Source organism: Nycticebus coucang, chromosome 3 (genome assembly GCF_027406575.1).
Source record: "Nycticebus coucang isolate mNycCou1 chromosome 3, mNycCou1.pri, whole genome shotgun sequence".
Taxonomy (NCBI): Eukaryota; Metazoa; Chordata; class Mammalia; order Primates; family Lorisidae; genus Nycticebus; species Nycticebus coucang.
Genome location: NC_069782.1, coordinates 82,756,432 through 83,041,063, shown reverse-complemented (window position 1 = coordinate 83,041,063; position 284,632 = coordinate 82,756,432). Strand labels below are relative to the sequence as shown.

The following is a 284,632-nucleotide window of genomic DNA, read 5'->3' as shown; positions in this document are numbered from 1 at the left end:
CACCGCTAGGCAGTGCTCTGAAAACACCTTGCTATGGGATTCCCTGTTCAATATCAATTGAACACATACATGTATTTATGGAACCCAACTCTAAGTCAAGAACGCAGCTTAAACAAGATAGACAAGTCCCTCATGTGGGGCTTATAGTCTAGTGACAAGTACATGTGTTAAAAAAAAATCATTACACATTGTGAAAAGTACTCCAGAGGTCATAAACAAGGGATGAGATAGGATGTAACTGGGAGAGGTGGTCAGAAAAGACCTCTTTGAAGAGGGAATATGTGAGCTGGGACTTAAAGGATGAGAATGAGGCAGTCGGGTGAAGGGCAAAGGGGAAAGCACTTCAGGCCAAGGGAAAAGCAGTGAGGAAAAAGGGTCTGCCGGCAGTGCCCATAGCTCAGTGGGTAGGGCACCAACCCTATACACCCAGGCTGGCGGGTTCGAACTCTGCCTCGGCCAGCTAAAAACAATGACAACTGCAATGACAATAAATGGCCGGGCGTTGTGTCAGGTGCCTGTAGTCCCAGCTACTTGGGAGTCTGAGGCAAGAGAATCGCTTAAGCCCCAGAGTTGGAGGTTGCTGTGAGCTATGACGTCATAGCACTCTACCCAGGGCAACAGCTTGAGACTCTGTCTCAAAAAAAAAAAAAAGGGGGGGGGTTGGTGCCTGTGGCTCAAAGGAGTAGGGCACTGGCCCCATATGCCGGAAGTGGCGGGTTCAAACCCAGCCCTAGCCAAAAACTGCAAAAAAAAAAAAGAAAGAAAGAAAGAAAAAAAGAGAAAGAAAGGGTCTGCTGTTCAAGGAACATTAAGGGCCTATTGCTGGGGGCAGAGAGTGAAGATGTGAGGACCTTCTCCTGGGCAGCAGGGCTATGGAGCCAAGAGGAATGGAGATTGCGTTTTATTTTAAAAACAAATGAAAGTCTTTGAAAGGTTTCCATCAGGAAAACAACCAGATTTTGTTTCCATTTTGATGGCTCTGGCTACAGTTGGTGGGGGGGGGGGGGGGACACTACACTGTAGGGCCCAATAGTGAAGGTAGGAAGATAAAATCGAGGCTGTTACAATAGACCCAAAGATGCAGCTGCCTTGAACTAGGTGTCTGCGATGGTAATAGTGAGATGTAGACAAGTTTGGTATGTGGTTTTGGAAACAGATATGCATGACTCACTAGTGGTTTGAATATGTTTACCAGTCTAGATGGTTTTAGGTAACAGAAAACCCAATACTAAAAACCCAATACTATATCTTTAAAAAATAAGGGCAACTTACACATTCACACAAATATAAAGTGTGGTAGAGGGCGGTGCCTGTGGTTCAAAGGAGTAGGGCGCCAGCCCCAAATACTGGAGGTGGCGAATTCAAACCCAGTCCTGACCAAAAAAAAAAAAAAAAAAGTGTGGTAGAGGGTAGACTTCAGGTGAAGCTTAACCAGGGGTCTTGCCTTATTTTTCTGTGATTTTCACTCCCACCATCTATATATCCATTTATCCTTATACCAACTTTGTTAATGTCTACAGAGTGGCTTTAAGAGCACTATACATGTATAATTGAGAGTTTGCTTTTTTCACACTTAGGAGAAGCAAGTATTATTTCCAACAACTGTAAAGCAAATATTTTAAGCTTGAACTTAATTGAGCTATCTCTGAACAAATCCCCGTGCCAGGGAAATGAATATGATAGTTGACTTAATACCCCCATTAATTCCCAGTTTCCAATTAGCTTAGTTTAGTGTTACTGGAAATAATCACCGTGGATAATGGTATGAAATCATCTTAATCTTAATGTAGTTTGATCAATGAAGGTAGGGGTGTGATCAATCCTACCCCAATAGTATATGTGCTAAATATCGGGGGAGGGCAGCAAGGAGAATGAAGAGAAAATGTCAGTTTCCGTACGTAAACTAGATGAGGTTTGAGGGTGTGGGAGAACACAGGATGGCAGGTAGGTTTCTGGAGGTGCCATATGGCCGAAATGAGGAAGACAAACTGCACTTGGAGGAGAGTAACTAACTATGGATGCCTCTTATTAATAGATACGTAGGTATGTGAGTCCAGTGAGCATTTGGAAATAGAAACAGGAGCTGAAGGGAGCTGTCCTGGGTGGAGTCGCCCACATCATATGGCATCCTCTAGGTGTGGCACAGAATGACAAACTTCTAGCTACTGGCACAGCTGGGAATCAGAATGAGAATAACTAACCTTCTGATAAAGTACATAGGGCTAGTGATTTTCTATCCCAAATAAAGCCATAAACATCAGTATTCTGCTACTAAAAGAATAAATGAGTATCTTCCTGAACATGTGAATTGAAGGAAAGTACAATTAAAAATCTCTTTCACATTTTTTTTTATTTCAGTGATCTTTGAATAAACAAAAGATGGAAAGCAGGAAAGGCCTTTTTAACCCCATTTTTCGAATGAAAAGACTGAAACACGCACAGGTTAAGAACCATGCCAGATCACACCAAAGCTTGAATTTAAAACCCATTCTTTAGTCCCTAAGCTCTGCAGATCCAAACATCGATGGTTAGGTAAATCTATTCTTGGAGACAAGATATCTACAGCCAAAGATAACCCTATGATTCAAGTCAGCACTTGCTAAGATTTTTTTCAGATGCTATGGAAGGAGACTTAACAGGGAAGGAAGCAGGTGAGCAGGAAAGGGCCCTGGGCTCCCAGTCAGAACAGACACCTACCTTAGAGTTCCAGCTCCCTTCCTGTCTGAGCTTAGGTGAGTCCCTGAACTTTTCTGGGCTGCATTTTTCTAGCAATGGGTTTGATTAGATTGGTTGTTTTCAAACTTAAAAATGAAAAGCCTGAAGCATTGTCTTTGAGAAAAGTCATACCAAGAAGTACAAATACGAGAAGTCCCAGCACAACTTTTTCTAACACATGTGTAAGGTAGAGAACAGAGAGAGGCCTCCTTCCCCAGGACCACCATCCTGGAAGATTGATTGCCTCTCTGCTTTACTTTCCTGAGTTTTTGGTTTGTTTCCCTTTCTAGGCAAGTCCTGGAATTGCCTGCCTTCCCCCAGTTCTGATGCTCCAGCTACTCTAGGAAAGTAACTTTATAGTCTCTCTCTTCACACCTGGCCGGTGTCACAGGCAGCAGGTGTTCTCTGTCCATAGCTCTATTAGAGCTCGAGCTCCTTAGCCAGAGCGCCTTGTTTGTTCAGCCTGCTGGGTTTAAAAGTAAGCCTTTGTGGAAGTTCTGGTATTAGAAAGATACAGACACCATTGTTCATCAATTGCTGTTGGCAGGTGCATTTGTCAAACCCTGGTTCAAGTTAAACACGAAGTGATTAAAGGATTCCCTGAAGTTAAGAGCTGCAAGAAGAAAAGCACTCATAATTATGAAGCAGCAGTGCCTAACAGTTATAGTCTTTATGTGTAACACGTCTAATTCTCTAAATAGTTCTAGGATCACAATATTAAGATGTAAGTTTTATTATCTGCATTGTATGTAAGAGAAAAACCAAGTCTCTAAAAGATTATGAAAACTGCCTTAGGATATCCTATGAATAAGTGACATAGGTGGAATAAAACTCACCAAAACTATCTGGATACAAATGCAAGAACAATTTTTTTCAAGATTCTCTAGGATTAAAAGGAAAAGCTGTAGCTTCCCTAGATAATACATAAACTCTTTCTCAACTGTTTTTGGGGGTCTCAATCACTTATTCCTTCAACAATAACCTTCTATTTACCAAGCACCTGGCTTTGTTTTAAAAGAGGAGGAAAGGGAGGTGAATAAGACATAGTCCTTCACTGCAGGAGCTCGTGGCCAAGCAGGGAAGTAAGATAGGTTATAGCCTATTGTTACAAGTAATTCAAACTACTATGGAGCATCAGCAGAAATGCCAAGTAAGGACCTCTGAAAGTCTTCTATTCCATAAAATCAATGAGAATATTATTAAAACTTTTCAAAGTCAATGTTGTCATAACCCTGGAAATTAACCAAAAGCTTGCAACAATCTTGGAAATGCTTGGAAATGCTCATTCAAGGAAATTACTGAATCTCATTTAAAACAAAAAAAATTATGAGCTATGCAAAGCAACAAAAAAGTTCCATATATGTAAAAAAAAAGTAGTCAAAAGAAACTGCTTACAGCAACCTCAGACTTACTAGAAAAGGCTTTAAATCAGCTATTTAAGTAGACTCAAAGAACTAAAGGAAACTATGTAAAGAACCAAAGGAAACTTTAGACTATTGTTTCAACGGGTATAGAATATCAGTAAAGAGAAATTATAAAAAAGAATAGAAATTCTGGAGTTATAAAGTAAAATAACAAATACAAATTTTACTAAAGAGGCTCAATAGCAAATATGAACAGGCAGAAAAAAGAAATCAGTGAACTTGAAAACAGGTCATTGGAGAATTTTCAGTGTGAAGACCAGAAAGAAAAAAAAGAATGTAAAAAAAAAAAAAAAGAAAAAGAGGGCAGTGCCTGTGGCTCAAAGGAATAGGGCACTGGCCCCACATGTTGGAGGTGATGGGTTCAAACCAGGCCCTGGCCAAAAACTGCAAAAAAAAAAAAAGAAAAAGAAAAAGACCCTCAGAGATCTGTGGAATACCATCAAGCATACCAACGTATACATAGTGAGAGTCCCAGAAAGACAGAAGAGAGAAAATGAGAAAAGCAGAAAAAATATTTGAAGAAATACAGTTGCCCCTTGGTATCCATGGAGCATTGATTCTAGGACCTTCCAGGGATACCAAAATCTATGGATGCTCAAGTCCCTGATATACAATGATATATTTGCATACAGTCAACACACATTCCCCTATATACTTTAACTTATCTCTTGATGCCATAAATTATCTCTAAATTACTCATAAAACTTAATACAATTAAATGCTATATAAATGGTTGTTGTGCTATATTGTTTATGAAACAATTACAAGCAAAAAAAAGTTTGAACATAGCAGAGACACAATTTTTTTTTCAAATATTTTTGATCTATGGTTGCTTAAATCCACAGATGTGGAACACCCAGATATGAAGGGCCAACTGTATTGACCAACAACTGTATGTCTTTGACATAAAGTACTAATCTTCACATCCAAAAAGCTCAATAAACTCCAAGGAGTAAAGACTGAAAGGGATCCACACCTAGACAAATCATATCACACTGTCAAAATCCAGAGAAAAAGAATCTTGAAAGAAGAAAGAGATAAGCAACTCATCACAGAAAAGGTGTCCTCATATTAAGAGTGCTTTTTCAACAAAAACTATGGAGACCAGAGGACAGTGAAATGACATAGTCAAAGTAATGAAAGAAAAAAATGCTGTCAACAAAGATATCTATATCCAGCAAAATTATTCTTCAAATATAAAGAAGAAATTAAGACATGCCAAAATTAGAAAGAAAAAAAAAACAACCAAACAAAAACCCAGAATTTATTACCAGCAGACCTTTCCGCCACAAAATATTAAAGGCATTTCCAGGCAGAAATGATGGACATGACAGAATAACTAGAATCCACTGAAAAAATAAGGAGCACAGATATCTTACTTGGTTGGGGCTGCCAACAAAATACCACAAACTAGGCCCTTTAGCAGATGAAATTTATTTTCTCATGATTCTGAAGGCTGCAATTTGGAGATCAGAGTGTCAACATGGTCAGGTTTGTCTTCTGGTGGGTGCTGTCTTCTCGGTTTACAGATGACTACTGTCTTCTTGCTATGTCTTCACATGGCAGAAAGAAAGAATGGCATTTCTCTCTCTTCCCTCTTCTTATAAGACCAACCAAGCTATCCATTAGGACTTCACATCTAGGAGTAGGATGCCAGTCCCATATGCCGGAGGTGGTGGGTTCAAACCCAGCCCCGGCCAAAAACCACAAAAGAAAAAAAAAAAAAAAGGGGGGCAGTGCCTGTGGCTCAAGGACTTCACATCTATTACTTCATTTAACCTAATTACCTCCTAAAAGCCCTATCTCTTAAAAAAAGTCACCTTGAGGGTTAGTGCTTCAACATATGAATTTGAATGGGGGAAGGTGTCACAGTCAATCCACAGCAACCAGTAAGTGTAACTACATAAATAAACATAAAAAAACAACATAAATGTATATTATGTTGGTAACTGTTTATTCTATGTGATGTAAAAGACAACTAGATAAAGCAATAATAATAAATCTGTGTCGATGGATATCCAAGATAGGCTATTTTTACAGCAATAATAGCACAAAGGAGGAGGTAGAGAATAGAACTATATAGAAGCAAAAATTTTATAAACTACATAATTAAGTTGATATTCCTCTGAAGCATGTGCAATAAATTAGATTTATTGTAATTGTAATCCCTAAGTGACCATTAAGAAAATAACTTAAAAATATATGGCAAAACATATGACAAGGGAATTAGAATGGTACAATAGAAAATACATACTTGGCTCAGTGCCCATAGTACTGTGATTACGACGCTGGCCACATGCACCAAGGGTGGCGGGTTTGAGCCTGCCCCGGGCCAGTTAAACAACAATAACAAGTGCAACAAAACAATGGCCAGGCATTGTGGTGGGAGCCTCTGGTCCCAGGTGCTTGGGAGGCTGAGGCAAGAGAATCACTTAAGCCCAAGAGTCTGAGGTTGCTGTGGGCAGTGACGTCACAGCACTCTACTGAGGGTGACATAGTGAGACTCTGTCTCAAAAAAAAGAAAGAAAGAAAATATATACTTAACACAAAAGAAGGCATCAAGGAAGGAATAAAGGAACAAAAAAGATATGGCACATGTGGAAAACAATGTGCCATAACAAAATGGAAGTTGTAAATTCTACCTTATTAGTAGGACTGTAAATTGTACATCCTCCATTAAATTTAAATGAATCAAGCATTCCAATCAAAAGGCAGAAATTATAGAATGGATAAAATAATTACAACTATTTAATGTTAAACAGGTTTGAAGGTAAAATGATGGAAAAAGACATACCAGGAAAAAACAGTAGCCGAAAGAGAGCTGGAACGGCTATACTAATGTCAGAGAAATAGACCTGTGACAAAAAATCTTTGGTAGACACAAAGGGAAACATTTATAATAAAAATGTCCACACATCAAGAACAATTATAAATATACAGGATGTCCATAAAGGTCATGTGCAATTTAAAATAGTTGACTATTTTAGTCCACAAATTTTATGGACACCCTGTGTGTAGGTGTATACATACACCTAACAACAAAGTCCTCAAATAGATAGAGCAAAAACTAGCATAACTGAAGAGAGAAATAAATGATCCAACAATAATCACTAGAGACTGCAAGGCTTCTCTTCTGGCAACAGAACAACTAGAAAGAAGATCAGGGAAACTGATGATTTGAACAACAGCATAAACTAACTAAACCTAATGGGCATGTATAAAAATACTGCATCTATGAACAGTCAAATATATATTCATTTCTGGTGAAGATGGGTCGTTCTCTAGGATACACTTTAAATTAGCCCATAAAGCAAATATCAATAAACTTAAAAAGAGTTGAAATTACATGGTATGTTCTCTGAATACAATGAATGACATTAGAAATTGATAGCATGAGGCTAGGCGTTGAGTCATGCCTGTAATCCTAGCACTCTGGAAAGCCCAGGTGGTTGGATTGCTTGAGCTAATGAATTTGAGACAAGCTTGAGCAACAGTGATACCAGTCTCTACTAAAAATAGAAAAAACTAGCTGGGCCTGGTGGCTGGTGCCTGTAGTCCCAGCTACTCCAGAGGCTGAGGCAAGAGAATCCGCTAAGCCCCAGAGTATGAGGTTGCTGTGGGCTATGACACCACAGCACTGTACCCAAGGCAGGAGACAGAGTGAGACTCTGTCTCAAAAAAAAAAAAAAACAAACAAACAAAAAGAAAAAAAGAAAGAAATTGATGGCATGAAGAAATTAAGGAAACTCACAAATATGTGGAAAATAAATAACCAATGGGTCAAGGAGGAAATTACAATAGTAAATTAACAAATACTTGGAAGAGCTGCGTGTGGCATTGTGCACTTTTTTTTTTTTTTTTTTTTTGTAGAGACAGAGTCTCACTTTACTGCCCTTGGTAGAGTGTCATGGCGTCACACGGCTCACAGCAACCTCCAGCTCTTGGGCTTACGTGAGCAGCTGGGACTACAGGTGCCCGCCACAACGCCCGGCTATTTTTTTGTTGCAGTTTGGCTGGGGCTGAGTTTGAACCTGCCACCCTCGGTATATGGGGCCGGCGCCCTACTCACTGAGCCACAGGCACCGCCCATTGTGCCCTTTTAATCCAAACTACTTAAGAGGATTGCTTGAGTCCAGGAGTCTGAGTCCAGCCTGGATGCCATAGCAAGACTTTGCTTAAAAAAAAAAAATAAGTTGAAATGAATGAAAACGAAAACAAACAAACAAAAAGTCCAAACTTGATGGAATGTGGTGAAAGCAGTGTTCAAAGACAATTAATCTTTACAAACACCTATATTAAAAAAAGACATCTCAAATTAATTTCCTAAGCTTCTATCTTAAGAAACTAGAAAAAGAGGAGCAAAATAACCTCAAAGTAAGAAGAAAGGAGGAAATAATAAAGATTACAGAGAAAATAAACCCAATTGAGAACTGAAAATAATAGAAAGAATCAATGAAACCAAAAGCTGTTCCTTTAAAAATATCATCAAATTGGAATACCTTTGCCTAGATTGGCCACAAAAAAAAAAAAAGAAGAAGAAGATTCAAATACCAAAGTCAAGAATAAAAAACAGGAACATTATTACTGACCTTACAAAAAAAAAGGGCAATAGGGAATACTGTGCATAATTAGATGCCAAAAAATTAAATAATTTAGATAAACTAGACAAATTCCAAGAAAGACACAAACCACTAAAAATTATTTTAAAAGAAATGGAAAATCTGGGCTGGGCACAGTGGCTCATGCCTGTAATCCTAGCACTCTGGGAAGCCAAGGCAGGTAGACTACCTGAGCTCAAATGTTGGAGACCAGCCTGAGCAAAAAAGCAAGACCCCCATCTCTAATGAAAACAGAAAAACTGAGGGAAGAAGATCACGTGAGCCTGAGTTGGAGGTTGCTCTGAGGTATGATGCCACAGCACTCTATCCAGGGTGACAGCTTGAGTCTCTGTCTAAAAAAAAAAAGAAAAAGAAAAGAAAAATCTGGGCTTGCCGCAATGGTTTACACCTGTAATCCTAGCACTATGGGAGGGCAAGGTGGGTGGATTGCTTGACCTTAGGAGTTTGAGTGAGACCTGCCTGACCAAGAGCGAGACACCATCTCTACTAGAAAAAAACTAGCTGGGCATAGTGGTGCACACCTGTAGTCCCAGCTGCTGGAGAGGGTGAAGAAAGGATTGCTCAAGCCCAAGAGTTTGAGGTTGCTGTGACCTGATGCCACCGTACTGTACCCAGGTTGACAGAGTAAGACTCTGTCTCAAAAAAAGAAAAAGAAAGAAAGAAAAGAAGAAATGGAAAATCTGAATATACCTATAAGAAGTAAAGAGATTGAATTGATAATCAAAACCTACACACAAAAAGCCCAGGCCCAGACAGCTTCACTGGCTAATTCTATCAAACATTTAAAGAAGAATTAACACCAGGCCTTTCAAAAAATTAAAATAGGGAGCACTTTTGAACTTATTCTGGGAGTCCAGAATTACCTTCAAACAATAAACAAAAGCAAAGATATCACAAGAAAAGAAAACTATAGACCAGTATCTTTATATCACAGATGCAAAAATTTTTGACAGAATACTAGCAAACTATTTTTTTTTTTTTTTTGAGACAGAATCTCACTTTGTCACTGTGGATAGAGTGCCATGGCATCATAGCTCACAACAACCTCAAACTCTTGGGCTAAAACAATCCTCTTGCCTCAGCCTCCCAAGTAGCTGGGACTACAGGGTCCCACCACAACATCCAGCTAGTTTTGTTCTATTTTTAGTAGAGATGGGATCTCACTCTTGCTCAGGCTGGTCTCAAACTCCTGAACTTAAGCAATCCACCCATCTTGGCTTCGCAGAGTGCTAGGATTACAGGCATGAGCCACTGGCCTAAAATACTAGCAAACTGACTCTATCCATATATGTAATAAATTGGACACCATGACTAAATTGTATTTATCACAGGAATGCAAGTTTGGCTCAATATATGAAAATCAATGTAATACCATCTTTATAGAATATAGGACAAAAACCTACATTATCACCTTAATACACATTAAAAACACAGTTAGCAAAAGCCACATCCTATCATGACAAAAGTACTTGATAAAGTAGAAATAAATAGAAACTTCCTCCGACTGATAAAGAAATCCACAGCTAACATCACATTTAGTGGTGAAAGGCTAAAAGTTTTCTAATGAAGATAAGGAACAATGTAAGAATGCCCACTCTTGCCACTTTTCTTAACATTCTACAGGAAGGAAATTAGACAGGAAAAAGATTAGACAGGAAACAGTAAAACTTTCTATTTGCTGATGACATAATTTTATCTATAAAAAATCTGAAGGAGTCCACAAAATGACTACTAGAGGCATTAAGGAAACAAAGTTTGTAGGATAAAAGATCAAGATATGAATATACACTAACAATTATACACTAACAACAGGTAGTCTGGACACCATGGAATACTATGCAGCCATAAAAAGATGGAAACTTCACATCTTTTATGTTTACCTGGATGGAGCTGGAACATATTCTTCTTCTTCTTTTTTGAGACAGAGCCTTAAGCTGTCACCCTAGGTAGAGTACCGTGGCATCACAGCTCACAGCAACCTCCAACTCACTCCTGGGCTCAAGTGATTCTCCTGCCTTCATCTCCCAAGAAGCTGGGACTTCAGGCACCTGCCACAACGCCCGGCCATCCTTTGGTTGCAGCCATCATTGTTGTTTGGTGGGCCCAGGCTAGATTCAAACCCGCTAGCTCAAGTGCATGTAGCTGGCACTCCAGCTGCTTGAGCCACAGGCGCCGAGCTTGGAACATATTCTTCTTAATAAAGTATCTCAAGAATGGGGGGAAAAGTATCCAATGTACTCAATACTACTATGAAATCAATATATAACCACCTACACACTCATACGAATGGCAAAACATAACTATAATCCAGAAAGTAGAGGGGAAGAGGAGAGAGAGGAGGGGAGAAGGGGTATGGGAGGAGAGAGGGTATTTGGGGGGACCTCACCTAATGTGCATGATGCAATGGTACATTACAAAACTATTAAGAAATGAGTATAATTGTGATGGATGTGTTACTTAGTTCAAGGTAAGCATTTCACCTTGTATGTTGAAGCAGTACCCTGAGCCCCATAAATGCATCAGTGTGCAAAGTTATGATTTAATAAAAAAATTAAAAAAGGAAAACAATTGCATTTATAATAGCATCCATTTTTTAAAACTATAAATAAATAAATTTATTAACATAACTACAGGATTTACACTGAAAACTGTAAAATATTGTTAAAAGAAATTAAAGACCTAAGTACAGGGAAATACATCTCATGATCATTGATTGAAAAACTTAATATTAATAACTGGGCATTGTGGCAGGTGCCTGCAGTCCCAGCTACTTGGGAGGCTGAGGCAAAAGAATCGCCTAAGCCCAAGAGCTGGAGGTTGCTGTGAGTTGTGATGCCACAGCAGTCCACCGAGGGCAACAAAGTGAGACCCTGTCTGAAAAAAAAATAAATAAATAAAATAAAAACTTAATATTGTTAAAGTGGCTCTACTTTCCAAATTGTCGTATAGATTCAATGTAATCCCTATCAAAATTCAGCTGGATTTTTTGCAGAAATTGATAATTTGTTTCTATAATTTATAAGGAAGTGCAAAGCATACAGAACAACCAAATGATCTTAAGAAATAAAGTTGAGAGACTCACACTTCTCAATGTCAAAATTTACTACAAGTCTACAGTAATTAAAATAGTGTGCTACCGGCATAAAGGTATGCATGTAAGTCAATAAACAGAATTGAGAATATAGAAATGAGCTCCTACATTTATGACCAAATGATTTCTACAAGGATGCCAAGATGATTCAACAGAAAAATCTCTTCAACAAATGGTGTTGGGACAGCAGGATATCCAAGGGCAACAGAATAAAGTTGGACTTTTACTCTATATACAAAAATTAACTTGAAATTGAGTGTAGACCTAAATGTAAGGACTAAATCTATAAAACCCTAGAAGAAATCATTGGCATACATCCTGCGACCTTGGAATATGCAATGGTCTCTTAGAACAACAAAAGCACAAGCAACAACAAAAATGGTTAAACTGTACTTTTTCAAAACTAAGAACATTGCTGCTTCAAAGAACACTCAAGAAAGGCAAACCACAGACTGAGAAAAACATTTGCAAATTATATAGCTCATAAATCATGAGTATCCAGAATATATTTTAAAACTCTAATAATTAAAAATCAAACTCTTTTTAATTATGATTTAATTTTGATTTAATTTTAAAAGAATAAATCAAATTTTAGAAAATGTCAAAGAAGCTTGGCACCTGTGGCTCAAGCGGCTAAAGCGCCAACCAGGGACACCAGAGCTGGTGGGTTCAAATCCAGCCTGGGCCTGCCAAACAACAATGACGGCTGCAACCAAAAATTAGCCGGGCATTGTGGCAGGCACCTGTAGTCCCAGCTACTTGGGAGGCAGAGGCAGGAGAATCACTTGAGCCCAGGAGTTGGAGGTTGCTGTGAGCTGTGATGCCATGGCACTCTACCTAGGATGACAGCTTGAGGCTCTGTCCCAAAAAAAAAAATTGTCAAAGAATTTGTAGACATTTCTCCAAAGAAGTTACACAAGTGGCCGATAAACCCATGAAAATTAGAGAAATGCAAATCAAAGCTGTAATAAGACACCATTTCACATACACTAGGATGACTAAAATAAAAAAGACCAATAACAACAAGCACTGGCAAGGATGTGAAGATATTGGAAACCTCATACATTGCTAGTGGGAATGTCAAATGGTACTTTGGAAAACAACTTGGAAGTTTCCTAAAAAATTAAAGATGTAGTTATCACATGCCCAGCAATTATACTCCTGGCTATATTCTCATGAGAACTGAATACATATTTCTACACAAAATCTTGCACATTTATGTTCACAGCAACATTACTGTAATAGAAAAGAATGTTCATTTTTATCTTTTAGAGACAGAGGTCTCACTCTTTCTCAGGCTGATTTTGAACTCCTGAGGTCAGGTGATCCACCCGCTTCAGCCTCCCAAGTGCTGGGATTACAGGCATGAGCCACCATGCCTGGCTCTGAAAAGAATGTTCTAACAACCTGAATATCAATCAACTAATGAATGGAAAAAAAAATGTAGTTTAGTCATACAATGAAATATTATTTGGGCATAAAAGGGGACGAAATGCTGATACATGTTACTGTATGGATGAATCTTGAAACATTATGCTGAGTGAAAGAAGCCAGACAAAAAGATCACATGTGAGATTTCATCTATATGAAGCATTTAGAGCAGGAAAGAGAAACAGAATGTAGATTAGGAGGTGGAGGAAGAGGGCACTGGTGGGTGACTGCTGGTGGGTATCAGGTTTCTTTTAGGGATATTGAAAATGTTTTGGACACACTTTGTGAATATACTAAAAGCCACTGACTTGTACATTTTAAAGGGGTGAATTCTGTGCATATGAACAGATGTCAATACAGTTAATTAATTGAAAGGGCAGTGGGAACTTAGGAAGGTGAAATTTAAAAGTGACAAGGGGGATCATGAAAGGTTTCTCTGAGGTGACACAAAAGTTCTCCTGTTCCTACTTCTCCAGGCTCTGAAACACAGTGGGCTTGCAATCATCTCCCAAAGTAATACATCACCAGATCAGAAAGGTCTCCTCACGTGCTGATACTCTTTTCTAGTGCCTTCTTCTCCCCTATACAGGCTTATATAATATTCACAAAATGCTCCAAGACCCATCTGTCCATCCATTCTCCTCTAGATGGTCCTTCTACACCTAAACACATTTTCCATAGCCATTTAAAAATCAATTTTTAATGGAAATCTTGCATGAAAATTCCCACATCTTCCCAATGTTCCAGATTGGAGGTGGGTGGAAGAGAGGCTGCTGATGGGGAGGTAGAGAAGGGGGTGTTAGGGGCTGAATGTCAGGTGTAAGGGGCATCATCCTGTGACTTGTAGCATGGTTTTTCCAAGCACTACACTTCAGCATGATTGTGCTCTAAAAGCAATGCTAATAAGGAAGCCATGGCCCAATGCCAAGATCCATTAGGTTGTATAATAGATTGAGCAATTAGGTTGTTTGTGTCCTCTGTCAGACAGAGGACAGAAACAACAGACAGGCAGTGCTGGAAGCATTGAGGGGCACCACGGAAGAGGGACAGGAAAGAGATTTGCAAATGGGCAGTGCTGGAAGCAGAAGAGTCCTAACTTAAGGTCCTGGAGTAGAGAGTGTTTGTTCATCCTGAGAATAGGAAGTGTCTCGCCTCTGGCTTTCTGGTCATGGTACTGGTGACGTTGGAGAAAATCATACCCTTTTAGTTGGGATGTTTTCGAGATAAGAGTGAAGGCACTGACTGAAGGCATTGGGGCTTACGTAATACATAAAGGGAGGGAGTGGCATGACTGAGACTAGACGGGAGGCAGGGGCCAGACCACATAAACCCTTATGGGATTTACGGTTTGATGAATTTGGGGCTTGATTATGAGCACAATTAGAAAGTGTTAAAGGGGTTTAAGGAGAGGCTGATCTAACCCAATTAATGTTCTGGCATTCTGGAACAGAGACAGTCTTTTGTAGGCAGAGTGGATGCAGGGATACCAGTAAAGGTCTAGTTATGAACATCTAGCTGAAGATGGTGGTCACTTGGGCTGCAGTGGTGGCAGTAGGAAGGGAGCAAGGAGCACTGGGAGGTGGTGGGTTTATGGGGGAAGGTGTGAATCCAGTACTGCTGTGGCTGATGTGTCTTTGTGACAGTCAAGTGGAAATTTAGAGAAAGTGATTGAATTAGAGTTTGGAGCTCAGAGAAGTCTGGATAGGTATATGGATGTGCAAGGCTTTGAAATGTAGTTCGCAACTTAAACTTTGGCAGGGAGAGACTTCCAGGGAGAAGTTATAGACAGAGGAGAGAAGAGAGTCCACACTGAGCCTTGAGAAGCTCCAATGTACTTAGTGCCTGATGTGGAGGAAGAATTAGCAAAGGAGACAGAGACCAAAAAACCTGGAGTGGGGTGTTCAGAAGTACAGGGATGAGAGTAATTTGACAAGGAAATAATGGTCCAGTAAGGCGACTGGATGGCCACTGTTAACCTGACCAAGTGCTATTTCAGTGAAGGCAAGGAAATAGAGGCCATGCTGTAAAGAAAGGTGATTGTTTTAGGAATTTTAGCTGTGAGACAGAAGAGAGAAATAAAGTAATGCAAGGGAGAAGGGGTTTCTGTGTGCTTTTGTTTAACAAAGCAAACTTGAACAAGTTTAATTGTTAATGGGAAAGATCACTGAGAAGGAACAATTGAAATATGAGAAAGATAAATGATAAATAGTGGCATAGGGTCCTGAGAAGAGGAGTGGATAGGACCCCACTCCATGCAGGAGGAGAGAAAAAGTGGGTGGAGGGGGCAGGTTTGAATTAGTTTGTGGGATTTGGTACAGAAATTTTAGGAAGTTCCCATTTGATGACTTTGATCTTCTTTGAGAAGAAAAAATTCTGCCATTAGTAACATGGTCAGAAGGTTAAGAATGAAGTTTTCATATAATAGTTGAATTTTACAGAAGAGGATACAGATGGAACATAAGCGCATGAATAAGCATTCCCTATCCTTAGGCATTAGGGAAATGCAAATTAAAACTACCACCTTGAGAGAATGACTTCCAGGAAAATGAAATAGATGTACTTTTACCTATTCCTCCTGCTTTGTAAGCACAACTAAAATCCTAGACATTTTATATTTAAAACAAACATAGGGGCCAGCCACAGTGGCTCACACCTGTAATCTTAACATTCTGGGAGGCTGAGGTGGAGGATGCTTAAGCCCAGGAGTTTGAGGTTCCTGTGAACTAAGATGCCACGGTGCTCTATCCTGGGGCAACAGAAGTGAGATTCTGTCAAGGGAGGAAGGGAGGAAAGGACCAAAGGAGGTATGGAAAGTAAATAAACATAGTAATCTTCAACATATATGAACCAAACACCAGGGCTATAAAATATGTGAAGCAAAAACGGAGAAAACTAAAATAAATAAATCCACAACTGTAGTTGGAAACTTCAACACCCTCTTCACGATAACTGTAAGAACTGGACCAACAACAAAAAAAAAATTAATCATTCAGAATGGAAAAGAACTCAACACCTGTAACCAGTGGTATCTAATCAACATACTTAGAACATCCCATCCACCAATAGCACAATTCGTATTCTTTTCAAGTGCCCACAGAGCATCTATACCTTGAGCCATAAAACAAGCCTTAAAAAACATAAAATAACTAAACTGGTATATAGTATGTTCTCCAATCACAATGGTATCAAATTAAAAATCAATAACAGAAAGATAAGGAGAAAATTTCCACTTAGAAACCAAAAAAATGCTTGTAAATGATTCATGCATAGAAGAGAAATTATAAAAATACATTTAGCTGAATTAAAATAAAAATGGATGAAAATTTATGAGACACAGCTAAAACAGTACTGAGAGAGAAATTAATAGCACTAATGTATTCACAAGAAAAGAGGAGGGAGCGTGTGACAGTATGGACGTGTGTGTGAGCATATGCAATCCCATCATTTAAAAAAAAAGAAAAAGAAAGAGGAAAGATCACAACTCAATTATCTAAGCTCTCACACCTGAAGAATCTACCAAAAAAAAAAAAAAAAAAAAAACCAAACAAGCAGAAATTAAAGGAAAAAATAAAGATAAAAGCTGAAAATAATGAAATTGAAAACAACAAATACAGAAAATCAACAGTGAGTTTTTTTTTTAAAGGTAAAAAAATTGACAAAACTCTTATAAGAATGGCACAGAATAATAGAAGACACAAATTGCCAATATCAGCCATGAAACTGAGATATCTCTACAGATTCTGCAAACAGCAAAAGAATAATATAATAATAACTACAAACAACTCTACACATATAATTTTCACAGGTTAGATGAAATTGATTCCTCAAAAAGCACAAATATGATTATTCATCCAATATGAAATAAATAATTTAAACAGTCCTACAATTGTTCAAGGAAATCAAATTTATAATTTCAGAACTCCTAAAAATCTCTGGACCTCAGATGGTTTCACTGGAGAACTCTATCAAATGCTTAAAGAATTAGCACCTGTTCTGCACTATCTTACCTAGAAAATAGAAGAGCAGGAAACACTTCTCCATTCATTTTATGAAGTTATTATTACCATGATACCAAATCAGACATGACAAGAAAATAAAACTACAGATCAATATCTTCCATGAATAAAGATACAAAATCCCTTCACAGAATATATAAAAAGAATTATATAACATTATCAAATAAAATTTATTTCCAGGGACACAAGGCTGATTCCATATGGAAAAATCAATTACTATAATGTACCATACTAACATATTAAAGAATAAAAATCACTTGATCTTAGCAATAGATGTAGAAATAGCATTTGGCAAAATTTAGCACCTATTTATAATGAAAACTATCAGATATATAGAAACAGAGGGGAACATCCTTGACTTGATAAAGAACATCTACAAAAACTTAAAGCTAATATTATGTTTAATGGAGAAAAACTGAATGCTTTCCCCCAAGATCAGGAACAAATCAGAATGTCCTCTCTTACCTATCTTATTCAATGTAGCACTGGAAGTTCTAGCCAGTGCAACTAAGGCAATAAACAGAAATAAAAGGTGTGTACATTGGAAAGGAATAAATAAAACTGCCTCCATTTGCATATTAAATGATTATCTACATAGAAAATCCCAAAGATCTTGCATACAAAAAAGCTTCTAGAACTAATTCATCATCAGTGTAGGATATAGAATAAACATATAAAAAGCAATTATTTTTCTAAATACTAGCAACTAACATGTAGAAGCTGAAATTAAAAATACTATACTATTTACAATTGATCAAAGACAATTAAATACCTAGGTACAAATCTAAAATAATATACACAGAACTTGTAAGCTGAAAATTATGCAATGCCAATAAAAGGAATCAAAGATAAATAAATAAAATAATAGACAGACACATAATGTTCATGAATTGGAACACTCACACAGGAAAGATGTCAATTCTCCCCAAGCTAATATAGAGGTATAAAGCAATTACTATTAAAAGCCTAGCAAAATTTTTGTAGCTACATATTATTCTAAAATTTATACAGAAAGGCAAAGGTTCTAGAGTACCTTAAATTTTTTGAAAAAGACAAATAAAGAAGGAAGACCCTGTCTACCCTATTTCAATTGTTATAGAGATATAGCAATCAACACAGTGGAGTATTTGCAGTATTGGCAGAACAGCCACTTAGATCAATGGAACAGCGCAGAGAACCCAGAAATAAACCCATAACATAATGCCCTGCTGATTTTTTAAAGAAAGATACAGAAGCAATTCAATAGAGGAAGGATAACCTTTTCAGCAAATAGGCACAACTGGGCAAACTTAGGCATAAATAAATAAATAAAACAAAGAAACATGAACCTTGACTTAAGTCTCATACTTTATACAAAAGTTGACTCAAATAGATCATGGATATAAATATAAGATGTAAAAATATAAACATTTTGGAAAAAAATTTAGAAGAAAAATCTCTGGGATATATAGGGTTAGGCAAAGGGTTCTTAGATTTGTGTCAAAAGGATGAGTCATAACAGGAAGACATGCTCTTTATCAAATTAAAAACTTATGTTCTGCAAAAGATCCTGTTATGAGAATAAAAAGACAAAATCCCAAATGGGAGAAAATATTTCTCTACTACATATCTGACAAACTGCTAGCATCTGGAATATAGGAAGAATCTCATAACTCAACAGTTAAAAAAATAATGCAACTAGAAACTGGGCAAATATGTGAAGAGACACTTTATCAAAGAGGTTATGCAGATGGTAGATAAGCACATGAAAAGATGTTCAACCTCATTGGCCAATAAGAAAACAAATTAATGGGCAGTGCCTATGGCTCAGTAAGTAGGGTGCCAGCCCCATATAACCAAGGGTGGCAGGTTTGAACTCGGCCCCAGCCAAACTGCAACAAAAAAATAGCTGGGTGTTTTAGCAGGCACCTGTAGTCTTAGCTACTCGTGAGGCCAGGCAAGAGTATTGCCTAAGCCCAAGAGCTAGAGGTTGCTGTGAGCTGTGATATTTGGCACTCTACTGATAGCAACAAAGTAAGACTCTGTCTCAAAAAAAAAAAAAAAAGAAAGAAAGAAAACAAATTAAAACCACAATGAGATAGCCTCATGTGGCTAAATGACCAAAGCTAAAAATAAACACAATACCAAATGCTGGTGAGGATATAGAGAAACTTTATCACTGATACATTACTGGTGGGAATGTAAAGTTGTACAGCCACTCTGAAAGACAATGTGGTCCTTTATTTAAAAATTAAACATGCATGGCTCAGTGCCTGTGGCTCAAGAGTCTAAGGCGCCAGACACATGCACCTGAGCTGCTGGGTTTGAATCCAGCCCAGCCCGCCAAACAATCAAAAAATGGCCGGGTGTAGTGGCAAGTGCCTGTACTCCCAGCTACTTAGGAGGCAGAGGCAGGAGACTCACTTGAGCCCAGGAGTTGGAGGTTGCTGTGAGATGTGATGCCACGGCACTCTACCCAGGGTGACAGCTTGAGCTGTCTCCAAAAAAAAAAAAAAAAAATTAAACATGCAGATCCCACAATCCCATTACTAGATATCTACCCAGAAGAAAAAAAAAATCATTTCATCATGACATTTGCACTAGACTGTTTATCACAGCTCAATTTACAATAGCCAAGATGTGGAAAGAACTTAAATGCCCACCAACCCAGGAATGGATTAATAAACTATGGTATATGTGTACCATGGTGTACCAGCCATTAAAAGAGATGGTGACTTTACATCTTTTGTATTAACCTGGATAGAGTTGAAACAAATTCTTCTTAGTAAAGTATCACAGGAATAAAAAAGCAAGTGTCCTATGTACTCAATACTAATATGAAGGCAATAGATGAAAAAAAAATATGAAGGCAGTAGATGATCCAACACACACCCACATAAGAGAAAAACTCAATTCAATTCAAGTTGGGGTAAGGGGAGGAGATTGGTGTGCTCTCACTTAATGAGCACAATGTAAGGGTATATGGCACACCTTTTGGGTGTGGGACACAACTACAAGAGGGACTATACCTAAAAATATGCAAAAACTGTGATCTAGTTGTTTATACCCTCACATTAAACTGAAATTTTTAAAAAATGCCCATGCAACTTCCATACCACCCAGCAATTATACTCCCAGACATTCAACCCACGGAAATGAAGACTTCCATTCATGCAAAAAACCTATACACAAATTTTGACAATAGCTTTTCTGGTAATAATACCTACATACAGTAACTAAGAAAATGCCATGAAGGCTACGATGAACAGTTTGATGAGAATATTTCAGATTGTATATGAAACCAGCACATTGTACCCCTTGATTGGACTAATGTACACAGCTATGATTTAACAATAAAAATAAATTAATTAATAAAAAAAAGGAAAGAAATCCTTCAAAGGGTGATGATTAAACAAATAGTGGTACATACATACATGGAATACTATTTGGTAATCAAAAAGAATGAACTGGGTGGAGCAAGATGGTGGCCGAGTAACAGCTTCCCTGCAACTGGGCACGGTGAGTCTGGGGAGATAAGAATCCAGGCATCTCTGGCTGGTGGGATCTGCCTATAATCATCCCTTTGAGGATACAGGGAGTCAGCAAGGGACTGCTGGACCCCAAGAGGAGGACAAAAACAGTGGAAAACTGGCAGGTGGATGCATGTATTCGATCGACCTAATCCTGCCAGCAACAGTAAGTACAAGCAGCAGTGAGACTGCAAACCAGAAAGGCCATACCTGTGAACTGTTTCGGTGTTTTTGGACTTGGCACTCAGTTGAACTGCCTGGGGGAGAGCTTGAGCAGGAGTGTGGAGAACTTTGGGCATTGTCTAGGGCCCCAGACTGAACTGCTGAGCCAGACAAAGCTAATAGAGTTCAGCTGTGGGCCGCAGGGAGCCATTGTGAAAGAACTGCCCCAGCAGGCTCTGCCCTAAGGGTCACAGAGCAAGGATCAGATGGGAGCTAGTAACCTAGTGACTGAGCAGCCTAAAGGCGGGGACTGAGCTGCCTTACAACCTTAACCCTCAGGAGCAGAGTGAGACCGGTTTTGGCACACTGGAGCCTTGGGCTGTTGCCCTGGGTAGAGTGCCATGGCATCACAGCTTATAGCAACCTCAAACTCCTGGGCTTGGCACTGCCCAGACATCCATAAGAGCTGTGCCGCAATCCCCAACCCGTGACCCGCACCCACTGGGACTCTGCATGCCCTGACCAGGAAGTGTAGGACCCGCGCAACCCTGAATCCTCCCTCCTGTACCCTCCCTACCTCCACACCAGCCCGCTCGTATGCCAGGGACTCTGGTAGCCGCGTGCCCTCCAAAGCCCTCCCGCCTCTGCACAGAGCCCTTTTCCTGGCCAGAAACTGCTGAAGCTTGGTCTCTCTGTGCCAAAGTCACTGGGCGCCAGCCACTCCCAGAACCATGCACACCACCTCCCACCCCATTGCTGGATCTGGGTGTGTCACACTCCAGAGCTTCTTCCACAACCAGAACTCCCTGGCTGCGGCAGCACCAGAGGAACTACACAGGGTCACTCCCTACAAAGATCCAGCAACAATAGAGTGATCCCGCTGGGGTCTAATCTTGGAGAGACACCCTCCCAACTCTGAGCACGGCCAGAGGCAACAGTGAAAAACAATCATGAGCTGAAATCAATAGAAAAACTCTGGCAATCTGAATAATCAGAGTAGATCAACTCCCCCAAGGATCAATGGGGCAGACACAGCACAAGATCCCATGCACAAACAAATTGCTGAGATGTCAGAAATCGAATTCAGAATCTGGATAGCAAATAAGATCAAATTAGAATTCCAAGCAGTAACCCAAAACATATCTCAAGAATTCAATGAATTCAAAGGCCAAATGACCAAAGATTTTGACAGACTGAGACAAGAAGTTGCATCCCTCAAAGATTTGAGAAACACCGTAGAATCCCTCAGTAACAGAATGGAGCAAGCAGAAGAAAGGATTTCTGACATTGAAGACAAAGCTTTCGAACACTCCTAAACTCTCAGAGAGGAATACAAATGGAGGGCAAAAACAGATCACTCTCTCAGAGAGCTCTGGGATAATTCAACGAAAATCAATATTCATCTTATAGGGATCCCCGAAAGCGATGAAGTGGATTCACAAAGCACAGAGTCTCTTCTGCATAAGATTATGAAGGAGAACTTTCCAGAGATGCCAAGAGATTCTGAAATTCAGATAGCAGAAAGTTTCAGAACTCTAGCATGTCTCGACCCAAATACAACATCCTCCAGACACATAATCAATTTCACTAAAGTTAATATGAAGAAGAAAATCCTGAAAGCAGCCAGACGAAAGAAAACCATCACCTACAAAGGCAAGAATATTAGAATAACTGCAGATCTCTCTGCTGAAACTTTTCAAGCTAGAAGAGGATGGTCATCGACTTTTAGTCTCCTAAAACAAAATAACTTTCAATCCAGGATCCTGTACCAAGTTTCATTTATGACAGAGAAATGAAATATTTCAATGACATTCACATGTTGAAGAAATTTGTTATAACGAAACCAGCTCTCCAGGATATTCTCAGACCTATCCTTCATAAAGACCAGCGTAATCCTCCACCACAGAACTAAACCCACCCAGAAAATTTTGATGAAACTCCAACTTCCACAGTCGCAAAAGGATTAAAAATGTCCACCGGACTCTCGAAAGGCTTATCAATATTCTCAATTAATGTGAATGGTTTAAATTGTCCTCTAAAGAGGCACAGGTTGGCTGACTAGATACAAAAACTCAAGCCAGATATCTACTGCATACAAGAATTGCATCTTACATTAAAAGACAAAAATAGACTCAAGGTGAAGGGATGGTCATCTATACTCCAGGCAAACGGAGAGCAGAAAAAAGCAGGCGTTGAAATCCTATTTGCAGATGGAATAGGCTTTAAACCCACCAAAATAATGAAGGATAAGGATGGATACTTCATATTCATTAAAAGTAATACTCAATATGATGAGATTTCAATTATTAATATTTATGCACCCAGCTAGAACGCACCTCAATTTATAAGAGAAACTCTAACAGACATGAGCAACTTGATTTCCTCCAGTTCCATAGTAGTTGGACATTTTAACACCGCTTTAGCAGTGCTGGATAGATCCTCCAAAAAACAAGCTAAGCAAAGAAATTTTAGATTTAAACTTAACCATTCAACATCTGGACTTAACAGACATCTACAGAACATTTCATCCCCAAAAAACTGAATACACATTCTTCTCATCAGCACACAGAACATACTCCAAAATCGACTACATCCTAAGCCACAAATCGAACCTCAGCAAATTTTAAAAAATAGAAATTATTCCTTGCATCTTCTCAGACCATCAAGGAATAAAAGAAGGAAATCACCAAATTTTTGGAATAAAACAACAATCAAGACACAAATTACCACAACCTCTGGGATACTGCAAAGGCAGTTCTAAGAGGGAAATTTATAGCACTGCAAGCCTTCCTCAAGAAAACGAAAAGAGAGGAAGTTAATAACTTAATGGGACATCTCAAGCAACGGGAGAAGGAAGACACTCCAACCCCAAACCCAGCAGAAGAAAAGAAATAACCAAAATCAGAACAGAATTAAATGAAATTATACAATAGATCAATAAATCCAAAAGTTGGTTTTGTGAAAGGATCAATAAAATAGATAAACTTTTGGCCAACCTAACCAGAAAAAAAAGAGTAAAATCTCTAATTTCATCAATCAGAAATGGTAACGATGAAATAACAACAGACCCCTCAGAAATTCAAAAAATCTTTAACCAATACTACAAGAAACTCTACTCTCAGAAATATGAAAATCTGAAAGAAATCGACCAATACCTGGAAGTACACCACCTACCAAGACTTAGCCAGAACAAAGTGGAAATGTTGAACAGGCCTATATCAAGTTCTGAAATAGCATCAACTAAACAAAATCTCCATAAAAAGAAAAGCCCAGGACCAGATGGCTTTATATCAGAATTCTACCAAACCTTTAAAGAAGAACTAGTACCTATATTATTAAACCTCTTCCAAAATATAGAAAAAGAAGGAATATTACCCAACACATTCTATGAAGCAAACATCACCTTGATCCCCAAACCAGAGGAAGACCCAACAAGAAAAGAAAATTATGGACCAATATCACTAATGAATATTGATGCTAAAATACTCAATAAGATCCTAACAGAATCCAACAACACATCCAAAAAATTATACACCACGACCAAGTGGGATTTATCCCAGGGTCTTAAGTCTGGTTCAATATACGTAAATCTATAAATGTAATTCAGCACATAAACAAACTAAAAAATAAGGAGCATATGATTCTTTCAATTGATGCAGAAAAAGCTTTTGATAATATCCAGCATCCCTTCATGATCAGAACACTTAAGAAAATTGGTAGAGAAGGGACATTTCTTAAACTAATAGAGGCCATCTACAGCAAACCCACAGCCAATATGGTATTGAATGGAGTTAAATTGAAATAATTTCCACTTAGATCAGGAACCAGGCAAGGTTGCCCATTGTCTCCATTGTTGTTTAACATTGCAATGGAAGTTTTAGCCATTGCAATTAGGGAAGAAAAGGTGATCAAGGGTATCCATATCTGGTCAGAAGAGATCAAACTTTCACTCTTTGCAGATGATATGATCGTATATCTGGAAAACACTAGGGATTCTACTACAAAACTTTTAGAAGTGATAAAGGAATACAGCAATGTCACAGGCTACAAAATCAATACCCATAAATCTGTAGTCTTTATATATATCAACAATAACCAAGCCGAAAAAACAGTCAAGGACTCTATTCCTTTCACAGTAGTGCCAAAGAAGATGAAATATTTGGGAGCATACCTAACAAATTACATGAAAGATCTCTACAAAGAGAATTATGAAACTTTAAGAAAAGAAATAGCTAAAGATGTTAACAGATGGAAAAACATACCATGCTCATGGCTGTGAAGAATCAACATTGTTAAAATGTCTATACTACCCAAAGCAATATATAATTTGAATGCAATTCCTATTAAAGTTCCATTGTCATATTTTAAAGATCTTGAAAAAATATACTTCATTTTATATGGAATCAGAAAAAACCTCGAATAGCCAAAACATTACTCAGCAATAAAAACACAGCAGGAGGTATCACACTACCAGACCTGAGACTGTACTATAAATCAAAAGTGATCAAAACAGCATGGTATTGGTACAAAAACAGAGAAGTAGATGTCTGCAACAGAACAGAGAACCAAGAGATGAATCCAGCTACTTATCATTATTTGATCTTTGACAAGCCAATTAAAAACATCCGGTGGGGAAAAGATTCCTTGTTTAACAAATGGTGCTGGGTGAACTGGCTGATGATCTGTAAAAGACTGAAACTGGACCCACACCTTTCACCATTAACTAAGATAGACTCTCACTGGATAAAAGATTTAAACTTAAAACATGAAACTATAAAAATACTTGAAGAAATTGCAGGGAAAACTCTTGAAGGAATTGGCCTGAGTGAATATTTTATGAGGAGGACTCCCCAGGCAATTGAAACAGTATCAAAAATACACTACTGGGACCTGATCAAACTTAAAAGCTTCTGCACAGCCAAGAACATAGTAAGTAAAGCAAGCAGACAGCCCCCAGAATGGGAGAAAATATTTGCAGGTTATACCTCTGATAAAGGTTTAATAACCAGAATCCACATAGAACTCAAACGTATTAGCAAGAAAAGAACACGTGATCCCATCTCAGGGTGGGCAAGGGACTTGAAGAGAAACTTCTCTAAAGAAGACAGACACACAATCTACAAACACATGAAAAAAAGCTCATCATCCTTAATCATCAGAGAAATGCAAATCAAAACTACTTTGAGATATCACCTAACCCCAGTAAGAGTAGCCCACATAACAAAATCCCAAAACCAGAGATGTTGGCATGGATGTGGAGAAAAGGGCACTCTTCTACACTGCTGGTGGAAATGCACACTAATACGTTCCTTCTGGAAGGATGTTTGGAGAATACTTAGAGACCTAAAAAATAGACCTGCCATTTGATTTTATAATTCCTTTATTAGGTTTATACCCGGAAGACCAAAAATCACAATATAACAAAGACATCTGTACCAGAATGTTTATTGCAGCCCAATTCATAATTGCAAAGTCATGGAAGATGCCCAAGTGCCCATCAACCCACAAATGGACTAGCAAATTGTGGTACATGTATAGCATGGAATACTATGCAGCCTTAAAGAAAGATGGAGACTTTACCTCTTTCATGTTTACATGGATGGAGCTGGAACATATTCTTCCTAGCAAAGTATGTCAGGAATGGAAGAAAAAGTATTCAATGTACTCAGCCCTACTATGAAGCTAAATTATAGCTTTCACATGAAGGCTATAACCCAATTATAGCACAAGACTATGAGGAAAGGCCAAGGAAGGGAAAGGGAAGGGGGAGGTTAGGGTGGAGGGAGGGCAATGGGTGGGGCCACACCTGTGGTGCATCTTAGACTGGGTACAGGCGAAACTTTCTAAAAGCAGAATACAAATGTCTACATACAATAACTAAAAAAATGCCATGAAGGCTATGTTGAACAGTTTGATGAGAATATTTCAGATTGCATATGAAACAAGTACATTGTACCCTTGATTGCACTAATGTACACAGCTATGATTTAACAATAAAAAAAGAATGAACTATTGATAGACAGAATAACCTGAATGAATCTCCAGAGAATTAATGCTGAGTGAAAAAACTCCATCACAAAAGATTACATTTTGAATGATTCTATTTATATAATGGTTTTGAAATGACAACATTTTAGAAATTAAAGACATATTAGCGGTTTTCTGGGGTAAGAGATGGAGAGGGAGTTGGAGGAAGATGAACATAATTATGAAAGGACACAAAAGATATCTTTGTGCTATTGGAAGTATTTAGTATTCTGCCTGTGATGGAAAGTACAGTATACAGGTGATCAAATTGTATAGAACTTTTTTTTTTTTAGACAGAGTCTCACTTTGTTGCCCTTGGTAGAGTGCTGTGGCATCATAGCTCACAGCAACCTCAAACTCTTGGCCTCAAGAGATCCTCTTGCCTCAGCCTCCTGAGTAGCTGGGACTATAGGTGCCTGCTACAACAGCCAGCTGTTTTTTAGAGACAGGGTCTCTCTCTTGTTTAGGCTGGTCTTGAACTCCTGAGCTCAAGCAATCTACCTGTCTCAGCCTCCCAGAGTGCTAGAATTACAGACGTGAGCACTGGCTTTATAGAATTTAATACACACAACACAAATATGAACAAGTAAAATGCAAATATGAATAGGATTGGTGAATTATATCAATGTCAATATACTTGTTGTGATATTGTGCTAATTCTGCAAAATACCACCACTGGAGGAAACCAGTAAAATATATAAAGGATCTCTGTATTATTTTTTATAACTGCATGTGAATCTGTAATCTTATATTAATTTGTAAAATTATAGATTCATTATATATGTTGACTGGAGAATGTACTAGGAGGAAGCTGAGGCAGCAGTGATGGCCGCTCAAGGTCAGGGAGTACAGTCCTGTTGTTTATCTTCCTCTAGAAGCTCTTGCCACAGCTAAGGCCTTGAGAGGAAGCTATCTGGGTTCATCCGATGTTGGGGCTTTGTCGATGACCATGAGAAAAAGATAGAAAGATAAGAAGGCTTAAGGCCTTCAAAGTGATAGTTTAGAGAATCTATTCTGAATTAGAAGGATAATGAAAGGAAAAGGGTGATGCTTTGGAGGAAAACAAAGGAAACAATAGACTACAAATCCTACTGAAGTAAAAGCACACAGTGGGGTATGTGAGAATGCGGTCTGATTGGAGGGGGTGGCCAGAGAAAAGGACATTTCCTTTTTGTTTTTTTCCTGAAACAGAGTCTTACTTTGTTACCCTCAGTAGAGTGCTATGGAGTCTTAGCTTACAGCAACTTCTGACTCTTGGGCTCAAGTGATCCTCTTGTCACAACCTCCCAAGTAGCTGGGAGTACAGGTGCCCACCACAACTCCCAGCTACTTTTAGAGATGAGGTCTCGCTTTTGCTCAGGCTGGTCTCAAACTCCTGAGCTCAGGCAATCCACCTGTCTCAACCTCCCAAAGTGCTAGGATTACAGGACTGACCACTGCTGCTGACCCAGAAGGACATTTTCTTTAAACTGTGAAGAAAGACCAGCTTCAGGTCAAGAATGACTGAGATTCATGGATAAGTTGGAGTGGACCAGAAGTTCATTATCATTAAGGATGTCAACAAAACAAGAGTCCCACTTACAGGATGCTGAAGTCATCAGATTTATGGACAGCTGACAAAGTGCAGAGCAGGACTGTGCACTAGGAACCTAATGCTTCTGTGAAGTGGCATGGCATCCTTGTACATGTCAACTTAGCTAGGTGGAAGCCTGTTTCCCAGAATCCTTCCTTGTTTATTTCCAGTTGTGCTTGGCCACAAGAGACAATGTGCAAAGCTTTTGGAGATCAGAGGTGAAACAGCAGCCATACTTTTCTTATACTTGACAGGTCTGTGCAGGGGCTTCAAATAGTCCATGCACCTTGTTACTTACCTGCTGGATCACCTTGTTGGCATGGGACAACAGCCAGGCCTGCCACTGCTGTATCCTGGCCTGAACCCTGCTTCAGCTTCTCCAGCTCAAAGGCAAGGAGTGACTTTGGTTCCATGAAAAAAGGCACCAGATTTTCTTACAAGACATCATATATTCAAAATGGGAGGCAGGGTGGCGCCTGTGACTCAAGGGGTAGGGCGCCAGCCCCATGTACTGAGGGTGGCGGGTTCAAACCCAGCTCTGGCCAAACTGCAACAAAAAAATAGCCGGACGTTGTGGAGGGCGCCTGTAGTTCCAGCTACTCAGGAGGCTGAGGCAAGAGAATCACCTAAGCCCAGGAGTTAGAGGTTGCTGTGAGCTGTGTGATACCATGGCACTCCACCTAGGGTGATAAAGTGAGACTCTGTCTCTACAAAAAGAAAAAAGAGAGAGAGAGAGAATTGCTTAAGCCCAAGAGTTTGAGGTTGCTGTGAGCTGTGATGTCACAGCACTCTACTATGGGCGACATAGTGAGACCCTGTCTCTAAAAAAAAAAAAAAGAAAGAAAAAAGAAGGAGACAATGCGAAACTGACATGGATGCCAGTCCTTCTGGGTCCGTTCCAACTCATGCTTCTAGGCTCTGGCTTGTCCTGATTACTCACTTCACATCCATCTTCTCTTCCCTTCCCTTCCCTTTCTTCCCATCCTGCCGTAAGGACTTCATGCTTCAGTATCAGATATGACGATGACGGCCCTATAGAGATTATGTAACCAGCTTATAATAACGTTAAGTGCCTTACCAACCTAACCATGGCAAATCCTACTAATAACTCTCTACTATATATAATATGCTAGTGGTGTACAGTTCTCATTGAACCCTGGATATTACAGGTTGGAATTTTGACAAGAGCATATTTAACAGTCTCTTGGAGTAAGAAAAGGAATCTCACTTCAGGTCAATAGAGATTGTCATGTGGGACCCTTTCAGAGAAACCAGTTATGACTCTCTGTGCAGTACTGCCATCCAGCCTCTTCTGTCCTTGTAGTAATAAGAAGCTTTCATTGTGTGCCTCACTGAAGTCCAGATACCACTGTCCAAGTAGTTCTTTGATCTGCCCATCTAGTGAGCCATGGCACACCTTGGGCTTGATGTGATTTCTACACAGAACACACAACATAGGTGGATGGCATGATTGATAATAAGGACAGTTACATTGAAAGCATTCAGTACAGACCCAGCTATCTCAGTTAAGAGGAAAATATGTTTTCTATTTGAGATTTAATCCTTCAATTAGGGGGGGATAAAGAAGAGAGTTTGTCGTGTCTGCTTTCTCCAAACCACTTTACAAGTGAAGATGTATTAACTATTTATCCTTTTGAACTCTTTATATTAAGATTTTCTGTGAAAAGCAAAGTGGTGTTTCAAGACAACAGCATCTTCTTTCCTTGGAACTCATTTGTGTCCTTTATGTTATAAAGAAATCAAATGTTGGCTCGGCACCTGTGGCTCAAGCGGCTGAGGCGCCAGCCACATACACCTGAGCTGGTGGGTTTGAATCCAGCCCGGGCCCACCAAACAACAGTGATGGCTGCAAGCAAAAAAAAAAAAATAGCCGGGCATTGTGGCAGGCGCCTGTAGTCCCAGCCACTTGGGAGGCGGAGACAGGAGACTTGCTTGAGCCCAGGAGTTAGAGGTTGCAGTGAGCTGTGATACCATGGCACTCTACCCAGGGCAACAGCTTGAGGCTCTGTCTCAAAAAAAAATAATAATAATAATAAAAAGAAATCAAATGTTTATAAAAACTTCTTTCCCCTCTTTCCTTCCTGTACACTGCTCTGAAAATGTTTCATATACTTCCAAAGACGGCTGCCTTAGGAGCAGTCCTACAACATCTTCCTTAAACCTGAATATGAACCCAGGAAGTAGCAGCTTCAGAATTACACACCTGTGATCAGCCAAATGAGATAGAGAAATTAATTACTACTCTTGTCTCCTCAGAACCAAAGAAACTAACTCTATTTACCAGAAAAAAACAACAGCCTTGTTTTTTTTCCCCTTACTCAAGAGATAAATTCCTGGTGCTAGCCCCATCCCTTGAAAAAGCTGTCTATTCAGAGAAACACAAAGTTGGCCTATGCAAACCAAGTATAAAAGACACAGGAGTAATTTATTCTGCTCAATAAGCTTGGAGAAAACATGTAAAGGCTAATTGTTGGTGAACACAAGAAGAATTTTATGTCTGGCAAGCATATAATGTTGGAGCACACAAGATCATTTGTTTGCTTACCCAACAGTTATCCTTCTTTGTTGCTAAGAAAAACCTGTTTGCTGTAGATATCAGGCAGGTGGCCATGGGATTTAGGAGAAAATGATTTACTACCAGCCAGGTTCTTGTAGAACTGTGGTAGCCAGCCTTTAAGATTTCTCAATGATCCCTACCTCCTGCTATTCACATCCTTGTGTGGTGAGAGGACCCGGCCACCTGTCACTATCAGCCAGATGCAGAGACGTGGATCAGGTCCACAAAGCTTTATTGTCAGAAGGCCAGCAATCTGGAGAACAGCCTCTCCATTCTGTTCTGCCTCAGTTATAATTCTAATAGTTTTTACAATGGGAAGACAAGGAAACAGACCTAGAAAATTTTAACTTTATCTGACAGAAAACAACATCAAAGTAGTCTTCACGCTAACAATGCAAAATGATTAAACAACATGAAAGTAACCTTCACTCTACAAGTAACCTTTACCCTAACAAAATATGAGCATCATCCAAGAAAACAACATAATATCAAAGTCACTATTATTCTAACAATATCACAATGCTTATTGTCTATGTGTGACTACCCCTTCAAAAACATCCTTTTAATCATGGTGAAATCTCAAGTAGATAATCACAGGGATGTGGGGGATACAGCCTACTCCTTCAACTCAGCCTCTCAGATTTAATCTTGTAGGCTGCTTTTCTGGCTTCGCTTTGGAAATGGCAGGATTTAACTTACGAAGCAAGTTCATAAAACATACTGTAGCTTTTACCTTGATCTCCCAGATTACTCACCTGAGGCCTCCTCACAACAGCCAGAAGTAGGTGAAAGAGACAACTTTGCTCAGATGACTGGAGGCCCAGCCGGTATCTTGTCCATGGTTTCATGAGGCTGGGAGTCTTGGAGCCAGACAAATCCCGTTAAGTTTCTCCCAAATTCCTGGCCTTCAAAACTATCAGGGATAATATAAAGTTTGTGTGCAATTTAAAATAGTTTAACATAGCAAATTGCCCACAAACTTTATGTCCATCCTGTTTGTTTATTGTTGCTTTAAGGCACTAAAGTTCACAATTACTTGGTTTTTTCTTTTTAAAAAAAATTTGTTTTGTTTTGTTGATTTTTTTTTTCTTTTTGTAGAGACAGAGTTTCACTTTATTGCCCTCGGTAGAGTGCCGTGGCATCACACAGCTCACAGCAACCTCCAACTCCTGGGCTTAGGCGATTGTCCTGCCTCAGCCTCCCAAGTAGCTGGGACTACAGGCGCCCGCCACAACGCCCGGCTATTTTTTTGTTGCAGTTTGGCCGGGGCTGGGTTTGAACCCGCCACCCTCGGTATATGGGGCCGGCGCCCTGCTCACTGAGCCACAGGCACCGCCCTGTTTTGTTGATTTTTTTTCTTGACTGGCCAAGTGTAGTAAGAAGGAGGAAAAGAGAAGAGCAAGGAGTTTGGTCTGTACCTGACTGTGAACCATCAATTGAGATAACTCTCTACCTTTGTACCAGCCCAGGGCAATTTATTACATAGCAATGGATAACTAATACACCCAGAAATTCCTATTTTTCTTCCACAGTGTGTATGTAGTCAGAAAACCACAGACAAAAACCCACAGGCATAAATGATGATCCTTGACGTTTCCCATGTCTTATTCTAACCCACTGGGTCAGTGAAGTACTGGTCTCTAGAAAAGTCATGTCTCTAGAAAAAAATGTAGAAAGCCCTGATTTGCAGCATTTACTAGTTATGAGGTGCAAATTTTCATACCACAGCTAATCTCATGCTACCCATTTGGTGTTCCTGAAAGTGGCCTGGAGAAGAGATGTACACAGGTGGATCTTCCAAGCTCAGGTGAGTCAGCCTCCATGCACAATTTGACTGAGCTCAGAAGAAATGGGGTGAATCAAATCAAGTAGTCATACTGACTTCTGTTTATGTGGCCAGGGGCATCTTAAGATGTAGAGTAAATTTTTTTTAGAGTAATGTTTTGACAATAGCTTTAGGACCAAAAGACCTGGGGTCTAATTTTGCCTCTGCTGTTTTCTGGCTGAATGGCCACAATGTGTACTATTTATTGAAAGTGTCAGGTTCTTCATCTGGAAAATGAGGATGGCAGTATCAGCCCATCAGAGTTTTGAGAGGATTAAATGAAAATAACAATAGCAAAAGCAAAGTTGTTGAGTGCTTACTGTATGTCAGGCCCGAGTTGCTTGTAAGATGTTATATAATTTAATAACACAGGTAAAGTAGCAGGGCCTCAACATATGCTAGTTATCAGCATTGTTATTCTTATTTCAATTCCAGTTATTAGAAGGAAGGCTGAATCAGAAAGTATTGGAAATAGTCTCTATCCTAATTTCCAACCTGATTCAGTGTCTTCCTGAGTTGGGCAAATGCCTTCAGTGTGGAGTTGTGAAGCTTTACTATGGGGACCTACAAGTGTCCAGACCCCAGCTGCCTGGAAGACCATAAGCCACTCTGGGACTGAAGGAAGTGGAGAGAAGGGAGACTTGGCAGGGAATCTTCCACAGGGTCCTTTAGCACCATGGTCAGAAGCTGTACCCTAGAATTGAAATAAAAGAACAGAAGGAGTAGGGTGGCGCCTGTGGCTCAAAGGAGTAGGGCACCGGCCCCAGATGCTGGAGGTGGCAGGTTCAAACTCAGCCCCAGCCAAAAACTGCAAAAAAAAAAAGCAGCAGAGGTTTTAAAGAATTACAAAAAAAAAAGAACCGAGGGAGCAGGTGCTGTCCCAGTCCTGAGTGCTGAATGATCCCACTGGTTCCCCCCAAAAGGCATCTAACTTCTGCTCATTAGCAGCACATGGACTCAGGTCCCTCCTATGGACCATGGGTAACACTGCCTCGCAGTGAAAGAGATCCCTAGGAGCAAGAGGTCTCTTAAAACGAAATAAAATGCAACCAACATCAGTCATGGCCTCCTAGCTTGATGGGAGCTGTCTTTATATCTGTATACCTTTTCAACAAAGGGGAAGAAAAGAAGGGGTATTGATAGAAGGTATACTCTATGTCCATCATTTGGCTGATTGTTTTATAAACATGATTCCATTTAGTCCTCACAACCCTATGCAGGGTTTTTCCTACTGGTAAAGAAACTGAAGCATAGATAATTTAAGTCACTCACTGAAAGTCACCCAGCTAATTAGCAATGGGGAAAGAACTTTGAATGCTATTTCCAAGTCAACAACACTACATACCCTCTACCTAAGAACTAGTACAAAATTAGTAGGTAGGTAATACAAATTTATATATATATATATATAAACATATATATATATATATATATTTTTAGAGACAGAGTCTCACCTTTTCACCTTCAGTAGAGTGCCATGGCATGACAGCTCACAGCAACCTCCAGCTCTTGGGCTTAGGAGATTCTCTTGCCTCAGCCTTCCAAGTAGCTGGGACTACAGGCACTTGCCACAATGCCCAGCTATTTTTTTTTGTTGTTGTTGTTGCAGTTTGGCCGATGCCAGGTTTGAACCTGCCACTTCAGTATATGGGGCCAGCGCCCTACTCACTGAGCCACAGGTGCCGCCCACAAATTTTTATATTTTATTACTGTAGGTGCTCTTCTTGAATCCAGGTGATACTGATGCCTCCACACTTTCTCTGTACCCTTCAGAGGATGTCTTCCTGCTGCTGGAAAGAGACTGCCCATAACTACATTTCTACTTAGTGGGGGAAAGTGAGACAGTCCCAGAGGATGAGGACTTGGGGTGGCAATGCCCTGTGGCAACTACTATGCCAAAGAACGACAAAGCTTGACAGGAACCAAGAAATGCCCTGGTGCATGATTAAGTCCCAAATGAACAGAATGGGCCTCCCTCACGAAGACCAGGAGCCCACCCTGAGGACATGCCTGAGATACAATCAGGTCAGCAATATCTATACATTGGAATAAACTTCTGGAATGGTGGTTAAGTAGCAACTCATTCACATTAAGTCTTCATTCACATTAAGTTTCCACCAACTGTGTAATTTGAAGGCATTTATTAATACTTAACATCCTAAGCTTCAGTTTTCCCATCTTGAAAATAGGAATTATAAGGTTGATTGTATGCAATTATGCTTGTATACTTGACCTGAAGAAAATATTCAACAAACCTTAACTAGTTTTATTATTATCATTATCATTGCTGTGCAGTGATGCAGATCACTAAAGGAAGAGGGACAGATTTTCAACAATACAAGGGAGACACTCCTTAGTATATCTCCATATTTACTGAGTGGGAGCTGGAAAAACAGGATGGACTTGGTCTCACTGCCCCAGGCCCTCCTTGTTGGAGTCTCAGTGACATTCCTCTGCAGAAGCCTCTTCAGCTATGTTCTGAAACATACCTAACCGGGACAGGAGTACATCATGGCCTCAGCCCACAAGCTGAGTGTCCACCAGGCCTCCCCTTCTCTGCCCCATTGTCCTTGCCCATCTGACCTGGTTTCTGACTAGTTTCCTCTGCAGGACACTTATCTGGGGCTAGGTCTCCACCTGGATCCTATGGCCTGTTTCCCAGACTGGGGGGCAACCTGCTCCCATGCTCTAAGATGACAGCTGAGCTCAGTTCTTTGTGAGTGTGCTGTCAGGAAAATGACAGTGTAATCTGTTTAACATGCCAGTTGTCCCTGTGACTTCCTTGCCCAGATGAGCACTTGTCACACCCCTGTGGAGCACCAGCTGCTTCTTTGAGAGGTGCTCCAGTCCTGTGATGACCTAATCTGGCTTCCCAATCTACCGCATAATTTGATATTACTGAGACCCCTGTGGATTTTGCAGATGAACTTGCTAAGGACATCCTATACACAAAAGAAGTTCTTTATCATGAAACCATCCTGCTCTTTAGCTCCTGGGCCCCACCTCACTCCAGATTGCTGCAAGTTCTCTGGTTTCCCCATTCAGATAAAATGGATTCGGAAGATTTCCCCACCTATTAGATCTGCCACCCTCCATTCTGTACCATATCTCTGAGTGGAACACAACAGTAAGAGGCAGTCTCTTTCCTTCTCCTGCTTGCTTCACCTCAGGCGAGCCCACAGACTATTCTTGATTTTGGTATTTCTGATTGCTATAGAAATGCAGGAAAAAGAAACCACATGACAAATCAAATTGACTCTGAAATACTATAAAGTCTTTTTAGTTATAGCCTTAGATATTGGCTGTAAGATGGATAAGGCTGTATTGTTAAAAATAAATTATTTACCAGATATTTGCTAAAAATGGCAAGAGAGATTTTATTCAAGACTATTGCAATAGGGAAGTGTTATGATCCAAATGTTGTGTACCCCCCAAATTCGTATGTTGAAACTTAAATTCTAAGATTATGGTATTAAGAGGTGGGGCCTTTGGAGGATAGGCCATGAGGCTGGAACCTCATGGATGGGATTTGTGACCGTATAAAAGAGGTCTTGGTAGAGACACCTCATCCCTTCCACCATGGGAGGATATGGTAAGAAGGTATCATTCTATGAACTACAAAATCAGCCCTCATCAAAACTAAATCTGCTGGTGTCTTAATCATGGATTTCCTAACTTGTAGGAACTGTGAGAAATAAAATTCTGTTGGTTATAAGCCACCAGTTGATGGCAATTTCTTATAGCAGCCTGAGTAGAGTGCCACAGCATCATAGCTCATGGCAACCTCCAACTTTTGGGCTCAAGTGATCCTCTTGCCTCAGCCTCCCAAGTAGCTTGGGACTACAGGAGCCCACTACAACACCCAGCTAGTTTTCCTATTTTTAGTCGAGATGGGGTCTTACTCTTGCTCAGGCTGCTCTTGAACTCCAGCGCTCAACTATTCCACCCACCTTAGCCTCTCAGAGTGCTAGGATTACAGGTGTCAACCGCTGCGACCAGCCTAGACTAGGTTTCTATTTTACACTCTTGAGGGCAGAATGAATGGCTTCTTCTTTAGGAAACCTCAATTTTTGCTTGTAAGGCTTCAACTGATTGGATGAGGCTCATCTGTCTCATGGAGAGTCATCTGCTTTATTTAAAAGTCCTTCAATTGCAAATGTTAATTGCATCTACAAAATACCTTCCTAACAGCATCTAGACTAGTGTTTGACCAAACAAATGACCACCATAGCCTAGCCAAATTGATCTGTAAAATTAACCATCACAGGATTGAAAGAGAGTGTGTGGAAGCCCAACTGGGCATATTTAGTCCACTTTCACTTCTGAAGAGTGCTCACCAGCTCTCCTGCCTGGTCCCATTGTTGGAGGACTCAATGCAGAGAATCCCCTCCACCCCTACCCCCACCCCCACACACACACCTCTTCTTATAACCAAGAGACAAAAATGAGGCAGAAAATATTTGATCCTATACTTTAAGTGGAGAACTCCTATCCAGAAATCCCCTGAACTGGGAACAGCTGCCACTTTCAGTTTCTGACTGCAGACTAAAGTCCAAAAATGGCCAAGCTCCCCGATTAGCTCTGTACTTTCCCTTTTATCTCCAGCCAAGGGTTCCTTGTCCATGGATACCTTTCCGGTTGGTCAGTTTGAATTGAACTGGAGAAGGCGGGCGTGGGCTTTTACAGAAGCAGAAGTTAGTGTTAGTTTCAAGGTTCCAGGAAGTTAAGTTTCTACAAATTCCTAAGAGCTGAGTCACCACAGGGAGGACTTTGCAGGAGTGTCCTTGGGCTCCTGTGAGAAGACTTTTGTTCTTTCAGAACTTACTTTTCCAGGGTGTCCTCTCTCACATTATACAGGAGAGAAAGAAACAGTCCTCTGAACCTGAAAGGAGGGTGGAAGTCCCAGAGAAACTGGGTTTGGCCAAAACATTAAGAACACCTGATGTCAGCATTATGATGTTAATGTGGAAGCCAGAACAAGGAAGGACTGGGCCATAGACCTCAAACTCAACAGGAGGGGGGGATTGGGGGGTTGGTGGAAAGTCCTACTTCTCACTGTTTTGCTATGTCCTGCCTCTCAAGAATTAGTTTTACACTTGACAAAGTGGGGAAAAAACACTGATAGAAACTGCCTACTATCCCTTTCCCCAATATGAAATTTTTTTTAACTTATTTTTTGTTGTTTTTCTTTTTTTTGGAAACAAAATCTCAAGCCTGGATAGAACGCCCTGGCATCGTAGCTCACAGCAACTTCAAACTCTTGGACTCAGGTGTGATTCTCTTGCCTCAGCCTCCCAAGTAGCTGGGACTACAGGCGCCGCCACAAGACCTGGCTATTTTTAGAGATGAGGTCTTGCTCTGGCTTGGGCTGGTTTCCAACCTGTGAGCTCAAGCAATCCACCTGCCTTGGCCTTCCAGAGTGCTAGAATTACAGGTGTGAGTCACCATGCCCAGCCCCAGATATAAAATTTTAAGAACACATCTTATGCTCAGATGAATTCTAATAACAGTAGCCCATGGCATGACAGCTGAGCTGCATCTCTCCCACATGCTCAAAACCAAGTTTAAAGTGCAGGCTGCTGCTGATGCTGTTCTGTCTCTTTCACAGGGATGTCTTCCTTGGCCAGAGGTTGGGCATTGTCCACCAAGAAGAAGAGTGAATATAACTTCCCTGCCTTCTGTGACGCATTTTCTTGGTGCGGTTCTAAAGGAAGATGGTTGTTAGAAAGGAAGCTCTTTCTGTTTTTGTGCTTACAGCATCCTGTTTTCTCAGCACATTCAAGGCCAGACTGAGAGACAGAGCTGAGAGAAGCCTGTTTGGCCTCCTCTCTAAGAACCAAGTTCTGATCAGATCAAGCTCAACCTGCAGGAATTCCTTCCCCCTCATTCATTCACCAGTGTATTTTAAAAATGTACTTTAAGTGCCTAGTAGGCAGGTGCTGGGGATACAGCTGTGACTACAAGGTCTCTGCCATCCCAAAGTGCTCATCTTTGCAAAGGAGACCTCTGCTCCCAGAACACCAGCAGTGAGAGGCATCCACAAGGGCCTGATTCCACTTCAAAGTCAAGACAGACCCTCTTATGCCTATGCTATTTGTTGAACAGCGTCTCGTGGTAGCTACAGTTTCAAAAAAAATTTAGAAAAAGCAGAAAATTATAAAAAAGGAAAATTATCATTTCTACATTCATACCTAGAGGTAACACTACCAAGATATTGGTGTATTTCCTTTGAGCCTCCTTTTTTTCCTAATATGTATGAAATTGGAAACACATCACACATCCTTGGCCATTATCTCCATTTCCTTCAGAAGGACTTGAGAGAACAAAGCTCTTGGCTGAAAATGAAATGAAGCTCTTTTGAGAAGGGTCATTTTCCAGCCCCTCTCAGAGTAACCAAGGGAGCCTTCTTCCCAAGTATAATGTGACTCCTTTATTTTTCAGGCTGGCCCCAAGGAGAAGCAGGAAATAAGCCAAACAGAACACAGATAGAGCATCATAGTACAGCGCGGCAACTCCCAGGAAAAAGGGAGGTGTGCTACTAATATGAGGCTGTTAAGCAGAGAGTACGTTCCTCATCATGGGTTTGGGCACAGTCCCTGACAATTAATATTAGTGTTTGTCCTTGGGAGATGTGGGTGTCTGTGCTTGGCTCAGCAGATGCATAATTTAAGGAAGCAGAAGAGCCTGAGGCTCACATTAGTAGGGATGTTGCCAAGAAAAGCTGAGCCAATGATGGCATCCACCCAGACCATTGGTGTCTGAGCACCGGGGCCTTTGTTGTTGGAAGGCTGCCCACTGTCCTGCTGAAGCCCTAGGGCTGGTGGGGATGAAAGACTCGACTTCAGGAAAGGCACTGGAGCCACGTGAGGGTGGGCGTTAGATCCTGTTCCTCAGGGAGGGGCTCTATTGCTCAAAAGATGGCTGGAAGGTTAAAGACAGAGCATGACACAGGAAAGTGAGACCTGGGATGTGCACGCAGGTGTCCCCTCCAGGAGGGGTTGTGTCCTTGTTGCAGTCCCTTTGGATTCTGGGGAGCAGTGCTAATTGCTCTGAGGCAGATCTCCTTTCTCAGCTGCTGTCATCAAAGTCCTTGGGTGATGTCAGGGCAGCAGGCCCAGATCAGAGGAGGTAGACAGATGCTACGGGAAGCGGGTTTTGTCTCCTGGGGAAAAAGTGGATAACTGTATACCAAAACACTTTGTTTGGGGGGGCTATTGTTTAATGAAAGAAAAGGAAGAGTGTTAGGATTCTAGGAAAGAAAAACACAAAGCTGTATAAGACAGAAAATGCAGTCAAAACACTCCCTCAGCTCTCCAAAGAAGGTTGTCAATGTAAACACAAAAAGGCAGCCTAACCAAAAATGGTAATAAAGCTATACTGGAAGAATGAGGGAAAGGGAGGGTGACATAAGGGAGCAAAATAACGATCTATAGGAGGTAAAGAGGCAATGTTTACAATTGATAAATTACGAGTGGTCACTTAGAGAAAGACAGGGTGTGGTCAGAGGTGGTATGAGGTGTTGCTTTATTATCATCACCATCACGTGTCCTTTGTACTCTTAGCCATGCTTATGTACAAATATTATTAAACTTTTTTTTTTTTTTGCAATTTTTGGCCAGGGCTGGGTTTGAACCTGCCACCTCCGGCATATGGGGCTGGCGCCCTACTCCTTTGAGCCACAGGTGCTGCCAATTAAACATTTTTTTTTATTATTATTCTTTTTTTATTGTTGGGAATTCATTGAGGGTACAATAAGCCAGGTTACACTGATTGCATTTGTTAGGCAAAGTCCCTCTTGCAATCATGTCTTGCCCCCATAAAGTGTGACACACACCAAGGCCCCACCCCCTTCCCTCCATCCCTCTTTCTGCTTCCCCCCCATAACCTTAATTGTCATTAATTGCCCTCATATCAAAATCGAGTACATAGGATTCATGCTTCTCCATTCTTGTGATGCTTTACTAAGAATAATGTCTTCCACGTCCATCCAGGTTAATACGAAGGATGTAAAGTCTCCATTTTTTTAATAGCTGAATAGTATTCCATGGTATACATATACCACAGCTTGTTAATCCATTCCTGGGTTGGTGGGCATTTAGGCTGTTTCCACATTTTAGCGATTGTGAATTGAGCTGCGATAAACAGTCTAGTACAAGTGTCCTTATGATAAAAGGATTTCTTTCCTTCTGGGTAGATGCCCAGTAATGGGATTGCAGGATCAAATGGGAGGTCTAGCTTGAGTGCTTTGAGGTTTCTCCATACTTCCTTCCAGAAAGGTTGTACTAGTTTGCAGTCCCACCAGCTGTGTAAAAGTGTTCCCTTCTCTCCACATCCATGCCAGCATCTGCAGTTTTGAGATTTTGTGATGTGGGCCATTCTCACTGGGGTTAGATGATATCTCAGGGTGGTTTTGATTTGCATTTCTCTAATATATAGGGATGATGAACATTTTTAAATCAGGCAGGTGTGGTGGCTCATACCTGTAATTCTAGCACTTTGAGGGCCAAGGTAGAAGGATCTCCTGAGGCCAGAAGTTTGAGACTGGCCTGGGCAACACAGGTAGACCCTATCTCTACAAAAAAAATTTTAAATCAGCCAGGTGGGTGGGTAAGATGGGCTGTAGTCCCAGATACTTTGGAGGCTGAAGCCCGAGGATCCCTTAAGCTTAGGAGTTCGAGGTTATAAGGAAATATAATGGCACTCCAGCCCAGGCAACAGTGACTAGGGCGCCAGCTCCATATACCGACGGTGGTGGGTTTGAACCCAACCCTGGCCAAACTGCAACAAAAAAATAGCCAGGTGTTGAGGTGGGCATCTGTAGTTCCAGCTACTTGGGAGAGTGAGGCAAGAGAATTGCCTAAGCCCAAAGCTGGAGGTTTATGTGAGCTGTGATGCCATGGCACTCTAACAAGGGTGACAAAGTGAGACTCTGTCTCTTAAAAAAAAAAAGATTCTGTCTCTAAAAAAATTATATCTTTAAATTTATATCTATAAAAAAATTAAAAAACTACCACTGACCATTTGCAGAATAAAAACATGTCTTCCTGGATGATTTGCTTCAGGGAGACTATGCTATTATTGTATAGTCCTGGGGATTTCCCACCATCCCTGTGCTTCCTTGGAGAACAAGCAACAGGCAGGACCCAGGTGACCTGGCAGGTCACAGCCAAGAAAGAGCTCCTGATGCTGAGGACCTTCTGAGAGGACCTCTCCTGAACCACTTCAGGACCTTCTCTTTATCCCTGTGAATGAGGGGAAGCCATCCCTGACTGGGGAAGCAAGGTGGACTCCCATGTTCTACACAGCTCTGTACATGGTATTTTTTATTTAACATTAATCTATGGGCATTCTTTACACAACAGGGGTCCTCAAACTTTTTAAACATGGGGCCAGTTCACTGTCCCTCAGACTGTTGGAGGGCCGGACTATAGTTTAAAAAAAAACTACGAACAAATTCCTATGCACACTGCACATATCTTATTTTGAAGTAAAAAAACAAAACGAGAACAAATACAATCACACTGCCTCATGTGGCCCGCAGGTCGTAGTTTGAGGACCGCTGATAGCTATCTAGTCTCATTGTGTGGCTACACCATGTGAACAGTAAATCCAAAAATACAACATTGTACTTGTCAAGCATACAGGTGTTTCAATCCCATCCTTTGGGCTAGAATCCTGACCTTACCAGTCTCTAGCTTTGTAACTTTGCAGACACACAGCTTCAGTTTCTACTGCTGTAAAATGAGGTAAAAAGAACATCCTATTCATAAGGGCAATTGTGAGATGTAAATCAACAAATACATGCAATGTACTTAAAGTGACACCTGCCACTTAGTAAGCTCTCAATAAATTCTAGCTATTACTAATTTTTTTAAATTCAGCCATCCTCATTTTATTTTTTAGAGACATTTTGTTGCCCTCAGTAAAGTGCTGTGCTGTCACAGCTCACAGCAACCTCCAGCTCTTGGGCTTAGGCGATTCTCTCAGGTAGCTGGGACTACAGGCACCCGCCACAACACCCGGCTATTTTTTGTTGCAGTTTGGCCGGGGCCAGGTTTGAACCTGCCACCCTTGGTATATGGGGCTGGCGCCCTACTCACTGAGCCACAGGTGCCACCCTCCATCCTTATTTTAAATATAACGTTTCTTTTTCCTAAAGCTCACTTTAATAAACATTCTTGCGCAGGTTGGGCATGATGGCTCATGCGTAAATCATCGCACTCTGGGAGGCTGAGACAGGTGGATTGCTTGAGCTCAGGAGTTGGAGGCCAGTCTGAGCAGGAATGAGACCCTGGCACTACTAAGAAAAAAAAAAAAAAACAGAAAAAGATGCTAGACCTGGTGGCTCACACCTGTAGTCCCAGCACTGTGGGAGGCCGAGGCGGGTGGACTGCCTGAGCTCAGAGGTTTGAGACCAGTATGAGCAGCAGTGAGCCAGAGTAAGACCCCATCTCTACTAACATCAGAAACAGCCGGACGTTGTGGTGGGCATCTGTAATTCCAGCTACTGGGGAGGCAACGGGAAAGGGAATCGCCAGAGGAAGAACATTAAAAAAAAGAAGAAAATGAACAACAACAAAAAAGTACTTCAAACGAAGAAGAATGAACAAACAAGCTGAAATTAAAAATAAAAAAACAGAAAAAGAAAAATGAACTGGTCATAGTGGCACACACCTGTAACCCCAGCTATTCAGGAGGTTGAGGTAAGAGGATTGCTCAAGCCCAAGAGTTTGAGGTTGCTGTGAGATATGACACTACAGTTCTCTACCCAGGGAGATAGAGTAAGACTCTTTCTCAAAAAAAAAAAAAAAAAAAAAAACCAACCACATCCTTGTACAATTTTTATAAACAACAGCACACAAATAATTCATATTCAATAAAGAAAAATAGACAATGCATATGAGCAAAAAAAGAAAACAAAAGCTACTTATAATATTATCCCCCCAAAGATAACCACGATATATTTGGTATATGTATTTCAAATCTTTTTATTGTACGTATGTGTATGTGCGCAGAGACCTACATAAACACACACACATAGATGCCTATACACACAATATATTTATATATCATATACACACAACCCTTTACAAAAACAAATTTTGTGATATTGTTTCATAGTTTTCTTCTTACTATTTAAGAATAAGCATGAACACTTGTTAGGAAAAAAAGCAATAATAGTTTTTAGTGGCTGCCCAGTATTCCTTTTCATGTTTGTATCAATCTTTGTTCGTTCCCATTATCAATTACAAACAGCATTTTTATTATTTCAAATTTTATGTGTGTGGTGAGTAAAAACTTTGTACAGTCTACTCAGATCCAAGAGAGTACAGCTTTTAAATTTCTTTAGGATGATCACAAGATAGTCTCCATTGCACATAGTAATGAGAATAACTATCTGCCATTCAAAAGTTTAGCTATCAGCCAGGCATGGTGGCTTACACCTATAATCCTAGCACTTTGGGAGGCCAAAGTGGGTGGATTGCTTGAGCTCAAGAGTTCAAGACCAGCCTGAGCAAGAGTGAGGCCCTATCACTAAAAAATAGCTGGGTGCTGTGGCAGTTGCCTATAATCCCAGCTACTCAGGAGGCTTGAGGCAAAGGGATCGCTTAAGCCCAAGACTTTGAGGTTGCTGTGTTCTATAATGCCACTGAGGGCAACAAAGTGAGACTTTGTCTCAAAAACAAAACAAAAACAAAAACAAATAAGGCTCAGCGACCAAACCACAGTGGTTATGGTGCCAGACACATACACCAAGGGTAGTAGGTTTGAACCCAGCCCAGGACAGCAATGACAATGACAACTGCAAGAAAAAATAGCCAGGCGTTGTGGTGGGTGCCCGTAGTTACTTGGTAGGCTGAGGCAAGAGAATCACTTAAGCCCAAGAGTTTGAGGTTGCTGTGAGCTGTGACGCCACAGCACTCTACCAAGGGTGACATAGTGAGACTCTGTCTCAAAAACAAACCAACAACAACAAACAAATAAAAATGTAGCTATCTCTTCTGGCTCTCTGTCAATATCAGTGTCTAGGCCCACAGGGAGCACAGGTGCTCTGGGGTGTGGGGTCTCAGGTCCTCAGCAGGCCTCCCAGCTGCATGCTGTCACCTCTGTTTTTGGGGTGGAACAGGCACCTGAGATTCTGTGCTGACTCCTCCAAGTCCTTTGAATCTAGATCCTTTCTCCACCAGCCTCCTGGCCAGCTTGTCTACACAAGTGCTTTTTAGATTTTAGTATACATACGAATCACCTGGACAGCTTGTCAGACAGATTCCTGGACACCACACCCCAAGATTCTGATTAGTAGCTCTAGGGTGGGGCTGAGAGTTTCCACGTCTAACAAGCTCCCAAGTGAGGCAAGTCCAGAGGCCACACTGGGAACATGCTTGTCTATGTCTCGACCACTCTGCTTTGGAATCACTTTGGAATCACCAAGGTAGTACCATGGCTGTTTCATGGTTCTCAGCTGAGCTGCTGACCCCACACATTGCTGAGAGCTTAAGAGATCATCTAGGTTCTTCAAATTCTGCAAAAGAACGTGGAATAGGAGAAGGAAGCACTTCCTCTAGCCCTCCCTGTGAGAACATCCCATGCGGGGAACCCACTGGGTTGATGTGGAGGTTCCCTGTGAGAGGTGTCCACAGCACCAAGTGGGAAGGGAAACACAAGCCCCCCTTTACTTTAGGCTTTCGCTCTGAAGAGGTAATTTTTCTCTACTATTTTTTCTATCTTAATACTAAAACTGGCTGGTTGCAGTGGCTCATGCCTGTAATCCTAGCATTCTGGGGGGTGGAGGCAGGTGGATTGCTTGAACTAAGGAGTTCGAAACCAGCCTGAGCAAAGTGAGACCCTGTCTCTACAAATAGAAAAAACTAGCTGTATGTAGTGGCAGGCACCTGTAGTCCCAGCTACTTGTAGTCCCTGAGACAAGAGGATCACTTGAGCCCAAGAGTTGGAGGTTGCTATGAGCCATGACACCACATTACTTCAACCCCAGAGCAATTGAGTGAGACTCTGTCTAAAAAAAAAAAAAATTATCCCTGGTACATGTAGTAATTGTGTTCTTTTTTTCTTCATTAAATTTGCCAGACATTTGTCTGTTTGATTATGCTTCTTTATTTGGTTTTATTTATTAATTCTACTCTTTTCCTATTTTCAGATTCAATAATTTTGTTACCTTTGTTATGTCGAGGAGAGGGGAAAATATTTTTTCCTTATACCCTTCTAAGTTTTCTCTGGAATCCTGCAACAAAAGTCAGATTAACAAGCACAAGTTTACATATACATATATATGTAAAAATAATGTATATATATTAAATGTACATATACACACATTTAATACAGATATGGGAGAAACTCAAGGTTGAGTAACTCAAAGAGGTGGCTTTCACCTAAAGCAAAGGAAGAAGAGTGTGAGGGAGGCAAACTATGGGAAGTTGACGAGAAAAAGTGTGGTTACACAGATTTAAGTCTTCTCCATGGATAAGAAGTTCTTGTGATTTACAGCTATCCTGTTCTTCCTGGCACAGAAAAGGGGACACCCTTATAAATGTGGATTTCCTTATAAATGCCAATTTCTCTTATCGAAGGGTAAATAATTGTCTGCTTCAGAGCTTTTCTATGGCTCCTACATCTCAAAATAATTCTCATCCCAAAGAAGCATATTTGGGGTGGTATATTTTGGTTTCCTACAGATACGTTCTTCATTTTAGATTTTATTTCTTATTTTTTTCTAACATCTTGAATGGAATTTTTCATTTGTTTTCATCATTTTGACCTTTAAAAATACATTTCACACTCACATGTAAGTGAGCTGTTGTACACCCATGAGATCATGCCATAGGTGTTGTTTTTATTGTGGATGTTTTCTCTGTACCATCCCTCGAGATCAGTACTGCCTTTTGCATCTTTCTTTTTATGGTATAATGAAATATCTGAGTCTAGAAGTTTATCTTTTTTTTGAGACAGAGCCTCAAGCTGTCACCCTGGGTAGAGTGCTGTGCCATGACAGCTCACAGCAACCTCCAACTCTTGGGCTTAAGCGATTCTCTTGCCTCAGCCTCCCAAGTAGCTGGGACTATAGGCACCCCCCACAACGCACGGATATTTTTTGGTTGTAGTTGTCATTGTTGTTTGGCAGGCCTGGGCTGGATTCAAACCCGCCAGCTCTGGAGTATGTGGCTAGTGCCTTAGCAGCTTGAACTACAGGCGCCGAGCCTAGAAGTTTATTTTTTTATATAGTTTGACTGTACCCCATCCCCCTAAACCTGCCCTCTGCTCTCTGTACTGCGGCTTAGCAAGAAGTGCCCCTTGCACTCCACCCCACACTCAATAACTGCACCATCCCCACCCCTCTCCCTGGCCTTCTTGCCAGTGATGGAGAGAAATGAAGCCATTCTAGCCACAGAACTTTTATTTCTCCCACAGAACAACTGAGCTAAAAAGGGAAATGACTCTTTCTGGAAGGGATTCTGTGGACCTTCAACAATGATGTGCTGATGCCTGGGAAGGAGCCCAGATTCACAAAACCTTCCCAGCCATATCAGACAAATGACATTTATACCAGCAAGGCAAGGCTAAGCAATATCAAATCAGCAATCCTTCCTGCTTTATATGTGTGTTTTTCCTTTAAGATAAACAAGGGGTCACTTCGTACAAGGAATAGTCAACATCCTTCTTAGGGCCCAGGGTTGCATGATATCTCATTTTGCTTCTCCCTGAGTCATGTGCATGACCCTCAAGCCTGGGATATCTTAGAAGATTATTAAATTATCACTTCCCATAAAGTTAACATTCCCCCTACCCCAATTCAATCAGAGACAGACAGAAAGGTCCAAACATCAGACTCAGTTAAGAAAGAATTCAAGAGAGATTTGGTAGAGTTTGGTCAAGGAGAGAATCTTTGTCAAGAACCACAGCTTAGGCCAGGTGTGGTGCCTGTAATCCTAGCACTCTGGGAGGCCAAGACAAGAGGATTGCTCGAGGTTAAGAGTTTGAGACCAGCCAGACCAACAGAACGAGGGCCTGTCTCTATAAAAAAATAGAAAAATTAGACAGGTGTAGTGGCATGCACCCGCAGACTCAGCTACTTCAGAATTTGAGAAGGACACCGCTTGAACGTGAGCTATGATGATGCCACTGCACTCCAGCCTAAGTAACAGAGTAAGACTCTCTCCAAAAAAAAAAAATAAACAAGCAAGAACCACAGCCTAGAGATGGTGAAGGGAGGGGAGAGAAATTGAAGGTGTTGAGCCGCATATCAACCTTGGACCACAATGGGAAATAAATGCTGATCTAGTTATAGCCTCCATCATGTTCAATTCTGCCTTTTTTTTCTTTTGCATCTCTACTTTAACATAATTAATAAACTACCATGCACTCAGACATTAATTTTTTTTATTTTAATTTTTCTTTTTTGAGACAGAGCCTCAAGCTGTCACCCTGGGTAGAGTGCCGTGGCATCACAGCTCACATCAACCTCCAACTCCTGGACTCAAGCTATTCTCCTACCTCTGCCTCCCAAGTAGCTGGGACTACAGGCACCCACCACAACGCCCGGCTATTTGTTGGATGCAGCCGTCATAGTTGTTTGGCGGGCCCAGGCTGGATTTAAACCCACCAGCTCAGGTGTATATGGCAGGAGCCCTAGCCGCTTGAGCCACAGGTGCTGAGCCTCAGAAATAGATTTTAATATTTATTTTTTAAACCCTTGATACTAACAAAGGCAATGGTTAATTTATAGATATTGATTTTAAAGGTGTCGGCTATTCTCACCCCTGCCTTTCCAACATATAGTAAATCCTTTGCATGAACTTCAGCCCTAGTCAGTACATGAACCAGAATGGGCGATGTAGAGTGTGTACATGGAATAAGGGGAAAAGGGGTACAGAGGAGTCTGGAATTGTTCTTTTGGGAGTTTAGATTCCAATGTGCCAGATGACATATCTAGGTGATACCCTGGGTACCTACCTGCTCATAAAATCTCAGCACACACCCCTGCTGACCCACAGTGTCAGAACAGACTTCCCACCTCTCTCCACATGAGCAGGCCTCAGAGGCACTCATCCTCTTCTGATTTCTGTTGGGAGAACTGGCTCATAGTCAGTAGCCTGGGATAGAGATCCACTCCACAGTTGGTCCCAAGTACCAAGGAAAGTGGAGGCAAAATAAACAGAAGAGCTGGTCGGGAAGAAGCGCAGAAGGTGACCCATGGGTTGCTATGCAGCTCACTGGCCTCACCAGTGGGCGGTGATATACAGGCATCTCTACCTGTAGTGGCATTTCTACCTGGCTTAAAGGTCCTGAGCAATTTTCATAATCTCTGAGAGAAGCCTCATGGGGTTGCTGGTGCCTGGCCCCTTGCTCAGCTTTAAGCCAGATGGGTCACTTGGAAGTGCTTAGCTTCTGCCAACTAACTTAGATTGTCCATATGCCTTGGAGAAGCTGCCTCTAGCCCCATGTACCATGTCAAACTGAGGTGGGTGCCAGCTTGGTACCTTTTGTTTGCTACACCTTCTGCATGGTAATTGGGAATCTCTGCCTCCTACACTGGGTGTCCTCTCTACAACAGCCTTAGTTCCCATAGACTTGGAATCCTCCATTATCCCTTTCCTACCGGGCCTGTTAGTGAGCCAGCTGCCCAGTATGGGACTGAGTGGGATGGCAGACACATTTCAGAGGGCTTTGTTTTGTTTGCAAGAGCTGAGTGAGATACATTAAGGCTGAGACATCCAAGGAGAGCTGGAGAGCCCAGAATAAGCCAAGAAAACTTGTATCTCTTGTCACTTCTGTTGCAGTCTTCTGCCTGGAAGGGTAGACAGGGGACATTGCTCCAACAACCAGAGGAAGCAGGAGACATCATGCTTGCAGACCATGATAGCCATAAGATTTTGTTTGTTCTTTAAAAATATTACCCAATGCCATAGGCTTTTGGCATCCCCACTCACCCCAAAATAACTGGTCAACTCTCTCCACTCTCTCTCAGCATAGGAGCTCAACTTCCCCAAATGTTGCCATAAGGATGCGAAAGCTACAGCCTCTACCCATGTACTTAGACACCATCCTAGAGAGAAAAGCAGAAAATGTGGGCAGTCATTGAGACACTAGGCTTTTTTATACAACAATGATCGAAAGACTTCTTAAAAAGTACTGTTTGTTTTCATACAGTTTTAATTTTTATCATTAATTTTTAAAACTTATTATTCCTTTTAATTCTTTCTTAATTTAACTTAAAAACTATTTTTATTGCTTAGTTCATTATTTTCTTTTCATGATAGCTCTTGGATCTTAAAAAGGTATTGGTTAAAAGATCACCTATATCCAAGTTTTAAATAGATTGCTAGTTCAGTAATTTTTTTTTTTCCCTTTAAAAACAGTAGGTAGAGACCCAGGGGGCAAAAATCCAGATTAGTTATAATCAAATAAAGGAATTTGTATTTCTCTGCCATTATGGACTGAATTTTGTCCTTTTAAAATTTGTGTTGAAAGGCAGGGTGTAGTGTCTCATGCCTGTAATCCTAGCATTCTGGAAGACTGAGGTGGGTGGATTGCTTGACTTTACAAGTTTGAGACCAGCCTGAACAAGAGTAAGGAACCTCCTCCCCAACCCCATGCCCCTACTAAAAAAGAAAAATTGAGGCAAGAGTTCCATGTTGCTATGAGTTATAACACTATGGCACTCTTACCTATGGTGACAAAGTGAGACTCTGCCTCAAAAAAGTAAAAAAATTATATCGAAGTCCTAACCTTCAGTACCTCAGAATGTGACTGTATTTGGAGGTAGGGTTCGAAAGAGGTAATAAAATTAAAATGAAGTTATTAGAGTGGGCCCTAATCAAGATAACTGGCATTTTTATAAGAGGAGATTCGAACAAGACAGGCACAGAGGGAAGATAATATGAAGACATAGGTTGCAGGCAGGAGGGAGGCGTCAGGATGGAACCAACTCTGCTGACACCCTGACCTCAGACTTCCAGCCTCTAGAACCATGAAAAAATGATTTCTGGTGTTTAAGCCATCCTGTCTTTGTTATGGCAGCCATGGCAAACTGATACATCTCTATCTTGAGTAAGAGTGTGAATAAATTTACAGATCCATTATACCTTGAATGTTTTTATAATATCTAGTTATTTAACCGTTCCTATGTGCCAGCACTGCTCTGAGGCCTTACATCTATTTATTAACTCATTTAACTCTCAGAGCAACCTCATTTGATCCCTGTTTACAGATAGGAAAACTGAAAGAGAGAAATAAAGTAACTTGCTCAGAGGCTTAAAAGGGTAAGTGGCAGAGCCAGGATTTAGAGCTAGGCAGTCAGGCCAGGCTCTCCCCAGAATGCGGAAACATGGTTTTTCACTTATACTTCTTGGCAATTTTATATGTCAGCGCACATATACCTACTGCATTTGTTTTAAGAGCCACGTGGAATTCCATGTTTTATTCTAGCATGTAAAAACTATACTTGCATTGGTGTCTTGCCATTTTAGGAAGTAGCCTTCTGTCCATTTTCAGGAATAATGACTCATCCAGAAATAATAAAAGCATTTCCTCTCTCCCCAGTGGGAGTGGAGAGTTGCCATTGTATTTCTAGTACTGGTGGGCCCCCTTAGAGAGAAGACACTTTCACTTTGCTAACAGTTATTGAGAAGCTTTACTTGAAAAGACTTTAAGGCATGTTTTAAGAGAAAAGAAACAAAATGAATATTTTTCAGAGTGGTATTGGACAAATGTGGAGCTGGCACCCTAGGAAATGGCTGGGGGTAGGGGTAGGATGGAGGCTTCTATGTCCCAGGGCCTGGAGCCTGACCCATCCTTGAGTGGTCCCATCTGTGGTGAGTAGTCTGAAATAGGTCTGAACAGGGAGAAGGGGCTGTAGGCAGCTCTGGTGGAGTGCCTGGGAGGGATATCAGATCAGACAATTCCTATAGGGCTATCCTATGCCCAGAAACAACTCCAGGCAGGCCCAGCATCAAGGAAATGAGACTGCAGCCCAGGGTTGTCCCCGTCTGCCCAGCTTCCTTGGGGAACCCAGTAAGCCCCTGTCTCACTATGAATCCTTCTTACAGCACATCTGCCAGAGAGGGGCTTCCTCAGTACCCCAAGAATTTGAAAAAAAAAAAAAAAAAAAGCTTTCAATAATCTAATCAAATAAATTTTTTTCTCATGTTCTCAATCTAATTTTCTTTTGTTCCAATTTGCATATTTCTTCAACTTTATTTTCTCTTCCCTCTGTGAGTTTTCATTGCGACTGGATCTTTTTCATTTCCAAGCATTCTTTTGCATTTTCAGAGAGCTTCCTTCTCATAACTTCTATTCTTATTTCATGAATGCGATACTGTTTCTTATTTCTCTGTACATGTTATTCATAGTTTTTTGGTAGGGAAATGTAAGGGGTTAGTTTTCTTCTTCCTGCACTGTTCTGGTTTTCCTTTCAGGTTTATTTGTTCGAGTCTCTAGCTTCCATCTTAGAAGTTGTCCTCTAGTGTCTTGTAATTTTGGTTTACTGTTTGTTGTTAAGTAGGGAGGGGAAATTAGCAGATCCTATAAAATAATATTGAATTCTGTACCTACATAAAAGAGAATTTACCTTCTTTTCAGGTAAACAGGAACATTCATAAAAATTGAGCAAATATTAGGCTACCAAAGACATCCACAGAATATAAATATATAAAGAGCATTCTTTGATCATAATGCAATAAAACTAGAAATTAATGGCAGCACCTGTGGCTCAGAGAATAGAGTGCTGGCCCCATATACCAGGGGTGGTGGGTTCAAAACTGGCCCCAGCCAAACTGCAACAACAACTAAAAATAGCCGGGCATTGTGGCAGGCACCTGTAGTCCCAGCTACTTGGGAGGCTAAGGTAAGAGAATTACCTAAGCCCAAGAGCTGGAGGTTACTGTGAGCTGTGATGCCATAGCAGTCTACCAAGGGTGACAAAGTGAGACTCTGTCTCTAAAAAAAAAAAACAACTAGAAATTAACTACAATTTTTTTTTTAATCTAAAAATTCTTTTTCCTGGTAATTTTGAAACACTCTACTAAGCAACTCTTTGGGATGAAAGGAAAACAATAAAATTGCATAATTCTTGAAAATAATAAAAAGAGGACATATATTCTGTAATGCCACTGTAGTAGTTATCATAGAAAAGATTTATAGGAGGAGGAGACAAGATGATGGACTGAAGCCAGCTTTCCACAGAGGCTCCTGTCCAGAAGGAGAGCTAAAGGACAGAAATTTAGCAAGTAACCTGGCGGATTAGTGCTGCACCAAGAGAGAAGTTTGAAGAACTCACATCAACCCTGCTGAGGCAAGCTGTGACTCCAAGGATACAAACAAAAGGTACAAAATCCATCACCAAGTGGACAGGGGTCCCCTCCCCCATGAGAATGGCTCAGAGTACCCCATAAACAGATGAGCAGAGTTCAAAAGTCCTCCCATTATACTCCACAGGGGAGACCCTCTAAAAGCTGGACCTACTTCCTCTACTAGGGTGCCATGGCACTCTTATGCCAGGTATAAAACTGTGTAAAACTATATATATTCTCTACCTGCAATTCTGAGCTCCCAGCACCCCCTTTCACTCTCACTCTGAGGCTGGAGTCTGGAGGCCTGTCCCCCAGGAGTCCAGATTCTTGGGTGATTTCTCGAGGGGTGTGGATAAGGCCTGGACTGCAGCTGGTCAGCGCTGATTCTGTGGCACAGGAGTGAGGAGAGGATGGTCTGCTGAGAGGGAACCAAGCTGGAGCGGCAGTGCCCCGAGGTGCCGAGCAGCAGCCATTTTTGGCAACAATAGGGCTCACCTGTGGATATTCTGGAGTCACACCCCCTGTCTCTCTGGGCAACCAGAGGAAGCTGGGCATTTTCTCAGGTGGCAAAGATCTGGGACAGAAATGCAGGCCCCATGAGTAAAGGGTTTGCCTGAGGAGGTACCAGCCTGGGTGGAGCGCAGGTACTAGAAAACACACTCGCAGTGCTGCAAACTCCCAGGGCAGGGCTGACCCAGAGGACGGCTTTACTGAGCCTAAGACGCACCCGGCCCCCAGGGGATCATCAGCCTAGACAAAGGAGGGCAGGAGGCTAGAACTGACAGCTAACCGTGCTGCCATTACAAACCTGCAGCACCAAAGACAGGGCCTGAGGCGCAGGTTCTGTGAACTCAAAACAGCTACTCTTCTGCAGGGGAATTTAGCCGGGACAGAAACAAATTCTGCAAAGTTCTCTTCGGTCAGCAACATCAATCAGGGGTGGGGCTGGAAGTGGAATCTCCCCAGCCTCCATCAAGCTCCTGAGGTTGTCAGGCCTCACTTCCCCCTGCTAGGTAGAGGCAGAGAGCAGCAGCCTGGCTGAGGGGTCAAAGATTTCTTTGTGATTCAGGCAGGTGCAAACCCCTGGAGTATCTGCTCATTGGAGGCAACTGGGTCACAGCCCTGTGGGGTTATCTATGACTGGGTGTGACAGAAGTGTAAGGTGGGGAAGGAGGCATCAACCTTCCCAGATTAATCTATTTGCTGCGTGGGTCCTCCTGACCACACAGAGCACCGGAGCAAGTCATATTTGAGTGGGCAGCAGACACCTGCGATCTAGTTGCCAGAGACCTTTTAAACTCTTCCACCTGAGACAGGTGCTGACTGAGACAATTCATTTGGACCTTTTTAACAGCCAATCACCTGAGGATATCCAATTGGTGCCCTGGGTGTGTGGTTGTAGGGAGGTGGGATTTTCCTTTTCCAATTGTTGCCTGTGGGGGGCTGGGTGACTTAATTGCTGGTATTTCCCCACAGCTGAGACTTCAACCCAGGGTAACTGTTTCACTAGGGTCAGACAAAGACCAGCTGAAAACAAGACAGAGCCACTAAGCCATCTCAAGCAACTGGAGAAGGAAGAACATTCCATCCCCAAACCCAGTAGAAGAAAAGAAATAACCAAAATTAGAGTAGAATTAAATGAAATTGAAAACAAAAGAATTATACAACAGATCAATAAATCAAAAAGTTTGTTTTTTGAAAAGGTCAATAAAATAGATGAACCTTTGGCTAACCTAACGAGGAAAAAAAGAGTAAAATCTCTAATCTCATCAATCAGAAACGACAAAGACAAAACAACAACAGACTCCTCAGAAATTCAAAAAATCCTTAATGAATATTACAAGAAACTTTATTCTCAGAAATATGAAAATCTGAAGGAAATTGACCAATACTTGGAAGCATATCACCTTCCAAGACTTATCCAGAATCAAGTGGAAATGTTGAACAGGCCTATATCAAGTTCTGAAATAGGATCAACCATACAAAATCTCCCTAAAAAGAAAAGCCCAGGACGAGATGGCTTCATTTCAGAATTCTACCAAACCTTTAAAGAGGAACTAGTACCTATATTACTCAACATGTTCCAAAATATAGAAAAAGAAGGAATACTACCCAACACGTTCTATGAAGCAAACATCACCCTGATCCCCAAACCAGGAAAAGACCCAACAAGAAAAGAAAATTATAGACCAATATCACTAATGAATATAGATGCAAAAATATTAAATAAGATCCTAACAAACAGAATCCAGCAACACAGCAAATAAATTATATATTATGACCAAGTCGGTTTTATCCCAGGGTCTCAAGGCTGGTTCAATATACGTAAATGTATAAATATAATTCAGCACATAAACAAATTAAAAAAACAAAGACCATATGATTCTCTCAATTGATGCAGAAAAAGCTTTTGATAATATCCAGCATCCCTTCCTGATTAGAACACTGAAGAAAATTGGTATAGAAGGGACATTTCTTAAACTGATAGAGGCCATCTACAGCAAACCCACAGCTAATATCCTATTGAATGGAGTTAAATTGAAATCATTTCCACTCAGATCAGGAACCAGACAGGACTGCCCATTGTCTCCATTGCTCTTTAACATTGTAATGGAAGTTTTAGCCATCCCAATTAGGGATGAAAACGACAGGACTGCCCATTGTCTCCATTGCTCTTTAACATTGTAATGGAAGTTTTAGCCATCCCAATTAGGGATGAAAAGGTGATCAAGGGTATCCATTTAGGGTCAGAAGAGATCAAACTTTTGCTCTTCACAGATGATATGATTGTATATCTGGAAAACACCAGGGATTCTACTGCAAAACTCTTAGAAGTGATCAAGGAATACAGCAGCATCTCAGGTTATAAAATCAACATTCATAAACCAGTAGCCTTTATATATACCAACAATAGTCAAGCTGAAAAAACAGTTAATTACTCTATTCCATTCACAGTAGAGCCAAAGAAGATGAAATATTTGGGAGTTTATCTAACAAAGGATGTGAAAGATCTCTATAAAGAGAACTATGAAACTCTAAGAAAAGAAATAGCTAAAAATGTTAAATGGAAAAACATACCATGCTCATGGCTGGGAAGAATCAACATTGTTAAAATGTCCATATTACCCAAAGCAATATACAATTTTAATTCAATCCCTGTTAAAGCTCCACTGTCATACTTTAAAGATCTTGAAAAAGTAATACTTCGCTTTATATGGAATCAGAAAAAACCTCGAATTAGCCAAGACATTTCCCAGAACTAAAAACAAAGCAGGAGGAATCACGCTACCGGACCTCAGACTATACTATAAATCGATAGTGATCAAACAGCATGGTATTGGCACAAAAACAGAGAAGTCGTTGTCTGGAACAGAATACAGAACCAAGAGATGAATCCAGCTACTTACCGTTATTTGATCTTTGACAAGCCAATTAAAAACATTCAATGGGGGAAAAGATTCCCTATTTAACAAATGGTGCTGGGTGAACTGGCTGGCAACCTGTAGAAGACTGAAACTGGACCCACACTTTCACCATTAATTATAATAGACTCTCACTGGATTAAACATTTAAACTTAAGACATGAAACTATAAAAATTCTAGAAGAGAGTGCAGGGAAAATCCTTGAAGAAATCGGTCTGGGCGAGTATTTTATGAGGAGGACCCTCCGGGCAATTGAAGGAACTTCAAAAATACACTACAGTTCTGATCAAACTAAAAGGCTTCTGCACAACCAAGAATACAGTAAGTAAAGCAAGCAGACAGCCCTCAGAATGGGAGAAGATATTCGCAGGTTATGTCTCCGACAAAGGTTTAATAGCCAGAATCCACGGAGAACTCAAACATATAAGCAAGAAAAGAATAAGTGATCCCATCGCAGGCTGGGCAAGGGATTTTATGAGAAACTTCTCTGAAGAAGACAGGCACACGGCCTACAGACATACAAAAAAATGCTCATCATCCTTACTCATCAGAGAAATACAAATCAAAACTACTTTGAGATATCATCTAACTCTAGTAAGATTAGTCCATATCACAAAATCCCAAGACCAGAGATGTTGGTGTGGATGTGGAGAAAAGGGAAACTTCTACACTGCTGGTGGGAATGCAAATTAATACATTCCTTTTGGAAAGATGTTTGGAGAACACTTAGAGATCTAAAAATAGATCTGCCATTCAATCCTATAATTCCTCTACTAGGTATATACCCAGAAGACCAAAAATCACATTATAACAAAGATATTTGCACCAGAATCTTTATTGCAGCCCAATTCATAATTGCTAAGTCATGGAAAAAGCCCAAGTGCCCATCGATCCACGAATGGATTAATAAATTGTGGTATATGTACACCATGGAATATTATGCAGCCTTAAAGAAAGATGGAGACTTTACCTCTTTCATGTTTACATGGATGGAGCTGGAACATATTCTTCTTAGTAAAGTATCTCAAGAATGGAAGAAAAAGTATCCAATGTACTCGTCCCTACTATGAAAGTAATTTATGGCTTTCATATGAAAGCTATAACCCAGTTATAACCTAAGAATATGGGGAAGGGGGAGAAGGAGGGGAAGGAGGGGGGAGGGTGATTGCTGGGATTACACCTATGGTGCATCTTAGAAGTATACATGTGAAACTTAGTAAATGTAGAATATAAATGTCTTAACACATAAGAAAATGCCAGGAAGGCTACGTTAACCAGTGTGATGAAAATATGTCAAATGTTGCAAGCAACACTCTGTGGCAGATAATCAAAATGGCTGACACAATTTGAGCTTGCTATAGCAAGATAGTCTAACCTACTCTGGTGTTCTCTCTTTGTGGGATAATCCATTATATAGACTTTAACAGTGGAAAAAAAAAAAGAAAATGTGTCAAATGGTCTATAAAACCAGTGTAAGTTGCCCCATGATTGGATTAATGTACACAGCTATGACTTAAAAATAAAAAAAAGAAAAGATTTATAGTTTTTAATCTCTGGTGCAAAAATAATTAAAGCATAAATAGAAATCAATTCACTATCTAAAATAGAAAACAAAATAACAAAGTAAACAAAAAAAGAACAAAGGAATTAATAAAGATAAAAGTATAAATCATGATGTGGAAAAGAGTAAAGGGTAGGAATAATAAATCTAAAAGGTGGATGTGTGTAAAACACAACAAAATAACAAACTATTATACATTTTAATCTTTAAGAAGAGAGAAAATGGCTTGGCATCTGTGGCTCAAGGGGCTAAGGCGCCAGCCACATACATTTGTGCTGGCAGGTTTGAATCCAGCCTGGGCCTGCTGAACAATAATGATGGCTGCAACCAAAAAATAGCTGGGCGTTGTGGTAGGCACCTGTAATCCCAGCTACTTGGGAGGTGGAGGCAGGAGACTCGGTTGAGCCCAGGAGTTGGAAGTTGGTGTGAGCTGTGATGCTATAGCACTCTACCCAGGGTGACAACTTGAGGCTCTGTCTTCAAAAAAAAAGAAGTGAGAAAATGCAAATAGAAATGATAGCATAAACACAGAGAAAAAAATTAAGAAAGTACTTTGTATAACTTCATGCAAATAAACATGAAAATTTAGAAGAAATAGGTATTTTTTAGTCAGAAACAACTTAACAAAATTGACCCCAGAAGAGACAGAAAGTCCAAATACAGTAATTAATGCCGAAGAAATTGAAGGACTCAATAGTTCTGCAAAAACATACGTTAAACCTGCTGGCTTCTTCCTCTCTTTCTTTGGGATGCCTCCCATTCCCTCCCTCCTTTTCTCTCACTCCCTGTTTTATGCTCCCTTCTGTCTCTCTTTCTAATCTAATATAAAATAAACTTATATGTGTATATTCTAAAAGAAAACAAAGGCTAAAGAAATTGGTGTCACAAAAGAATTGTACATAATCTTTAAAACTCTGCCAATTGTTACTACCACTATTTCAGAGCATTTCATTTTATAAAGCTCCTATACTATAAATCCCCAACCTGACAAAGATTTCTTGGTTTTTATTCCAGTGAATGCCAAATTGAATTGGAATTAAAAAATCAATTTGGAATACATGTCAAAGATTTTATTCTCATAAAAGAAAATTATGGCAATTACTGCTTAAGAATTTCAGTACAAAAAAATCTGAAAATAGAACCTAACAGCATATATATATATATATATTTTTTTTTTTTTTTTTTTTTTTTTCTTGAGACAGAATCCACTTTGTGCCCTGGCATCATAGCTCACAGCAACCTCAAACTCTTGGGCTCAAATGATCCTCTTGCTTCAGCCTCCCAAGTAGTTGAGATTATAGGCCCCCACTATAATGCCAAGCTATTTTTAGAGATGGGGTCTTCCTCTTGCTCAGGCTTCCACCTGCCTTGGCCTCCCAGAGTGCTAGGATTATAGGTGTAAGCCACCTTGCCAGCCCTAACAGCGCTGTGATCAATTGGGTTTATTCTAAGAATGCAAAATGGTTCAATATCAGGGAATCATTAATTAACAAGAGATCATTTCCAGAGATAGAGAAAAGTCATTTGACAAAATCCAATACCCATTTGTGTTTTTATTTTACTTATTTTTTTGAGACACAGTCTCACTGTACCACCCTGGGTAGAGTGCCATAGTGTCATACCTCACAGCAACCTCAATCTCCAGGGCTCAAGGGATCCTTCTTATCTCAGCGTCCCTTCCCAGTAGCTGAGACTACAGGCACCCGCCACAACACCAGGCTAGTTTTTCTATTTTTTGTGGAGATGATCTCGCTGTTGCTCAGGCTGGACTCAAACTCCTGAATTCAAGCAATAGGATTGTAGGTGTGAGCCACAGCACTTGGCCCCATCTGTTTTTGTTTTGTTTTGAGATAGAGCTTCAAGCTGTTGCCCTGGGTAGAGTGCTGTGGCATCACAGCTTACAGTAACCTACAACTCCTGGGCTTAAGCAATTCTCCTGCCTCCACCTCCCAAGTGGCTGGAACTACAGGCGCCCACCACAACGCCTGGCTATTTTTTGGTTGCAGGGTTTTTTGTTGTTTGGCGGGTCCAGGTTGGCTTCGAACCTGCCAGCTCAGGTGTATGTGGCTGGCGCCTTAGCTGCTTGAGCCATAGGCGCCGAGCCCCCATCTGTGTTTTTAAAAACAAAACACTCAGTGAAGTAGGAATTGATACATATGTTCTCAACATGATAAAATGTATACATCCTAGCCCAAAGTTAGCATCTTTCTAGCTTTTTTGCTGAAATAATAAGCAAATAATAATAAAATAAAGATCTCACTATGTCTTCTATTATGTAACATGAAGTTTGATGCATTAGCCAGTGAATGCTATTTACAGAGTCATAATTATATGTCTGGAAAATCTTGAAGAATTGGTGAGAAAACTCAAGATTAGTAAAGCAAACACTAATTAACATAAGTATATAAAAACTAAAGACAGCCTGGGCAAAATAGACATCATTTCCTCAAAAACATAAAGAATATTAGCCTAGGGTGGTAGCATATGCCTATCATCCCCCGTTGAGGCCAGGATGAGGTTATTGTGAGCTATGATCTGGCCCTGTACGCTAGCTTGGGCGACAGAATGAGATCCTGTCTCTAAAACACAACAAAGAAACAAAGAGAAACTGAAAGACAGTCATACATATAAACCAAAAATAGAAGACACAAGGAAAAACAAGCCTCCATTTATTAAAGCACAAGAGTTCCCATAACACTGTTCTCTGGCAAGAACTTATGATTTCTTCTAGAAAATCAGTCCTACTGACTCCTATCCTTGTTCATGACTTAATCCCATGCATCACATAATAGGTGCATAGTAAATATTTGTGGAAAGAAGGAAGGAGACTTCATCAAACTTGTATTGTATTTTGGATGGTTTTCTGAACCATCTCTACTGGGGCTGTAAGCAACAATTTCATTGTGCTGCTTGTCATGGAACCCCAGAACTTCCCTCAAAGAAGGTCTCTTTCCTATATCAAGAGGGACCCAACAAAAAGGAATTCAGTTTGCAGGTGGAATTAAGACTGCCTATCAGATGATGTTAAAATAGAAATGTTATTCTGGATCATTCAGTTGGATCCCATATAATGATAAATGTTTTTTTTGTTGTTGTTATTTATTTATTTATTTTTTTTATTGTTGGGGATTCATTGAGGGTAATAATAAATGTTTTTAAAAGTAGACAGAGGCAGAAGAGGACAGAGGGATAAGTGAGAAGGACTCAAATTAATGTTGTTGGCTTTGAAGATGGAAAAGGAGATGCACGCCAATGTAGATGAACAGGAAACAGACGCAGCCCTAGGGCCTTCAGAAGGAATTAGCCCTGGCAGCATCCTGATTTTAGCCCAGATTCATTTTCGACTTTTGTCCACTAAAATTATAAAATCATAAATTTGTACTGAGAAAAAAAAGCAGGGGTCCTCTGAGGAAAATTAACTCAAAATAAATAAAATATCTTCAGGATGTCTATAAAATTAGGAAAATACTCTAAAATGCTTTTGTGATGGTTGTATGTTCGTGTATTAGAATTATGGGAAAAACTGAGTGTGGTGGCTCATGCCTGTAATCCCAGCACTCTGGGAGGCCAAGGTGGGTGGATTGCCTGAACTCAGGAGTTCCAGAACAGCCTGAGCAAGAGCAAGACCCTATCTCTAAAAATAGCCAGGTGGTTGTGGTGGGCACCCGTAGTCACAGCAACTCAGGAGGCTGAGGCAAGAGGATCCCTTGAGCTTAAGAGTTTGAGGTTGCTGTGAACTATGATGCCAGAGCACTCTAGTGGGGGGCAAGAAAGTGAGATTCTGTTTCAAAAAAAAAAAAATTATGGGAAAATTTTTTTCTATTATGGTTTATGCTGTACTATCTTTGTCAGTTACCATAGATCGGGTGGTTGAAACACTGCACATTTGTTTCTCACAGTTCTGAATGTTGAGAAGTTCAAGATGAAGGTGCCAGTAGATCCAGTGTGTGGTGAAGGCCCAGTTGCTGGTTTGTATACGATCTCTGCTTGTTGGATTCTCATCTGGAGGAGAGCAGAGACACAGATCCCCTGTCTCCACTTTTTTTTTTTCAGTTTTTTTGGCTGGGGCTGGGTTTGAACCTGCCACCTCTGGCATATGGGGCCTGCGGCCTACTCCTTTGAGTCACAGGCGCCTCCCTCCACTTCTTTTGATAAGAACAGTAGTCTCATCCTGAGGGCCCCACCCTCATGACTTCATCTAACTTTACTTTTCAAAGGCCTCATGGCGAAATACCATCACTTTGAGACTTAGGATTTCAACATATCAATTTTGAGGGGACATATTCAGTTTATAACATATAAATAATCTAACAAAAAAATTTATAGTAGAAATGTGTAAAAATGCTCCTGACTCTTCTGAAGTTTCAACCCTTGACAGATCCATACAGATGTCTGTCAATCAGGCCTTTCTCACCACCATACACACACATTCTGTGTTATCATACTATTTGTACTTTAACAGCAACCCTGGGCTACAACTCCAAAAGAACACTCAACTCCCTGTTTCTGAGCTGGCGTTCTTGGGTCCACCCAGACAAACACAAGGAAGGTTGGTCCAACCATGTACATATCTATCATGGCATTTTACACTATCTACCTCTGACTTATCTTCTTCTGCTCTATATCCCCAGTTTAAAGACTAGGCATGCCATGGCTTGCTCAGCTTTTATCGCCTTGGTCTAGCCTGTGTTGAAGGTTGTAATAGTTGTAAAAATTGTCCACATGACAGCATGTGACAGACTTTTTTGTTTCTTGTTGAGTCTTCAAAAGCTCCTGGGAGATGATTATCTCTACAGAGTATTTCCCATAAGGTTGGATGGTTGTTGAAGTCTTCTAGCACAATGTCTCAAAGTGTGCTCCCTATATCATTGTTATCCCCTTGGAACTTAGAAATGCAAATTCCTGGGGCCTACCCCTGGCCTATTGAATCAGAATTCTATAGCAATCTGATAGAATCTGATAGGGCTAGCAATCTGAGTTGTAGCAAGCCCTGTAGCAGATTCTGAAGCATGTAAAATTTGTGAACCAGCTTGGTCTGCCTTTTCACCCTTAACCTCTTTAACATTAGCCATAAGTGGGCTTCAGACCCTCAGGGATCAGACTTCTAGGACTACATACATATTTTTCCTATGTATATTTGATATTAAAACTTTTTCTATATATATTTTGAAGTGGTGTTCTGTGTTTTATTAGATTTTGTATTTGTCTGTTTGGCATCCATTAATCAAAGGACCAGACTAATGGCCAACGTGGTTTACACCTCCCCTGCAATCCAGCTTTTGTGAGAATATGTGAAAGTCATATTATTACACATCCTCTAACCAATCCCAAATCCATACTTCCAGCTACCCACTTTGTCTGACACTCTCCCACCAAACTAGTATTTCCCCTGCCCTAAGTCACCCAGGGCCACATACCCCATACAACTAGAGACCACACTGATAGCCTAGCCTGCTGACATAATTCAAACTAGCTGATTCCAAGGTGTTTTCCCTTCCCTGTCCTGCCTTTCCCATGGAAACCTCAATAAAATCTCTGACCTGGACTTTCCTCTCACTCCTGCTTCTGCCTCCTGACTTAACCTGGTGCTTTTCCATGTGGACCTGCCTGGCATGGGGTATTCTGAGCTCTTGGGAAATGTACGTGATAAAAATCATTTTTCAATGCAATGACCTCCTTTGTGTCATCACAGTCATCTCAGTAAATTAAAATCCTGTGGGTACATTTTGAGATAAGTGGCTAATAGAATCAATGTGACATGATAATCAAGGAAATGAGAAAATTAGGATAAAGACAAAATTGGAATAGGGAAAATTGGATAGATGAAACTGGGAAATGTTCATACGCAGCATTCACTCAGTAAGGCCCCTACCTTTAATTATTATTATTATTATTATTATTTTTTGAGACAGAGCCTCAAGGACCCTGGCTGGAGTGCTATGGTATCACAGCTCACAGCAACCTCAAACTCCTGGGCTTAAGCGATTCTCCTGCCTTCACCTTCCAAGTAGCTGGGATTGCAGTTGTCCGCCACAACGCCTGGCTATTTTTTGGTTGCAGCTGTCATTGTTGTTTGGCCGGCCAGGCTGGATTCAAACCCGCCAGCTCAGGTGTATATGGCTGGTGCCTTAGCTGCTTGAGCCACAGGGGCCGAACCAAGGCTCCTACCTTTGTAGAGAACGAAGGGAAGGGAATGATGACTTAGTACTTACAACTGCCAAAATAAAGAACACACACAATCCACTCAATCAGGGAATCACAAGATAACGATCCAGCAGTTTTGAGAAGCATAGCTCTTCCTGATGAGAATGTAGCATCTTCTCTAACTCCCAAGGACAAGAGGGGAGGAGCCATTTCTTGAACCATCTCTCAATTTAGCTGATTGCATAAACCTGAAAGCAGATTTGAGTAACTGCCCCTTGTGAGAATGTTCTTTATGCGTGTGTTCAAGAGTTCCATGGGTGTTTGTTTTTCTAATGATCTCCCTTAATCCAAAGAGAAATTGTACAGCATTTAGATCTAGTCTTTCTCAACATTTTAAGCACACACATCATCACCCCCCAAATTAAATCTTTATTTTTAGGAGTTGATGTTAAAAATGACACCTTATTTTCTAAATATGAAAGTATATTATTAAATGAGATGTGGTTATACAATTCAGGCACTCACCCCTTCCCTTTTCCCCTTTGAATATCTGGAGACATAGAAGAAGTGGATATTTCTCAAGAAGTTCTCTTTAAATGCTATTTATTACAGTCGAGTCCTTGGGGTCAGAAAGGATTTCAGAGAACAGCTAGTCTATCATAAGGGTAGCCCCGGTTCTTCAACAGCTGAACCAGACCCAGGCGGCTTCCAGGGTGAGGGCAGGTCTGACTATCCAGGTAGGAAGAAGGGGAGACAGCCTGTGGGTGATGGGACCCGCCCAAGGGAAAGAAGGATGGTTTCTGGCAAAGGGTACCCAGCTGAACGGTGCAACGGAGTGGATCCGCTTCTCAGTACTCGAGGGTGCCCTGTCCCCTCAGCTTCAGTAAGATCCTGTGTTTTGATGTGGTAGACAGGTGCATGCTTCAGTCAAGCCCTAGCATGAGAGGGCAGGAAACAGGCAAGGACTTGGAACACAAAATGCTGAGGGTGACAGACTCCTGTCAGTCATAACACTCAGACCACTCCTAACTTTTCGGAGACTGGAGGAGGAGCTGACAGGTTTGACAGTCAAGGAGCAAATGATAGTTCACTGGGACAGCTAGAGGTGAGGTCAGCCGCAGGACTGGCGTCAGCGCTTGGGTCATGCTAAGACCTGAGTCAGGAGGCAGAGGCAAGGACAGCAGAGGGGCGGGTCCCGAAGCTAGGACAAACCTGGGAAAGCCTGGCAAGAAAGCGGAGGCGGGGCCAGAGGTGGGCTGAGGCTCGAGTCAGGCGGCGGGGGCGGGTCGGAAGGCGTGGCTTAGCCTTCTGAGGCTCGCGCCTGCGCACGGGCGTCCCGGGAGGTAGGGCTGCGCGCGCACGGTGCTCTTGGCCCCGGAGGGCGGAGTCCAGGCGGGCGCCGGCGGAGGGAGGGGGCGCGGCGGCTTTGGAGTCCCGGCGCTCCCTCAGGCCGCGGACGCGATGCTGTCTGCAGCGGGTCGGGCTGTGGGGCAGCCGGGGATGTGACGGGCGGCGCCCTCGCCTCACCTTCAGTCCTCCGGCCCGCAGGTCTGTGGGTGACCCGCTGCCGGGCCGCGGCCGAGGAGGAACCGCGACCTCCTCCCGGTGAGAGCTGGGGTCAGGGCCGAGCTGGGGCCGGGGTCTGGGCGGGCGCCCGAGGCAGCCCAGAACTGGGGGCGCAAGCTGGGGCGGGTTGGAGACCCGGGTTCCCGAGAGAGGCGGTGGAGCCCTCCGGCCCCCCCTTCGCCAGGGTGACCCTCTGAAGCCCCCAGCGAGCGGCCGAGGCGGGGTGGCCAGGGAGCGGGGAGGCCGGAGGGCACCCGCCCTGCTGTGACAGCGCGCCAGGGGCCTCGAACCGCTGGGCGGCCGCCTTTCTCTAAGAAGTCAGGGCCAGTGATTCAGACTCTGGATGCTTGTGAGCGTTGATAGGGGAAAGTACTGGGGTGCACTGAATGAGTGGGATTTTTTTCCCTAAAATTACTGGGCCAAAACAAAGACACACCCTAAAACATACTGGGATAAAACTTTAGTGTATCACACCCTTGCCTTAGGTTCAGATCTCTTTTCTTTAGACAGTTGCTATTTTTATGCATTTTTATAAATACACCTACTTTCTTCAAAGTAGAAAGAGGAATGATTCCTTTGAGGTGGTCCTTGGTGGCTAAGCTTGAGTTTGAATTTCAGTAATTGCAAATTCATCTTTGTAGGCTACCCAGCCAATTAGGCTTGTCCTAGACTAGGCCTTAGCGGTGTTGAAATTACTGATGCTTGGACTCTTTGTGGTCCTAGATTGGAATATTGGTGTTTCACTCCTGTAGATGAGAGAAATGGGAATTTTAAGCTTTGAGGATAACTATCTGAAGGGAGATCTTTTTCGTGTCTTTTTTTCTTGAGCATTAAAATATTATTGGAATGTATTAATTTGGCCAGTTTTTTTAAGCATCATCTTTTACACTGGTTTAAAGAGACTTTAGTGATGGTAGCTCTTTAACCAAAAGGAATTTAAGATACTCTCCTGCAAAAGATAGGTACAAAACATGTCTTGTTATCTGTAATCAATATATAAGGATGTAAACATTCCTGTTTTGTCTGAAGTCAGTCTTCTTGGACCTTATTAATTTTCTTTGCTTTTCTTAATTTATTAAAGCTCTTTAATCTTTTCTGATTTGGTTGTTTTCTTTAGTGTTTTCAACAACTTTAACTTCAAGTAATCTTTATGTTAAAAATTCACACTTTCTTGATCCTTTAGCCATAATTCACACAGTCTTAGTTGAATGTTGTATATATCCCATAGATAAGAAAGTGCTAGAAGACAGCCTGAAAGCAGGAACTCTCCATTTCAATTTTTTTTTCTACCTTTCCACATCTAGACTGTATTTTTTGTTGCCATGAATTCAATCTATTATATGGTGGAGGAAGGGACTTTGATTCCATGTTTAGAAGTCCTCTGCTGACTTTCTATGGTTCGTAGTGCTAAAATTCAGAGTCCTTCAGGATATCTTGCTACTTGTCTATATTCTAGTTTTGTCTTCTACGGTTATGCCTGCCCTCTCCATAAAGGCTAAGTGTAGTTCTCTGAAGATGACATCTTCCATTGTGGTTTTACACTGTTCCCTGTTGAGAATTCTTTACCTAGTAAACGACTGGCCCTTCAAGACCTTATTAAAATATCACTTCTGAGCCTTGTCCAGATGTCTCATCCCTCTTGTCTGGACTGATCTCTGCAGTCTGCACTTAACATTTGTCAGTTGGAAGTTAATGATTTGTTCATAAGTCTGTCTCCACTAGGCTTTTGGACTTCTTAAAGAAAGGGACCTTTGCAACTCTAGCACATACTATTGTGTGGCACATGTGCTCAAAAATTATTTACTGAATGTCTTTTTGAAATGGTCCTAGTCTTGAGAATAGCTTTAAGGTAGACAAAATATGTTAGACTTCTTCATTCAGTTCAATCAGAAAACTTAAAAAAGATGAATGCACAAGATAATTTTAAATATCCAAGAATGGAGTAAAAATTGTTGATGTTGCTGGTTCGGAAAGACACCCCAGATATGATGGAAAAAAAACAATCCATTTGATGATGGGAATGAAAGGGACATTGTCAGTGAAGATTGCTGCTTCATGCAGTAATTTGAAGTGCAGTAATTTGCCCAAAGTGACATAGGTAAAAAGAGACAGAGCTGGGATTACAGACCAGGTCTTTTGACCATCTGTGTATTTCACTCTTGCTTGTAGTTTCCTAATCCTAAATCTTAATTGTTTTATAGTTGGGGTTGTAAGAGACTTGGGTATGTATTGAAAAGGGCGAGATCTGTTACATTAATGGAACATTGAGCTTGAAAGAATAAAGTGATGATTAAGTTCAATTTAAAAATTTTACCATTGAACTATTCAAGCTTGAAAATGTAAGTAACTTACTTGAGGCTGTTTAGGCTTACCTGTGTGTCACATCTCCTGACCTCATGCTTATCTACTTCTCACTACTTCATGGTGCTGTGGGGGAAAATGAAGAAGTTGCCAATTTCTCAGAGGAATAGCAAATCTGCTTGCATTTTCTCCCTCCTTGAATCCTTAGCTTTTGCTGCTAGGGACTTAAAGCCCATGAGTGGCTGAGAAACATGATCATTCATTTGGGGATATAGGAGAAACCTAACCTTCACCATTTCACTTAGCCAGATAGTTTTAACTTCAGTGCTTGGGGCTTTCTCTCCAGATGCCTCATAATGAGTGCTTCTAATCACCATATGGAGCTCTTGTATACAGTTATGTTTTGATGGTAAAATGAGATTTTAATATAATCAGGTTATAGCTGGCTAATGTATGGCTAAAATTACATGTTTGGTTTGTCTGTATTTGAAAAGAGCCTATCTGCTACTCCTGTGCAATAGATTTTTTTTTGGAAACTTGTAAATGCCTATGAAAAGTCCATTTGAAATGTGTACTTAGTGTGGTGGGCCTCATCAGTTTCAATAGGCTTTTTATTTTACAAACAACTTGGTGGTCAAAGAAATAAGAAAAAAACTAACTTAATTTTACTTATTTATTCTTGTTACAGCTATGTGAGTTTATACTACAATCAAAGTATAAATGTAATGTTACATATTTACTTGCATATTTGTGTTTTATTTTTGTTATAATTTTTATACCTTTAGATTATTATACATTGTTACAGTGAGTTGAGTTACTTATTTCTTAATTATGGGATATCTAGGTTACTTGCCATTTTGAACATAATGCAGTGAGTATATAGTTGTTCATTTTGCTTGTTTCCTTTTAGGCTAAAGGGCCAGGAAGGGAATTTCAAGGTCAGAGGGTATGATGGCTTTGTTAAATATGAGAAATATTACCAGATTTACTTCTGAAAGGTATTGATTTACATTGTCTTTAGCAGAGTTTGGTTGACCAGTTTTATCATACTTCTATGGGATTTTGTTTTTTAAAAGTTTGTCTTCTAAAAATATTGATAAGATTACTTGCTTATCTAATATCATAGATCACAGTAGACAAGAAATTTAGTATTTTTAAGTTTTATTTTCCTGTTTGTATGAATTGTGCATCATATGCCCATAAGTTTACTGGAAATTCCCTTCTTACTAATATTTGTTAGCACTAATACCATAAATATATTACTCTTTTGAAAAATATTTCTCATCTATTTTATTTTCTTTATTGGAGGCTTTATAGTTTTTATATCATTAAAATCATTGACTTTAAAAAATAATTTTAGAATTTTGTCTTTTGATTGTGGGATCTGAGAATGAATGTCACTCTACTATCTGATGCATACTTTTATTTTCTTAAACTTCTGAAGTTCATTTTGGTATGAGTACATCTTTAGCCAGTTACACATGTGATTAAAACTGAATTTCATTTATGGGGATTTTATGTTGTAGAAAACTACATTTCTATAAATGAGTTTCCATTTTTTTTCCTGAACTTGAATAGGAAAACAAACAAAATGATCTAGAGTTTGTTTTATTATTTTTTTAAATCAATGGATACTTGTTTTAAATTAATTATGGCAAATTCAAGAAAAACCAAAATTTTTATGAAAGTAATATATTGGTTAATTTAAGTTTTTGTTCAAAATTAGTCAGAAGGCTTTTTCTAACTTACCTCTTACTGTTAATCACTTCTAAAATATATGAATGTAAACCTTGGTTATCTGCTTCCTTTGGGGTGTGAGATAGTCTAGATAGATGTGACAGCTCAGGATAATAGTTAAGTTGAGTGTTAGATTCTGTGCTGGTGCTTGGCATGGAAATTCTTACTTATATCTTCATTAGAACCTGAGCAAATAGGTTCTTTTAGTAAAATTGAGAGATAGGAAGTGACCTGCCAAAGGTGATAATAGGTAGTAAGCATTGGAACTGGAACTCAGTCTGCCTGCTTTTAAAAAATGCTATTTCAAAAGTATTACTTCCTGTACTGAGGATTTGGACTTCCATCTCTTAAACATTAGGAAGATATTAGATGTTTCAAAATAAGGGAGTGATACAGTATGTTATCTCTTTTAGGGAAATGGCTGATGTGACAGCGTGGAAATGTATTGAACTGTGTTTATGATAGGAAGTGGTTGAAATAGGTCATGTGAGAAATGAAGCCTAAACCGTGAAATGAAAGTAGAGACCAGAAAGTATTTTGGAAAGATAGAGGACTTAGTAACTGATTTACAAAAGAGAGGGAAGGTGGAATGTTGACTTGGAGACACTAAATTGGGTACTGGTAGATGAATGTGTGCTCACAGCACTTTGTTATATCTCCTTCATAACTGTGACACGTCTGCCTCCCCCACTGGATTGTGTGCTTGTCAAGGACAGGGACTGAGTAGAAGTCATGACTGAATACAGAAGGAGGGCAAGAGACTGAACTGAGAAATACTAAATCTACAAAATCAAAGAGTGGGCAGAGGGAGATAAACAGGTATCAGTATGTGACAGCTGTCAGAGAGGATAGGGAAAGAGCCATCAGCAAGGCAGCAGAGGGAGGAAGCGTTAGCACTGAAGTGAGCATGTAGAATGCCACCTCAGGCTACCAGCAGTTCTGGGTGGTGTGCCTGAACATGATAAGCTGATGGCTAGTGGTCCTATAGAGCAAAGTAGTCTTTCCCATGTTACTGATTTCTTTTTTCTTCCCTTTCCTTCCTCAGAGTATCCTGTGGTTTCCTTCCTCTTGGCATCTGACTGCTTGCTACAGGCGCTGATTCTGGGGTGTGACTCAGTCTATTGAGATTAACCAATCAGAACTCTCCTTTCTTTTTAAGTGAATTAATTGATCTATCAGAGTATATTAGGTATAATCTCTGAGTTTTTAGCTGTTCTCTGTTGAGATAATTGCTTTTGAATGTCCCAGAGTTACTTCTGTGCTTTTAAAGACTTCTGTTCAGTTAGATTGAGGTTTGGAGCTATAGGGAAGCCAGAGGATTCTTGAAGGTTGGTTCCAGGAGAGCTAAGGTTTTTCACCCGTTTACTTTGATCAGTAGCTTAGTTTGAATGCAGTTATAGCATCTGTGAGGACTGTTGGTCTTAAAACAGCATAGGTCATTCCAAGCAATTAAGAATCTTTGTTCTCTTTGATTCTACAGTTACATAAGCTAGGTTCTCAACCCTGTGGATCGCCACCCATTTGGACTGTATTAAAGGTTTGCGGCATTAGGAATGTTGAGAACCACTGGTGTAGGGGCTTGTTTTCAGTTTCCTTACTTCGTTCCTAATTTACTTTTCATGTCTATTTTTCAAAGAGTTGCTTAGAAAATGAATTTGCTGTTGTTTTTTTCCCCATTATTTTTTGCTTCAGGCCTCCTTTAGCCTCTATTCTTTGTCATTTTCTCAATTTTCATCTTCCTACTTTTTGTCCTTGGTAAGTACAGTGGGAAGAGGAAAAGAGAAGAATCATCAGTAATTATTTCTCTCTTCCTTTCTTTCTTTCTTTTTTTTTTTTTTTGCTACTGGCCAGTTCAACACGGTTATTATTTTTAATTTTTTTTTCTTTCCTTCCCTCTGTTTTGGTAATTGTTACTACCTTCCTCCCCTCTATTGCTCCCAACTGTTCAATTTGGCAGGGCTTCCTGCCCCATATCTTCAGTTCTCTGTGTGGGAATGGGAGATGCAAGGCATGACTTTTTAGCTGAGGATTGCTGGACATTTCAGGGTTTTGGTCCTTCTGTCATCTCTGTTTTGGTGTCTGGTATTGAAAAGTTCAGGTGATACTCATATCTTGGCAGGTGTTTTCTGTTCCCCATCATACAAAATTAAATGCAAAATTAAATACTAGTCCTGTTTTTTTTTTTTTCAATTGTGTGCCTACCTTGTAATTCTCCCCCCACACTAAAATATCAAAATCTTTAATGACTGAGCCCCTAGTCCATACACGAGGGACAATGAAACAAGGCGGACACCAGAAGGTACTTTGAACTGTTGTTGTCATAATATTAATGGTGTTTGGTTGCAGCCTGAGTGCTTTAGGGAAATTTGAGAGCTTTCTCTGACCATTGTTTCTTGGCAGCCAGTTAGTATTAGGGTTGGGAGTTAAAATTTTTTCTGAAGACCATAGCTTGGAAAAGCAAGGATTCTTCATAGCAGCTACTTAAGTGTATACAACATCCACAAATGATATTTTAGCCAGAGTTGGTAGGCTAGTTTATAGGAAACATCTAGGTGGTATTTCTTTTTAAGAGGTGGGGAGGCAAGGATGGAAATCTTTCTTTTTTCTTTTCTTCCTTTTATTTTTAAAGATTTTGTCAAGTATATTTTTCTTGTTTCAGGAATGGTATGGACTTGTCAACCCTTATTTATTATTGGTACCAGTTAGAGTTGTAGAGTTGGCCATTGTTGTGGCCTCTCTTGTAGTCATGCTTTTACAGGACTTGAGAAATTGTATACTGTAAATTCTAGTTGTGAGGCCAGATCTTCAATCTGGATTTTCCTTATTCTTTTATCCATCCATTCAAGAAATATCCTCTGAGCACTTGCTAGAAATAGTTCAGTGAACAAAACAAATTTTCTGCTTTTGTGAAGCTTAGGTACTAATGACAAGATACAGAAACAAGTATAAGTAATATGTCAGCTAGTATAGGACTGTGGAGAAAAATAAAGCAGAATAAGATGGAAATATCCTTCAGGAGGATGCTCCTATTTTGTATAAAGTGGTTAGAAACGTCCATAGTAGTAACTAGCATTTGAGCAAAGATCTTGAAGAAGTAAATTTGATCTGTGCATATGTTAGGAGAGAGAGAGGGAGAAATTGGATAAAGATAGAACCAGACTGCAAGGATCCTGTGATTGAAGCTTTCTTGGTCTGTTCTAGGAGTGGTGAGTAGGTCATTGGAGGTTTTGAGGGGAATGACTGGTAGAAGATGAAGTCAGAGAGGGTTGTGTTGGGTTGAGGGATGTCAGATAATATATGGCTTTATATCCCAGTGGGAGTTTGGTTTTTACTCTACAGGAGAGAAATCATTTGAGAGTTTTGACTTAATATGTATTCATTTTTAAAATTAAAACAAACTTTAATAGATTTAGTGGGTACAAGTTGGATTCTGTTACATGTATATATTGTATTGTGGATTCTGAGATTTGGGTGTGCCCATCACCGGAGTAGCATAGATTGTATTCTGTAGGTAATTTTTCATTCCTCACTCTGTTCCACCCTTGTTTTAAATAGACCTGTCAGCTGCTTTGTAAAGATGGGAAGGGCATAAAGAGATCATTTAACAGGGTGCAGTAGTAATCCTGGTGGGAGATTATAATGAATTTGGGCAGGGATTGGAAGAAGTACTCACATCCTATATATTTTAATATATTCTGAAGGGAGAGCCAATAGTTGATGATATAGTGAATGTGGGCTATGGGTTTTGGCCTGAACAACTTGAAGAACGGAGTTGACATTTACTGATATGGCTAAGCCTGCAGAAGGGGTAAGTTTTTGGGGAAAATAGCAAGTTCAGTTTTGGGCATGTTATCCAAGAGAGATACTGTAAAGACAGCTGAATATGCATGAGCCTGCAGTCAAGGGCAGAGGTCTGGGTTAGAGGTACAATGAGAGTAAGTGGCTGAAGAAGTCCAAAGTCTTAGCCTTGGAATCCTGTAATGCTGACAAAGAGAGAAACTAGAAAAGGAAACTAAAAAGCACCCCCATAAAGGAGGAGAATTAAAATTGGTATCCATGAAGCCAAAAAAAATGTTTTAAGAAGGAGGGAGTGAGTGATCAAGTGCTATTAGTTAGAGGACTAAGAGGTGACTGTTAGATTTAGCAATATAAAAATCATTGGTGACCTTAAGTTGTATTTGGTTTTGGGGTAGAGGGAAAATTTGATTGGAATATGTTTAAGAGAGATTTGGAGGAAAGGAATTGAAAACTACAGAGATAGTTCTTTTAAGGAGTTTGCTATAAAGTGAAGCTGGAAACAGGGTGTAGCCAGAGGGGATGTGGAGTCAAAGAATTTTTCTTTTTCTCTTCTCCCCTCCCCTCCCTCAATTTGTCTGATGTGATAGTTTATTAGAAAGTACCTCTTTGGAAATGACAACAATGACAACTGTAGCAAAAAAAATAGCCGGGCATTGTGACGGGCAGCTGCAGTCCCAGCTCCTTGGGAGGCTGAAGCATGAGTTTGAGGTTGCTGTGAATTGTGATGCTACAGCACTCTACCAAGGGTGACATAGTGAGACTCTGTCTCAAAAAAAATTTTTTTTTTTTTATTAAATCATAACTGTATACATTGATATGATCATGGGGCATCATATACTCGCTTTTAAATTAAAAAAAATTAAGTTGAAGTGCAGATAAGTTCAGGGAAATTTTGATGGCTATTTTTTTTCAATCACTCCTTTGTTTATTTCTTTTAACTTTCCTGGTGGTACTTTTACTGTAATTGTTTATGATTATTGAGTTGATATTTGAGATGAATTCAGAAAGTATTCTGAAAGCACATAATACAGTTACAGAACTTTATGTGCTGCTTTCTGTGGTTCATTTATGTTTCAGTAAGTAGTAGTCAATATTTAGTGCTGGAACATTATTGCAATTGCTTCTTAATCCTCTTCATTGGTCTTTCTCCAGATTTTCGTCTCTTAGCCACTGATCTCTGCTCCTGACATTTGGATTTCCGAAACACAGATCTGCTCAGATTCTGTTACTGCTAAACAAGTCTTCTGTGGCTCCCTATTGTCTATAGAAGTTAGTTTGTCTCTTTACCTACCTTCTGCCCTGAAGGGCTCCCTAGGGGATTCTAATGCACACATCTGCTGTTTCTTACCATGGGACTACAGGATAAAGGTCATGCTCCTTATTGGTGTACAGAAAGTCCTCTGTGAGCTGTCTCAGTCCTCATCTTCTGTCATGGTTACATGAAGATGAGAAGCTCTTCAACTTCCCTGTACTTTTTTATATGTACTGTTCTTTTTTTCTAGAATGCCATCCATCCTCTTGGCCATTTAGTTAAATTAGTTTATCTTTTTAGGAGCCCAGTATAGAGGTCTCTTCTTACAAGAAAGCTGGTAGACTTATTTTCCTTATGCCTCTTCCTCCTCAGTATATTCTTTGTTACCTGTTTTCCTGTTAAAAATTATGCAGTTGTTGGCGGCGCCTATGGCTCAGTGAGTAGGGCGCCGGCCCCATATGCCGAGGGTGGCCGGTTTGGACTCAGCCCCAGCCAAACTGCAACAGAAAAATAGCCGGGCATTGTGGCGGGCGCCTGTAGTCCCAACTACTCGGGCTGAGGCAAGAGAATCGCGTAAGCCCAAGAGTTAGAGGTTGCTGTGAGCCGTGTGACGCCACGGCACTCTACCCGAGGGCAGTACAGTGAGACTCTGTCTCTACAAAAAAAAAAAAATTTGTGCAGTTGTTTTATTGTAGCATTTCCTATTTTATTTTACTGTTTATTTTCATGATGGATTTCCTGTGTCCCTAATTTATAGATACCCAATAAGTTTTTGTTGAATGAATGACTGAGTAAAGTAAATGATTATTCGATATTGATGCAGTTTTGACTGACCCATTTGGTTGGGCATTTTTATCATTTAGTTCGTATAGAATATGCAAATGAGCAATTCACATAGCATTCTTTTTTTTAATAAAATCATAACTGTATACATTGATATGATCATGGGGCATCATACACTCGCTTCATAGACCATTTGACACATTTTCATCGCAATGGTTAACATAGCTTTCCTGGCATTATCTCAGTTACTGTGCCAAAACATTTACATTCTACATTTACCAAGTTTCGCAAATACCCCCGTAAGATGCACCACAGGTAGGATCCCACCGATCCCCCTCCCTCTACCTAACACCCCCCTCCCTCCCATCCCTTTCCCACTTCCTCCTATTGTTGGGTTGTAACTGGGTTATAGTTTTCATGTGAGAGCCCCAAATTAGTTTCATAGTAGGGCTGAGTACATTGGATACTTTTTCTTCCATTCTTGAGATACTTTACTAAGAAGAAGATGTTCCAGCTCCATCCATGTAAACATGAAAGAGGTAAAGTCTCCATCTTTCTTTAAGGCTGCATAATATTCCATGGTGTACATATACCACAATTTATTAATCCATTCGTGGATCGATGGGCACTTGGGCTTTTTCCATGACTTAGCAATTATGAATTGGGCTGCAATAAACATTCTGGTACAAATATCTTTGTTATGTTGTGATTTTTGGTCTTCTGGGTATATGCCCAGCAGAGGAATTACAGGATTGAATGGCAGATCTATTTTTAGATCTCTGAGTATTCTCCATATATCTTTCCAAAAGGAATGTATTAATTTGCAGTCCCACCAGCAGTGCAGAAGTGTTCCCTTTTCTACACATCCACACCAACATCTCTGGTCTTGAGATTTTGTGATATAGGCTAGTCTCACTGGAGTTAGATGATATCTCAAAGTAGTTTTGATTTGCATTTCTCTGATGATTAAAGATGATGAGCATTTTTTCATATGTCTGAAGGCCATGCGCCTGTCTTCTTCAGAGAAGTTTCTCTTCAAATCCCTTGCCCAGCCTGCGATGGGATCCCTTGTTTTTTTCTTGCTGATGCGTTTGAGTTCTCTGTGGATTCTGGTTATTAAACCTTTGTCAGAGATATACCCTGCAAATATCTTCTCCCATTCTGAGGGATGTTTGTTTGCTTTACTTACTGTGTTCTTGGCTGTGCAGAAGCTTTTTAGTTTGATCAAGTCCCAGTAGTGTATTTTTGAAGCTGCTTCAATTGCCCGGGGGGTTCTCCTCATAAAATACTCGCCCATCTCGATCTCTTCAAGGGTTTTCCCTGCACTCTCCTCTAGTATTTTTATAGTTTCATGTCTTAAGTTTAAATCTTTAATCCAATGAGAGTCTATCTTAGTTAATGGTGAAAGGTGTGGGTCCACTTTCAGTCTTCTGCAGGTTGCCAGCCAGTTCACCCAGCACCATTTGTTAAATAGGGAATCTTTTCCCCACTGAATGTTTTTAATTGGCTTGTCAAAGATCAAATAGCGGTAAGTAGCTGGATTCATCTCTTGGTTCTCTATTCTGTTCCAGATATCTACTTCTCTGTTTTTGTGCCAGTACCATGCTGTTTTGATCACTATCGATTTGTAGTAAAGTCTGAGGTCTGGTAGTGTGATTCCTCCTGTTTTGTTTTTATTTCTGAGTAATGTCTTGGCTATTCGAGGTTTTTTCTGATTCCATATAAAACGAAGTATTGTTTTTTCAAGATCTTTAAAATATGACAGTGGAGCTTTAATAGGGAGTGCATTGAAATTATATATTGCTTTGGGTAGTATGGACATTTTGATAATGTTGATTCTTCCCAGCCATGAGCATGGTATGTTTTTCCATTTGTTAACATTTTCAGCTATTTCTTTTCTTAGAGTTTCATAGTTCTCTTTATAGAGATCTTTCATGTCTTTTGTTAGGTAAATTACCAAATATTTCATCTTCTTTGGCACTACTGTGAATGGGATAGAGTCCTTAACTCCTTTTTCAACTTGAATGTTGTTGGTGTATATAAAGGTTACCGATTTATGGATGTTGATTTTGTAACCTGAGATGCTGCTGTATTCCTTGATCACTTCTAGGAGTTTTGTGGTAGAGTCTCTAGTGTTTTCCAGATACACAATCATATCATCTGCGAAGAGCGAGAGTTTGATCTCTTCTGACCCTATATGGATACCCTTGATCGCCTTTTCTTCCCTAATTGCGGTGGCTAAAACTTCCATTACAATGTTGAAAAGCAATGGAGACAATGGGCAGCCTTATCTGGTTCCTGATCTGAATGGAAATGATTCCAATTTAACTCCATTCAATATGATATTGGCTGTGGGTTTGCTGTAGATGGCCTCTATCAGTTTAAGAAAAGTCCCTTCTAGACCAATTTTCTTGAGTGTTCTGATCATGAAGGGATGCTGGATATTATCAAAAGCTTTTTCAGCATTGATTGAGAGAATCATATGGTCTTTGTTTTTTAATTTGTTTATGTGCTGAATTACATTTATAGATTTACGTATATTGAACCAGCCTTGAGACCCTGGGATAAAACCAACTTGGTCATGATGTATAATTTGTTTGATGTGTTGCTGGATTCTGTTTGTTAGGATCTTGTTGAATATTTTTGCATCTATATTCATTAGTGATATCGGTGTATAATTTTCTTTTCTTGTTGGGTCTTTTCCTGGTTTGGGGATCAGGGTGATGTTTGCTTCATAGAACGTGTTGGGTAGTCTTCCTTCCTTTTCTACCTTTTGGAACAGGTTGAGTAATATAGGTACTAATTACTCTTTAAAGGTTTGGTAGAATTCTGACGTAAAACCGTCCTGTCCCGGGCTTTTCTTTTTAGGGAGGTTTTGTATAGTTGATGCTATTTCTGAACTTGATATGGGTCTGTTCAACATTTCCACTTGATTCTGGCTAAGTCTTGGAAGGTGGCGTGCTTCCAAGTATTGGTCAATTTCGTTCAGATTTTCATATTTCTGAGAATAAAGTTTCTTGTAATATTCATTAAGGATTTTTTTGATTTCTGAGGAGTCTATTGTTATTTCGTCTTTGTTGTTTCTGATTGATGATATTAGAGATTTTACTCTTTTTTTTCTGATTAGGTTGGCCAGAGGTTTATCTATTTTGTTGCCCTTTTCAAAAAACCAGCTTTTTGATTTATTGATCTGTTGTATTATTCTTTTGTTTTCAATTTCATTTAATTCTACTCTAATTTTGGTTATTTCTTTTCTTCTACTGGGTTTGGGGTTGGAATGTTCTTCCTTTTCCAGTTGCTTGAGATGTCCCATTAAGTTGTTAACTTCCTCTCTTTCCGTTCTCTTGAGGAAGGCTTGCAGTGCTATAAATTTCCCTCTTAGAACTGCCTTTGCGGTGTCCCAGAGGTTCTGATAGTTTGTGTCTTCATTGTTGTTTTGTTCCAAAAAATTGGCAGTTTCTTTCTAATCTCATCTCTGACCCAGCTATCATTCAGCATAAGGTTATTTAACTTCCATGTTTTTGTATGAGTATGCAGATTCCTGTTGTTACTCAGGTCAAGTTTTATTCCATGATGGTCCGAGAAGATGCAAGGAATAATTTCTATTCCTTTAAATTTACTGAGGTTAGACTTGTGACCTAAAATGTGGTCAATTTTGGAGTAAGTTCCATGGGCTGATGAGAAGTATGTGTATTCAGTTTTGTTGGGATGAAATGTTCTGTAGATGTCTGCTAAATTCAAATGTTGGATGGTTATTTTTAAATCTAAGATTTCTTTGCTCAGCTTCTTGCTGAAGGATCGATCCAACACTGCCAAAGGAGTGTTGAAATCTCCGACGATTATGGAGCTGGAGGAAATCAAGTTGCTCATGTCTGTTAGAGTTTCTCTTATAAATAAATTGAGGTGCATTCTGGTTGGGTGCATAGATATTAATAATTGAGATCTCATTATATTGAGTATTACCCTTAACAAATATGAAGTGAGCATTCTTGTCCTTCCTTACTTTTGATGGTTTAAAGCCTACTGTATCTGCAAATAAAATTGCAACACCTGCTTTTTTCTGATTACCATTTGCCTGAAATATGGATGACCATCCTTTCACCCTGAGTCTGTATTTGTCTTTTAAGTTAAGATGTGACTCTTGTATGCAACAAATATCTGGCTTAAGTTTTTCTATCCAGTCAGCTAACCTGTGCCTCTTTAGAGGACAGTTTAAGCCATTCACATTAATGGAGAGTATTGATAAGTCTGGTAGAATTTTGGGTATCGAGTTTTTCAAAGGTCCAGTGGACATTTTTAATCCTTTCGCCAGTGTGGAAGTTGGAGTTTGATCCGAAGTTTCTGAGTGAGTTTACTTTTGTGGTATAGGATTGGGTTGGTCATTGTGGAGGATAGGTCTGAGAATATCCTGAAGAGCTGGTTTACTTATGGCAAATTTTTTCAACATATGAATGTCATTGAAGTATTTAATTTCTCCATCATAAATGAAACTCAGTTTAGCTGGATACAAGATCCTGGGTTGAAAGTTATTTTGCTTTAGGAGATTAAAAGTCGATGACCACCCTCTTCTGGCTTGAAAAGTTTCATCAGAGAGATCTGCAGTTATTCTAATATTCTTTCCTTTGTACGTAATAGTTTTCTTTCGCCGGGCTGCTTTGAGAATCTTCTCTTTCATTTTAACTTTAGTGAAGCTAATTATGGTATGTCTGGGGGATGACTTATTGGGGTTGAATCGTTCTGGGGTTCTGAAGCTGTCTGCTATCTGAATTTCAGATTCTCTAGGCATGTCTGGAAAATTTTCTTTCATGATTTCATGCAGAAGGGCCTCTGTGCCCTTTGAGGGCACTTCATCATTTTGCGAAATCCCAATTATTCGTATATTGCTTTTCTTCGAATTATTTGAGAGTTCTCTGAGTGAGTGATCTGTTTTTGCTCTCCATTTCTCTTCCTCTTTGAGAGATTGGGAGTGTTCGAAGACTTTCTTCAATGTCAGAAATCCTTTCTTCTGCTTGCTCCATTCTGTTGCTGAGGGATTCTACTGTATTTTTCATATCTTTGAGGGCTTCAAATTCTTGCTTCAGTGTGTCTAAGTCTTTGGTGGTTTTGTCTTTAAATTCGTTAAATTCTTGAGACAACTTTTGAATTTCTCCTCGAATTCCTAATTCCATTTTATTAATCTTGTCTGCAATCCAAATTCTGAATTCGATTTCTGACATCTCAGCCAGTTGTTTATGAATGGGATCTTCAATCACATGTGCCGTATCTTTTCTTGGGGGGGGGGGTTTGATCTATTCTGGTTATTCATGTTACCAGAGTTTTTCTGCTGATTCCGCCCCATGGTTATTTTACTCCCTTTGATTTTTCCCCTGGGGCTTTACCGAGGGCCCATACAGTGTTGTGGCCTGAGAAACTTGGGCCCTGTCTTGTGTGGTGGGGCTAAGTGGTTCTGTCTTGTTTTCAGCTGGTTTCTGTTCGATCCTGTTGTAACATTTACTCTGGCTTGAAGTCTCAGCTGTGTGGAAAAACCAGCAAGTCACCCCGCCCGCCCACCTCTGGCACCAGTTGGAAAAGGAAAATCAAACCTTCCTACAACCGCATACCCAGGGCACTGCCTGAAAAGTCCTCAGTCTATTAGTTCAGTTCAAAAGGTCCAAATCGATTGTCTCAATCGGCACTTCTCTCGGGTGGGATAGTTCAAGAGGTCTCTGGGAACTGGATCACAGGGGTCTGGTGACTCCTCTGATATAGCTTACTCCAGTGCTGCATGGAGTCAGGAGGAGCCACCTAGCAAATAGTTCAGTCTGGGAAGGTTGATGTCTCCTTCCCTACTTTGCCCCTCCGTCGGACCCAGTCACTGGTATCTCTGCAGATGGCTAACCCAGTTGCCTGTAGTGAACAAATACTCCAGGGGTTTGCACCTGCCGGAATTGCAAGGAAGTCTGCCAGGCCCCTGCAGTCTGCCGCTATCTAGCAGGAGGAGATGGAGCCTGACATGTTTGAGTGCTTGATGCAGGTGGTGGGAGGGAGGTGTTCACTCAGGCTCAGCCCCGTCCCTGATTGATGTTGCTAACAGAACAGAACAGAACAGACAACTTTACAGGGTTCTGTCTCTGTTTCTGCTAAAATCGCCTACAGAAGACGGGCTGTTCTGAGTTCAAGCGTCTTTGCTGGAGGTTTGTGTCCAATTACCTCTCTGTGTCGGCCCTGCCCTGGAAGCTTCACAGGTTTGTGAGCAGTGTCAGGCAAATCCTTTGTTCACTGGTGGCCTCCTCTGGTTGCCCAGGGAGACAGGGGGTGTGGCTTCAGAATATCCAGAAGTGAGCCGTTTTGCTTTTGTTTGCATCCTTGAGATCACAGCTTGCCTCAGCAGTGTTGATGTGCGTTCTTCAACCTTCTCTCTTGGTGCGGCTCAAATCCACCAGGATACTTACTAAATTCCTGTCCCTTAACTCTCCTTCTGGATGGGAGCCTCTGTTGAAAGCTGGCTTCAGTCTGCCATCTTGTCTCTCCCCCTCACATAGCATTCTTAAAGATGGAATCATAACCCATGGTATGTGAGGAAATCAGAATGTTATTAAATAATTTGTCCTCATTAGCAAATAATGGGATTTGATGACTTTGTATATCCCAAATCTCTATTTTTGTGTGAATATTTTTCTTCCTTTTTTTTTTTTTTTTTTGTCTCCTTCTGTTTGGATTTTGTCTTTTTTTTTTTTTTTTACTGTAGAATTATCTTTTTATTTTGGGTAAAAACCCACAGTCATTTTGGGGAGCTGTAATTAAGATTTAACAGCATTATAATTCTAATGAATGACTTAAATATCCTTGTGAGATAAATATAATAATATTTTATGGGTATTTTGGAACCCCAGTATTAAGACTACACATACACACTAGCCCACATCTATCACCAATGACTCATACTGTTTCTTTCTAATGAATGGACCATTACATTTCCAAAGTTCTGAAATGGCCAATAGACCATAGAAAGGTAATTCTTTAGGCTCCTGCTTGAAACCAACAGCTTCAGCATACTGCTGGCCTTGATTCAGGGCTAATGGATTTTGTCTTTAGTTATTGTTATTCTCTACCCTAAAATTCAGCATGTCTTAAAACTCATTGCCTACACTTGATTCCCCCTCTTGATCTCCATTAGTGTTTTCTGTATCACTATTCTTAGTTACTTAGGTTTCCTCTCAGTGTCTTTAAGCCTTATTACTGCCTCTGATCAGTTACTGAGTGCTGTTCATAAACCAAGTTTTTTCCTCCTTCCTGTGGTTCTGACCTCTTAATACTAGTAGTGAGAAGCTGAATAAGAGAAGGTCCTAGTCCACAAATGATAAAGCTACAATATAATAAGTATGACAGTACAGTAAAGGCAGTTCCTCAGAGTTAGGAACATCCAGTGTACACACAATTTGCACTTAGGAAAGGAGGCTATTACAGGTAATAGGTAAATGTACCTGTTCTAACTTGCATACAAATTCAACTTAAGAAGAAACCTGCAGGTTTGGGGCTTATAGCATAGTGGTTATAGCGCCAGCCACATGTACCGAAGCTGGCGGGTTCGAGCCTGTCCCAGGCCAACTAAACAACAGTGACACCTGCAATAAGAAAATAGCCGAGCCTTGTGGTAGGTGCCTGTAGTTCCAGCTACTTGGGACTATACATATACCACATTTTACAGTCCACTCTTGTATGGTTGGGTACTTGGGTTGTTCCTACATCTTTGTGGAAAGGCTGAGGCAAGAAAATCGCTGAAGCCCAAGAGTTCAAGGGTGCTGTGAGCTGTGACACCACAGCACTCTACTGAGGGTGACACAGTGAGACTGTGTCTCAAAAAAAAGAAAAAAGAAACCTGCAGAACCCATCTTGTTTGTAACCTGGCACTGCCTACAATGGTGGAATATTTAAGGACATTATGAAAAAACTAAAATGGTTTCTCTCACACACCACTCAACCAGCACTTCTGACACCAGATGTGTGGAGGTTGCTTGCCCACACATCAAGCAGTTCTGACACCAGATCCTCCAGTAGACACCAAGTGAGTGTCTTACAATTTATTATTTACTTATTAATAACAAAGCACCAACATTTTTTCTAATTTCAGAATATTGTGCAGGGGGTACACGTTTTTTGGTTATATGAATTGCTTTTGTACAGTTTGAGTCCAAGTTATAAGTGTGCCCATCACCTGGAGACAGTGTGCATTGTACCCATTAGGTGTGAATTTTCCTCTCCCCTCTCTCTCCTGCTTGCTTTCCTTTGAGTTTTTTTTTTTTTAATTTCAGAATTATCACAGTGGTACACAAGTTGTGGTTACATGATTTTCTTTTGTAAATTTTAAATCAGAGTTATAAATGTGCCTTTTATCCAGAATTTGTGCCTTGTACCAGGTGTGTGAGTGTACCCGATCTCCTCCACCTACCTGATTTCTTGACTTTTACTTCCACATGTGTGCTTAACTGTTGATCAGCTAGTTCCAATTTTGTATTGAATACATATGGTGTTTGTTTTTCCATTCTTGCGATTCTTTACTTAAAAGAATGGTCTCCAGTTCCATCCTGGTTGTTACAAAAGATACTAGGTCACCATTTTTTTATGGCTGAGTAGTACTTCATGTTATACATATACCACATTTTATCAATTCACTCATGTATGGATGGGTACTTGGGTTGTTTCCATATCTTTGCAATTGTGAATTGTACTGATAAGAACATTCAAGTGCAAGTGTCTTTTTGATAAAAAAAAAAATAAAAAGGTGAATTTCTTGGGTGAATACCTAGTAGTAGGATTGCTAGATCAAATAGTAGGTCTACATTGAGTTCTTTGAGTGTCTCCACGTAAGTTTCCATAGAGGTTGTAGTGGTTTACAGCCCCACTAATAGTGTATAAGTATTCCTTTCTTTCTGCATCCACACCATCCCTTATTTTGGCACTTTTTGATAAGAGCCATTCTCACTGGAGTTAGGTGATATCTCATTGTGGTTTTGATTTGCATTTTCCTGATGATTAGACATGTCGAACATTTTTTTCATGTATTTATTGGCCATTCACCTTATCTTCATTTGAAAAGTTTTTGTTTTATGTCTTTTGCCCACTTTTTCATGGAGTTGTTTGATTTTTTTCTTGCAATTTAAATCTGATACTGTCTAATTATAGACAGTATCAGATTCCACAGGGTAAGGGATCGGGCCCACAAGACAATCTTCCACATCATTTGCAAGCTCCAGGTTGTGACCTGTGCTTATGACTGATCACCTCTAAATTGTGGTTCCCATGACCCCCTCTTTTGGTTTAATTAATTTGCTAGAGAAGCTCACAGAACTCTGATACACTTCACTTATGTTTACTTGTTTAGTTTATAGCATATTACAAAGGGTATAGATGAACTGCCAGATAGAAGTGATGATTATTAGGGAAGGGTATGTGGAAGAGGGTGTGGAGCTTCTTTGCCCTCTAGGATCAGGCAACCTTCCAGGCACCTTCTTGCCTTCAGCAATCCAGAAGCTTTCTGAACTTTGTCCTTTTGACCTGTTATGATAGCTTTATTATGTAAGCATGATTGATTACATCACTGGCCTTTGTTGATCTAGTCAACCTTCAGCCCCTCTCCCTTCCCTGGAGGTGGGGCTGAAACATTCCAATTGTTCTAAGGGCTTCTTTTTTTCCCTAGTTACCAGCTCTCATGCTGAGGCTATCTAGGGGTCTCCAGCTATGGAGTCATGTCATTAGTATACAAAAGGCACTCTCATTACTCTGGAAATTCCAAATGTTTTAGGAGCTGTGTGTGGGGTGCAGAGACCAAATATATATCACTATAGTACAGGCACTTTTAGAATAGAGAGTATCTCTTTTATATATTCCTTAGTTTTTATTTTGGTTATATTTTCAGGTCCTCATTACTATGTTTAGGTAATTTTTATTTTTTATTTATTTATTTGTTTATTTTTGAGACAGAGTCTTACTATGTCACCCTCGGTAGAGTGCCATGTCATCACAGCTCACAGCAACCTCAAACTCTTGGGCTAAAGCAATTCTCTTGTCTCAGCCTCGCGAGTGGCTGGGACTACAGGCACCCACTACTGGCTATTTTTTGTTATTACAGTTGTCATTGTGGTTTAGCTGGCCCAGGCTGGATTCGAACCCCCCACCCTAGGTGTACATGGCTGGCGCTGTAATCGCTGTACTAAGTGTGCCGAGCCTATAGTTAGGTAATTTTAAGACCTTTTAATAGCTTGTTGTGCTTTAACTCTTGCCATCCCACTTTATCATGTGAGCTTTCATCAGAAAGTGTTCAGAAAGTTGTCTTAAAAAGGAAAAAAAAAAGCTATATGTCTTTCTTTTTCCTGTTCACAAAATAAAATTTAAAATTAAACCTGGAATTCAAACCCCTTAACTTTGAAAGACTTTCCTTTCTTGTCTTCTGCTACATGAACCTGTCACCCAGCAAAACTCTTCTACATTCTGTTCAAAAACACATTCTTTTTTGCCTTGATTGTTCCTGTTGAGGGGAGCCTAACAGCCACACACAAACCCTTTTCCCCTCCTTCTCTTCTCCTTCTGAGACAAAGACACAAAGGATAGGGCTGGGGGTGGGGTGGGAGGTGGTCCCCTTCCCTCCACCCCTTCCCCCCACCCCGTAGGAAATTCTGCCAAAAGACCCTAACCTGACAGGCAACCTGTGGAATGTACCTCCACCACCACATAAAAGTGGTCGGGGTGTAGACACCATCTTTGCTCTGCCTATGCGAGTCACCCTCCCTGTTTGATAAATCTGGCCTGAACATCTCTGCAGGCCTTGTCTCTGGGCACCACTGTTTACACTTTTCAATTTCAGTCTTGCTTCCTTTCCTATAATGTTTTACTTTTGCTTCATCTACTTACTGAAATTGTCTTTATCCTTTGATATAGTTCCTAGTTGTTAAATCCAGTGTGAACCTTTTATTTAGATGATCATGCCTGTGTTCTTGACACACTCTCTTTGTTTGCCTTCCAAGGCATCACACTCTCCTGTTTCTATTTCATACCTGTTCTTTTTCAGCTGTTTTTACTGTCTCCTATCCATGTATTCACGTCATTTTCCTATCTTGGTTAATGATGCTGTGAGTCATTCAGTTACTCAGATTAATAAACCTGGGAGTCATCTTGAGTTCTGTTCTCTCATCTCTCATTTTCCATTGGTTGTCAGTCAAGTCTTGCTGCTGATTCTATTCTCTCTTCATTCCCTTTACTGTTTCCTTGGGCTAGGTCTAATATATTGAGTAAAGTACTGTTTTAGAGTAAGTCTTCTGCCTTGTCCTGGATATTCTATATTAGTGGTCCCCTCCCTTTTGGCACCAGGGACTAGTTTCATGGAAGATGGTTTTTCTTTCTTCTTTTTTTTTTTTTTTTTTCTTCAGTTTTTGGCCGGGGCTGGGTTTGAACCTGCCACCTCCGGCATATGGGGCCGGCGCCCTACTCCTTTGAGCCACAGGCGCCTCCCAGAAGACAGTTTTTCTGTAGATCCATAGGGGTGGAAGATGGTTTTGGGGTGATTCAAGCACATTACATCTCCACTTTAGATCATCAGGCCATCAGATTCTCATAAGGAGTGCACATCCTAGATGCCTTGCTTGAGCAGTTGACAGTAGGGTTTATGCTAATGCCATGCTTATCTGATGGGAGGCATAGCTCAGTGGGTGATGTGAAGAATGAGGAGCAGCTGTTAATATAGATGAAGCTGCTTTGGCTTTCCCATTGCTCACCTCCTGCTGTGTAGCCTAGTTCCTAAGACTGTTCTGAAGCCTAGGGGTTGGTGATCCCAGTTGTATGTATTAATAACATGTATTCAGGAAGTGCCCGTTAGTTATAGCCAGTAGGAACGACATAGATAGAATACTTTGGGATCGACCACCCTAGAGTAGCACTTGAACCATGGACTAATCTTTCTGTGTCCATTAAAGGTTAGTTTCCTAAAACAGCTTTATTAGATGAAAATTGTTATGAAATAGTTTCTGCTTTTTTATAAGAAATTTACTTAAGGATTACAAAGAAGGCTTGTTAGTATTATAGGGAAAAAGGAAGATGTGTGGAACTGGGTTGTAGCTAAGATACTTGCCAGAAGTGATCTTACAGGACATTGTCTTAATGAGGTAGGGAAGAGATTAAAAGTTTGCAAATAACACTCAGTACTTTATTGTTCACTTGCCAGTTAAAGAGCAATTAACTCTTGGAAGATTTTGAGATGGGAATAGACAGAAATTCAGGCTCTTTAGTGTGGGAAATTGTAAGCTAATGTATTTGAGTAGTACTGTTATGAGATGGTATTTAACTGTCAGTTAATACCCAGGAGAGACTCCTGATATCATTGTTGCATGTTCCTGGAAGATAATGGTATAATGTGCTGATGCTTGAGCTGTGGTAACATAATCACTGTTACTTTTATAACGTAAGCATTAGCCATTTAGCATTAAAGAATTATTTTCTAAACCTGAGTACGATCATAGAGGAACTCTTTAGTTTCTTGAAGTTTTCTTGGTTTGCTTAATACCCTGTTTCCCTGAAAATAAGATAGTGTCTTATTTTAAGGTGTGCTTCCCAAAGGTGCGCTAGGTCTTATTTTCAGGGGACGTCTTATCTTTCCTGTAAGTAGGTCTTATTTTCAGAGGATGTCTTATTTTCAGGGAAACAGGGTAAAAGTCTCATGTGGTCAAAATGATTTAGCACATACTTCACAGTGATTGAAAAGGTATTAGGGGTAGGTTTATTAGCTTTTGTTCTTTCTTTATTGTTCATCTTTATTTACTTCCTGATGAATTTAAGGGTTTATGAGTCTGGTACTAGATTCTCACCTGGACATTACCTTGGAAAATCTCTGAGTATTCTGTATCATAGCATGAAGTTGAGAGTGGGATTTTAGCTTGTATTATTTTATTTATTTATTTATTTTTTTAGTTGAAGGTTCCCTCTATTCCTAGTTTATTGAAAGTTTTTTTTTTTTTTTCTTTTTTGCAGTTTTTGGCCAGGGCTGGGTTTGAACCCGCCACCTCTGGCATATGGGACCAGCGCCCTACACCTTTGAGCCACAGGCACCGCCTAACTTGTATTATTTTGCTTAAAAGCTTCTTGCTAACGCAGGTGGGCAAGAAAGAAAAAATGCTTCAGAGAATTTCCAAGGTGGCTGAGTGGCCTTTTTAGCCAAGAGAGTAGTGTATGCCCTAGTAAGGAGTCCTGATAGAGCATGATATGGTCATGCATCCTTTCCTGGATTGGTGTGGTTGGAAGGCATTGAGTAGTGGCGAGAGGGAGCAACTGCAAAGGAATACCGAAGCCAGATTTTGAAGGCATTTGAGGTTATAATTCTACTCACTCTGTGTGTCTATGGCCGGATTATGTGATTTTTCTAAATTTCAATTTGTTTAAATCTGCAAAGTGAGATGCATTTTAGGACTATTGTGAGATTCAAATTCGGTAATGTAGGTACCTGGCTCAGAACTGCTCAATAAATATCAGCAGCTATTAGTACTTTTAAAAGAGATTTGTACTTTGGAGAACCACCAAAGGATTTTAAATTTAAGAGTGACATACGTGAATAGATTTCCATTTTTTTTTTTTTTTTTTTTTTTTTGAGATAGAGTTTTACTTGGTCACCCTTGGTAGAATGCCGTGACATCTTAGCTCACAGCAACCTCAAACTCTTGGGTTTAAGCAATTCTCTTGCCTCAGCCTCCCAACTAGCTGGGACTACCAGCCCCTGCCACAACACCTGGCTATTTTTAGAGATGGGGGTCTCAATCTTGGCTCAGGCTAGTCTTGAACTCATGAGCTCAGGCAATCCAACTACCTTGGCCTCCTAAGTGCTGGGATTATGGGTGTAAGCCACCGCACCTAGCCTAGATTTACAATTTTGAATATTAATTCCGAGAAGTATAGAGAATGGATTGAAGATGAGGAAATTGAAAGGAGGTAATATAGAAGAATTATTATGCTAGCATATTGGCTAGAGATGATAAAATTCTAAATTAAGAAATTAGGATAGGGCAGGATGGTTTAAGAATTATTGAAAATTGGGGCGGCGCCTGTGGCTCGGTCGGTAGGGTGCCAGCCCCATATACTGAGGGTGGCGGGTTCAAACCCGGCCCCGGCCAAACTGCAACCAAAGAATAGCCGGGCGTTGTGGCGGGCGCCTGTAGTCCCAGCTGCTCGGGAGGCTGAGGCAAGAGAATCGCTTGAGCCCAGGAGTTGGAGGTTGTTGTGAGCTGCGTGAGGCCACGGCACTCTACAGAGGGCCATAAAGTGAGACTCTGTCTCTACAAAAAAAAAAAAAAAAGAATTACTGAAAATTATAACATGCACTGTATTCAGTGAGTTAGGGAGATCTAAGGGGAACTATGAGAATTGACAGTAAGGATATATACAGAGTGTTTAGTTGAGTAAAAAACCTATGTTCTTCTATTCTTACTAAGAAAGGGCCAAAAAGGGTGTTTAGTGGCTCTTCTCATCATTGCCAAGGATTTATGGCCAAAGTGGGCTGCCTGCCGTTCCCCATGTGGGGCCAGAACATTTGGACAACTCTAGGAAATGAGTGCAAAGTAGTGACTTTGGGTAGCACACAGGGATTCCAAGTGTCAGGAAGCTTTGAGTGCAGAAGAGACACAGCACTGAACTATAAGTAGGCCTCAGCAATATCAGATATGAAATAGAGCAAGAGGTAGTTTCCAGGGGTTGAGAAGGACAACCAGAACTGACTGTGTTATATTATGTTTTGATTTGAATGTCTGGGTCCTGCCCTTTCTGATTGCTGAAAGAGAATGGGGCCCTATTGGATGGGGGCTCACTCATCCAAGTTTTGTTAATTTTCCAGCTCTGAGACTGGGCATGGTGGCTCATGCCTGTAATCCTAGCATTCTGGGAGGCCCAGATGGGTGGATTACTTGAGCTCATAGGTTCAAGACCAGCCTGAGCAAGAGCGAGACCCCATCTCTAAAAAATAGCAAGGTATTGTGATGGCTGCCTATAGTCCCAGCTACTCGGGAGGCTGAGGCAAGAGGATTACTTGAGCCAAAGAGTTTGAGGTTGCAGTGAGTTGTGACACCACAGCACTCTACTGAGGGTGACATAGTGAGACTCTGAAAAAAAACAAAATTCTGGCTCTGACGCATGTTTTAAAAAGCATTTGGTATTTTGACATTTGGTAGTAGTATATTTTGAAGTGTTACTATATAATTATTTTGGGTAAAGATGCATTTCTATTTTATAGTTTTGTTTGTGGAGTATTTTTTACACATCCTCATTGAATACTGTTCTGTTTGGCAATTTTCGATTACAGCATTTGAGAAACTACCTTTGGTGGCACCTGTAGCTCAAGTGGCTAAGGTGCCAGCCATATATACCAGAGCTGGTGGGTTCAAATCCAGCCCGGGCCTGCCAAACAGTGACAACTACAACCAAAAAATAGCCAGGTGTTATGGCGGGTGGCTGTAGTCCCAGCTACTTGGGAGGCTGAGGCAAGAGAATTTCTTAAGCCCAGCAGTTTGAGATTGCTGTGAGCTGTGATGACCCGGCACTGTACCCAGGGCTATAGCTTGAGGCTCTGTCTCAAAAAAGAAAAAAAAAAAGAGAGAGAGAGAGAGAGAGAGAGAGAAACTACCTTTTACAGTAAAATGATTGGTGTTTAATTTATTTACTAAGTTGAATGCTCTTACCTTACTTATAGAATTTTATTCAAAAGATCCTTTAATAATAGAGAACAGAGTTCTATCTAGAATATCATGTGTGTTTTCTTTGCACTAAAGTGTTCCATACACTGTATCGACCAGTTACTACCTATGGTATATGTTAAATATAATGTGTTTTGATTTTGAGGCATAGTTGAGACTCAAACCTCAGCCTAAGATATGTAGTATCATTTTAATTTTTATTAATTATATGTCATAAAATTGTAAGTATTGATGTTATTGAAGTAAACAAGATGTTGGGATTGTATGTAAGATATAGCATTTTCTGTTATCAGCAATCTCTAGATGTTATGTCTCCTTTGCTATTGAATTAGAGTAAGACTCTACATATTGCTATGACCAAAATAGGGTCTACTACCCTGTTTCCCCGAAAATAAGACATCCTCCGAAAATAAGACCTACTTACAGGAAAGATAAGATGTCCCCTGAAAATAAGACCTAGCGCATCTTTGGGAGCACACCTTAAAATAAGACATCCTCCGAAAATAAGACCTACTTACAGGAAAGATAAGACGTCCCCTGAAAATAAGACCTAGCGCATCTTTGGGAGCACACCTTAAAATAAGACATCCTCCGAAAATAAGACCTACTTACAGGAAAGATAAGACGTCCCCTGAAAATAAGACCTAGTGCATCTTTGGGAGCACACCTTAAAATAAGACATTGTTCCCCGTTTCGGGGAAACGGTATCTTTCTTTCTCCCTGCTTTTCCCCTCCCCCACAGAACCCAATGAAAGTTATCTGTAATTTGTCAGCTCTGTATGTGTGAAAAATTATACAAGCAGTCACCGGATTTTTTTTTTTTTTAAGAGACAGTCTCACTTAGTCATCCTCAGTAGAGTTCTGTGGCATCATAGCTCACAGTAACCTCAAACTCTTGGGCTTAAGTGGTTCTCTTGCTTCAGCCTCCCAAGTAGCTGGGACTACAGCCTCCTGCCACAATGCTTGGCTATTTTTTTTGTTGTTGTTGTTGCAGTTGTCGTTGTTTAGCTGCCCCTGGCCAGGTTCGAACCTGCAAGCCTTGGTGTATGTGGCCAGCACTGTAACCACTGTGCTATGGGTTCTGAGCCTATTAAGTGCCTTTTTAATGTATTATGATAGTCCTTAGGAATTAGAAAACTCCTACCAAACCTGAATATTTTATGTTCCTTGTCCTCAAGGAGTATCCAGTCTAGTGGAGAAAGTAGAACACAGTAAAAAATAAAATAGTGTGATAATGGCTATACTCAGGGATACTTAGCCATACCATGGGAGCATGTATGAGAGGGGTATATAATCTCAGCTGGTGTCATAGGAAAACGCTAATTTAATAGTGAGATTTGTTGCTATATATGTATTGCATGAGAAGAGGAAATGCAAAACTGAAAGGAAGCTATCATGTAGCAGGCTGGTACACATTAAGACAGAATATATTGTAATAATGTAATAATGTAAGCAGACTTACGGACATGCTACTTCATGGGAGGTTGCAGATTGTAAGAAGTCTCTTCTAGTCTTCACTTCTTACCATCTGTCTCTCTCTCTCTCTTTTTTTTTTTTTCCTTTTTTTTTGAGACAGAGTCTCATTCTGTCACCCAGGCTAGAGTGCCCTGGTGTCAACCTAGCTCACAGCAATCTCGAACTCCTGGGTTCAGGTGATCTTCCTGCCTCAGCTTCCCTCGTAGCTGGAACTACTACAGCCTCCTGCTGCAGTGCCTGGCTAATTTTTCTATTTTTAGTAGAGACAGGGGCTTGCTTTTGATCAGGCAGATCTCAAATTCCTGACCTTAAGGAATTCTTGCTGCTGGGCCACCCAGAGTGCTAGAATTACATGGATGAGCCACCATGCCCGGCTCGTGTTCTCTCTTTAGAGAATATGTTGTGTATGTTTTTTGTCTCCCTGAAGGGTACACCACTTTGGGCAACGGAAAAGACAAGATGGAGTGAGTTGGATGGAGATAAATATAAAATGTATTGAAACGAATTAGAATAATTTAGCAGGAATAAGAGAAATCTGAGACTGTCTTTTTTTTTTTTTTTAAGACTGAGTCTCAAGCTGTTTCCCTGGGTAAAGTGCTATGGCATCATAGCTCACAGTAACCTCAAACTCTTGGGCTTAAGTAATTCTCTTGCCTCAGCCTCCCAAGTAGTTGGGACTACAGATGCCCGCTACATTACCCAGCTATATTTTTGTTGTTGCAGTTGTCGTTGTTTAGCTGGCCTGGGCCGGGCTTGAACCTGCTAGCCTGGGTGTATGTGGCTGGTGCCCTAACTGCTGAGCTACGGGTGCTGAGCCGCTAATAATTTCATATTCAGAGAAATGTTGTAAGACCAAGACTAGTACAAAGAATATCTGAATCCTTTATCCAGATCACTGATTAATAATCTGTCATTTGCTTGTTATTTGTTCTCCTGCATATATATACATATATATGAATACGTGAGGTCAGACAATTAAGTTTGTGAATAAATCCTAGAAAAAGTGCTACATACTGATCATCACTATGGTTACCTTTGAAGTCCTCCCCTTGCCTGTCTGGTGACTGTAGTGCTATATAATAATGAGGTATATAGTACTTTTTCTAGGGTAAGTTCACATACTTGATTGTCTAACCTCATGTATGGCCATTTGCCTCTTAAGTACTTCAACATGTATTTGCTAAGTATAGGGATTTTTTTTTTTTAACTGTATAGGTATGGACTTCACTAAATTTAACATTGATATAATGGTTTAATTTACTGTTATGTATTTATATTTTAGTTACTTTTTCAGTTGGCCCAATCATCTTTATAGGATTTCTCCCTTCATAGATTGCTTTTTAAAGAGCAAAGAATGAATCATGAGTGATTTTTGGTAGAAACTTTCTATTAAGAATCTAAAGATCATGGAGACTAAGTTGGATTCCTTTTTTGTTCCACATTTATCCCTCCCCTAATCTTTCTCATCTCAGAAAATGACAGTACCATTTGATTAATTGTTCAAACTGTAAACCTGAGCGTCAGCCATGATTTCTCTCTTTCCCTTGCATTTAACCCATCATCAAGTCTTGTTTCTATCCATTTCAAACTGCCTAGGGCATTGTTGTTTCTCTGGATTGCTACCTAGTTTTCCTGCCCAATTTCCCTGCTTCCACATTTTCTTCCTTTCTGCTCCTACTCTACACATAACAGCCAGAATGATCTTTTAGGAATGTAAAACAGACCATGTCACTCTGCTGCTTATACATTTAGTGGCTATCCATTGTGCCAGAATGCTCTCTGTATATCTTAGCATCTAATCCTTTAGCTCATAGCTGGAATATTCTCCCTCTGAGAGGCATTCTTGATGCCTAGTCTGTTTCTCCATAGCATTTGTTTTCCTTCAGGACACTTACGATTTCTAATCATTTGCTTGTTTTTTATTCTTTTTCTATATGTCCTACATTAGACTATACATGCAGAAAGCATAGGGCTCATATATGTTTTTGTTTTTATATACCTAGCACCTAGCATATTGCAAAGATTATAGCAGGTGATTAATAATAAATACTTGAATTCATGAGCAAAAGGAAACCTTAGAGGTTATCTAGTCCATTGTAAGAGTCTGCACTATCTCTGGCAGGTGATTAGCCTATTTTGTAATGCTTTCAGAGATAGATCGCTTGGTGTTTTATGTGGTTTACTTTGTTGAATAATTTTGAGAGTTTTAAAGACTCTTATTTTGGGCTGCAAACTGCCTTTCTGTTACCAATTAAACTTACTTCTGCCTTGTCAGAACTAACCTAATCTGATCCTCCATAGCCCACCTTACACTATTTGATAGTAACTGTCCTGTATTCTTTTGGTTTCGTTAGGCTAAACATTTGTAAAACTTCAGCTTTTTATAACGTGACATGTTTCTTCTCCTTCTGTATTTATTTTGCCAGGCTAACTTTAAAATTGGTATGTTGAAGGATAAAGTTATATTCATTGGTCTAATAAACTGTAGTTAAATGAATTACCACATATTCAGTGTAATACATTGTAGCTTTTAAAATAATAAATATAACTAGAATTGTGCAATCGTTATAAAATAATCATTTTAAAGGTAGAACATTAAATTATTTCTACATAGTTACTACTGCTGTGTATTGATGAAATTTAGAAGGGTACGTAATGAGAATAGTTGTGTTAGGGTATTGGGATAATTGGAAGAAATTTTAAATCAAGAACATTTTTGGTAAGAAAAAGTATGTTTAGAACCTTAATGTCATTTCAACTAAAATTGAGAGTTCAGTAGTCTGCATTAAGACTATATTTCTTTTAAGGTAGTCTAAGATTGCCTGCTTTGTTTTTACCACACTGCTAGTCACATGTGGTTACTATATTGACAGGGCAGATATATGTATTGGGCAAGGGGAGATATAGAACATTTCCTTTTGTACAATGTTCTGTGGGGAGTATTGGAATAAGAGATCACTCATGAGTGCAGGTTGAATAGTGACTTGTTTGTGTACAATACTTTTGCGGCATAAGAGGCTAAATCTTCTAAGTGGAGGAGCCAGGGAGAGGTGTGTGAACAGGGCCACAAGATGTGCAGTCCATTGCACTGGCCATCAGGTGGCAGTGTCTTCCTCAGGTCCGCTGGTTATTGAAGCAGCACTAGGGGACAAGGAAGAATGAGAGGCAGCCACTGTGCAAGGTTTCTGTATATGCAGAAACCTTTACAGGGTCTTTTATATTTCAAGGTGTGCTTATACAGATGAAAATTCTTAGATGCTTATATAGAATCATTTTTTACCTGTATGTTTTTTTTTATGTCATAATGTTCGAGAAGACTTTTTAACAAGAGCCACATTTCAGAAAGACCATTTTGTAGAGCACTAATTAGCCTTTATCAGTAGGTTGTCAACTTCTTCTAGTTTCTTGTAAGTTAATCTTAGCCTCTGTAGAGAGTGGTGTCTGCAGTGCCACATAGAGCAGCAGACATAGAGCAGCAGAGCTGGCTTGGGCTGATTCATTCCAGCCAAGTCCTACCTGCTGTACTTGTCAAAGCATTCCCTAATGCTTAATGGAGTACTCTATCTAGTGCTGGTTTTTAACCTGGAATGTCAGGAGCCCTTTGCTCAATTACTATCGGAAAGAGTCCTACATTTCATAATGTAGTGCTTTTTTGTGACTCTCAGTAGTAATACATTTTACATGGTGCATACACATATCCAGATGTATAACTGAAAACTGTCATTAAGCACTTGACCTCACTGTATATGATGCCTTGTGATATTTTCTGTTCTGTTATATTTTTATTGTAGCAAGGACACTTACCCATTATTAAGTGGAAAAAGATTGCTCTAGGATGTACAAAATTAATTTTAAGAAAACAACAGAACATTTGTAAAGCTGCTGAAGATGTAACCATCTTATGTTTTCTTTATATGCAATACTTATTAAAACAGAAACAGTTATATAAAATAATTACATTTTATAGTACTTAGTCTTTTAGGACTGCTATAACAAAATACCTTATAAGTAGCACAGTGATTATGGCACCAGCCACATACACGGAGGCTGGCGGGTTCAAGTTCTGCCTGAGCCAGCTAAACAACAATGACAACTGCAACAGAAAATAGCTGGGTGTTGTGGTGGGCACCTGTAGTTCCAGATACTTGGGAGGCTAAGACAAGAGAATTGCTTAAGCCCAAGAGTTTGGGGTTGCTGTGAGCTGTGATGCCATGGCACTCTACTGGGGGCGACATAGTGAGACCCTGTCTCAAAAAAACAAAACAAAAAAAAAAACCTTATAATTTATTTCTCACAGTTTCAGAGGCTGGAAACTTCATAGTCAAGGCTCTGGCAGGTTTGGTGTCTGGTGAGAGCTCTCTTCCTTATAAATTGTGCCTTATAACCACATCCTCACATGGGGGAAGAGGAAATAAGCTCTGTTGGGCCTCTTTTATAAGGACACTAATTCCAGAGCCCTTACGACCTAAATCACCTCCAAAAGTCGCAACCTCTTAATACTGTTGTTTTGGGGATTGGGTTTCAACTTATGAATTGGGTTGGGGAGGAGGAGTGCATGAACATTCAGACCATAATAGTGTTTTTTGAGTTTTAAAAAACATTGCAGGCAAATTTCTTACTCTGTCTCTGAAGTCCACTGAGTATGGTATGACCTGTCTTGTCTGTTTGGTCTGTAAAATAAGATTATTATCACACACAATGGAATCACTGACTTTACATGGGGAAACAGTCTGTATAATACTGTTCACCATTTTACAGTCTAATCTTTCTTCAGCTGGCTTGTTTATAGAATTTGTATTTTAATGACCATGCTGACTGGCTTTCAGTTCAGTGTCTCTCCCTTTATTTAGGATTTCTTAACCTGGTTTTCAAAATTTCTCTGGTTGTACTTCCATTGTTTCTTATGTCATCTTCCTGTTTAGAACATTACTTTTCATTTTCCTTTGTTGATGTCTTAGCCACTTCTAATTTCTTTTTTTTCTTTTCTTTTTTTTTTTTTGAGACAGAGTTTCAGTGTGTCGCCCTCGGTAGAGTTCTGTGATGTCACAGCTCTCAGCAACCTCATACTTTTGGTCTTAAGTGATTCTCTTGGCTCGGCCTCCCCAGTAGCTGGGGACTACAGGTGCCCACCACAATGCCTGGCTATTTTTTCGGTATAGTTGTCATTGTCGTTTAGCAGGCTCTGGCCGTGTTCAAACCCACCAGCCCTGGTGTATGTGGCCGGTGCCCTAACCACTGTGCTAGAGGTGCTGAGCCCACCTCTAATTTCTTGAGGTGGTGAGAAATATTTTCTTAGGCTTACCATACAAGAGACTTAATTTTTTTTGTTTGTGGTATTTATCTGATTTTCTTTCTGTGTTCCCTTTTCTTGGCTTTAGCTGTGTTTGCATGAAGAGAGTTATTTTAAGCTATAGAGCTTGTCTGTGTTAGGATTCATTGTTTAAAAAATAGCCAGGCGATGCGGCAGGCGCCTGTAGTCCCAGCTGCTCAGGAGGCTGAGGCAAGAGAATCGCGTAAGCCCAAGAGTTAGAGGTTGCTGTGAGCCGTGTGATGCCACGGCACTCTACCCGAGGGCGGTACAGTGAGACTCTTTCTCTACAAAAAAAAAAAAAAAAAAAAAAAAAAATGAAAACTTTTTCTCAGTATGATATTTTTGAAAGAATTTCAATTTGTATATATTTTTTCCTGGATTAATGTAAGGGTACATAAGATTTAAATTACATTGTTTGCATTTATAAGGTAAGGTTCCAGTTGTAGGTGATTCCTTCACCCAGAAAGCAATTTGTATATTGTTTATTTTCTGTTCTTTGGGTGGCTGTGGTAACACCCTTCCCCCACAACTACTCCTCTGTTTTTTCGTGTGTGCTCAATGGCTAAATTTCTTTGGCTTATTAAAATTAAATTGAGCATTTTTTTTTTTTTAGCTTCCTATTTCTTTTTAGTATCCCATATATTCTTCTAAAAGCTTCCCAGAAGTGTTGATTTCTTTCTTTCTTTTTTTTATTTCAGGTCATTGTGAGGGTACAAACAACCAGGCACAATTTTTGAATTTGTTAGGTAGAGTAGTTGTGTCCCACATCCAAAAGGTGTGCTATGCACCTCTACTTTGTGCCTTTTAAGTGGGAGCACAAGAAGCCCTCTCTTCTCTCCCCCTCATTCCCCCAAGTGTTGATTTCGTTAGAAAATTGATTATTCTTTTTTTTTTTAATTGAACTGACTCTAAAGTTGCTATGAATAATTCTCTTCTGGTTTATATAACCTTTATACTTATAGAAGAAGCAGGTTTTCTGATTTATTCTTCATGAATAAGTTCTTTAATATTTTATACTGCTAAATTTAATTGTTCCCTCCTCAACTTGGTACACAACTAAACACAATCATTACATATGCTTGTCCTGCAGTTTTCCACCTCCCGTATCTCAGCTGTCTCTTCTAGCACTGAAGTACTGGGAAGAGAATGTGGCAATCCTTTCTATTCTGTTGTTTACACTTATCAATAAAATATGCTTCACATAAAAGCAATAAATTGATGTCATGAGCTGCAGTTTGAAAGACACAGGTATATTGAGTGTTAGCTTAAGAAAATGAGTTGGAGAGAGCCGTTAGAGTAATGGCCACATTTGAGTTGTGGCGTATTTTGATATTCAGTGTGATGATTAATGTGTGTGTAATCCTTGGAACATTGCCTAGCATATAGAATGCCACTGACTTAGATTCAATGGTCCTGGTCTCTTAGTCTCTGTATGAACTTGGACAAGTTACTTAAACTCTGTAAAGCTCAGTTTCTTCATTGGCAAAATGTAAATATTCCTGTCTTACAGTTGTTAGGTTAAGATATGGTCAGTTACTTAGCACAGTGCCACACACATCTGGACTTGATAAAAATTAGTTATCTTTAGGGGCTCTCAAAATCATGTTGTCCTTTTTTGTCTTCAGCAGGGACAATTAGGCCTTTCCATCCTCTAATCTGGTCATGGAGACACCGTGCTACCTGCCTTCCACAGGTGTTCCTATCTCTTGGGATAGTAGCCTGAGCCAGCCCCAAGACATCATTCATTGTATGCTCTAGTGCAGTGGTTCTCAACCTTCCTAATGCCTCGACCCTTTAACACGGTTCCTCATGTTGTGGTGACCCCCAATCATAAAATTATTTTTGTTGCTACGTCATAACTGTAATTTTGCTACTGTTATGAATCGTAATGTAAATCTGATATGTAGGAAATCCCCCAAATCTGTTGCGACCCACAGATTGAGAATCCTTGCCTAGTGCTTGTTATGTACCAAGCTCTGTGGTAGATACTGAAAATTTAAAAAAACGAGTATCTTAAAAAAAGCTACTGAGTATATTTGATGGACATTTTCATTACATTCATTATGTTTTTGAAATTATTTGTATTACTCAAGTTCTCTGTACTCCTACTGGTTGAGTTTGCTTGTAACGTTTAGCAACACTGCTTACCTCCTTCAGCTCCATTCAGCTGCAGACATGATTCCCACACCCTGCGGGTTCAGCTCATCCTGGCTAAGGTGGGTGTTGGGGACCTGCAATTAGTATGGCTACTGTGGGCACAGTGTTCAGATCTCTGGGGCCAGCATTCCAAGCCATATGCTGTCAAGCTGCCACCTTCTTTTTGACTCAGCTGTAAATCAGACCCTCTGCCAATTTTCCTGTCTAGAATTTTAGGTCTCAAAAATGAGACTGGAAGGCCACCATTTTATTTATTTTTAACATTCCTTTGAGCTCTTTTCCCATAGAAAAGAAGGTTGCCTGTATATTGCTTCAAGTTATTGCCTTTTTGTCTTTGAAAGAATAAGTTGTGTTTTTTTGACTATTTTTTTAATCTCTTTTACATTCTTGAAACTGCTATAGTCAGATTTCTGTGCCTCAACTTATTTTCTGAAACTGCTTCAGAAAATGTGACCAACTTTGCAGATTGTCAAGTTTAATAATTTTTTTTAGCTTTTAATTTTTCTTTACTTATCTGTGGAATTTGACACTATTTATTGCCTCAAGTTCTCTTCTAAACTACTCTTTTGGTTTTCTTCTTTCCTCTTAGTTTATACATCCTCTGCCCCTGCCCCCAATACTTAAATGTTGGTGATCCCAGGGCAATGATGGCCTTGCCTTTCTCTCCTTGTTCTGTATCTTCTCCAGGTAACTGCACCTGTTCCTGGTGGAATCTTTGGCTATCATCCCTGTACTGACATTTCCAAATCATCATTTCCCTTTCAGACCTTGCCCTTATATTTCAGTCTCCTTTGTGTGACCAGTAAACACCTTCATTTGCACTCTTTGTAGGCACCTCAACACTAGCTTGATGCGCTAAGTTCATCCCTAGATGTAATGTTTACTCTGAATGAAAGAGACCACTTTATGTCCAATCAGACAAGTCTGGAATCTTGAGTTCTTTCCTCTCATCTCCTATATCTAATCATTCAGTCAATTATTCATCTATCTATTAACCTATTTATTATAATATAAACTACATATTGTACTTTAGTTTTGTGTCCTGCCGTTGTGACAGAATTCTTTTGATTTAATATTGCTAGTATCTTCTGTATTTGTACCCGTTACTACCATCCTTGTCATCTTTCTCATGTTAATAACTTCTTAACCTTTCTTCTTTTCTTTTTCTAGCCATCCTCCATAGGAAATCAAAGTGATTTTCAAAATTCAGGTCAGATCATTTTTGTTATCCAATCTAAAACCCTTTGGTTTCCTGATTGCCGATAGTAAAAGTCCAGATTTCTCAGTATGGCACGTAAGGCCCTCTGAAGGCTCTGCTTTCTCCAGTGTTCCTTCTTTTCCTGATAAATTTCTCTGAACCATGTTCTCTGCTTTTGTTCACCTAACAACACTTATGAATGTTCCACATTGGTTCCATGCTTTTGTTTATGGTCTTAGGCTATATTGCCTTTTCCATTCAGTGTCTTTATTATTATTTACAATTAGTATTTATCTTTTTGGACTTAGCTCAAGCATTGCGGCTTCTCTGAAGCTGTTTATAATATCTTCCTCTATGGATTAAGCACTTTCTTTTTTGTGCTTGCCCCATATACTCTACTATAACAATTATAGTACTTCGTTGCCCGTTTCTTGTCTACATGTCTTTTTCCTTATATTGGAATGTTTTATTTTAGCCGCTAGCAGAGAGCCTGATTCATAATACATTTTCAATAAATGTTTAATGACTGAATGAATATGTTTCAAGTCATTGCACAAGACATCCTTTACCAGATCATAAGCTGTTTTTTAGCAGGTATTACATCTTTCTTTGTTTACTTTTCAGTATATTGTATCATAGTTGCTTAAAGAAAAATTGGTTTATTAATCCCATATGGAGATATGTAGCAGATTAAGTGGGGCTTCCTTACAAAGGAAGAAGTTTAATTTTGTTAGTCTGAGAACAGTAAGATTGCTCTTATGTTGCTGTTATATTCAGTGTTCATCAGATCTTGCATGACAGTCAACTCAGAGAGGCAAACATTGTACCTGACTTTAGCAGTCACTTTGCTAATTGGCAAATCATTGAGAGTCTCAGAGTCAGTACTCTGGGGATTGATTAAATAATGTTAACTAGTTTGAGGATTTTCACTTTTTGAAAATGTTGAAGTATGGGCGTGACAGTAGCTATTGAGAGTTGTGTGAGTAATTATCTAAATCCTTTTGTAATTAAATCATACAAGGAGTCAGAATTTAAAGAGCCCATTTGTACTGAGACTATGTCATGCTCTATTTCTTTTGTAATTTAGTATTATCTTTAACAATATTTTATAAAGCCAAAAGTTTTAAATTTCTTCTTGGGGAAATAAAAAAGAATTAGGTGCTGTGGATGTGGGTAAAGATTGAGATTCCAAATTAGAATAAGTTATTAAGAAAGAAGCCATCAGGGAAGATTAGTTTTTTTCATTATGGTTAGTCAGCCAGTGGGGTTTGTGGAGAGTTGGGAAAAATTAGTGTCATGAATTAGTACCTGTTTTACTTAGGTAAACAGGAGCTTATACGTAGGAGCTTATAAGCCAGTTCTGTAGATCCTCATAAATAGTTGAAATATACTGCCAATTCTGTATTAAGCTGTTATTCTTTGTATATATGTATACAAAGGTAAAAGCTAATAAAATTCAATAATGGGGCTTTGTGTTGAGCATGGTTTATACTTTGTAAAATCTGAAAGAATCTGGAATAAAGTTATACTCTTTTAAAACTTTACTTTGGCCAAAGATGTCATTTTTGCTTACTTAATTGCTACAGCCAAACCTTCGAATTACTTATGCCACAGATAACAGCCACGAAAAACAGAGGAAAAGGGAATATAGGGAAAATAAGTAAAATAAGGTAAAACAACAAAAATCATTTACAGTTGTTATTATTTTTAGAGATGAGGTTTTACTCTGTTGTCCTGGCTAGAATACAGTAGTGTGATATATAGTTTATTGCAGCCTTGAACTTTTGGACTCACACTGTCCTTCCACCTCAGCCTTCCAAGTAGATATGATTATAGTCACATGTCATGGGCCTGGATAATTTTTTCTTGTCCTTTTTTTTTTTTTGGAGACAGAGTCTCAAGCTGTCACGGTATAATGCCGTGATGTCATAGCTCACAGCAACCTCAAACTCGGGCTCAAGCAGAGTTTGAGGTTGTCTCAGCCTCCGAAGTACCTGGGACAACAGGTGTCACAATCACACCTGGCTAGTTTTTCTATTTTTAGTAGAGATAGAGTCTTGTTCTTGCTCAGGCTGGTGTTGAACTCCTGAGCTCCAGCAACCTACCTGCCTAGTCCTCTCAGAGTGCTAGGATTACAAGTGTGGGTGCACACTGGCTAATTTTTTTTAAGAAGTTTTTGGAGAGACATAATCTTACTATGTTACATAGGATGGTCTTAAATTCCTGGTCTCAAACAATTCGATTCTCCCTCCTTGGCTCCCTGAATCTCTGGGTTTACAGGCTAAAGCTATCATGCCAGCCAATTTTAAATTAGGGTATATCTGTATAGGTAAAAGCAAGTTTCAAAAGTGACTGCTTACCTTTGTGTAGTCATCAGCATTGTTGTTCAGTTAATTGCTGTTGGATTCAATAGTGAATTCATGCCTATTTAAGTCTCTAAAATGCAGGCAATTCATACCTTCTAAAAAGGTATTTGAAATACTAAAAAAGGAAAGTGAGTGGGTGCTTCCTCAGATGATGGGGTACTGGGTATGAAAGGAGTTTGAAAAAAATGATGGCTCTTACTGTTCCTCTGCAAAACTTCTCCTTTATTTAATACTTAGGACCTTTGCAGCCCTTATGCTTCTCTTCCAACATTAGCTGTCCAGTCTTCTTATTCTTGTTGCTAGCTATCAGTAAGCCTCTCAGAATATAGTTGTGTGTCCCTGAACGATAGGGATCCCTTATGAGAAACGTGTCCCTAGGTAATTTTGTCCTTTTGTGAACATCAGAGTGTACTTACACAAAACCTAGAAACCTAGATGGTATAGCCCACTACCAACCTTGTCTCTATGGTGTGGCCTTTTGCTTGTAGGCTACAAACCTATACTCAACCAGGGGTATCCAATTTCATGTGAATCATCTAAGGACTTTCTTACTTATTTGTGGTGGCAGATATCATGAAAATTATGCACAGACCTTTTGACCTTTTTTATTTATGTTTTTTTGCTCATCAGCTTTCGTTAGTGTTTGTGTATTTGATATGTGGCCAAGACAACTTTTCTTCCAGTGGGATGCAGAGAAGCCAAAAGGTTGTACACCCCTGCTGGGCAGTTGTAACACAATATTTGTAACTTAGAAAATCACAGGTATTTCCAAGACCTCTACTAGGTATTATTAGTTTACCATTAACTCTCACAGAGAGTATTAAAATGTGTCAGAGAGGATGTATCATTAGATGTAACCAGCATGTACATTTTCAAATTGTTAAGCATCTAAAAAATGAAACCATTAACAGATTGCAGATCTGGTGAAGTGCAACAAAGACAAGCATGGCTAAGAGGCAAACTCAAAACTTCTGTTTTGTTTTATTTCATTTCTGAGTTATAATGAAATGTAAGAAAAAATTTCATGAACATTTGCAGACAGAAGGTAGCTTATCAATAATGAAGTGACAATAGTCATAATGTAAACAGTGTAAGAACTTTACAGTTGAGCCATCAGACTAGTCTTAAGACCACAGTTCAAGATGATTGATGATTTGTGTTGCAATTATTTGTACATTGAGAAGCCAGTGAATATTCTTTTTTTTGGCCAGGGCTGGGTGTGAACCTGCCACCCTCAGCATATGGGGCCAGCACCCTACTCCTTGAGCCACAGGCACTGCCCAGCCAGTGAATATTCTTGATAGGCAATAGCGTATTCAGGTTTTAGAATTTATTTTTCCTAAGTGGTAGAACCCTGGATGCTTTAACAGTGTGTCTGTCTTTTGGACTCATATTGTATCTCTAAGTTACTAATACTTGGGACATGTATTATCCTCATTTTAGACAGGAAAATAGAGGCATAGAGAAGTGAAAGAATAGAATGTTCTCTCCTCAGTCTTACTTGTGATAGGCAGGGAAATGTTAAAGCCTTTCTGATTCACAGACTGAGTCACCTGTGGACAGAATCTTACGTATGTGTTATTTACGTATGTGTTAATCACCTTTATAAGGTGATTTGAAAAATGACCCTTATATGTGTAGTATCATTGTCAGTTTTCTTAGTCTATGCTGAGAGTGTTTGTGGGTGTGGGAGTATGTTTTGTGGTAATTTTCATTATCAAAAATATAGAAGGCAGTTAGGTCGCAAGGATATTGCCACTGTTCCTTTCTCTGCTTGTGGCAGGCACTCCTGCTTGATGGATACTACTTGAGAGACTACATTTGATGTTAGAACCCTCTTCAACTCATTACTCAAGGCAGCTACTACCAGTTAATCATAGGTTTCCCCAAAAAAGTTATTTTTAGTCTTGACTATTTGTTAATTTGCATTTAAGAGATTGTGTATTTACTTGGAAGTTGAGGATCTATTATAATTGTGGTCCCGTAACAGGTCTCAAAGTAGAGTATATAGACTCAGTTTATGCTCTCAATGAGTTTATTATCTAATGGGCAAACTAGGCATGCACTCAGTTAGAAGACAGACTCATCTGCATTATTGGCATGAAGGGAATAGAGAAGAATGCAAGATTAATTTTAACTGGAAAGGTTTGTGTATTTAGTAGTAATTTTGGACTTTTGAGAATAGCGTCTTCAAGGTAGTCTTTATATTTAGCAAAGGCATAGAAGGTAGAAAGTATACCATAGATTTTGGGAAATGCATCTTTGCTTGAGAGTAGAGGTAGGGTAGAACCAAGCAGAAGGTTGGTCCCTATGTAATGAATTTTGGGTTTTATTTTGGTGTTCGTAGGCCCACACATGGTTTTCAGTGAGTAGAATAATATGATCAGATCTGTGTTTGAAGAGGATAACTGTTGACAGTTTGAATAGAAATGAGATTGGTATCTTGAGATAATGTAGGAAAGTTTGGTAGTACAGGAAGAAATTACGAGCATAAGAACTAGAATTGTGGAGTGGAAATAGTGAATATAGAATAAATTTTTTATGGTAAGTTTAATGTGATTCCTGTAGGATAAGTTTTCCCCAGAAATGTTCCAGCATTTCTTTGGAAGGATCCAGTAATTTCTTTTACATATGCCTAGTTTTAAAATCTTTACAAGGTGAAATGCTTTCCCCCTTCCTTACATCCTGCATTTCTGTAGAATTATTTCTTTATCCTTGGTGTTTCATTAACTTCAATAGGACATGTATTCAGAGCTATGATTTGGTATATTTTTCCTTTCCCTCTATACATTTTTTTACCTCTATTTTAGGGATATTTTCTATTATGTCTCCCTGCCTTTTCTCTTCCACTTGATTAGTTATTCTACTTCAGGGACACTAATTATCTCTGTGTTCAATCTTTGTCCTACATTTTCTGTCTAATGGCTTTGATTTCATTGTTCTTGTTTTTTTTTCTTCTCAGTATTGTTATCTTTAGATTTTTTCCCCTTGCCATTAGTTTGATTTCCTATCTTTGGTTCTTTTTCTTGCTTTTTTTTCAGATGCCTTGCTCTTTTTAATTGGTTTACTTAGCTCTATAACCTCTTTTTAAATTTATCTATTTTGTCTTTTCATCATTGAGCTTTTGTTTTATTAGATGTATGTTATAATTTATACAGTTCTTGGCTATTTCTTTTTATCTTGCTCAGGTTAATTCGGATAGCTTGGTCAAGACTTCACTTTTGTCTTGATATAATGTGGGTGATTCGCCCTAAGGCCATTCCTACCTTAGCTGTGATTTTTTTTCTTTATTTTAATGTACCCCCTCAGTACTCCTTTGTTTGATAAATGTATATTTTTCTCTTTCTGCTTCTTTGTAGATGAAAGGGTATGAGATGTCATTATTGTGAGAGCCTGCCCTTTTTCCCTCAGAGGATCATTTTTCTCCTGTGGTTAAGGACTTGGCTCCTTACATAGACTTTGGTGGAGGTTGTGTCAACTCAGAGTGACAGTGTTCAGTCCTTGTGGGCTGCCTGAGACCAATTCCTAACTACCTTGCTGTGAGTGGCACAACTCAGGCAGTAAATCATATATGGCTTGAGAAGCACATTGGCATTGAAAACATTCATTCTAGAAATGTTCCTGACAGCTCTGGTCCACTATGTTTAGAATGGTGAACTTCTTAACAGATTGTTGTTAGGTACACATTGGACATAGTTTGTGCAGTGGATAGGCTGCACATGGCTGTAGCCATTTTGGCCTCTTTTTGGTTGTTCCTTCTTTTCTTTTGTCATCTTGGGAGCAAGGACAAGAAAGAGGCTTTTTCTTTTTTCCTCCTTCAAGAGACAGTGTCTTGCTCTGTTGTCTAGGCTAGAATGCAGTGGTGTGATCATAGCTCAGTGCAGCCTCAAACTCCTGGGCTCAAAAGTGAACCTCCTGCCTTAGCCTCTTGAGTAGCTGGGAGTACATGCACCCACCATCACACAAAGCTATTTTGCTTTATTTTTCATAGAGACAAGGTCTCACTGTGTTGCTCAGTCTGGTCTCCAATTCCTGGTCTCATGTGATTCTCCCATCTCCGCCTTTCAAAGTGCTGGGGCAGGTGTGAGCCACTGCACTTGGCATAAATTAAATCTATCTGTTCAAATTGGAGGATGTTTATTAAACTTCCTCCTGAGACAGCCCACTTATCTTTCTTGTTACTGCTTTCTGGCGGTATAATCAGGCTAGGAGTCATACTATACCGTACTGCCCACTGCTTCTTAAGGATTCTAGGTTTTTAGTTTGAATTATTTCTTGTTTGACTGCAGTTGGTGGGCTTTTGGCTACAAAATTATATATATATATATATATATATATATACTGTCCCATTTATCGTTGGTGATGGGACATTGTTTAATTCTGCTTTACCTTGCCATTTTTACTTGAAAGTGCTATGATTTTCTAAGTATTTACTTTTAACATTATAATACGTACTCTAGAAACTCTAATTGTTAGGCTAGGGTTGATTTGGAATCCGTTTTCTAATTAAAAAAATTAACAAATTAAAGACAGTATCATGTGATTTATGAAGAAATTAATGACCCCAAGGTATATATTTTGAAATTTCCATTTTCTCTTGTTTGTGTTTTTATAGAACTTTTACATAATCACAGTGAATATACAGTGGCCCTGTTTTATTTCTCTTGTTATGAGGCTATTTTAACATTTCTCTCATCTTTATAATATCATCTGACATATTATACTTTATTAAAGTTATTCAAATAGAATATTCATTTCTAGTTTTATGCCTTTTGTGCTTGTAGTTCTCTTTTTGAGCTAGTTGCTTAAAATGACAGCTGACATCTCAACCCTTATTGCCAGAAGAAATATATATATATTTTTTATATTCTTGTATTCTGGACCTATGTTCTTCCTGTGATATTAGTAATTAAGGTTTTTTCTTTTTTTTTTGAGACAGAGTCTCACTTTATTGCCCTCGGTAGAGTGCTGTAGTGTCACAGCTCACAGCAACCTCCAACTCCTGGGCTTAGGTGATTCTCTTGCCTCAGCCTCCCAAGTACCTGGGACTACAGGTGCTCACCACAATGCTTGGCTATTTTTTTTGCATTTTGGCCGGGGTCGGGTTCGAACCTGCCACCCTTGGTGTTTGGGGCCAGCGCCCTACCCACTGAGCCACAGGTGCCGGCCAGTAATTAAGTTTTTAAAAATATATTCCAGTTTTCATAAGACCATTTATGTTCAAAAAGATTACATGCTTTTTTTTTTTTTTGTTAAGCAGTCCCAGGCTGGGTTTGAACCCACCATCCTCAGTACTTAGGGCCAGCATTCTAACCACTGAGCTAAGGGCACCCTGCCACATGCTCTTGTTTTTAAATAAGAGACTATTAAATGAGAGCGAAAAAGTTATTTTAACTGGAAATTGGAAGACATAAAAGTGTTATTTTTTTATACAGTCAAATTTGGCAATCTGTTATTTCTGGATTTTGCTGTCATCATAGCCCAAGTTTATAATTTTTTTTTCTTTATTTCAAATTAATATGAGTGTACAAATATTTAGATGACATAGTTCTCACTTCCAGGATAAAGTTCCAGTTGTACAAGAGCCCCTCACCCAGGGAGCGTGTCATAAACCCTCACAACGTGTAGCATAGAGGAGATACTGCCACATACCCCAATCATCTACCCCCCTCCCTTCCTCCTCCCCTTCCCCTGTACTAGTGTTTCATTATTCATATAAGTATGTAATTGTTTATATATTGATTTTTTATTAGTATTGAGTGCATTGGATATTTATTTTTCCATTCTTGTGATACTTTACTAAGAAGAATGTGTTTCTGCTCCATACAGGTAAATGTAAAAGATGTAAAGTCTCCATCTTTTTTAATGGCTGAATAGTATTCCATGGTATACATATGCCATAGTTTGTTGATCCATTCATGGGTTGATGGGCATTTGGGGCAAGTTTATAAATGTGTATAAAAATTTTGTTTATTTTCTTCCAGCATGAAGTTGTTAATTTGAATAGTGCATTCAGTATTTATTAAGAGTTCTGTAGAAATCATGAGTAGCTTTTGGGATTTTTGGCATGTAATTATTAATATATAAGTACATGCATTCCTATTATGTAATAATTCATATAATTATCCTTATTTAGGAATGTTTAATCTCTCTTTTTTTTCTCCATAGATTCTGTCCAGTTTTAAGAACAAATGTACCCTATAGCTCATGGAAGAAAAAACACAAATCAAGACATTTTTGGGTTCCAAGTTGCCAAAGTATGGAACAAAATCTGTAAGAAGTACATTGCAACCAATGCCAAATGGGACACCTGTTAATTTATTAGGAACTTCCAAGAATAGTAATGTTAAAAGTTACATCAAAAATAATGGCTCTGATTGTCCATCATCCCATTCATTTAATTGGAGAAAAACAAATAAATACCAACTTAGTGCACAAGGTGCTGAAGAGCCCAGCAATACTCAGAATTCACATGGTAAACATGCTTCTACTCAAGGAATGTTTGATAAAAATGGGATAAAGGGAGGTTTGAAAAGTGTTTCTTTACTCACATCAAAGTTAGCAAAGCCATCCACTATGTTTGTGTCATCAACAGAGGAGTTAAACCAAAAGTCTTTTTCTGGACCATCTAATTTGGGTAAATTCACCAAAGGCACGTTATTAGGAAGGACTTCATATTCTTCAGTCAGTGCTTCAAAATCGCAATTGAATGGATTTTATGGAAACCGATCAGTTGGTGGTGGCATGCAAAGGCCCAGAGCAAACTCCAGTGCCACCAGAAGCAGTTCTGGAGAAAGCTTAGCACAATCCCCAGACAATATTAAATCTATTAGTTGTGAAAAAATGGTAAGGTCACAAAGTTTTTCACATTCCATTCAGAATTCATTCCTTCCACCTTCATCTATAACCAGATCACATTCCTTCAATAGAGCTGTAGAACTAACAAAGCCTTATCAGAACCAACAGCTATCCATTAGAGTGCCTCTACGGTCAAGCATGCTAACAAGAAATTCCCGACAGTCAGAAGTACTCAATGGGAATGAACATTTGGGGTATGGATTTAATAGGCCTTATGCTGCTGGTGGAAAGAAGCTGGCTTTACCAAATGGCCCAGGTGTAACTTCCACTTTAGGTTACAGAATGGTTCATCCTTCTCTCTTGAAATCTAACCGACCTCCGTTTTCTGGGACTATCACAGTTGATGGAAATAAAAATTCACCTGCTGATACACGTATAGAGGAAGATGCTACAGTTTTGGCTAAGGACAAAGCTGCTAATAAGGACCAAGAACTAATTGAAAATGAGAATTTTAGAACAGAAAATGACCAGACAGTGAAACATGATGCTAAAATTAGGTACCTGAGTGATGATGTGGATGACATTTCTTTGTCGTCTTTGTCATCTTCTGATAAGAATGATTTAAGTGAAGACTTTAGTGATGATTTTATAGATATAGAAGACTCCAACAGAACAAGAATAACTCCAGAAGAAATTTCTCTCAAAGAAGAAAAACATGAAAATGTACCACCACAGGATCTATTTGATGTTTCCAAGGAAAATGAAAAATCCTTCAGTAAAACCAATGAATGGATTGATATAAGTGTCTCTGGTAAATATTCATATCCTTAACTTTATTTGCTTTCTACTAGAAATATAACTGAACTTAAATTCAGGATTATCATTAGATAAATTCTAAGATACTGTCAATTTCACAGAAGGATGGAGCTAGATAAAATTGGAGTGGGGCAACATTTATCTTCCTTGTGACTTTTGCTCCCTATTCCATTTTTCACCTTATCTAAAACAACTTTAATAAAATTATCCTTACCTTTGCTTTTCTTTGGCTGTCATACACAGGCCTGTTTCTCCCCAGTATAGGCAGTGCTTCCAAATAATTTTCCCTGTTTCGATCACCCAGTGGCTTATACCATTAAACAAACCGTCTCTTCCCTTAAGGTAGCATTTCATTACTATTTGTTAAGAGTAAAGCTGTACCAAAGGGTAAGTGAGATAATATGCATTATGTCTAATATAATGCATTTTTATCCTCGGAAGTTTTTCTTATTTAGCAATTTTTATAGTTATACTTCCAGAAGAGCCTTCTTTCTTTATTTTTCTAATTGAAGAAATGGTGATAGCATCTGTTAAATACTAAATCTTGGAGAAAATGTATTGTATGCCCGAATGGAAAAGAAAACTGAAAAGATTGGTTCACATGGTTTAATCAAGGGACAAGGTCATGCCTTGAGATGCACATATAAAATCTTAATTACCTGTGGGTCTTCTAAAAGTGACTGCCAGAATAGGATTTTTCCTTATATGGAGTCACCTGTGAGATTATACACAGAGGATCGAGTTTTCTGGCCATTGGTTAAATTATTCTGGGAAATATTAAAGAAACAGGAGGCTTTATTTATACTTTTAGAAATGTTGACAGAAGTAAAAGATGGCTAAATAATTTTTTTTTTTTGTCTATTTCAGGTTGTTTTTAAAATTTTGCCTATAGATTTTTTTTTATTGCTTAGTAAACATGAAATGCTAGTATAAATGCTTTTTTTTGGCCAACTTTTTCGCTATAATATGTCAAATTTTTAGAACTTACAGTTTTAGAACATGAGAAATAATTATATTTTGTGAATTAATAATTTCTTTTTCTTTCTCTTTTTTTTAATCAATTGAAGACAGGAACGAATGTACAAAACATCCTTCTGGGAATAACTTAATTTCACCAGATACAGACTACAGAGCTGGTTCTTCACTTGAACTCTCTCCCTCTGATAGTTCTGATGGAACATACATGTGGGATGAAGAGGGCTTGGAACCTATTGGAAATGTCCATCCGGTTGGGAGCTATGAGTCTTCTGAAATGAACAGCATAGTATGTATGAATTTATATATTCTTGGAACAGTTGTTTCTCTTACTATAGAGAGACTTATGATATTGATTGGATTTTTAAAAAGTTAAAAATTAATGTTACTAGTTAGAGAAATGGGAAACTAAATCTGTTAAGGGCCAAAAAGTATCTGACCCTCTATGGGGAATATATAACCTTTGACTTAAATATACACACATTTTCATCATATATACATAAATATGTACATACTGTATTGGTTAGTTTAAGCCATACCAGTCATTCCCAAAGACAGGGAAGAGGCCAGTGTCTGGAGACAATTTTGATTGTCATATTGATAAGCATTACTTGGCATCTAATGGATGGAAGCGAGAGATGCTGCTTAGCATCTTATATCACACAGGTCACAGCTCACAGTGAAGAATTATACAACCTAAGATGGCACTAGTGCCACTTTTCATTACTTGTTGAGGTAATTTTGATGTGACAGCTCCTAGGGGCTTAACACAGTAAAAGTTTATTTTTTCACTCTTAGAAAGTCTACTGCGGGTCTGGACAGCTGTCTGGGCAGCTATCTTTTTTTTTTTTTTTTTTTTTTTGCAGTTTTGGCTGGGGATGGGCTTGAACCTGCTACCCCCAGTATATGGGGCCAGCGCCCTGTTTCTTGAGCCACAGGCACTGCTGGCAGCTGTCTTTAGGATATCAGCAGCTTTGATTTTGGGGCTTGACTATTGTTTGAGGCCTCTTTTTGTCACTGTGGCAGGATCTTATACATGCAGTTACTTGAGTTAGCTGCAAGTGGCACATAGCACTTTAAGTCACAAGCTATTGATGAGGACTAATTATATGGTCCCACATAAGTACTAAGGGGTCAGGAAGTGTAATATTCCTGTGTGCTTGTACGGTGAGAGAACTGAGTATAGATGAGTGCTAGAAGACCTACTATACCTTTATATGTGCATAGATTAAGAAACATTGCAATAATGCAGATAGTATGTCATATTACTGAAGTGTAACTGGGATATTTCAAGTGATTCATTGGGATTTATTCAGTACATAAAATATATTAGAACCTCTGTTAGAATTGACTGTAACAAACTGGTCAACATATGGAGGTGGTCAACATAAGGAACTAGGCCTGCTGTACTGATAAATACGTGTGGTGTATATCTAATCTGTGAAAATTAGGCAGTCCTACTATGGAGGTTCTACTGTATTATTTTTCAATAGTTCAATGGGAAAATTGGTTATCTTTTGGATATATAGTAGAACCTCCATAGTTGACAACTTCCCTACACTGAACACCTCTTTAAATTTCCCTAATTTTCACAGACCAGATCTGTACCACATGTACTTCATGGAAGTTCCTTTTGTTGACTACCTCTGTATGTTGACCAGTTTGTTATAGTCCCTTAGGTGGTCAACTTACATAGGTTCTACTGTATTAAATTTCAAGTGGATTTCAGGTAGTATAGTTTTCCATACTCATGTAAACCTGCAACTTAAAAAAAATAAGACTTTGTTACCAGAGGCTTAAGCTGCATAAACAGAGTATATGCATATAATTTAGAAAGTCTATGAGATAAGAGAGAGAGTGAATGATATAAGAGAGCGAGAGATAATATAATTTATCATCACATTAGATAAAGGAAGTTAAGAAAAGGTTATAATTTAGGGGCTTATGTTTTCATATGAAGATTGTAAAGTCAGTATAATTGAAGTGCAAATGAACATTGTGTCCAACAGATGGCAGCAATAAGCCGCTTAGTACCTGACATTTTTTAGAGGTTCACCAACTTCAGTTCATTGTTCCCTGTGATGAATGACAAAATAGCCTTCTCTGTTGACTATTAGCTCTTACCATCCATGAGTTTCATCCTTGATCAGTAAGCTTATATATGGGATGGGCAGCCACAAAAATTTTCATTTCGTGCCTTGGAACAAGAAGATATCTCTGTCTTTCTCTCCTGATCTAAAGGGAAGACAGCCTGAGAAAGGATGGAGAATTAATGGAAGAAGTTGAGAGGAGTGTATTGGGATCTCTTGTGACACTGGATTTACAATTTTTGCTTTGAAGTCTGTGAATGTTTCGCTCTGTCTACATATTTTAAGCAACTTCTGTTGTGCAACTATTTAGAATTATTGTGTTTTTGGTGAACTGGACTTCTGGTCATTGTTTAGTGATCTTTCCTATCCCTAATTATGCTTTTCATCTTTAAACTTCTTTTTCCCCCAGAAATTAGTATATCTTACTGGTTTTATTTATACAAGGTGGCCATAAACTTCATGTGTAATTTTAAATTTCACACTGTTTTAAATTGCACATGCACCTATGGCCACCCTGAATATTGTCCCTCCTTTTACTATCAGCCTTTTTGGTACACAGCAAATAGTTTGCTATTTAAAAAAATATTGATTGGGCGGTGCCTGTGGCTCAGGGAGGGGGGATGCCAGCCCATATACCAGAGGTGGTGGGTTTGATTCACCCGGCCTCGGCCAAAAACTGCAAAAACAAATATATAGATAGATAGATAGATACAGATATAGATATATCTTTTTCTTTTAACCAGTAGGTTTAGTTCATTTACTCTCCTCTGACATCTTACTGTCTTTATTTAGATCAGTTTGCTTTTTCTGTTTCTTCTTTTCCTTAAAGAAGCTCAAATTAATATCTTTAACTCAGCCCCCAAATAACTTTAGCATGTTCTGGGCGGTGCCTGTGGCTCAGTGAGTAGGGTGCCAGCCCCATATGCCGAGGGTGGCGGGTTCAAACCCAGCCCTGGCCAAACTGCAACAAAAAAATAGCTGGGCGTTGTGGCGGGCGCCTGTAGTCTCAGCTGCTCGGGAGGCTGAGGCAAGAGAATCGCGTAAGCCCAAGAGTTAGAGGTTGCTGTGAGCCGTGTGACGCCATGGCACTCTACCCGAGGGCGGTACAGTGAGACTCTGTCTCTACAAAAGAAAAAAACAAACAAAAAAAAACATAACTTTAGCATGTTCTTCCTTTTCTTGGTCTCTACAACAATGCTCATTTCAATCCAGGTCACAATAAGGAACTTTCACTACCATGTATTGTCAACAGTCACTTCTAACACAGCTGAGTTCAGCCTACTATTTAGTTCAGCTAACGTTTTTATAGTTAGATTTTTTTCTTTGAAAGAAGCAGTGTGTTGTGCTACATTCTGGTACCAGCTCCTAATCATGTCAGTACCCCAAAACAGATAAGTTTCTAGACTGACTGCTTTGTATAACACTGGTCTAGAATCCTGGCTATTTATTTGTTTAAATGCTACCAGTATTTTGCTGAGGTATAATTTGCATATAATAAAATGCATGAATCTTCTACAGATAGCCCAGGGAATTTTGATAAATGTATGTGCTTGACAAAAATCCAGATTAAGATAAGGAATATTCCTATCATTCCAGAATGTTCCTTTTAGTAATTCTCTCACCTTATAACAACTGTTGATTTCTTTCACTATAGATTGGTTTTATCTGTTCTTGAACTCTATATAAATGGAATAATAAGGTTGTATTATTTTATGTCTGGTGGCTTTTAATCAGTATGCATTTGTCAGTTGTAGTTTGTTCATTCTTGTATTATATTCCTTTGTGTGAATAGATGACAACTTATTTTATCCTATTGTGATGGGCATTTAGGTTGTTCATAGTATTTTAATGAGTTGCACTATTGAGAAGATTTTGCTGTATGTTATTTGGTGAACATACATTCAATTCCATTGGTAAAATATGTAAGAGAGAGATTTCTACGTTATAGGCTATGCTTATGCTTATGTGTAGTGATGTTGTCAGTTTACCAAAGTGATCATACCTGTTTACACTCCCACTGGCAGTAAACGAACATTCCAGAAATTTCCCTTCTGGCTACACTTGATGTTGTCTGTCTTTTTGCATTTTTGCTGTTCTGGTGGGGTATAGTGGTATTGCATTGAGATTTGTCTTGTGTTTCGTGGTAACTACTCACTGAGTACCTTCATGTATGTTTATTGTAATATTAGGATATCCTCTTGTGTAGTTTCTTCTGTTAGGATACCTGTATTTATTTTTGTTTATTTGTAAAAATTCATCATATAGTTTAGATATATTAGTAAATATTTTACTATATATGTATGTGCATGTATGTATGTATGTGTATATAGACTGTATATTCTCTACTCTGTGAATTGCTTTTTAAATCTGTTAATAGTGTCTTTTGATGCTATAACTTAACAATTTTAGTACTGTCCAATTTACTGTTTTTCCCTTTATTGTTACCACTTCTTTGAACTCTGTGAAATCTTTGCCTATCCTAACATCCTGAAGACTATTTTTGACTTTTCACATTTAGGTCTGTAGTTCATCTGAAAATTATTGGTGAATGGTATGAGATAGAAGTTAAGATTAATTTTTTTTAAGTGATCTTTCTCCCACTCTATTGCAAAGTCATCTTTGTCATAAATCAGTGACTGAATATATAAATATATCATTGGCCCATTTGTCTATCCTGTGTCAGCAATTGCTGTTTTAAATATCGTAGCTTTAAATTAGGTTTGTTACTGTCCAACTGGGTACTTTGCCTACTGCCCAGGAGAAGGCCAATATACTGAGATCACAGGGGTTGTAACGACAAAGTTTAATATGCAAGGTGCCAGGCTAAGAGATGGGAAAATGTTATCAAACCCGTTTCTTTGACAATTTGGGGGCTAAGAATTTTTTTTTTTTTTTGTAGAGACAGAGTCTCACTGTACCTCCCTCGGGTAGAGTGCCGTGGCGTCACACGGCTCACAGCAACCTCTAACTCTTGGGCTTACGCGATTCTCTTGCCTGAGCCTCCCGAGCAGCTGGGACTACAGGCACGCGCCACAATGCCCAGCTATTTTTCTGTTGCAGTTTGGCCGGGGCTGGATCCGAACCCGCCACCCTCGGCATATGGGGCCCGCGCCCTACTCACTGAGCCACAGGCGCCGCCTGGGGAGGGGTGAGGGACGCTAAGATTTTTAAAGATAGTTTGGCAAACAAAAGGCTAGGGAATTGGGTTTGCTAATTTTCTGGGAATGGACTCATAGGATTGGGAAGCAGAAATTATCTTCTTTGCTGGGACAGTTCCTTGGTCATATGACTTGCTGGATCATTTCCCAAGCAGGGCCACTGGTCTGGTTGACATCAGTTGGTCTTCCCAAATGCAGTGACTAGAAGATACCTCAAAGAACAGTTTTAAGGCTCAGCGCCCATAGCTCAATGAGTAGGGCACTAGCCACATACTCTGAAGGTGGTGGGTTCGAGCCTGCCCCGACCTGCTAAACAACAATGACAACTGCAACCCCCCGGCCAAAAATGACCAGGCGCTGTGGCGGGCGCCTGTGGTCCCAGCTACTTGTGAGGTTGAGGCAAGAGAATTGCTTGAGCCCAAGAGTTTGATGTTGCTGTGAGCTGTGATGCTATGGCACTCTACCCAGGGTGACATAGTGAGACTCTGTCTCAAAAAACAAACAAAAAAAAAAAGTTTTAAGTTTTATAGTAGTGATATTATCTATAGAAACACAAATTTGCTCATGTCAAGAATATATGGCATTTAAGCTGTAAGCAGTTATAGCAGTACAGAAGTTAGGGAACAATGACTGGTTAACTTTTAGCTATTTCTATACTTCCATTGAAATCCAGTTTTTATCACTATTCATGCCTTATGGCCTTACATTGTTTTAATATAGACAAGTTAAATTTTACTATCTGGTAGTGTGTTATCTTCCAGCCTTGTTCTTTTCCAAGATTTTCCTATTTCTCCTTAGCCTTCTGTATTCCCATTTAAATACAGTAGCATCTTTGTAAATTGACCACCCAAGGGACTATAATGAACTGAGCAACATATGGAGGTGGTCAACATAAGGAACTTCCATTGAGTACATGTGGTACACATCCAGTTTATGAAAAGTAGGTCAACTTAATGTGGTGGTCAGGGTAGGAAGGTGGTTAACTATGGAGGTTCTACTGTATTAGAATAAGTTTGTCATTTTCTATAAAGGACCTGCAGGGATTGTGAATGAGACTGCATTGACTTTATAGATTGGTTTGCAGAGAATTGACATGTTTATAATAGTCTTCATTATTATGGTATAGTCCTTCGTTTATTTAGGACTTTAGAAATATTTCTTGCTGTTTGTGTTTTTCTATAAAATGGATGGTTTATTTTTTAGGTTTGGATTTTGCTACTGTTAATGAGACAGAGTCTCTCTTTGTCACCCTGGGTAGAATGCTGTGGCATCATAGCTTATAGCAACCTCAAACTTTTGGACTCAGGTGATCCTCTTGCCTCAACCTCCTGTGTAGTTGGGACAACAGGCACCTGACACAACATCCGGCTAGAATTTTTTGGGACAGGGTCTCACTCACTCTTTCTCAGGCTGGTGTTGAACTCGAGAGCACAAGCAATCCACCTGCTTTGGCCTCCCAGAGTGCTAGGATTACAGGCGTGAGCCACTGCACCTGACTACAATTTTATTTTCAGATTTTTTTGTTGTATTTACAAATTTACTTGATTTTTTTTTTTTTTTGACTTTTTAGGGCTCAAAAAACAGTAGCCAAAAATGAAGTTCTCAGAACTAGCAGTTTTTTTCTGGTCATCTGCTGTCTCTCAGTCTGATTCTTTCCCAAGGTGAGGCATAGAAACTAGAATCCCTCTTCCCCAAGGTGGATGTCACAGAAACCAGAGCCTCTTTACTCAAAGGCCAGCATAAAATCTAAAATTATTCTATGTAAAGCAGGCCATAAAGAAATTATTTGACTTACCTTGTTTGTAGGTTGGAAGACTTCCATTCTAGACAGGGCCTTGCCCTCTACCACAAGGAAGGAATGGATGCTCATAGAAGCTGAGAAGAATCTAGAGAGGCGTTGCTGGCTTTCCCCACTCAGTCTTTGTCTAATCATAGTTCTACATGACTGCCCATACTTTGTTGCATAAAAATACATGATTTTCCATGTATTTTCCATGATTTTCCATGTGTGTTCAGGTCTTCATTCTGAAGACTTCAATGTATTTGTTAAATCAATTTGTATGCCATTTCTCCTGTTAATCTGCCTCATGTCAGTGATTTTTCAATGAACCTTTAGGGGGCCAAGGTCCTTGGTCTCTATAGTTTGTTGACATGTTCTTCTCAGGTAAATTCATCTACTAGTTTTAATAATTTTTGCTCATGGATGTTTTTGGAACATCTGTATACACTATATAATCATACCATTTGCAAGGCACCTCTCCAGCCCCACCCCGACCCCACTGCACTGGTTAGGACCACCAAGATAATGTTGAATTAAAATGAGGATAGAATTTTGGAGGAAAAGCTTTGATAGTTCACAACCATTAAAGTTTTTATGGGGGAGTAAAGAGGGATTTTATTAGATTACTCAAGTTCCCTTCATTTTATTTGCTGAATTTTTATTGTGAATGAATTAAATTTTATCAAATGCTTTCTCTGTATCTATTGAGATAATGAAATGATACATTTCTTTCTGTGCGGGGAATGGATTGATTTGTTTTCAAATATTAAACTACCTTTCCATTCCTGGCATGTATTCACTTGGTGGTGATGTATTATCTTTTTAAAATGAATTAAATTTGATTTGCTAATATTTTATTAATGTTTTTGTATTTATGTTCATGAGCTAGATTGTTATGCTCTATGATTTTCTTTCTGTCTTTTTGTTTCTTGTCATGTTTTTGTATCAAGGTCATGTTGGCTTTATAATGAGTTGACAAGTTTTCTCCATTTTTCTGACCTTTAAGAGTTCATATATAATTGATGTTACTTGTTCTTTAAGTATGGAAAATAATTCACCAGAATTCAGCCTTTTGGACTTGGAGGTGTTTTTTTTTTTTGGTAAGAAAAAAAAATAGCTCTGATTTTTAAAATAGATACTGGCCCATTAAAATTTATACGTATGTTTCTTCTTGTGTTGGTTTTTGAGACTTTGTCCATTTCATCTAAGTTTGTGAATTGTTGATGTGAGTTGTTTAGGATTATCTTTTCATCTTTTTAATATTTTTTAAGGTCTTATAATAATGTTTGCTTTCCCCTTCCAATGCTGGTAATTGGTATTTCCTCTCTTTTTTCTTTATTTCCAAGAATCAAATTTGGACTTTGCTAATTTTTTGGTATTTGTTTATTTTCTGTATTATTGATTTTTGTTCATGTCTTTATTTCCTTCCATTTTCTTTTAGTTTGTTTTTCTTTTACAAAATTTTGACATAGAAACTAGATCATTAATTTTCAGCCTTTCACCCCTCTTGTGTGCATGTATTCTCTTTTTTTTTTTTTTTTTAGAGATAGAGTCTCACTTTATGGCCCTCGGTAGAGTGCTGTAGCCTCACACAGCTCACAGCAACCTCCAACTCCCGGGCTCAAGTGATTCTGCTGCCTCAGCCTCCCAAGTAGCTGGGACCACAGGCACCCGCCACAACACCCGGCTATTTTTTGGTTGCAGTTTGGCTGGGGCCGGGTTTGAACCCACCACCCTTGGTATATGGGGCCGGCATCTTACCGACTGAGCCATAGGTGCCGCCCGTGTGCATGTATTGTCATAAAGAAAAGGCTTTATTATATATTAAACAATACATTCAATAGATCCCTAGGCATAAATATAAACAGTGAATTTCTATTAATGTGCCTTATTTTAAAAAAAGTGACTTCTAAGGCATGTTGTGTATGCCATCTTCATTTCTTTTTAACATTTAATGCGTTTATGTATATGTGAATGATAGACAATATGGTATGTTTTATAACTTACATAAGTGACACAGTGTTCTGCAGCTTCTGATTTTTCTTTACTGTTTCATTTTTGTGTGTATATGTATTTATGTTGTAGTTCTTGTTCATTTTTACTCTTATATAAAATTCTATTATTTGAATATACTGGTATTTTTCTCTCTGTTTCCCTGCTAATTGGTATTTGAGTTACTCTTAACTAATAATGATAGTATATACAGTGCAGCAATGAACATTTAGTTCATTGATTATATTCATTTCCCTTTGATCATGAAATTCAGAGTTTCTTTAGGATATAAACCTAGCAATAGCACTCCTAAGGTATAAATCTGGGAATAGTATATTTTCAACTTTATTAAATGCTACCACATTTCTTTTTAAAAGGGTTCCACCAATTTATACTTCCCAATAATGAATAAGGGTTTCTGTTGTCTTTATCTTTACCCATACACTGTATCTTTAAAATTTTAACCCGTTATGATTAGTGTGAAATGGTGTATCATTTAAATTTACATCATTACTGATTTTATTATTTTTTTAACCGGTTTACTGGCTGTGTTGTTTTAAGGGAATTACTCTTATTGATATGGAAAAGTTTCTTATGTGGTTGGAATTTAATTCTTGTTAACCGTGAAGCAGATAATCCATCAGGCCATGGCTTTTAAGTTTTAAATTTTAATGTAATTAAATTTGGGAATGCTTTTCTTTATAGGTTTTACTATGTGTGTGTGTTGTGTGTGTGTGTAAGTGTATAAGACATTCGTTCTTATCCTAGGTCCTTATAAATATTTTGTGCATTGAGAGAGATTATAGCATAATAACTAAGTACAAGGGCTCTGGAAAAAGCAATTTTATAACCCATCTCTGTTGTGTATTAGCTGTGTGTCCTTGGATTCTCTATGTTGGTTTCTTTTTCTTTCTTTCTTTTTTTTTTTTTTTTAAATGAATATATAACAGTACCTATCTCCAGGACTGATGTTAGGAAATCCATGCCTGAGTAGTCTAACAGTCACGTGATTCCCTTGGGATACTGGTTGTTGAGTATTTTGAGCATCATCTCTCACTACCTCCTGGGATTACTATGAACCTTAAAAGTGAGATTGTACATATAAAACACTTATTAACTCCAGGAACATGGCAAGTCCTCAACAGATGTTAACTATTTATTGTTATTTTATTATCTTCTGATTGATTTAATTTTTTTACATTTAAGATTTTAATCTGCCTGAAGTTGGCATGAAGCATAGTAATTTACCCTCATGAACATTCTTCCACAATATACCTGGGGTACTAGTAGTTCAGAAAAGAGTTAACATAGGGGGTCTGAGACTGCCTCTCTTTAGATTGCCTGCTTGAAAGGTTGACCCTTGGCTGTAAACAGTTCCCAACAGTGATTATATAACTTTTCATAAATGATAAGAGTGGTAGGTTTGATGTGCCTAAACTGTTTGAACAATGTGATTTATACTGGACACCTGTTTTCCTTCTGGGAGTCTGGAATTTTGATATTTGCTAAGCAGAGGGTCGCCACATGACCCACCTCCAGGGGTACTGAGTTTCTTAGGAATGTCCAGAGTAGACCCACTCTGCACACTTTGTGGAGGGATTTAGCATATCCTTTGTTACTCCATTGAGAGAGGACTCTTGAAGGCTTATTACACTTGATTTCCTTCAGCTTTGCCTCATGTGCCTTTTCCTTTGCTTATTTTGCTTTATATCCTTTTGCTAAAACAAACAAACAAACAAAAAAAATCCTGGCTGTTAATATGATTGTGTGCTGGATCTTGGAAGTCCTAGTGAATCATCTAACCTGGGGGTAGGCTTTGGGACCTCTCAACACAGGTAGTGATATGCATTTATCTTTGCTCACTGTGTGATAGTATATGTATATATTTTTTGTTCTGTTTTATTTTTAGAACAATCCTTTGAAGTAGCTATGGAGCAGCTACTACCTTCTCCTTCACAGTAGGATGATTTCCAGAGGAGCTGAGTAAATTGATATTATAGGCGGAGAACCAGAGTACTACTTACTATACTCTCAGTCTTGTGGTCTTGATTTTTAGCATTATATTAATATCTACTCACAATAACTGAGAATTTTTCAATTCAGTAAACTTTTAACTGATGCTTGTGTATTTTTTTCTTTCTTTTTTTTTTTTTTTTGAGACAGATCCTCAAGCTGTCGCCCTGGGTAGAGTGCTGTGGCATCACAGCTCACAGCAACCTCCAACTGCTGGGCTCGAGCAATTCTCCTGTCTCCGCCTCCCAAGTAGCTGCGACTACAGGCACCTGCCACAATGCCCAGCTATTTTTTTTTTTTGGTTGCAGCCATCATTGTTGTTTGGCAGGCCTGGGCTAGATTCGAACCGTCCAGCTCAGGTGTTTGTGGCTGGCACTTTAGCCACTTCAGCCACAGGCTCCAAGCCCTGATGCTTGTATTTAACTTTTTAAAAGATGAAATACAGCAAATTTTCTGATAAATATTCTCATAATCATATTGTATGTGCCTAGTATTAGGCAAAAACATTTTTTCTTCTTGTGAGAACAGTGAGCCATACTCAGAGTCTTCTTCACTGAAACGCAGTGAACAGTATGAGCGTTCTCAAACTGAAGAGGAGTTGCAACTGCAGTTTCACCATGACTGATTTTCTAACACTTAAATATTTAAGAACTGATAATTTTAAGTCATCACATGGAATGCCTTTATTTTTGGAATAATTTTTTATGGGAAGGCTAAAGAAGTGTTTGAATCAGATAATCCCGGAACATATCTGGCTTTATTTTTCTGTGTTTTATCAACCTTGCCTATCTTTACATAGTAGGCAAGTTTAACTCCTTATTTAAATGATAATCTCTTTCACTTTAAAAGGTAGATTCAAACACTTGCTTGAACGCTTTTGATATACCAAGTAGTTATGCCTCATTTTTAAAGATACTAAAAATGTTTTATTATACATTTATTTATTTTTGTTTTATGAAGGGAACAGTTGGCTAGATTTGGTTTCTTCTGTAGTGATTGATGTAAGTAGACTTTATTGAGACTTAAATGTCTGCTGAATGTTGTAATATTCTTAGCAGTTGTTTATGTGGGTGTATGCATTTCCTCGGTTATTTATACTGAAATTTGGAATTTCTCTAGTCCAAGACTATAGAAGAAGAATATCAAGATATCAAATCCATCTTATATTTGTCTTTTTTGATTTAATTTGAATTTTCAAAGACATCTAGGAAGTTTTACGTTATTCTCTAATTTTGTATCAGTAGTCTTACTGTCATTTAACTTAGCCTGGGTTTGTTTTACTACAAGAAAAAGACCAGATAGGCTTCAATCTTTCTAAAGGGCATTTACATATATTACCTCAGAGATGATGGGAACTTGTCTCCATTCTGCTAGTTTTTGCTCCGTTTAAGTCTTTCGTATGACTGTATTCAATAAATTCTGGTGAGATCATGTCGCTGCTGCTTTAAATATGTATCCATGTTCAGGTGCCCTTTATCTTACCATGACCACCTTGTCTACATCCTCATGTGTAGATGATTTGAGATTATTTATATTTCTATGAATGCTGTTATCCATTCACACTATAACACTATATTCAGACTTTTTTTCCCCGTCTCTTCCCTCTAAGGGTTAACTGTTCAGTGATGACACCCTGTCTAGTCTTGGCAACAGAGTGAGACTCTGTCTCAAAAAATAAAGTGACATCATAGTGAACAAAGGACTTTTTTTACCCTTTGAGCCATTTGAGAGTAAGCTCTCTACCTGATGCCCTATGATCCTCAGATACTTTAAAGTATGTTTCTTAAAAACCAGAATATTTTCCTATATAACTACAGACTAGCCATTCAAATATGAAGTTAACGTGGCTAAATTACCACTATGTAATATTTAACTCCCATTATGTTTCTCCATTAAATCAATGATATCTTATATGGTAAAAACATGTAAGTTAGAATCCTGCGTTAGTTTTGGTTATTGTGGGTCTTTAGTCTCTTCAGTTTTCTGGCCAGTGAGTGCTTCTTCCAGTTGGCTTCTGTGTCCTTTTCTTTTGTGTCTCATTATTCTTTGAGCATTCCCTTGCTTTTTTGTTTACAAGATGTTTTAGTCTCATCTTATTCTTTTTCTGCCTTTAGACCTGGAGTCAGCTATTTCTTCTAGCATTGCCTGTTGTTCCTAGGGTGCAAACCTGTGTGGCATGTTACTGTATTGAATACTATAGGAAATTTATACCACAATAGTGTTTGTGTATCTGAATATATCTATATATTGAAAAGGTAATGCATTCCATTATAATGTTGTGACATTTACGCCAATACTGCCTCACTAGGCAATAGGAATTTTTAGCTCCTTTATACTCTTAAGTCACTACTGCTATTAGGCAGTCAGTTGTTGACTGAAATGTTGCTATACAGTGCGTGACTATGTACTTGATCAACCTCCTTCTGTATAACTCATTTTCCTTCTTTGTCCCCATCTCCTTTTTCATGGTGATGTCTTTCTTACCTTACTTGGGTTCTACTTACACAGTGGGCCACCCCCTTGCATACTTCCTTACCCTTTGAGCCATTTGAGAGTAAGCTCTCTATGCGATGTCCTATGATCCTTAGATGTGTTTAGTGTCTGACTCCCCACATCAGACCGTTTCTCACCTGTATTCTGCTCAAACTTCCATACCTCACACCAGGCCAACCCCCTGCCTCCGATCTTCCCTCTCTTCTCTGGTCATGGGTGTCCTCATCACCCCTGATATCCTCAATCCCTGGTAACTTGTGCATGGACACTCTTTCATATTGCTTGGATTCTAACTTCCATGTTTGTCTTCTCCTGTGTATATGCTTTCTCACCTTCTCCAGTCTTTGTCTCCCTTCCTTACAACTTGCGAATTTGAAGAAGGATGCATGGAGATGTTTTTGGACATCTTAGGATATCTTATTGTTCAGAACAATTAGGGTTTGTTTCATAAATCTGGGAGCATTTAAGTTGGGTGCATATATATTTAGAATTGAAATGTCCTCTTGCTGTATAGGTATGTTAATAACATAGATGCAGTATAAATGTTCTATGATCTTCACAAATATGTGTTATCAAAACAAATGTTATTAAAAATCATGAAAAATGGTTCTGTGTATAATAAGCTTCATAGGATCTTGATCACTTATGTGATAAATATGGAAGCTTATATTGTTTATTTAGAGAGCTAAAAGCTTTATTTTTTTCAAACATTGGTTTAATTCAAAATTTGATGTAAACTTCTCCAATTTTTAGGGAATATAAAATTAGGTTGTCATGGTGAGCATATGGACAGTATTTAATTATAATCAGTTAGGAAAGTGCACAGTAACTTGTGTAAGGATTGGTAAGAATTCTGAGTTCAGCTCAATCCTAAAGATTCTAGATGCTTCTATTTCAAATTTATTTCAAAGGGAAAGATATTATTGTTTATCTGGAAAAAATATAGCTCATATGAATACTACAGTTGTGAGTTTGTAGAGATATAGAACTTACTATCCTTTAAAAGAATCTTGTTGAGGATTCTAGGCATCTAGATTGTTTTTTGTTATTGTTTTTGTAATGAGAGTCAGACTTAAAGACACATTTATAAATCTGAGTCAGACTTAATGAAAGACACATTTTATAAATCTGAGTCAGACTTAATGAAAGGCACATTTATAAATCTATTGGTGTATTAGTTTTCTCTCATTGCTGTAACAAACCACCACAAATTTAGTAGCTTAAATGTGGCTTTATTGACTTCATTGAGGGAAGTTTTCCTCCCTTTCAGCTGTAGGTCTCTGCTTTCGTTACCATATTTCTCCAAGTACTCATGTTTAATTTTCTGGGTGTTGCTAATTGTGCTCTTGCTAACACCAAAAACGTTCCACTGTCTTTCTTTGGTTGCTGCTTGCCAGAAAATGTAGATCAACCTTTTCTTTCAATTTCAGCCCTGTGACTTCTTTCTTTTGAGCCATGATGTCACAATTAACTGTAAAATTTTTCAGTAATTGTAGAATGTACTTAACAATTTAGTCCTTCACTTTACAAAAATCTTCCTTATGCTAAGGTGGCGGCAACATGTGATAAACAATAGGACATTAGGTCTAATCCAACTAGTGGTAATAATGAAACATGAAAAGAGAACTTATAGTGAACAGAATAATGCAGCTAAGGGGCAAAGCCCACACCTTCTACGCCTTGGTATAGAGTAAACTCAACTGGTCAAGTTATATAGGGTAAATTAATATCACAGCCCCAAGAGGTCAAGCTACAACATAGTGGTGTTCAGCATATAGAGGTCAGTGTTTCATTGAATACATGTGGTGCATGTCTGGTCTATGAAAATTAGATCAACATAAGCAGGTGGTCAGTGTAGGGAGGTCGTCAACTATGGTGGTTCCCCTGTATTTAGCTAACTTACCAACTGTGTATCTTCAGTTGATGACCGGGGAAGTGCTACAGAAAGTTACTGAGTATGAAAATGTATTACTGCAAGACCTGGTCTACTGTGGGTAATAGGCAAGTCCTTTTTAGGAAATTATCTTTAGGACAAATTAGTCTAGCGATAAACTGGGTAAAAAAAAGTATATGAATTGGTAACATTTTATGTGTTCTAGGAAAGGGCAAGAAGGATTGTGTAATGTTTGAGGAATCACATGAAGGACAGGATAGCCTGAGCACTGACTGAGAGGAACAAGGTGGAAAGAGAGGAGGCTGTCAGTACAGAACTTCTACAGAGGATTGAGATTTTACAAAGAATTTGGATCTTTGTCTTAAAAATTGTAGGGGAGCTATTGGAAGATTTTAAACTAGAAAGTTAAATAATATTATTTACATTTTTTAAAAGCTCATTTGGAGCTTGAATTAAAGGGGAACTGGCTAGGATGCTGAAAGCTACCGTTCAAGCAAGAGGTACTCAGTGGCTTATGCTTAGGTGGTGGCAAGGTGGAGATTAGAGGGGGTGTGTAGTTTTGAAAATGGGTGTAGGGGTTTAGTTGACCAAATTTCATGTTGATTGACTATAAGGACGAAAAACATCACCTTCTCACTTTTAGAAGTTATAATTAGCATTTTTGCTTCCAGTCATTCTGCCAGATTATTTTATTGCCACTTTGACTTACTACTTTGCTATTGGTTTTCCCAATCCTTCTAATGTCAAATCTAAACTTTGGCTTTGTTGTCTGCATGATCTGTTCTCATCTTCTTCCAGTCTGTCTAGTCACTTTTTTTTTGGAGACAGAGTCTCACTTTGTTGCCCTCCATTGAGTGCCATGGCATCACAGGTCACAGCAACCTCAAACTCTTGGGCTTAAGTGATTCTCTTGTCTCAGCCTTCCAAGTAGCAGGGACCACAGGTCCTCGCCACAGTGCCTGGCTATTTTTAGAGATGAGGTCTTGCTCTGGCTTAGGCTGGTCTCAAACTCTGAGCTCAGGCAATCCACCCACCTGGGCCTCCCAGAGTGCTAGAATTATAGAAGTGAGCCACCGTGCCTGGCCCTTTCTAGGCACTTTTAATCTCTAGTTCCTACTATCCCTCTTGAATGGATTTATAATCTTTCTCCTCATTCCTATAGGTTTCTAGCACTAAGTAAGGGCTCATTAAAACTTACTGAGGTAGATGGCATATGATAAATATTGTCTTTTAATTCAAAATAAATAGAAACACTTAGATTAAAGGTGCTGTTTTAAACTGTTCACTATTTTTCCATACATATTATGACATAATCTATTTACAAAATGAGTTTCTAAGGTATCACGTGTCATAATAGCAAGCTGCAAGTAACTAAAAATGTAATGCTAGCAAAGATGTGATAGTGAAGGGACAGCTTACGGAAAGTTGAGACAGTCTTAATATAGGTAAATGGAAATCTCAGACGAATATTGATGCTTTCAGCTATGCTCTGAGACAATCAAAGAACTTGAAAGAACTGAAGGGATCTGCTACATCTCAATTGTTAGAGATAAGGGGACAGAATGTGATGATGAAACTAAACTTTTCTCAGCAGATTTTTTAATGTATAATTTATATGTTAATTTTCTTCTATGTATATTTGTCAGCATAGATTCTTGTTCTATTAATATAACTTCTATGCTTGAAAAAAGCTTAAACTTATGAAATATAGTTAGTTGTTGCTACCCTTTAAACAGAAATATATTTTTCATTCAATATTAATGTTTCTTATAGATCAAGTATATTACAATATGAAGTTCAACCCAATAATTATTTCTTGAACATCTGCTATTTCTTAGGCATACTGTTAAGTTCTGGGGACCCAGCCTGGTGTGGTAACTTATACCTATAAGCCTACCACTCTGGAAGGCTGAGGTGGGTAGGGCACCTGAGCTCAGGAGTTCCAGACTAACCTGAGCAAGAGCGAAACCCTGTCTTTACTAAAATAATAAGAAAACTAGCTGAGTATTGTGACTGGTGCCTGTAGTTCCAGCTACTTGGGAGGCTGAGGCAAGAGTATCACTTGAGCCCAGGAGTTTGAGGTTGCTGGAGCTATGAGGCCATGGTACTCTACCCAGGGCAACAGAGTAAAACTTTGTCTCAAAAAAAAAGTTCTGAGAACCCTGAGTTAGATAAAGCTATCTTTATCCTTAATGAATTCAGAGTCTTGTATTAGAAGCAGATAAATTATAAACATAGTATGGATTTATAAGTATTACATGCTATGGTTAGTATGCACATGCTCTTGGAATAACCCAAAAGGGAGTTTTAACTGTGTATGTGCATGTTCAGAAGATTTCAAAGAGGAAGTAATATCTGAGATTTGTTTTGAAGAAAGAATACAAATTTGACCAATTAGCCAAAGAAATGACAGGGCGAGCATTTTAGGTACAGGGAACAACAGCATGTACAGTGGCATGAGGATATCGTAGAATCATGATGTATGAGAGGCATATCAGCATTGCAAAATGTATAAAATGTAAGGTGGTGAATAGCTGGAGATAGCCCTGGGGCAATAAGGAGGCGGAAAAGAAGGAAAATCTAGTATCTCAAATTAAAACATCAAATGAGAATTATAAATTAAAGTTATAAAATAGTATAAGAAAGATACAGTATTAAATATTATGTCAATATTTCTATTTCAAATCTTAAAATTAATTTGTTAATTAAAAGAATAATATTTTCACTACCATGTTCTTTTACCTAGCACCGTACCTGCCATACAGTAGTAGATGCATACTACTGTAGTAGTTATGGAGAAAGCATTGAATTTTATGAGTTGAATCAGGTAGATATCTTGTTATAGTTAATGAGGACACTGAAGCGGAGAAGTTAAATGTCTTTCATAAATAATAGGATGGATTTTTAAGAGTTGTCGAAGTTGTATTCTAGCCTGAATAAGTAATTAAACATTTTTAGTTCAGGCTATGCTATTCTGTTTATGATCCTGTGGTGGTCAAAATTAGTGCTTTTAGGTTGTGCAACTTTTAGTGGCATTTAGGTGATAATTCTCTAATTCTTAATCCTTTCCAGGTTTAGGATTCAGGCTGCCTGTGTTTTGTAGAAGCTTCCAATTTGGTAGCTTAGGTTGGGTTGTGTGGAGGCAGAGATGGAAAATTTGTCTGTGGGACCTTTTTCTATCTTTGGTATATGGTGAAGTAAAAAATAGTATGAGAATAATAGACCAAATTTCAGCCTAAGATGTATAATTGGTGTCTCTTATAACCTATAAATATATAGCATTCATCTCTTGTGAGAGGGTGCAAGTGTTTTGAGACTTTTCCCAGTTCTGACATTCTAATTTTTTTCCTTCTTTCTGGGACTTGAGTTACTGTCTCTTTCTTTTAGTGATGGAAGAAATAGGACATTTGTTTTGAAAATATATTCCTCTGCTTAAAAATTTTTAATTTCTTAGATTATACCTGTTTATTTTTGAAACTTCCTATATTAGTGTATAGTAGATTCTCTGGTTAACTTGAAGATGGCAAGTAAGAACTACTTTCCTGCTTAAAAGGTGGGATATATGCTACTGCTTGATTTGGTTTTTAGCTTTTTATTTTGAACTCATTTTAGAGTTACAGAGACATTTCAGAAAATAGGGTTCTCATATACCCTTCACTCATTGTGTGCTCATGTTAACTTGTTACATAACCATAGTACAATAGTCAAAGCCAGGAAATAAAGTTTGATATAATTCTAACTAATTTCTATATCTGTTTGAATTTTGCCAGTTTTCCCAGTAATGTCTTTTTTGTCTGGTCTAGAATCCAATCCAAGACCCCATGTTACATTTAGTTGCCTTGTCTCCTTAACTCTTCCAGTCTGAGATACTTCTCCATCTATCTTGTTCTTTCACAATTTTGATATTTTTGAAGAGATCTGACCCATGCTTTGTAAAAGGGTCTTCATTATAGGTTTGTAAGAATGTTTTCTCCTGATGAGATTGTGAGTATACATTTTGAATGCCGTAGAGATGTAGTTGTGCATCTTTTTTAGTGCATCTCATCAGGAAGTACATCATTTTGGTTTGTTTCTTTACTGATGATGTTAACTTTGTTCACTTGAATAAGGTGGTATCTGCTAGTTTTTTCTAATGTGAAGTTACTGTTTTTCCCTTTATAATAAGTGTAGGCAGATACTTTGAGACTATGCATACATTTTACTTCCTTTTTTTTTTTTTTGGACAGAGTTTTTTTGCCCTCAGTAGAGAGCTGTAGTATCACAGCTCACAGCAACCTCAAACTCTAGGACTTAAGCAATTCTCTTGCCTCAGCCTCCCAAGTGGCTGGGACTACAAAGAGGTGCCCGCCACAATGCCTGGCTATTTGTTGTTGTTGTTGTTGTTGTTGTTGTTATTGTTGTTTGGCAGGCCCAGGCTGGGTTTGAACCCACCAGCTCTGGTGTATATGGCCAGAGCCCTAGCCACTGAGCTACAGGTGCCAAGCCTATATTTTACTTTTTAAAAGTTTTTACCCATTAATTTTAGCATCTATTAATTCCTTATTAATTGAAATTCTACAAGGAAGTCCTGTGCTCTTTTTCTGTCTAAAATGATTTATATCATTATGGGCTCATGGATATTTATTTTGTTCTGCATGTATAGTCTGTATTATCATTATTTATTTTATTGTTCACATTGTTCCAAATTTGGCTGTTGGGAATGTCTTCAGGTTGGTTGCTGTGTCTTTCTGGTCTATCCCATTATTTTTTGAGCACTTTCCTATTTTCTGGCTCCACAAAATATTTCAGGTTCATCTTGTGTTTTCCCTGCCTCAGGGCTTGAATCATCATTTCTCCAAGGAAAATTTTTATTGGAGAACGAGATTTAGAAACCTAAGATCTGGGGGCTAGGTGTACTCCTTGCCACTGAGGTGTAATTACTTTTAGGCATTGTGACAAAGAGAGCTGGGAATTCTATGTATCTGTATTTATTTCTGTATCTGTCTGAATAGGTACTAAAGACCAAGAGTTCATACTGGTACCTTTCACTCCAATACCGCAGTGTTCATTCTAGCCTTTCTGCTTTCCTTATTTTTAACCCTTTTCTCAGTGAGAAACCTGGCTCTCATTAACCACAATATTTTTAATTAGTAGTTCAGTTCTTCTGTGCGTATGTATATATATAGTATGTATACATGTATATATTGTGTATGTATATTTTTATATATACATATATTAGGATTATAGTATATAATATGTATACACACAGTTTCAGTATTGTTAACCAATACTATAGGAAAAGTAAATTTGCTAACTTATAATGTTTGCCATTCTTTTTAAATAGTAACCTTACAGTATGCAGTGGAAGTACTATTTTCTAAGTTGACTTATGTTAGTTCTTTTAGTTCTCATTCCATTCAGTATGGTTGTGTTACTTATTTGTAATATAGTTAGGTTCAGTGCCACTATTTATATTTCATTTTGGGTTTCCTCCACATGGTGGTTTAAGAATTTTAGTTCACATCACTTCATAGAGATCTTCATTGTTTTGGTATTGCTTCATACTTTTATTTTGTAGTGGAACATTGTTTATTCAGTTACTGTCCCAACTGTGGTCATTAAGATTATTTTCAATACTGTGCAGTTGTAAACTGCTATAATGATTATCCTAGTGCATATTTTGTTTTCACAGTTTAAAGAAATGCATCTATCACCTTACCTTGTCCGCACCAGCTCCTATTTAATTGTTTAGAAACTTCTGCATAGAAAAGTGCTAGCTGATTGTAATCTACTCATTAAATCATCTTATAGTATTTTCATTACCCCTGCCAGAAGTAAAATGTCCTTAAAATGTGAAATTCTGCAGTGTAACTAATATAACGTAAAGAAATGTCTTTTTTGTATTTCTTAAGCTTCATTTGATGTACAGTAAATTTGATGGTACTGTGCTTAGCTTAAATGGGTACTCATTGATGAGTGCATACTCAGGATTCATTTTCTGCCATCCAGTAAAAGGAATATACTATACCAGTAATGCATTTGGAATTTTCAATTTATTAAACATACATGTTTCTTGAAATTTGATACCCACCATTAGAATATAGCTAAAATTATTCTTCTGAAACCTGTGAAATCTTAAGTGAATTTAAAAATGGCTTAAGTAAAGTCTAGTCTAGCAAAACTTGACTTGGGCATATTCCTGAGAGCCACAATATAGTACATGTCTGGTGGCCCCTAGAAGTTTCGCAAGTGCTCCCCTGACTCTTTTCTCCTTCCTTTTCGTGCTGGCTGATGTCTCTTTCAGACCACTGGAAAGCACCACAGAAAGGAGGGAACAAACAAATACTTAAGCTATTAAAAGTACAGGCAATGGGAATAGGATTGAATCTGAAACAGGAGAAACAGAAATAAGTCTAATTAATAGAATTTGAAGGAACAGGCTATATTAGCTTTCTATTGCTGCTCTAATAAGTTATTACAAACGTTGTGGTTTAAGACAACACACATTTGTTATCTTCTTGTCTTGTAGGTTAGAAGTCACACAGGTCTGAGCAGGCTAAAATCAAGATGTCAGTAGGGCTGTGTGATAGCCGTACCTTTTCCAACTTCTAACAGGTATCTTTGGATCATGACCTCCTTCCTCTACCTTTAAAGTTAGCAACACTGCATCTCTTTGACCACTCTCCTGTGACTCTCTTCTTCTGACTCCCTTTTCCATTCTAATGAGTGTTGACATCAGGCCCATCCAGATAATCCGGGTTAATACTCCTCTATTTTAAGGTCAGCTGACTAGCAACCATAATTCCATCAGCAACCTTAATTTTCCCATTACCATGTAACCTACCATATTCATGTAACCTAACATATTGAGGGATCATTCTAATTTAAGGAAAGTTATTTTATTTTTCTGGAATTCCCCCTTTTTATTGTAGTAGAATTGTTCAGATATTTTGTGAGAAATCATAATTCAAAATGGAGACATTGAAGTGAAACCATATTTATTTGTTCCTATTGGGAAGAAGCACTTTGGAGTCACTGCCATACACTTTCCTACTGATTTCCTCCTCTCTTAGATTTTTGAATTTCTACACTGTGTTTTTTCCTTTTTTTTTTTTTTTTTTATTGTTGGGGATTCATTGAGGGTACAATAAGCCAGGTTACACTGATTGCAATTGTTAGGTAAAGTCCCTCTTGCAATCATGTCTTGCCCCCATAAAGTGTGACATACACCAAGGCCCCACCCCCCTCCCTCCTTCCCTCTTTCTGTTCCCCCCATAACCTTAATTGTCATTAATTGTCCTCATATCAAAATTGAGTACATAGGATTCATGCTTCTCCATTCTTGTGATGCTTTGCTAAGAATAATGTCTTCCACGTCCATCCAGGTTAATACGAAGGATGTAAAGTCTCCATTTTTTTTAATGGCTGAATAGTATTCCATGGTATACATATACCACAGCTTGTTAATCCATTCCTGGGTTGGTGGGCATTTAGGCTGTTTCCACATTTTGGCGATTGTAAATTGAGCTGCAACAAACAGTCTAGTACAAGTGTCCTTATAATAAAAGGATTTCTTTCCTTCTGGGTAGATGCCCAGTAATGGGATTGCGGGATCAAATGGGAGGTCTAGCTTGAGTGCTTTGAGGTTTCTCCATACTTCCTTCCAGAAAGGTTGTACTAGTTTGCAGTCCCACCAGCAGTGTAAAAGTGTTCCCTTCTCTCCACATCCACACCAGCATCTGCAGTTTTGAGATTTTGTGATGTGGGCCATTCTCACTGGGGTTAGATGATATCTCAGGGTTGTTTTGATTTGCATTTCTCTAATATATAGAGATGATGAACATTTTTTCATGTGTTTTTAGCCATTCGTCTGTCGTCTTTAGAGAAAGTTCTATTCATGTCTCTTGCCCATTGATATAAGGGATTGTTGGCTTTTTTCATGTGGATTAATTTGAGTTCTCTATAGATCCTAGTTATCAAGCTTTTGTCTGATTGAAAATATGCAAATATCCTTTCCCATTGTGTAGGTTGTCTCTTTGCTTTGGTTATTGTCTCCTTAGCTGTACAGAAGCTTTTCAGTTTAATGAAGTCCCATTTGTTTATTTTTGTTGTTGTTGCAATTGCCATGGCAGTCTTCTTCATGAAGTCTTTCCCCAGGCCAATATCTTCCAGTGTTTTTCCTATGCTTTCTTGGAGGATTTTTATTGTTTCATGCCTTAAATTTAAGTCCTTTATCCATCTTGAATCAATTTTTGTGAGTGGGGAAAGGTGTGGGTCCAGTTTCAGTCTTTTACATGTAGACATCCAGTTCTCCCAACACCATTTATTGAATAGGGAGTCTTTCCCCCAAGGTATGTTCTTGTTTGGTTTATCGAAGATTAGGTGGTTGTAAGATGTTAGTTTCATTTCTTGGTTTTCAATTCGATTCCAAGTGTCTATGTCTCTGTTTTTCTGCCAGTACCATGCTGTCTTGAGCACTATGGCTTTGTAGTACAGACTAAAATCTGGTATGCTGATGCCCCCAGCTTTATTTTTGTTACAGAGAACTGCCTTAGCTATTCGGGTTTTTTTCCGGTTCCATACAAAATGCAGAATCATTTTTTCCAAATCTTGAAAGTACAATGTTGGTATTTTGATAGGAATGGCATTGAATAGGTAGATTGCTTTGGGAAGTATAGACATTTTAACAGTGTTGAAGTATAGACATTTTAACAACATCCATGAGCATGGTATGTTCTTCCATTTGTTAATATCCTCTGCTATTTCCTTTCTGAGGATTTCATAGTTTTCTTTCTTTTTTTTTTTTTTTTTGTAGAGACAGAGTCTCATTTTATTGCCCTCGTTAGAGTGCCATGGCATCACACAGCTCACAGCAACCTCCAACTCCTGGGCTGAAGTGATTCTCTTGCCTCAGCCTCCCGAGTAGCTGGGACTACAGGCGCCCGCCACAACACAACGCCTAGCTATTTTTTTTTTTTTTTGGTTTGCAGTTCAGCCAGGGCCGGGTTTGAACCCGCCACCCTCGGTATGTGGGGCCGGCGCCTTACCGACTGAGCCACAAGGCCTTCGTTAGGTATACTCCTAGGTATTTCATTTTCTTTGAAACTATGGTGAAGGGAGTTCTGTCCTTGATTAGCTTCTCATCTTGACTGTTATTGGTGTACACAAAGGCTACTGACTTGTGGACATTGATTTTATATCCTGAAACATTACTGTATTTTTTGATGACTTCTAGGAGTCTTGTGGTTGAGTCTTTTGGGGTTCTCTAAGTATAAGATCATGTTGTCAGCAAAGAGGGAGAGTTTGACCTCCTCTGCTCCCATTTGGATTCCTTTTATTTCCTTGTCTTGCCTAATTATATTGGCTACTTCCAGCACTACGTTGAATAGTAAAGGTGAAAAAGGACAACCTTGTCTGGTTCCAGTTCTAAGAAGAAAAGCTTTGAGTTTTACTGCATTCAGTAAAATATTGGCTGTGGGTTTGTCATAGATAGCTTCAATCAGTTTTAGAAATGTGCCACCTATGCCTATACTCTTCAGTGTTCTAATTAGAAAAGGATGCTGGATTTTATCAAATGCTTTTTCTGCATCTATTGAGAGGATCATGTGATCTTTATTTTTGCCTCTGTTCATATGGTGGATAACGTTTATGGACTTGCGTATGTTAAACCAGCCTTGCATCCCTGGGATGAAGCCTACTTGATCATGATGAATGACTTTTTTGATGATAAGCTGTAATCTATTGGCTAGGATTTTGTTGAGAATTTTTGCATCTATATTCATGAGTGAGATTGGTCTGAAATTCTCCTTTTTGTTTGGGTCTTTTCCTGGTTTTAGTATCAGGGTGATGTTTGCTTCATAGAATGTATTGGGGAAGATTCCTTCTTCCTCAATTTTTTGGAACAATTTCTGCAGTACAGGAATAAGCTCTTCCTTGAAGGTTTGATAGAATTCTGGAGTGAAGCCATCTGGACCAGGGCATTTTTTGGTTGGAAGATTTTTTATTGTTTCTTCGATCTCAGTGCTTGAAATTGGTCTGTTCAGGAGCTCTATTTCTTCCTGGCTGAGTCTAGGGAGAGGGTATGATTCCAAATATTGATCCATTTCCTTCACATTGTCAAATTTCTGGGCATAGAGTTTCTGTAGTATTCAGAGATGATCTCTTGTATCTCTGTGGGATCAGTTGTTATTTCCCCTTTATCATTTCTGATAGAGGTTACTAGAGATTTTACTTTTCTATTCCTCGTTAGTCTGGCCAGTGGTTTATCTATTTTATTTATTTTTTCAAAGAACCAACTCCTTGTTTCATTAATTTTCTGAATGATTCTTTTGTTTTCAATTTCATTGATCTCTGATTTGATTTTGGATATTTCTTTTCTTCTACTGAGTTTAGGCTTAGATTGTTCTTCTTTTTCCAATTCCATAAGATCTCTTGTGAGATTGTGATGTGCTCTCTTTCTGTTTTTCGAATGTAGGCATCTAAAGCGATGAATTTTCCTCTCAAAAATGCTTTTGCAGTATCCCACAGGTTTTGGTAGCTCGTGTCTTCATTGTTGTTATGCTCAAGGAAGTTAATGATTTCCTGTTTTGTTTCTTCCTGCACCCATCTGTTATTCAACAGAAGATTGTTTAATTTCCGTGCCTTTGGGTGGGGTCGAGCATTTTTGTTAGAGTTGAGTTCCACCTTTAGTGCCTTGTGGTCTGAGAAAATACAAGGTAAAATTTCAATTCTTTTGATTCTGTTGATATTTGTTTTGTGTCCCAGGATATGATCAATTTTGGAGAATGTTCCATGGGGTGATGAGAAGAATGTATATTCTTTACCTTTGGGATGGAGTGTTCTATATGCGTCTATCAAGGACAGTTGTTCTAGGGTCTCATTTAAATCTCTTATATCCTTGTTTAATTTCTGTTTAGAGGATCTGTCCGGCTCTGTAAGAGGAGTGTTAAGGTCCCCTGTTATTATGGTATTATCAGATATCATATTGCTCAGACTTAGTAAGGTCTGTTTCAAGAATCTGGGAGCATTTAAATTGGGTGCATAGATACTTAGAATTGAAATGTCCTCTTGTTGTATTTTTCCCTTGACCAATATAAAGTGACCATCTTTGTCTTTTTTGACTTTAGTTGCTTTAAATCCACATGTATCTGAAAATAAGATTGCAACTCCTCTTTTCTTCTGAATTCCATTTGCCTGAAAAATTGTCTTCCAACCCTTGACTCGGAGCTTGAATTTGTCTTTTGAAGCCAGGTGTGTTTCTTGGAGACAGCAAATGGATGGCTTGTGTTTTTTAATCCAGTCAACCAATCTATGTCTCTTCAGTGGGGAATTCAAGTCATTAACATTTATTGAGATAATTGATAAGTGTGGTAGTATTCTATTCATCTTATTTTGTGAGAGTCCATTGCTTAGTTTTATCTTTTGCATCAGTGTGGAGGTTAGGTTCTGTCCTTTAATTTCTGAGTTCTTACTTTGCTGCCTATCCATTGTGGTGGTCAGTGTGCAGAACAGTTTGAAGTATTTCCTGTAGAGCTGGTCTTGTTCTGGCGAATTTCCTCAATGTTTGTATATCCGTAAATGATTTGATTTCTCCATCAATTTTGAAGCTTAGCTTAGCAGGGTACAGAATTCTGGGCTGGAAATTGTTCTGTTTAAGTAGATTAAAGGTAGATGACCATTGTCTTCGTGCTTGGAAAGTTTCATTAGAGAAGTCTGCGGTCACTCTGATGGATTTGCCCCTGTAGGTCAAGTGGCGCTTACTCCTGGCAGCTTGCAGAATCTTTTCTTTTGTCTTGGACTTTGGACAGGTTCATCACAATGTGTCTTGGAGAAGCTCGGTTAGAGTTGAGGTGACCTGGGGTCCTATAGCCCTCTGAAAGCAGTGTGTCAGAACCTTTGGTGATATTTGGGAAATTTTCTTTTATAATATTCTCTAGTATGGCTTCCATTCCTCTGGGGCATTCTTCTTACCCTTCTGGAATTCCTATATCTCGTATGTTGGAACGCTTCATAAAGTCCCATAATTCTGAGAGTGAACCTTCTGCTTTCTCTCTCTTCTTTTCTGCCTCTTTTACTATCTGAGTTATCTCAAAAACTTTGTCTTCTACCTCTGAAATTCTTTCTTCCGCATGGTCTAACCTGTTGCTGATACTTTCCATTGCATCTTTAAGTCCCCTGATTGACTGTTTCATTTCCTTCAGCTCTGCTATATCCTTTTTATATTCTTCATATTGTTCATCTCTTATTTGATTCTGTTTTTGAATTTCCTTTTGGTTATTTTCCACTTTATTAGCAGTTTCCTTCATTGTTTCCATCATTTCTTTCATTGTTTTCAACATGTGTATTCTAAATTCCCTTTCTGTCATTCCTAACATTTCTGTATAGGTGGAATCCTCTGCAGTAGCTACCTCATGGTCCCTTGGCGGGGTTGTTCTGGACTGGTTCTTCATGTTGCCTGGAGTTTTGTGCTGATTCTTCCTCATGAGTGATTTCTTTTATCTGTTTTCTTGCCCTACTTTTCCTTTCACTTCTTCTTGCTCTTTAAGTTCTCGTGCCTGTGGACTAAGGGTTACAGGACCAGAAGCATGAGAAGGTTGAAGAGGAAAAAAGGGATGAAAGAAAGGAGGACTGAGTGATAAGAAAAAAAAAAAGAAAAATAGAGAAAGGAGAGGGGGTGGGTAAAAGGAATATTGACAAAAAGAAGAGAGGCACAGAAAGAGGGAGACAGAGCAATATAGGTGTACAGTAGGGTACTTTGATACTACCTTAAAAAAAAAGAAAACACCTTCTGGGGGTGCCCAGTTGGGTGGTTCCCTTGAGGTCAGCAGCTCTTTGCTAACCTGATCAGACACAGTACCCCACCTCCACCAAATAGAGAGGAAAGACAAAAATGCTATAAATCAAAGCAAAACAAGCAAACAGAAAACTTTACGGGATAAAATTGGCTGGTAAAACCAAATAATAGCAGTAGAAACAGTAATAAAAATGAAGTTCTAATTATTGAAAAGGGCAGCAATGGGAAATTATAATTAAATTAGAAAAATTGAGAAAGAAAAAGTATCTGTGTGGAAAAGGTTGAACTTAAAAAACAAAACAGCAATGAACAACATCAAAATAAACAAAAAAAAAACAACCAAACCAAAAAAAAAAATAAATAAAAAAGAAAAACACAAGCAAAAACAAAGCAGTATGTATATGTTATTGAATATTGTCTGGGCAACACGTGGTCTTCTGGGGTATGAGATGTTAATCACAGTTGTGATACGACTGGAGGCTGCTAGTTTCTCAAACCCCAGTAGGTAGATACCCTAAATCTCTCTTCAGCCCACTTAAAAGGCACTTTGAACTTGTTCACTTGCTGAGCAGAAGCTTTCCCAGGGAAGTGCTTGTCGCTGGAATCACTGCTGAAGTGGCTATCCACTTACCCTGTGTGCCAAAACTGGGCTTCCTCTGTCCCGGAGGGTTAGGGCTGCAAGGAGGCTCAGACCCCGCCCTTAGGCTGCTTGGTGGCTGGGTTACCAGCTCCCACCCAATCCAGCTCTGCGACCCTGAGGGCGGAGCTTGCCGGGGCAGATCGCTCACAATGGATGCCTGTGTTCCCAGAGCCAAACACTATTAGCTCCATCTGGCTCAGCGGCTCAGACTGGGGCCCTAGACAAAGGCCAAAGTTCTCTGCACTCCCACTCATGCTCTCCCCAAGGCAGTTTAGCTGGGTGCCAAGTCCAAAGACACCAAAACAGTTCATAGGTAAGGCCTTTCTGGTTTGCAGTCTCGCTGCTACTGAACTTACAGTTGCGGGCGGGTTTAGACGGATTGAACACACGCGACCACTTGCCGGTTTTCCACTGTTTTAGTCCTCCTCTTGGGGTCCAGAAGTCTCTCGCTGACTCCCTGTATCCTCTCAGGGGTGATGATAGGCAGATCCCACCAGCCAGAGATGCCTGGAGTCCTATCTCCCCAGACTCACGGTGCCCAGATGCAAGGAAGCTGTTACTCGGCTGCCATCTTAGTGCCCAGCTTCACTTTTATCCACTGTGTGTTTTTTTTTAAAGTTTTTTTTTTTTCATTAAATCATAGCTGTGAACATTAATGCAATCATGGGGTACAATGTGCTGGTTTTATATACAGTTTGACATATTTTCATCACACTGGTTAACATAGCCTTCCTGGCATTTTCTAATTATTGTGTTAAGACATTTATATTCTGCATTTAGTAAGTTTCACATGTACCTTTGTAAGATGCACTGTAGATGTGGTCCCATCAATTGTCTTCCCTCCACCCATCCTCTCCCCTAACCTCCCTTCCTTTTCCCCTTTCCCCATATTCTTAGGCTGTAATTGGCTGAGTACATTAGATACTTTTTCTTCCATTCTTGAGATACTTTGCTAAGAAGAATATGACTGTGTTTGTTTTTTAAGGTTTATTTCTGATGTTGAGATAGATTTGGTTCCTGGGAAGAATGGAGAAAAATCTAAGATTATTTCTTTAGAGTAGAAGAGAAATGTATAAAAAATTGAGTTACAACTGAAATTTTCCCCTTTCTTTTTAATAATTCACAGGGAATACAATGATGAACGGTCTTTTTTTTTTTTTTTAAAGTAAAAATTCTGTTTCAGAGGGTAGACACATCAACACAGCCCTGTTTTGTTTTCTTGGTCTGGGAGCTAGCTCCATTTTAAGGAAATTTCTTCTGTTTGGTGCCTGTATTGTGGTGATGTTTTGTAAGCTTATTCAAAGTGCTGACTCTCACCGTATCTGGCCACTTGAATTTTTCTTAGAGTTAGACTTCTTGCCTCAGTTCGTTTTCAAGGAAGAGTTTTATAGTAATAGTATACCTGAAATCTCTCTGGGTGGGATTTTTTTGGGTGTCATAAAGAGAGTGGGAAATAAGGAAGAACAGTGGCTTTGAAGAAGTCACTGGGACTGAGAGTCTGGGTTTACTTATTTTCATTCATTAAATATGTTTTGGGTACATACTAGGTAATAATTTTAAACAAAATAATGGCATTTAAAATCCCTTCTTAAATGTGGAATTTGCTCCATTCTTTTAAATCTGGAAATTTTTCATATTTAATTAGCCTTTTCATTATTTCTGTGCCCCTTTTCTAGAACTTCTAATAGTTGGCTATTATATTTTCATCAAGCCTCTTTTCTCTCCTATTTTCTGTTCCTTTGTTTTTATTTGTAAAAACTTTTGTTCTTTTACTGTTTTTTTTTTTTTTTTTGCAGTTTTTGGCCAGGGCTGGTTTTGAACCCACCACCTACAACATATGGGGCCAGTACCCTACCCCTTTGAGCCGCAGGCACCGTCCAGTTCTTTCTTTTACCTTTTTTTTCTTTCTTCTTCTTTTTTTTTTTGTGAAATTTCCTAGAGTTTATATTCTGACCCTTTTGGTAAAATTTTTAAATCAGGTAATTACTTATTCTTTAGGAAGTTTCAAACATATTCAGAACCTAGGGAGAATAATCATAGGAATGCACTGTACCAATCACTCTGCTCCAACAATGATCAAATTATGGTCTTTTTTATTTTTATTTTTATTTTTTTGTAGAGACAGAGTCTCACTTTATGGCCCTCGGTAGAGTGCCGTGGCGTCACACAGCTCACAGCAACCTCCAACTCCTGGGCTTAGGCGATTCTCTTGCCTCAGCCTCCCGAGTAGCTGGGACTATAGGCGCCCGCCACAACGCCCGGCTATTTTTTTGTTGCAGTTTGGCCGGGGCTGGGTTTGAGCCCGCCACCCTTGGCATGTGGGGCTGGCGCCCTGCTCACTGAGCCACAGGTGTCACCCTAAATTATGGTCTTTTTCATTTATATCCCTGTTCCCCCCCCAACCTAAGATTAATTTGACGAAATCTTATATATCATTATAATCTTTTTAGTGAAACATATTTATATGGAAATGTATATTTCTAAATTTATATATAGATATGTTTGAATGTCTTATTAGTTAAGGAGAATGACTTTTGTTAAGCCATAACTTATTATACCTATAAAAATTAACAATAATTATTTAGTATCAATAAGAGAAAAGAGATGACTCCAATAAATTAAATATTTAATTTTTCTTAGTAAACTATATATTAGAACAGTTTTAGGTTTAAAAAATTACTGCCAGAAATTATGGAGAGTTTCTGTATCTCACACCAAATTTTCTCTATTATTAAAATCTTACATTAGTAGATAATCAGTAGATAATGTTACATTTATCACATTAATTAACCAATATTGATGTATTATTAAGTAAAGTCAAGCTTGCCAGATAGTCTCAGCTTTGTCTTCCTTTTCCTTTGCTGTTCCAGCATTCCAGCTGGAATACCATACAGTTAGTCATCATATCTTCTTAGATTCCTGTTGGTTGTGACAGTGTGGCAAATCTTCCTTGTTTTTGATGGCCTTGGCTGATTTGAGAAGTATTGGTCAGGTATTTTGTAGAATGTTGCTCAACTGGGATTTATCTGATGTTTTTCTTATATTGGGTTAATGTGTTTTGGAGGAAGAACATAGAGGCAGATTGCCATTCTCATCATATCAAGGGTATATAATGTCAATATGACTTATCATTGTTGATATTAATCCTGATCACCTATCTTGAGATGGTGGTTGTCCACTTTCTCTGCAGTAAACTTGCTCTTTTTATTCTCGTTTTGCATACTGTACTCTTGGGAAGTATGTCACTATGTGTAGCCCACACTTAAGGATTGGCTAGTTATGTTCTTATCTTCTTAAGGGTAGAGTACATACATAAATTAGTTGGATTCATCTCTTTTCTCTCATTTATTTATTTTCAGTCATTTCTTTATATCAGTATGGACTTAGATATTTATTTTATACTTTTGGTTATAATCTGTACTTCCACTGGAGTTTTCATTTTATTTTTTTTTTTGAGACAGAATCTCACTGTCACCCAGGTTAGAGTATAGTGGTGTCATCATAGCTTACTGCAAACTCCTGGGGTCAAGTGATCGTCTTGCCTCAGTCTCTGGAGTATCTGGGACTACAGGTGCCCGCCACTATGCCCAGCTAGTTTTTTTTACTTTTACTAGAGACAGGTCTCCTTCTTGCTCAGACTTGTCTCGAACTCCTGAGCTCAAGCAAAGCACCCATCTCAGTCTCCCAAAGTGCAAGGAATACAGGCATGAGCCACTGTGGCTGGCTTTCTGTTTTTTTTGTTATTTGTTTTTGAGGCCTTTTAAAAACTTTTTGGTACTGTAAGATGTTCCAGACTTCATCTTGTATATTTTCTTACTCAGTCCAGAATCAGCTGTTTCTCCAAGGAGCCTTGGTTCCTTTCACTGGAGGTGTTAGAAATCAAGATTTGTATACTAGGCGTCCTTTTAGTTTCTTTCAAACGGAAGGCACAAGGAGCTATTCTAACTCATGTGTATGCACATACATGTAAACATTTCTATCTCCAGACACCTGTATTTTAAACTAAACATGAGATCCTATACCGATGTTTCCAACTCTAATCTGTTATCACATGCATCATTCTTGTGCCCTCTGCTTGCTTACCTATAACCTCCTACTCTGGCCAGGTGCAGTGGTTTATGCCTGTAACTTTAGCACTCTGGGAGGGCAAAGTGGAAGGATCACTTGAGGTGAAAAGTTTGAGACCAGCCTGAGTAATAGGGACACTTTGTCTCTACTAAAATAGAAAAATTAGCTGGGTGTGTCGGCACGTACTTGTAGTCCCAGCTACTCTGGAGGCTGAGTCCAGAATGTTGAAAGTGAACTATAATGAATGCAATGATGCTGCACTCTAGCCTGGGTGACAAGTGAGGTTCTGTCTCACAAAAAAAAAAAAAAAAAAAAAAAAGTAATGGTGAGAAACTGTTGCTCACCATCAAACATCCATTTACTTAGTTGTTTAATTCTAGTATATATGTATAGTCATTTTAGAATTCTTAACTTGTATCCCTAGGAGAAACAACTTTATCCACTAGAGTACTTATGTAGAATTCTACTTATGTAGAATTTCTTTGCCTTTAGTCTCATTGACTCCCTTTATTTTCCCAGCCCTTTCAGTGCAGTTGTTTCATATATTTGTAATACATTAAGACTTTTGTCGGGGCGGCGCCTGTGGCTCAGTCAGTAAGGCGCCGGCCCCATATACCGAGGGTAGCTGGCTCAAACCTGGCCCCGGCTGAACTGCAAACCAAAAAATAGCTGGGCGTTGTGGCGGGCACCTGTAGTCCCAGCTACTTGGGAGGCTGAGGCAAGAGAATCACTTCAGCCCGGGAGTTGGAGGTTGCTGTGAGCTGTGTGATGCCATGGCACCCTACCCAGGGCGATAAAGTGAGACTCTGTCTCTACAAAAAAAAAAAAAAAAGACTTTTGTCACATTTTGTATTCCATGCAGGGAGCTTAGTCTCCTAAATGACTTTTAAAAAATCTACATGCATTAAAGTTTACTCTTGGTGGGGCGGTGCCTGTGGCTCAGTCAGTAAGGCGCCGGCCCTATATACCGAGGGTGGCAGGTTCAAACCCCGCCCCGGCCAAACTGCAACCAAAAAATAGCCGGGCGTTGTGGCGGGCGCCTGTAGTCCCAGCTACTTGGGAGGCTGAGGCACGAGAATCGCTTAAGCCCAGGAGTTGGGAGGTTGCTGTGAGTTGTGTGAGGCCACGGCACTCTACTGAGGGCCATAAAGTGAGACTCTGTCTCTACAAAAAAAAAAAAAGTTTACTCTTGGTGATATAAAGTTCAAGTGATTTTGACATAAGGCATAATGTCTTATATTCACCATTATGGTATCTTAAAGAGTAGTTTCACTATCCTAAAATGTCTTCTGTACTTCATCTATTCAACCTCCTCCGCCAGCATGCTCCCAGCAAACACAACTATATACCATTGCTATAGATTTGCCTTTTCAAAAATGTCACATAATCAGAAACGTGCAGTATATAATTTTTATAGATTGCTTTTATTTAAGGTTCATCGTTCATGTCTGTTGTGGCTTGATAGCTCATTTCCTTTTACTGTTGAATAAAATTATTGTATGGATGTACCATATTTTGTTTATCCATTCGTTTTTTGAAGGACATCCTTGTTATTTCTAGTGGTTGACCATTATGAATAAAGCTACCATAAGCATTCACATGCAGGTTTTTTTGTTTTTTCACATTGTATAAATATCAGGGAGCGAGATTGCTTGATCACTTGATGAGACTATATTTTTGCCTTTTAAAAGAAACTGCCAAACTAATTTATGAAGTGGCTTTACCATTTTGCATTTCTCTAAGAGTAAATGAGAATTCCATTTAATCTGCACCTTCCCTCACAGTACGTATTGTCTCTGTTTTGGATTTTAGTTATTTTAATAGGTGTATAAGTGATATCTCATTGTTGCTTTAAATTTTCAGTTCCCCAGTGACAAATGATGGTGAGCATCTTTTCATATGTTTATTTGTCATATGCATCTCTTTGATGAAGTATCTGTTTGGATCTGTTCATTTTTTGAGTTCCTTTTTTGTTGAGTTTTAATAATTAGTCGTGTATTTTTGATACATGTCTTTTATTAGATATATGATTTACAAATATTTTCTTCTGCTCTGTGCCTTATCTTTTAATTCTTTTAAAAGTGTCTTTCACAGGGCAGAAATTTTAATAGATTCTTACTTAGCCAGTTTTGTCTTTAATGGGTTATGCTTTGGGTATTATATTTTAAAACTCATCCCCAAAGCCAAGGTCAAGATTTTCCCCTATGTTTACTTCAAGAAATTTTGTATAGGATTGTATTCTATGTTTTGGTCTGATACCCATTTTGAATTGCTTATTATGTAATGCCTGTTTTGGGGTTAATTTTTTTGCATATAGTTTTATCCTAGAGTTATAGCGTTGTATGTTGACAAGACTCCTTTCTGCATTGAATTGTCTATGCTTCTTTGTTCAGTTGAATGTTTTTGTGTGGGTCAGTTTTTGAGCTCTCTTATTCTGATGTGCCTTTTTCTTTTATCAGTAACATGCTGTTTTAATATTGTCTTGTTTGAGTTATAGTAAGTCTTGTGCTGTATAATAAAGAATTCAGCTGGCTTTTGTCCTCAGTTCCTATGTGGAGCCTCTGCATCTTTGGAATTTCCTGAGTAATAGAAATGTCTTTATTCATGGTGGGCCCGGACAGTTTATGCTAATTAGGTGATTCAGAATGGGGAAGGGCTATGTCTGAAAGACCAAACCTGTGATTAGAAGATTGCAGCTTTGATCCACGTGATATTAGTCTAACTTCTAGGAAGCAGAGGAAAGTGTGCTGAGGATCTAATCTAGTCATCTGGTCAATAATTTAATCAGCCATGCCTATGCAGTGAAACTTAATAAAAATTTGGGAGATCAAATTCTGGGTGAGCATCCCTTGTTAACAGTACTCTATGTGTATTGTTACACATGAATGGGCCAAAGAGGTGACCTGTCCTGACTCAGCTGAGAGAGGACATGGGAGCTTTTTATTTGGGACTGTCCCAGACTTTGCCCTTTGTGTCTCTTTTTGTGGCTGATCATGATTTATATATTTTTATATAGAGATAATAAAACTGTAATCATAAATGTAATGCTTTTTGGGGTTGTTTGAGTTCTCACAGATTATCAAACCTGAGGGAGTAGTGGGAACCTCTGAATTTGTAGTTAACTGGTCAGAAGTACAGGTGCCCTGGGAATTTGAGTCTACAGTCGGTGTCTGAAATAAGGTTGTTCTTATCTATCATTAACCTGTGAAGTTTTGCCTAACTTTGGATAGTTAGCAAAAGAAGTCATTGTAGTTGGTGTTAGAAAAATTGCAGTTTTCAGGATCAACAATGACTCACTGAAACATGTAGTTTGGGAATAAAAAGGATGAAAGGATGGGGCATAAGGAACCTTTGGTTCTTAGCTGACTTTTTAGTCACTTGTGTGAAATCCCATTGTGATCTGTTACTAAAGGTAAAAGTTATAGGGTGGAATTTAGAAAGGGTAGCTGACCTAACAGTTGAGAAGATGGCTCACTGGTTATATTAGGAAATGCAGAATAATAAGAAACAAACTAAATATACATTATTTTAGTTTTCGTCACCTGTAATAGCTAAAATGAAAGTAATAAAGAGTGCTGAGGATAATCTTGATGCTGAGCCAAACTTAGATTTCAGTTAGTCTGAACTCAGACCATTAGCTTTGCAGCCATCCTCAATTGCAAAGATTATTCTAGGATAATAAACAGGTCTCTTGTTACCAGGAAGGTAGTCCAGTTGGGTGGAGGGCAAAACCAAGAACTACTGAAAATAGAAGGTATAGTGCAAAGAATTTGCCTCATTTTATTGTTCTGTGTCATCAGCGATCTGAAGAACCCTGACTAAAATGGATGGTGAGAGTGTATAACTTAGGATAATATTTTTGGTTTTGAGTGCTACATGGTGGAAGAGAATGTTTGGATTGATATAGAACCCAAATGATGCATGACTCACTATTGAACAATTACGGATGGCTGTGCGTGATCCAGACACATAGCAGGTTATTTCTGAAGTAGTGGGTGGGCTAGGTAAAAGCTACTATAAAGTTTATTTACCTGAGAAAGGGAGACTGTCTTTCTCCTATAAATGCTGAGTGGAACATTTCCGATGAAGTGGCTGTATGCTTCCTATACAAGTCATGCTGGATTGACTGTATGGTAATTGCGGTATTCATCCGCTGAAAATACCTCTTAACTAGGTCATTGTAAATGCAGTGATTAAGGTGGCTCATTTTGCATGGGCATCCACCCCATATAACCATACATACTGTTATAAAATCAGGTAATGATCTGTAAACCTTACCAAGTTTCTGTCTCATATTCTCCTATAGGTCTTAAAGATGCTATAAAAAAATTAGAGTTATAAACAAAAAAAGAAAGAAAAAGGAAGGGGATAGCCAAGGAACTCATCCCAGTGGGGGTTGATGTCTATTAAGAAATGGAATGAGTATGCTGATGACTTTTTTTTTTTTGTAGAGACAGAGTCTCACTTTATCGCCCTTGGTAGAGCGCCGTGGTGTCACACAACTCACAGCAACCTCCAACTCCTGGGCTTAGGCAATTCTCTTGCCTCAGCCTCCTGAGTGGCTGGGACTACAGGTGCCCACCACAATGCCCAGCTATTTTTTATTGCAATTTGGCGGGGACCGGGTTTGAACCCTCCACCCTCAATATATGGGGCTGGCACCCTACTCACTGAGCCACAGGTGCCTCCCCTATGCTCATGACTTTGAAACAAAGGTCTTAATGCAACACTGTTGAAGGCTGTGTATACTAGTGAGAGCCCATACTGGTCCTACAATATCAGAGGGCCCTTAATCATTCCACTCTATTTGTCTCAGTTTAGAGAAATTTGAAAAGCTGGAAGATGAGAAATAAGATACTTGACTTGTAATCATCTTGGGCAGTGGTCTGATAGTTTAATCAAAATGAAAATTGACAGAAGGGCCAGAGTCGCTTGACTCGTATGTTCCCGTACTCTAGGGACCTACAGGGCAAGTTTTAAATAGCAAAAGTTACACAGAATGAAATAGATACTTGCATAATTTTTAGAAAATTGTAGGTCCGTATTGCCTAAATATTGCTTTTTCTCTTCTGCCTTCTCTTTCTTTCTCTTCTGCTGCTGGGACTCTGGTTGTTCACTTGATAGACCATTTCATTGTGTTCTGCATGTTCTTTAAGTCTATTCCATTCTTTCCACTCTTTTTCTCTATGTGCTTTAGTTCTAGTATTTTCTTTTGATCTATTTTTTTAGTTCATTATAAAAAGAGAAAAGTATATATCAAGTATAATAATATAGGTAGGTTAAAATTAAACAAAGGGAAAAAGATATATAGTACCTTGAAAACCTTAATCAAAAGAAAACTTGAGAATGACTATATTAATACTAGATAAAGTAGTGTTTAGAGCAAAGAAATTGCCAAGAATTAAAAAGGAATTGTATATTGATGAAGGCCAATTCACCAAGAAGACATTATAGTTTTAAATGTATATTCATCTAAAAACAAAGGTTCAGATGCACAAAGCAAAAGCCAGTGAACGGAAAGGAAAAATCTTTAAATCTACAATTATAGTTGGAGATTGCTACATTATTCCTTTTTTTGGTAATGGATTTCTAACCACTCCACTTGTACACTTGATAGACCATTTCATTGTGTTAAACAAACAATCAGCTGGAGTAGAGCAAAACTGACCCATACCATAATCAACATAATTGATATTTATAAAAGTACTCTGTGTAAGAACAACATAATTTATATTCTGTGCAAGAGCACACATAACATGTACCTAAAAAGATAGTATTAGCACATTCTGAAGAGTTGAAGTCATAACAAGTATATGAGTATGTGTCACCATAATGGAATCAAGGTAGAAAGTAATAGCGAAATGACAGAAGATTTCTAACATCTGAAATAATTTTTTTTTTTAACATGGCCTTCACGGCATTTTCTTAGACATCTGAAATAATTTATAGGTCAAAGAGAGAGTCCTAAGAGAAAATTAGGAAATATTTTGAACTAAACAAAAATGAAAATATATAACAATTTATGGAATGTAACACAATGCTTAGAGTGAAATTTATTTTATTTCTTAACTTGTTATTTATTGAGGTAAAATATACATATGTAATTTATCATATTTACTAGTAGGGTAAAAGTTATAGTGTTAATACTTATATTAGAAAAGAAGAATAGTCTTAAATCAATAATCAAAGCTTATATCTTCGGACACTAAAAAAAAAGCAAGTCAATTCCAAATTAAGCAGAAAGAAGGAATTAATGAGGAGAATAGAAGAGATAAATGGAATTAAACACCTGAAAGTAATTGAAAAAAAAAAGAAAACAATGAAGAGAAACGTGGTCTTTGGAAAGGACATTTAGCAAGCTGAAAAAAGTAAAGTGAAACACATATTCAAGGATTGAAGGAGAAGGATATCACTATAGACTTCCATAGACATGGAAAAGATCATTAAGAAAAAACTGTGAACAACTCTAAGCACATAAATTTGCAAACTTAAGTGAATGAACCAATTTCTTAAAAGCACAAAGAACCAAACCTTACTCAAGATGAAATAGATAGCTTGAATAGCTCTATAACCATCAAAGAAATTACACTATGGGGGAAATATATCAACAAATATTTCTTTGTCCACATAGTTTCACTGGGCAGTTTTACCAAAGAATTAATGAAGAAATAATACTGATTTTACACAGTCTCGTTCAGAAAATATAAGAGGAAGATAGCTTATTGTACAAATCTAGCATTAACCTTGTACCCAAATCAGACAAAGAAATTATATGAAAAGAAAACTATACACTAATATCCCTCATTAGTGCTGTGGTTAATGCTTATAATTTTATGTTGTGTCAGCATCCATTTTGAATGTAGATTGAGCTTTCTAGTGCCAGAGGGCCTGCAGGGCTCATTCACTCTCCAATGAGTTTCTGATTCCACCCCACACCCAAAAGTCTCAAGCTAGTAGCCAGTGGTAGGAACCTAAGAGACATCTCTCCTGCCTAGCAGACTGGGTTCTCCACTTTCTCTCAGCTTCCTTTAAACAGATCAATCATTTGAGCATTTGCCAATAAACTTAAAGTGACCCATACCCTATTCTGTCCCCAATCTATGCTGCTAGTTGTCAGATTCTCATTTCCCTTCTGTGCTATGTATGGCCTACAGACATGCTCTGCATCCTTCCCAGCTTCTGTAAGCGCTAAAAACTTTGAACTTTAACCTAGGGGTTGTGTCTTTCAAGCCATGCCCATAATCTGATACCTGATAGAGATGCCCTAAGGACCCATGCGGGTGAATCCCCTGCTGGTGCACTTTTTGCCTGGTCTTCTGGAGGATGCTGGCAGGTAGTAGCTACCACCTAAGTTGATAAAGAAAGTAAACATAGACATAAAAATCTTCAACGTGGGAAGATTGGAGTAGGTGCTGATCCCATATGCCGGAGGTGGTGGGTTCAAACCCAGCCCTGGCCAAAAACTGCATAAAAAAAAATCTTAAATGTAACCTTAGCAAATTGAAACCAGCAATATGTACAAACAAAAATAAAAACAGAACACCATTTCCAAGAGGCTTATTCTAGGAATGCAAGGCCAGTTTAGCATTCAAAAATAAACCAGTATAATCCATTATGTTAACAATTTTACTGGAAACTTCGTCAACAGGTGGTAAAAAGGCATTTAGCAGTATACAACATACATTTATGACTATAGACAAACTACCAACAGAAGAGACTTTTTTCTGTCTGATAAAGGACATCTACAAAAATCTACAGCTATCATTATACTTGATGAGGAAGGATTAAAAGCTTTGCTCCTAAATTTTGGAAGAAGGCAAAGATGTCTACCCCCACCATTCTTATTCAATATAGTACATGAAGATTAGTGAGTATAGTAAGGCAAGAAAATGAAATAAAAGGCATTTTTTACTTCAGATGACATTATAGTCTGCATAGAAAATCCCAAGGAATCTATAAGAATTTCTATAACTAGTAAGTGAGTTTAGCATTCTTGCAAGGTACAAAATCAGCACATGAAATGCTTCTTATTTCTCTGTATTATCAATGACTAGTTATAAACTGGAATTAATAAACTATTTATATCTACAAAAATTATATCTACAAAAAATACATAGGTATAAATGTAACAAAGCCTATATGGTTATCGAGAAGAATATAAGGAGCTAATGAGAGAAATTAAAAAAGACCTAAATAAAATAAGACCTAGGAGGGGGATTGCTGTGCTCTCAGCTCATGGGCACAGTGTAAGGGGATATGGCACACTTCCTGGGGGAGGGGCACAACTACAAAAGGCACCTTACCTAACAAACCCAAAATTGTAACTTAATCGTTTGTACCCTCATATTAATCTGAAATAAAAAAAAAAACAAAACATAAAGCAGGTAAATGGGAAAAAAGGAATACGTGCATATATTTGGTGGTCTTATTTTTTTAAATTAAAACCTATGTTTCTAGAGACAAAAAAAAAGACTTACATAAACAGAGTTGTGGTATTCATGACTGGAAGACTCAATGTAGTAAAGATATCATTCTGTCTCAAAGCAACTTATCTATTTAATGCAATAGCACTCAAAATTCCAATAGGGTTTTTATTTTCTAGATAATAGACAAGCTGATTCTAAAATTTATATGGAAGGGCAAACAAACTAGAGTAGTTAAAAACAATTTTGAAAAAGCAGAACAAAGCTGGAGGAATTTCAGCACCTCATTTTAAAGCTATAGCATTCAGGATCCTGCATAACTGGCCTCAGGACAGTCAGGTACATCAAGGGGACGTAACAGAAACTACAGAAAAGAAATGAACCTGTATAAAGTAGTTTTGATTTAAAGTAGTTCAGTGGAGGAATGTTTCCACAAATGCTGTTGGAACCATTGACCATTCATATGTCAAAAAACAAACAAAAAGAACCTTGACTAAAATTTCACATTACACAAAGATTATTTGAAAATAGACCTTAGGTGTATTAGGTGTATTGCAAAGTATAAAACTGTAAAACTTTTAGAAGAAAAAGGATACAAGAAAATTGTTACGACCTATGAGTTAGGCAAATAGTTATTAGAGATAATGTCAAAACATTAAAAAATTAATTGGATTTCATCAAGCCAAAAACTTTCACTCAACAAAAAACAGTGTTAAGAAAAGTCATAAACTACAAACTGGAAAAAAATATTTATAAATCATGTATTTGTAAAAATGCTTTAGAAAGTATAAAGAGCTGTAAAAAATCAGTACCATGCAAACTGAAAACCCAAATAAAAAAAAGTGTAAGGGGCTTGAACAGAGATTTCACCAAAAAGGACACGTATAAAAATGGTGCATGAGCTTGTGAAAATATGTTTAACATCATTAACAAATTCAGGCTATTCTGAGACACCAGTGCATACCTTTTAAAGATAAATAATAGCTAAAATAAAGATAATTGGCAATGCTAAGAGCTGGAGAGGATAAGGAGCAACATATAGAGAAGTTTCATTCATTGCTGGTTGGAACATTATAGCAACTCTGGACAATGAGCCTAACAGTTTCTTAAGAAGTAAGCAGTCCTACTCTTTAAGAAGTAAGTAGTGCTACTCTTAGGTATTTACCCTAAGGGAAATGCAAGTTATGTTCACATAAGAACTTGTACATGAATTTTCAGAGGAGCTTCATTTATATAATAGGTAAAAACTGGAAAGAATCAAAATGTCCTTCAATGAGCAAATGGATACACAAAATAGTACATCCATTTAATGGAATACTAATCAGCAGAAGCAAGAAACCAAATATTGATATATTCAGCAATTTATATAATTTATTTTATTTTATTATTTTTTTTTTTTTTTGAGACAAGATCTCACTCTGTTGCCCTGGGTAGAGTGCCGTGATGTCATCTTAGCTCACAGCAACCTCAAACTCTTGGGCTCAAAAGATCCTTTTGCATCAGCCTCCCCAGTAGCTGGGACTACAGGTGCCTGGCTAGTTTTTTCCACTTTCAGTAGAGATGGAGTCTCACTCTGGGCTCAAGCTGGTTTTATACTCCTGAGCTCAAGCAGTTTACCTGCCTTGGTCTCCCAGTGTGCACGAGCCACCACACCTAGCTCTAACTTGGATAAATCTTGGAAGCTTTATGCTGAGTGAAAGAAATCACTCAAAAGGTTTCCTGTATAATTTCATTTATATGACATTCTCGAAAGGCAAAACTACAGTGATGGAAAAAACAGATGTGTTTGACAGGGATTATGGGTGAGAAGAGGGTGTAACTATAATTGAATAGCATGAGGCTCTTTTTTGGGTGAAGAAAAAGTTCTGCATTGTTACTGTGTTGGTACTGACACAAATCTAAGTGTGCTTTAAAATTTATACACTTTACATGCCCTAAAATTAACTCTGTAGTATAATTAAAACAAAACTATTGATGGCGTCATTAATTTGCCAAAAACCCGTACGCTTTCTCTTATTTATCGTTTAGAAGAAACTTGTGAAGGAAGCACCGACCTACTGTCTCTCAACAGTTTACTTAAATGGAGAAGCATTCTCAGAGTCCAAGAAGATCTATGGTTAATTCTGCTAATATGTGCTCAGTGTTTTAATTTCATTGAGTATTATGCTAAACCTTTGGAAGCCAGAGAATATATAGATTTGGTTTGCATTGTCATACTCTCAGCTAAGGATTGCGTTAGAAGGGTTACCGACTAGGACAGGTGTATGTGGATGTTGGCTCCTAACAAGTGCAGGACTGCCAGTTAGAGCATGAGACTCTCACAGTAAACATCAAACAGAAACTCTTACCCACATTAACCAATCTCCACACTGCAAAGCTTCCTCTTTTCCTGTAATAATGCAGTTCTTACCCTGTGATTTTTAAGCTGATGTAAGAAAAATTACAGTAGATTAATTTTTCCTTCTTTTTTTTTTTTTTTTTTGGCCTGGACCTTTACTATAAAGGCTTAGTAATATCTCTGATGTAACTCTTCTCAAAATCTTACATTGGGGAAACATGGACCTTCTTTAAAGATGACGAGGGGATAAATTGTCTGAAGCAGATACGAGAATCCTGTCATCTTTCCTTTGTAGTGTCTCTCTTATCAAACTCATGATTCAGTATCTTCTAGTTGTTATTTATTTGGTAATTACTGTTATACCTCAGCTCTCTTTGTTCAGCTCTGGACGTCTATATTCAGTTAGCTGTGGGGCATGTCTTCTCAAAGATGCAGCAAACAGCCAGGCATGATAGGTGTGTACTTGTAGTCCCAGCCCGTGGTCCCAGCTTCTTGTCTGTGGTCCAAGCTACTCGTGAGGATGAGGTGGGAAGATTGCTTGACTTTGAGAGTTTAAGGCCAACCCCAGGCAGGATAGCAAGGCTTTGCCTCTAAAAAGGGGGGGGGGGGGAAGATGCAGGAGGCATATCTGCATTTTTTGGTTCCAAAACTATATTTTAATTCTTTTCTATCATACCTGGCCTTTTTTTATTTTTGCTTCCATCTTTATTTTATTTGTTATATTTTATTTTTTCCAGCTGTATTAAGTTTGGGCTTCCTTTTTTATGCTTTATATCATTTAACAAAGCACCATGCATGTGTTTCTTGAGCCAGGCACTAAGGAGTCCATTCTATGGCTCCTCACTTACTTCTCAGTTAACTTTGAATCTGTAGATTCTAACTCCTAGGTATGTCTCAGAACTGCTTATTTTTCATTCTGACTGACATGGATTAAAATCAGGCCATCGTGATGTCACATGGATTCTGTAATAGCCACAAAACTGGTTTCTCTGTTTCACTTCAATTCATTCTCTATGTTGCAGCCAGAATAATATTTCTCTAACGCAGATCTTAATTTATCAGTTCTTAAAAGTCTTTAGTCTTATTTACATGGGTATATCTTGTACCCAGAATAGTACTTTGCATAAATAGTACTTATTTATATTTGTGAAATTAATGAGAGTGTGTCTCATGGTTGTCACACAAAGGGACAGAATCAACCCCTATCCCCCAAAATTGATCAGATGCCAAGACTGATGGTGCCATATAGATACCAAGAGTGATTGAAAAGATTTATTCAAAAATGAGGCTTTCTGGGGAGAGCAGAGCAGTCACTAGGCACTGCCTGGTTTGTTTTTTATTGAGATTAGAGGATGGGCCAGGTTGAGGGTTCCCACATTCAGTCGGGTTTGCATAATTTGAATTTTCCTGCTGATGCCAAAGGAGATAGACTTTATCCAACATGAAGTTTACTTATTATAAATGCACTATGTTCTTATTACAGAAAAATTAAAAAGAATATAAATAGTATGCTCATATATTATCTCATATTAAAAGATTATAACAATCCTTTGGTTTGTCATCTTCTAGATATTTAAATGTTTTTTTCAGCATTAAAAATGTAGTCATTTTGTGTGTATGTAATCTGCTTCCACCTTGCCCACTTTACAGAGCATCTTTCTGTGTGACGAGATAGGTTTCTGAAATATCATAAGTAATAATTTATTAATACATACATTTTTTTCCATCCCACCTTCCATCCCTCCCTTCTGTGGTCCCCTTTCTTTTTTACTGGCCTTTCTTAGTAATTTCTTAAAGTGATAGAATTATTCCACTACTTTTTTTTTTTTTTATCAAGTAGATGAATCATGGAATAGAAGCATGAATATGTTTAAACTATTTCTTTTTTTATTTAATTTTTATTATTTTTTATTGTTTCTGGTTAATTTGAAGGTACAAAGAATTAGGTTATGATGTTTGCATTTTTTAGGTAGAGTCCCTCTTATATGGGAAGAACTCTTTTTTTTTTTTTTTTTTTTTATTGTTGGGGATTCATTGAGGGTACAATAAGCCAGGTTACACTGATTGCAATTGTTAGGTAAAGTCCCTCTTGCAATCATGTCTTGCCCCTATAAAGTGTGACACACACCAAGGCCCCACCCCCCTCCCTCCGTCCCTCTTTCTGCTTTTCCTCCCCCACCCATAGCCTTAATTGTCATTAATTGTCCTCATATCAAAATTGAGTACACAGGATTCATGCTTCTCCATTCTTGTGATGCTTTACTAAGAATAATGTCTTTCACTTCCATCCAGGTTAATACGAAGGATGTGAAGTCTCCATTTTTTTTTTATAGCTGAATAGTATTCCATGGTGTACATATACAACAGCTTGTTAATCCATTCCTGGGTTGGTGGGCGTTAGAAAAGCCTCATTTAGGGCGGCGCCTGTGGCTCAGTCGGTAAGGCGCCGGCCCCATATACCGAGGGTGGCGGGTTCAAACCCGGCCCCGGCCAAACTGCAACCCAAAAATAGCCGGGCGTTGTGGCGGACGCCTGTAGTCCCAGCTACTCGGCTACTCGGGAGGCTGAGGCAAGAGAATCGCTTAAGCCCAGGAGTTGGAGGTTGCTGTGAGCTGTGTGAGGCCACGGCACTCTACCAAGGGCCATAAAGTGAGACCCTGTCTCTACAAAAAAAAAAAAAAGAAAAACCTCATTTAGTGTAGTTTTCTGTACCTTTTAATTCATAATGAAAAGTTTTATTTAAATGTAGAGTTTAGTTAGTTATTGAAAGTTTGGCACCTTAGTGGTATAGTGTTCCTTTTTCTGATTCAGTGCCTCTCAGCAAGCCCTGCTTTGCATCTAGAATACCAGGTTATATTGCCTTTGATCCTCTGCTGTGACCTTAGTTGTCAAATCTGGCCTGAGGCGCCCAACTTCATATGGTTTCACACATACTCAGATGTACATAAATGAACAACCAAATGTTTTTATAGATGATACAGTTTTTTTGGTAAAAATATATCATAATGTCTGTTGCAGAAAATGAGAAAACACAAGTATTCTAATAGAGAAAAGAGGGAACCTCAATTCTAAAATAGAGTTAATCTGTGCTTTTGGTTGCCTTTTAGCTTTTTTATTCTAAATATTATGCAGTGTTTTTTTCGTATGATAATTCTGTACATTCAGTTTTAGAGACCTGTTCCCAACCCCGTTAATGCCCAGTCCTTTTCAGTGGGAGGAATGTATTTTTCTTTTAAGATGCTGTGTTTGTGTTGATACTTTACACTCAAATTCAGAAACATAGAATTATTCATTCTTCCTGTATCTATGTCTTTTTTCTTAAGATGAGAATCCATTTTTAACAAACATCAATATTTCATTTATATTTATATGAGTATATATACATTATTTTAAAAATAATAATTCCAGTACTACCACCCATAGTATAATTTTCTTTTTTAGAGATAGAGTCAGTCTCCCTTTGTCACCCTCGATAGAGTGCAGTGGCGTCACAGCTCACAGCAACCTCCAGCTCTTGGGCTTAGGCAATTCTCTTGCCTCAGCCTCCTGAGTAGTTGGGACTACAGGTGCCTGCCACAACACCCAGCTATTTTTTGTTGCAGTTTGGCCAGGGTCGGGTTCGAACCTACCACCCTCGGTATATGGGACCAGTGCCCTACTCACTGAGCCACAGGCACTGCCTGACCCACAGTATAATTACAAAAAACAGTTTGAGAATTTTTTTCTTCCACTTGAAGTAGTTTCTGAGTGTTATGCCATCAGTTGGATGCATAGTTAGATCCTCTTAATTTCATTTTGTTTTTGATTTAAGGAGTTTACTATTGCATTATTTTTGAGAGCAAAAGATAGGAAAAAATTCAGTCTATTTTTTCCCCCTTGAAAAGGCCCATGAAAAGTTAGCACCTTTCCATGTTTATAAGTATATATAAGTACATATTTTATTATCTTTTAAAAGAACAGCAGAGTATTCCATTGCAGACTGTACTAGACTTTCTGTTTGACCATTTTCCTGTTGAGCATTTAGGCTGCTTCTGCTTTTTGCCATTGGGAACAACGATACCACACTGCATTGCAAATGCTACTTACACATACATTTTGTTCATTTGTCTATTTCTAAGGGATAAATTCCTAGGAGGGAAAAAACTGCCTTTTTAAAAAAAGCTCTAGCAAAATTTTGATAAATTGGCCTCCAGAACATGTGCATTGAATCTATTCCTATTAGTAGAATACATGAGTACTAGATTCTTCTAATTTGTGATAAATCAATAATAAGTTAGGGTATACTTTAATTAAGGGTATGAAATTGGAATGTTTCTAATACAAAGAAATGACAAATGCCTGTGGTGTGATAGATACCCCATTACCCTGATTTAGTTAATTCACATTGTATGCCTGTATCAAAACATTGCATATGCCCTCTAAGATGAAAAACCTATTTTGTACCCATAATAATTTTTTAAAAGAGACTATATATTAAGGTCAGCAAATATTTCATGTTGGTAAGATGTTTGGAGAAAAGCTTCTTTCTTGTGCCAAGATTAAATGTCCAGAGATTTTTAAAAATAATAACAATTATTCTAATTACTTTTTTTGGAGGACCCAACAACACAAAACTGGAAGTATGTGAATGGAATACCTGACATAGGAAATAATTTTAATTTTATTCATAATATCTGTAATAAAATAGATTTTTTTCTTCTATATGAGTTTTTTCTTGACCATCATCTCTCAGTTATTTAAAAATTTGTGAAAGCTATAACCCAATTATAGCCCAAGAATATGGGGAAAGGGGATAAAGAGGGGAGGGGAAGGGGGTGGATGGGTAGAGGAAGGGTAACTGGTGGGACCACAACTATGGTGCATCTTATTAGGGTACATGTGAAGTTTACTAAATGTAGAATATAAATGTCTTAATAAAAAAAATTGTGGACTTGTGATCTTTTTAAAAATGTATATAGTAAGGGAATGTCTTGCAATATTGATCAGTTCTTTAGATTGTAAGGATCTACCAGTGGGCTATAGGTTAAACTTAATTCATTACCTTACACTTAGTTTTTGATTATTCAGTTCTTTATATCTCAGGACAATAATCTTTGGAAGCAAATTCTAGTTTTATAAGAAGAGAAGATAGCTGGTAAGACTGCAAATAAAACCCAACAGGGACTGTTTATGCCAGTCTGAGTAGTGTGTTCCTATCATAAAAAAGAACGAATTGAATCAAGCCAAAGAGGTGGTAGGGTGCTGATGGAAGTAGGAATGAGAATGGCACAAGAAAGGAAATGGAGTCTTCCCATCATTACAGGCTTATTCCATTGTTTTACATAAGTGATCTGTTCCCCTAGGAATAATAAAACATAATCTCCCATACCAAATATGACTACATTTTAGCAAATTCTTCATGTTATCAGAGAAGTTGTTAAAAGCATGGATTCGGGAGATAGACTTCCTATGTTCACATCCCATTTTGGCCAGTTATTTAGGCTCTCTTCTTTATTTTGATAATATATAATATAGGGATCGTATTAGTCAATAACTCATAGGTTTATTTTGAAGATTAAATAAATGAATTACTGTTTCTGTTAGAACAATATCTGGCTCATTAGTGAGGACTGTAAATTTGTTAAAAAATGAAAATAGAGACAATTAATGACAATTAAGGTTATGGGGGGGAGGAAAAGCAGAAAGAGGGACGGAGGGAGTGGGGTGGGGCCTTGGTGTGTGTCACACTTTATGGGGGCAAGACATGATTGCAAGAGGGACTTTACCTAACAATTGCAATCAGTGTAACCTGGCTTATTGTACCCTCAATGAATCCTCAACAATAAAAAAATAATAAAATAAAATAAAATAAAAAAGACAAGTTAAAAAAATGAAAATAGAAATCTATTGAGGAGGTATGCTAATAGGGAGAGTGATTAGGAGAAGAACGTTACAAATAGCTTAATTAGATAAACCAGTTGAATCTGTTTGTATTATATTTAAAAATTTAAAGGTCTGTTTTATTCTTACAGCACAAACATTGAGTAAAGTCAAGCTATCGTGATATTTTTAAAAACTAATGGTTATACAGATCCTTTGAGCTAGGTTATAGCAATTTTTACTGCTTTTTTTAACAGGATATTCTGAATAATCTTGAATCATGTGACCTTGAAGATGATGACCTTATGCTTGATGTGGATCTGCCTGAGGATACACCTCTTGAAGATGGTAAGTTGGGACAACATTGAACCTCTAGGGGCATATACTTGAGCTATTTGGCTAAAGTCAATTTGATATTTATTACTTATAGATTTTTTAATTTCAGTGGAGCCTTTTACTTTGAGAATTAATCTTAAGTGATGTCAGATATGTTTATTTGCAAACTAACTTAAGTGTTTAAAATATGATTTTAGTTTATTTGCAAACTAACTTAAGTGTTTAAAATATGATTGTAGATATAAAATATGATTTTCTTAGATATAAATTCTTCATGACCCACTGACATTGGTATTGTATCATACGTGGTAGATAAACATACCTGTGTTTCCTCACTTTGTCTCATTTTATTTTTAAGAAGTATATTTAGAGAATACATTTGACTTGTGAAACAATATATTAATTTGATAAATATTTTAAAAGCATCAATTCTGGGAAAATGATGACCTTCTGTATAAATGTTTTTATTCTATCCTTTTTACTACCAATCCTAGTCTGTCTTCCTCTCTAGATCGTAGTACTATTGGGATGCCACTTTAGGTAATCCAAATGCAAGAGGGGTCAAATTCAAGGGAGGCTTGAATTCTCTTGTCCCCAGTGACATAACATTTGTAGGGTTTTCTATTTTAAGGACTGGTGGAGAACCAGAGGCCAGCATAAGAAAGCAAGAAAGCCCTTGGGGCAAGGGAGATCCTTCCGGGGGGAGAGGAATGGCTCTCGAGATATAAAGGTGTCTTGTAAGTCAATATTTTTGGGGTTGCCTCAGCCTCCCAGGGCCAGGGATAAAATATAAGGGTGAGTAGAGTCCTTTTTGTCTATGGTGCTAGAAAAATGCAAGAATAGTTCAGAGATAGGAGGTGTTTGTCTTAGTGTTTCACCAGGGTGTTAAGCGCCTGCTTGCTGCTTTACCACTAACTCATATTTGTTTTTATTTTTTCCTGCCAGAATGCTATGTAATGATCTCAAAATCTCAGTGACTTTCAAAATAAACACTTATTTTTCTCATTTATGCATCTGTAAATTAGCTGAGACAGTTCAGGCTGTGGGACTATCTTCAGGTCTATACTGTGTGTGTTTCTTCATTTTGAGACCAGGACTACTTTTGTTCTCATGACAGATGTCTCTTATTATGTCTCTTAAGATCTTGGCTTAGAACCAGTGATTTGTTACTTCTAACCACATTCTGTTGCCAAAGAAAGTCACATGGTCAAACCTAACACTACTGGGACTTGAAAATATACTCTGTTCACAGTGAAAGGGTCTGCACATGACAGAGAATAGTGGATGTATAAAATTAGTTAAAAGAGAGAGTGAAGAGCTGAGGACTCTATCCACTTGATTATATCATAGAGGTAGAGAACGTCGTACCTTCCTGTGGTTCTGTTGTTACTTGGGATACTCCAGCAACCAGAGCTGAGTTCCAGTGCTGAGAAAGAAAGTCAAAACCAAAATGGGAAGAACAGGGAAAATAACAGAATTCCCAGGTTCAGAATAGTCCAAGGAGGTAATGAGAGTGCTTAGGGAGATTCAGTGACAGCACAATGCTTTGTGAGTGAGAAAAGATTTCTCAACATCATAATTCAATAGATGACAGAAGACGTAGCTGCTATTGAAATCTGAGTTATTAGCCTGGAAGATTAAATGGAAAAATATTGTAGAACACAGAGGAAACCATTGGAAAATTATGGGGTGAAAATAATGAGACCTGATGATGCAAGAAATTCAATGGGAATTTTTAGGGCTGGTAGTAAGGATTTACCTCCTTGAAATAAATCATACCCTAGATAATGCATTTTACTTTGACAGAATTATAACAACTTCTCTTTGGAAACTTTGTACCCTTGTTGATCTGAAACAGGAAGTAGAGATGGAATTGTCTTACAGCCTGCCTTAAGTTTAATGAACAACAGAAAGTTATCCACATTTTAGATAAAAGCAGAAATATAGGGAAATTTTAAGTCTTTGAAGTCTTATTTTAAGATTTGTGAAAAGTAGGAAGGAATTCCTGGAACATCCCATGTGAACAGTATTATAGATTTTTCTTAGGAGAAAGCAAACAACTGTTGGCTATTTAGAGCTAAAGGAACCCCAAAGAAAGCAGAGCATGGATCTAAAATATGTAGCCTCAGGAGGCATTAAAGATAAAATGGAATTTAGGTTTGCTACTACAGGAAAGTGGGGAATGATTATTGTTCTTATAGCTTTGAGGTCCCTAATGACTATACCACCCATTGTATTTTTTGGTTGAGAGGATAGAAATGTTACGACGACTGGTGGAGCTTTAAGGAGTTTTCTTTTTTTCCAGGTTATACTGATTACATTTGTTAGGTAAAGTCCCTCTTACGATTGTGTCTTGCCTCCAAAAGGTGTGTCACACACCAAGACCCCACACCCATCCCTTCTTCCCTCTTTCTGCTCTTCCTTTCCCGCACCCCTCCCACCTCCTTTCTCTCTCTGCTCTCCCCTTCCCCCACCCCCACCATGTCATTGTCATTAATTGTCCACATATCAAAAATGAGTACATAGGATTCATGCTTCTCTATTCTTGTGATGCTTTACTAGGAATAATGTGTTCCACTTCCATCCAGGTTAATACAAAGGCTGTAAAGTCTCCATTTTTTTTTTAATAGCTGAATAGTATTCCATGGTATACATATACCACAGCTTGTTAATCCATTCCTGGGTTGGTGGGCGTTTAGGCTGTTTCCACATTTTGGCGATTGTAAATTGAGCTGCAATAAGCAGTCTAGTGCAAGTGTCCTTATGATAAAAGGAATTTTTTCATTCTGGGTAGATGCCCAGTAATGGGATTGTAGGATCAAATGGGAGGTGCTTTGAGGGTTCTCTGTACTTCCTTCCATAAAGGTTATATTAGTTTGCAGTCCCACCAGCAGTGCAAAAGTTAACTGGGGTTAGATGGTATCTCAGGGTGGTTTTGATTCAATAATCAAATAATCATCTCTAATAATTAGGGATGAGCATTTTTTCATATGTTTGTTAGCCATTCATCTGTCTTCTTTAGAGAAGGTTCTATTCATGTCTCTTGCCCTTTGATATAAGGGATTGTTGGCTTTTTTCATGTAGATTAATTTGAGTTCTCTATAGATCCTAGTTATCAAGCTTTTGTCTGATTCAAAATATGCAAATATCCTTTCTCATTGTGCAGGTTGCCTATTTGCTTTGTTGTCTCCTTAGCTGTACAGAAGCTTTTCAGTTTAATTAAGTCCCATTTGTTTATTTTTGTTGTTTTTGCAATTGCCACGGCAGTCTTCTTCATGAAGGCTTTCCCCAGGCCAATATCTCGCAGTGTTTTTCCTATGCTTTCTTTGAGGATTTTTATGGTTTCATGCATTAAATTTAAGTCCTTTATCCATCTTGAGTCAATTTTTGTGAGTGGGGAAAGGTGTGGGTCCAGTTTCAGTCTTTTACATGTGGATGTCCAGTTCTCCCAGCACCGTTTATTGAATAGGGAGTCTTTTCCCCAGTGGATGTTCTTGATTGGTTTATCAAACATTAGGTGTTTGTAAGAAGTTAGTTTCATTTCCTGGTTGTCTATTCGATTCCAAATGTCCAGGTGCCAGTACCATGCTGTCTTGACCACTATGGCTTTATACTAAAAGCTGTAATCTATTGGCTAGGATTTTGTTGGGAATTTTTGCATCTATAACCATTAGTAAAATTGTCTGAAATTCTCCTTTTTAGTTGAGTCTTTTCCTGGCTTTAGTATCAGGATAATGTTTGCTTCATAGAACTTGTTGGGAAAGATTCCTTACTCCTCAAATTTTTGGAATAATTTCTGTAGTATAGGAATAAGCTCTTCTGTGAAGGTTTGATAGAATTCTGCTGTGAAGCCATCTGGACTAGGGTATTTTTTTGTTAGAAGGTTTTTTATTGTTTCTTTGATCTCAGTGCTTGAAATTGGTCTGTTAAGGAGATCTATTTCATGTGGGCTAAGTCAAATTTCTGGGCATAAAGTTTCTGGTAGTATTCGGAGATAATCTCTTGTATCTCTGTGGTGTCTGTTGTTATTTCCCCTTTATCATTCCTGATTGAGGTTACTAGAGATTTTACTTTTTTATTCCTAGTTAGTCTGGCCAAAGGTTTATCTATTTTATTTATTTTTTAAAAAAAAACAACTCATTGTTTCATTAATTTTCTGAATGATTTGTTTTCAATTTCATTAATCTCTGATTTACTTTGGATATTTCTCTTCTTCTACTGGGGTTAGGCTTAGATTGTTCTTCTTTGTCCAATTCCATAAAATAGCTTGTGAGTTTGTTGATGCACTTTCTGTTTTTGGAATGTAGGCTTCTAAAGTGATAAATTTTCCGCTCAGGACTGCTTTTGTTCTATCCCAGAGGTTTTGGTAGCTTGTGTCTTCATTGTTGTTATAGTCAAGGAAGTTAATGATTTCCTTTTTTTTTTTTTTTTTTTGTAGAGACAGAGTCTCACTGTACCGCCCTCAGGTAGAGTGCCGTGGTGTCACACGGCTCACAGCAACCTCTAACTCTTGGGCTAACGCGATTCTCTTGCCTCAGCCTCCTGAGCAGCTGGGACTACAGGTGCCCGCCACAATGCCCGGCTATTTTTTTGTTGCAGTTTGGCCAGGGCTGGGTCCGAACCCGCCACCCTCGGCATATGGGGCCAGCGCCCTACTCACTGAGCCACAGGCGCCGCCTAATGATTTCCTTTTTTATTTCTTCCTGCACCCAACTGTCATTCAGCATAAGGTTAACTTCCATGCCTTTGTGTGAGGTTGAATGTATTTGTTGGCGTTGAATTCCACTTTTATTGCCTTGTGGTCTGAGAAGATGCAAGGTAGAATTTCAATTCTTTTGATTCTGTTGAGGTTTGTTTTGTGTCCTAGGGTATGATCAATTTTGGAGAATGTTCCATGGGACCATGAGAAGAATGGATATTCTTTATCTTCGGGATGGAGTATTGTATATATGTCTATCAAGCACAGTTGTCCTAGGGTCTCATTTAAATCTCTAATATCTTTGTTTAATTTCTGTTTAGAGGATCTGTCTAGCTCTGAGAGAAGGGTGTTAAAGTCCCCTATTATCATAGTGTTATAGGATATCATATCGCTCAGACTAAGAAAGGTTTGTTTCACGAATCTGGGGGCATTTAAATTGGGTGCATAAATATTTAGAATTGAAATGTCTTCTTGTTGTAGTTTTCCCTTGACCAATATGGACCATTATCATCTTTTTTGACTTTGGTTGCTTTAAATCCACGTGTATCTGTAAATAAGATTGCAAATCCTCTTTTCTTCTGAATTCTGTTTGCCTGAAAAATTAACTTCCAACACTTAACTCTGAGTTTTAATTTGCCTTTTGATGTGAGGTATGTTTCCTGCAGACAGCAAATGTATGGCTTGTGTTTTTTAATCCAGTCAGCCAATTTGTGCCTCTTCAGTGGGGAATTCAAGCCATTAACATTTATTGAGATAATTGATAAGTGTGGTAGTGTTCTATTCATCTTATTTTGTGAAAGTACATTGCTTAGTTTTGTCTTTTGCATCATTGTGGAAGCTAGGTTCTGTCCTTTAATTTCTGGGTGTTTACTTTGCTGAAGGTCCGTTGTGATGGTCATTGTGTAGAACAGGTTGAAATATTTCCTGTAAAGCTGGTCTTGTTGTGGCAAATTTCTTCAGTGTTTGCATATCAGTAAAATATTTGATTTCTCCGTCAATTTTAAAGCTTAGGTTAGCGGGATAAAGAATTCTGGGCTGGCAGTTGTTCTGTTTAAGTCAATTAAAGATAGATTACCATTGTCTTCTAGCTTGAAAAGTTTCATTAGAGAAGTCTGCAGTCACCCTGATAGATCAGTTGGTGCTTACTCCTGGCAGCTTGCAAAATCTTTTCTTTTGTTTTGACTTTAGATAGATTCATCAAAATGTGTCTTGGAGAAGCGCTATTTGAGTTGAGGCCACCAGGGGACCCATATTCCTCTAAAAGGAATATGTCAGAATATTTGGTGATATTTGGGAAATTCATTTATAATATTCTCTAGTATGGCTTCCATTCCTCTGGGACATTATTCCTCCCCTTCTGGGATACCAGTAACTCGTATGTTTGAACACTTCATAAAGTGCCATAATTCTGTCAGTGAATGTTCTGTTTTCTCTCTCTTCTTTTCTGCCTCTTTAACTATCTGAGTTATCTCAAGACCTTTTTCCTCTACCTGTGAGATTCTTTCTTCTGCATGGTCTAATCTGTTTTTGATACTTTCCTTGTATCTTTAAGTTCCCTAATTGCTTCAGTTATTTCAGCTGTGCTATATCCTTTCTATATTCTTCATATCGTTCATCTCTTATTTGATTCTGTTTTTGGATTTCCTTTTGGTTATTTTCCGCTTTATCAGCAATTTCCTTAATTGTTTTCATCATCTGTATTTTAAATTCCCCTTCTGTCATTTCTAACATTTCTTTATAGGTGGATCCTCTGCTGTACCTACCTCACGGTCCCTTGAAGAGGTTGCTCTGGACTGGTATTTCATGTTGCCAGAATTTTTCTGCTAACTCTTCTTCTTGAGTGTTTTCTTGTATCTGTTTCCTTGCCCTAATTTTCCTTCATTTCCTCTTGCTCTTTAAGTTACTGTGCCTCTGGCCTAAAGTTTTAATGAGTCCTTTGGTATGGGACCAGAAGGATGAGAAGATTGAGAGCAAGAAGGGAAAAAAGATTTAAAAAAGAAAGAAAAAAGAGAAAGAAAAGGGAATGAGTAAAAGGAAATACTAACTAAAAGAAGGAAAGCACTGAAAGAAGGGGATAGGAGTAATATAGGTGTATAGTAGGGTACTATTAACCAACCTTAACATCCTCCAACCTCTGGGGGTGCTGGGTTGGGTGGTTCCCTTGAGGTCAACAGCTCTTTGCCAGCCTGATCAGACACAGTACCCCACCTCCACCAGCTAGACAGGAAAGACAAGAATAGTATAAATCAAACTGAAACAAACACCCTTACAGAATCAAATTGGGGGAAAAAAAGAAATAATAGAGGCAGAAATACTGGCAAAAATGAAAATCTAATTATTAACGAAGGCAAAAATGGAACATTGTATTTAATCTAGAATAGTGAGAAAAAGAGAGAAAAAAGAACAAAAAGGAAAAAAAATGAAAAATGTCAAGGAAAAATGTTGAAATTAAGAAAACTATAAAACTATAAAACCCCAAACCCTTGCTGAATATTGTCTGGGCAACAGGTGATCTCTGAGGTATGAGATATTAATCACAATGTTGATAACAGCTGTACGAGATGAAGACTGGAGGCCTCTGCTGATTTCCCAGAACCCGCAGGCTTGTGAGCCCAAATGTCTCCTCAGCCCTCTTAAAAGACACTCCAAACTGTGAACCTTGGCTAAGCAGAAGGTTTCCAAGGAAAGCACTTACTGCTGGGATCTCTCCTGGTATGGCTGCTTGCTTATGCAGTGCACCAAAACTGGTCTCACTCTATGCCCCTGAGGGCTAAGCCTCTTAATATTGACAAACACTTAGATCTCCACTCTTCCCCTAACATCTCAGTCCCTGCCTTTGGGCAGCTCAATCACTAGATTACTCACCCAAGGTCTCCCGGCCGATCCCTGCACTGCAACCCTCAGGGGCATCTCCTCTGCAGTAGCTGTGTGGGCAGCCCACAGGTGAACAATATTAGCTCCTTTTCGGTTCAGCGGCTCAGTCCGGGGCCCCAGCCAATGACAAAAGTTGTCCACACACCCACCCAAGATCTCCCACGGCAGTTCAATCTAGTGTCCAAGTTAAAAAAAAAAAAAAAATAGCCCACAGGTAAGGCTTTTCCTGCTTGCAGTCTCACTGTTACTATGGTTACAGCACAGGCAGCCTCTGACCGAACAAACGCATCTACCACTTGCCAGTTTTCCACAGCTTTTGTCCTCCTTGTGTGGTCCAGAAGTCTCTCTCTGACTCCCTGTGTGACCAAAGGGAAGTTTCTGGGCAGAACCCACCATCCAGAGATGCCTGGAGTCTTCTCTCCCCAATCTCATTGCACCCGGTTGCACAGAAGCTGTTACTCAGCTGCCATCCTGCTCCGGAATATCTTATTGTGGTGAATTTACTCAATGTTTGTACATCAGTAAATAATTTGATTTCTCTGTCAATTTTAAAGCTTAGTTTAGCAGGATATAGAATTCTGGGCTAGAAATTGTTCTGTTTAAGTAGATTAAAGGTAGATGACCATTGTATTCTTGCTTGAAAAGTTTCATTAGAGGAGTCTGCAGTCACTCTGATGGATTTGCCCCTGTAGATCAACTGGCGTTTACTCCTGGCAGTTTGAAGAATCTTTTCTTTTGTCTTGACTTTGGACAAGTTCATCACAATGTATCTTGGAGAAGCTCAGTTAGAGTTGAGGCGACCTGGGGTCCGATATCCCTCTAAAAGGAGTGTGTCAGAATCTTTGGTGATATTTGGTGATATTAATGATATTCTCTAGTATGGCTTCCATTCCCCTGGGGCATTCTTCTTCCCCTTCTGGGATACCTATTAGTCGTATGTTTGAACGCTTCATAAAGTCCCATAATTCTGTCAGTGAATGTTCTGTTTTCTCTCTCTTCTTTTCTGCCTCTTTAACTATCTGAGTTATCTCAAGGGCTATGTCCTCTACCTGTGAGATTCTTTCTTCTGCATGGTCTAATCTGTTTTTGATACTTTCCTTGCATCTTTAAGTTCCCTAATTGATTGCTTCAGTTATTTCAGCTGTGCTATATCCTTTCTATATTCTTCATATCGTTCATCTCTTATTTGATTCTGTTTTTGGATTTCTGTTTTTGGAAAGTGGTTCTTTACCACTTTCTCAGAAGTTTCCTTCATTGTTTCCATCATTTCCTTCATTGTTTTCATCCTCTGTGTTCTAAATTCTATTTCTGTCATTTCTAACATTTCTTTATAGGTGGAATCCTCTATAGTAGCTCCCTCATGGTCCCTTGGGGGTGGGGGGTGTTGCTCTGGACTGGGTTTTCGTGTTGCCCGGATTTTTCTGCTGGTTCTTCCTCATGAGTGTTTTCTTTTACCTGTTTCCTTGCCCTGATTTTCTTTTATTTATTTATTTATGTATTTTTATTTGTTTTTATTGTTAAATCATACCTATGTACATTAGTGCAGTCAAGGGGTACAATGTGCTGGTTTATGTACAATCTGAAATATTCTCATCAAATTGTTCAATGTAGCCTTCATGGCATTTTCTTAGTTATTGTATGTAGACATTTGTATTCTGCATTTAGTTAAGTTTCGCCTGTACCCATTCTGAGATGCTCCGTAGGTGTGGCCCCAGCTGTTATCTTCCCTCCACCCTAACCTCCCCCCTCTCTTCCCCTCCCTTGGCCCTTTCCCCATATTCTTGTGCTATAGTTGGGTTATAGCCTTCATGTGAAAGCTATAAATTAGCTTCATAGTAGGGCTGAGTACATTGGATACTTTTTCTTCCATTCCTGAGATACTTTGCTAAGAAGAATATGTTCCAGCTCCATCCATGTAAACATGAAAGAGGTAAAGTCTTCATCTTTCTTTAAGGCTGCATAATATTTCATGGTATACATTTACCACAATTTGCTAGTCCATTTGTGGGTCGATGGGCAGTTGGGCTTCTTCCATGACTTAGCAATTATGAATTGGGCTGCAATAAACATTCTGGTACAGATGTCTTTGTTATGATGTGATTTTTGGTCTTCTGGGTATAAACCTAATAAAGGAATTATAGGATCGAATGGCAGGTCTTTTTGTAGGTCTCTAAGCATTCTCCAAACATCCTTCCAGAGGGAACGTATTAGTGTGCATTCCCACCAGCGGTGTAGAAGTGTGCCCTTTTCTCCACATCCACGCCAACATCTTTGGTTTTGGGATTTTGTTATGTGGGCTACTCTTACTGGGGTTAGGTGATATCTCAAAGTAGTTTTGATTTGCATTTCTCTGATGACTAAGGATGATGAGCTTTTTTCATGTGTCTGTAGATCGTGTGTCTATCTTATTTAGAGAAGTTTCTCTTCAAGTCCCTTGCCCACCCTGAGATGGGATCACGTGTTCTTTTCTTGCTAATACGTTTGAGTTCTATGTGGATTCTGGTTATTAAACCTTTATCAGAGGTATAACCTGCAAATATTTTCTCTCATTATGAGAGCTGTCTGCTTGCTTTACTTACTATGTTCTTGGCTGTGCAGAAGCTTTTTAGTTTGATCAGGTCCCAGTAATGTATTTTTGATCCTGCTTCAGTTGCCTGGGGAGTCCTCCTCATAAAGTATTTACCCAGGCCGATTCCTTCAAGAGTTTTCCCTGCACTTTCTTCAAGTAATTTTATAGTTTCATGTCTTAAGTTTAAATCTTTTATCCAGTGAGAGTCTATCTTAGTTAATGGTGAAAGGTGTGGGTCCAGTTTCAGTCTTTTACAGATTGCCAGCCAGTTCACCCAGCACCATTTGTTAAATAGGGAATCTTTTCCCCACTGACTGTTTTTAATTGGCTTGTCAAAGATCAAATAACAGTAAGTGGCTGGATTCATCTCTTAGTTCTCTATTCTGTTCCATACATCTACTTCTCTGTTTTTGTGCCAGTACCATGCTGTTTTGATCACTATTGATCTATAGTACAGTCTCAGGTCTGGTAGTGTGATTCCTCCTGCTTTGTTTTTATTGCTGAATAATGTTTTGGCTATTCAAGGTTTTTTCTGATTCCATATAAAACGAAGTAGTATTTTTTCAAGATCTGTAAAATATGACAATGGAGCTTTAGTAGGAATTGCATTAAAATTATATATTGCTTTGGGTAGTATAGACATTTTAATATTTCATCTTCTTTGGCACTACTGTGAAAGGAATAGAGTCCTTGACTATTTTATCGGGTTGGTTGTTGTTGGTATATATAAAGGCTACAGATTTATGGGTGTCGATTTTGTAGCCTGAGACATTGCTGTATTCCTTGATCACTTCTAAAAGTTTTGTAGTAGAATCCCTAGTGTTTTCCAGATATACGATCATGTCGTCTGTGAAGAGTGAAAGTTTGATCTCTTCTGACCCTATGTGGATACCCTTGATCACCTTTTCTTCCCTAATTGCAATGGCTAAAACTTCCATTACAATGTTAACGAGCAATGGAGACAATGGGCAACCTTGCCTGGTTCCTGATCTAAGTGGAAAGGATTTCAATTTAACTCCATTCAATACCATATTGGCTGTGGCTTTGCTGTAGATGGCCTCTATTAGTTTAAGAAATGTCCCTTCTCTACCGATTTTCTTAAGTGTTCTGATCATGAAAGGATGCTGGATATTATCAAAAGTTTTTTCTGCATCAATTGAGATAATCATATGGTCTTTGTTTTTTAGTTTGTTTATATGCTGAATTACATTTATAGATTTAAGTATATTGAACCAGCCTTGAGACCCTGGGATAAATCCCACTTGATCATGGTGTATAATTTTTTTGATGTGTTGTTGGATTCTGTTTGTTAGGATCTTATTGAATATTTTTGCATCAATAGTCATTAGTGATATTGATCTATAATTTTTTTTTCTTGTTGGGTCTTTCCCTGGTTAGGGATCAAGGTGATGTTAGCTTCATAGCATGTGTTGGGTAGTATTCCTTCTCTTTCTATATTTTAGAAGAGGTTTAGTAATATAGGTACTAGTTCTTCTTTAAAGGTTTGGTAGTATTCTGATGTAAAGCTGTCTGGTCCTGGGCTTTACTTTTTAGGGGGATTTTGTATAGTTGATGCTATTTCATAACTTGATATAGGCCTGTTCAACATTTCCAGTTTGTTCTGGCTAAGTCTTGGTAGGTGGTGTACTTCCAAGTATTGGTTGATTTCTTTCAGATTTTCATATTTCTGAAGTGGAGTTTCTTGTAATATCCATTAAGGATTTTTTGAATTTTTGAGGGATGTGATGTTATTTCGTTTGTGTCATTTCTGATTGATGAGATTAGAGATTTTACTCTTTTTTTCCTGGTTAGGTTGGCCAAAGGTTTATCTATTTTATCGATCTTTTCAAAAAACCAACTTTTGGATTTATTGATCTGTTGTATAATTCTTTTGTTTTCAATTTCATTTAATTCTGCTCTGATTTTAGTTATTTCTTTTGTTCTGTTGGGTTTGGGGTTAGAATGTTCTTCCTTCTCCAGTTGCTTGAGATGTCCTATTAAGTTATTAATTTCCTCTCTTTCCATTTTCTTGAGGAAGGCTTGCAGTGCTATAAATTTCTCTCTTAGGATTGCCTTTGCAGTATCCCGGTGGTTCTGATAATTTGTGTCTTCATTGTTGTTTTGTTCCAGAAATTTGGTGATTTCCTTCTTAATCTCGTCTATAACACATCTATCCTTCAGCATAAGGTTATTTAGCTTCCATGTTTTTGTATGGGTATGCAGATTCCTGTTATTGAGTTCTTGCCTTCTTTTCCTTTCACTTGCTCTTACTCTTTAAGGTACCGTGCCTCTGGCCTAGGGTTTTGATGAGTCCAGTTCTCCACTGCTTTAGTCCTCCTCATGGGGTTGAGAAGTCTCTTGCTAACTCCCTGTGTCCCCAAAGGAATGTTTATGGGCAGATCCCACTAGCCAGAGATGCCTGGAGTCTTCTCTCCCCAGCCTCACCATGCCCAGTTGCAAGCAAGCTGTTTCTCAGCTGCCATTTTGCTCCTCTGGAGTTTTCTAATAAATTTTTTCGATTATTGGTTTTAAGAGAATATTAAAATATTCTGTTTTTTGAGAATATTATGCAAGTTTGGGTAGAGATTTGGATTGTTCATTTCGAACCTTAAAATGGCTTCATCTCCTCTAATTGAGCCAATATTAGTGGAATTTTTGCCCACAAGAAGATTGGCACCTCATTGAGATCGTCAATTTGGGTTTGATGTATTGAGTTGTATTACCTCATTATAAATGGGGGGCGGGGGGTCATGACAGTTTTCATGTAAGAAGCCATGAGAGTGTTTACATGGAAATTGCATTAACACAGTCATCTCTATCAACTAGCATATGCAGTAGTACAAAGGAAAAGTTTGGGGACTGTCTAAGAATTACTGGAGATGTGGGGGCAGAAAGGTGTGATACTTTTCCTCACTCATCATATAGGTGATGATGACTGTTTCAGCGGACTGAGCCACTGAACCATCAACAATGATGTTCCTATAATAGAAGACAGGTCAGTGAGAGAAAAGTGTAATAAAATTTATTTAGTCAAATTTACATGTGACACAGGGGTGACCTTCAGAAGTGAAGACCCAGCGATCCAGGGAAAAATACTTATTTTTAAGCTCAGACATAATGAAGAATGGATAGTTGTGTAGAAATGTGATTGGACAAAAGGGTATGATCAAATAGTAATAGAGTGCAGGGATGGAGGATGCAAGGCCTGGCATTTAGATTCCTCTTGAACTGGTAGTGGCATTTCTGCCTCCCAGGTATGTGGTAGGACTCTTCTGGAATAAGTATCTTCAAGGAAGAATGGAGAAGAAAGAGAAAAACCTTTCTATGTTTAATGGCTTAGTGGGAGGTTCTCATTTTTATGACCTCTTCAGGGAAGAGGAATTCTGGTTTCAGTGGCTCTCTTCAGGGTAGAAAGGGATAGGGGACAGGAGAGTGAGAGAAAGAGAGACCTTGCTTCTGAGACCTTTCCAATTTCCTTCAGTTCAAAACACTCACCATGCCAAGATGCCAGACTTTGGAGTAACATATTCTGAGCCCTAACAAAGAAATCCACACCTGAGTTATGGTGACCCTGAGCCAATCAGGTTATATAACATTTAAGGTTTATATTGTAGTTTTGTATAAATAAAATCTCAAGATTGTTCTTTATGGTTGAGAAAAATTCATTTTTGAGTTTAAGGGTAAGGCAGGAAATTGAATCCTTGAATTTCCCTTTAGAACACTTTTTGTTGATCACCTACTTTATTTTTTTCCTTTGTTTCTTATTGCATGTAGACCAGTTGTTTCTCCAATATTCTTTCTATTTACAGTATTTATGAGCATGTTAATAGACTCCCTCTTCCAGTACTTAACTGACCGGTGTGATTTGAGAGGATTTTCTTTTTTTTTGAGACAGAGTCTCATTAGAGTTCCATGGCATCTACCTAGCTCACAGCAACCTCAAATTCCTGGGTTCAGGCCACCTGCCTCAGCCTCCCAAGTAGCCGGGACTACAGGTGCCTGCCATAACACCCATTAATTTTTCCATTTTTAGTAGAGACGGGTTTTCTCTACTACTTAGGCTGATGTCAAACTCCTGAGCTCAAGGAATCCTCTTGCCTCAGCCTCCCGAATTGCTAGGATTATAGACATGAGCCTGAATGATTTGGGAATATCTTAAAGAGAGATAGTCTTAACTTAAAAAACATCTTTCTCTTATTTAGGTCAAGAAATTTCTTTTTTTTTTTTTTTTTGAGACAGAGCCTCAAGCTATCACCCTGGGTAGAGTGCTGTGGCATCACAGCTCACAACAACCTCAAACTCCTGGGCTCAAATGATTATCCTGCCTCAGCCTCCCAAGCAGCTGGGACTACAGGCACAACACCTGGTTATTTTTTGGTTGCAGCTGCCATTGTTTGGAGGGCCTGGGCTGGATTCAAACCTGCCAGCTCAGGTGTATGTGGCTAATGCCCAGCTGGTCAAGAAATTTCTTAAAGATACAATTTTGCAATCTAAATTTCTTTTGAAAGACTTTTTGTTTTAAAGTGTTTCTAAACTGAGCAATTTTGTATGTCAAAATTTTTTGCTGTGTTGCTTTACTCTCTTGTAATGGCCACTTATTGCCTGTAGTTTAAAGGCTGGCACTTTACACATTCATAGTATAATCCTCAGGTTCATGGATTTCTGTAGCATAAACCCTCTTACATTTGCTGCTACTCCTCTGTAGGGGAGAGAGAAATGGCTCCCCTTTACCTTTCTAGGTTCTTTGAGCTACAAATTAAATCGACAGAAGCAGATTAATAGGAGAAAAGTGATTTATGTATGTATACACATGATGCCTACAAATTATAAGACATGAAGAAGGGTCAGATGATTAAGGCTTATATGGCATCCTGAACTACGGGAAGGAATTGGAGCTTTAGTGTTCTGGGGATGGTGGAGACACAAGTTATGGGAAGAGAAGGGAGGAAAATGTGTGGTGAGTAAAGGTTGTCTTGGTATGCAGTTAAACAATCTCTTAGGTAATAAAAGTTGATAAAAGTTGACAGACCTGCCTAATACAGATATTTTTTTTACTAATATGGATTTCCTCTATAGATGTGTCTTTTATAAAAGGGCAGCTTTTCAGACCAACTCCTCTGTAGTTTCTTAATGTACCCAGCTCAAAATATGCCAAAGAGGTATCTGGTCTCCTGTAGTCACACATTATTAAGGTGGTGTATCTTCAGCCCCAATACTTGAATCCATTCTGTTTTAAACGTTTCTCTGTTGAGAAAGATATCTTTTTAATGACTTCCTAAACCCCACAGGAAATCACATGCCTATTAAATCAGACTTACTTCATGTTTCCCTGCTATCTTCATATCCAATTGTTTGTTATTTATGGAAATACTACCTGTGTCATCCTTTACTTGCTTAGGGCTTTAAAGTTGTAAGATAAATTATGCAGGTTACTTTTAGTATCATGTTTTTTTTTTTAATCAAATCAGAGAAAAATGAGTTGAATGAGTGAGTGTTAGACACAGGAATCCCCACATCACATATCAAAGTTGACAGTTGCTATCTCTGACATTTCATTTGTAATACTTCTTGTTTTATTTTTATTGTGAAAGCACATCCTCATTCTTTTGAATGCACATTTTGGCTTGTGTTTTATCTTTCAATTTTTTATAGCAATTTTTGTGAAACCATGGATAAGTAAAAAATCTGTGTAATTTTCGAATATGAGTTCTATTATGGAAACAATGCAGTGCTGACAGCTCAAAAGATCAATGAAGTGTTTGGGGAGGATGTAGCTATTGGATGCACAGTACATTCATGGTTTGTGACGTTCCATTCTGGTGATTTTAATTTTGAAAATGAGACCAAGGTGGATAATGATGAGTTGAAAGTTGTAGTGGAAGCAAATCCAGCTCAGCCTACGCATGTATTAGTGAGGTTTGATGTTACTATTCCTGCAATATTGGAGTATTTGAAACAAATCAGCAAGGTAATGGAGCTGGATAGATGGGTTCCACATGAATTAAACGAGGATCAGAAGAGAAGCCTTCTTGAAGCTTGCCTTTCTATGCTGTCATGACATAAAGGAGAATCATTTCTACACTATATTGTCATGTATGATGAAAAATGGGTTGTTTTTGACAATTGTGAGTTTCAGCATAATAGTTTGAAAACACAGTCCAAAACTAAATATTCATCAAAAGAAGCTAGTATCTGTTTGGAGTCTAGGGCTGATATTATCTGCTATAGCTGGACAGCCAGTTACAGCCATGTAACTGGTCATCTTTCCCTCTTTGGAGGACAAAAGTGATGACATTATCTCTCTCTCTTACTTTATGTTAAAAGAACGCTATAATCTGCTGCCTTTTACTTTTGGAACTAGAGACCTCCTTCAGAAGACCTATATTTTCACTTATATAGGGGTTTTCAACTTATGGTTAGGGCCAAATCTGGCCTACAGATAACTCTGATCAATACATTGGGTTAAAATGTTTTAGATTTTTAGGTTTGCCAGTTTGTTCTTTAGTTTTCCATAGACACTGTCATTTCACCTGGTATTATATGTTGAGAAAGACTTATTTGTTCTATTTTTATTTATCAGACTCTGGAAGCTGGTTTTTATTTGTTTTCATCTTGCAATTTTATTTTCTTTCTATTATCCTTTTTATATTATTTCTTTCATTTTGTCATGGAACCCTTAACTGTTTCTGTGAAATTGCTACTATTTCATATTACCTTCCTGCAAACATTTTAAAGTATGTGAATGTGTGGTTGATGAGTCTCTCAGATAAAGTATAAGCATGGCGCTTTGGTTTTTTTTCTGCTTTTTATTTTATTAGAGAGAGTCTCATTCTTTTGCCCCAGGGTAGAGTGCTATGGCATCATAGCTCACAGCAACCTCAAAGTCTTGGGTTCACGCTATCTGCTTGCTTCAGCTGCCTGAGTAGCTGGGACTACAGGTGCCCACCACAATGCCCAGCTATGGTTTTTTAGAGATGGGGTCTTGCTCTTGCTCAGGCTGGTCTTGTACCTATGAGCTCAGGAAGTCCACCAGCCTTGGTTTCCTAGAGTGCTAGGATTACAGGCGTGAGCCATTGCGCCCGGCCAAAACATGGTACTTTCTGTACAGTATTGGAATAGTCATTTGTTTACAGTTTAAGCCCACTCTGTCAAAATTTGAATATAAGTCTTTTGTAGTCATGGTGAATGTATATTTCTAATGCTTATTTGCCATTATGCCCATGTTTGACTTTAAGTTTCAATAATGATTGTTCTATTTGGAGTCTGTATATGGAGCCAGCAACCTTTAGCAAACGTAAAAGTAGCTTAAGTTTCTGCATTACAATTGCCAGTAATATTTAACCCATTTCCTGGTTTGCGTGTATCTTTTTACTCTGTGTGTCCAATGTTGATAATCATTCTAAGAACATATCAGGTGTTTTTTTCTAACAACACTTTTTGCTTTGAGAGTGAATGGAGTTTCTCCTGTTTAAGGAAAAATAGAATTCAGAATATGTAAAAATAGATAAAGATTAGCTCTTAGCTATATAGAGTTGCTTAAACTAAAGTAATATTTCAAGCCATGTAGAAATACTTAGGAGATCTTGACTGAATCTATGAGTAGAATACAGGTGTGAGTTTATAAATGATGTAGGTAAAGGCACTAATCTAAAAATAGTTTTAAACCTTCTTGGGGTTAGTTTTTAAAAATTTCTTTTTCTTCTGCAATTTCATTTCTACCTGTGATTTTATTTTTTGGGGGGCGGGGGGAGCAGCATAATGGTCACCTTGCCTTTATGTGTTTGATTTTCTGTAAATGAGCTTTAAAGAAAAAACTTTGTCCCATTAAGATGATAGAAGTCATTTAAAGTAATTTCAAATGGAAATCTTCTTTTGCATACTTAAATTTTTTAAAAGACTATAAAATGTATACATACGTATGTACTTCCATCCCATTGATTTCTCTGATGAATATGAATAAAATTTCAATGCTTTTTCAAAAATGTTTTACTTATATAAATTGTTATACATTTAGAGAAAAATATTAGAATGAGTCCTGTGTATATGAGAATTGAACATCTGTACTTTATATTTTCCTTTTTTAGAATGGCAACATTTGTTTTCATCTAGTATACTGTAATGAAATACTCATCATGTTTCAAATTCAAGTTTTTGGTTCAGTGTAACAGTAATTTAAATAAGTGAGTTTTTTTAAATTGAAGGATTATGTTGATTTTTAAAGCTTTTTTTTTTTTCAACTTTCTACGTAATAGTTCTCAGACTAGAGAAACCTTTCCTGTTCTGTGGCTTGGGTTAGTGTATAACTGTATTTTTAGTAACAGTCCTAAGTCAGTAGCTATGCAAGCACTGAGTGAAGATGGAGTCATAGGGCAAACTGGGCTTGCTTCCCACAGGGAGGGCTGAGAGTTGAGCAGGAAGGAAGGCCTGTTCGGCAGTGCCTTGTGTGCAACTATGTCTGAGTAGGCAGCCGGTAACACAATGTCTCCCTTGTACAAAGTAACTCTCTCAGTGAGTGCTCAGATATGTGAGGAAAAAGTCTTTGGGTAAGTGAAGAAGCTTGGGATGTTTCAAAGAGATTCTTTACGGGTTTTTGTGGTATTTGGATTTGAGGGAGTGTACTATTTGTTGCTGCAAAGTACTGGCTTTGTTTTCAGTGGCATTTAGATTTTTTGAACAAGCTCTTAACTGCAGGCTGATTGAAGCGTCTTGTTTTCTGAAAATGTGAGCTTCATTTTAAAAATGTGACTTGTTTGTGATGAAAAGTTAATTAGTGCTTCTTGAAATCAGTGAAAATTAATTCTGGCATTCATTTCTAGGAATGAGTTCTCGACAAGACTTTAAAAAACCAACGTTTTCCTGTCATTTTCATTCTGAAATCAGAGACAACTTGCGATATTAATGAAAACCATCCCAAACTGATTACTGGTGTTTAAAATGTATCATGTTGATTTCAGGGACAATTTGCTTGTTTTAAAACAGCAAGCACTTAATTGTTAACTCAGCAAGCACTTAATTGTTAACTCAGATGGCTGTAATGTAAAAGTGTTATAATTTGCTCCAGTTTGAATAATATAAAGTTCAATTTTCACTAGAGGAATTGGTAATTCTTCTGGAAATCTTGATTTTGTGATAAGCTAGCATAAATGGCTGGTATTTTTAGAAGACTGCTTTTTTATTTTCAGCTGCATTTAATTATTAAGCTGTAAGTAGTTAACTTTTGTGGAGTGTGTGCTTGTTTATAGTCTTCTGCTTTTGAATCTGTCTAGTGGAGTGTGACAATATGAACCGCTTTGACCGACCAGACAGAAATGTTCGGCAGTCTCAGGAAGGATTTTGGAAAAGGCCACCCCAGAGGTGGAGTGGACAGGAACATTACCACCTCAGCCATCCTGATCACTATCATCACCGTGGAAAAAGTGACTTGAGCAGGTGAGTGCTGTTCTAACTTAGATTTTATTTGCTATCCTCCGATTAATTTTGAACTGTAATTTCCCTACCTCCCTGCAATTTTTTTGTCTAGTTTGTAGGAGCTTAAAAAAAAAAAAATTCCGGTTATATATGGTACTTATTGGAGTAATGTGTCCAATTATTTCTTTTTGGGCTTAAATCCTTTTTCGTTAGCTTATCATAAATATATGTATTATTTTTGTGTCTCATATTTTGATTTTAAGTTGTGGGATTTTCCAGTTCCTATGATTACATGTTGACTTTGTTAAAGTTTATAGTTTTTCTAAATAATAATGTGTAAAATTAGTGCCAAGTGATTTGTCTTCTTTTGCTTATATAATTGGTTGAAATTTTCAAGTTCCATAAGTAGTATTAGAAACAGAAGAACGTACTGTACAATGCTAGAAGTTTTTTTTTTTTTTTTTTTTTTAAGTGTAGGATAGTCTTTATTTTGATCAGATCGTCTGTGTAATGGAGCTCTGTAGTCATTTAAACTTGAGGTTGAAACCTGGCTTGGCACAAATTAGTTTTGCAAGTTTGGATAATTTATTTAATCCCTCCTCTACTTCAGTTTCCCATCTATGAAACATAGTAAATACCTTTCTCTCAGCATTTAAGGCTTGGGGTTAAAAATACCTGGAGCAGTGTCTGGTTCACAGTATGTACCCAGCAGTTATTATTTATGAATTTTTTCATTTTCCCTCTCTCATCTTATTCCACAAGGGCTTTGAAGTCATATTGGAACACATTAACAATACAAATAATAAAACTGGGCTAAAGAAATAATAGAAGGAAAACATAGTCCTTTATAGTTTCTAAATTAAGGAAAAAAATTGTTTCTAAGATTCCTTGCAACAAAAGCAAAGAATAAAACATGATTCATTGCAAGATATACAGTGTAAATGAGATAAAGGATATGTTTCTTCTGGATTAATTTACTTTTAAGAGAGAAAACCCTGGGAGAGGTTGCTTACATTGAGTTCTTAGGAGAACACCTTGTGTTAGTGGTAAACAGGTCCCAGACAGCTTCCTTCTCAAAGTAAAAATAATGACATATTTCTTAATTCTGTTTCTTAGTTATGTTCTTCAATGCAAGGTGCAAAGAATTCTAGTTGAACTGAGAAAGGAAAGTTCTAAAGTAGATTATGAAGTAGTGACATCAGCTAAAAATCGTTTTTGTTAGTATAATTCAATGCAAGGATATAATTGAGAAGATCTCAAAGAATGGATGGAGTTCATATCCTCCTAGGAATTATTTTGGCTTGTTCTGATTCTCCCATTTGGGCTTTTGATAAGGAGGGGACATCAGAGAGTTGGTATTACCAAGCAAGAATCTGATTTAAGACATTTTCATTGCTAATAATGAATGTTATACTTAAAACTAATCTTTGATATTCAGTTTATAAGGAGGTAAATTTAGAAGCTGAACTAAAATATGTACCATTGTTTATTTTGAAGGTTTACACATCTATTTAACAAATATTCATGGAGAACCTATATGTCAGAAGCTATGCTAAATTTTCAACCTGGGATGAATTTAGAGATGGTATGAGAGCTGTGGATTGATAAGGGCTTCTTGGGGCACTCTGTTGTAGATGAAAAATAGTCTGAAGTGAGTGAGCTTATTCGGAATCTTTTGAATTTACTAGTTGGGATATGATTCACGTGCTTGTTCCATCCTATGGAAAGGTGGTTAGTGTGCATTTCTTTCTGTCTAGAGATAGGCATATGGATAGTTATAAGGTGGTGTTAGTATAGTACAACAATGATGGATGCCTGAAGGTGATGTATAAAGGACTCTAGGAGTATGTAGCAACTGGTTTTTGTCCAGGACTGTAGAGTGTAAAGGAAGTTACTGTTGAATTGATTCTGAAAATATGATTGTAGAAATTGCAAAGGAGCAATTTCTGTAGGAGAAAGGTCAATATTCCAGATGGAAAGAATGGCATGTGCAAAAGCATTTAGGAAAGGGTGTGGCATTTTCAGAGATTTACTCTTAAGTTGACCTTAGCTGGATTGCTGGGTCATTTTAAGGAATGAGAAGATGTGATCTCTAACTCTAGATAGCAAAACTATACGCGGTTTAGGATAAAGGGCGACAAATCTCAGCTTAATTAGACTGTTCAGAATGAAATGGATTTACCTGGAGATAGTTATCTTTGTCTTTGGTAACGGCCAACCTGAGGCTGATTATGTAGTCATCTGTCAGAAAAGTGAAGCAGTGTTTTCCAAAAACTGTGTTCCTTGAATGTCAACAAGTATAGAAAAGAGAGGTTCTCTGGTCAAGTCAGTATGAGAATAAAGAATTTTTTTTTTTAAATAGTGGACTTAATGGTGCCTTTACATGTAGATGTAGTACTATCATTTTGCAAAAGATAGTAAAAGGTATATGTAGGCATTTTTAAAAATATATGATCATAGGGCGGTGCCTGTGGCTCAAGGAGTAGGACACCTGTCCCACATGCCGGAGGTGGCAGGTTCAAACCTAGCCCTGGCCAAAAACCAAAAAAAAAAAAAAAAAAATATATATATATATATATATATATATATTTATATGATCATAAATCTCTCTTACATGGTACATTTTAGGGGACTATAATGTGTGGTGGATCATCTATACTGGTAATTCTTAGTGACGAGAGAGCATTACATGGCATTCTTAAGGATTGTTAATCTGATTTACTTAGCATGGAGCTTCCCAATAGGTAGGCTAAAGCAGATTGGTTTTTAGTGAATGATTATAAGTTCACCAGTTTATTGATCTCCTCAAATTTTTGGGTGGTTATGATAGGTTTGAGACATCTAGCTTCCCCAGAGCCAGTTATAGGGGTGGGTAAATAAAAAAGAAACCTTTTCTAAGATAAGCATTAATCCAACATACCTTGAAACTATTATTGTGTATTTATACCTTAGTATTAAAGAGTTTGGCTGTATAAACACTTAATATAAAATGAGTTTGGATTAAAAAATAGCCTCTTTCTATTGTATATTGCTCAATGCCCTCTTCCTATTGTATAACTTTTTGAGTGTTGGTTTCTGTCTTTCTGTCAGTCAACTCCCTTTATTACTATAGTTAATTTTAGGATTATGCTTTACCCATAATTCAGAAGTGCTGGGAAGACTGGTGGTTGAGAACTACCAAACTGCATTTTCTCATAGTCTCATAATAGTGCTGCTCTCTCACATGTTCTTCAATGCAAGCCGGAAAGAATTATAGTCCAACTGAGGATGGGACTAATCTTTCTCTAATCTACCTAATCTGGCCTGATCTTTCATTTTTCTTTTCTACCCAGACTTCCTTTTTTTCCCATACCTTCCACTATGCTATATAGAATTCTCTCACATCCTAAGAAACTTACATTATTGATTTCTTATCTTCATTCTTTTAATTGTAACCAAAACCTAGTTCTTTCCTAGATGCACTACTTCCCAGTAACATTTTTTTTTTTTTTTTTGTAGGGCCTTTTTATAGGCCCTCTACCCGAGGGCGGTATAGTGCCCTCGGGTAGAGTGCCGTGGCGTCACACGGCTCACAGCAACCTCTAACTCTTGGGCTTACGTGTTTCTCTTGCCTCAGCCTCCCAAGCAGCTGGGACTACAGGCGCCCGCCACAACACCCAGCTATTTTTTGTTGCAGTTTGGCCGGGGCTGGGTTTGAACCCGCCACCCTCGGCATATGGGGCTGGGTTTGAACCCGCCACCCTCGGCATATGGGGCCGGCGCCCTACTCACTGAGCCACAGGCGCCGGCCCCCAGTAACATTTTTATATGAAGGATTCTTATTTTCTAATAGTACCTTACTATTTAAAGGTGGGATTTTGGACTCATTCCTCATTGTCACTTATAAATGAAGTATTTTTATGTCCCTTTTCTTTGAGTTTTGGGGTTTTTGGTTGTATCTTTTCTTTCTCATTGATCCTTTTCAGTTGCTCACAAAAATCTTGGCCCTTGACTCACTTTCTGTCCTCTTTATAAGCTTTGCAACTGTCCTGTGTGATTCCAGTGTTCATAGATATGATTCATTTAACCCTCCTTGGCTTATTACCTTTTAGAAGTCTTCTATATACAAGGCGTGTCACCTGAGAATAGATAGTTTTCCTTTTTCCTTTCCAGTTTGGATACTTTTTCTCTTTTGCATAATTGCTGTGGCTAGAACCTCTGGCACAGTATTGAATAGAAGTGGCAAGAGATAACAATTGTGTCTTCTTTCTGATATTAGGGGGAAATTATTCAGTCTTTTATTAAGTATGATGTTAGCTGTGGGTCTTTAGATATTCTTTATCAGTTTGAAGATGTTTCCTTCTTTCATTTTTTGTTCAGTGTTTTTAATCATGAAAAGGTGTTTGATTTTGTCAAATGATTTTGTCAAATTCTGTGTCTATTGAGATAATCTTCCCCCCTTCATTCTATTAATGTGATGTATAACATTGATTGATTTTTAGAGGTTGAATGAAATTTGCACTTCTTGAATAATCCCATTTGGTCAAGGTATATAATCATTTTATGTGTCATTTGATTTAATTTGGTAGTATTTTGTTTAGGTTTTATTTTTGTGTATATATTCTTAAGAAGTATAGGTCTATTATTTTCCTCAGATGTCTTTTTATGATTTAGGTATCAGGACCATATAGATCAAAATGGAAAGTGTTCCTTTTACTTCTATTTTTGGGAAGAATTGGCAAAGGATTTTTGCTAATTCTTTGTTTGTTTGTTTGTTTTTATTTTTTTAGAGACAGAGTTTCACTTTATTGCCCACAGTAGAGTGCTGTGGCGTCACACAGCTCACAGCAACCTCTGATTCCTGGGCTTAGGCAATTCCCTTGCCACAGCCTCCCAAGTAGCTGGGACTACAGGCGCCTGCCACAATGCCCCACTACTTTTTGTCGCAGTTTGGCCGGGGCTGGGTTTGAACCCGCCACCTTTGGTATATGGGGCTGGCGCCCTGCCCACTGAACCATAGGCGTTGCCCTCTTTAAATGTTTTGTAGAATTCACTAGTGAAGTTGTTTGGTGTTAGGTTTTCTTTTGCAGCAAGTTTTGCTATTACTAACTTAATCTCTATAGATGTTCTTTAGATGTCTGTTAGGTCTTTTTGGTTTGTAGTGTTGCTAAGTTTTTTATTTCCCTGTTGATCTCTGTCTAGTTGATCTGAGCATTATTGAAAGTGAGGTATAGAAACGTCTAGCTTTACTGTATCTTGCAGGGAAGGTATGTTAGCAGCAAATTCTTTTGTCTCAGCATTTGGGCTTAGGTGCACCTTCAACACCCTGGTAAGTAGTTTGCAGCTCTGCCTTTGCTTTTATCCTACTTGTTTGAAGCCTCAAGGCCAGCCAAAGGTGAAAGATTAGCACCTTCTCAGGGATTCCCTTGGTATATGCACAGCCTACAGTTGTGTATCGTCTTCCCTGTTCCCAAGACTATATTGGAGCATTTCAAAGCCTCCTGTGGACATTTCATTCTCAGGTATTCCTTTTACTTTTATTGGTCAGCTTTTTGTTTGGACTAATATTATCCTCTTAGGCAGTTGAGATTTTAAGTAATTGCCATGGAGTTTTTTTTTTTTCCCAAACAGATGTACAAGGGATAAGGCTATTCAACTGATCAAGCTTCTAAGCTCAAATAAAAACAGCTCCTAGAATGGGCCTTTTCTACAGAGCTGCCAGACTGGTCAAATAGTAACAGTTCTCTGGGAGTGGTGCTTTCTTGGGGAATTCTAAACTCATTTTACCCCCAATTGCTAGTGACTGCTGTATTTTATAGCTACTGTGCTGGTAAGGTTCTTGGTTTGCAAGCTGCCACAGAGCTAAGGAGATGGGCATGGTAATAAGATAAATTAAATGCCATAAAGCTTGCTGTTATCACCAAGATTCAGCCCTTTTTGTTGAATAAATGCTTCTCGGTTGTTGCAAGCTTTTAGTTGATATTCAGAATTTTGAAAAAGTGGATTTTGATAAATTTGCCAGTGTTTCAGTGCTTTTATGGAGGAATAGATCTTTAGAGATATTTATTCTGCCATTCCAGAAGTGCTTCTCTTCCTTGGGCAGGTCTCCTTCCCCACTTTTAAATTAGTAGATATCATTTTTTTGAGCAGTTTTAAATTTACAGAAAAAAATGAGCAGAAAGTACAGAGTTCTCTTATACTCCTTCACTTTGTCTTATACACACAATTTCTCCTGTTATTAACATCTTGTATTACTGTGGTATATTTGTCAAGTGATGAGTCAGTTTCGATTCTTCATTATTAACTGGAATCTATGGTTTATATTAGGGTTCATTCTGTGTTGAATATTTTATGGGCCTTGACACACACATATATAATGACACACATCATCCACCAGTATAATATAATATAGAATAGTTTCACTGCCCTTGAAATTCTATATGCTCCTCTAATTGATTCCTCCTTCTAACCTCTGAACTGTTGGAAACCACTGATCCTTTTGCCTGGTCCATAGTTTTAACCCTTTCCAGAATGCCATATAACTGTAGTCAGACAGTATGTAGCCTTTTCATATCGGCTTCTTTCAATTAGCAATATACGTTTAAAGTTCCTCCACATCTTTTTGTGGCTTGATAGCTCATTTTTAGAAAATTACTGAATAATATTCCATTGTATGAATATACCACAGTTTGTATATTCATTCACTTACTGAAGGACATCTTGATTGCCTCCAAGATTTGGCAATTATGAATAAAATTATTATAAACACTTTTGTACAAGTTTTTGCATCAGCGTAAGTTTTCAGCTCACTTTGGTAAATCTGAAGGCATACTATTGCTGGATGATATGGAAAGCATATGTTTAATTTGGTAAGAGACTGCCAAACTATCTTCCAAAGTGGCCGTACCACTTCACACTTCCATCAGCTATGAATAAGAGGCTCTAGTCCTCTTATTCTATGCTTCATATCCTCACCAACCCTTGGTACTGGGCTTTGGACATTAATTATTAGATATGTAGTATTTGTTGTTGTTGTTTTAGTTTACAGTTTCCTAATGACATAATGTTGAATATTTTTCACAATTTTTCCCATCTCTGTATTATTATGGTAAGATATCTGTTCAGATTTTTGTTCATTTTTAAATTGAGTTGTTTTCTTATTGTTCCTTGTATATTTTAGGTACTAGTTCTTTTTTTTTTTTGGCAGGGGCCAGGTTTGATCCCGCCACCTCCGGTATATGGGGCTGGCACCCTGCTCCTTTGAGCCACAGGCGCCGCCCTAGGTACTAGTTCTTTATCAGATATATGCTTTACAAATATTTTCTCCCATTCTTGGCTTGTCCTAGTCTCCTTAATGGTGTTTTTTGCAGAGCAGACTTTTAAAAGTTGTATATATTCCAATATCCATTTTTTTGATTGCATTTTCATGTTATATCTAAAAATTCATTGCTAAATCTAAGTTGAGTAGTGTCCGTCTGTATTATTTCCTTCAGTATTGTGGGTCTTTCGCCTGTTCTTATAGAAACTTTAGAATCATTTTTGAAATATCTACAAAATAACTTGCTTGAATTTTAAGTGGGATTGTGTTTAATCTAGCATTTAAAAAATATAACTAAGGGCGTGGCTTGATGTCTCATGCCTATAATCTTAGCACTTTGAGAGGCTGAGTTAGGATGATCACTTGAGGCTAGGAGTTCAAGACCAGCTGGACAAGAGTGAGATTCCATTTTTACTGCCCCTGCCCCCCAAATTAGGCAGGCATGGAGGTGTGCACTTAAGCCTCATTTACCTGGGAGGCTGAGGCAAGAGGATTGCTTACTGCTTGAGTTCAGGAGTTGGAGGTATGATGATGCCACTGCACTTTGGCCCAGGCAACAGAGAGAAATCCTGTCTCATATGAATGTATATGTGTGCGTGTATGTGAATGAACATAAAAAAAAATGTTTAATTTTTAACATAAAGTCATTAATGGTATGAAAAGAAGCACTAAAGATTTTATGAAGTTATAATTGCAATCCCCTGCCTTAGAGGATTAAGGCAGCTTTCTCTAAAGAATTGCCAGCTAATTTAAGACGAAAAGGAGTTATCCAGATAAAGTGCACAGTGGAGAACAGGATAGGGAGACTTGGCGACCACCGCACAGAAGTTGGAGGCATGGGTTAGGAGATGAGGGAAATTGTAGCAAGCTTTGGGAATCTCAGGTAATTAGTTGTGGAGTAAAAATTCTCTCTGAGGGAGATAGGTGTGTTGGAGGAAGAAGTAGAAGAATATATAGGATTCAAGTCATCTGTGGCATCATAAAGCATGTTTAAGAATCTCCTTTCCGGGCGGCGCCTGTGGCTCAGTGAGTAGGGCGCCGGCCCCATATGCTGAGGGTGGTGGGTTCAAACCCGGCCCCAGCCAAACTGCAACAAAAAAATAGCCGGGCGTTGTGGCAGGCGCCTGTAGTCCCAGCTGCTCAGGAGGCTGAGGCAAGAGAATCGTGTAAGCCCAAGAGTTAGAGGTTGCTGTGAGCCGTGTGACACCACGGCACTCTACCGAGGGCGGTACAGTGAGACTCTGTCTCTACAAAAAAAATAAATAAATAAATAAAGAAAGAAAGAAAAAAATGAAAAAAATGAAAAAAATAAAAAAAAACAGAAGAATCTCCTTTCCCCCAGAAAACCTGCCTTGCACTTTGTGCCATTACTTTTCTTTCTTTTCTTTTTTCAAGAAAGCCTTAGCATATTATTTTAGTCAGACTCAAACCTCATATTTTGTAGTTTGTCCCAAGTTCTTTCCTACTTATGAAAATTTCCCAAAGCATGTCAACTTTTTTTTCTGAAAACATAGCTCTTTTCATTTCTACTATTCAGTTTGCAGGTAATTCTTTTTTTTCCTTAACTCTTTTGTTAACTTTTTATTACTCTACAGTTTTCATTACTCCAATTATAGACTGTCCCTCTATTCAGTCCTGAATGGATAGATTCATGGCAATTTTGATCAATATTTGAAATTTAACGATTCAACGATATTTTGAACCAATAAAATAAATTACACTGATCTTGGACCAAATTGAGGTCTGTCTTATGGATCAACAGTTTTAAAATTCTTGAAAAATATTTTTCTTAGGTTAAATGAAAGCCATTACCTGAAGTACTTCTGGGAAGTATGTAGTTTGAACGTAAAATAATCTTGTGTAAACCAACCTTATATTGACTATTTGAGAAGTCAGAGATTTGGGAATACTTGTTGAAAACTAGAAAATTTGTAGGCAACCTATTTTTACATTTTCAAAATGGTTGAAATTTAATACATTCTTAGTTTTGCAAATTTAATGCATGATTAATTTAGTTCTGATATATTGAAATAGCCAGTATATTGAAGGTAATACTTTTCAGTATATTATTTAAATATTGAGATTTCATATAAACAGTAAGTTTTTTTCATAATTTGAGAACCATCTGGAATTATGTATACATCATGCGATTGCACTAGTTTTTAAATTGCTATAGCTGTGACTTCTGGTTAAAAATAATTTTGTTTTTCAATCCAAAGAAAATCTTATTCTTAATGTTTTCCTCTTACTTGGCATATGTATTATTTTATGAAACTAAAGGGCAATGTAAGTATTTTTAGAATAAATTTTTTAAAATGCAGTATGTGGTGAAGATTAGAAAATATGTAGTATATGTAAGACTTTTATAAAGGCTTGTTTAATCTTTATTGGAAAACATCATTTATCCACAATGTAAAAGCAAAAGAAGAAATGACAGTTTATCTGTTTCGACTGCCTGCTGAGACTTGAAGAAATGGGGATTAAAAGTATGTGAAAGCTGGGAACTGATGTGGGTAGCACAGGTATGGGGCTAAAAAAGATGTGAAGTTCAAGAGGCCAACCAAAGTCAAAAACTAAAGAGTATCAGTGTGGAAAAGAAAGAATAAGGTTTTCCAGGTAAGTTCCTGCTAGACCAATTTTTTTCTATTCTGGTTCCTAAGGAGGAAAGTTTATTCAACCAATATGTAAAATGCACAAAGGCAAAGGGGTGGTGGTCAGGATGGGGATATGTAAGAATTGTTTTAATGACAAATACAGCTGATTGGGCTTTTTGGTTGGAAACACAGTTGGTGAATAAGAGAAGTACAGGTAAGTCAGAGGCTTTGTGATAATGGTAAATGATTTGTAATGATCATTGTAGTAATTTCATTACCTTTATTTCTTTCTGAAATTGTATTGCGTATCTCTTTTTTCTACTTTCTTCTCCTGCCCTTCTAGAGGCTCTCCATATAGAGAATCTCCCATGGGTCATTTTGAAAGCTATGGAGGGACCCCCTTTTTCCAAGCTCAGAAGATGTTTGTAGATGTACCAGAAAATACAGTGATACTGGATGAGATGACCCTCCGGCACATGGTCCAGGATTGCACTGCTGTAAAAACTCAGTTACTCAAACTGAAACGTCTCTTGCATCAAGTGAGTACATAATGAACATTTCCAGCTCTAATATTTTGAATCATAAAGTGGATTGACTTTACTTGTTTTAAAAAAATAAAGTTACTTGTGTTTCTCATGTCTAGTTAGATTTCTGTAGAAATAATGCTTGTGATACAAACTTGCTAGGAAAAAATTACCCGTGGGATTTTGCTTAATGGTCTCAATAGACAGTTCCTGGAATGTATGAACTATAGCATATTTGCTAAACAAATCTCTCTACTTTTATTTCCTCATTTTCATATTATCTACACTGTAGTATTGTCAAGAGAATTAGAAATAGTAGCTGTAAATTGAGTAATCTAATACCTGAAACATAGTAGGCATTAAGTATTCAGTGGCTGCTGCTATAATTTCAGCTAAGTGGTAAATAAGAACAGCAGTTTTTGATTGAGTAATGATACTCATAGAATTTAATTTTTGTTTAGAATCTTTAAGTTTAATCTTCTCCTGTCTATCTATTATCTGTTTATTTGAGAAAACCTAGAAGGATGTCACTTGTTGAAAGTCAGTAGAATGAGCTGATGTTAGAACTGGCTTCTGATTCAATAATACTTTCTTTGTTTAAGCTTTTAGTTAGCACTTACAGACAAGGTCAGATGTGTAGCAGAAAACCAAGGAATAAAATATTAATTCTAAATCATGGATACTTTTTTGTTTGGTTTTGTATCTGTGTTTGTATTTTGTACAATAGCCAAATTTAACTTAAAACTGTGGTTGAGAAAGAACACTCTGCCTTCTCTCCGTCACTTAGTTTCCTTCCTCAATGCTTTTCTGAGGGTTGTATGTTTTAGCTTCATATGAACAGGGACCAAATTATAGAATTTCTGGTGGCCATCAAAGCCAGACTCATGGTATATGCCCAGGAAAGATTAGTTGAAGTGAAATTTGGCTCTTGTGTTAGTAATGATGGTTAGTGTAACTACCCTGTTTCCCCGAAAATAAGACAGTGTCTTATATTAAAGCTTGCTCCCAAAGATGTGCTAGGTCTTATTTTCAGGGGACATCTTATCTTTCCTGTAAGTAGGTCTTATTTTCAGAGGATGTCTTATTTTCGGGGAAATGGGGTATCATACATAGTTACACAAACTATATGACATAGTTTGCTTGTGGATTTTCTGGACTAATGCTTTCCATTCTTGTGACTATAAAAGAAACTTTACTGTGCTAAGGCTAGGAGCAAGAGAGTAGAGAATACTTTGGATCTGGGAATGCTGGATTCCTTTTGAAACAGAAACAGATTCCATGTTTGAAATATGCAGTCATGGAGTTTACAACTTAGTTTAAGTCTAAATAGGAGATAGACTTTGATGTATAGTTTCTCTGCTGGTTGGTCTGGTGAAATTTTCTGAACAGGAGCTTCAATGTCCAAGAAAAGAAGAAGTAGGAAAGGGTGAGAAATAACTAAGGTAGGTTAAATGTCTACTGTGAGCCTAGTCACTACACTAGCTATATCCTGTAACCTCTTTTGTGTATGGGTGTGTTGCCCTGAATCATGAAGCATGTTTAAATATCGGCTAATAAGACCAGACTACCTCTAATAATGAGAGAAAGAGCATAATTTAGGCGAGAGTAGTTAATTTGTAACCAATGATTAGTCCCCAAAAGATAAAAGTGGTACTTTTTGAGGTACTTTATGTATAGTAAATTTCTTTTTCTTTCTTTCTTTTTTCTTTGCAGTTTTTGGCCAGGGCTGGGTCTGAACCCAGCACCTCCAGTATATGGGGCCAGCGCCATTTGAGCCACAGGCGCCGCCCTAAAGTAAATTTCTTAATGGTTCTTTTCTTTTATTATGGCCTTTGAAATTTTACATAATACATATTCCTTAAATTTGCTTTACTTTTTTTCTTTATGTAATGAAAACAAAATTATGAGAAGAAAATTGCAGAATCTTTTTAGGCCATCTTTAAGGTTTATAGAACACTGATAGAAGTTAAAAGTTGAATGAGTCTAAGATTTTATATAACTGCCTCTTTTAATATAATACATGGTTTTAAAAAAATTTACATACTATCCAAAGGCTTAATGAAAAAATAGTGTTTCTTGCCCCCTCCCCATCTCAGTCAGTCTGTTCTAATCTGAACAGGTTGCTATCCAAAGCTTCTCTAGAACTATCATGCACGGACTTTTTTTTGCCACAATCCAGGATTGGTTCTACTATTTCCTGGACAGCTTATCTTCATTTTCTCCAGTTTACTTTCTCATTTCGGTGTAGTATATCCTTAATTTACTTCCCAAGAAAGGACGAATGGATGGCAAACTTTTAAAATTACTGCATTTCTGAAAATCTTTTTATTCTGTCACATTTTATTTATATTAATAATTTGGCTGGTACTGAATAGTTTGGCTGGGATGGAAGAGGGTTTCCCTTTAGAAATTTGAAGAGATTGTTTTTCTAGGATCTTGGTTAGAAATTGGGAAGCTTATTATATTCTGATCATTTTTATATTGTATTTTGCCTGTTTTTGTCTTGCTGAGAGAATTCTAATCTTTTATTTCTGGCATTCTCCTGTTTCACAGTGATGACCTGGGATTTGAGTTTTGTTGTAGTTGGTTGGTTGGTTGGTTTTCACTTGATATTTTGGCAGTCAGTAGCTTTTTGGAGATCATTGTGATGTGGAATTTTCTTATTTCTGTGACTATTTTCTTTCCCCTATTTTCTCTTTTATATTTTTGGAATTTTTAATAACCAGAATCTAGAACTTCAGAATTAAATCTGTTACCATTTTAAATTTCTCTTTCGTATTTTCTTCTTTTTTGGTTTGGTTATGTTTTCTAGTATGTTTTCTCAACTTTATATTCCAGCATGCACACACACACACACTCACTCTCTCTGTCTCTCTCTCTCTCTCTCTATCTTTTATCTCTCTTTTTGGAGACAGAATCTTACTCTGTTACTTAGGCTAGAATGCGATGGCCTAAGTGTAGCTCGCGGCAACTTTAGAATCCTGGACTCAAGGGATCCTCCTGCCTCAGCCTCCCAAGTAGCTGGGACTACAGGAGTCTGCCACAATGCCTGGCTGATTTTTCTATTTTTAAGTAGAGATGGGAGTCTCAGTCTTGCTCAGGATTGTCTTGAACTCCTGAACACAAGCAGTTCTCCTGTCTTAGCTTCCCAGAGTGTTAGGATTATAGGTGTGAGCCACCGTGCCTGGCCCAACTCTCTTTCTCTAACTGTTTATCTTTGGCAATCTTGTTTGCAGTTTCCATGAACTCTTTATTATGCACACATATTATTTCTTAATCTTATTCAATTAATTATTGTTTTTTCAGGAATTACAGTTTTTCTTTTGCTTTGGATCTCAAAAGTGAAGAATTAATATTAAGCACAGAGTTTGTTTTGTGTTATTAAGAATTCTGGTTCCCACACTCTCTTTTTTTATTTTTTATTTTTTTGTTTTTTTCCTCCAAATTCTTGGTTTAATAACTTATTTTGAAGAAAAAAGGTCCCAAACATCAGGCTGTTCACAAAAATAACCCACAGTATCAACTTTAGAAAACAAATCTTTAGACTATTACACTAATTATTTTTCTAGAGCATGCATTTGACATGCCAACTCTCATTCACAAAAATATATTGTTACATTTGTGTTGAATTGCCCCACATTAGCACTCTTACGTGAGGTATAACACATACTTCTAACTCAAAGCTGCTCTTAAGTGCTTTAACCAAATGAGATTGCCTTTGCAGTTAGGGAACAACTACTGAACTCACATATGAATGGAAAGAACTATACTCCCTGCATGACAAAAGATTATTTTGGAGACAGCTGATAAAAACCATACATCTTTTTTATTGTTAAGTCAAAACGAGGTATCAGAATTCAAAGCAAAACATTACAAGGTAAGACTTAACAAAATTACTGGGAGCATCAAAGGAAGTGAAAATGGGACTAGGTGCAGGGCAATCTGAATTAATGAACATGGGAAGGACAAGGCTGAGGACAACAGTGAGCATGTGGTGAAGACACCAGGGGGAGAGGATCTGGTGAGAATTTTGATCTACACAAGCGCCAAGGTAAAGACATAATGGGATAAGATTTCTAAACCCCACTATGTGCTTAGGAGTCATCCTCACCATTGGCACTGTCTCTGTCATCCTCTCCTTCCTCAGGCTCTTTTTCAGCATCCTTGATCAGCTCCAGCTGGTTTTCCCCCATCTTCATTATCATCATCATCCAGTAGGTCCTCCTCCTCAGCAGAGTCATCAGCACCCCTCAGACTCCATCTTCACATTAGTCTCATCTTTCTTCAGGGAGCTGCTGCTCTGCTCCTCTTCTGATGCATCATTCTTTAGCTCTACTGCTGCTTGGTTGCTCTGCTCCTTTTCAATTTTTTCCAGAAAGAATCCACTTTTTGTTTTATCTGGGTCAATTCCTTCTTAATGGCCTGAAGGTCATCTCATTTCAACTTTACAGACTTAGAAGAAGAACCTTACTGTCCACTCTTAGAATTGAAGCCATTTTTTCCCCCTTGTGAGGTGTTTCCTGATACACCCTGGTGTTTTGAGGGCACCACAGTCCGAGCAATAGGAGGAGGAGGAGGAACACGGGCTGGGTAACTGTACATCCTGTCAGAATAATCCTGTTGAAAGTCATAGTCCAAGTCAAAAGAGGAGCTGTACATCTCTGCTGCAGATCATTTCACACCTGCTTTTCCTCGATTCACTTTTGGCTCTGCAGCCAGATTAGTATCTAAAACTTGGCCAGCAATCATTCTGCCATCCTCTCCTGCATTTTGTTATGTATAAACCATGAGTGGAATTGCGGGGATAGACATTAGGTATGTAGATATTTAGCTTTAGTAAATGTTGAAAAACAGTTTTCTAAAGTAGTTGTGATACCCGCCCATCTTTTTCTTTTCTCATTTCTTTTCCTTATTTTCCCTGTTTGCTCTTTTTATTATATTATCGCATTCAGCACCTATTTTGATCTTGCAGTAGGAAATGAAAAAGAATCCAAGGTGGAGTAATGGAAAAGGATGATGTTATCTTTTTCTGACATTTTATTTCAAAATAAAGACAGTAATAAGCTCCCCGCATACTCCTTCCTGATTATTCCCTGTCTGCTTCAGGATGCTTGTTTTGAGGATAAAAATAAAGGTGTCTATAAGAGTGTTTTATGAACTATCAAGTATGGTATACAAATGTTTTGTTTCATTATTCCTTCTCACCTCTAATATTGACACTAAAACCAATAATTTTTTCCCCTTACATATTTATCCTGTTTCTCTCTCCCTCTGTGTGTGTACATATGGGTGCGTGTGTGTGCGTGTACGTGCATGCTGGTAGTGGTAGGTAGATAGAATTTTGGAAGCAACGAGTATCCTAGAGTTAAGGGCTGCTGAATGAATGATTGCCACATAGCAGCACAGAACTACAGAAAAGCCAGGACACCCATGTTCCTTTATCCCCACACTTTTCCATCAGACCAGGAAGAAAAGAGTTCACAACATATTCATAAAAAGAATATATACAGATACAATTTAATGAACGTGAGAACCAGCTTTTTACTTAACCAATGTGGTTAAGAAATGAGACAGTAATAAGCTCCCTGTATACGCCTTCCTGATTAAAGTGCCTTCCGTTTCCAGAATCTACAGTTTTCCTTTGTTTTTCCTCTGAGTGTTATCATACCATCTTTGGTGGTATCCTTACGAATATTAAATTTGCCTCTTTAAACTTTAACATACATGAAATTATACTGTATTTTCCTGTGACTTCTTTCATTCAATATTTTCTCAATGTTCATATTATGTTTAGCTCTACTTCATTAATTTTTGTTTCTCTATGATGTTCTGTTTTTTGAACAAACCATAATATCTTGATCTGTTTTACTCTTGATATCCATTTTCTTTCCAAGTTGTTTTGCTTTGTCATACATTATTGCTATGAACATTGTCTTAGGCACACCTGTGTGAAGCATTGCTCTGGAGTCTCTGATTAGAAGTGGAATATTTGAGTCATAAAGAGTGGAAATATTCTACTTTAGAAATAACACACTGTTTTCCAGAGTTGTTAAATCTTTTTTACTCCTCTTAAGTACCCTGTTTCCCCGAAAATAAGACATCCTCCGAAAATAAGACCTACTTACAGGAAAGATAAGATGTCCCCTGAAAATAAGACCTAGCGCATCTTTGGGAGCTCACCTTAAAATAAGACACTGTCTTATTTTCGGGGAAACAGGATAGTAGATGTTATTTTCCATTGTTTCACATGTGTACAAATTTGATTTTATCCAACTTCTTAATTTTTGTCATGTGAAAAGAATATAGTGATATTTAATTGTGGCTTTAATTTGTATTGCCCTGACTTCTAATAAAGTTGAACCTCTGTTATTTGTATTGTCATTGTGTTTGTATTGCCTTGTATTTGTCATCTGTGTCATCATTGTCATTGTATTGTATTGCCTTGTATTTGTCATCTGTGTGTGTGTGAGAAAGGGGAAAAAAAGAGAGAGAGAGATTGACTTAGAGTTTTTCTCATGGTCTAGATTTAAGTACTTTGTTGGTTATATGTGTCACAAACATTTTCTGTTACCCTTGATGAACAGAAGTTCTTAGTTCTAATGTAGTTGAATTTGTCAGTTTTTTTTCTTTGTGAGTTTTTTTTTTTTTAAATCCTTACTTAAGAAATCTTTCCTTGTTCTGAGGTCTTACAAATATTCTCTTATTCTTTTCAAAAAAATTAAGAGTTTTGATTATCATAATTACATGTCAAATATCTTAGAATTGATTTTGGTGTATAGAAGGTATGAAGTAGAGATCCCCTTTTATTTCTTTACATTCGGACAATCAGTGGCTTCTGGACTAAAAGTAATGAGTTTGTTTTTTCTTCTCTGATACGCAATTCCTGCTCTTAAAAAACCCAGACGTGTGTATTATATGTAACACTATCCCAGCATCAAATTACACATTCTGAGTGTTGCTTAATATTACATTATCATGATTTCTTATCTTTTCGTCAAAAGTGTCTTAACTATTCTTAGTATTTTGCTTTTCCATAAAATATTGGAATCATTTTTTTCAGTCCTATGGAAAACCTTGTGGTTTTTTGATGAAAATAACTAAACAATAGACTGAGTTCAGGGAGAGTTGATGCTTTACAGTAATTAGACTTCCATAGAAGAACAAGGCATAGTTCACTGGTTTAGTTTTTTTTTTTATGTTAAATATTATAATTTTATTTTATTGATTTATTGATTTTTATTGTTAAATCATAGCTGTGTACATTACTGCAATCAAGGGGTACAATGTGCTGGTTTCATATACAATCTGAAATATTCTCATCAAACTGTTCAACGTAGCCTTCATGGCATTTTCTTTGTTATTGTATGTAGACATTTGTATTCTGCATTTAGTAAGGTTCGCCTGTACCCATTCTAAGATGCACCGTAGGTGTGGCCCCACCCATTACCCTCCCTCCACCCTAACCTTCCCCCTCCCTTCCCCTCTCTTGGCCCTTTCCCCATAATCTTGTGCTATAGTTGGATTATAGACTTCATGTGAAAGCTATAAATTAGCTTCATAGTAGGGCTGAGTATATTGGATACTTTTTCTTCCATTCCTGAGATACTTTGCTAAGAAGAATATGTTCCAGCTCCATTCATGTAAACATGAAAGAGGTAAAGTCTCCATCTTTCTTTAAGGCTGCATAATATTCCATGGTATACATGTACCACAATTTGCTAGTCCATTTGTGGGTTGATGGGCACTTGGGCTTCTTCCATGACTTAGCAATTATGAATTGGGTTGCAATAAACATTCTGGTACAGATGTCTTTGTTATATTGTGATTTCTGGTCTTCTGGATATAAACCTAGTAAAGGAATTATAGGATCGAATGGCAGGTCTATTTTTAGGTCTCTAAGTATTCTCCAAACATCCTTCCAGAGGGAATGTATTAGTGTGCATTCCCACCAGCAGTGTAGAAGTGTGCCCTTTTCTCCACATCCACGCCAACATCTCTGGTTTTGGGATTTTGTTATGTGGGCTACTCTTACTGGGGTTAGGTGATATCTCAAAGTAGTTTTGATTTGCATTTCTCTGATGATTAAGGATGATGAGCTTTTTTCATGTGTCTGTAGATCGTGTGTCTATCTTATTTAGAGAAGTTTCTCTTCAAATCCCTTGCCCAGCCTGAGATGGGATCACGTGTTCTTTTCTTGCTAATACGTTTGAGTTCTATGTGGATTCTGGTTATTAAACCTTTATCAGAGGTATAACCTGCAAATATTTTCTCCCATTCTGAGGGCTGTCTGCTTGCTTTACTTACTATGTTCTTGGCTGTGCAGAAGCTTTTTAGTTTGATCAGGTCCCAGTAATGTATTTTTGATCCTGCTTCAGTTGCCTGGGGAGTCCTCCTCATAAAGTATTTACCCAGGCCGATTCCTTCAAGAGTTTTCCCTGCACTTTCTTCAAGTAATTTTATAGTTTCATGTCTTAAGTTTAAATCTTTTATCCAGTGAGAGTCTATCTTAGTTAATGGTGAAAGGTGTGGGTCCAGTTTCAGTCTTTTACAGATTGCCAGCCAGTTCACCCAGCACCATTTGTTAAATAGGGAATCATTTCCCCACTGACTGTTTTTAATTGGCTTGTCAAAGATCAAATAACGGTAAGTGGCTGGATTCATCTCTTGGTTCTCTATTCTGTTCCATACATCTACTTCTCTGTTTTTGTGCCAGTACCATGCTGTTTTGATCACTATTGATCTATAGTACAGTCTCAGGTCTGGTAGCGTGATTCCTTCTGCTTTGTTTTTATTGCTGAGTAATGTTTTGGCTATTTGAGGTTTTTTCTGATTCCATATAAAACGAATTATTATTTTATCAAGATCTTTAAAATATGACAATGGAGCTTTAATAGGAATTGCATTAGAATTATATATGCTTTGGGTAGTATAGACATTTTAATAATGTTGATTCTTCCCAGCCATGAGCATGGTATGTTTTTCCATTTGTTAACATCTTCAGCTATTTCTTTTCTTAAAGTTTCATAGTTCTCTTTGTAGAGATCTTTCACGTCCTTTGTTAGGTATGCTCCCAAATATTTCATCTTCTTTGGCACTACTGTGAAAGGAATAGAGTCCTTGACTGTTTTTTCGGCTTGGTTGTTGTTGGTATATAGAAAGGCTACAGATTTATGGGGGTTGATTTTGTAGCCTGGGACATTGTTGTATTGCTTGATCACTTCTTAAAGTTTTGTAGCAGAATCCCTAGTGTTTTCCAGATATACGATCATATCATCTGCAAAATGTGAAAGTTTGTGTCTTCTGGCCCTATGTGGATACCCTTGATCACCTTTTCTTCCTGGCTAAAACTTCCATTACAATGTTAAAGAGCAGAGGAGACAATGGGCAACCTTGCCTGGTTCCTGATCTAAGTGGAAATGATTTTAATTTAACTCCATTCAATACGATATTGGCTGTGGCTTTGCTGTAGATGGCCTCTATTAGTTTAAGAAATGTCCCTTCTATACCAATTTTCTTAAGTGTTCTGATCATGAAGGGATACTGGATATTATTAAAAGCTTTTTCGGCGTCAATTGAGATAATCATATGGTCTTTATTTTTTAGTTGTTTATGTACTGAGTTACATTTATAGATTTACATATATTTAACCAGCCTTGAGACCCTGGGATAAATCCCACTTGGTCATGGTGTATAATTTTTTTGATGTCTTGTTGGATTCTGTTTGTTAGGATCTTACTGAGTATTTTTGCATCAATATTCATTAGTGATATTGGTCTATAATTTTCTTTTCTTGTTGGGTCTTTCCCTGGTTTGGGGATCAAGATGATGTTAGCTGCATAGAATGTGTTGGGAGGTGTTCCTTCTTTTTCTATATTTTGGAAGAGGTTTAGTAATATAGGTACTAGTTCTTTTTTAAAGGTTTGGTAGAATTCTGAAGTAAGGCCATCTGGTCCTGGGCTTTTCTTTTTAGGGAGATTTTGTATAGTTGATGCTATTTTAGAACTTGATATAGGCCTGTTCAACATTTCCAGTTTGTTCTGGCTAAGTCTTCGTAGGTGGTGTACTTCCAGGTATTGGTCGATTTCTTTCAGATTTTCATATTTCCGAGAGCAGAGTTTCTTGTAGTGTTCGTTAAGAATTTTTTGAATTTCTGAGGGGTCTGTTGTTATTTCATTGTTACCATTTCTGATTGATAAAATTAGAGACTTTACTCTTTTTTTCCTGGTTTGGTTGGCCAAAGCTTTATCTGTTTTATTGGTCTTTTCAAAAAACCAACTTCTGGATTTATTGATCTGTTGTATAATTCTTTTGTTTTCAATTTCATTTAATTCTGCTCTGATTTTGGTTATTTCTTTTCTTCTGCTGTGTTTGGAGTTGGAATGTTCTTCCTTCTCCAGTTGCTTGAGATGTCCCATTAAGTTATTAACTTCCTCTCTTTCCGTTTTCTTGAGGAAGGCTTGCAGTGCTATAAATTTCCCTTTTAGGACTGCCTTTGCAGTATCCCAGAGGCTGTGACAATTCGTGTCTTCATTGTTGTTTTGTTCCAAAAATTTGGTGATTTTCTTCTTAATCTCATCTATAACCCATCTATCCTTCAGCATAAGGTTGTTTAACTTCTTTGTTTTTGTGTGGGTATGCAGTTTCCTGTTGTTATTGAGTTCAACTTTTAGTCTATGATGGTCTGAGAAGATGCAAGGAATAATTTCTATTTTTTTCAATTTGCTGAGGTTAGATTTATGGCCTAGTATGTGGTCGATTTTGGAGTATGTTCCGTGGGCTGATGAGAAGAATGTGTGTTCAGTTTTGTCGGGATGAAATGTTCTGTAGATGTCTGTTAAGTCCAGATGTTGAGTGGTTAAGTTTACATCTAAAATTTCTTTGCTTAGCTTCTTTGTGGAGGATCTATCCAGCACTGCTAAAGGGGTGTTAAAATCTCTAACTAGTATAGAACTGGAGGAAATCAAATTGCTCATGTCTGTTAGAGTTTCTGTTATAAATTGAGGTACATCTGGTTGGGTGCATAAATATTAATAATTGAAATCTCATCGTATTGAGTATTACCTTTAACAAATATGAAGTGTCCATCCTTATCCTTCCTTATTTTGATTGGTTTAAAGCCTATGGCATCTGCGAATAGGCTTGCAGTGCTATAAATTTCCCTCTTAGGACTGCCTTTGCCTTATCCCAGAGGTTGTGATAATTCATGTCTTCATTGTCGTTTTGTTCCCAAAATTTGGCAATTTCCTTAATCTCATCTCTGACCCAACTATCATTCAGCATAAGGTTATTTAACTTCCATGTTTTTGTATGAGTATGCAGATTCCTGTTGTTACTCAGCTCAAGTTTTATTCCATGGTGGTCCGAGAAGATGCATGGAATAATTTCTATTCCTTTTAATTTACTGAGGTTAGACTTGTGACCTAAGATGTGATCGTATTTGGAGTAAGTTCCATGGGCTTATGAGAAGTATGTGTATTCAGTTTTGTTGGGATGAAATGTTCTGTAGATGTCTGCTAAATCCAAATGTTGGATGGTTAGGTTTAAATCTAAGATTTGTTTGCTCAGCTTCTTGTTGGAGGATCAATCCAACACTGCCAGAGGAGTGTTGAAATCTCCGATGATTATGGAGCTGGAGGAAATCAAGTTGCTCATGTCTGTTAGAGTTTCTCTTTTAAATTGAGGTGCATTCTGGTTGGGTGCATAAATATGAATAATTGAAATATCATCATATTGAGTATTACCTTTAAGAAATATGAAGTGTCCATCCTTATCCTTCTATATTTCGGTTGGTTTAAAGCCTATTTCATCTGCAAATAGGATTGCAATGCCTGCTTTTTTCTGCTTTCCATTTTCCTGGAGTATAGATTACCATCCCTTCACCTTGAGTCTATATTTGTCTTTTAATGTAAGATGAGATTCTTGTATGCAGCAGATATCTTTTTTGAGTTTTTGTATGCCGTCAGCCAACTTGTGCCTCTTTAGGGGACAGTTAAAACCATTTACATTAATTGAGAATATTGATAAGCCTTTTGAACATCTGGGGGACATTTTTAATCCTTTTGCAGCTGTGGAAGTTGGAATTTCATCAAAATTTTCTGGGTGTGTTTACTTTTGTGGTAGAGGATTACGCTGGTCTTTATGGAGGATAGGTCTGAGAATATCCTGGAGAGCTGGTTTAGTTATGGCAAATTTCTTCAACATGTGAATGTCAGTAAAGTATTTAATTTCTCCATCATAAATGAAATTCTTTAGCTGGGTAGAAGATCCTGTGTTGAAAGTTATTTTGTTTTAGGAGATTAAAAGTCGATGACCATCCTCTTCTAGCTTGATAGTTTTCAGCAGAGAGATCTGCATTTATTCTAATATTCTTCCCCTTGAAGGTGATGGTTTTCCTTCGTCTGGCTACTTTCAGAATTTTCTCCTTCATATTAACTTTATTGAAATTGATTATGATGTGTCTGGGTGATGTCTTATTCCGGTTGAGTCGTGCTGGAGTTCTGAAACTGTCTGCTATCTGAATTTCAGAATCTCTTGGCATGTCTGGAAAGTTCTCTTTCATTATCTCATGGAGAAAAGACTCTGTGCCTTGTGAAGCCACTTCGTTGCTTTCGGAGATCCTATAAGACGAATATTGGTTTTCTTCGAATTATCTCGGAGCTCTCTGAGAGAGTGATCTGTTTTTGCCCTCCATTTCTCTTCCTCTTTGAGAGTTTGGGAGCGTTCGAAAGCTTTGTCTTCAGTGTCAGAAATCCTTTCTTCTGCTTGCTCCATTCTGTTAGTGAGGGGTTCTAGTGTGTTTCTCAGATCTTTGAGGGCTGCAACTTCTTGTCTTAATGTGTCAAAATCTTTGGTCATTTGACCTTTAAATTCGTTGAATTTTTGAGATAGTTTTGGGTTACTGCTTGGAATTCTAATTCGATCTTATTTGCTATCCAGATTCTGAATTTGATTTCTGACATCTCAGCTATTTGTGCATGGGATCTTGTGCTGTGTCTGCCTCATTGATCCTTGGGGGAGTTGATCTACTCTGATTATTCATATTGCCAGAGTTTTTCTGTTAATTTTTTCCTCATGATTGTTTTTCACCGTTGTCTCTGGTCCTCTTCAGATTTGGGCAGGTGTCTGTCCAACATTAGACCCCAGTGGGATCACTGTATTGTTGCTGGATCTTTGTAGGGAGTGACCCTGTCTAGTTCCTCTGCCCCAGCTGGGGATTTCGGGTTGTGGAAACAGCTCTGGAGTATGACACACCCAGATCAAGCAACAGGGCGGGGGGTGGTGCCACGTTTCTGGTAGTGCCTGAACTTGTCATAGAGAGGCCAACGCTCCAGCAGTCTCTGGACAGGAGAAGGGCTCCGGAGGGCACGTGGCTATAAGAGTCCCTGGGCAGACCAGCATGCCGGTGTGGAGGCAGGGAGGATGGAATAGGGAGGATGCGGGGTTGTGAGGCTCCTGCAGTTCCTGGTCAGGGCGTGTGGAGGCCGGGTGGGCCTCAGTCACAGTGCAGCTCTTACCGAGGTCTGGGCGGGCTCCTATGCCATTCGCAGTGCAGTTCTTATGGAGGTCCTCGTGGTACAACTCTTATGGAGGTCAGGCAGGCGCTGATCATGGTGATAGTGCAGCTCTTACGGAAGTCTGGGCTGGCGCCATTCACGTTCGCGGTGCAGTTCTTAACAGAGGTCCTGGCGGGGCAGTTTTTTCCGAGGTCTGGGCCTTTGTGGCGCAGTTCTTATGGAGGTCCAGGCGGCGCAGCTCTTACCGAGGCCCTAGTGGGTGCTGATGGATATATTTTCTTTTATTACTTTGTATACATCTGGTGGCGGTGGCAGCTGCAGGCCCCGGCTCGTCTGTGCTTGTCCCTTAGCTATCTCCTGGGATTTTTGGACTAATCTTCAGTGTTCTTATCTTCCCATTTTATTCCTACGAAGGCCAAGTTCTTCAAAGTTTGCTGCATCACATCTCTGTAGAGATTCTTCTGCGAAGAATTCAATAAAGCCCTTCCTTTTGAGTGAACTTCACAGCCACATCCTCAAAGGTTACTGATTCAAAGGGGGGGTACCTGTGGCTCAAAGGAGTAGGGCGCTGGCCCCCTATGGCGAAGGTGGCGTGTTCAAACCCAGCCCCGGCCAAAATCATTTCTCGGCTTCTGGCATGTCGTTAGATCTTCCTAGGACTTTTGCAGCCAGCCAGGTCACAGCTTGACAGAGTCTGCAGCTAAGGTACTGGTGGCCTCTCAGAGCAGTGCAAACCCCTCTCTGTAGTGGTGTTTTCTCTCTCTCTGTCTTTCTCTGTCAGCTCCTCAATCAGGAGAAAGTACCACTCCTGGTAGCTTTTCCCTCAGCTTTCCAGGTCTCCACTGGTTTAGTTTTTAAAAGTATTATAATTTTTCCCATACCAGTTTTACAGATTCACGTCTAGTACTGAGAGTTTTTGTTGCCATTGTGCGTGTATGTGTTGTTGTTTCCTAATGCATTGTTGGTGTACAGAAATGCAATGGACTTTGTTTATTGCATTTTTAGCCAGCAATGTAGATACAATTTTTATTAGTTATAGTAATTTTCTATAGAGTTTTTGGGAGAATTTTTTTATGCAGGTAAGGATATCATCTGCAATAATGACAATTATGTTTTTCCTTTACAAAGTTTGTATTTTTTCTTGTTGTATGCATTGGCTAGGAACTTGAGTAAAGTATTAAATTCTTCCTGTCTTTCTCCCAAACTTAAGAGGAGTGCTTTCAGTGTTTGACTGTAAGTGTTATGTCTCTTATATCTTTTTTTGTGGATAACCTTTATGATATGAAAGAAATTATTTTTACTGTATTTATTAATATTAAATTTTTGGGAAGCATTCTTAACAAGCATTTCAAATGCTTTCTTATGTTTAAATAACCTTTTTTTCTTAAAGCACACCTGTGAATAAGTTGCTGAAGTGCATTATTTGTGTATTTCCTATAAATATCGATATTCTCCATCACTACCATTTAGTCATTAAAATGAGGAAATCAACATCGTTACGTTAGTACCATTAGGGACTGTTCTGGTTTTGCCATTTATCCCTATAAAATTCTTTATAGCAAAAAGATCTACTTCAGGATCACATATTGGATTTAGTTGTCATGTCTTTGTAATTTTCCTCATTCTGCGATAGTTCCTTAGTTTTCCCTGGACTTTGATGACCATGACACTGTTTACTATTATAGGCCAGTAATTTCAGGGGTCCTCAAACTTTTTAAACAGGGGGCCAGTTCACTATCCCTCAGACTGTTGGAGGGCCGGACTCTAGTTTAAAAAAAAAACTATGAACAAATTCCTGTGCACACTGTACATATCTTATTTTGAAGTAAAAAAACAAAACGGGAACAAATACAATCACACTGCCTCATGTGGCCCGCGGGCCACAGTTTGAGGACCCCTGGGCCAGTTACTCTGCACAATGTCTATTAGTTTGGATTGGTCCAATATCACAGCATGATTGGATTCGGAATTTGTATTTTTGAAAGAAGTGTCACTGGAGCAACTCTGTGTTGTTCTTTTTTTTTTTGTAGAGACAGAGTCTCACTTTATGGCCCTCTGTAGAGTGCTATGGCCTCACATAGCTCACAGCAACCTCCAATTCCTGGGCTTAAGCGATTCTCTTGCCTCAGCCTCCCGATCGGCTGGGACTACAGGTGCCCGCCACAACACCTGGCTATTTCTTGGTTGCAGTTTGGCCGGGGCCGGGTTTGAACCCGCCACCCTCGGTATATGGGGCTGGCGCCTTACCGACTGAGCCACAGGCGCCTCCCAACTCTGTGTTGTTCTTATTGCATCTCATCACATGGCACATAATTTTGGTTTGTTTGTTAGTGATATTTACTTTGATTACTTGATAAAGGTGTTATCTGGTAGGCTTTGCCACTGTAAAATAACTCTTTGTCTCTTCAGAATTAGTATTTTATAAGGAGGAATTTTGAAACTATAAATGCCCCATTGCTTGTCAAATTTCCAGTTTATTCAGTGATTTATTTATAATAGTATGTGCTCATTGCTTCTTATTTTATTCAGTTAGTCATATTCAATTAACATAATTTATTTTGATGCTCATACTGTTTATGATTTGGCTGTTAATTACTCAGGCTGGTTTCTATGTCCTTATGACATATTTTTATCATTCTTTGAGCATCTACTTTTTGGTAATACAAGTGTCCCAAACTTATTTAGTATTTTATGTGTCGCAACCTAAAAACTGTCATTTTCTTAAGGAGTTTTGGATTTCTTGTAGTGGAAACAAATTGTACCTAAAAGCCAGGAACTCACAGTTAGGTGTGCACATTGATGTTTGGGTATCAGTGCCTTTAGGCCCTCTCAGGATTTGTATTGTCTTTGTGTGTGTGCGCGTGCGCGTGCGCACGCGCATTTAGGGTGTTTATATACACACTTATGACTATTTCTCTGTTTTGAAAACTGTGAGTTCATAGTTACAACTTTAATTCTAATATAAATGTAGCATTTTTTTCCTTTTTGTATTTATAAACTCCTTTTCTGACAGTGAGAAAACTAGTTTCCATTTTTCTTAATACATTTACTTATTTGGTTAATCCTCCTTTATGTAACCAATTTCATTCTTCAGCTGTTACCCCCTCCTCTGTTATTCCCTCCTCAACCTGCTTGGCTTTGTTAGCTTGTTTTGGGCTATGTATATTTCAGGTTACCCTCTGTAATCTGCTAAGATTCTGAACCCATGCCTGGCCACCCTCATTCTTTTGTATATAATTTCCTCATAGTACACAGGCTTGGACTTCTTTCCAGCCCCTGCGCTCTGATATCCTATTCCAGTCCTCTGCTCTGTATGGATGCCTCTCTACTTTGTCTGGCTCTGATCCTAATATGTACATCACTTGAGTCCACACATAGGTGCCTTCTCAACCCCACTTGGGTCTGATAGATGGCACTGGGCCTTTTCCTCATTTTCCTGCTTGGGCTCTGGTAGCCCTTGCCAAGCCCTCCCACGTGTGGATGCCCTCTTCACTCTGTTTGGACTCTGACAGACGAACCAGGCTTCCAGTTACGTGCATATGTTCTCTTCTTTCTACTCAAGCTTGCTCTGATATCAGGCTGTTTTGTGAAGACCTTATGGATACTTTTTGTACTCTTTTTGGGATCTGACACACAGTAGTGAGCTGCCTCACCCCCTCCCCCACAGGCTTGTGCTTTTTGACCTGCTTGGGCTCTGAAACCCCTTGCTGGGTGGTCTTTTTGGATGGAGTCCAATCTTGCTGTGTCTTACCTAATGGCTTGTTCAGGAAGGAGAAGGAAGATACAGAAGAGAACAGATTAAAAAAAGTTTTATTGACTTTATTGAGATAGAATTTGCATTTTAAAAAGGTTCTCATTTTTAGTATATAGTTTGAGTTTAGATGGATGTATGCAGTTGTGTTATTGCCACCACAGTAAAGATATATAGAACATTTCCCTGGATAGTCAGTCTTTTCTCAAGGATCACTACTGTTTTCTATTACTAAAGTTTTGTCTTCTTAGAATGTCATCTACATAGTATATGGAACAATCTGATATGTACTGTATTTGTTTCTCAATTTTGTTTACTTGTCATTTTAATGGTTTCGACATTCATTTGTATTTTGCAAGTATCATAGTTCATCCCTTTTATTGTTGAATAGCATTCCATTCTACATATATGTAGTGCAGTTTTACTTTTGTCCATTTACCTGTTGATGGACTTTTGAGTTGTTTTCAGTGATGGGATAATTGAGATACTGCTGAATCTCTAGGTGTTAATGGTAAAAGTCAATAGGAATAGTGTAATTTCAAAAAATCAGACTAGACAATTTTAAGGTGGAAATTTGGGTTCAAACTAGTTCTTCCACTTGTAGTATGATGTTATACAAGTTACTTGAACTCTCTGTGCCTTTTTTTCCTCATAAAAAATAATAGATATGATAGTAGTACCTATCTCAGGACTGTTGTGAAGATTACACGTGGTAATTCAGATAAAATGCTAAGCACAGTGCCTTATACTTATAAAACAATTAATACATGTTAGCTATCATATTAATAATAATAGTAATAACAATAATAGTGTGAAAGTCAAAGTTTTTTTTTAATTTTCTGTTTTATTCCATTTATTTTTTATTGAGACAGTCTCACTTTGTGGCTCTCTGTAGAGAGCTATGGCATCATAGCTCACAGCAACCTCTAACTCTTGGGCTTAACCTCTAACTACAGGCACTTGCCACAATGCTTGTTTGTTTTTTTGGTAGAGACAGGGTCTCACTCTGTCTCTACCTGGGCTCAGGCTGGTCTCCAACACCTGCCTCAGCCTCCCAGAGTGCTAGGATTATAGGCGTCAGCTACCACTCCCGGCCAAGTCAAAAGTTTTTAATTGCTTACAAGTTTATGTAGATAGCCCAGAAAGCTACTTTGATTAACTTCAATATTGGTCTTTAGTGATTGCTATTCTGTCATTAAGTATAGTGTATTAAGTGCTTATTGAGTGCCAAGGAATATGCTAATAATGAGGATAAGAAGAAAGAAGACATAATTCTTATCTTGTACTCAGTACATTGTTCTTTATAGGTTAAAACTGGTTAGTGGGTCTTGAAATGAATTTTATTCATCATGACTAGAATTTTCAGTATAAAACTTCCAGAGGTGGGGCGGTACCTTTGGCTCAGTGAGTAGGGCACCAGCCCCATATACGAAGGGTGGCAGTTTCAAACCCGACCCCAGCCAAACTGCAACAACAACAACAAAAAATAGCTGGGCGTTGTTTCAGGTGCCTGTGGTCCCAGCTACTCGGGTGGCTGAGGCAAGAGAATCACCTAAGCCCAAGAGCTGGAGGTTGCTGTGAGCTGCACAGCACTCTACCAAGGGCAACAAAGTGAGACTCTGTCTGGAAAAAAAATAAAATAAAAAAATAAAACTACCAGAGGACATCACATGTAGTAAGGATAAGTACTTTTCTGTAAAACTTTTTAATGAGGGTAATACATGTAAATCTCCCTATATAAACATGCATGGATTTATTCATGCACACATACATATTTATGCATATTCATATGTATGTATGTGTATATGTACTTGGCTGTAATAAAGATATATTTGTTATTGTGGGTCATGGTACAACCAAAACATTTGTTCAGGGAGATAAACAATGCTATACTCAAGACTCTAAGGCAAATAAATCATACAGCTGAGATTTCAATAGTATATAAATTATAATTGCATCAATAAAACATTAAATTATCAATAAATTTACTGAGTGCTGCTTGTGATGCTTTATGAAAAAACGTGAGAAACTTTATGGAAAAGATTTATTTTCTATAGGAAGGCTAAATATTGTAAACATTAATTCATGGATATTAATGTATTAATCAAGATAGCTAGTTATAGTCTAGGAGGACATACAAATAATTACAAGACTGGTATGTTTATAAAGGTAACAAATTATGTGTTATACAAAGATTGTATAAGATAAAATCTGAGCATATGGTGTATATCTATAGTTCTTTCACAAACCATTTGTAGATTTAATACATTTTCAGCCAAAATCATAGTAGCTTTTTTGAGAGATTTATTGAAATGACTCCAATATTGAAAACACTGCAGAGTGTTTGTGTACATTGAGAAAAACAAAAAGGAGGCTGGTGTGATGGCTCATGTCTGTAATCCTAGCACTCTGGGAGGCTGATGGGGGGTGGATTGCTTAAGCTCAGGAGTTCGAGACCAGCAAGAATGAGACCCCGTCTCTAAAAATAACCTGGGTGTTGTGGCGAGTGCCTGTAGTCCAAGGTACTTGGGAGGCTGAGGCAAGAGGATTTCTTGAGTCCAAGAGTTTGAGGTTGCTTTGAGCTATGATGTCATGGTACTCAGCTCCAGGGCCATTGAGTGAGACTCTGTCTCAAAAAAGAAAAAAACAAAAAGGAAAAGGTGAAAAATACTTTTAGAACAGGGTGTAGTACTGACATAAATAGAAACATAGAGCAATAAAAGAGAATAGAAAATGTAGAAATATGTATGAAATATTTACTAGAAACAATAGCATACAGAAAGGTTTTTTTTTTTTAAAGAGACAAGGAGGCACTGTGTTGCTCAGGGTGGAGTGCAGTGGATAGTCACGGATATGATCAGGGTGCACTATAGCCTCACATGATTCTCCCGTCTCAGTTTCCTGACTAGTTGGGACTATAGCCATGGGCTGTATCTGGTACATAGCTGATATAGAAAGATTTTAAAATAAATGTTGAGGAAAATTTATTAGTAGTATACAAGAAATTATCTAGTTTCTTATACTAAACTCAGGTGATGTGAAGAGTTGAATATTTTTTAAAAGTAAAAATATAGAAAAATTAAAAGAAATTTAGTATCTTTAAGTGACAAAACAAACCTATAGGCAGGGATATCCAGATTCAATATGTACACATCAAACACTTAGGCTTAATGAAAAATAAAATTAAATAGAAAATATTTGTAAATACTATTTGCTTAGAGTATTCTAAAATGTCTATTTCTATATAACAACATTCTAGTTAATTTGAATGCCAGGTAGTTTTTTTTTTTTATTTTAAAATGTCTTTTCTCTGATCATCTATTAGGATCACCTCATATCTGAACCACTCATTAAAAATCAGGCTTTATAAGTCTATATTTTAAATATTCTGTTAAATGTAGCTTGAGTCATTTGATTTTAAATCCCATAGGCGAATTACAGTATTACCCCAAAATTGCTTTCTGTGCAAATTCTAGAGACCTTGTGATATGATGTGATTATTCATCCATACACCTCTGTACATGGGTCATTATGAAAGTTTTGAGATAGAAAAAAATCAGGAAACGTAAAACCTATGCAGAGGGAAACAAATGAAGCCCTTCGAGCAACACCAAGAAACTGAGCAAGTTGAGACTTAAATGGGTGAATTAGAAAGGATGCTGTCCACTGTGTTTCTTGAAAGTGAAACAGTGGACCATAATACAGTATTTATAAAACAAATACTTTTTGAAAGAAAAGAAAGAAAACCTCTCTCTCTTTCTGTACTCCCTCTCCTAGGATGCCTCTTTGTGATTGTGTTGTAGTATATCTGAGCATATCTGAAACACAAGGATCTTTGTTGACATCATTGATGATGCTTGTCAGCAGGATTGGTCAGTGCTGCCAGACATTTTTGTTAATCATTTCAAGTATCCATGTCCATTGCAGCTGCTCTGGAACTCATACGGGCATCCCAATTTTTACAAACTCATAGAAGAACCACTTGGGTAAGATGGAGTGTGTTACAGGGTTTTTCAAGAACTTAATATGTGAAAGAGTTAAAATGTTAGAACAAAAGTTGACCTTTATGCCATGTCAACAAAGAAAAAGTAGAAGATGGCTTGGTAGTGGTAATCCTCTAATGCTCTTAGGATAGAGGAAGGTTTATCCATTTTTAGTAAAATGCTGGTGAGTGCATGAGTATTCTAATTGAATTTGGAATTCAAAAATCCTAGCTAGAACCCATAGAAACTGCTACAACACTGTCCCTTAGTGAAACAGTTCAGAATTCCTAGACAGTCAGTTAAATATAAATTGCTTTTTTTTATTGTTCAGTTAGTATGGAGTTTTTGTGTTATATTTTCTCATATGCATTTATTAAAATATATTTATGGAAGACACTTAGAATAGTACCCAGTGCTGGCTATTAAGTCTTAGGTCTTTAGTATATGTATTGGGAAGCATGAAAATTGTGTGCATGAAGTTATTTTTTAAGTATTATTTCTTGACCGTTCTTTTCCTTTTTAATTTTTTTTTTTTTTTTTTTCAGTTTTTGGCTGGGGCTGGATTTGAACCCACCACCTCTGGCATATGGGGCCAGTGCCCTACTCCTTTGAGCCACAGGCGCCGCCTTCCTTTTTAGTTTTTTTATACTTTTCTTTTTCAGTTGTTAAGTTAATATGAGGGTATAAATTTTTATGTTACAATGTTCCACTTCCAAGGTAAAGTTCAAGTTGTAGCCCTTCACCCAGGGGGCATGCTGAACACCCTCACATTGTGCACATTAGGTGAGATCCCATCAATTGCCCTCCTTCCTTCCTCTTTTCCTCTTCCCTGACCTCTCCCTTGCTAGACTATATATATATCTGTTTTATCATTTGTATGGACATGCATTTGTTTATATATTGGTTTCATAATAGTATTGAGTACATTAGATATTTTTTTCCCATTCTTGAGATACTTTACTAAGAAGAATGTGTTTCAACTCCATCCAGGTAAACATAAAAGATGTAGTTTTCAACTTTTCTTATGGTCGTATAGTACTGCATGGTGTACATATGCCACAGTTTGTAGATCAGTTCAAGGGATGATAAACATTGAGGTTGCTTCCACGACTTGACAATTATGAATTGAGCTGCAGTAAACATTCTGGTACACATGCCTTTGTGGTAAAATGATCTTCGTTCTTCTGAGTAGATGCCTAGTGATGGAATTGCTCGATCAAATGGAAGGTTGACTTTAGTTATTTAAGAAGTCTCTATACTTCTTTCCATAAAGGTTATATTAGTTTGGTATCCCATCAGCAATGTAGAAGTGTTCCTTCTCCCCACATCCATGCCAGCATCTGCATATTTGGGACTTTATGATGTGGGCTAATCTCACTGGAGTTAGGTGATATCTTAGAATGGTTTTGGTTTGCGTTTCTCTGATAATTAAAGACAAACATTTTCTCAGGATTTCTTGGCCATTTGTCTTCTTCAGAGAAGTTTCTGTTCAAGTCTTTTGTCAACTTAGAAATGGAGTTGTTTGCTTTTTCCATGATTGAGTTCTTTGTAGATTCTAGTTATCAGGCCTTTGTCAGATTCATAACATGCAAAAATCTCCCATTTTGAAGGCTGTCCATTTGCCTTGTTTGTGATACCCTTAGCTACGCAGAAGCGTTTTTGCTTGATCAAATCCCAGTTAATCATTTTTGGTGTTGCTACAGTTGCCAAAGAGGTATTCCTCATGAAGTATTTTCCAAGGCCAATATCTTCAAGCATTTTCCTCACAGTCTTTTCTCAGGTTTTTATTGTTTCATGTCTTAAATTTAAATCTTTCATCCAACGAGAATCAAGTTTTGTCAGCGGTGAGAGGTGTGGGTCCAGTTTCAGACTTCTACATATGGCTAACCAGTTCTCCCAGCACCATTTATTAAAAACGGATTCTTTTCCTCAGTGCATACTTTTCATTTGGTTTATCAAAGATCAAATAGCTATATGTGGCTGCGTTCATCTCTAGATTCTCTATTCTATTCCATAGGTCTATATCTCTATTTTTGTGCTGGTACCATGCTGTTTAGATCACCATAGATTTGTGGTATAACCTGAAGTTTGGTAATGTGATGCCTCCAGATTTGTTTGTATTTCTAAGAATTGTGTTTGCTATTCAGGGTTTTTTGTGGTCCCATATGAAGGAGTTAGGGTTATTTTTTCAAGTTCTTCAAAGTATGACATTGGTGCTTTGATGTGGAGCACATTAAATCTGTAGATTTCTTTGGGTAGAATGGACATTTTAATGATGTTGATTCTACCCAACCATGAACATGGTGTGTTTTTCCATTTGTTAACATCTTTTGCTATTTCTTTTCTTTGGGTTTCATAGCTCTCTTTATAGAGATCTTTCATGTCCTTTGTTAGATAAATTCCCAGCTATTTCATCTTCTTCAGAGCCACTGTAAAAACGATAGAATCTTTGATTTTATTCTCAGCTTTACTGTTACTGGAATATATAAAGGCTATTAATTTGTGGGTGATGAGTTTGTATCCCGAGACAATGCTGTTATTCCTTGATCACTTCTAAGTGAGTTGAGTAGTTGAATCCCTTGTGTTTTCCAGGTAATAAGATGTCAAATGCAAAGAGTGAAAGTTTGACTGTCTCTGTCCTCATCTGAATACCCTTGATCTCTTTCTCTTTCCTGATAGTAATGGCTAGGACTTCTAGTACCATGTTGATTAGCAGTGGTAAAAGTGGGCATCCTTCTCTAATTCCAGTTCTGAGTGGAAATCTTTCAGTTTTACTCCATTCAATATGATATTGGCTATAGGTTTGTTGTAGATGGCTTTTATAAGTTTAAAATATGTCCCACCTAAGCCTATTTTCTTAAGTGTTCTTATCAAAAAAAGATGCTGGATATTGTCAAAAACCTGTTTTGCATCAATTGAGAGAATCGTATGGTCTTTGTTTTAGATTTTATTTATGTGGTGGATTACATTTATAGATTTACATATGTTGATCAGCTTTGAATCCCTGGGATAAAACCAACTTGATCATGGTGTATAACTTTTTTAATGTGTTTCTCTATTCTGCCCACTAAGATCTTACTGAATATTTTTGCATCAATATTCATTAATGATATTGCCCTATAATTTTTTTTTTTTTCCTTTCCTGGTTTTGGAATTGGTGATATTTGCTTCATAAAATGTATTTGGGGAGAATTCATTCCTTCTCCAGGTTTTGGAATAGCTTATGTAATATAGCAGTGGTTCTCAACCTTCCTAATGCCACCATGTATTTTCACTGTTACAAAGGTGTCGCAACCCACAGATTGAGAACCACTATAATATAGGAACTAGTTCCTCTTTGAAGGTTTGATAGAATTCTTTGGTCCAGGGCTTTTCTTTTCTGGAAGATTTTGTATAGTGGATGCTATTTCAGAGTCAACTTAAAATTTCTAATTCTTTCTGGTGGACTGTAGGAAGGTGTCATATTGGTCTATTTCCTCACATTTTTATATTTTGGGGCATAGAGTTTTTTGTAGTAATCATTGAGGATCTTTTATATTTATATGATATTTCTCCTTTATTATTTCTGATTGCAGTTATTAGAGATCTTAATTTTCTGTTTCTGGTTAGTCTGACTAAGGGTTTATCAATCTTATTAATCTTTTTAAAGAACCAACCTTTTGTTTCGCTGATTTTCCAAATGATTCTTTTGTTTTCAATTTTATTGAATTCTGCTCTGATTCTGGTTATTTCTTTTCTTCTGGTGGGTTTGGAGCTAGATTTTTCTTCCTTTCCAGTTGCTTAAGATGCCTCATTAGGTTGTTGACTTGCTCTCTTTCTGTTTTCTTAATGAAGGCATCTAATGCTATAAATTTCCCTCTTAGGACTGCCTTTGCAGTATCCCACAGGTTTTGATACCTTGTGGCTTCTTTATCATTTTGTTCAAGAAATCTAATGATTTCCTTCCTAATCTCATCTTTGACGTAACTGTAGATTCAGCATAATGTTACTTAGTTTCCATGACTTCATTTGGGTATGAAGAGTTCTATTACTATTGAGTTGAACTTTTATTCCGTGATGGTCTGAGAAGATACAAGGAATAATTTCTATTCTTTTGACTTTGTTGAGGTTAGACTTGTGTCCTAAGATAACATCAATTTGGAGGATGATCCATGGCCTGATGAGAAGAATGTGTATTCAGTTTTGTTAGGATGAAAAGTTCTATATATGTCTGTTAAGTTACTTTGTTCTACTGTCACATTTAAGTCCATTGTTTCTTTGTTTAGTTTCTGCTTGGAGGATCTGTCCAGTATCAAATCTGCAAATATTATAGTGCAGGAAGATATATTGTTCAGATCATTTACAGTTTTTTTTAAACAAATTGGGGGAACATTTAAATGTGCTTCATAAATATTAATTATTGAAATATTTTCATGTTGTGTATTTTCTTTGATAAGTATGTAATCCCCATCCTGTCTTTCCTTATTTTTGTTGGTTTAAATTCAATTGTATCTGCAAATAAGATTACAATCCCTGTTTTTTTTTCTGATTTCCCTTTGCCTAGATCAGCGATTCTCAACCTGTGGGTCGCGACTTCTTTGTGACAATGAAAATACATCATGGCAATAGGAAGGTTGAGAACCACTGGCCTAGATTATTGTTTTACATCCCTTCACCTTGAGTCTTGTTTTATCCTTTGAGGTTTACATGTGTTTCTTGCAGACAATAAATTTCAGGCCTGAAGTTGTACATTCAGTCACCCAGCCTGTGCCTCATTAGAGGGGAATTCAAGCCATTGACATTTATTGAGAGAATTCATAGGTATGGTGGAGTTTTGGTCCTCTTGTTTTTCAGAGGTCTAGAGCTTATTTTTTTTCCCCAAGCATCATTGTAGTGTTTTAATTGGAATGGAGGAGAAGATGGAAATGGGAATCCTTTCATTTCTGAGTGTGTTTATTTTGGCGATTGGCCATCCTGTTGGTTGTTATGAAGAGTAGGTTTGAGTATTTCCTGTAGAGCTGGTCTAGTTGTGGCATATTTCCAAGCATTTGCATGTAGGTAAAATATTTCATTTCTCCATCACATGTGAAAGTCAGCTTAGCAACGTATGGGATCCTGGGCTGCAAATTGTTTTGTTTAAGAAAGTTAAAGGCTGATGATCATCCTCTTCTGGCTTGAAAAGTTTCTTCTGAAAGATCTGTAGTCATCCTGATATTTTTCCCTTTGTAGGTAAGACTTTTCTTGCACTTGGGTGCTTACAGGATTTTTTTCCTTCCTATTAACTTTGGCAAAGTTAATTACAGTGTGTCTAGAAGATTCTTTGTTTGGATTGAGTCATGCTGGAATTCTGAAACTGTATTTATGTGTCTCTTGCAATGCTTGGGAAGTTCACCAGTATAATGTCTCTGAGTGGGGTACATCCTCTTCTCCTTTAGGAATCCCTATAATTCTGATGTTTGATCTTTTGAAATGATCCCATAACTTTCTCAGTGAATTTTCTGTTTTATTCTCCTTCTTTATACCCTATTGAGTGTTTGGGATAGTTCAAAGGTCTGGTTTTCAATTTCCGAATGTCTCTTCTCCACGTTCACTTCTATTACTGAGGATCTCTAGTAGAGTTTAGAAACTTCTGGACTGCCTCGTCTAGTTCCCTAAGCTCTACTATGTCTTTCCTCATTATGTCCATATCCTTGTTAACTTTGTCTTTAAAGTCACTAATTTCTTAAGACAACTCTTGGACTATTTTTTGGATTTCTACTTCCATCTTCTCCTACATTCCAGTCATCTTATTTGTCAGCCATATTCTAAATTCTATTTCTGATATTTTAGCAGTTTCTCTGTGGATGATATTTTCTGCTGTATCTCCCTTGAAAGGTCTTGTGGGAGTTGCTCTGCTCTGACTTTTGTTGGTGCCAGAATCTTTTAGCTCCTTCCCATGAGTATTGTCAGCTTTAAAAAATATATATGTTGGCTCGGGCCTGTGGCTCAAGTGGCTAAGGCACCAGCTATATACACCTGAGCTTGCGGGTTTGAATCCAGCCCGGGGCCTGCCAAACAACAATGATGGCTGCAACCAAAAAATAGCTGGGTGTTGTGGCAGGCGCCTCTAGTCCCAGCTACTTGGGAGACAGAGGCAGGAGAGTTGCTTGAGTTCAGGAGTTGGGGGTTGCTGTGAGCTATGATGCCACGGCACTCTACCCAGGGCGACAGCTTGAGGCTCTGTCTCCCCCCCAAAAAAAAAATATATATATATACACACACACACACACACACACACACATATATATTAAACTTTTTTACTTGGAATGATGGGTTGTCCCTGAACAGATATTGAGAGATAACCTAGTTGGGGACCTTTAGGAAACACTCTCCTGATGTAACTGGCAATTAAAACTGGCAGGGTAAGACTGGCTTGGAAGGCCCCAGGAACTAGAGCTAACCACCCCTTCCTGAATTATCTGGAGCTTGTGCTTGTGGCCTTTCCCCTATAGCCCTGTAAAACTCCTTTCAGGGCTGCAACTGGAATCTCAGAGTGCCAACCTGGCTAGATAGCGCAACCTGGCTGTGTCCTGGTATCACCTTGCCCTCCACCCAGTCCCAAGGAGTTGCATCACTTAGCTGGAACCTCCAAGATCTGCAGACTTGCAGCCCTGCCCACTCCCCCTTGTGATATTGGAGGACAGTCCCTAAACAGACCCATAGAATCTGCCCCTCCCTATTCTAACCTCCCTCATTGCGGCACAGACAAAGTCAAATAATACTGTGAACCTGCAGCCCCAGACAGCAGAGGGCAAGAATCCATGGCTGACTTGGACCAAGATTTCTAGCTAAGCTTGCCCCGGTAGCACAGGCAACACCCACCCAAACAAGCCCAGAAGGATGTCAGGCATGGGAGAACAGGAATCTGCAGGTAGTTCTTACTGAGAATTCCCAGAGGGGTTGGGGGAGGGATTCCTTCCATGGGAAAAGGAGGAGACCACATATCTCTGCACCAAAGTTAGGACTGCGGCACCACACAAAGGATTGGCCTCTCAGAGTGTTCTCCAAACCCTCTGGCCTCTGTAGGGGATAGTCCCCCAGGCAGCCAGATGGGGGGAAGGGTGGACTGTGGGTTCAGAACTATGGAGAGAAAGTTTGTTCTTTGTGCCAAGCAGACTGGGGACTGGGCTCAGAGCTAGAGCTTCCCAAGTATAGGAGAAGCAGGAACTCCGACTATCCTGTGGGTTGAGGCAAAGTTCCTCAGTTCCTTTTGGGGGAGGAGTCTTCCATCCCCTTGACAACAGGAAGACTTCTGAGTAGTCGCCAGTACCTGTATTCTGTTAACTTTTTTCCTCTTTCTCACCCAGTTTGTGTCCATGGGGATGGTGTGAACCTCACATACTTCTTCTTGTGTTCAACTCCCCACCTTCAGCTTCTCCACGTTCACTTCAGTCCAACTCCTTTCCCTCTGCACAGGAGCTTCTCACAAAAGTTGTCTCTAGTTGGCCTTCTCTTCAGTATGTTTTTAAAAGAATATTTTCTGTCCATTTTATGATTCTCCTTCCCTCCTAATGCTTAAAGAAGCATTTCTCAACATCTTCCTAATTTGGGCCTGGACACTTTTCATCTTATTCCAGGATTAATAGAGAGCATACCACTCGTCAGTATCAGAGTTACTAAGGTGAGGGGGAGGAGATGGTTTTATTATTTGATTCAACTGGAGATTATATTCATAATCTTAAAAGTTCTTGTGCTTTGATGGGAATAATAGCTTTCTAAATCCAGACTGCTAGACTGTTTAATAAAGAAGGGCAGGAATTTTTTTTTTTTTTTGAGGAATAACAACATTAATAACTGTTGGTTGTCTTGGGCAATCTTATAAATTTATTTTATTTAGAAATTTTTTTGTTTATTTTTAAGATATTGGTATATGGGGCATTCCTTTTTAAATTGACTTCTGATTTATCACTTTTTAAATGATAATAAAGAGCAATATCTGCATGATATAAATTCTTTGGAATATATCAGTTTCGTGTGTATGTATGTGTGTGTGTGTGTGTGTGTGTGTGTGTGGCCTGAAGCTGGATTTGGAAAACTTCCTTAGAGGGTCAGACAGTTAATTCTATAGCCATTTTGGACAAGATGCTAAATTGAAGCTTTTTTTTTTTTTGAGACAGAGTTTCACTTTGTTGTTCTCAATAGAGTGCTGTGGTGTCACAGCTCATAGCAACCTCAAACTCTTGGGCTTAAGCTATTCTCTTGCCTCCGCTGGGACTACAGGTGCCCACCACAAAACCTGCTATTTTTAGAGGTGGGGGTCTCACTTTTACTTATCCTGGTCTCGAACTGTGAGCTCAGGCAATCCACCCACCTCAGCTTCCTAGAGTGCTAGGATTACAGGTGTGGGCCACCATGTCTGGCCAAAATTGTATAGTTAGAAACATTGCATATGCAACTGTTTAAAAATATGGATTGTGATAAAGAGAAGCATCTGGCCAGATTTGTCCTGTGGACTATAGTTCATTAACTTCTAGCCAAAAATAATTGTGATTTTTTTTTTTTTTTTTGTGAAGGTAGCAATAATGTCTATTAAATCAAGCTTGTTGATTATAACATTTTTATCATATTTGTCCTTATTAATTTTTTTATTTGATTTGTGAGTTTCTGAGGGCAGTATTAATCTTCTGCTATAATTACAGGGTTTTTTGTTCCTACTTTTAATTTTGTCAATTTTTGTTTTAGTATTTTCAGGCTATTTTATTAGGTTTATAAATGTTTATGATTGCTACATCTTGATGGGTTGTTCCTCTAATCACTAATTCAAATCTTTGTTTATTAATACATCTTTATTTCACCCCTGTCTCTTGTGTTACAGTAATTATTGATATATCTTTTTTTTTTTTGTGGTTGTTGAGGTTTATCTGGCATTTTTTCTCCTTATTGTTTCCCTCTATTTCTTTTTTAGTCAAATCTTATATTCGTTTTCTAGAGCTGCCATAACAAATTACTATAAGCTTTGTGGCTTCTAACAGCAGAAATGTATTCTGTCATCATTCTGGAGGCTAGAAATCTGAAATCAAGATGATATCATGAGTGTTGTGCTCCATTTAAAAGTTCTAGAAGAGAAACTTTATCTCTAGCTTCCTTGGCATTCCTTAGGTTATAGATGGGTCACTCTAGTCTCTGCTTTCATTTTCACATGTTCTTTTCACTTGTGTGTCTGTGTGTCTTGGTTTCTCAATTCTTATAAGGACGTCAGTTCTTGTGGATTTGGGGCCCACACTAATCCAGTGCGACCTTAACTTGATTACATTTGCAACAACCCTATATTCAATAAGGTCATAATCACAGATTCCGGTGGGCATGAATTTCTAGAAGGGCATTAATCAACCTAGTCCACTTCTATTAGGGTATAACTAATGTGTAGCAAAATACAGCCTTTTTGGTGTACAGCTTTATGGACTTAAACAATTGTGCAGCTATGGAATCACCTCACAGAATTCCTTTGTCTTTTTCCTTTTTCATTCCTTACACCCACTGTGAGCTCTTGGCAATCCCTAATGCCTTTTATATCTCTAGTTTTGCCTTTTCCTGGCTGTCTTAAAATGAAATTGTATATTATGTAGCCTTTCGAGTCTGGCTTATTTTCACTTAACATAATGTAACTTGAAATTCATTCATACTATTCCATATATCAGTAATTTATTTCTGTACATTTCACAGTGGTATTGCATTTTATTCATGTTATCAGTTGACTTATCCATTTGCCAGTTGAAGGATGTTTGTATAGTTTTCCAGTTTTTGACAATTACGAATAAAATCCCTGTATACATTTGTGCACAGATTTTCATATGAGCATTCTCGTGGGAGAATACCTAGGAGTTGGACTGTTGTTCAATTGTCCTAGTGCTATTTGATGAAGACTATCCTTTTTCTATTAAATTTCATTTGACCATAAATAATTGAGTGCATTTCTGGATTCTTTTCTATTCCTTAGATCTGTGCTTGCCCTTCTGCCAGTACTATATTCTCTTGATCACTAGAGCTTTATAGTATGCCTTGAAATGAAGTAGCGTGACTCCTCCCACTTTATTATTCTTTACAGAATTGTTCAACTATTTTAGTTTTATGCTTTTCCATATGAATTCTAGAAGTACCTTTTAAATTTCTACAAACAAATTATGCTGAGAGTTTGGAAGGATATTGAATCTGTAGTTGAATTTGGAGATAATTGATATTACCAATATTGAATCATTCAACTCATGAACATGAACAGAGAATATCTCTTCATTTACACAGTTTTCTCTGATTTCTTTCATATATGTATATATGTATATTTTTTAAATGTAGAGCTAATCTGTATTTTGTTAGATTTGTACCTATGATGATTTCTGTTTTGTGATTTTGGACCTTGTGTTTTTTCCCTTGGTTTTGCTTTCCCCTGCCCTCCTTTTTGGATTTTTGTTTATTATAAATAGTATTTTAATTTCAATTTTCATTGTCCAACATAAAAATAGTTGATTTTTATATATTGACTTTGTATCCTGTGTCTTTCGTAAATTGATGTATTAGTTCTAGTAGTTTTATTATAGATACTAGGATACTTTCCTAAATTGATAAACTATTTCTTGTAGTTTTATTATAGATACTTTGGATTTTTCAGAGCAAAAAGTATATCTTCGGAATGAAGATGATTTTGTTTTTCTTTTTCCTATTTGTCTTCCCTTTTTTTTTCTTACCTTATTTCAATGGGTAGAATCTGGTGTGATACTCAGTAGGAGTGTCTTATTCCTTGTCTTAGGTGTAAAACATTTAGTCTTTCACTGTTAAATATGTCAGTGGTTCATTTTATTCTTAATTTTCAGAATTTTTATCATTAATGGTTGTTGAATTTTGTCAGGAAATTTATCTCTTATTATTGAGATGATTAATGTGGTAAATTATAATACATTGCTTTTTGACTCTTGAATCAGCTTTACATTTCTGAGATCAACCCTACTTGTTCATGGTGTATTTTCCTTTTTAAAAAAAAAAATTGTTGGAAAACAATTCTGAGATTTTTTAAAAGAACTTTTGAATCCTTATTCATGAAGAGAATTGATCTGTAGTCTTCTTACACTCTATTTTAGTATTAGGAAAATGCTAGCTTTATTAATTGATTTGATTAATTATCTAAATTAATTTGATTTCTGTTGTTTGTGAAAGATTATATATATAGAATTGATATTATTTCCTTAAATTCTGAAAGGATTTACCAGTAATACAACTGGCCTTATGTATTTTTTATGAACAATTTGGAGCTATAAATTCATTCTCATTAATAGTCTCATTAATAGTCATGGGTTATGAAATAGTCATAACCTATTTCACACAGGTTATCTTTCATCTTGGGTGAGTTTCAAGAGTGTGAGGAATTTCACCATTTCATATAACTTATCAAATTGGTGTGTATAGAGTCACTCATATTATTAATGTCTTATTTACTCTTAGCGCCTGTGACAATTGTAATGATATTCTTGCTTTCATTCCTGATACGCATTTTGATTTGAGCCTTCTAACTTTTTTAATCCTTGCCAGTTTTGTAGAGGGAGTTTAGCAGTTTTCAAAGAACTTGTTTTTAGTTGTGTGATTTCTTTATGCTTTTTGATTTTCAGTTACATTAATTTCTGTTTATTTTCTTTCTGCTTATTCTAGATTTATTTTGTTTCAAGTATTGATTTGACACCTTTTTAAAAATACAGCATTTCATACTGTAATTTTCTCTCTACACTCTGCTTTAGTTGCATGCCACGAATTTTGGTATGTGGTATCTTCATTTTCCGCCAGTTCAAAATATTTTCTTGTTACTGTGAGACTTCTTTTTTTAAACCCTGGGTGATTTCAGAGTTTGTTATTACTTTCTGTTTGGAGATTATCCTTCTATTACTGCTTTCTAGTTAAATTTCTTTATGTTCTCAGAGCATACTTGATGTGTTTTCAGTTCTTTTAAATTGGGATTCTCAAGACTATAGATTTGTACCATTACCAAATTTGGGGTATATCCATCCATTATTTCTTAAAATATTTTTTTCTGCCCCACATACATCTTTCTGTGATTTCAATACCATGAATATTATATCTTTTATTATTGTTCCTACAGGTTCATGAGCAGGCTCTGTGGCTAATCCTTTTTCTCTTCATTGTTCAGATTGGATAATTTACGTTTATCTGTAGTTTACTGTGATTTCAAGTGCAGTGCATTTTAAAATTTAGGTTATTCAATATTTTCAGTTCTAAAATTTCCATTTGTTTCCACTTATTTGTTGCTTCTCTGCCAAGACTTTGTATTTCCAACCCTTTCAAGAGTTCACCCTTAACTTTTGGAGAATATTTAAGATAGCTCTATTAAAATCTCTTCTCATTCTAACTTCTCTGTCATTTTGGTATTGGTGTCTGTTGATTATCTATTTCTGAGTGAGATTTTTTCCTCTCTTTATATGCTAAATAATTTTGCATTTTGTCTTAGAAATTTAAACATTTAAGAGATTCGCTCTTTGAATTCTATGGAGAATATTGATTTTTTTTTTAAGTAGGCAATTTGCTTGAGCTCAGGCTGCAGGCTTCAAACAGCCACCTTTGAGTGGTTTCAACATCAATTCTCTTTACAGTGCCTTTGCCTTGCTCCCAAGATCTGTTCTCAGTACATGTGCACAGAGGCTCGAATGGGATCTGAGCAGTGATCTTAGTTTAACCTTAGTTTGTTTTTGAAGGTCTTTAGTATCTATTTAGGATCAGATCCAAGCAAGTGCTGCTCAGAGGTGAACTCAGTAATTTGTATACTGCTTTATGGGGTTATTTTCCTAAGGTTCTGATATTTTGTGATCTCTCTTGCATTTTCTGTTTTGCTAAAACCCCATTTTTTCCTTTTGCTGGAAAGCTGTTGTTTTATTTTTCCTATTCTGCTGCATACTTCCTGCAACTACACCTGCGTCTTATGCAAAGCAGTATATGCTTGTGTTGTCTTTCATTCCTTGGGGTTCATGCTTTGCAGTTGGCAAGAAGATATTTAGATATTTGGAAGTAAATTTAATTTTATAGTACCTCTTTTCTCAAATATATTTGCATGTAGGACTTGCTGTATTTTTATATTTCAAGTCATTACTGGCAGAGATGAACTTTTTCTTGAAAGATAGAATTGTAGAATTTTCTTAAAAAATTATAGCATAGTGTTCTGAGAACATTATTATTTATTAGAATTTTGTCTTCCTCTTAGGACAGTCTTTTTGTCCATATAATATCACCAGTAAAGCTGTAATTTATCTGTGCTAGAAATGGGAAATGCTTATTAGTCTTTACTGTAGTCAACATTACCCATTGAACCTTTCTAATTACACATTCCTGGGGCCCACACCTAGAGATGCTGAGTTAGTAGCATGTATTATAATACATAAGTAAATAACCTAAATGCTCACCTTCCCCTATTATAGCACTCCTGTTTCGATGTAGGACATTATTTATGGTCTGAGATTCAGAGCAGATATGTCTGAGAAGATTGTGAAATTAGTATACCTTGAAGGTTGCTGGTTCAGTGTGTGAGGTGTGTCCTGAGGCAGCAAGGTGAGGTATCATCTGAACAAACAAGGTATTGAACCGTAGGTGGGGTGCCATGGAGCTCAGACCCTCATCATCATCCAGTTATATCCTATACTAGTTCATCTTTCTTGAAGTTGTCATCTGAATCATTGAGCCTATATCTTCTTTTTTTTTTTTTTTTTTGTAGAGACAGAGTCTCACTGTACCGCCCTCGGGTAGAGTGCCGTGGTGTCACAGGCTCACAGCAACCTCTAACTCTTGGGCTTACGCGATTCTCTTGCCTCAGCCTCCTGAGCAGCTGGGACTACAGGCGCCCGCCACAACGCCCGGCTATTTTTCTGCTGCAGTTTGGCCGGGGCTGGGTCTGAACCCGCCACCCTCGGCATATGCGGCCGGCGTCCTACTCACTGAGCCACAGGCGCCGCCCAAGCCTATGTCTTCTTACTGATAAAGGATAAAATCTTTTTGCTGAAGGATAAAATCTCCTGTTTATTTTAGCTATTTTGGGAGGCATACGTCTAGTAAAGTATTTAAGATGACCAACTTTAGCTGTACAGCCTGAACTTTTCGTGTGTATGTTTATGTGACCACCTCATAGTCAAGACATGGAACATTTCCAGCTTCTTTGTGTTCCTTTTCAGTCACGAATTCCTTCCCCTGTATCTAATACTATTCTGATTTTTAGCACCATATATCTATTAGTTTTTCCTGTTCTCAGACTTCATGTAAATGGAGTATGCAATATGTATTCTCATGTATCTAGTATTTTTAATCGAATGTTTTTTTTGTGTGTATGTGTGTGTGGCTAGGTCTTGTTATTTAATATCATTGTTTCTGGTTCCTTTATACTCAAAACATATCTCTAAACCAAACCAGTTTTAGTTGACTTTTATTTTACATTTCTCTTAGGTAAGATAACATACAAATTCTTAAAGAAATTTCTTGTGTGTGCAGTGACTCTACTTCAACCACTTATATTGTGTCTGTTATTTATTTCCATGGGTTGTTCTTGCCCTTTTTTCCTCTTCTCCATTTTCTTCTACTAGTGCCTAGAGATAAAAAGGAGATTTCTAAAATTTTATCTGTCATTTGTTCTTTGTCATGTTAACATTTGGCTTGGGATGAGTTCAGATTAACCTTAATGTCAGTAGTTATTGTGTTAATCTTGTGTTTTTCTTCTTTTCTTTCTGACAGCATGATGGAAGTGGTTCATTGCATGATGTTCAACTATCATTGCCATCCAGTCCGGAACCAGAAGATGATGATCAAATATATAAGGTATGACTAGATAATAATGCTGAATTATTTTTAAATTCTTTTTTATTATTGAAATAATAATGCAATAACAAAAAAATAATAAATATATGAAATCCAAGAGCTTTTCTGTTTTTGGTATTAAATGTTTTGCTTTTAACTTTTGCTACTTTGTTAAGTTGAAATAGTATCTCTGTGATGCTTTAACTTGAATTTATCAGTTGGATAATTATTTGCCCTTATATTACTACTAGTGCAAAAAAAATAAATAAACTTTGCTTATAATTATGAATAGCAGTTTTTAAAATATGACCACCAATAATATTTAAAATGTTAATAGGCAATTGTCATATATAATCCCAGCAGTGAAGAAATATCCAGAAAATAACATTAGTTTATCTTTTTATCTGAAAATATGATAATAGAATCTGAATGTTTTTTTTTAATTTCAAAATATTAAGGGGGTACAAGTGTTTTTATTTCAAGGATATCTTGTATAATGCTTAAGTCAAGGGCTTTAGTATGCCTATTACCAGAATAGCATTCACTTTACCCAGTGGGTAAGATTTTATCTCACACTTATCCTTCCACCCTGCCTCTCTTTTTGGTTTCTCATGTCCTTTATTGTTGCTTTTTGTACCCGTCTGTTATCTCCCACTTATTAATGAGGACATAAGGTGTTTGCTTTTCCATTCCTGAGATATTTCACTTAGGTTAATGGTCTCTAGTTCCATCCAAGTTGCTGCAAACAATGTTATTTCACTCCTTTTATGGCTGAGTACTATTCCATGATTCTACATCCATAGAAAAAAGTATGAGATTTCTCAAAGGAATAAATATAGACCTACTATTTGATCCATCTGCCTGCCTCTACTGCCTGTCTACCCAAAGAAATGAACATTTGACTGCAGGTGTCTTTTTTTTTTAATAGAAATCATATCTCCCTTTTTTCCTTCCCCCCCTCCTCCATTTATACAGTTAAAACTTCCAACTTGGGCTCAAGTGATCCTCTTGCCTCAATTATTCTATTTTTAGTAGAGAAAGGGGGTCTTGACTTTGCTCAGGCTGGTCTTGAACTTCTGAGCTCAAGCAATCCACTTGCTCACGCCTCCCAGAGTGCTAAGATTACAGGCATGAGCCACCTCACCTGGCCATTTAGTCCTTTTCTTTTTTTATTGTTGGGGATTCATTGAGGGTACAATAAGCCAGGTTACACTGATTGCATTTGTTAGGTAAAGTCCCTCTTGCAGTCATGTCTTGCCCCCAGAAGGTGTGGCACACACCAAGGCCCCACCCCTCTCCTTCCTTCCCTCTTTTTTAGTGCTGGTTTAAGTCCCTGAGTTTCTGTTTAGTTGTCTTCAATTTTCTTTCAGTTGTCCAGAATTGGGTAGTTATCTGTTGTCACTGACCCTTTCCTCTGTTCCCTCCCTTTTGCTGTTGAGCCCATCCACTGAGATTTTTATCTTGGTTATTGTATTTTCAGTATTAACATTTCCATTTGGCTCTTCTTTATATCTTCTTCTTCTTCTTTTTTTTTTTTTGCTTAAATTATATATATGTATGTATACATATGCATATATATATATATGTATTTTGATACAGAGTCTCACCGTCACTGTGGTAGAATGCGGTGGCATCAGCCTAGCTCACTACAACCTCAAACTCCTGGGTTTAAGCGACCCTCCTGTCTTAGTTTATAGAGTAAATGGGCCTATGAGCCATTTACTGGCTAATTTTTCTGTTTTTTAGTAGAGATGAGGTCTTTGCTCATGCTTGGCTGGAATTCCCACACTCAAGTGATCTTCTTGTCCTAGCCTCCCAGCACTAGCCACTTCGCCTGACCTATATATTATTCAAACCTTGTTTCACCTGGCTTTCTCTGACACCACTCTGGCAGGGAAAGCTGGGGTGCTATCTTCTGTCAGATACAGGTAAAATCCAAGTTCCCCAGGCAGCGTGTTGATACTAGAAAGGGATGCTCCATGCGACTGCTGGGCAGTGGTGAGACTCTTGGTGCCCCACATGGTCTCTACTGACACTGGTGGGGCGGTGTCAGAAGGATAACTCATTACTGCAGCAGAGATGAAAGTCCAGATTCCCTCCTTGGTTTCCTGTCATACTCCTCCTATGGATGTATCCCAGCATCTCACCTGATCCTTCTGAGGGTGGAAGTCTTGCTGCCCTACTTGCTCTTTGTTCACGAGGATATGGGTGGGTCAGTTTTTTTCTGCAGTATTTGGCTAGAATAGTTATTGTCTCAAGTTTTCTATTTTATTAAGCTGCCCCTTTCTTGGTTCTTTGGCTAGAGAGAAGGCTGTTGCTGTGGCTTTACTTGTCTGTGTCATTGGTATTTCCAGGCTATCAGCTTCTTAGGCATCAAGTCTGCACGAGTCAAAAAGAAAACCCAGAGAACTCATCACTGTCTTTCCTCAGGCCCCAAGGTCCTTAGTCAGTTTACCTGTGTGTGTGTGTGTGTGTCTGTGTATATGTATATACATACACATGCATATATATGGATGTATATACATATGCTCTCACTGTTCAGAGTCTCATTATCGTTTTATATATAATGTCCAGGGTTTTTAGTTTTACCGAGGACTAGGAGAAAGGATGCCTACTTCATCTCCCCACAAGTGGAAGTCTGCCTAAGGACTACTTTTCTTTTCTCCCCACATGTAGGGCATTTGTTCACAGGCGGCCACAAGTTTTGTGCTGCCCTTTGTCACAATGACCCTAGATTCCTGTCGGGTGTATTGTAAACAGAGGAGCCATTCTTCAGGGCCCCTGCTCTGAGCACACCCTATGACTGCAGGTGTCTTTTTGATACAATGACTTCATTTCTTTTAGTGGACAGCCAGCAGGTGAGATAGCTCGATCAAACAGTAGGCCTGCATTTATTTTTTTGAGGAATCTCCATACTGGTTTCCGTAGAGGTTATACCAATTTGCAGTCCCAACAACAGTGTATAAGCCTTCCTTTGTTTCTGCATACATGCCAGTATCTAATCTTTTTTGACTTTTTGTAATGGCCATTCTGATAATAGTAAGGTGGGTATCTCATTATAGTTTTAATTTGAGTTTCCTTGATGATTATTTATATTGAACATTTTTTCATATGTTTTTTGGCCATTTGTTTGTCTTTTCTCAAAGAATGTCTGTTCAGGTCTTTAGCCCACTGTTTGATAGGATTGTTTGCTATTTTCTTGCTGATTTTATTGCATTCTTTGTAGATTCTGGATGTCAGCCCTTTGTCAGATATGTAGATAGTGAATATTTTCTCCCATTCTGTAGGTTGTCTGTTCACTCTGTTATTTTTTTACTCTGTGGAAGCTTTTAATTTAATTAAGCCCCACTTATTTATTTTTGTTGATATATTTGCCTTTGGGGTCTTAGTCATAAATTCTTTGCCTAGACTAATGTCTAGGAAAGTTTTTTCTATATCTTCTATGATTTTAAGGTTTCATGGTTTACGTTTAAATTTTTTTATCCACCTTGGATTAATTTTTGTGTATTGTGAGAGATAGGGGTTCTGTTCCTGGTAATGTAGTTCTGTCTTCTGCTTGGTTTAGTCTGTTCTTATATTTCCCAAAGTGAATTTTTTATTTCCAGAGTTCTGTTTGTTTTTCTTAAAAATATATTCTTCAGTAAAATTTTCATTCATTTCCTGAATTATTTTTCTTTTTTCTTTGAGTTGGTTTTTATTGCTCTTGGATTGCATTAAGTTTCCTCAGAAATTCCATATTTGGAATTATTTGTCATTTCAGTTTTATTATTTTGGTTGGGATCCAGTGGTAGAGAGCTGGTGTGCTCCTTTGGTGTTGTCCTTTCACTCTGATTTTTTTATACTTCTGGAGTTCGTGTACAGATTTCTTATCTGGAGCAGCCGTTGCTTCTTATTCTTGGATTTTCTTTTGTTTAGGTGAGGCTTTTCCTCTGAAGGGCGTGTCAGTAGCATATGTTGAGCCAGAACCTTTGGCTTTGCTTGTGGGTACTTTTATGGGTGGGTCTAGGTTCTCCAGGGATAGTTTGGTTATGGATCTTAGTATGGTTGTTTTCTCAATTGCTAGTTATTTCTAGGCTGTACCAGTGGTATACTGTGGTGTGTGAGAAAATTCCCTGTCTCAGGTCTATAAGGGAAGGTGGAAGTCTTTAAAATCCTTTCTCATTCTCTAGCCCTGGGGTCTTCTTCACGGAGTGAATTATCTTGAGATGCCCAATTTAATCTCTGAAACAGTACGTGGTGCTTGTGGGTAAGAGTCAGCCATGCCACGTATGAATGAATCAGTAAATGCTGTAAGGGACTGTACAAGTTGTCCTCCCTGCCAGTAGGTGGTGGTTGCAGGACAGAGCCAATTTCAGTGTTGTTTTTTGGGAACCTACCTGTGACTGGCTCTAGTCAATCACGAGAAATACTTTGTTGTCTCAGGTGGTGGGTGGGGCCCTCAAGCAACCATGGGACTCTTATTTTCCACCATAGGAGAGGTAGGTGGAAGAATGAGGCTGAGCAGGGCTGAGTTGGACCAGCTTGTATTCAGGTTCCACAGAGGCCAGAACAAGATCTGTCTTGGCAGAATTTGAGAGTTAGCTGGGCTGAAATGGCTCCACGAAGCCAGAAAGTCTACTCATGGGGCAGGGACTAGAGTGTCTGGGACTCAGAAACTGGCTGTTGGAATGGATTTCACTCTTCTTCCTCCCAACTGCCCTGTGGTCTCCTCTGGCCTCTCAGTACAAACATTGCAGAGTAGCTGACCTCCCCAGCAATGGCGGTGGGCTGGGAGCTTCTCTGTCCAAGATTCTGCCCTGGACCTAAAGCCCCACTTTCCTTTGGGGGAAGGGGTGCTCCACAGTGTGCTATGGCTCAAACCCACACCACACTCTTATTTTTATTTCTGCCTACATGTGCTTTCTAGCTTCTCAATTAGTTCATAGTTTCCCAATTAGTTCATAAATCTCCCGTCTGTGCCCTAAGCAGCACAGTCTGTTCTTGGGGATATGGGATCTGGTCTCAGGCCTGTCCCCTGCTTTTCCACATTGAATCCCTGACTCTCCCAGGGGAAAGTGTGCTGGCCCTGTGTTGAGTGCTCAAGAAAGCTTAATGTTCCCCTGCTTCAGAGTGTGCCCTGCTCTGCTGGAGCAGCCAGGTGAGCAACATCAGGGAGGGCTTATAGGCAGGGGGCTCACAGTCCTAGGACCCGTTGGTCTTCTGTAGGTCTTTTAAGAGGAAAGGTGTGAGCTGCAGTCTCTGTGGAAGATTCATTGTAGTGAATGTGCCAATAGAGGGGAACAGCTTCTCCTGAGAGCTGGGTTCTGTCATTCTTGGTGCCTGTGCCACATGGCAGTGGGAGGGGAGGAAGTGGAAAAGAGTCTGAATGGAGGAGAGCTGGCATTCTGGTTTCTTTTGTTACCCTTCCCAGTAGAAAGCCCACCAGGAGTGTCCCAGTTCTAAGATCACACAATTTTCCCAGGACCCACCAGCCCCCCATGGCCACTGCAGGAGTTGGGAAATGTTTGTGTGGGCATCAGTGATACAAAAAGAACAGAAAGGCTGAAACTCTTTGGAGAAGACAAAGGCTCATAGCAGGTGAAGAAGCAGTATGGCTCCTGCTGCCTCAGCTCAGGTCTTTTGTTACGGGGAGCAATCCTGAGGGGCTTGGCAGACTGGTGCTTTGTTTTCAAGAAGCTCCCAGTTAACTGGTGGGAGCAACTTTTGGGCTCCTGAGGCAAGAGGAGTCCTCCAGTACCTTGCTGACCTTCTGACTCCCAGAGGTGTAAGGTGAGGAGAAACAAAAACCCTGCCTACCCTTTCCACAGGACTCCCAAGTTTCTCAAGGACTGATCTCTGCCAAAATTTTACCTCTTTTTTTTTTTTTTTTTTTGGAGTTTTTTTGGCCAGGGCCGGGTTTGAACCCACCACCTCCGTATATGGGGCCAGCACCCTCCTCCTTTGAGACACAGGCGCTGCCCCAAAATTTTGCTTCTTGTTCTGCCCTGCAACTTCTTGCTGTGTAATCTCTGGTAGGGTTCTGGCACTTCTCCCTCAAATTTACTTGTGAGCTATGTTTTTTTCCCCCCACCTCTATCTTTTCCTTCTTCCTGAGATGATCTGGCAACTCATGTTTGTAGTCAGCCATCTTACCCTCTCTTTCAGAATCCAGATTTATTATATTGAGTGTTTGAAAGTATTTTTCAAAATAATTTCATAATCTCTCAGTCTAGTTTTAGTTGAAGGAAGCTCTTTTGTTTTTAAATTATTTCTTTTTTTTTGCAGTTTTTGGCTGGGGCTGGGTTTGAACCCACCACTTCCTGTACATGGGGCTGGCGCCCTACTCCTTTGAGCCACAGGCGCCACCCCTAAACTATTTCTTAAGGCCACATTTATTTCTTAAGCAAATATAAATACTCTTTATTTAATATAGTGGAACCTCTATATTAGGGACTATAACAAACTTGTCAACATACAGAGGTGATCAACATAAGCAGCTAGGTCATCTGTACTGATAGGTGTATGTGGCACATATCCAGTCAGTAAAAATTAGGTCAACTTAAGGAGGTAGTCAGTGTAGGGAGGTGGCCAAAGGTGGAGGTTCTACTGTATTTCCAAGTGATCATATTGTCTTTAAGTTATATTTTCGGGGTAGACTAATCAGTGTTTGCTAGTCATCTACAGTAACAACTATAAAACACTGGTGGCTTATAACAATTTATGCCTCATTTACATTACATATTGGTGGTCGATCAGCTGGAACTCTTCTTCGTGTGTCTTCTTGCTTCTGGGATCCAAACTGAAAGATTAGCCCATATTGTGGGACACGCTATTGTGCCAGAGAGAAAAGAACTTTGACAGAACCACATGTGGGTTCTGTCTGAATGTGGTACATGTTATTTTCAAAACAATTTAAGTGGCCAATCCTGATTTTAATGGGGCAGAGAAGCATCATATTCTCATAAGGTGCGGAGTTATTTATAGGAAACAAGTCTGCAAATAAAACAATCAAAATAAAAATAGTATCGCATGGTAATCACATACGGTTATCCTTGGTTTTTCAGTTTTTTGCCTACTTGTCATTTTCAGATTACTTCCCATGTCTTGTCTTTCATACCAGTACAATAGTATTCCAAATCACCATGTCATTAGCATGCCAACTCTTTCTCAAAGCTCAGTTGAGAACCATTGACATAGATTGTTCTTCAGTGACCTCAGTTTAAGTTTTTATGATTTTTGTGCTACAGCATCATTGCTTATAATTCTTCAAATAATGTTGTGCTTGTACTCACCTCTATATGGTTATGTTTCTAATCCCTTGCCCTAAAATCTAAGGTCTGCTTCATATCTGTATCATTGTTCATCTTTTAAAACCCATAGGAGACACTCATTTCCTGGTGTGTCTATCTTTATGTATAAAATTCTTAGAGCAGGCTGGGTGCGGTGGCTCATGCCTGTAATCCTAGCACTCTGGGAGGCCTAGATGGGAGGATTGCTTGAGGTTAGGAATTAGGAGGTTGGGACCAGACTGAGCAAGAGAGAAACCCCATGTCTCCTAAAAATAGAAAAATTAGCTGGGTGTGGTAGGTGGGTGCCTGTAGTCCCAGCTACTCAGGAAGCTGAGGCAGGAGGATTGCTTGAACCTAGGAGTTTAAGGTTGCTGTGAGCAATGATGATGCCATGGCATTCTAGCCTGGAGCAAGAGAGTGAGATTCCTATCTCAAAAAAAGAAAAAATCCTTAGAGCAATGTCTTAACATAAAATAGTAAGTGCTGTATATATATATTGGCTGTTAATGTTCTTCCTACATTGTATTTTGATGGCTATGTAGTAGTTTTCTATCAAGTTGCTACATTGTATTTCTATTTTCCCCTTGTAGGACAATTGTAAACTTGTAACTTAGAGATAATATCTTGTTACAGGTTTTCTCATACTTTGGATCATTTCTTTTCTAGGAGTAGGATAACTGAATCAGAGGGTACATTTTTATGATTCTTATGCATACAATATATTTGTCCAGAAAGGTTAATTGCTGTGTCTGATGATGTACTATTTCTGTTATCTTACTAATCACGTTGGGTATTTCTCCCCCCAATTTAATACCTATAAAACAATATCTTCAATATTTTAATTTATATTTCTTTAACAAGAACATTTAAATAGAACATTCTACCATTTATATGTATGTTTGTGAGAACTGGCTATTTGTCTGTTGGGGCCTTGAAAATTATATGTTTGGATAAGCTCTTAATATGCTTAATGTATAAGTCCTTTGTTATATTTGCATGGATTTTCACCAGCATTTAACTTTAATGCTAATCGTTTATGTGCTTTAAAATTTTATATAATCAAATATATGTTTTCATTTCTTAATACCTTCACTTGCTACATAGCTTAGAAATGTGCCCTTAGAAATGTATTTTTCATGATCTTAAACCAGTTTTTGGTCTTGATTTATGAATTTTTAAAATTCTTTAAACTTCTAAAATCTGACTGGAAATCACTTTTTTTATATGTAATAAAGTCTTTCCCAATTATAGAATACATAACAGAATTTAAAAAAGTATTTTCCTCCTCATTGTTTGGGATGCTTACACTATTTGATAAAACCTTTGTAAAATGTCTGCTGCTGATCTCTTGTTAAACTACAATATATGTATTTTTTGTGCCCAGTGTGTCTGAAGGAAGCATACTTTGCTCAATAATAATACATTGTAATTTGCTTACATTTTTTTCTTTCTAGAAAGATATAGTAGATATATCATCCACATATATTTCTAAATTTTTGTTAATACTACTTCCTCAGTATATATCTCTGTGTAGTTGAGTAGTGGTACATAAAGTGGGCTAAGTCTAAGGTAATGACACTTAACATGTTGCATATATAACTAGATTCCTTTTTGACTTGAAAGTTGGTTTCCATTTAATAGTATTTGAAATTTCTCAAAATGCAGTTGACAAGATATTGTCTTTTTGTTTGAGGCAGTGCTCCTCAACAAGTGGTTCATGGGAAAAGGATTTCCCTTGTTACCCTTGAAGGTACATTTATTTTTCTGTTGATTTCTGAACTAGCCATGAAGTGCTTCCCTTTGTTTCTTATGCCTTTTGTTTTTTTTCTGGCAGGCAACTCTTAGGCGTCTCTTGAAATCTAGCTGAAGTTACTGTTTTGTATGTCATTTATTTTACTCTGTAGCCTACCTTCCAGTTTCTCTACATGGGAAAAGGGTATAACGATACCTACTTCAGAGTTCAGTCAAAATCAAATACTTGCAAGTTTCTGATACCTAATAAGTCCTCAATGAATTTTAGCTGTTGCTGTTCTTATTGCTTATTTTCTATGTGTCAGACTCCAGTAGAAGAAGTCTTAGATTTATTTTAATAGGGGATTTTCCTCCCCTAACTTAATGTATAACTCCTCATTCATTATTGAGTCTTTGTCATTGATTTAATACTTCTTGTTATGATATTTTAAATACTTAAATATTTTAATCTTTCAGAATGAAGATTTATTAAGTGAAATAAAACAACTTAAAGAAGAAATAAAGAGAAAAGATGAAAGGATTCAACTATTAGAACATCAGCTTGTGAGTATTGTAGTGTAATACAGTAGAAGCTTTCAAATTGGGCAACAGATAGTATTTTCTTTTATAAAACTTTGAGCTGGATTTAGAGTTTGACTTTATTTGTAGCTTTCAAAGTTGTACATTGTATTGTTTTTAGATTATGTGGACTTTAATAAAAATGTGTGATATAGAAAAGGAAAAAAACAGTGTGATATAATGTTCAGTGTAAATATTGAATATCCAGTGAGAAAAATGATTCATTTTCTGTGACCTCTATTGGGGTTTTAAAATCTATAAATTTTCATTCATTTTATTGATGGAAGGGTAAATGACTATCCTTCAGATATGTTTTAAGAAATAAGTACTGGTGAGTTGAAAACAGGATATTTTCTCTCTCTCTGAACAGAATGAGACTAGGTAGTCAGTCTTAGATAGCTATTGAGCTATCAGATTGAAGGGTATGCCAGGAAAATGTTTCTTCCCTATGGATGATACTGAGTGATCTCTCAAAGTCATGTTTGAAACTTTATAATTTTGTAGTTGTTACAATTCCAAATGTTAGCCTCATATGAAAATATATGTGGTGACTGGAGAATTATAATTTAGTTCTTAATAATATAAAACACCATGATAAAAAGAAAATAATGGCCTAAAAATTACAACAGTAAAAGAAATCTTTGTTGGAAGTCAAAAGCATATTTTGGTTTAGCAAGGCAATTTAGCAGTATGAAATATTAATCTTACCCAGAATAAAAAAGATGTACTGAACTCTGAGCCACTGAGGTCAGATCAGAGATTCAACTCATAAATTAATACTTAGAACAAGACAGATCAGATATTGGAATTAAAGTACAAAGAAAATTTATGAATCTGAATAAAGAGTAACCTAATGTTGCAAATTATAGTCCTACAAAATACAGAATTGAAACAGAAAATAATAAGACCTCATATTTGTATTTCAAAACTAAATACAGGAACCCAGCCAACTTTCAAGGGAAAGAAGGACAGCAATGGGAAGTTGAATAAGCTTCAATTTTTGTGAAAATATATTACAGAGCGCAAGATATTGTACCTTATGCCCTGTAGAAAAAAGGTTATGAACCTCACATTTTGTGTTTTATTTATATGCAAAGGTAATATATTCAATATTTTGAAAAATATGCCATCAGTTAACAATGCATTGTAAATACATAAGAGAGAAATTCAGAAATGACTCAAGAATAAGACAGTAAAGATTAAAATGAATGGTAAAATGGAAATGATCTTTTGCGAAACTTAGTATTATAAATTTACATACCATTAGTTGGAGAAAGCATGCTGGTTTTTATTTTGTTTAATGTAAATTAAATGTTATTCAAATGTTGGAATTTGTTTGAATTTATGAATCTTTTTATGAGATTAAAACATTTTTAAAATATTAAGTCACTTTTAATTTTGGAAAATATTTAGATTAAATTAAATAAGTTTGAGGAAGGAGATAGTAACATGGTGAAAGAAGTTAAAAGTACTGAATTTTTTATCTTCTATGTGTACAAATCAGTATCCCAAGTTATTTTTTTAAATAGATCATAGCAATGTTGTGAAATGCTTTAAAATAACTATTAGTAGGTTAGAATAATGTATCTTGCAATAAAGGAAAACTTGAAAAAGGCATAAAGTAGAAAAATACCAAAGAAAATGTAAAAATAGCAACACTTAAAGTTAATAAACATTAAATCAAATACAGCAGATATAATAGTCTATTTAATAATATTTCAATGGACCTATCCCTTAGGAAGAGTTTTCTTAAGGATTTAAAGGAAATTCCAGTAGCTTGCCTTTTATAAAAGTAATTTAACCAAAGTAAAATGGCTTAACGAGGCTGAGCATAAAAGATTGGGAGACTCAGAATAAAATTATTTGCATAAAAAATACTGGGGATTCAGTATTAAAATTAGAAAAGTAAATTTAAGGCTGAAAGGATTATGAAAAGAGTTCACTTTATATTGATATATGATTAATAAATAATGAAAAATGAATCTTTTCATGCCAAAAAGCTTAATGAAATGTTCTTTTAACCTCAGTATGCATATTTAAAAAGTAAGAACAGGTCTCTTCATAGATGAAATAATATTACCATCTTTAAGTAATTAATAGTAATTCCTTAATATATTCTGATATCTAGTCCATATTCAGATCTCCCATGGTGTTCCCAAAACATCTTGTAATTTGATTTGTCTAAACTAGAATCAAATTTAGGACAGTGCATGACAGCTGATTATATTTCTTAAGTCTCTTCTAACTTAATGATGAGACTAAGCCAGTTGTCCTGAACAACACCTTGAAAATAATTTTTAGAAAGATATGGGGCATATCAGAGAGAATCCTAAAGAAAGAAAACAAGAAAATTGAAAACGTTAATCTTTAGCAATAGATACCTTGAAATTCTCTATATTGGGTATATTTACCCGAGGAATCATATTTATTGTGTAGAAGCCTGCCACTTTCTTTATGCTGTGCATAGTTTGCCTGCAGATTGCTTGGGAGGCTGTGGTTGCATTCAGCTAGAAATTCTATCTGAAAACACCTCAGAATCGTATTAGTGCATTTACAAATTATAGGTGAATTGTGGCCTGTACCAAGAGAACTTTGTGAAACTTACTTGAAAGTTCCTCTTCTTTAATCTAGAGACAAATGTTTACTGTAGTTTTCTTGACATAAATTTAGAGCATTAGAGAAGATTCACTGCTTCTCGTTGAAAATGGTGATCCTCTGGGAAGTGAATGTCTTATTAAATGAGTTTTAAGAGGCACGTGTTCTAAATACTAGAAGAGAGTGCAAGGGAAACCCTTGAAGAAATTGGTCTGGGCGAGTATTTTATGAGGAGGACCCCCCGGGCAATTGAAGCAGCTTCAAAAATGTACTACTGGGACACGATCAAACTAAAAAGCTTCTGCACAGCCAAGAAAACAGTAAGTAAAGCAAGCAAACAGCCCTCAGAATGGGAGAAGATATTTGCAGGTTATGTCTCCGACAAAGGTTTAATAACCAGAATCCACAGAGAACTCAAACGCATTAGCAAGAAAAGAACTAGTGATCCCATCGCAGGCTGGGCAAGGGACTTGAAGAGAAACTTCTCTGAAGAAGACAGGCGCACGGCCTACAGACATATGAAAAAATGCTTATCATCTTTAATCATCAGAGAAATGCAAATCAAAATTACTTTGAGATATCATCTAACTCTAGTAAGATTGGCCCATATCACAAAATCCGAAGACCAGAGATGTTGGCGTGGATGTGGAGAAAAGGGAACACTTTCACACTGCTGGTGGGAATGCAAATTAATACATTCCTTTTGGAAAGATGTTTGGAGAACACTTAGAGATCTAAAAATAGATCTGCCATTCAATCCTATAATTCCTCTACTAGGTATACACCCAGAAGACTAAAAATCACATTATAACAAAGATATTTGTACCAGAATGTTTATTGCAGCCCAATTCATAATTGCTAAGTCATGGAAAAAGCCCAAGTGCCCATCGATCCACAAATGGATTCATAAATTGTGGTATATGTACATGATGTAATATTATGCAGCCTTAAAGAAAGATGGAGACTTTACCTCTTTCATGTTTACATGGATGTAGCTGGAACATATTCTTCTTAGTAAAGTATTTCAAGAATGGAAGAAAAAATATCCAATGTACTCAGCCCTACTATGAAGCTAATGTATGGCTTTCACATGAAAGCTATAACCCAGTCATAACCTAAGAATATGGGGAAGGGGGAGAGGGCAGGAGGAGAGGGGGGAGGATGGGCGGAGGGAGGGCGATTGGTGGGATTACACCTGCCGTGCATCTTACAAGGGTACATGTGAAAGTTAGTAAATGTAGAATATAAATGTCTTAACACAATAACTAAGAAAGTGCCAGGAAGGCTATGTTAACCAGTGTGGTGAAAATTTGTCAAACGGTCTATAAAATCAGTGTATGGTGCCCCATGATTGCATTAATGTACACAGCTATGATTTAATAATAATAAAAAAATAAATTAAAAAAAGAAAAAAAATGGAGCACATGTTCTTTTTGTAGTGGGGAATGAGAAGTCATTCAGAAAGATTTTAATAGTGTAAGGTTTAGTTATTCAACTCTAAAATGTCATTTGTTTAAATCAAGAGAATTTTAATAAAGATATAACAAGGAAAGTAGAGACAAGTAACAGTATTTTTCACATTTATCAAAATTAAAATTACTTTTGCATTTTAATTGTTTTTCTTTCTTTACATCTTTAATCTACTTTTTTAAACTTAGAAAAAGTTGTCGGAAGAACCATAGACTGGGAATTAGGTTCTTGTCTCCAGTATCAGTTAGCTGAATGACATTGTCTATTTTCATCACCTCTCTAGTACCTCCTTATCAAAAATTTGGGGATTTTTCTAGGTGGTTTGAAATTTTCTTTCCACTTCTAGCCCTCTATTTTTTTAAAGTGTTTTTTTGAAAATACTTTCATCTCTAACCTCTGTTTACTGCAGATTTTCATAAAAGTAAGGTTATGATAGTATAAGGTGTTAAATTCATATTTTATATGAAATAAAATCAGATGCCATCACTTCAAGAATTTAACTGAACGGTACAGAGGTTTCACCCTAAGTATCATTGTTTATTTTGACCTCAGTATACTGGCTAAATAATAGTTATTTAGAAACATTTGCTTATTGAATCCTCAGAATAATCTTGTGAAATTGCTAGTGTAGAATTTTCTTCATGGAGAAATGGAAAGGGGAACTCAGGGTAAGTGGGCCGTCAGTGAAGTATATTAATATTCGAAAAATATGTGACAAATCTGGGTTCAAATCTTGACTTAAAGTTTAATATCTATGTTCTCTGAGAGAAGTTTTATAATATTTCCTAATCCTTTTCTATAAGTAGGAATAATAAAAATAATACTGATCCTGTAGGGTTGCATTAGTTAAATTAACTATGTATTTAAACTAGCTAATGTCAGGTCCATGACTATGTGATAAATAGTAATTCTTATTTAATGACTTGCTATAAATAAATACATATTTTATGATATTTTAATTTCCAAGTAAAAGTCTCTGACTAAAAGTGAATTAAAAATAGCAATTATAAACTCAAATAACAAAGTGGATAGCTCCATCCGTTTCCATGGTTCCTTATTGATCATTAGCTTAGTGAAGTTCTGTGTTGACTTTTCTGGAATCCTCTGGGCTGTCCTTTCATGGTCATAAGATGTCTGCTATAGCTCTCTGTATCACATTCTCACACAAATACCTAAGAGTGGGTAAAGTGCCTGTTATCTGCAGTGCTTATTTTTAAAATTAAGGGACACTTTCTCAGAAATACCCTGAACTTTTCTTGTGTTTTATTGGCTATATTTGTGTTACTTTCCTTAGTAAACATAGGGGCCCTAGGATTAAACAGATTAGTTCAGGTTAATCAAGATCTTTCTCCTTGGAGAAAGAGATTAGCGCGCATTTTTCTGAATATTGGATTGCATAGAAGGTGAGCATCTGAATACAGAATGTAAGCAATAAGGAAAACATGATTCAGGCATGATGGCTCAATCTGTAATCCTAGCACTTTGGGAGGCTGAGGCAGGAGGATTGCTTGAGGTCAGGAGATGGAGAGCAGCCTGAGCAACATAGGGAGACCCCGTCTCTATAAAAACAAAATTAAAACATTAGCTGGGTTTGGTGGTATGTGTCCCAGCTATTCAGGAGGCTAAGGTATGAATATCACTTGAGCCTAGGGGTCTGAGGTTATGGTAAGCTGTGATCTTGCCATTATACCTTCAGCCTGGGAAACAGAGTGAGACCCTGTCTCTTAAAAAAAAAAAAAAATGAAAAAAGAATAAAAAGAAGAAAGAAAGCAGATGGTAGTAATTTTATATATGCATAAGTGTTATTAAAAACTAGATTTTCCAAGTAATGGAAAATTCATGTATTTGCCACATATTACTTTTTAATATGTGTTAACATATTGACCACATAAAAGAAATTGCTCCTATTTAGGATTTTCAGCTTGTATGATGGTGCAAAAGCAATATGCATTCAGTATACTCCTCCACTTCAAATGAGGTTATGTCCAGTAACTCCATCATAAATTGAAACTATTGTCAATCGAAAGGACGTTTGCAATGATGTTATGATGGATTTATCAGGATGTAACCCCTTCATAAATTGAGGAGCAACTGAATTTCTGAAATGCTGTGGTCAGGATGGAATAGTAATATGCTTGCCTTGTAATAAGTATTTTTCTTTTTTTTGAGACAGAGTCTCACTCTGTCACCCTCAGTAGATTGCTATGGAGTCACAGCTCACAGCAACCTCAAACTCTTGGGCTTAAGCGATTCTCTTGCCTCAGCCTGCCAAGTAGCTGGGACAACAGGTGCCTGACTTTTTTTGGTTGTAGTTGTTGTTTTTAGCAGGCCGGGGCCAGGTTCGAACCTGCTAGCCCCCATGTATGTGGCTGGCGCCCTAGCCAGTGAGCTATGGGCACTGAGCCAGTATAATAAGTATTTTTTATTTTATCTTCTTTATATATCTCCCTTATATGTTAAGAGTTAAGTCCTATTATTGTGAATTCAAGAAGCTATAAGTTGATTTTTTCATATATTGAATTTTATATTAGTAACTATCCCATTTCTTATGAATATGTGCTATAGAAATTTTTGTCTTTAACTGGATTTTATTTTGTGTAGAAAATTGGAACAATCTAATTGTAATTAAGAAAAAATTGAATATTGGTAAATATTTTCAAAGTAGAAACATTTTAAGTTTATGTAGCAATCAATAATGTCTTAGGTTTTCCTACAAGAAAGTATATTTACTTCCAGTGGGGTTGTTTAAAAAATAATATGGTGGTTTTCCAGTTTCACACTAAGGTGGAATTCTCTTAGCCTCGTTATTTTTTTTTTTTTTAATTTGATGATTGTTTGAGAGAGACTGGACAATATAACTTCGTGTTGTTGTATAAGTGAGTGTGCTTTGAATGGGATCATGTGTAGAGAATTTATTTGGGACCTGCGATAGTTATAGGGATCTTGTCAAAGGGCAGAGACCCTTCAAAATATTTCCGTCCAGTAAATTCAATACATCATGAAAGTGGCTTTACAGTACTGTATATGTGAATAGACACCTTGTCATGTGGACTGGTGGCATTTAGTATCCAGTAGAGTCCTATCAAATATACATTTAAGAAACTGTGCTGCAGGCTGGGCGAGGTGGCTTATACCTATAATCCCAGCATTCTGGGAGGCCTAGACAGGAGGATTGCTAGAAGTCAGGAGTTCAAGCCCAACCTGGGCAACATAGCAGTACCTCATCTCTACAGAATATTTTTTAAAAATTCGCTGGGCGTGCTAGTGCATGCCTGTAGTTCAAGCTACTTAGGAGGCTGAGGCTACAGTGCTACAGTGACCGTAGTGCCATATAAGTTAGGGAACTGTTATTGCACTTCTCCCCCTCCCTTTCCCTTTCTCCTTTTCTTTTCTTCTTCTTTTTTGTTTTTTGGTAGGGTCTTAATCTGTTACCCAGGCTGGAGCGCAGTAGTGCAATCGTAGCTCACTGGAACTGCCAACTCATGGGCTCAAGCAATCTTTCTATGTCAGTCTCCCAAGTAGCTAGGACTACAGGCATATGTTACCATGTCAGTCTAATTTTTTCTTTTTTTTTTTATAGATACAGTGTTTCACTATGTTGTCTAAGCTAGTCTTGAACTCCTGGCCTTAAGTGATCCTCCTGCCTTAGCTTCCCAAACTGCTAGGATAATAGGCATCAGCTATTATGTCTACCTGTGTATTCCTTACATACTCTGTGTCCCTGTATATATTCTACATCCATATATTAGTACTGTGAATATTGATATACACATATATTGTATTTTTTGTTGACAGCATAAGAGATTGCCAAGAGTAATTTGGCTTATTTAAAATTCTAGATTTCACTGGCTGATCCTCAAATCCAATCCTTAAATAAGATGAGAGACTACTAGAAAGACCTTGATGTTTACTGTAGTCACTTTTTTCTTCAGTAAAGTAGCCAAAACTATTTTGTAATGTGACTTTTTTATTGCTTTGATTTTATACTCCCTAAGAGAGCCCCTAATTACCTTATTGTCATAAATATCCAAAATTAAACCAATGTAAAAATTTGTGTTTTTGTTTAGGCAACTCAGTATAACAACCACCAAAAATCTAAAGAGGAAAAATGCACACATGCTGATAAATATACCCAAACATCCTGGAGAAGAATTCCTGTGAGTAACTTGTGCTCTTGACCTCCTCTCCTGTCTTGCTATTTTGATGCTGTATTTCACGCTTTTCTCTCTAATCTATAATAATTTTGAATCTGTCGTGGCTGTTAATTTTTTTCTTAGGTAAATTGTTTTTTGTTTGTCTCTTAGGTGTTTATGTGCTTTCTAAAGCTTCTCTTGTATGTCTTATATAAGTGAATGTGCATTTAATAGCTTTTCCATTCTGCACCCTGTAGCTCATTTGGAGTGTCTGCTCTTCTCTCATTGCATGTATTTATGAGAGAATATTTCCACATGTCCAAAAGGAAGCAGGGGTCCAGTTTGCAGTCATCCCACTTTAGCAGCATAAGAGATTTTGAAAATGCATGATGTAGTATATTCCCTTTTGGGGGAAAAACTTTTCAAATATGTTTTATTAGAATTACTCAAATAAATGTTGAGGGTATTAGGAAGTACAATGTGTGAAGATAAATGTAGTAAAGGCTATAATTTAGGCCAAACTAGGGAATGTTTTCTTCTAAATGGTAGACAGTAACCTTGTATTCCATGCTTATTTGTTGTTTTTCAAAAACGTTACAGCTCAAAACATACTTAGTGCTAAAAATACCCTATTGTTTAATCTGAACTCAGCTTAGGACATGCCTGAGCCAGAGAATCATCATATAGCCATTAGTCAGCATTATCCTATTGTATGAGGCCAGTTAACAGATACAGTTAACACTATCTTATTAAGAAAATGCCTAATCAGCCAGCTTTCACTCCTTTTTCGCTTTGTATTTAGCAGTGGATTCCTAGTAACACAAATGAACAGAGAAATATAATGACTAACGTAATGAACAATCCAATTTATACAACTTGGCTATGGGCCTTTAAGGTTTATAAAATAGTTATTTTGTTTCTTTTCAACTAACAAGTAATTTCTTTGCATGCTCTGTATAAGGTACAATGGTACAAATTAATTTATTCAACAAAAGTTTGATGGTCCTCTCTCATCCCAGATATAAGGCTCTTGAAGTAGAAATTGAGATTTGGGAAAGGAAATATATAGACAAATAACAATGCCTCCACTTACAAGTACTTATTAAAGGAACTAAACCTATAGGGTTCAAAGGATTGGGAAAGTCTAGTTGAAAGAATCTAGGAGCTTGGCGAAGAAGGTGAAGATTGTGTTTAAATCATAGAAGGAAAAAATGCCAATAGAGATGATATATTATTTTTTTTTAATATTAAAGATTGTGGAAATTCATCTGTTGGGAGACAAAAAATAAAAGCTTGTGTCCTTTGAGTTTAGATGGAAGTTTGGACTTTTCAGGTTTCTCTAATTCCCCCACAGGGATGTTTTGAGGCTATGTCACTAAATCGATTGGTAATTGCATTAAGTGTGAGAAGTTCCCTTTTGCCTGTTCTGCCTCCCTCAACCTCATTGTTCTGGAAACTGGGTATTAGTCTTCTCATCAGATGAAAGTAACTGGTGTGAAATTCCTCACTATGGAATATATTCCTGAGTTAGTTTTAGTATGATCTTGGGTTAGGTGAAGGTCAGTATTCCAGCCTCTTACCTTAATGGACTCAAACTTTAGCTTTCCATTATCTGCGACTATAGGAATCAGTTGGCTAAATACTTTTGGTTTTATTTTTTGTTGTTGTTTGTTTTGTTTTGTTTTCAGTTTTTGGCTGGGGCTGGGTTTGAACCCACCACCTCCAGCATATGGGGCCAGCACCCTACTCCTTTGAGCCACAGGCACCACCCTGATACTTTTGTTTTATAGATAAGAAAATTCAGGGAGGGTGGCACCTGTGGGTCAGTGAGTACGGTGCTGGCCCCATATTCCGAAGGTGGCGGGTTCAAACCCGGCCCCAGCTCAACTGCAACAACAACAAAAAATAGCTGGGCATTGTGGCAGGAGCCTGTAGTCAAGAGAATCGCCTAAGCCCAAGAGCTGGAGGTTGCTGTGAGCTGTGATGCCACGGAATCTACTGAGGGTGGCAAAGTGAGACTCTGTCTCAAAAAAAAGAAAGAAAGAAAATTCAGAGAAATTAAATGAATATTAAAGGTTCCATAATCAGTAAGTGTCTGAGTTAGTACTAAAACTTAGGACTTTTAATTACTACTTCAAGGTTCTTCTCTGAAAAGTGTACTGAAGAGCCCTGGAGGATGAGAGGTTTTACAGATAAAAATTGGAAGACTGTCTTTGGCAAAAAGAACAGTGCAAGTAAAGGTAAAGAAATGGAAGATACAATTAGGCTATAATAAGTCCATGATTTTTGCTGGAATGCTAAACAGATGTCTAGGGAGATAGTGAATGCTCATGTTAAGGTAGAATTCAAAATTTTAACCTGGAAATGTGCGTTTATGGAGTTGTCTTTATTTACTTAAAAATGTTGTGTATTTATTTCCTTAGTTTACTAATAATTATTAAGTATTAAGTACTGAGTTTTTTCTGATTTTTTTTTTCCTTTGGACTTAATGGCATTCATTTAAAATACATTATTTTGGAAACCATTTAGGAAAATTACAATAATTTTCTTTTATCTTTAAAAAAGTTACACCTTACTCTAAATGTTATTTTTTTAGCAGGAATTCAAAATATTTAAATAAGACTTTGATGATGGAATGTGAATTGCAGTATGATTCCCTCTTTGGGAACATTTAATTTGTTAGGTGGTAATTTGGGGTATTACAACACATATTATATTACAAATCCCCATGCTTAGTGTAAGTAAAAAGTTTTGATCCAGCTAAGCCTTGAGAAGGTTGAAAATTATAATCCGAATCCTGTTCTTCACCATTTCTTAAAATATTTAAGAAACCAAATGTCCTCCTCATACTGTCTTAGTCAGCTGAAGGTTGTGAATTCACCTCAGAGATTTGTGAGGCAAATGTTGGGATTTCCTCTGAATACTTCCTAGACATGAAGGAAGAAATCTTGTTACACTGGAGGGTGAGAGAGAATGGTGGAGGAGAATGGATTACTGCCTATAGAATTTATTGGCAGCGATTTAGGAGGTGGAAAAAAATGAAAAAAATAAGATAGTCACTTCGGTCAGAACCTGCCAGAAGGACAGTGGTTGGCTACCAACAGCAGCAGAGCAATGGAAATTTGAATGTATTGAGTCCAGTTTAAATTTTCTTCATAGATTTGTCCAAAATGATTTCAGTATCATCTAATGGCTACAAATAAGATCTTTGATGTACAAAACCAACAGAAAATAAGGGGAAGAAACAAAGTATTAGAACTGGGGAAAGGAAGAAAAGCAGATAATCATTCAGCAGATACTCAGGTGCACGCTACATGCCAGGCACTGTTTTAATCAGAAAGTGTAAATTGGAGACCTCCATTATGCCTAAATGGTGTTACTCTCACTTTGTCCTTGCGTATGAAGAAGCTAAGACTAAGAAGTTATTTGTGCAAGTGCTTACACAACTTGTGTACAGCATTCTAATGGAGAAGCCGTGTTTTCAAACTTGTATGTATTAGTTGCCTCTCTTTTGAGTGGCTGCAGGAGGTAAGGTGGCTGGAAGGAATAGAGAGGAGAAAAGGGTCACAACTATGGGAAGGGAGGTCAGAGGCTTGATGTCAGTGAGAGATGACGATAAAGACTTAACTTCCCTGAGAAGTACCACTGTGTGCTAGAGGTCTTCCCAGGCCATTGTAATAATCTGTTGAAACAAAACTTATATTTTATGTCGCGACTACATAAATGATCACACGAGACACAGATTGACAGTCACGCTGCAAGAGGTGAGGCTAACCATAAGTAGGTACAGGATATCACTGAGCAAAATTTATGAGTTAAGAGATTGATGGCTTTTGTAGTAAGTATGATTTTTAATACTCTACATTTTAAATTCCTGGGAGAAAAATATTCAAGATTGAAAAGTTTCTGTAAGAGTGTAAAAAAAAATCCACAACTAAATTTGATTCAATGCAATGTTAATAGGAAGAAATCTGTTGACATTAAATTATGTAAATAATCTTCTCAATAGAAAGAATGATAAAATTCAATACCTTTTCTTTCTTTTTTTTTTTTTTATTGTTGGGGATTCATTGAGGGTACAACAAGCCAGGTTACACTGATTGCAATTGTTAGGTAAAGTCCCTCTTGCAATCATGTCTTGCCCCCATAAAGTGTGACACACACCAAGGCCCCAAATTAGACTACCAAGGATACTTTATAAATGACATTGAGCCTAAAAATATATGCTTGAAAGAAAAACACTCTAAAGGGACTTTTTCCTTGACCTATCCCTTTTTTATTGAGACGTAACAATATATTCATTCTACAGCAAATGGAAAATAAACATTTAAGGGAAATTTAAATTATTCAAATCACACTAACCACTGTATTTCATGTATGGTCTTCCAGCCTTTTTTGGTAATGTATGTTATATGGGTGTGCGCACAGATCTATCTCTATTGAGGTAGAATCATGTTGTACACATTATATTTTAAACTTTTTAGGTTAGTGGTGGTGGTGGTTGCTATTAGTACTATTTAGTTTGATTTTTTTCTAAACCAAAACCAATAGAATGCATTACTTTTAATCAATTAAGAATGAATTCCCCTACTGAATGGTCCTTTGCAAGGTTCTTGAAATACACTCCCACAGTTTTTTCTGAAATTTTTATACAGGTTTATACTGCCACTGGTTAAGTGTGAGCAGAAAGTGGCTTGGTGGCCATGATGGTAGGTTTTATAGTTCAAGTGTTTGATGTTAGTTTCTAAAAGCCTATGAGGCTTCTCTTTACAAAAGAAAGAATACAGAAAAGCCTTCCTGGGCCAGGAGGACCTCCATCACACTGTCATTTCAGGTGGTCCTGGGCGGTTGCTACCAGCTGTTCCTGTGATGAGCATTCCTGTCACTGGTGTTTTCTTTGAAAATTGACTATCTTCCTCCTGACTTAAAACCCATTTTTTAAATTATATTATTTTTCTGCATACATCAAATCTACCTTTGTGTATTGATTATGCATTTTGATCATCAGAATCCTGGGAGTGTCTTTCTACCTGCAGAAACATTGGCTTTCATACTGCAGGGGATTTGGGGATACTGCAGGGGATTTGGGGGTTGGAGCTATACTGGTAAAGATCAAAATTGTTTTGGTTTGGATCAGATATGGGTGTTACTGTGAGATTTAACTCAGCAAAGAAACAGTAGTTAATGACCTTCTGGGTGCTACTTGTTCAGGGTAAGACAAAGGTTTCTACTGTTACAAAGTTGCCTAAGACGTGCTGTAAGCATATTAATATTTTAAATATCCAGAAATAGTGTTCTCAGCACTGAGGACCAAATGAAATACTTTTTACCAATTGGAATAAAGGGAGAAATCCTTTGCTTAGGAAAGTAAAGTAGTGAGTGGTGTGAACTACCCTGAACTCTGCATTATAGGGAGAAGGCAGCCACAGTAAGACTAAATTCCAGGTTGAGAAAGAAAGGCTGCCTTAGAGCTGTGCTGTCCTGTATAACTTTCTGTGCTGTCCAGTGCAGTAGCAACTATCTATGTGTGACTGTTGACCACTTGAGAATGCGGCTAGTGTGAAGAAGAGAATTTTTAACTTGATATGTGATTAACTTAAATGTAAATAGCCACTGGCTAATAGATAGCATCTTGAACAAAGCAGCTACAGAGCTAATGCTGTCTACTAGATGGATACGGGAAGCCAGCTGGGGCAGTAAGTAAATGGTAAGTTAGTGAAGGCAGTTTTTATAAGAAATAAAGGAAAATAAAGATGGAGTTTGGATTTAGGTGGGGGAAAATAAGAGGGAAAGAAGTAAGGAGAAGATTATACTTTCAGAGGAACGTGGACAAGTCTTTTTCCCTCATCTGAGGTGACCGAAAGGTGAAATGGCTAACACACATACAAAATAACAACAATGTGGAAGGTGCTTAATCACTCATACAAAAATGGTTTAAGAGACTAGGAATACTGCTGGGGGTGGTGGTTATGTGAGAAATCAAGATTCATTTTAAACATACAAACTTGTAAAACTATTTTAAAATACGACTTTACTAATCCATGTACAAGCATGTTCTTAAAAATAGCATTCTCTTTTTGACTGTATTATTTTCATGTACTTCTAGTATTTTAAAAGTGTTTAATGTCAATATTTAAAGATATGAATAGTTATTTTGCACATTAAGTAAATTCTAAAATTTTGCAATACCACCTTTTACCTTTGCTTGAACATTTTAAGTTAACATTTGGAGTAGCTAAAATACTGGGATAAAAGCCTTTCTAGAGTCACAGAGACAGCAGGATGGACCCAAAGGATTGACCTGGCCTGTCACCTATTGAACTGATGTGGATTAATCTGAAAATGGAGTGTAGCAATAAACAAGACTATTATCTCAATAAGAAAATGTGCCTACCAATTAAAACTCAGAACGTATACAATTTGATCTAATACTAGCTTAATCTCACATTTTAACAACTCTATATAGTAAAGAGTCAAGGAAAAATGATTTTATATACATATTAAAATGCTGTGTTGGAATTAGTTTCTAGTCCTGAATCAAACGTGAATCCATGTTATAGCATATATAACAGATATGCCTATATAATTTATAATATAAAAATTCAACAACTAGGCCAGGCACAGTGGTTCATGCCTATAATCCTAGCACTCTAGGAGGCCAAAGTGAGGAAGATTGCTTGACCTCCAGAGTTCAAGACCAGCCTGAGTAGAGTGAAACCCCATGTCTGCTAAAAATAGAAAAATGAGCTGGGCATTGTGATGGGTGTCTGTAGACCCAGCTACTTGGGAGTCTGAGGCAAGAGGATCGCTTGAACCCAGGAGTTTGAGGTTTCTGTGTAGGTTGACACCATGGCACTCTAGCCTGGGTAAAAGAATAAGACTCAAAAAAAAAAAAACAGAAGAAAGAAAAAGAAAAGAAATCAACAACTGGAATATGGTCAGCATTATCAGCAATCCTTTGTGTTGAAAATTAGGTTCTCATGCCTCGTATTTACTGAGTCATGTATTTTCCCATTATAACGGTGTATGAAATAGAAAAGATTCAGTCAGAAAGCTGACTATAGATATGTCACAAAAACCATATCAAATATTTATAATTTCCAGAGGAAGATTTTGCTTTCTAGCAAGCATAATTTACTATCAAAGAATCCAACTCTTTCTTTCCTAGGTACAGGATGGAGTGCTAACTGAAAACAACAATGTAGGCAGAAGATATGTCTTATGAATAATCTCTTCTCCTAAATCCATTTTCTTCTAGATGATATACTTTCCTGATTTGGAAGTGAGCAGCATCTATGGTTAATTTTTATGTGGCAAAATGTCCTGATTGGAAATTTAGGTGTGCCATTTTTTTCTCTCTTTGTTCTTATGGCATTATTATTCATTCATATATCTATGAAAATATTTATAGATACAGATATATCTCCAAAAGGACTTGGTGGGGGTATCCAGCCTTTTAGCTTCTCTGTGCCACATTGTAAGAAAACAGTTGTCCTGGGCCATATATTAAATACACAAACACTAATCAAAGCCAATGAGCAAAAAAAAGTCCATGCTTAATTTCTGTGATATCTGTTGCCACAGATAAGTCCTCCCATAATCCACATGTGGCCCATGGACCACAGATTGAACACTCCTGAAAGAGGTTCTTTTTTTTTTTTTTTTTGTGATTTTTGGCCGGGGCTGAGTTTGAACCCGCCACCTCCGGCATATGGGACCAGCGCCCTACTCCTTGAGCCACAGGCGCCGCCCTTTTTTTTTTTTTTTTTTTTTGAGACAGTCTCATTATGTCGCCCTCAGTTGAGTGCTGTGGTGTCACAGCTCACAGCAGTCTCAAATTCTCAGGCTTAAGCCATTCTCTTGCTTCAGCCTCGCAAGTAGCTGGGATTACAGGTGCCCACCACAACACCCACCTATTTTGTTGTTGTTGTTGTTCTAGTTGTCATTGTTGTTTAGAAGGCCCAGGTGGGGTTCCAAGGCCCACCTGCCTTGGTGTATGTAGCCAATGCCCTAACCACTGATCTATAGGCGCCGAGCCAAGAGATTCATTTCTTTGCCAGGGTCTTTATATTTACCATTACTTATTTAAAAATGCTACTGGAAGTATTTTAATTAAGTGAAAAGTATATATGCAGTGGTGTTAAAACAAGAAATATGATTTGGTCATACAATAATTTTTAATTGTTTAATGTTTTATCAATATTAGACATCGCCATTGACTACAGCTATGTTTCAATGAACTAAATGTTGACAGGAACTACCTGTGTTGCTGAGACGTACCGTGGCATGCAAAATTTATGACAACACACCAAGAATTCTATTATGCATGCCTTTATTTAAAAAAAAAGTACTGTGACTTTTAAAGATATACCTGAAACCAATAAATGAAAAAAATGTAATTGCATTTTAAGGCCAGGAACAAATTAAATATGGGTATTACAGCAACTGAATGATTTATTATTTAGAAAACCATAAAGATAAGGTTTTCTAAATCTGTATCCTCCATTACCAAATAACAAAGCTATAGAAGGTATTTTCTAAACTTTGTTTAAAAGTATCCATTGAGAGAAGCAAAATTTGTACTGTAATTAGAAAAGAGCTATAAGAAGTTACAAAAATAGTACGGAGAGAGCCTGGTGTTCTTCAACCAGTTTCTCAAAATGGTTACATTTCATATAATTATAGTATAATCTCAAAATCAGGAAACTGACTTCATGTGTCAGCTCACTTGTGTTTGGTTTTATATGTGATTTTGTCACTTATGTAAATAAAGAACTGCAAATATAAGATACAGAATTCTTGACCCACCACAAAGTTTTCCCGTTTATATGTGGTTCCCATTTATAGTCATAAACACACCCTCCTCCCGCAGTTCCTTATCTCTGGAAACCACTTACCTGTTTTATCTGTTATTTTGAGAATTTTGTATAATAGATGTCAAACAATGCATGAGCTTTTGAGCTTAGCTTTTTTTTATGTTTGTTTTCTCTAATTCCATTTTCTTTTTCTTGCTTTTCTATGTATTATACCTTTAAGAATTCTATTTTGATTTATATATAGTTTGTGTGTTTCTCTTTGTATAATATTTTAAGTTGTTGCTCTAGGTTTGCATTATATACACATATAATATAAACTATATGTAATCTAAGTATAGAAACTTTCCCATTAAGTCTCTTCCCCTCCCCCATTTGTGTTTTCAGTACACATTTTAAGAACTACATAAGACACTATCACACCCAGAGGAGAGTAGAAGCCTGGACTCTGCTTATTTGACATGAGAACTGGGTCAGGGGTCACCGGTTTTTCTGTGCATTTGGCAGGTTACTTTGTACAAGTTGTCTGGCTACTTCCTTCCTGATTCTTTGGCTTAGAACAGTGGTTCTCAACCTGTGGGTCGCAACCCCTTTGTAACAATGAAAATACATTCTGCATATCAGATATTTACATTACAATTCATAACAGTAGCAAAATTACAGTTATGAAGTAGCAATGAAAGTAATTTTATGGTTGTGGGTCACTACAGCATGAGGAACTGTATTAAAGGGTTGCAGTATTATGAGGCATTAGGAAGGTTGAGAACCACTGGCTTAGAGGGGTAAAGCTTTCCTTAAAGCTTTTTGTTGGTGTTCCTTGACATTTTGGGGTGTTGCCTTCTCCTAAACTTTTGTTTAGGCAAAAGCAAAAGCCAGGGAACTCTCTGCCATGTTTTTCCTTGGGACCCGAGTTCCCTAGCCGGTCTGCCTTTCAGAGTTATGTGTTTTATAGGCGTATATGATGTCCAGCTGTACTTAGCAGGAGAAGGGAAAAGTATCTATTCAACCTTATCCTATAACTGGAATTTTCTAGTCTATTAAATGTTGATCAGGGTATGTTTTTTTCTCCTCTGTTTAAGTCACTTGATAAGAAGCTATAATTGACAACAAAAAAAGTAAGTAGGCTTTTATTCACCAGGTGGTTATATTTACTAGAAGAATATTTTTAAATATTCAAATCAAAATAATGAAAAGAGGAAGAAAAATTCCCTGAGATGAGGAGCTATGGGTGTTTTTAAAAACAATAATAATAATTTAGGTAGGATCAGTAAAAGCTTTTAGGAAATGGGTTGAAATGGGTTGCGGAGGCTGGATAGGATTTTGACCTATGGGTAGAAAAGTAGAGAAGGTATTTTAAGTGGCAGAAATAAAATGAGGAACATTCTTTGCCTTTCTGGGCATCAGCTCAGGAGGCAAACTATCCAGTCAGCTACTAAATGGCACCTCTTGGCGGATCTATTCATGTGTTTATTTCACAAGGAGGCCTTTCTCCTCTTCTTATGTTCAGGCCTGTTCTAGAGATTATGATTTGTTGGACTTTGGGGAAATGAAGATGGGTATCATTGGCTTTGTTTTCTAAATTTCTTAGGTGATTTTAACACGTGGTCAAGACTGACAATTGTTATAGCTCTATTTCTAAAAAAAAAAAAAAAGTGATAATTTAATTCAATTTAATTGGTAAATAGTTATTTAGTATCTGCTGTGTTTGCTGAGGAGTTTTAGGCTAGAGAGGTAAGACAATTATCTTTTTAAATTCCTGCCAAGTTATATATAGGTAGGTCCTGTGACAGATACTTTTAGTTAAATTATTTCATGAATTAATGGTAAAGCAGGAAAGAAAGTTTAATGTGAAGTTGGCTACTTTAAAGGCTATAAAGTAACAGTATGGCAATGACTGGAGTGGAGGTAGGGACAGATATTTTGAGTAACTGGATTATAAGATGTAAAAGTAAGAGGGTTCTTAGTGATAAACCTTTCTACCCTTGCATGTGACAAATGAGGAATCTGAGGCTCAGAGATTGGTGACTTTCTCAAGTTTACAGGGTTTGTGGGAGGAAAAATAGGGTCCCTGACTCCACGGTCAGTGCTGTTTCCACAGACCTCCAGAGTTAACTTATTTCTTTGTTGAAGAAGTTTATGACTGCTTCTTTAGCATATTTGTGATGTCCCATCAGAAAGTTTCTTCACCCAGTATAGAAGCTTGGTAAAACATAAAGAGAATTTGGTTGAGACATGTTTTGTGTAAAGTCTTTGAACCAAAACATGTCCCAAACAACAAAATAGATTTGTAACATGTAATATCTATGAAGAGGACTTGGGATCATCACCCTATAAATACTTTCTAAGCTATCTTTGCAAAAATCCAGGCTAAATTAGTGAAGAAAGTATAGTAATTTCAAAAGATACGGTTTTTATTTATCAGAATATTTTAATGATTGTTCATTCTATTTAGTTTATTTTAGCTGGTTTTTCTCCTCCTAAATGTAGAGATCTTTTTTGTTTATGTTTTATATTGAACAGTGTAGGATTATTCTTGATTTTTTGCATAATTTTTCTCTTATTTTGTTGGATTTGTATTTTTTTTTTAATTGGCAGGTAATACTTGTACATATTGATGAGGTACACAGTGATGTTTCAATACATACAACATAGTGTGATCGGATCAGGGTAATTAGCCAGTGTCTCAAACAGTTATCATTTCTTTGTATTTTACAGCTATTTAAAACTATGTAATGTTTTTAACTATAGTTACCTGCCATGGTATAGAGCTCTAGAATTTATTCCTCCTGGATTAGTCTTAAATTTTTTTTTTGTTTGTTTGTTTGTTTTGGAGACAGTGTGTCACTTCCTTGCCCTGTATAGAGTGTCATGGCATCATAACTCACAGCAACTTCAAACTCTTGGACTCAAGAGATCTTTTTAACTGGCAGGCACAGGGCTCATACTATAATCCTAGTCCTCTAGGGGGCTGAAGAGGGTAGAATGCTTGAGCTTAGGAGTTCCTGTTCAGCCTGAACAAGAGCCGGACCTAGTTTCTACTAAACATAGAAAAGCTAGCCAGGCACTGTGGCAGGTGCCTGTAGTTCCAGCTACTCAGGAGGCTGAGGAAAGAAGATTGCTTGAACTCAAGAATTTGAAGTGGTTGTGAGATATAACACCTGGACTTTCTACCCCGTGTGACAGATCTGTCTCAAAAACAACCAACCAGGTGGTGCCTGTGGCTCAAAGGAGTAGGGCACCGGTCCCACATGCTGGAGGTGGCGGGTTCAAACCCAGCCCCAGCCAAAAACTTCAAAAAAAAAAAAAAAATTATTAAGAAAAACAACCAACCAAAGTGATCCCTAGAATCTGGGACTATGAAATTTTTTTTTTTTGAAACAATGTTTATGAAACCTATAAACACTGATAAACTATGTTAGTATTTTTAATACAACGTTATTTCTATGTCAGATTAAAGGGTCTGAAAGATTATGCATACTTTTCTGTTGCAAATTTAACTGGGTATGATGATGAATCTCAGGGTCATTTTCCTTGATGATATTTTAAGGGTGTTTTTATCATTTTATTTGTGGATATGTTTCAGTTGGTGAGGAGTCTAGGAACACAGAGACATGAGACCCAGTCTGGTTCCGTTTATGTGACATTGAACTGTTACATTCTTGAAGACCCAGTTTTGTCTGGAAAGTGAGAAATTGAAGTAAATGACATTTCAGATGTATTCTAATTCTGATAATCTGTGATTAAAATAAGTACAGCTAAAAAGGGCACAAGTTATTTAAAAGTATGCACGTGTAACCTGTGCCCTGCGTGTCACATTCTTTACATAATACTTACACTGACAACATCCTGTGTCTTTTTAAATACTGTTGGTTCTGCCAACTTCAGCTAATGTTCTTTATTTTTACTTGTTATCTTCTGAAAACCTATAATTTAAAAAGAAATAAAAATTTTATATGGTAATTTTTTGTATTGTCTGATTTATAAATTGATGCAGTTTCTGTGTGTTTAACACCTAACATTTCTCTCCCCTTTGAAATTCCTTTCTTTTCTGCAAAAGACTAAAATCTACTGCTTTAAAGATATATGACAATGAATGTAAGAGGAAAATAATTTTTTAAAATATATGAAAAATAACTTAAGTTGGATTATGATGTTTTTAATAATGTGAGCTGCCTGCGTTTTTTTTAAGAATGAAATCTGTCTTGTTAACACTATTGCTCTGTGTTATTTAAAAATAAAACAGTATGACTTTTGTTTCAGTTCCCTTTTTTATTATACCTCCCTACCCCATCTCTCTCTGCACAGGGTGGGTATTCTGCTCCCTCCTTCTCTCCTTGGCAGGGCTCCTTCCAGGGGATCCCACGGACTGTTCCACCGCACCGCAGACAGAGTGAGTCTGTGTCTCTCACTCCTCTCCTGCTCTGGCTTCCCCTTCATGGTACTTCCCTTCTGCATGACCTGTCTCTCCCCAGCACCTCCTTTCCTATCCTTAGTATCCTGCAGGCATCTGTTAAATCAGCGCTACCTGTGGGTCTCCTCTCTTAACACTTCCCTTTGACTGCATGTAACAGACCTCTCCTTAGAGCCTCCTGGAAGCTCTCTGAAGTTAATTTCATTCTAATGCTTTTAAACCCGTTGCCAGTGACCCTTGACCTACTGACATGCATCTGTCTTTAATGCATTTTTTAAGACCTTGAGATATATGAATAAAGAAATTATTTTAACTAGTTATTTAAAAAATGTACATGCTATCTATAGTGGTATGACGGACAGATGCATACTGTGTAGGGAACAGGCTTACGAGACCATTGCACATTTCTTTAAATATTTTTCTAATCAAAAGGCTTGAATTGCATTTTACTGTCTTTTAAAAGAAACATCTTTTTAATTGTTTTTTCAAAAGTGTTTTAAAACAACTAAAATATCTTTGTAATTTCTCAGCTGCTTTACAACACAGAAGAAATGGCTTTTGGATATGCATGATTTACTAACATTTCTAATGATTTAGTCATTGTTTGACTTTAAAACTTTTATTTACATTAAATCCACTTTATGTTTTATGTACTTAAGTATACTCGGTAAGTTGGTTATATTTTATCTTTTTTGAAAAGTCACCCAAACAAAATTCTAATATTACTGAAAAAGAAATACAAATATAGTCTAAGATTCTTTTATGCCTTCTCCATGGATTTGCCCTGATTTGTGATTTATACCAATTTTTTTCATTGTCTTTATTTACATGACATATCAAAGATTCAAAAGGAGGATGTTTTAAGTAATTAGGAATTATTTAAACCATTTTTTAATTTAATTACTTAAAATTAAGAGGTATCAGCATGAATTCCAGATAAAGGTATGAAGTTGTTAATTTTTTCTGTTTTGCCTCTCACTTCCCTTTGGAACTTTTTGCTAAAAATAAAAAAGAGAGTTTGTATAGGCTTTTCTGTCAGGTTAGTTACTAGCAGAGCCCTTTGTTTAGTGGAGCAAATGAGGAGTTTCTTTTCCTCCTTTTCTGTCTCCCACCACCTCTCACATTACATTGCTAGTGAACAACTAATCTGAAATTTCATAAGGCAGTTATAATAAATGATGTATTTCTTAGGCTTGTAGCTAGTAACCAGGAAGGTTGGCAGTTCCCTCAGATTAGCATACCCACCTTTGAACACATCGAAACCCCCGTTTCGCCCCCATCATTTTCCCCCACCACAGTTCTCTACTCTTCTCCTTCCCCTAAATTGAAGTTTAGAGTTAATTATTCTGAATTACAAATAATTTTAGTTTTACATTTCAAAGTTCATTTCTCAAAAATACCCACTTTACTAGCTAGTTTCTTGTGTGTATAGCTTTAAAATTTCCTTCTTCCTCCTTAAATCACTGGCCCTCCATTTTCAAGTACTTCTTTATCCTTTCCTGTTTGGCTCAGAACTGTCTTTTTTCTTTTCTTTCTTTCTTTTTTTTTTTTTTTTTTTAGAGACAGAGTCTCACTTTATCACCCTGAGTGAGTGCTGTAGCATCACAGCTCACAGCAACCTCCAACTCCTGGGTTTAGGCGATTTCTCTTGCCTCAGCCTCTCGAGTAACTGGGACTACAGGCACCTGCCACAACACCCAGCTATTTTTTTGTTGCAGTTTGGCCAGGTCTGGGTTTGAACCCACCACCCTCAGTATATGGGGCCAGCGCCTTACTGAGCCACAGGAGCTGCCCAGGACTGTCTTTTTCTTTCTGACTGTGAAGTAGCACTAATCCTACAATACAACAATCAAGATCTGTTGGTTTTTTTTTTTTTTTTTTAACTTTCCTAGATCAAATCTCCTTTTTTTTTTTTTTTTAAGTAATTGTATTTATTTATTTATTTTTTCTGCAGTTTTTGGCCTGGGCTGAGTTTGAACCCACCACCTCCAGCATATGGGGCCAGTGCCCTACCCCTTTGAGCCATAGGCGCTGCCCCTAGATCAAACCTTCTTTATGCATCTCTGGGTTAGCAAAAAGAAAATTTGATTCTCCAGAGTTTGGATGTATTAGTCACCTAGAAAGTATGGATATTTGGAATCTTTTCCTGAGCAAGTTCTCATGACCTGTGTACCTAAGAGAACTGACCCTGGGATTTGATCATTGAGACTTGTGGGACCCTATATATGGGAAATAATAACTAGAAGACTTGTTCACAGCTTTTTGATAGCTCTTACTGAGCTTAAAATGTTCCTTTGGAGGGGAAATTTGTTTTAAACTTGCATACCATTTTGGGTTCAACTTGAGAATAGCTGAAGTAGTTTACCAATAAAGTTTTTTTTTTTTTTTTTTTTAAAGTGATGAAGCATAGAGATGAAAGGTATGGGATTACTGGAGTAAAGTCCAGTGGTTTATAGACAGTTCTACAATAGTTCTCTTTTTTGCTACAGTGAACTTGTGTTTAGTGAGATAATATTTATTTTCACATTTAGTCAATATGTGGCTCCTACTGATCATTTTCGGAGAAGTTGATTGTATAAGTAATGGAAATAGTTGAGATATCACTCCTTCATTATAATGTTTCTTTAAAAAATTCTTTCTGATGCTCCCTTGAACACTGACTCAAGTGAACTACTTTTATCTTTTAAATGCAGAGAGGCTAGGTAAGACATGACTATGAATCTCCAGTAAGGAAAATCTGTTCTGTTTTTATTTGATTACTGGTTTTCCTTAAATTATAGGAGTATTACACTTTCCAGTATGAAAACACAGCCTATTGTAAATATGCAGAGTGTGAATGAGTTAATTTTTATAGTAAATATTTAGCCTTGGTCACTCCAGAAAGCTGTACTGACCAGAAATATTCTTGCTTTGTTTCAGAATACCTCTAGGCAAATGGAAATAAAAGAAAGATTCTGGTCTTTTAAATATTTTTTCTTCTTTCTCCAGGAAATTTTGATTTACATTTTTTTTCTCAGATATATTACTAGTTCATACTTCATGATACTTTAGATTTCAAATTAAATATTTCTCTAAGTTAGCAGAAAATATCTATATGTAGACATATCAAAATCTTTCTTGCTGTAACTAGGAACTTTAGCTTTTGTCCAGATTGACTTACCTGACATTGGTTTAGATTTTCTACGTTAATTTCCAACTGTATAAAGTTGAGAACCATAAATAATCTACATCATAGGAGAAAAATTCAATTAAAAAATTTGCTTTTGGCAAGTAAAAGCTTTAATGGTAATCCCAAACAGCATTTCTTGCCAGCCATATGCTAAAATTATATTTTGAAACAATATCTATTTTTTATCATGGCCAACTGGGCTATTAAAATCTGCCTTTTAGTACCTTGCTTAAAAGAATTTAGAAATCTTATCTACTTTTACCTTCCATGTGTAGTAATTAAGATGAGAAGGGGAAAAAATGGTCTTGAAACAACAACAATCACACATACATCTATATATGTGTATAATAGTCCAGCACTTTCTTGATGTAATTTTGCCTGATTTTTAAATTTATATTTGCTTAGCACCCAGGGCTCCAATGGCTAAGGTGCCAGCCACATGTACCTGAGTTGGCCGGTTTGAATCCAGCCAGGGCCTGCCAAACAACGATGGCTGCAACCAAAAAATAGCCGGGCGTTGTGGTGGGTGCCTGTGGTCCCAGCTACTTGGGAGGCTGGGGCAAGAGAATTGCTTAAGCCCAGGAGTTGGAGGTTGATGTGAGCGGTGATGCCACGGTACTCAATCCAGGGCAACAGCTTGGGCTCTGTCTCAAAAAAAAAAAAAAAAATGTATATTATAGTAAGTAATGTGTTCACCTGAACCACAGTAAGAATGGCAGATTTATTCTGTCCTATATCCTTCTCTTATAACTTTTAGGAAGTGTTTCATGAACCTTTTGACAAGCAATGATTATAAATACATTTTTCATCATGACCTAGTATGTATTTACTGAATGAAAGTGTGTATTTAAAACTTCAGTATATGTGTATCTGTGTGTATGCATTTAAAATACAGATGAAATATTTATGAGACAGTACTTTTTCTTAGGACATTTTCCTCTCTATTCTCATTTTTTTAAAATGTTGCTAGCATCCTTCAGTTAGAAAAACACCATTCTATTTTGCCCATGTAGACGTCTGAGCATTTAGGTTTTAATGCATCAACTTTAAATGTAAAAGCTAAGAACTTTAAGTAACAATATGCATAGATTTTATGTGTATAGTAATAGTAAAACTTTTTTGAGCAGCAGAAATATCCTTATTTTTTAAATCTTCTAATGATTAAGCTGATGCCAGAAAAAAAATTGTTGGATACTAAAGTGGCTTAAATGGCTGATGAATCCTTTATAAGAACCAGATGTCCTCAGTTTTACCAAATTCTCACTTTTACCATTGGCCTGCTTATCTTTGACTACACTTTCTCACTTTAGCATTTCATTAGCTTTGTATCTGTCTTTTTAGTCATTTTGGCTAGAGAATTGTTCTCTCAGGATTCATATCCTTTGGTTGACTTTTTTTTTTTTTTTTTTTTTTTTTGGCCGGGGCTGGGTTTGAACCCGCCACCTCCGGCATATGGGACCGGCGCCCTACCCGCTGAGCCACAGGGGCCGCCCGGTTGACTTTTTTAAGAGCTTCTTAAATACTTAATTTTCATAAATTATCATATAGGAAACATCTCTACTTTTTTAAAAATTTAGTTATACATTTAAAAAAGGGAAAAAACTAATATTGATTGAATACCTATTATCATTTTTAATGTGCATTTTATTTAAATTATCCTTTGAACCTCACAACCACACAAAGAACTATTACTATTCTATTTCATAAGGAAAATGTAAATTAAGAAAACCAGAATAATGTAGTGATTTGCTCAGAGTAAGTGTGAAGAAACCAAAATTAAATTCCATTCTAATTCCACAGCACAAACTTTAAATATTTACTATGAATACTTTGACCCTTTCTTTAAAAATATACATTTTCCTTATTTATGATAGCAGTGTAGTAGCTCATTATGGAGAAATTATACAGAAACACATTTTGATATATTTCCTTTCAGAAGTTCTTACTTTATTTTATAAAGTTGGAATCTTATCTATTTTAAGGTTTTTGTTTTGCTTTTTTCACATAATATCATTATGTATGTAAATTTATTATGTAATAAATGCTTTTCTTAATTGGCATTTTAATGGCTTCATGATAATGCATTTTCATGTGGATTTAGTACAATTTAATTTTTTCCCGTAGTTAGGCACTCATGTTGTTTCTCGTTAGAGATACTATTGCAATGTAGTTTATCCTTGTGGATACATCAGTGGTGGGCATCTCTCTTAGGTAGATTTTTGGAAGGATATGACTTGATCAAAGGGTGTACACTTTCTATGGGCATTTGATGTATATTGTGGAATGGTCAAACATGCTTATGAGATAAATTTATATGGCTTAGTCTGATTGACTTTAACATGGTGACTAAAATCAATTTTATATGTAAGGGTAGCTTTTGCTTCCTTAGAAATTAGCTGTGGGAGTGACTTTTCATAAAAATAAAATATTTTGGAAATGAAATGCAAATTAGAATAACTCCATAAAAACTAATTCAATTTTACAGTTAGCTAATTTTTACTTAAATACAGTTAACATAGAATGTGGTACTGTGTACATTTTGGCAGCTGTTTATTATAGCCATCGGTTAATTGGCTAGAAATGTGCATCTAACTCATGGTCCAGTAGGCGTTCCCCACAGATGGAGACATGGGTTAGTTTCTTGAAATACCTTACAATTGTGAGAAATGCAGTAGTTTACGGTTTTTGTATAAACTTTTTATTATGATTGGCCCTACAGACTGTGAGATTGTTTCTTTATTCATTATTTGTTTTTGTACCATAGTGTTTGCAGTATCTTACACTGGATAAATATATCATGAATACTGATCACACCAATGGAATTGTATTGTTCTCATACTGTGTAGGTTTTTTTCTGTACTACTCTGCATCCATGAGGTAGATGCTAATGGATCCTGTGTCTTTGAGATATAGAACCATGAAATTAATCACCTCACACTGATTGTGCCTCTGTAGTAAATGCTTGTTTAAGTCACTCTTGATTACTTTGATAATTTTTAAAAGTAGTTAATTGGTCATCAACTTAGAAATGCCATTGAACTTACTTCAGAATTTATTTATCAATAATTTATACTTACCAATCAGGTATTCTCTTTAAGGTTTTTGAGATCTAGAGGCACCATTCCGAGATAGAGAGGAATAAGAATATTCCTGGTTCCTGAGAAGCATGTGAGCTCTGATTGGCCTCATGTGAACTCTACAGCAAAAGTCACAGAATCTAGTTATAGGTGTAGTATGAGGGACCCAGTTAAGTCTTCAATCTCTATAGTGATGTGGAGCCTCAGTTCTAATTTTATCACAGTAAGATCTTTAGCAGTAATTAAACTAACAAAGTTTTTTAGTTTTGTAATGTGTAGAAAGCCTCAGTTCTGATTTTATTACAGTAAGATCTTTAGTGGTCTTTAATGCGGTAGCAGTAATTAAACTAACAAAGTTTTTAGTTTTGTAATGTGTAGAAAGCTCTGAAATTATTAAAATTTTTTTATATCCTTTATAAGGAATTGATTACTTGGGGCTAAACCTTTTTAGGTCTTTGGAGTATGAATATTAAATTATGTCAGACTCGTTTTCAGTAATTTATTTGTTAAGATTCTTCGAGTGAGTGCTTTTATGTGTGAGGAATTTTACATATACCTTTTTGTGGTTATGAATATTTGTACTTGCAAACTACTTTAGCAAGAAAGAATAAATCTATTAAAATATGTTTTTACTATCTACAAATATGTTAAATAAAATAATAATACCTAGAAAAGCACAGCAATTGCAAAGCAAATACTTCTGGCTGCTACCCAGTCATGGCAATCCTTGGTGTTGTGTGTGGTCTCTGATGCCATTGTCCTGTCTTTTTCTTGTCTCTGCTCTCCCATTATGCTATTGGCAAGGAGTTGAGAAGTTAGTCCATTACTTCTCTGACAAAGCGTGGTACAGTACAATTTTGGATTTTTTCTACCACCTTCCTCATAATCATTTTTTGTTTTTATTTTTTTCCAGTTGCATGATGCATGTCAGAGCCTGCATGAAATTATGGGCATGAATAACAGATGGCTCCATTTCAATCTTCCTTTTTACCTTTATAATGTTTTTAATAATAACAATAAACTCGAAGGTACTCAGAAAATAAATTTAGGTAATTTCTATATCTGTCGTGTAATAATAGCATTTTTATAATCTATAACATTTCTTGCTTTCTACTTTGTACACTTTAGCATATTTTTACTGAATTTGGGCTTGACTTTTTAGCTGCTATCTTTTTGCTTAGTGACCCTAGAAGAATACTTAGAAAAGCTGGCAAGAGTGCTTTTCCGTATGCTAATGTTAGATTTGAATTGTTAATGAACAGTAAAGGTGAAGAGATTTGCTTGATGATAGGTGCTAATTTGCCTTTTTGCATGTTTCACTCTAGGGGGTGACTATGGATCTACCTTTCTTCAGAAATACTGCTATACTGGGTGGCTGGAGTTTGGTGTCTAGAGTTACTCCATGTAGGCTAGATTAGCTAAGAGGGTAATAGGGCATTATCCAGCAAAGTTAGTACTGGAAGGTTGGTGTTGAATATACTTACAGAGTTTTCAAATATGTTAAAACTTAATCATCTGGCTAAATTGCATATTTTGAAAGCCTGTGAACTCATCAGAAATACCCAAATAGCATAGAAAAATACATGTTAGTATTGCATTTTAATAAATTCTCAGATGGTTCCAATTATGGCCTTGCTATTTGCTAAAGTATGAATTTGAACATGTTATTTAACTTCTTTTAACTCTAGTTTACTCCTCATTTATTAAAAAAAAAAAAAAAAGAGGACAGTATTTTCCACCTAGGATCTCATGATAATTAGACATCATGTATGCGAGCCCAAATTTCTGTGATATTCAAGGCAGTGTATTAAGTACTTTACATGTATGTTATTGCTTATTACTTATAACAGTTCCAAGAGGTATGGATTTGGTATGATCCTCACTTTACAAATTAGGACATTTCATTTCAGGGTAATGAGATTATTTTTGATACCTAATTAATAATTAAGTGATAGACCCAAGACTCAAACTTAGATTAATCTAACTAAAAATGGAATCATCTTGATTCAACTAATCATCTCGATTCATCTCAAAATCAACTAATGGTTGAAAGTTCTCTCTGAACTTTACAATCCTAGTTCTTGTACTTATCTTCAGGAAAGCAGTTAAGGAACAAAGCTTTAGCTTCTGTATTGTATTATATATGCTTACTGTGGATTTAAAACATTTAGATAGTTTTGACATTATTGAACTATATACTTGAAGCCTAGAAAACCTCATATGTGGTATTCTGTAGTAACTTGTTTATTATTGTACTGCTAAAGAATTTGTCTTTTCCCTCCAAGACCCAGTTACAAAAGGGCTATGGCTTGAATTCATCATTTTTAGACCCTTTAATAATTGCAGATGAAATTTATTGTACACATACCGTGTGCTAGGAGGTCCTATGCTAAATGTTTTATGTGAAGAAACATTTCATTAGGATTAGAAATGGAAAATAGCTGAATGCTTGTTAAGACAGTTTTCCTAACTCATTTAGCCAAGAAATATCTAGTCTTCAAGTAAAAAATATTTGGTGGTCAAGTTTATAGATCATTATGAGAGGTACTATTGTTTAAATTAACATGTAATTTAGTCCTTCCTACTATCCTTCTTAACATAAATTGTTAACCCCAAATTTATTTGGAGAAAATAATATTTTTCTATTATCAGATTGACTTTCATCAAGTCTTTTTTAAAATTGGTTTTTATGAGGCTGGGTGTGATGGCTCATGCCTGTAATCCTACCACTCTGGGAGACTGAGGCAAGTGGTTTGCCTGAGCTCACCCGTTGGAGACCAGCCTGAGGCAGAGCGAGACCTCATCTCTTAAAAGTAGCTGGTAGGCTATTTGTAGTTGTGGTGGGCACCTTGTGGTCCCAGATACTTGGGAGGCTGAGGCAAGAGAATCACTTAAGAATCACGCTTTGAGCTGTGACGCTCCGGCACTCTATGAAGGGAGACAAAAAATAAAAATAAATAAATAAAATTAAATAGGTTTTTATTTAATCAGTGCTTCATTATTGACTTAACAGGAAAGTGTCACTTTGATAATTTATAGCCAAAGAAGCAATTCTTGAATGTAACACTAATATTCATTCATTTATTCATTTATCTAGTAAATATGTATTAATATTTAATCCTGACTATGTGCCAAATACTAGTAATAACAACTACAACAAAAAATGAATAAAGTATGGTACATACCCATTAGGAACTCAAAGCCATTACTCAACCTCACAATAATGCCTATTGCTGACACTCTTGACCTTGATGGACGAAACCATTTAATCTGAGAAATCTCAGAATGGTGCGCTAAAGTGTATGTATCTAATGAAAATAAGATTTGAAGTTGCTACGTCCAATTAGAGCACACTCAGAGTCAAAACTGATCACATTTAACCACTTCCTCCACAAGTTGCAAGGATTAGAGTTTTACTCATCTGTGAGTGACTATGGGGAGTTTCCTGAAACCCAGCCCCACCATTAGTGTGGGATTTCATTTTGCCCTGTGGATCTGCTCTGTGGGCTGCTGAGGCTATGAAATGTATGGGCTGGTGGGCAGCTTCCCCAGAGGCCTTTTTAGGGTACAGGGCAGGCACTTCATTCTGCCTGTCCACCTTCAGATTTCTTTCAGTACTCTCCTATTTTTCTGCAAGTATCCTAAATTTAGAGCCTTAGAACTTACTACCTGGGGTGTTAGTGAGAGCTTGCTATCTGTCCACATTCCTAAAAATTTCATCCTCTCTGTGTTCCTCACTGATTCCACCAGAGTGATGATTGTAAAACACATATTGGATTTCTAATTCCTCTAATTAAAATCTGATCCAGTCGTGTCTCCTATCATCTATAGCACAAAGTCAGAGCTACTTAGCCTGATGTGAGTTTCTTTAGGAGCTGGCTCTTACCTACACTTTTGCACTGTCCTTTCAAATTCAGTCTAACAATTTGAAGTGGCCAGAATGTACCGTGTGTTCTTTTTTTTTTGGCTCTATGATTACTACACACTAGTTCACTACCCAGAATGTTCTTTCTTTCTTGTCTACTGGAAAACTGCTACTCATCCTTTTAAAACTCGGTGCAGATTGTCTGTGATTCTTGGATGCCTTCTGTGACCTCTCCAGTCAGGCATATGTTTTCTTTTTGTTCTCACACAGTCTCATCATTTCTTTACTTGATTGTCTCCCAAACTAAGTTCCTGGAGCATAGGAATTATGTTAAGTGTCAGATTTTCCCACACCTAGTACAGTACATGTTCCTAAATAGACATGTAAAAAGTGAATAGCCTTTCCTTCCTATTGGTCTCATTATCTATGAGGATATGGTATCTCTCTTTTTATATTTAAAATTCATTCTGCAGAATCGAGGATATCTTTTTATGGCCGTAGAAGCAGTAGTGGATGTAGATAGGTTGAATTGTTAACATCTTGCCTTTGTGTTAACACAGTTGAGTGTGAAGAACTTGGGGAAAATTGTAGTATAAGCAACAAGCCCTGAGAACATGTCTCTGCTTTGCTTGGTAGATGTTCAGAGGTAGCTTGTTCAACCTGTTGGCAGGTAGTTAATGACAGTGCAGTTCTTCAGTGGGTAAACATCTCCACATCTCAGGAGCAAGTCCTTTCCTCGGTGCCTACATTATAGTCATTTCTTATTCCTCTTGAAAGAGACTTTTTTTGCTTTCCAGTAGTGGAATTGATTTTCCCAAGTGTAGTTTTCAAAATAATAATAAGTTATATCCTGCCATTAAAGTTAATTTTGAATAAAAACTTAAAGTCTGCCTTTAGCATGTAGACAGTACTGATTTATCTAATGTTAGTTTAGGAATTGATATAACTATTTAACTATACTTAGTTAAGACTATTTTATTATTTAAAATTATTTTCTAATTCTTTAATATTTGATATGAAGCTTTGTTGCATTTAATCCAAGCAACATATCTTTCTGACTGTGCTACTTATTTCTTTGATGAGCAGTGGTCATTTGAGTAATGGGGGCAATCAGAACAGTGAAAGTGGACAGTTCATTTACACTTCATGATACCTTTTCCTGGAGGTTTGGTTGTCTTAATATTTTATTACTGATCTTACCTGGAAAATCTGACCTTTTTAGGCTTTCTGCTGCTAGCACATGGCTTATACCTTTTTTTTCCTACTGGCAATAGACATACCACAATAAAGTCATTTTAAAGATTATCACTAATACTTTGAAAAATCTTAAGTTGAAGATTTTAACTTGAGACTGGAATATTTTACTGTGTTTGAAGGTAAAAAGGGAAAACCTCACTCAGCCAACCACTTGTTGATGCCACCTCTTTCCTGGTTGTTTCTTTCGTTTCCTTTGATAGATTGTGGTTTGTTTAATATGATCCTGCTCTACTTTTTCACTAATCTTTCTAAGGTTTTTGATCACTTTGGCATGGTTATTTTTATCTTAGGAACCCCAGGGAGAGTCTGTTGAGTTAATTATGTGGTAATTTTAGTACCTTGTTATGTTGAGGGACAGTATATTCATCTCTGTGGTGACTTTATATGAATAATCCCGTGATGTTAAAGTCTGGGACGTTAGCTTGAGGCAACAGCTGAGATGGCTTGTGTATTGTATACATTCTGCAATATGGGCTAATGTAATGTGTCTCTGCACAGATTAATTTTCAGTAGTCATTGCCTTGCTTTTTAAAAAATTTTCTTAAATAGCAAGTCAGCCTTCTGCCCTCATAGTGCCTCTAATCCTCTGGTGAATAGATGGACCTTAATCTCAGTCCCTCTTAGCCCTGCTGTAATCTAACCCTAACTGCTGAGTGGCAGACATTGTTAGTGCTGATCAAGGGGGTGGAGTAAGTGAAAAAGCACAAATGATGCTGTATCAATAGATCAGCCCCTTCTATTGGAAAAATTTGAGATACAATATAGATTTATTTGTGGATTAGCAGGGTTAAAAAAAAAAAGTGATTAGCAAGAACTGGTCCTTGAAAGTTCACATATCAAAATCTTTTGCCGAACACTGACATTTTAGCTCACCCTATTTTATAAAAAGTATGTGTGGGGGGATAGCAGGAGGATTATAAATTTGTTGCAACCACTCCTATATTAGGACAGGCCCAGTAGGCCTTGCCTCATATATTTTAACTATTTAGGCCATGTAAAAGATAACTTTAAGGTTTTTTGTTTTTAACTGGATGCCTAAAAGTAAAATGGAAATCACATGTTTCCTCAGATTTTTGTAGAATATAACTAGACAGTGAGCTGCGGAGAAGAATGTGTGAGAGCATATTACACTTGAGAACTTTGTTCTCAGAAGCCTCTGTGCTTCAGTTCTAGTTAGAGGCAAATTCAAATTTGTTTTACTCTCTAGCCATCATTCAAAGGGCTGATCATTGTTAATTTTACTGAATGGATGTTTACTTTTGGTCAGGGTAGATTTGTTTTCCACACATCAGCCATAACACTAATGAAACAGAACAAATAAGCTTTGAAACATTTTATTCTGAAACTTTTCAAAAAGAATATTAAGACTAGGTTAGTTTTAGCTAAATGTATTGACCAGTTTTTGTTTAAATAATTAGAATTTCACATAAACTAAGAATATAATATTTATTCTAAACCTTGTTTATCTGCTGGTAATATTCTTGACAAAAGTATAACATTTGGTAACATGTCGTACAACTTTGTTTTTTAAAAAAACTTTATAATGAGTGATATTCTGAAGATCACTGTTAATATATGAATGCTTTGTGGAGATTAAACCAAAGTGCTGTAGAAATCATTCTATGAAGCTTTCTTTTATATGAGGTTTTAAATACCTAATGACTCTATTAGGGTGAAATTTTTTTCCATAATGAAGCAGTACTTTAATATTTTCTTTTCCCTTTTTAATTTTGTCTTGTTTAGTGTTTATTGCCTGTATCATTTTTTTGTTTGCATTATCACTCTTAATATGTGTCTCATGAATTTGCTTGAATATTGTAATTTATTTTTTTGATTAAATCCACACTCTCCATATTAAAACATAATAAGTACCAACACAGCCTTATTGGAACTTAATTTATATTAATTATGGGTAGCATTTCTAAAATAGGTTATTGCTAATGTTGTTTTTAATTTTAACAGCCTCAAGTACTACAGCCTTCCAGCAGCCTTCCCAGACCCACAGACTATGCCCAGGGAAAACTAATAAAGCCGCAACCTATCGAGGCCCACAGTGAATGCACAACCCAGGGCGTGCGTCAGGGCATTGCTCTTCTGGACGAAAGCTTTACACATGGCTTGCAAGAAGAAAGCAACTATGATTTAGAAGACCAGCCATTTTCGTTAAGCCCAAAATTCACTATGGATGTGGCTAAAAGTACATGTTCTGAAGGAAACTTGAACATGACTGTGGGTGCTCAAGAGCCTTATCATTTGGCAAATAATCAAATAAATGACATGCAGTTTGTACCTACTCCCCTTCAGACACCTTCCCAGTCAAATACAGTGGACCAGGTTAAGAGAGTTGGAAGAAATCAGTCTCTGCCAGTGGGCTATTCGTCTCAGCCCAAGTCCTTGCAGCTTTTAAAGCCATCCATCTTGAATTCTTTGGTACCTCCTCCAGTTTCTGAATCATCTCCAAGTAGGACTCCCACTTGTAAGAAGTCACCAATAGTCACAACATGTAATTCGACAAAACTTCAGCCAACATCTAGTCAAACAAATCTTGCAAATAATACGAATCTGAAAGCATCGAAGCTCCGTCCTCCTTCAGGCTCTTTCAAACAAAAACAAATAAGCAGCCCCCAACTCGAGCCTCAAAGCTTCCAGGCTAAGACAAGTATCCCAAGGCCACTAACACAACGAAAAGAAATCATGCAGAGTTCAAATGGCAGTTTGCATTCTGGGGACTGTTTGGCCTCTAATCGATATTCTCGTCTTCCTAAACCAAAGATACATTAAGTATGTAGCCATCACCTGCCAATTGGTTTTTAAAAAACTATTCTGTAATAGCTTTATGTGCAGTTTGCTACAAAGGTGGAGGTTCCGTGAAAAGCCTGCAAATCTTAAAATTAAAATGTGGAAGCTTCCTCTAGTTTGGCTCTTCCATTTTATATCCTGGTTGAAGTACATGCCATTTGAACATACTTGTCTCAGGTAAACATAAAAGTTTGCTGACCCATTAAAGAGGCCTGCCACAGGCCCTAATCATGTCATCCATCTGTCTGCACATTAGAAAATGCATAATATTCTACTTAGCAGGCATGAAATGTGCTTTGCTGGTTTAGTCCTGTTAAGGTCTGTGTTTATTGTGGTTGTTAGAACTTCACCTCTTTTCACTGTCCCTCCTGTGAATATGGCTACTATTTTAAAGATGCAGTGACAATGGAAGATGATGATCTGGTAAGCAGAGTTCTGGCCAGTGTTTGTGTATTTAAAAGGTCTATGCAAAAGCTTTGTGATGAATAAAGGAGATTAGGTTTTTAATGGAAAGTCTATATAAGTTTTATTTTTTCTTGCTAGAATCAGCAAGCTCCTGTCACTATTCATTTCTCAGACAGTTCTCCAAGCTAAAAATATTTCTTATTATATATAAGCCAATTATATATTGCTTTAACATCTTGTTTTACACACACAAAAACCCACTTCATTTGTGCTTATATTTGTTACTAGGTAAATTTTGGGAAGCTTGAGATACATCTTGAAACCTGTACCTAAAGATGTATCCACTTGTAACATATACTGGTGCTTGAGTTTTGTTGGTAATTCAGTTTCGAACTCTGTAGGTGTATGGGTCCATTATAGCCATTTTAAGGTTCCATGGCATTTATTTTATATTGTCTTTAATCATAATATTTATATTTGTTGACTTTCTGCTAATATCAGAAGACAAATAATAGACTTGAAACATTTGCACAAAACTTTCATGGGATATAACATCCTATATCTAGGAATTTAAAACTATTTTCTATAGCAAAACAAGTTAAAATATTTCGAGAAAAATTAAGAATTTAAGATTATCTTGAAAAAGCTGGAATTCATAGTAGTTTTGTTTTTTGTTTTTTTAATTCTGAGTGTCCTAGGTTTCCCTTTTTTGTTGATATATATTTGAATGACAATTTCTTGAGAAAGTAGATTTTGGAAGGAAAAGAGAATTAAAGATGGGAAATTATGTTTTATGAAAAGGTACTGAAAGGCAATATACTTATTTATTTTAATGTGCTATAGAAGGTAGCTGTGGTACCTCCAAGCAACCACGTGCAGGAACTTAATCATGCTTTGGGACCATGTGTCAGATGGTTCAGTAAATTTGCTTTCCTTTTCTCTCAGATCATGACATCTTTAGGTTGTGAAAATGTAGCTGCTTTAATTGAATGAGTATCTTTCAGAAAGATGACCTTGTAAGATCAATGTTTATTTTAAGCAGCTAACCAAAAATATATCAAAAGGGATTATGGCCAAAAATTCATTCAAATTTCTAGTGATTCCTTAATAAAGAAGCAACAGCAAATCCTTCAGTTTCAAAAGTGCTTTCTACCATTTTGATATGCTCTTCCCTTACCTGTCAGAGAACCATTCAAGTGAATTTGCCATTCAATGGAAACAAACCATTCTTGAGCAACACAAATTTAGTATTACACCCTTATGAGCCAGCACTTCCTCTGGCGAAGCGGGGAACTTTAGAAAGTTCTTCACATAGACCAGCTACTGGTGGTGTAGTCATCAGACATATTGGCAATCACTTCTTTCCTCGTGCAGATGAGCCATCATGGCTGCAGCTACAAGTGGGCACATCTGGTCTTTCATGTTGAAGGAGAAAAAACCTTGACCTCATATATTGCAAATTGGATGTTATCATATTTCCCTAAAGTAAAGCATAATAATGACTTAGGAGGTTTTTGGTTTATTTAGAAGTTGATACAGATGCTTATGAAACATTATTTATAAGTTGGCCGTATTCTTAAGGGAAAAGTTAAAAATTTTTAATTTATTTTTATGTTCCTAGTCTGAGGGAAATATCTTTATTTAGTACATAAAAATGTTGGCTCAAATAATTTATTTTTTTTGCTCTATTTTTTTCTCCCTGATGAAATGTTAACTTGTTAGTTCAATTTCTCTGTACCTTAGTTGAGTCTTAATCTTGGCAGAAGGTCGGCTCATCAATATAATTATGAAGCATAATATATTTAAGAGGAAAAAAATCTAGGATGCTTGCCTACAGTTTTCTTTAAAAACTGCAAGAATATCATGCTTATCTGCTCCTTAGTAAATGTTAAGTCAGAATTGGATGCAAAGACGTAGCTCTATTGAATAATCAGAGATCAACTTTTCACATTTGGCTTGATCTCTGTTTATTGCTTCTGTAAATCAGCCCTGTGCCAAGTCCTCCTCCACAGGGACTCAGACCAGTTCTTCTCTTAGTTCTTGTGAAATCAGTGAAGGCAGTTGCAGTATGTAAATTCTAAGTCCTGAGGAAGAGGTTTTATGGGATTGGTTAAGTTTCACATTTGTGAAAGAAGAAATTAGAGTATGCAGAATTAGGTATTTGACTGTTAATGGGATGCATATCAAATTTTTAAAAGAAAGCCTAACCTATGCCGTTTATCTGTACAGGTGCAGATGATTTCAGCATTAAAGGATTATAGGATTATGTCACTTAGAATGCTTCTAATAACTGAGACCATCTACCATTTTTCTTTTAGAGTCTCACTTTCATTTGTGCAATATTTTCAGGCATATAGGCTACTGTTCATTCTATTTATATAGATATTAGGGAACTAAGTATTTTAACAAGTAAAAATCTGAGTATGAAAGATCATCAGATTTGCACTTTAAATGAGCTTAATTGCTTGGAGTTGTGCCTGAAATATCGACATGCCACCTATTAGGTATGGCTTTGTTTGTTGAAATGAATTACTCTATAATTGTTGCTGTTTGAAAATATCAGTACAGCCTTTCACAGAATTATATTCCCAGCATGTCACTTTTCCCATTAAAGCACTAAGTTTTCTTTAAATGTTCCATTGTCCCCTTAAATTCATTTTTCTCAATGCATCAGAAAGAACGTGATCCCCCTGTAGCTGTCAATTCCAAATATTCCTATAGAGTAGATGGTGTTACAGACGCAGAGGTACACACTTGAGTTTCTGAGCAGAGTTTTCATCCTGGCTTCCTGGTCTCTAGGGCACTGGAGATGTCCTTTAGAATCACCAAACAGGCTTCAACTGAAGATCAATATGACTGCAGCACCATTTCAGTTTACTTTCCATCTTACACAGTAGTTTTCGTGTTGCTAAATTAGTTGGAGTGGTTATGTTTGCATGTTTATGCAATAATTTGAAAATTAATTTTAGCTGTAATACAAATACCTGATGTTTTTACTTGGGGATGATGGCATTGCTATTTTTCTTAATTCTAATGCTTGAATTCTATTTCTAATGATTTTTCCACATCTCCCTTTAAGTTTTCTGCTGCAGCAATTTGAAAGAATACTTGCATAAATGATTTGTGATGGTGCCCATCTACAGCTATGTCATTCATTGAAGATATGTTTTAATCTTGTTGGAGAAAAGCTACCCACTTTCTCCTTGGTAAAGCATTTCCCTAACAAAATAATACTGACCTTAAGAATTTAAAGTCTCTAAGTCATTACTAACAATGAAGAAAAATAATATCTGCAGTATTGTTTTCCCATTGTTTTTAAAAACCAGTTCAGAGTACATACTGTATATTAGAATTTGCCTGTAAAATGAATTATAAAAACCATATGTAAAGTCTCTCCTGAAAATGTTGGCATAGTAAATAAAAATAAAGTTCATAATTATAAAAGTTATCTTGTCTTCCTCAAAAGTGACTTCTGTAGTTTACTTTTTCTCTGAAATCTGACTTTTGTCCTCAAAGATAAGATACTGTTTATTTGCTTGATTTGTTTCAAACTCTGGTATTTATTTTATATGCTTCCTTCTACACATGACACCTCAATCCTAGATTGAGTAGGCATTGAGCAATATTTTATTGTGTATTTTTACAGATTCTCTTAAGTCATCTGGTGCTTTCATTTTGAGATCTGCTTCATTTTAGAAAAATACTGGTATATTGACGATTTGAAGAAACATTAAACCTTGGGCTAGAATGCTGCACAGAGGGGGGAAATGCTATTGTGATTTTAATAATTCTGTTTTATTGTTTGTAAATATTTAATGCGCAAAATAGTTTGAAGCAAGAAAAGTGTTTAACAAAACTTTATATAATTTGTTGGGTCAAAAGGAATAAAGAATTGATAATTTTTTAGTTTTCGATTTAATCATGTGAAATACAATCTTTATAATAAGATTAAAAATAAATATTTAATGTCAATATATTAATAATACATAATCTTATATAATAAGATATTAAAATAAAATCTTATATGATAAGATATTAAAAAGTTTTTGCAGAGATATATGTTATTAATACAAAATGTCTACATATATTCTGGAAAAAAGATGGAGGAAAATTTTATTCGTAGTAAATTAGATGCCATGTACTACCTGTTAAGACACCAGTATGAACTTTAAGGCCATCTGAGAATATTAGCATGTTACTACACCGAGTCAAAATTTCCCCTTTTTATTTGTCAAGTGTGGTCATTTCAGTTTCTTCATTTATTTTATTGATTCCACATTTTCCATTTTTCCCTCACAGAAAAGACAGTTAAGTGTGAATTGGATAATTGGGTGCTGCTTCTGTTAATTTGGTTTAAGTAAATTTGGTGTGGTCTGACCTGGCTGCCTGCTTCACAGAGGTGAAGATGATATAGTTCCTGCTTCATGGAGCATAGGAAACACAAGCCATTTTTAAAATCACCTCATCCACTTCAGGACTGAACCCTTTGCTTCCATTCCCTGCTCATCATCTTCCTTTGAACAGGAAGGTAAAACTCCCTTTTGCTGACATCTCCCCTCCAGTTTTATTTCATTCTTGACACTGTAACTGCCTTGCATTGTTCTCATCTTTGTAATGTTTTCTCATCTGTATAATTTTTTTTTAATGTCACTTGAGTTTTTCTTCATCTTCTTTTTTTTTTTTTTTTTTTCAGACAGAGATGTAACTCTTTTGGCCAGGCTAGAGTGCCCTGGCATCAGCTTAGCTCATAGCAACCTCAGATAACTAGGTTCAAACGATCCTCCTGCCTCAGCCTCCTAAGTAGCTGGGACCACAGGCACCTGCCACAATGCCTGGCTAGCTTTTCTATTTTTAGTAGAGACAGGATCTTGCTCTTACTCAAGCTGGTCTCAAATTCCTGAGCTCATGCAATTGATGTTTCCACCTTGGCCTCCTAGAGTGCCAGGATGACAGGCATTAGCCGCCACACCCGGCCTATGCAGTGTTCGTTCTTCGTTGGTCACACGCCTTCATTTCCCTCAGAAAACTTGGCTTTTTATAATGTTTTATTTAAGAACTCCCTCTTCAGCTACGTAAGATACAGAATACCGTTTTTCATCTTAGGTTCTTAGAATTTAATTATGAGGCATCTTACCTATCTTAAGCCACCTTCCCTTTCAGAAACTCAGCCTGTAAGATCTCACTTTCTGAAGTCTACCCATAGCATTTAAATTCATGCCCAGGCTTTGTTTTCTTTCCATCTCATTGTCTCACACAGATCAAATCCAGTATGGTCTGGTTGGTATTTTGGTCTTTTTATGGGCTACACGATAGTTGTACATATTTATGAGGTACCCATGATATTGTGAAGCAAGCATACACAGTGTAATGATCAAATCTGGGGAACGGATATCCTTCACCTCAGACACTTATCATTTTTTTTGTGTTGGAACTTTCCAAGTTTACTCTTCTAGGTATTCTGATATAGCCAATAAGTTATTGTTAACTATAGTGGCCCTATTGTGCTACTGAACACCAGATTTTATTCCTTCTGTCTAACTATTTTGTACTCATTAACCAACCCTTCTCATCCCCCATCTCTCCACTACCCTTCACAGCTGCTGGGTAACTGCCCTTCTATCTCCATGAGATCATTTTCTTTAGCTTCCACATGTAAGAACATATGATATTTGTCTTTCTGTGCCTGGGTTTTATCACTTAACATGTCCATCCAAGTTGTTTTCCTGCTATTTTTTTTAACCATGGGATCGCTGAGAAATTTAGTTCATTGAGAAGAACATTTTCTCCATTCACGAATTCTGCCCTCCTTACCCAACGCTCAAATTAGCATCTACCCCTGCAAAAGTGAGAAACAGTTCCTCATAGACGCTTCTCTGATCTCTTAACTATTAAAAATGGTATTGTTATTTTCCATACCCCAAACCTAACTTGTCATATAATCCTGTCACGAATTTGTTCATGCATCCAGTTTGACTATGAATAATGCTTCTTTGGTAGTATTTCTACAAAATGGACGTTTTCTGTAGTACATCTTAAGTATCATTCTGTTAAAGTGAAAGATAGCTGCTTTTATTACCTACAAGAAACATTTTTTTTTATTATTGTTAAATCATAGCTGTGTACATTAGTGCAATCAAGGGGTACAATGTGCTGGTTTCATATACAATCTGAAATAGTCTCATCAAACTGTTCAACATAGCCTTCATGGCATTTTCTTAGATATTGTATGTAGACATTTGTATTCTGCCTTTAGTAAGTTTCGCCTGTACCCATTCTAAGATGTACCGGAGGTGTGGCCCCACCCATTACCCTCCCTCCACCCTAACCTCCCCCCTCCCTTCCCCTTCCTTGGCCCTTTCCTCATAGTCTTGTGCTGTAGTTGGGTTATAAGCATTCATGTGAAAGCTATAACTTAGCTTCATAGTAGGGCTGAGTACATTTGATACTTTTTCTCCCATTACTGAGATACTTTGCTAGGAAGAATAGTAGAATGTTCCAGCTCCATCCATGTAAACATGAAAGAGGTAAAGTCTCCATCTTTCTTTTTTTTATGATAAATGTTGTATTTTATTATTCATTATTGTTAATTTCTTACTGTGCCTAATTTATAAATTAAACTTTATCATAGGTATGTGTGTACCATGTAGGAAAAAACATAGTCTATGTAGGGTTTGGTACTATCTGCATCTTCTGGGGGTCTTGGAATGTATCCCCAAGCTTAAGGGTGGACTATTGTTTTTTTTTATTTATGTTTTGTTTAAAGAGGAAGGGCTTTATGGAGCGATGGCACAGAACAATTCAAAATGGCCTTGCTCCTCAATTGGCTCAGTCTTCTTCTTCTTTTTTTTTTTTATTGTTAAATCATAGCTGTGTACATTAGTGCAATCGCCTGTACCCATTCTAAGATGCACCATAGATGTGGCCCCACCCATTATCCTCCCTCCACCAAACCCCCCCCCCTTCCCCTTCCTTGGCCCTTTCCCCATAGTCTTGTGCTATAGTTGGGTTATAGTCTTCATGTGAAAGCTATAATTTAGCTTCATAGTAGGGTTGAGTACATTGGATACTTTTTCTTCCATTCCTGAGATGCTAAGAAGAATATGTTCCAGCTCCATCCATGTAAACATGAAAGAGGTAAAGTCTCCATCTTTCTTTAAGGCTGCATAGTATTCCATGGTATACATGTACCACAATTTGCTAGTCCATTCGTGGATTGATGGGCACTTGGGCTTCTTCCATGACTTAGCAATTATGAATTGGGCTGCAATAAACATTCTGATACAGATGTCTTTGTTATATTGTGACTTTGGTCACAATATATTTGGTCTTCTGGGTATAAACCTAGTAAAGGAATTATAGGATCGAATGGCAGGTCTATTTTTAGGTCTCTAAGTATTCTCCAAACATCCTTCCAGAAGGAACGTATTAGTGGGCATTCCCACCAGCAGTGTAGAAGTGTGCCCTTTTCTTCACATCCACGCCAACATTTCTGGTTTTGGGATTTTGTTATGTGGGCTACTCTTACTGGGGTTAGATGATATCTCAGAGTAGTTTTGATTTGCATTTCTCTGATGATTAAGGATGATGAGCTTTTTTTCATGTGTTTGTAGATTTTGTGTCAGTCTTCTTTAGAGAAGTTTCTCTTTAAGTCCCTTGCCCACCCTGAAATGGGGTCACGTGTTCTTTTCTTGCTAATAAATTTGAGTTCTCTGTGGATTCTGGTTATTAGACGTTTATCGGGGGTATAACCTGCAAACATTTTCTCCCATTCTGAGGGCTGTCTGCTTGCTTTACTCACTGTGTTCTTGGCTGTGCAGAAGCTGTTTAGTTTGATCAGGTCCCAGTAGTGTATTTTTGATACTGTTTTAATTGCCTGGGGAGTCCTCATAAAATATTCACCTAGGCCGATTCCTTCAAGAGTTTTCCCTGCACTTTCTTCAAGTATTTTTATAGTTTCATGTCTTAAGTTTAAATCTTTTATCAAGTGAGAGTCTCTCTTAGTTAAAGTTTAAAGGTGTGGGTCCCGTTTCAGTCATCTACAGGTTGCCAGCCAGTTCACCCAGCACCATTTGTGAAATAGGGAATCTTTTCTGCGCTGGATGTTTTTAATTGGCTTGTCAAAGATCAAATAACGTTAAGTAGCTGAATCTGTCTCTAGGTTCTCTATTCTGTTCTAGACATCTACTTCTCTGTTTTTGTGCCAGTACCATGCTGTTTTGATCACTATCAATCTATAGTACAGTCTCAGGTCTGGTAGCGTGATAGCTCCTGCTGTGTTTTTATTGCTGAGTAATGTTTTGGCTATTCAAGGTTTTTCTGATTCCATATAAAATGAAATATTATTTTTTCAAGATCTTTAAAATATGACAATGAAGCTTTAATAGGAATTGCATTAAAATTATATATTGCTTTGGGTAGTATAGACATTTTAACAATGTTGATTCTTCCTAGCCATGAGCATGGTATGTTTTTCCATTTGTTAACATCTTCAGCTATTTCTTTTCTTAAAGTTTAATAGTTCTCTTTGTAGAGATCTTTCACGTCCTTTGTTAGGTATACTCCCAAATATTTCATCTTCTTTGGCACTACTATGAAAGGAATAGAGTCCTTGACTGTTTTTTTGGCTTGGTTATTGTTGGTATATATAAAGGCTACAGATTTATGTGTGTTGATTTTGTAGCTTGAGACATTGCTGTACTCTTTGATCACTTCTAAAAGTTTTATAGTAGAATCCCTAGTGTTTTCCAGATATACGATCATATCATCTGCAAAGAGTGAAAGTTTGATCTCTTCTGACCCTATGTGGATACCCTTGATTGCCTTTTCTTCCCTAATTGCAATGGCTAAAACCTCCATTACAATGTTCAAGAGCAATGGAGACAATGGGCAACCTTGTGTGGTTCCTGATCTAAGTAGAAATGATTTCAACTTAACTCCATTTAATACGATATTGACTGTGGGTTTGCTGTAAATGGCCTCTATTAGTTTAAGAAATGTCCCTTCTATTCCAATTTTCTTAAGTGTTCTGATCATGAAGCGATGCTGGATATTATCAAAAGCATTTTCAATATGATTGAAAGAATCATATGGTCCTTATTTTTTAGTTTATGTGCTGAATTACATTTATAGATTTACGTATATTGAACCAGCCTTGAGACCCAGGGATGAATCCCACTTGGTCATGGTGTATAATTTTTTTGATGTGTTGTTGGATTCTGTCTGTTAGGATCTTATTGAGTATTTTAGCATCAATATTCATTAATGATATTGGTCTATAATTTTCTTTTCTTGTTATGTCTTTCCCTGGTTTGGAGATCTAGGTGATGTTTGCTTCATAGACTGTGTTGGGTAATATTCCTTCTTTTTCTATATTTTGGAAGAGGTTTAGTAATATAGGTACTAGTTCTTCTTTAAAGGTTTGGTAGAATTCTGACGTAAAGCCATCTGGTCCTGTGCTTTTCTTTTTAGGGAGATTTTGTATAGTTGATGCTATTTCAGAACTTGATATAGGCCTGTTTAACATTTCCACTTCATTCTGGCTAAGTCTTGGTAGGTGGCATACTTTCAGGTACTGGTCTATTTCTTTCAGATTTTCATATTTCTGAGAGTAGAGTTTCTTGTATTTGTTAAGGATTTTTTGAATTTCTGAGGGGTCTGTTGTTATTTCGGTTTTCTTTTTTTTTAATTTATTTATTTATTTATTTTTTTTTGTAGAGACAGAGTCTCACTTTATGGCCCTCGGTAGAGTGTCGTGGCCTTACACAGCTCACAGCAACCTCCAACTCATGGGCTTAAGCGATTCTCTTGCCTCAGCCTCCCAAACAGCTGGGACTACAGGCACCCGCCACAATGCCCGGCTATTTTTTTGTTGCAGTTTGGCCGGGGCTGGGTTTGAACCCTCCGCCCTCGGCATATGGGGCCGGCGCCCTACTCACTGAGCCACAGGTGCTGCCCAGGGTCTGTTGTTATTTCATTGTTACCATTTCTGATTGATGAAATTAGAGATCTTACTTTATTTTGCCTTGTTAGGTTGGCCAAAGGTTTGTCTATTTTATTGATCTTTTCAAAAAACCAACTTTTGGATTTATTGATCTGTTGTATAATTCTTTTGTTTTCAATTTCATTTAATTCTGCTCTGATTTTGGTTATTTTTTTTTTTTTTTCTGCTGGGTTTGGTGTTGGAGTGTTCTTCCTTCTCCAGTTGCTTGAGATTTCCCATTAAGTTATTAACATCCTCTCTTTCCGTTTTTTTTGAGGAAGGCTTGCAGTGCTATGAATTTCCCTCTTAGGACTGCCTTTGCAGTATCCCAGAGGTTCTGGTAATTTGTGTCTTGATTGTTGTTTAGTTCCAAAAATTTGGTGATTTCCTTCTTAATCTCGTCTATAACCCATCTATCCTTCAACATAAGGTTGTTTAGCGTCCATGTTTTTGTATGGGTATGCAGATTCCTATTGTTATTGAGTTCAACTTTTATTCCATGATGGTCTGAGAAGATACAAGGAATAATTTCTATTTTTTTAAATTTGCTGAGGTTTGATTCATGCCCTAGGATGTGGTTGATTTTGGA

The 284,632-nt window shown here is 37.8% G+C and overlaps 1 protein-coding gene, 3 non-coding genes and 1 pseudogene across 8 annotated transcripts; 2 read left to right on the top strand and 3 right to left on the bottom strand.

Moving 5' to 3' along the window:
• The first annotated feature begins 58,000 nt into the window (after positions 1-58,000).
• LOC128582859 (small nucleolar RNA SNORA28) lies at positions 58,001-58,124 on the top strand. The gene has a single exon (XR_008379284.1). It is a non-coding gene; the product is annotated as a small nucleolar RNA SNORA28 (small nucleolar RNA).
• A 7,662-nt stretch (positions 58,125-65,786) lies between these two features.
• CCSER2 (coiled-coil serine rich protein 2) lies at positions 65,787-277,508 on the top strand. 5 transcript variants are annotated; one of them, XM_053584501.1, is made up of 13 exons: positions 65,793-66,006; positions 71,051-71,111; positions 110,216-111,656; positions 112,729-112,925; positions 162,414-162,504; positions 181,901-182,063; positions 192,277-192,472; positions 228,430-228,513; positions 237,969-238,055; positions 246,203-246,292; positions 259,387-259,471; positions 266,543-266,582; positions 272,823-273,614. In XM_053584501.1, the coding sequence occupies exons 3-13, from the start codon at positions 110,255-110,257 to the stop codon at positions 272,884-272,886; spliced, it is 2,499 nt and encodes an 832-aa protein (XP_053440476.1). In that variant the 5' UTR covers positions 65,793-66,006; positions 71,051-71,111; positions 110,216-110,254; the 3' UTR covers positions 272,887-273,614. The 5 variants fall into 5 exon arrangements, with proteins under 5 accessions (XP_053440474.1, XP_053440476.1, XP_053440478.1 ...); XM_053584503.1 differs by lacking the exon at positions 266,543-266,582 and having other exon boundaries at positions 272,823-273,664; XM_053584500.1 differs by lacking the exons at positions 259,387-259,471; positions 266,543-266,582 and having other exon boundaries at positions 272,823-277,508.
• On the bottom strand, positions 82,760-82,896 carry LOC128582873 (small nucleolar RNA SNORA2/SNORA34 family). The gene has a single exon (XR_008379296.1). It is a non-coding gene; the product is annotated as a small nucleolar RNA SNORA2/SNORA34 family (small nucleolar RNA).
• On the bottom strand, positions 196,552-198,372 carry LOC128582483 (heterogeneous nuclear ribonucleoprotein C-like; annotated as a pseudogene).
• LOC128582929 (small nucleolar RNA SNORA11) lies at positions 231,161-231,291 on the bottom strand. Its single transcript, XR_008379340.1, has one exon. It is a non-coding gene; the product is annotated as a small nucleolar RNA SNORA11 (small nucleolar RNA).
• Positions 277,509-284,632: the final 7,124 nt, after the last annotated feature.

Excerpts from the sequence above, each read along its gene's own strand:
- CCSER2 (XM_053584499.1), top strand. The coding sequence starts at position 110,255 with ATGGAAGAAAAAACACAAATCAAGACATTTTTGGGTTCCAAGTTGCCA. Across the intron at positions 111,657-112,728 it reads GATTGATATAAGTGTCTCTG|ACAGGAACGAATGTACAAAA; the intron begins GTAAATATTCAT and ends AATCAATTGAAG. Across the intron at positions 192,473-228,429 it reads TGAAACGTCTCTTGCATCAA|CATGATGGAAGTGGTTCATT; the intron begins GTGAGTACATAA and ends TCTTTCTGACAG.